The sequence below is a fragment of the Vidua macroura genome, chromosome Z, assembly GCF_024509145.1.
Source record: "Vidua macroura isolate BioBank_ID:100142 chromosome Z, ASM2450914v1, whole genome shotgun sequence".
Taxonomy (NCBI): domain Eukaryota; kingdom Metazoa; phylum Chordata; class Aves; order Passeriformes; family Viduidae; genus Vidua; species Vidua macroura.
The window spans coordinates 43750813-44039170 of NC_071611.1; the positions used below are offsets into that span (position 1 = coordinate 43750813).

At 43.0% G+C, this 288358-nt stretch overlaps 3 protein-coding genes and 3 long non-coding RNA genes across 10 annotated transcripts in view; 3 read left to right on the forward strand and 3 right to left on the reverse strand.

The window, feature by feature from the left end:
* The first annotated feature begins 14154 nt into the window (after window positions 1-14154).
* LOC128822024 (uncharacterized) lies at window positions 14155-25381 on the forward strand. Its single transcript, XR_008441320.1, has 3 exons — window positions 14155-14503; window positions 24602-24735; window positions 25087-25381. It is a non-coding gene; the product is annotated as an uncharacterized LOC128822024 (long non-coding RNA).
* A 29812-nt stretch (window positions 25382-55193) lies between these two features.
* ABCA1 (ATP binding cassette subfamily A member 1) lies at window positions 55194-150635 on the forward strand. 3 transcript variants are annotated; one of them, XM_054002503.1, is made up of 51 exons: window positions 55194-55280; window positions 71510-71651; window positions 77650-77743; window positions 81021-81162; window positions 82017-82138; window positions 101540-101661; window positions 105604-105795; window positions 112944-113030; window positions 117462-117702; window positions 118269-118408; window positions 118648-118764; window positions 120970-121158; window positions 121957-122162; window positions 122255-122431; window positions 123035-123257; window positions 123629-123850; window positions 124444-124648; window positions 125166-125279; window positions 125746-125917; window positions 126419-126550; window positions 127058-127197; window positions 128230-128367; window positions 128911-129131; window positions 129563-129635; window positions 130150-130352; window positions 131343-131391; window positions 132071-132184; window positions 132511-132662; window positions 133131-133255; window positions 133637-133735; window positions 134904-135093; window positions 135259-135353; window positions 135720-135752; window positions 136299-136404; window positions 137119-137193; window positions 137600-137769; window positions 138697-138874; window positions 139416-139531; window positions 139619-139763; window positions 141104-141227; window positions 141808-141937; window positions 142069-142189; window positions 142364-142426; window positions 142894-143000; window positions 143392-143533; window positions 144677-144811; window positions 145043-145146; window positions 145270-145362; window positions 145560-145803; window positions 145997-146116; window positions 149544-150635. In XM_054002503.1, exons 2-51 carry the CDS (start codon window positions 71586-71588, stop codon window positions 149625-149627), a joined length of 6852 nt encoding a protein of 2283 aa, XP_053858478.1. In that variant the 5' UTR covers window positions 55194-55280; window positions 71510-71585; the 3' UTR covers window positions 149628-150635. The 3 variants fall into 3 exon arrangements, with proteins under 3 accessions (XP_053858478.1, XP_053858479.1, XP_053858480.1); XM_054002504.1 differs by lacking the exon at window positions 149544-150635 and having other exon boundaries at window positions 145997-149216; XM_054002505.1 differs by lacking the exon at window positions 149544-150635 and having other exon boundaries at window positions 132514-132662; window positions 145997-149216.
* Window positions 150636-150735: 100 nt separating this feature from the next.
* On the reverse strand, window positions 150736-160828 carry NIPSNAP3A (nipsnap homolog 3A). Its single transcript, XM_054002506.1, is given in 7 exon segments — window positions 150736-152821; window positions 152932-153018; window positions 153394-153543; window positions 155102-155263; window positions 158246-158365; window positions 158368-158446; window positions 160419-160828. Coding segments are annotated over 7 exon segments (750 nt in total). The 5' UTR covers window positions 160494-160828; the 3' UTR covers window positions 150736-152744.
* Window positions 160829-179139: 18311 nt separating this feature from the next.
* LOC128821555 (uncharacterized) lies at window positions 179140-183462 on the reverse strand. The gene is made up of 3 exons (XR_008441151.1): window positions 182691-183462; window positions 179701-179747; window positions 179140-179404 (listed from the first exon to the last, which is right to left on the reverse strand). It is a non-coding gene; the product is annotated as an uncharacterized LOC128821555 (long non-coding RNA).
* Window positions 183463-183585: 123 nt separating this feature from the next.
* Window positions 183586-288358, forward strand: part of LOC128821553 (PH and SEC7 domain-containing protein 3-like) — a 114627-nt gene continuing 9854 nt past the window's right edge. Inside the window, exons 1-15 of one of the 3 annotated variants that reach the window (XM_054002711.1) lie at window positions 183586-184040; window positions 196175-196283; window positions 209077-210148; window positions 212167-212547; window positions 225474-225680; window positions 225785-225865; window positions 235612-235724; window positions 238572-238630; window positions 242280-242369; window positions 264877-264920; window positions 272497-272690; window positions 275105-275175; window positions 281379-281536; window positions 282377-282521; window positions 285650-285793. In XM_054002711.1, the coding sequence (XP_053858686.1) occupies window positions 184020-184040; window positions 196175-196283; window positions 209077-210148; window positions 212167-212547; window positions 225474-225680; window positions 225785-225865; window positions 235612-235724; window positions 238572-238630; window positions 242280-242369; window positions 264877-264920; window positions 272497-272690; window positions 275105-275175; window positions 281379-281536; window positions 282377-282521; window positions 285650-285793 (2889 nt within the window). In that variant the 5' untranslated portion in view covers window positions 183586-184019. Of the gene's footprint in view, window positions 184041-196174; window positions 196284-209076; window positions 210149-212166; window positions 212548-225473; window positions 225681-225784; window positions 225866-235611; window positions 235725-238571; window positions 238631-242279; window positions 242370-242987; window positions 243082-254399; window positions 254604-264876; window positions 264921-272496; window positions 272691-275104; window positions 275176-281378; window positions 281537-282376; window positions 282522-285649; window positions 285794-288358 lie in introns of those variants that run through there. The other 2 variants (XM_054002709.1, XM_054002710.1) reach the window with 2 other exon arrangements.
* LOC128821554 (uncharacterized) lies at window positions 196717-206124 on the reverse strand. The gene is made up of 3 exons (XR_008441150.1): window positions 205886-206124; window positions 198660-198719; window positions 196717-196962 (listed from the first exon to the last, which is right to left on the reverse strand). It is a non-coding gene; the product is annotated as an uncharacterized LOC128821554 (long non-coding RNA).

Sequence of the window (288358 nt, forward strand, 5' to 3'; positions counted from 1 at the left end):
ACTCGGTTGGGGAAAGGAAAGAACCATCCGGAAAATCTGTTACTCCCTCTGAATCTGTTTCTCCATCCCCTTCTCCTACCCCTTCTTCCCCTAACCTGGGTGGGCGAGGGGGGGCACCCCGTCAGTCTGAGACGCAGGGCAGCTCCACAAATGTGGACCGTGCGCCTGGCTCCCCCAAGCCACCCCGGCGTCCCCGCCTTAGCGAGATCGGTCGATTCGCTGAGGCCACGACCCTAAACCCGTTTTCCAATCCGTTTTTCCCAGTTGAAAATCCCAGTTTCGGCGCTACCCCGCGCAGTTCTGTTTCTTTAAACCCCTTTCTTTGTTCCCCTGAGGAGGCCGAGGCCACGTGGTCGATCTCTTTGTCTTCCCAAGATGGAGGGCGGCCACATGGCAGGGTCTCTTCTTCCCACAACCCCTTTCTGTTCTTTGTTCCCGGTGTCCCCGCCTTTGACCCAACCCCCACCTGCCTCCCCGTGGGCGTGGGCGCCGCCCCCTCGGGAGTTTAGGTTACTCCCTCACCCATTGTTCTCCCTCGAATGGGTGTTCCCTCCAGTCCTTTGCATGTCGTCCCTGCTGAGTCATCGACTCCGCCCTCCTCCACCGGGGAGAGCTCTGCCATCTCCACCGCGCTGCCTGAGGGAGGCAGCCCCCGTCATGTTGCCCATACCCTGTCCCCATTTTCCCATGGGTCCCGGAGATCCGGGCGGGAGGGAAGAGGGGGGAGGGAGGAGCGGGAACCCCTATCCCCATCTTCCCATGGGCCCCGGAGAGCCGGGCGGGAGGGAAGAGGAGAGGGGGGGGGACGGGAACCCCTACCTCCAAGTTCCCATGGGCCCCAGACGTCTGGGCGGGAGGGAAAAGGAGAGGGGGGGGAATCGGAGCCCCTGCCTCTGCAGTCCCAGGGTTCCCGGAGACCCGGGAGGGAGGGAAGCAGGGGGATGTGGGTTTCTGAGCATTTTCCAGATTCCGTGGAATGGGTCGAGCCGACAGATGAGAGGCATGTAGAGGGATCAGAGGTTCAGGACAAGTTTGTCCTGGAAGCGGCATCCATGAACACTGCTGCCTTGGATGCCGTGCCTCCAAAGAACGCTGGTCCGAAGCAGCCTCCAGCAAGACGCCAGTGCTTCCACTGCAATCAGAGAGGACATTTTGTGGTTCAATGTCCGTTTCTGGGCAGGGCACCCCCAGGGACAGTGGGAGGGGGGAGAGGGGGGGAGGGAGATCCCATTCCCCCAAAAAACTGAAGAAACAACGCGCACCTGCCTCGCGTGAAGATAAAAGTAAGGCAGGCCACAGCACCTTAAGGGGAGCTGTGAGTTATCAAGTAACTGTGCAGGTGGTAGTTCAGAACGTCAGGGTGCCTTTGAGCGTGGCAGATGACCCCACCAATCGGGGGGTTGCATCAAACCGCAGGCGACGCAAAAGAAAAAGGACCCTACAATCTCCTTAAAAAAATGTTTCTCCCCAAAGCCCCAGTCTGTGTGTGTCCCAAATCCCCATGTTTGTAATAAAGTTGTCCCAGTTTCCCTATCCCTAAACACCCTGAAAAGAACCAACCCCAGCACCATCTCCAGGCCCTCTCCACCTGCGTAGCAGTCACTGCAGTTGCAGCAGCAGCAGAAGCTGGAAGAAGAGGCCACCGCTTGAGAGACTGAATCAACACCACTGCTTTCTTTTTATATTTTATTAAGCGGGGAGATGTTGCATCCCGGAGTTTGGGTTTAGATTAGGGTTTTTAATTTATGTTAAGTTCTGTAATCCCGCGTTTCCCCCGCGTTGTTCCTCCCCCCCCGCGGTTTCTGCCCCCATGTTGCCTGCTGCCGGCTCTTACCCCTGTGCCGCTCCTGTAACCACCCTGCCGTCCGGCCCCGGGAAACCCCGTGCTGGCCGCCCCGAGCCACACGATCCCGCTCAGCCCGCGGCTCGGCGCCCGCCCCTGCGGGGTTCTCTGGTTGGTCGCTGTTGCGGGTGTCACCGCCACGGCAGCCGCCCCTATTGGCCGGCAGGCCGTGGATCCTCTCGCCCCGCCCCTCTATAAAGCCCTATCCCGCCGGCAGTCAGACGCCATTTTCTCCCATGCGAGTGCCGGCAGCGGTCGCGCCTTTCCATCGAACCGCGCCACGTGACCAATAAACCGTTCCTGCCAAGCACGGAGTAAATGGACAAATTCCTTCCTCTTTGCCGGGTCCCTAGCGCACGGTAACAGCGGTTGGCCAGCCCACGCACCCAAGACACGGAGCCGTGTCCGGGAACCCGCGGCAGCAAACCCCGGCAGCACGTGGAAGCTACGCCACAGCCAGGCTCCCAAGAGCCGCGTGCAGCCGGGGAGAGCAAAAACCCACGCCGCAGTTTACTACTTGCTTTCCCTGTCTTAGAAGAGAGACATTTCCATCTCTAATTTCCATCTCTACCAGTACTTTCAGTGTGACCTTGAACACTTCCTTCCATGGTCAAGCCTCTTTTTATAAAATGAAGGCAATGTTTACAGTCTCTTTTATAAAACACTTTGAGATGTGGATGAAGAACACTGTAGGAGATCAGGATTACATGCAGTCATCAAAGGGAGAATAGGATTCTTGTGAGTGTCAGTCAGTTTTCACTCATACTTTTTTCTGAAGATATTTACAGCTCTTTTGATAGAGAAAGCTTTAGAGACCTGTGAACCACATAGAACAGAAAATCACAGAAACCAAAACCACTGGTAAACTGCACATTATTAGCTACAGTCTTGCTGTGTATATCTCTGCTGGTATTGTTAATCACTACTTCATTAATCATCCTTTAGAAAGTAAAACTAAATCACAGAGAGATTGCAATTTTTTTTTTCTTTGATGCTTGAGTGGAAATCGATCTGATGTAGACTGAATAATAGACTGAATAATATGTTTCTCCATTTCCCAGGGAAGACCCTGTACCTCAGTGCAGGGTCTATCTCTCTAGACTGACTTTTTCATTCAGACCTACTTCACACACCTTACTGCAGGCCAACACATGAACTCAATCCTGGAAGGCTGCCATAAATAAACCTTCCTTGCACTCTGCAAATAAGTTATCAAAGAGCTGATAAAGTTTTTTTAGTACAGTTCAGGTCTTTATTTCAAACCAGACCCGACATACTCTTTCATCTTCATGTAAATATGATTTTTTAAAACATTTTTTATAATTCCAGGGCCAGCTTATTCTCCTTAAAGTTACAGGTGTAGTCCATATATCCCCACAAAAGCCCCACTTCCTTTTGTAGGAGCCATGTGTTGGTAGGAATTATTACTGCAATGTGTGTTGTGAGTAATACAGGCCTAAGTAGATTTCAAATTCAGCCATCAAGCCAGTGAGGATCTTCTGGTTTTAGAGCAATACCTTAAAACCTTCTTTTCTCTTTATTTTTTCCCCTCTTTTCTCTTTACTTTTTTTCCCTTATAGACACCCTGACAACTCTGAGTTGTAGGTCACTGGATTCTGAGAGCTTATCTCCGGGAAGTACCACTGTATGCTTGCCCTCATTTTACATTTAACCTTGGGCCTGCTACTGTCTCTGGACACTGACTGAGATGGAGCTCTGATCTTACTGGTGCAACCACTCTTATGTGCTTCTGTTAACACACAGACTTGGAGGTCTTCAAAATTCTGATCTGAACTGACTGGACAGTGGCAAACTGAGAGTTACATCTCACTGTTATTTACTTCTCACTGGAATAAATCATATTCTGACCAGGCAAATACACTAAGTCATTCCACACTAAAGCTAAAGCTACCAGAACACAGAGACTACAGACATCAAAACCTTGATAGTAGCAGCTGCAGTTTCATCTCGGTATGCACCACCTCAATAAGTGCAGAAATACAATATCAAAAGAAAGCTACTATTAAGAGATGTGCTTTGAGTCTTACTGCTTCCACTTTGCTTCAGCAAACAAGCCCCAGAGTAAAACGAGAGATTGAGTTCCCTTTTTTCCTCCATAGGATTGGCGTAAAACCTGATCTTGTTTTATCCAGGATACCATTCAAGCTCTGAGACTTGCATTTCCTCTTCAAGAAGATTCTACAGCACAACACATAGCTCAGTGTTCCACTGACTTCATTGCAAAAGCATTTGAGGTTACTGGTAAAGTTCAGGACTAAGATAAGCTTGATGAAGTGTCAAGTCAGTTGATAATGGGAGGAGTTAATGGCTGTACCTCCTTGTGAGCTGCATCCAGTTCCTGGCCTTCAGTTCAAGTGATGTGGAGTTATGCTCACAGTTAATGAGGATTCTAGACCAGAGGGTTATAACCACACTGCACTCGTGCAGTGCCCTGTAGGCATAAGGCAGATACTGCTTCCTATGGCTGTCAGTGTTTTTCCAACCTGGCAGCATAGTATTTTTTTATGTGCCACTGAAATGGTAGGTTGCATGTCTTAGGCAACATTAAGCACATGTACAGCTGTTTTGAACGTGCAAAACGTCATCTTGGATATGACTGTAAGAGTACATATGGCAGACCTGATGTTTTCTTATCCAGACTGGCTTTTGAACAGAATGACCTACCTGCAAAATTACAGTTATGTCTTATATCAGAGGGAATTAGTTTTCTATCTTGGGGGAAAAAAATCCCAGAAATAAAGACCTAACAACAAAACCAACCAATCAAGGGAAAAAACTCTGCATAAGACCAAAACAAAAAAAAATCTAAGCCCCAAAGGATTACATAAATTAACATTTATTTAATAGAGACATCAAGGAATCAGGAAAAGTAACTGGCTAGAGAGCTGAGCACTTCAGCCTAGATCAGTACTAGCAGAGAATTATGCCAGATATCTTTCCAGAAAGAGGAAATAAGGGAATGGTTACTAGATGAATAGACTTTTACAGGAGATTATTTGTAAATACAAAAATATTGCAGTTATTCACATTAATATAAGCTGAAAGCAGAAGGTACCCAGCCTTCTGGCTACATGAGACACATAACAGCTTTCATGTGGTGGAGAAATAGAAGGAGTATGGGACCAACCATGGAGGATCAAGGAGGCAGAGTTTTCCAGGGTTGTTCACAGGTAGATGATAATACTGATCTCCAGCAGCTGATTAGGCCATTATAGGTGGAGTTAGTATGGGTTAACCTATGGCCCTCAAGGCTATTCAAAACTCACTGAAACACTTCTTGGCTCATTTCATGCATTGTGTGTGGGCCTGGATACACAGCAGTCTTCACCTGTGCAATATATTACTATCTGTTGTGCAAGAACTGCACTTAGAATGCACAGTCTGTTCAAAGACATAGGTGGGCCACCGCTTGCTTAAAGACTTTGTGGGTGGAGGGGACCCAAGTTCTTTCCTTCTCATCAAATAATCACAGTAGAATCACGTCACCTTTTAGAATGACATGTATGGAAATGATTAAAATTACAGGCTTTACTAAAATGACTCTCTCAAGACAGACTCATCCCTGTGAATAATTTGAGACAGGGTAAGAACTTGTATTTAATTGTAAAAGAGTAAGAAGACCCAATAATAGTATGTCTTCAGAGGGAAGATTATTATTTAATTTTTTTATTCAGTAACCACCATTATCTCATGGACGAATTGCAGAATGACTTCTCTTTGACATGTAGATATAAAGTGAATATTCATCTGATCTTACTATTCTCAGTCAAATGAATAAATAGGGTGATTTTAAAAAATTGTTTTTTTCTGTTATTGTATAATTCTCTTTTAACAGAGCTGGTCAAACAATGTAATGGTGAAAATATAGACTTAAAACAAAAAATTTCTCTGACAATATATCAGCTCCTGCTTTTGTTATTAAAAATCTCCAGGGTTTTTTTGTTTTGTTTTGTTTGTTTTGGGTTTTTTTGTTGTTGTTGTTCTGTTTGTTTGTTTGTGGTTTTTTTTTTGTGGATAATTTCTTGATTCTCTCCTCATAATACTATTTTTATGAAAATGTGAGTTTACTATATTTTACAATTTTATTCAATATTTATTAAATAATTTTCAGTTTAGAGTTATAAAAGCAGTTTGAATATGCAGTACTTCTAAAACTGAAGAAGTGGAATAGTTGATAGGCAGTATTAAATGCAAAATATAAAGCAGTGTTTGCATTGATCTATGTCAAACAAGCCAGGTGCTAAAATTTTGGCATATGTTCAGACTAAATGTTTGCTTTTCAGACACAGACCAAAATCTCCTTAGATTGTAAATTAAGGAATAAAAGTCATTATAGTCTTTTATGACTAACAGGTAAAAAACAAGGCTTAAAAGGAAAAAAATGTAACATGTTTTCGTCATATGATTCCATTGTATGGTTCAAAAGAACCATCTCCAGTTTAGAACTTCACATAATACATCGTACCATGCATAATAATTCATGTAGGGATATTGAAAATAAATCACCTTTCTGGAAGATGCTGAATTTTTTGATGGTTGTGATATTTTTTATTTTCTCTTTTTCCTAGAGAAGCTGTAAAAATCTCATCAGCCTATATTGTTGCTTCAGAAATTCTGCAGAGCAGCATGACAAAGTGCTTATGTGCTGGTTGTTCATACAGTTAAAGTTTGGGGTTGAGTATAGCATGAAACTGTGTTAGGAGAGCTTTAGGTTGTATATCAGGAAAAGGTTCTTCACCCAGTTTGGACACTGGAACAGGCTCCTCAGGGAAGTGGTCACAGCTCCAAGCCTGATAGAGTTCAAGAAGTATTTGGACATCACTGTCAGGCACATGGTGTGACCCTTGGGGTGTCCTGTGCAGGACCAGGAGTTTGACTTCATGATTCTTGTAGGACCCCTCCAACACAGGAGATTCTGGGAATTTATATGCCAATCTCTCTTCATCTGCATGGAATCCTCCACTAAAATTACCACAGAATTTCCTGGCATTTATGGTGTCAGTATGGATTTCTAGTAATTTTGTTGTCATAGTTCATCATTATTATGTTGAATTTTCTTTTCTGGGTTTCACTATGGGTAGCAATATGAGATAGTTCTTCTGGGCAAAGCAAGATATAACTTTACCTGCAGTGATGCCATATAGAGCAGTAACAGGCTGGCCTGATAGATGAGAAGAGGCCTTGACAAGGGGGAACACAGGATGCAGTAGAGGGATATGGGCATAGAATGATAAGAGCTGAGGCATAGACTGGTTCTGAAGGTCCCAGCCCACCAATGATCAATTAAAGAAACAGATCTGGAGGTGGGCAAAGCTCTTTACATGACTAGAAAAGTGAAAAAATTACAAGTATTTAATGCACATAAAACAAGTAAAGCGTAGCAAATTCCAATTTAACATGAAGTTGTTTCCAGTGAGCAAAAATAAGGCATGAAAATATTGTATATAACATGTTATATAGGGGAAAAAATAAAAAAGGAAGGAGATTAGGAAAAAGAAATCAAAAGGAATTTGAATGCTGCTGATTTATTCCCTCTTTTCTCCTCCAGCTAAATGGAAGCCACCTACTTTAGGACCCAGAGAAGCAATAGAGAGCAAGTGTAACACCAGGGAAAAGGATAGAAAGTAAGAAAATTATGTTCAACATTTTAAACTGTATAATTATGGAGAAATTTTTCATTATTGTGTTATTATATTTCTTTTTCATGGTGTCCAAGACTGAGCACCAAGATGTTTCCTATTACCATCCGAATAGCAGTTGCATCTGGACAGTTTTCCTTATCTCCTGTTAATGGGCCCATCAATGTCTTGCCACACGACTCAGAGATAACACTCTCCAGGAGCCAGTTCTGTTTAACAGGTGATTAAGGACACACCTTGTGACTCAAAATAACATCAGCCCATTGTGAGATGCTCCGCCCAGGGAGAGAAGCTAGGCATTCCCACCTGGATAAATCCAGGGATTTCTAGACTGAAAAGCAGCCTTTCCACAGGTTTTCCGAGAAGACACAGCAACCACATCTGCCATTCCAATTTGGACTGTTGCCAGCACGCTGGCCAAAGGGGTGTCAGGTTGTATTCTGACTTTGTCAGTGGTCTTCCTTTTGTATCATTGCATGTATTTTTGTCTTCTTTTTTTATTCTCCCAATAAATTGTATTTCTGACTTGGAGTCTCTCACTGGTTTTGCTTTCAAACCAGAACATATTTTTGGCGCCCAATGTGGGGCAAGAAGGTACTGAGAGAAGTCAGAATTACAATTTTGTATTGTAGAGGGTACCTATTCATTATGATGCTTAACATGCTTTTTTGGGTCTTATACCTAGCTCTCTATATTTTCCCGAACGTGGGGAATTATCTGGCAGTTGTAATGCTCATGTGTAAACCAGGGTATGGTATGAGAATTGCTTTATTGATCTATTATGTCTATTGCATTATAACCTCTGAGGCAATGAACATGATTTAGAATATGTACTCAATTCTGTTTGTTTGTCCTAATCTAGGCTGCTACGTCTGGGGCCTCGGCAACCACACCCAGCCCCTGGGGGGAAGGGTAAAGATTGATTTTTTCCAACCTTTCAGGCTTGACACAGCAGTTTTTGAAAATGTTAAGTTCCCTCTGGATGCCAAGGACAGCATAATGTTGTTGTTAGTTCTGCTTTGTCTTCTCTGCACAGTCTGCAACATGCTTAGAAACACAACATTACATAGTGTGATGCAGCAAAACATACATAGTGTGATGCAGCGTCTTCTTGAGGAAGAAGAAACAAGGAGCAAAGCAGCAGTGTCCGTATCCATACAAAATGCCACAACAGCATCCATGTTGATGCAGACTGTCACAGAGGAGGAAGGAAGCAAAAGCAAAACAACAGTGTCCGTCTACGCAGACTGTCACGGAGGAGGAAACCAAAAGCAAAGCAAGGGTGTCTTATGTCTACACAGACCAACACAGAGGAGGAAGGAACCGAAAGCGCCATCAGCATCTCTACACAAACCATCACCAAACCAGAGCAGCCTGAACCAATAGTAGTTGCCCCCGTTCAGAAGAAGAAATCAAGGAGCAAATCAGTCCGCATAGTGACTGATGAGGACGCTGCAGGACCTTCGCACCCAGCAGAAGAAACAGAACCAGAGATCATCACTCGCTCTCTATCCCTGGGTGAGCTGCGTGACCCGCGGAGGGAATTCACCCGCCAGACAAACGAGTCCATCCTGACCTGGCTGCTCCGCATCTGGGATGCTGCAGCCAATGACACCATCCTGGATGGAAGTGAGGCCAGACAACTGGGATCACTGTCCCGGGATGTGGTCATTGACCAGGGGATCAGGAGAACCCAAGAAACTCTCAGCCTCTGGCAGTGACTGCTTGCAAGTGTGAGGGACAGATACCTTTGTAAAGAAGACCTCCAGGTGCACCAAGGAAAATGGAACACCATGGAACAAGGTATCCGATGCCTGAGGGAATTGGCTGTGTTGGAAATAATTTTCTCAGAAGACGAGAGATTTCCTAAGAGTCCAGACTGTGTCCAGTGCACATCACAAATGTGGTTGAGATTTGCACGGCTCGGACCAGAGATGTACTCCTGTTACCTGGCACTCCACTGCAGTGGAGGGAAGGCGAAGACAGGGTGGGCGTCTTAGCTAATAAATTAAGAATTTACGAGGATACTGTCACCGCCCCATTTCGTATCCCATGTCTCGTCTGTGGAAACAAGGTTGGCTGAGCAAGTCCGGGACTTGATTGAAGAGAGTCATCAGAAACTAAAAAAGGAACTTAAGGAAGAAGTCTACCATATTTCACCAGAACCAACAAGAGTCTCTGCCATTAGGAGCTGGCATTCCCAAGCCAAGGAGAAAGGATACACTCCACTAGTTTTTTCTTCAGGAGCATGGAGAAGACATGAAGAAGTGGGATGGAAAACCCACCTGTTCTTTAGCAGCCCGAGTACGTGAACTAAAAAGAACACCTAACACAAAAAGCTCATCTAGAGTCAATGCTGCTCCAGTCTCTCACACACAGAATTCCAGACAATATAGGAATGATGATATAACTGATCCTCTTGAAGGAACCTCAAGAACCTATTTACAGGAAGAGAGCAACGTGTACCATGACCAGGAATAGAGGGGCCCTGCCTCTAGCCAGGTAGAGGACAGGGACAATCGGATCTATTGGACTGTGTGGATTCGATGGCCTGGCACGTCTGAACCACAAAAATATACAGCTTTGGTTGACACTGGTGCCCAATGTACCCTGATACCATCAAGATATGTAGGAGCAGAATCCATTTTTATTTTTGGAGTAACAGGAGGATCCCAGCAGCTTACTGTATTGGAGGCTGAAGTGAGTTTAACTGGGAATGGGTGGCAGAAACACCCCATCGTGACTGGCCCAGAGGCCCCATGCATCCTTGGCATAGACTATCTCAGAAATGGATATTTCAAAGGCCCAAAAGGACATCGCTGGGCTTTCGGAATAGCTGCTGTAGAGGCAGAAGACATCAGAAAGCTGAATACTTTACCCAGTCTCTCAGACGACCCCTCTGCTGTGGGACTGCTAAAAGTTGAAGAACAACACGTACCAATTACCACAGCAACAGTACACCGTCGGCAATATCGTACCAGCAGAGACTCTGTGATCCCCATCCATGAGATGATTTGTAAACTCGAGAGCCAAGGGGTGGTCAGCAAGGCCCATTCACCTTTCAACAGCCCTATATGGCCAGTGCGCAAGTCCAGTGGGGAATGGAGACTGACGGTGGACGACCGTGGCCTGAATGAGGTCACACCACCACTGAGCGCTGCCGTGCCAGACATGTTGGAGCTTCAGTATGAGCTGGAGTCCAAGGCCGCAAAGTGGTATGCGACCATTGATATTGCGAACGCCTTCTTCTCCATTCCTTTGGCAGCAGAATGCAGACCTCAGTTTGCCTTCACCTGGAAGGGAGTGCAGTACACCTGGAACCGACTGCCCCAGGGGTGGAAGCACAGTCCCACTATCTGCCATGGACTGATCCAGGCTGCACTGGAAAAGAATGAGGCTCCTGAACATCTACAGTATATTGATGACATCATTGTGTGGGGGAGCACAGCAGGGGAAGTCTTCGAAAAAGGAGAAAAAATTATCCAGATTCTGCTGAAAGCTGGTTTTGCCATTAAGCAAAGCAAGGTTAAGGGACCAGCTTGAGAAATTCAGTTTCTAGGAGTCAAGTGGCAAGATGGACGTCGTCAGATCCCGACAGAAGTAATCAACAAGATCACCGCTATGTCTCCACCTACCAACAAGAAGGAGATACAAGCTTTCCTAGCTGCCATAGGCTTTTGGAGGATGCACATTCCCGAGTATAGCCAGATTGTGAGCCCTCTCTACCTGGTCGCCCACAAGAAGAATGATTTCCACTGGGGCCCTGAGCAGCAACAAGCTTTCACCCAGATCAAGCAGGAAATAGCTGATGCGGTAGCCCTTGGCCCAGTCAGGACAGGACCAGAGGTAAAGAACATGCTCTACTCTGCAGCCGGGAACCATGGTTTGTCCTGGAGCCTTTGGCAGAAAGTGCCTGGGGAGACTCGGGGTCGACCACTGGGATTCTGGAGCCGGAGCTACAAAGGCTCTGAAGCAAACTACACTCCCACAGAGAAGGAAATCTTGGCTGCTTATGAAAGAGTTCAAGCTGCCTCAGAAGTAATTGGCACCGAAACGCAGCTGCTTCTGGCACCCCGGCTACCAGTGCTGGGGTGAGTGTTTAAAGGAAAGGTTCCTTCCACACATCATGCCACAGATACCACATAGAGTAAATGGATTGCCCTCATCACTCAGTGTGCCCGTATTGGAAATCCGAATTGCCCTGGGATTCTGGAAATTATAACAAACTGGCCTGAGGGGGAGACTTTTAGATTGTCTTCTGAAGAAGAAGAGCAAGTGGCACGTGCCGAGAAGGCCCCACCGTACAATGAGCTACCGGAAACTGAAAGACAATATGCCCTTTTTACGAATGGTTCCTGCCGAATCATAGGCACTAGTCGGAAATGGAAAGCTGCAGTGTGGAGCCCCACACGACAAGTGGCACAAGCTACTGAGGGACAAGGTGGATCGAGTCAGCTTGCAGAGCTCAAAGCTGTCCAGCTGGCTTTGGATATTGCTGAGCTAGAGAAGTGGCCGAGGCTCTATGTCTACACCGACTCATGGATGGTAGCTAATGCTCTGTGGGATGGCTGAGTCACTGGAAAAAGGCCAACTGGCAGCGCAGAGGGAAACCCATCTGGGTCGCCGAGATCTGGCAGGACATTGCCACCCGAGTAGAGAAGCTGACCGTGAAGATCCGACATGTGGATGCACACATGCCCAAGAGTCGGGCTACTGAAGAGCATAACAACAACGAACAAGTAGACCGAGCTGCCAAGGTGAAAATATCACAAGTAGACCTAGATTGGCAGTATAAGGGAGAATTATTCCTAGCTTGTTGGGCCCATGATGCTTCTGGTCATCAGGGGAGAGACGCAACATACCGATGGGCCCGTGACCAAGGGGTGGACCTTACTATGGACAACATCTCACAGGTCATGCACGACTGTGAGACCTGTGCTGCAATCAAACAGGCCAAGCAGATGAAGCCTCTGTGGTACGGTGGACGATGGCTAAAATACAGGTATGGGGAAGCCTGGCAAATTGACTATATCATGCTTTCCCAAACCCGCCAAGGCAAGCGCTATGTACTGACCATGGTGGAAGCAACCACGGGATGGTTGGAAACCTACCCTGTGCCTCATGCCACTGCCCGGAACACCATCTTAGGCCTAGAAAAGCAGGTCTTGTGGAAATACAGCACCCCTGAGAGAATTGAGTCGGACAATGGGACCCATTTCAAGAACAGCCTTATCAACACCTGGGCCAGAGAACATGGCATTGAGTGGATATATCATATCCCCTATCATGCACCAGCTGCCAGGAAAGTTGAACGATGCTTAAGACCACCCTGAAGGCACTCGGTGGGGGAAACTTCAGGAACTGGGAATTGAACTTAGCAAAAGCTACCTGGATGGTCAACACCCGAGGGTACATCAATCGAGCTGGTCCTGACCAATCTGAACCCTTGCACACGGTGGATGGAGATAAAGTCCCTGTGGTACATATGAAAGGTATTTTAGGAAAGACTGTTTGGATTAATCCCACCCCAGGCAAAGACAATCCCATCCGTGGGATTGTTTTTGCTCAAGGACCCGGTTATACTTGGTGGGTAATGCAGAAGGATGGGGAAACCCGTTGTGTACCACAAGGAAACTTAGTCTTAAGTGAGGACTATGTGTAAGGTTTCATCATGATGCAGATGGAAATAGGAAAAGGGGTGGATAATGTCCAAGACTGAGCACCAAGATGTTTCCTATTACCATCCGAGTAGCAGTTGCATCTGGACAGTTTTCCTTATCTCCTGTTAATGGGCCCATCAATGTCTTGCCACATGACTCAGAGATAACACTCTGTTAAACAGTTCTGTTTAACAGGTGATTAAGAAGACACCTTGTGACTCAAAATAACATCAGCCCATTGTGAGATGCTCCGCCCAGGGAGAGAAGCTAGGCATTCCCACCTGGATAAATCCAGGGATTTCTAGACAGAAAAGGAGCCTTTCCACAGGTTTCCGAGAAGACACAGTAACCACATCTGCCACTCCAATTTGGACTGCTACCAGCACGCTGGCCAAAGGGGTGTCAGGTTGTATTCTGACTTTGTCAGTGGTCTTCCTTTTGTATCATTGCATGTATTTTTGTCTTCCTTTTTTCTTTTCCCAGTAAATCGTATTTCTGACTTGGAGTCTCTCACTGGTTTTGCTTTCAAACCAGGACACATGGCAATTATTAGTCATGGGTTGATAATAATTTTTAATTAGCCTATTAAGATTTCATTTATACTATTGATAAATCTTTATGTATAAGGCATACTTAATTTTTTCATGTAAAATTTTCATGTAATATTTTGAGTGTGGCATGGGTTAGGCATTGCTCCTTAACACATTGTGCCTGCAGTCACCTCTTGTTAACCTCAACTTTGTGGCAAGGAATAGGTATGTTGAGACTCCATGTGCACTCCTAGAACTCCAGAATAAACTCCTTAGATACAGGAAGAAGATCTTTAATTTCTTGTTGGCTGACAAATGCAACTTTGAATTGCTTGCTGTGACAACAAAGGAGGTAATTTTACATGGGCTCAATCACAATCTTATCGCAATAACCTTTCACATGACTCTTCCTGATTCCCACTATAGCTTTTTTTCCTATAAAGCATTATGAAAGAAGACTACCTGGAACACATAAGGTACAAATCACAGAATCACTAGATTGGAAGAGACCTTTAAGATCATCAAGTCCCACCTATGCCCTAACTCCACCTCAACTAAACCATGTCACCAAGTGCTACATCCTGTCTTTTTCTTACCATCCAGAGATGGTGACTCTACCATCTCCCCGGGCAGACAATTTCAGCACTTTATCATTCTTTCAGTAAAAAACTTTTTTCTAACATCCAACCTATATTTCCCTTGATGCAGCTTGAGACTGTGACCTCTGGTTTTGTCAGTTGCTGCCTGAAGAAAGAGACCAACCCCCACCTGACTATAACCAACTTTCAGGAAGCTGTAGAGAGTGATAAGGTACCTGTATACTTCTCTTTGATACCGGGTCTATCTCTCAGAGTTTCCTCAGTGCTCCATTTAGTTGCCAGTAAATTCTGAATTCTCTTTTCCAAGTACTATGTATGTGTATGCATTTCTGAAGCACTGTGCAGGATTTTAGTATTTTGATTTTCATTAATCAGTTTTGTGGCTAAAACACTAAATGAAAAACAGCCCCAAAAATGAAAATGTCTTCATCCTAAACATTCAGTTTATAAATTTTTCATAAAATGTTTTACACAACTAGAAAAAGACTGAGTACCACTGTTTCTTTTTTTATTTAGGGTTACTAGTAATACCAAGAGGCTTTTAATTCTTGTACATCTTAATGGCATCTGTTTCTGTGGAACATCTAGATGAAGTTAGTATCTCTAGTATTTTCTGTCTGGCACTGATCAAAAACAATAATAAAACTATTCCTACAGAACTTGTAAATAAATGTCAGTATGATTACACATATTCTCTATATATATGCCCACTAAAGATGGCCAGTATAGAGAAGCCCATTAAATAAAACCCTCATGGTGCTAGCTGCTGTATAGAATAATAAGACAAGGCCAGTCCTGTTAGAGGAGATGGGTTGGATAGCAAACACATGTGTGAACAAAGATAAGGCACTGAAGTGATATTCATGGAGCCTTTGGGTTCTTGAGATGTGCAGTTTTGTGTTCTATATTTTGACTTACCTGAGAGAGCCTCCACATTCCTAAATCTTTTCTCCTGAAACACCAGAAGTGAATGAATAGCCAGCATAAAGAACTGCAGAAACGTACCTTCATGGTCCTAATTTTTGACACATTCACAGCCTTTTTTGCAACACTTCCCAGAAACAGTCTCACAGTTAGATTTTCATACCATAAGTACTTGCAAAATCTAATATTTATTTCTCACAATAGAAAATTAAAAGCTGGATGATACAAATAGTCTAAACTGTTCTTACAGAATATTAGGAGGCCTGCTTACTCCTGATAGACAAGGATAAACTTACTTTAATGCTCTATATGTGTATAATATCAGGAATCTGCTTTTAAAAAATGAGCACAAATCTGTGCTAGCCAAAAATCAGGTTTTCAAGTAGTTTAAGATCTGAGACACATGTTCTTGTTGCTTAATTGCAGAAGTTCTCCAATAGAATGTGTGACTCCAACAAATATGCAAATATTAATTATTTATAAAACTAGTCTATGGCATTCATGCCACCTGCTCCCTCGCCCTCACACCCCTCAACACCACCCCCAAGTATTCTGGAGACTCTGAGTAAAACTTTGAAAGATGACAATTACCTCTGAGGGCTAAGGACAGAAAATGTGCAGCAGCTGAGCTCACGAGCCTATTATTTTTCACAGAAGCAATGCTGTTGGACTGCCAAAAACATCACAAGTTGTTCTCTACTGCTCCCTCTGGCTGATGCTGTGAACCGTGACTTTAGGGAAAGCATATTTGTAATAGGAAGAGGAGAGATGACTGAAATTTAGATGAAGTGAAGGGCAAAATGCGAAAGATAATGAAACTTCCTGAAAAGCCTAAGGTGTTACTTTCCTCTGGAAATAAATGATCCCAATGGGAGGTGACATTCAAACCTGCTGAAGTAGAACCTGCTCTAGGACTAAACTTGACTGCACCCACATGTCTTTAATGTGTGATTAACGAGCCATGACAGACATACATCAGGTCAATGAGGCTGACACTAATAGATGGAACTTTTTTTAACAAAACTCCCTGAATAATGATGTGCATATGGTAAGTGCTGCAGATATATTTAGATAAATGCAACCAGACATGAATAGCGATAGGAATTTGCTTTAGGGGACTGACTCATTTATTCAGGAGAAGGAAATTATTATAATCTATTCTTTTTATTTAGTATTCATGGACATTAAAAGAATTATATCTATGTGTTCAGCAAACCTATTTATGTGCTTGAGACTCATGAAATAAGCCAAGCATATGGTGGAAAAGAAGAGAGAAAAAGCACAAATCCATGGGAACTTGTTGCTCAAGGCAGCTCTGGAGTTTATGGTTAAGTGGCTCTTTTTCTGCCCACCTTGATATGTAGCTAGAGGTCCTGGCCCTGTTTTGGCATGCTTCTATGCTGGCAGCTGTGAAGGGTAATGTTGGAGAAAGGAAGATTTTAGTGCATGCTGTAATCCCATAATGCATATACATGAAATAGAAAAGTATCAAGGGACTGTAGCAAGGGCCAAACCTTCCTTTATCTTTGCTAGCAGTTACTAGGGTTTTGAATAAATTTGCTTTGTTTGGAATAAAGAGATTAACTACTCATCTTCGACTGGGACAGTGTAAGAGATGTTTGCACAGTTCTCCCTGTTCCAACCTCCTGATTCTCTACCAGTGATTCAAATGCTTATTTAATTATAAAACCCAGCAACAATGGCCAGATGTACGTATGCAGATCAGGCTGAAGGGTACAGGGGAGTCCTTCATAGCCAAGTTGCAACAGCATGCCATCAACCCTTGGTTGACAGGCAAAGCTTTACCCTTTTTACCCTTTCCACCATTCACCAGTGTGTAAATGAACTCAGGGGAGCATTCAGATGTTTGGACTGCTCTGTATTGTCCTTGCACCATTTAAAGCAAGGGGATTTGGAACTTGAAGGAGAATGTTTGGCTGAGGTGAGGGCAAGGACATAGGTCAAATGACTGTGGGATGGCACATAGAAATCTAGCAGGTAAAACCAGTCTCATCCTCTTCTGGAGATGGTGTGCCATGGTTGCTTGAATTCAACTTCTCTTTGCACTGTGAGTTCAGAGTCTTTGAACTGAAGTTTAGCCTCAATCTCAAAATAATTAAGGCAATGCCTGTGACTGTTGCACTCTTGAACTTCTTGAAGAAAACAGGTTTTCATTGCTAAACAAGAATCATGCAGCTGGCTGCAGGGTGCCTTCAGTCTGTGGAATCACTCTGCCCAGCAAAGCAACTGAGCTTTCTCTAAACAGTTCTCTCCACAAATCCTGTTTAGTTTTCAAAAGGCCGTCCTTCTAGTTTGTTTGCAAAATCACGCAGTGAGGAAAAACTCCAAAGGAAACAGCTGTTACTTTGATTTGGTAGATCTCTGCTTTCATCAGGATTGCTATTAGAAAACGCAGTCAGTAAATTTAGGGCTAAAATTCTGCCTGAGGTGACATTACATTAACATTCATATTTAAAAGCCCTTCTGTTCCTATCTGGTTTGTTGCTATTGCAAAGGAGGCACTTCAAAAGCCTTGGGCTCTTAAACCAGTTTTGGATTTCATTGCAGAGGAGAGCCTTTAAGTCACTCACAGCCTTTATAGGCAAATAAAAACCTACAAGCTGTTTTGTCAGTAAAGTCCTGTTGGTCCTCACTCACTGCAAAACTTTTGTCAAAATTTGCTGAAAGCACTCTTAAGATGAGCACCATCTGATACAGATAGTACACTAGAGAGATCTACAGGAACACATTTGCCAGAGTACATCCATATCCAGGCTGGAGAAACATATGTGCCTCTGAGGGGAAGCACAGAGTGCTTAGGAGTCTGAAGAGGCTGATAAGCTCTTTAGGAGATTTTTCCATAACACTGAAATAGCTTTTAAAATTTGGCTCTTCCATCCCTGGAAAATTCCTTACATTTACATCTAACAACTAGATCATTTGTTCCCAAATGATGCCACCATGTTTCAGAACCTAGCTGTCCCTTACCCCCTCTAGCATGTATTTCCTTGCAAATCAGATGCCATTTTTTGCCATTTAATGCTGAAAACAGGATTTGCATTTCCTTTTTTTTTGTGTGACTCAGGGCAGGAAGATCTGGTTCTGCTGTGTGGTCTCTTCCAGCACTCACAATAATGAAAGAGTTCTCCATAGGGGTTACTTCAGTTCAGAGATATTACACAAATGCAGTACGCTGCTTTATCGCCCAGCAGAATACAGCCACTTCTAGGCTGAAATGGAGGAAGTTCTTTAACAGCAGAACAGCAGAGGATATGTAAGAAAGAAGATAGCTGAATTAAGAAAGAGAAATATCCTAAGTGTGCATGAGAGCAGTGTACGCCTTGTGCAACAAAAGCCTGCCAACAGTGGCTATTGCTAGAATGAGCAGAAGTTCAATGTCAATCTATTTACAAGCAGCTAGTACCTGGGGGTTTTGCTAAGGAAGGATGAGGAAAGGCTAAGTCCATTCAGTAAAAGCAAGTGCTCTCAGTGCAAATGGGATCTCAGTCTTCAGGGAAGAACTTGGAAAGATCAGACATGTAAAATGTGAGGAGTGGTTGCAGCAGAGTGAATACTTGCATGCTAGATCAATGAGAAATACAGCTGCTTCTAGAGTAGCAGGTATGTGAAGGTCAGGGAACTGCAGAATTCTCAGAGTACAGTGATCCTTTATAGAACACATTTTGTGACTAACAGGACATTCGGGTATAAACTGAAAATAATCTAACAGAGCAGCTACAATTATTGTACAAATGCTTCAGTGAAAAGGTAGAGACATGCTTCCTTGACTTGTTTCCTGAGTAATGCTAAAGTGAGCAGGCATCTTGGAAGAAGCAAAGTCAAGGTAATAGAGGCATTTTACTTACCACTGTCATCTCCTTTAGTTTGGTCACTTGCATTCCAGTCTCTTCCCTATCTAAAGTGTCATGGTGTATGCCCATGTAGCTGTAGTACTAAGAACACAGTATATTAAAAAAAAAAAAAAAAAAAAAAAAAAAAAAAGCAGATGCATCCAAGAGATATTTAGTCAGTGGGTATCATAATCCCTTTCTATACTGAACTGACTTGAGATGAGATGATGTCTCAGCAAGCACAGACTGGGGGTAGACTGAGGAATATGAAGTGTATGCGCTCACCAGACTCCACCTATTTGTATCAGTCAGACTTCATCTATTCATAACAAACAAGATGACAGTTTTGCATCTCTCCAGAATGGAACTACCTCTACCTATCTTTCTTCCTTCACCAGCAGTTCACTAAGGATCTGGGTTAAATCTGTCAACTAGTGGTGGTGAATCTGCTCCCCTGAGCTGACCATGGTGTTGTTTTGGAATCTGGATCTCATTTTTTGAAATTATAAAAGATAAGGAATCCATGTAAATTCTGGGATATGTCAGATGACCATTAAAGAAAAGTGTTGGCCTGCTGAGCCACTGCAAACTTGTCATGATTTTGGAGATACAGCTCTCTAAACAAAAGGGAGGGGGGGTGAGAAAGCAGCAGTAGAGGAGGAAGTTATAGCTTCCCTAAGGTAATACGGATGTTCAATTTCATCTGCTAGTTCAATGGGGAGAAGGTAGATACTGCTACACTAGTATTGTTATACACAAGCATGATGTGAAAGTTTAGCCTCTTTCCTCCCCATTCCTTATGTGTACAAGAGATACAGATCTGCAAGAATTTAACCAAAGCGCATGTAGCAGACGCATGATTCACCCCTCTTTTGCTACAGAAGTAGTTCTATGCCTGTCATGTGTCAGCGTGTTCTATGAAACCACTTCCTTAATTTACTTTGTCTCCATGTCACGGCTTAATCACTTGGTGTTGAAACCAATCTGGGGTTACAATAAGTCATTCACCTTATGTTTGAAAGCAGGCAGTCTACTCAGAGCAAATTGAAGGCAAATCTTCAGCCTAGTATCCATATGACTTCATCAAGAATAATGTGCTGTGTTGCTGAATACATTTACAATAAGTAGGACAGATTTTTTTAACAGCTCAGCACTAAAAAGCTCCAGAGAAATGAAATTGCCAGATTTCCCATGCAGCTCAGTCCCCACTGAGCACTAGGTAGCTGCATGGCTGGGAGGATATGAAAAGAGTTGCACCCTCTCTTCCCATAATGCAGTGAGCAGAGCTCAAAAGGGCATGAGGATCTAGGCCTAAAATCTAGCACTTTTAAGTTGCCAGATATATTTCATTTCCATTCTGTGACTCTTTTTTCATGCTTACCTTCCTTTCTCATGCTTTTCCAAATATTCTTTTGTGACTACCTGACTCAGTTATCAACATAAAGGACAGGCATGTGAGTAGATCATCCTTATGTTCCAGTGGCCTTCCAGAAGTCAAAACAATGGGAAAAGCCACAGCAGGAAAAACTAAGTTTGACAGAAGGCAAAACCAGCAGCATGACACTTAAGTAGCTGCAGTGAGGCATGATCCATCTTATGGTCATGAAAACAAAGCTGTGCTTTAACTAAACATACTTAATGGAGGGTCTAATGGGAAAGGTCTTTTCATGGGAGAGGTCAGGCCAAGCTTTTGCTGTATAACAGGGATAACAGGTCCTAACAGTAAAGTTAGATTGCAACTTTACTGGTATCCAGCTTCCTAATAACTCAGATTTTCAGGAGTAAATTGGGTGAGATCAACTCCTCTCCTACAGGCTTTGGTAAAAAATTAACCACATATTCAGAGAGCAAAGCAAGGTGAACACTTGGAGAAGTTTTCTGTAAACTGAATTCTGAACCAGCATTCTGAAATGAAATCCTAAAATGTCTGCCGTTTACTATTTTGGACTGAATTTAACACCACCTGCTCGAGTTTAGGGAAAATGGATTGTAAACACTTCAAGCCAGAACTTACTTTCAAATTGTTCTGTGAGGTATCTAGCACTTCTGAGGGTGCTGTAAGACAGAAATGGTATGCTTTTAGGAATGCCATTGTCCAAATGCCTGCACAAACATGAAGGGTTTTGAAATAATATTATTTCCTGAACAATTTGAAGGTTCATACCAACTTTGTTTTTCCTCCTCTACTAAAATATACTTGCAGCCCCCTGCGCTGTCCTCTGCAGCAGCAGTGTTTTGTTTCAGCATGTTCAGGTTGTGGGAGAGCACTTTGGTCTGTGAGGTTAAACACATTTATCTTCCTTAGGACTAGCATAGTACCTGGAACAATTGTTTCTGAGGCATCTAAAAAGAAGACTAGTAGACCCAGGAACGAAAAAAGCCAAGTGTGCAATGAATCTTCATTACAGAAGAAACACAGTCATCTCAGCCTTTGAAACAAGTAGACCATCTCTCTGCACTGAAATCAGAAGATGGAAGGAATTCACATAGATGTAATTAATATACAGGTTTAGAAACCTACTCTATTGGGTAATGGCATGATGTTTTTTACATATTGTTACTGTCACCATACCTACTCAGTTTAAGACAGATATTTAAATCAGGCAAAGGCCTAATATGCAGTCAAATGCGTGTTTCCAGATGAAATCTGCCCAAAAATCTCTTATATGTTGTGTTTACAAAAGGCAGAAGTGGTGATGTAGAACAAATCCACCAAGATTTTCACTCATATAGCTTTATGTACAGCTGTAAAGCACCTGCAGAATTCCTGGCACTGTATTTTTGTTTGGGTATAATAATGACTATCTCCTGTGTCTTGATATACCCAAAGCTCAAAAAAACATTAAACACTAGTGCCCTTTGTGGTCTGTAAACTGTAGTACCATTTGAAGCTTGAAATAGCTCAGTAAGTTATTCACACTTAGTAGGAATTAAATTCCAGAGGGGGGAGAGGAGATGAAGACAGACTGTGTGATGCTGCAAGCCTGTCTCTATTACTGCACCTATAGTGCCATGACACTATTGTCAGTTGCCACTCTCCTTCTAATGTTTTACAAAACAAATGCCCCCTACAGCGCTGTTTGAAGAAAGAGAGCAAAAAAAAAGCTGGAGATTTATTAGCGTCCCTGTGTGATTTTAAGTTCCTTGTGTGGCTGTTTACAGAACAGAGAGCAGCCCAGCTGGAGCGCTCCGGTCCTGCCCCGGGCAGGATGCTGCATCGCCGCAGTCACACCTCTGCTGGCTGGCCCTGCCACAGCACAGCAGTTGGCCCAGGGGATCCCTCTCCCCAGAATGGTTTTTGGACCCTAACAACAGTCCACCGGGAAGATACTCTGGACTAAGAAGTCTAGCACCTATGATGCTGATTATATACATAATTATACATAGGCACACTATTATATGTATATGAGAGCTGATGACTCTTTTTCACATGCTGGAAACTAACATGGAGGGCAGAGCCTGTCTGGGTTAGCAGCAGCATGGATTACCCAAAGCTCCTTAAGGGAGATCATAAACAACTAAAAAGTCTAAAGAGAAACTGTTTGTCTTGTCTCTGTCACCTCAGAGATGAAAATCTGTTCAAATACCAATAATTTACTAACGTTACTAAATACAGCCTTACTGCTAGTAATAAAGGTCTGCACAGAGTGGCTCATAAAGGAAAGGCAGCCGCAGCTGGTGCCAGGCTCTGCGCAGCGCGCGGCCTCCCGGAGGCTGGGGTTGGGTTTGGGTTTGAGCGGCAGCAGCTCATGTGACCGAAGCACGACTTGTCTGACAAGGGCGTGGCAGCACCCGACACTTCTGCAGCCCGGACTAGCAGCAGGTCTCCGAAGAGGGGGTCGCTGGTGGGAGGTTGGTGGGAGCAGAGCAGCGCTTCCTTTTGTCCGGGGGCTCCCTATGCACCCCTCGCCGCCAAACCAGCAACTAGGAGATGGCTGGGGGCAGGAAAGGACAGGCACAGAGCTCCGGCCCGCCCATCTCCTTCACCCCTGCTAACGCACGCACCAACCACTTTTTTTCCTATGGCGAGGCGTTTCGGGACGGGAGAGGGACCAGCAGAAGTCGGGGAAGCTGTCTCCCTTGTGCTACGATACCAGCGACCCCTGTTCCGTAGTTGTCCCATCCCCCGTATCTCGCTCTGTTCTGCCCCCCAACATTTCCTGCCCCCACCCCGGGCAGCGCCCCCCCCCCCCCGCGCCGTCCCCGCGGGCCAGGCGGGGCGGGGGAAGCGCTTCCCGCGGGCGATGACTCCGAGTTACTTTTCACCTACTTGGCGGCGGCTCTGGCGGCGGGGTTACTGCCGGTCAGGCTGCCCGAGTCCCAGGCGCTCCTGCAGCCTGCTCCTCCGACCACACACCCCGAGCCCATCTGCTGCCCCAGCGTCCCCCAGACCCTCAGCCTTTCCCCCGGGAAGCCACGCAGGTGGCAGTGTCACTTCAGTAGGGGCGCGGACTCTCCCGTACAGCAGGAGCCGGTGCGTGTTATATTCGTCAATTCGGCTCCCGCGACCACCACCTATTTTGCAGCCGAGAGGTTATGTGCTCGCAGGACTCGCACTGTGGATAACCCGGAGCTTGTTCGTCCCAAAGCCTGGCAAAGGGAGCTAGTGTTTTCGCTGCTCGCCGAGGGTGGCTGAGAGCGGGGTTACTGCCGGTCACTGCCGCAGGGCGTGCGCCGCCTGCGCCGCTCGCTTTCCACTCCTGCAGAGCGCCTCCGATCCTGTAAAGCATACTTCTGCATTTCTTTTAAACTCTGCAAGCAAAGTCGTTACGCAATCCCGTCCTGCACCACAATTACCTTGCAAAGTAATTTTCAGTAGTCCCAGTGGTAACGCTGCCTGAATGAGTCTTCTGTTGGGCACAAAGCTTGCAGCGATACTGAATGGATTTTAGCATGAAAGGATTACTTCTACTGAGAATTTTGATCTTGGATCAACCAAAAGTGTTCAAAAGAGACTTACAAAATCTCTAGACCGACACCAAACCATTCTTTTCTGAGCCTGCAGTATAAGATGGAGAAAACAGTAAAAAGAATACTTTTCTGAGGACTTTTCTAGGAGCAAACTGTAATGTTTGCTCGCTCTGTAAGAGCTGGGTATCTTTACAGTGTTAAAACCACAGTGATGAGGCATGCACAGCAATGTTTAAAAGAGCTAAAATAAGTACACTGTAATATGTTTACTGAGACCAGACTTGAATCCTGCAGCTGGGTTGAATTTTGTGCTTGAGGAGGTTTAAATACATGGTGCCTCTAGGTTAAACTTATCCAGTCTCAATTTGGCTTTTTGTATTATTTCCATAAATTACCCTATAGTCATTAGCCAGGAAAATCAGGTGAGGAGTTTGTAGGTACAACACATGACCTATGTTCCTACCTATGTTTCAAGGACAATGCTATAAAGAATGGTAAAGGTGATGTGGCCTGTGAACTGAAGATATGAATTATCTATAGGCAGTTCTAGCTCAGTTTCAGGAGTGTTAGTAGATATTTCTGACACTGTAATTACTTTTTTTTCTTTTTAACTGTCTTAACAGAAGGATAAGCTCTCAAAGCATAACGCAACAATCCTCCTTTGGTCTACAAGAGACGAAATTGAAGGAAATTTAATGCAAGCATTTTTAACATAATTCACATTCATGGTTTTTGTATACCACTCCATAAAGGAAATGTAAGTACAGTTTGTCATTAAACACTTACAAAAGAAATGAAGGAATATTTTTATTCTTTAATAAGGTACAGATTACTCGTATTTAGCTATTTAAGCTGTGGCATACACTTTCAGAAACCATAATATTTGGACAGCAATGTAAAATGAAGCAGTAAAGAGGAAGAATGTCTCCTGAATCTTGGAAGCATCTTTGAGATTTGCTATAAATGCTTATGATGTTTTCCCTTGCTGTTGTGGGGGGGTTTTGTGTGTTTTTCACTGAAATCCCACCCATTGTCCCCTTACAGACTTTCTTGTCTCCACTTCTAAAGCACTGATTGGCTTCTCTCTGCCTTTCTCTCTCTCTCTCAGTACTTTGTTGTTACCAGGTTTCTGGATGAAGATGTTTACTGGTCATCGCTATACTGCAAAAAGGCACAAATACAACGAGGAGAAATATTTTGATTTGCTATAGGAAATGAAGAGAGGTGGAAGGAATGTAACCATTCTATCAGCTTTACAGTATTTGACGCTGTTTTCCCCTCCCCCTCCCCCTGCATTGCCCACAGCTGTTGATGTAGATTTTCCACATGCATTTGTTTTCTTTCACTCAAGGGATATTAAAGGGAAACTGCACAATTGCTGTTTACTAAGTACTGAACCGTCTGGGGGCTTCCTCATGAATAAAAATTTTACCAAAGCTGTAATTTTTGTGTCCCTAGTCTGATAATGAGATTATATGATTTACAATTATTCACACAATTTTATTGTCTCCTGAGTTTTGTAGTAGCTGTGGATTTGCATGCATACCAGTGAAGAAATAGTCTTCATACTTTAAAAGAAGTGTCAGCATGCTTGAGAGGACAGAATTACAAGCTAAAATTGTTGTAGATAAAACAATCTTTTGAAGAGGAGTATACTAGAGCTAGTATTGCATTCTCTTTCAAAAGACCCTGCCTGTCATGGATGGTCTTCTGGGTCTGTGCTTTTCAGTGTTTGTACTTTTTGTGCTTCCTTTTCATCTGCCCTTACTCCTTGTCCCTCCAGATCTTTGTCCCTCCTTGTGTAGTGGTGACTCAGACTTGTAGCTAGAAATCTCAGACTGCAACAGTGGAAAATGTTGTGCTTCAGGCAAGTGCATCTCCTAATCTATCTCACAGGGTTGTGCTGAAAATCAGGTAGACACACAGCACTTGCAAACATAATTGCTCTCCTACTGTATTTTAAGATGGTTTTACATTTCTAATTTGAACAGCTTAAAATATAAGAGGGCTATTCTTAAGAAGGATATCTTATACTGGATGGTAGAAAGCTCATGCCCCTATGATGTTTCTGACAAGACTGGACGTGTCTCAACATCTTGGAAATGAAGCCAGTTGAGCTGGAATTTTATTGTAAACAGCATTGTCTTTAAAAATAGCACAGATTTCCAATTCAGTTTCCTTACAAGTGTAATTGGAGCCCTGTTTAATGCCCTGTTTTATTCATTATCTGACTTACAAAGGCAAGAGCTCCAATTATACCTCATGTAGAAGTCCTGTGCACTAAACACAGCAGTTAAGATCTTTAAGTCTTCATTTTCAGCTTCCCTTTGAGAATTAGGAGTTAAGCATTAGGAACTAGAATGGCACAGTCTTATCTTAAATGTGGGATTTTTTGGTCATATTCTTTTCCCTGTTAGCAGGAATATCCCCATTAGCCTCTCCAGGCTGAAATTAAGACTTCAGTCACGTAACTGTGATCTTATAAATAGATTTCTAAAATGATTTATTGAATATATGAGTCTGGGTATGGAGCTAAAGTGATTTAATTTTTTATAAAAGTTCACAGTCTGCAAACACAGTGCTTCAGATATGCGAAAAATTCTTATATGCTGCAATACCTGTCTTTATATTTGGTGCTTACACAGTATATGACTACTAACTGGTAATCTTATGCATTACTATATGTTATAGGTAAAAATGATCAAGCCGAATTAATAATGAATAAAACAGAGCCCAGGATTGGCACTGGGAGAACACAGATCCGACCTCTACTGTGTCGGATCTCTTCTGTTCAGGGATGTTGTCTTTGTCCAGTCAGTTTTTATACAGTTTTTTTCCGCCTGGGGCAGAGGTTCTCCTATTCTTCTTGTTGCTTCACGTATTCATGGGTCTCCTTTTCTCTGTGCTAGGCTGTACAAAAGCCACTTCTGGGAAGTGATGAATGCTGATGTTGAGTTACTGGAACCTGGCATTGAGATGTATGCTCCTGACGACTCTGACTATCTTGATCCATAGATATCTCAGTGGGTGTCTCCTAGATAGTCCAGGAAAGGGCCCATTTCACACAGAGCCATGCTTTTTAGTTTATAAATGAGGTCTTTCTGCTTGATGCCAGCTGTGGTTTCGCAACTTTTCCTTGCTGCGGCTTGTGGTTTAAAACTTTAAGGATTTTTCGTACAGCCATCATTTATTACAAACATATATTTTACATAAGCACGAATTATTCCATAACATATATTACACTATAGTACAAATATTGAAATGTATTGTGGTAACTATCACATGTAATAAATTAAATTATAATAAATGCTTTTGCATCAGTATGGAGGTAAAATAATAAAACAAAATATCATGAAGAATGTGAAGGCAAAAAGAAGGTAAGTGGAAGTTAATTGTTGTAACATAAGTTTCCTCTCAGAAAAATGGAGTTGTCTTGTTTCTTTGTTTTCAAATGGATGTCCAACATATGATCAAACTAAGTGGTGAACATTTCTCTATACATGCAAGAAATCTGGGTACTTTTCTCAACTGAGATCTCTTTAAATTTGCTTTAAATGCTCAGACTGTCCTGCAGTGTGCACACAGATGCTACAGATTGAGAGCCTGCAAGCACATGTGCATGCACTTGCATTTAATTTCAAGAGCAGAACATTCAAAGAATATCTTTTGGTCATGCCCACCTACTATTTGGGGTTTGTCAGCACAATCATTAGCCCTGTACAGATCTGAAATAATCATGAACTGCAGAACCTTGGCTATGGATGTGTCTTACCTTTTAAATCTTTCTTCTATTAATAGTATGCAGCTGTTCTTTTTTCATACACTGATGAGCACTAAGAACAAGCTAATTTCTCTGGCACTAACTGTTCCTTATAGCTTACAGATCTACACTGTCTAAACAGCCTTGTGCTCTGAACAAAAGACCTCCTACTGGAGAAGTAACTCTTTTTGACTTCAAGAACCGTGCTGAACTCAATAATCTCTTCCCATTCTGTGGCTGAGGAATTGAGAGGTTTAATACTGAAAGAAGATAAAACAAACCTCTGTGGCATATAGCAATTTAAAAACACATGCCTACTTCAGTAGCAAAACTAATGTGGAGACCAGCCCTGTGCCTAGGGAAGCAAGCACATTCATTTTTATTACAGTAAGAGCAGGATTATTGCTTTACATCATATGTTTGTTATTTGACTTTCCCTTCAGAGCCTGTAGCATGCTCTGGGCACTCTGTAAATAACAATTCTTTCTGTGTAAGAAATGCTGATCTCTTATTTTTTTGTATGGCTGCCTTGTTCTAGCTTTACAACCCCCTTTCTAGCTGTACAACCCCAGCTGGCTGAGAATTCTGGGTAGTAAACAGACAATAAATGCATCTGTTATAGGTAAAAATGATCAAGCCGAATTAGTAATTAATAAAATAGATTTTTATTTTGCGACTGAGATTCAGTCCAAGATAGCCACAATCAAAAGCTCACTGCTGAGCCCGGGGATTGGCACTGGGGTGAGACACAGGTCTGACCTCTACAGCAGAGGGTCTCCTATGTTCACACCAACTGTTCTGTCCAGGCAGTTCTTATACTGTCTATTCTGCCTGAGGCAGAGTTTCTTTTCTACTTTTCAGAGGTTCACATATTCATGTAGTTTCTTTTCTCTGCCTGAGCAGAACAAAACCGTGTCCAAGCGATGTATGCCAATCATCGAGTATCGGCATTGAGATGTGTCTTCCAGATGGCTCTGGCTATCTCGATCTGAGATATTTATTGAGTATTCATCACCTGGGTGTTCCTCAGATCACCTTGGAGAAGGACCCATCTCTGAGGGAGCGATGTTCATTTGCTTGCAAATTAGGTTCTTTTCTCTCTGCTGACAGCTGTGGTTTCAAAATACCGTGAAGCAATCTTCCCAACTCAGGTTTGAGTGCTTAAGAAACCTTGTAAGAATATTTCTTACCAACATAACATATTTCATACATCTATTTCTTATAAGCACGAATTATCTGAAATACACATAACACATCTATCTAGGAGTTGGAAATGTATGGGTAATTTTCTTTCTTCTGATTGCCATTAAAAATATAAATTGGACATTTTAATGTTGACCTGAATAAAATTCTGAATCATGTGGCTGAACCTCTGCTCTTTTAATTTATCCCACAGCCTACAATGCAATACAGACCTTATCAAGCAGTCTCAAGCCTTCTCTTTGTTCCCCTAATTTCAGTAATCTGAAATAATTCACATCAGTTTGGTGTGAAATCCTCACAGCTCATCACACTTTACCATGAATTATATTAGTTCAGCTCTTCCTAAAGAAGATATGGCATAGATTAAATGAAGGTAGAGGGGCCATGCCACAGAAACACCATGTACAGTTAATGTGTGCTCTTTCTTTTTCTATTCAGTTGCTGTTCTGGGGGGATACACATTATTCCTGCCTTTACATGACCTCATTATAGGAATTTTAAATATGGTGCTTGATGTAGTTCAGATGCAGGACGTGGATCTTGGCTAGAATTGTCCTATGTGCTAATGTCAGTGGCATTAAAAGAAAGGTGAAGTATACACATTTTTATAGGCCTGATATTAATACCAAATATATGAACACAAATGGATGCAAGAAGTCTGGCTTTTGCTGCTGAATTGCATACTGTGATCCTATTTAATAAACAATGTAGAGGTTCTCTATTCATAAGTGGTTTTTGACATTCTTCACTTGCTACCAAAGTAGTTCTCTGAATTGGCCTCTAACATGCTAAGAAGAGTTACGGTAAAGTGCACAAGCAGCCTTTACAGCTGTGTCTCCTTTGGAGTCACCTGGAATTTTATGGAATGTAGGGCAAAATCCTCTTCCTGAAAAGAAGAGAATGGAAGGGTTTTGTGAAGATGTGCCTACTACTTGCCTCACTTCAACATGCCTGAAGGAAGAAACTGGTAAAACTTCCTTGCGAGGGAAAGAGGAGGGGCAGACACTGATATTGTGTCTCTGGTGCCCAGTGACAGGACCTGAGAGAATGGCCTGAAGTTGTGTCAGGGGAGGTTTAAGCTGGATATCAGCAAATGGTTCTTCACTCTGTGGGTGGTTGGGTACTGGAACAGGCTCTCCATGGAAATTATCACAGCACCAAGCCTGACAGAGTTCCAGAAGTGTTAGGACAATGCTCTTGGTTACAGGGTGTGGTTCTTGGGGATGGTCCTGTGCAGGGCCAGGAGTTGCAATGATCCTTGAGGGTCTCTTCCAACTCGACTTATTCTGTTATTCTGTGAAACTTTTAAATTTGATTCCCACATATAGTGAAGGATATTGACTTCTGGCTGGGAGTTTGAGTAATATTGATTACAAAGGTTGTTTGTCAGGATGATTCTTCAGTGATGGAGGTCCATGTTTTTGTTTCAGTAGTAGCCATACACTTTGTAAGAGAAGTTCTGTCCAGTTCTAGGTCATAGGGCCATCTTGAATTAAGTGATGCCCAAACCTTTGGTGACAGGGCTCACCTGTACCATGGCTTTCCTGGCAGAAGAAATCAGATTATGTTCATTGTAATTTATATCAGACAGTTTCTTCTGTCGTTTTGCATCTAAATGTTTATTAAAATCCCAGAATCACAGGGGCTCTGTGTGGGACTCTTAAGAATTTGCATTAGTCACAGTGTAGTGTTAGCAAGAGAGCTCAAGATTTATCTTTTATTACTTACAGATTACTCAGAAAGGCAGCCCCATGTGCAAAGTGTTTATGAAATCTGAGTCTACATACTTAGAAGCTGTCAGACCATTGTCCTCATGATTTCAAACCTGTAACTGATACAACTGGAAGAGAGATATTTTCAGACCATGCTGACATGTCTTGAAATTATCCACTTCCCACTGAGTATATGTCTTATTCTGTAATGTTTCAGGAAGGTTTAACTGCCTGCCTTAGTCAGTGTTAAGTCGGAAAGGTTGGGACATCAAATTGGATAGAAAAGAGAAGAGCTCATGGGTAGAACAGTTAAGCTGAATATAGAACAGCCAGCCAGAAGAGTTTAGTTGATAAAGAAATCCTGATTTTAGGAAAGGGATGATAGAAGGCAAATGGATTTTGCAGCACAGCATGGAAAAGGAAATGAAGCACCAGGAAGGCTTCATATTCCTTTTGAAAATGTAATGGTTCTGTTAACAGCTGCCTGACTAACAGCAGAATATACTTCATGGGTGTCTGTTTGTCTGTTTGTCTAGGCTGCTTAGAAGTTAACTTCCAAGCAGTTAACCAGCCAGCTGTTTGGCAAGCTGCAAATTACTATGGATTACTGTGGACTACTATAATCATAACTTTGAAGGAATCCTATGGTTTTCTTCCAGCTTTTTCCATCACTTTTCAAAAACTGGGTATTTCAGAGTGTTCAGCTGATTAGTCTTCACTAGATCTCTCACAAGTCTGATCTACATTGAACTGAATAGTCTTCAGGGGTTGAATCCTGAGCAAATATTCACTTAAAGCTTGAATGAACAGTAGTTTATTCCATGCACACTGCATGTGTCCACAAAAGAACAGTATTCAGCTGTAAATTAACTTTCTCCCTTACTAAGTAGCTTCCTTGTGTTGACAAGCTCTGTGTTTAAACCAGCAGTATAATGGTTTATGGAAATGGAGGAATGTCTTGCAGTAATTAAGACAGATTTGCAGCCTGTCCTAGAAATAGAGTGATTTGCTGATTTCAAAAAGCAAACTCCCCATGTACACAAGCCAGGCTTTCACACTGGTCTGGAATTATAAACCCTGGTTTATTCTTTCAGAGACTCCACCTTTGTGTGCTGCTATTAACTAGTGAGGGATGTTTCTACAGGCTGGGCATAGGCAAAAATCAAGTTCATTTTGTAGGGATAAAGGTAGGAGGAAAGTGTAAGGGAGGATGAGAGCTGAACTGGCTTAAACAGTAAATCACATTAGTTATTCTCTCTCTGTTCACATGGAAGCTTCTTGGTATTTCCTTTGGTACTACATTTTTCCTCAAGATAAATACTGATTTGATGGTTTAGAAATCAGACTTGTCAAAGAAAGAAGAGATAAAACAGGGTGCTCCAGGTAATTTGAATAGTTGCAATAACACCAACAGATGAGGAGTCATCCATTTAAGGCTCATTAAACATGTGAGTAATTAATTAAGCTTGTGAAAATTTTAGTACAAACTTTGCTATGAGAGATTTGGATGTTGTAGCAGTCAGAGGCCCTGCAAGGCCTCCATGGTGGTCACTAGCCTAAGATAAGAAATGCAGAGTCATGATGAGTGGAACAGAGCTGCCCCTCTTCTGCACTCAGACCCCTGTTATCTCTCTGTAAGGCTATAGGTCGTATGCTCCTCGACCTCAGCCATAGGACAAATCCTGATCTCTCAATAGCCTATATAAACCCATACCATTGCCCAGTTCAGATGGAAGAGCTATCACTGGAACCCTTTGCAGAAGCTGCCAATAAAGACATCTCCGCAGAACTCCACACAGCCTTCACCTCTCTCCATCCCTGTGTCTGCCGAGGCACTTTGTGAGCACAGAGCTGAAATCACTAAGAGCTCAAATCACTCCACAAGTGCTCGCAAGGTAGCCTGCAGCTCAGAGCTAGCCGGAAGGCCCAGGCAGGCTGCGCCTCATCAGCACAGTGCTATCTGGGAAACCTACGGCGGTTGCTACCCCGGGGGACATCCTGGTACTCCTGAGAGCAGTATTCCTTGTGGATCGTTACTGCCTCGGCCCGCCACGACCCTCTGAGGGTAACTTCTCCGTTATAGAAGAAGCTATCTGGAAGAGGCGTCCAACGAACCTGAATATCACCATCTGGGACAAAAGTCCTCAGGAGTTGGACAGAGCAGACCACCCACCCAGCAGTCTCTGACCCAGTTTCGGCTGAAAAAAGTGTAAGTTTAAAACAGCCTTTCTGCGTACTTTTAACTTGGGTCTCAGTTTTTGGGTTTTTTTTCTTTTTTTTCTCTTTTTTACTGCTGGGGGGGGGGGGGGCAAGGGAACTTACACCAATGGGATCAAACTCTAGTAAATTAAAACAATCCCAGAACGAGAGAGATATATATTTACAATTCCTAGAAATCCTAAATGCTAACAACTTTTCTTTCTCTAAAGGCAATCTTTCAAAAACTAACTTGAAAAAATTTATAACATGGATCCTTTCTCAGTTTCCACACGCGAACATAAGCGTGATTAATTCAGACTCCTTTTGGGACTCCTTGGGGACAAGAATATATCTTTTCCAAACCAAAGAAGACTTTTCTGTTACTAAATTTCTGCCTCTCTTTCACTACATTGAAAAAGCGGTAGAAAAAGCTAACACAAGCAGCTTAACAGCAGCTGAGGAAATTCCAAACTTATCTCCTATAGCAGATCCTCCAAATGCTAATCTCTCAGATAACAGTCCTCTCTCTGTCGACTCCCTCTTTCCTGGTGGGGGGATCAGGGGAACCGCGCCGCCCCCACCCACCCTTCCTGCACCCGCGGGGTCCGCAGAGCCCGCCCGTCCCTCTACCTCCCCCCATCCCTCCGCCCCCATTCCGGACGCGGCAAGCCAGAACTCAGTTCCTTCGGTTACGCAATGCACAGCACGGTGCTGGCACTGCACCCCCTCCTCACGTTCGGGTATAATCACATCGGTCTCGATCGGGTCCTCCCCGCCCTGCCCCAACACAGCCCCGCAGCCCGCCACGCAGCCCGCCGCGTCCCCGCCTCTCCCCCCCGCCGCTGTGACTCTTCCCGCCGCCGAGACTCTCCCCACCTCCGTTACAACCCCTACCTGCCTGTCTGCCATGGTGCCAGTGGCAGCAGCACCCCCCAACCCCACCGCCTCCTCTCCCCCGCTTCTCCCCTGCCTGCATTCCGAAGCGATGCATCCACCCACCCACCCTCAATGCCCCCCTAACAGCAGGCCCCCACACTCTGTCCAGTCTCCCTGCAAAAGCTCTGTCCACACCCCTGCAAAAGGTCGCTCCACACCCCTGCAAAAGGTCGCTTCAACACGCCCAAAAAAGCATAGAGCACCTCCTGACCACACCTCATCAGAGGACAGTGAGTCTGAATCTGACACAGACGAAATTGATCCATGGGCTTTAATTAAAATGGAAGCGACTCAGGCAGGAGATTGGGAACTAGCTCAGAGAATTACTGCCTTCCCAGTAAATTATATAAAGGGGAAAAGAGGGGGGGGCCACTACTGGAACAACGTGGGAACCTAACACAAATAAAGAATTGATACAACTACAAAATATAGCCAAAGAACATGGTAGAAGTTCACATATTTTCAGAAACTTCCTTGAAGTGCTTTTTTCGGCGCATTTTCTGGTCCCTCATGACCTTAAAAACATTGCCAACTGCCTTCTTTCCCCGGCAGAATATATACTATGGGAAAGACAGTGGAAAAGGCAATTAAAAACATTATCAGACACCTATGCTTAAGATGCAAATAAGCCAGATTTTACAGTCCAACAGTTGGCCAGAGAAGGGGATTTACAGAAACCCTCTGACCAAGCTAACACCTTACCTAAGGCAGCACTACAAGATTTGGCTATTGCAGCAAAAACCTCATTGCTTCTTACCCCAGATGACTCTATCCCTACCCAACACTTATCTAGTATTAAACAAGGAATAGATGAAAGTTTTATCAAGTTTGTAGACAGAATTAAATGCTCTGGAAAAACAGATAGAGAGCACAGAAGCAAGAAAAGAACTGTTGTGCAAGCTTGCTTTGTCAAATGCAAACAAACAATGTAAAACAATTCTGAGGGCTTTACCCTTGGATACAGAACCCACCATAGAGCAAATGGTGGAAAGCTGCACACGTCATCTGTCCACTGAAAACACAGTGGCCCAAGCAGTCTCTCAGGGTATTGCAGATGGAGTTTCTGGTGTGTATGCAGTAATAACTTCCAAAGACCAGGACCGCTGCTATTACTGTGGGGAATTTGGACATTTCACGAAGGACTGTCCAGACAGGTCACCTACCCGAAACCCCCGTAACACCTACCAAAGACCCCAGAACCAGCAGCGATACCAGCAGCGTTCGGGAAACTTCCAGCAGAGCACGGCCAGGCCCTACGCAAAGACAACAAATCAGAAGCCACCCAGATCCAGTCATGCGTCATCCCAGCAGATTCCAGGCCACGTGGAGAAGATCCAACCCACGGAGAGACACAAATGGGAACACGACGCCAGTAGGTAACTGCTTTATCCATTGACTTTAATAATAAGGATGTTTATCATGTTCCCACAGGCAAGCATGGGCCAAAAGTGGTCCTTTTAACATCTTAGAGGGGACACTCTCCATGGCCAAGGGAAATCTTTGTCATTCCAGAGGTACAAACAGTGCACCCAGGACAAGAAATCTCTGTTCAGCTGTGTTGCATGGACTTACCATTTTTTCTTTCAAAGGGAACTCCTATAGCACAAGCCTTTCTACTCCCAAAGAATCACAGGGAACAGCTTCCTCTCAATCTGACGTAATGTGGGCACAAGCTGTGGGATCAAGCAAGCCTACCATCGAGTGTGGTCTATCCTACAGAGGAGAAAAGTTCCACCTGCCAGGGATGCTGGACACCAGTGTGGACGTGACCATCATTGCTCGCTCGGAATGGCCAGCACACTGGGGACTACAACCAGTAGCAGGAATGATTTCAGGGATCGGTGGAGCCACAGTGTCCATGCGAAGCAAGCACAACATCCTCGTCGGAGGGCCGGAAGGCAAGCTGGCAACCATCTGCCCATTCGTGGTAAGAGCCCCCATCACCCTTTGGGGAAGGGATGTTCTATCCCAATGGGGGGCCTCCCTACGTATTCCTAGTCAGGATTTCTGACTGGGGCCACTGAGGAATGCGCACTACCAGATACCCCTCGGCTCACCTGGAAATGCCAAGACCCAATCTGGACTGACCAGTGGCCCCTCTCTAAAGTAAAACTGCACACACTACAAGCCCTTGTGGAAGAACAGCTCGCCAAAGGTCACATCGTTGAGACCACCAGTCCTTGGAATTCTCCAGTCTTTGTACTGCAAAAACCTGGGACGGACAGGTGGAGGCTCCTCCATGACCTTCGCAAAATTAATGTAGTACTTGAGGACATGGGCGCCCTTCCGCCTGGCCTGCCTTCACCATTGATGCTGCCCCGAGACTGGACACTTGCCATCATAGACATTAAGGACTGCTTCTTCAGCATTCCGCTGCACCCCCAGGACGCTCCATGGTTCGCTTTTTCTGTTCCCTCTCTTAACAGAGAGGCTCCACTCAAAAGATACCATTGGTTGTATCTCCCCCAAGCACTAAAAGTCTCACCCACCATATGCCAGTGGTACGTTGCTCACATCCTGTCTCCTGTTTGGAACTTATTTCCAGATGCAATCATCTACCACTATATGGATGATATCCTGGTCTGTGCATCAGAAAAAACTTACTTAGAAAAAGCAGTTAAAGGGACAATCGAAACCATAGAAAAAGCAGGGTTCGAGATCCGTGAGGACAAAATACAGTACACCAACCCATGGACTTATCTTGGATTCCTGATCTGAGAAAGGACAATCGTACCTCAGCAGCTTGCCATCCGAGACGACCCAAAAACCCTGAGAGACTTACACAGTCTGTGTGGATCCATCAACTGGGTACACCCCTTGCTAGGAATTACAACAGAGGACCTCACTCCTCTGTTCAACCTTCTTCGTGGCAACGAAGACCTAGACTCTCCACGCACGCTCACAACAGAAGCCCGAGACACCATCGCCAAGGTCCAAGAAGCCCTGTCTTCACACCAAGCCCATCGCTTCAAGCCCAAGCTGCCTTTCCAGTTCGTCATCCTCGGAAAAGCACCTCGGTTCTATGGACTGATCTTCCAATGGGATCTTCAACTCCCAGACCCTTTATTGATACTGGAATGGATCTTTACAAACAACCAACCTTCAAAGACAATTACTACCTTCCAGGAAATAATGGGAAATTTAATAAAAAAGGCCAGAACTCGCCTCCGCTCCCTTGCTGGGTGTGAGTTCACATGCATATATTTGCCACTAACCACTGGGGATCTGGAACATTCACTCCAGACCAATGAAAACCTCCAATTTGCCCTAGACAGCTATACAGGCCAAATTTCCATTCATGTCCCAAAACACAAACTTTTTAATGCAGTCTTTAATCTGACCCCAAAATTAGTCCAAAGTAAAACACCTCTCAAAGCTCTAACAATCTTTACAGATGGCTCAGGATCATCCCACAAATCTGTAATGACTTGGAAGGACCCTAAGACTCAAAATTGGGAGTCTGATATCCAAATAGTGGAGGGATCTCCGCAGATTGCAGAATTAGCAGCAGTTGTCAGAGCCTTTGAGAAATTCAAAGACGAACCTTTTAATCTGGTCACAGATTCTGCATATGTCGCAGGTATAGCTATGAGAGCAGAACACGCGCTTCTCAAAGAGGTTTCCAATCCAAAGTTACATCAATTGATTTTGGCATTAACACATTTAATCTCTCACCGAAAGAAACCTTACCATGTAATGCATGTGAGGTCGCACAGTGATCTCCCAGGTTTCGTCACAGAAGGGAATAGGAAAACGGACGCATTGGCCATGGCAATAGAAACTGCTAACGTTCCTGACATTCTTGCCCAGGCAAAGTTGTCACATGCATTCTACCATCAAAATGTACCTGCCCTTATTAGAATGTTCAAGCTTCCAAAAGATCAAGCAAAAGCTATTGTCGCCACATGCCCAAACTGTCAAAATTACCAGATATCCTCAATGGGGACAGGAGTCAACCCCTGAGGACTGAACAGCTGCCAGCTGTGGCAGACGGACGTAACTCACTTTACACCTTTTGGAAGGTCAAAATATGTGCATGTATCGGTCGACACGTTTTCGGGAGCAATATTTGCATCAGCTCATCCAGGAGAAACTACACAGCACACCATAAAGCACTTCCTCCTTGCATTCGCCACCCTGGGAGTACCGAAACAAATCAAAACAGACAATGGACCTGCCTATACCTCTCGAAAATTAAGAGAGTTTTTCAGTGAATGGGGAATAGAACACAAGAGAGGCATACCAGCAAATCCCACAGGACAATCAATCATGGAAAGGACACATCAAACCCTCAAAAGAGTCCTCAATCAGCAGCAAAGAGAGACAAAAATCATATCTCCAGTTGAGAGACTTTGCAAGGCTCTCTACGTCATCAATTTTCTAAATGGTACAACATCAGAGCTTGACCCGCCAATACTTCGCCACTTTGCAAATACCACCCAAGTAAAGCTCACTGAGAAACCACCAGTGCTAGTGAAGGACCTGGAAATACATCAAATTTCTGGGCCTTTCCAGCTGATTACTTGGGGTAGAGGGTATGCATGTGTTCTACTACCATCGGGTCCAAGATGGTACCCAGGAAAAAACATAAAGCCATACCTAGGCACTGCAAACACAACTCCCACAAACAGTAACAAGAATTCTCCGGAGTCAAATACAAGACCTCCTCAAAATCAGACAAGTTCTGCCTGGAGACGAAGGCGTCGCCGAATGTCCACATAAAGAAGAAAAGACCATCCCATTACGTGACAGCAGACAAAACAGAAAGTGGAAAAACATTCTGCTGTAGCAGTTAAGCCATAAGCTAGAAACAACCTGAACACAAATTGTTCTCTGAATGAGATGTTATTAACTTTGTTTACCCTAAAAAACCCTATTGCTTTCCCTTCCTAACTTGTTAACTCTTACCAAAAACCTCTAACCTTACACCCACTCACCCATCCTTAGCTTATAGAAAGAAAAAAGAAAAAAGAAAAAAGAAAAAAAAAAAAAAAAAAGGGGGGGAGGGAAGGAAAGGAGGAAAGGAACAAGCGAGAAAACCCTCTCCTACCACCATGAAGATAACAAATGTTGCTTATATTCCCTATCAGAAGCCACATCCTTATCCAAAGATGAAAATTATCTCCATCGGTGCTGTCCTCACCACTGCCTGGATGTTCTTCAACATACAGTATGCCTATGGTTGGATTAGCCCACAGCCTAGCCACAATGTTTGGGTAACCTTGGTGAAAACATTAAAACAGGATAACATGTGCTTATCCATGGGAAGCCTTGATAACCCATTTTCCACATGTTTAGTAGGGATTCCATTCATAGCAGATGATTGGCCCGCCTACAATTCAGAGCTTCTCCGCACCACAGGTAAGAGACCCAACATGGTAGATACTTGGGACGAGTGGACAAAAATGTTGCCCAATGCTCAAGAGGAACCCCAAGAATTGGACCTGTTGGAGTCCTCCAAGGCAACATACTGCGTCAAATTTTACTTTAGACATCCAAAGAGCAATTGGCCAGAAATTGACCAGACAAAAAACACATACAGAAAGGATGTATCACCCATTAATAAAGCCTGTAACTATCCTGATTGGTGCAATTACACCACTTGGGTGATCTCTGTATCCTCTCTCTACCCCAAAGTATTATCCAAGGGAATGTTTCTCATCTGTGGTGACAGAGTATGGGCTGGGATTCCCTCCTGCCTTCAGGGAGGTCCCTGTAGCCTTGGAAAACTTTCCACCCTCACTCCAAATATTACCTTGTTATATAATTGGAAAAAAAGAAAGCGAATTAAAATGCCACAAAAGATCCTACACAGAATTTGATGAAAATTGCAATCCAAAACTGTACGATTGGAATAAAACAAAAAGGATTGCAGTCTCCCTATTCCTACCCTGGGTAGCTGCAGCTAAAGCTCTTGGGGAAATAAATCACTTAGGGTGCTGGCTCAGCAAGCAAGCCAATGCTACCTCTGCCGCCCTAAGCGATCTTTTAAAGGAAGAAGAAACCACGAGACATGCATCACTTCAAAATCGAGCAGCGATCGACTTCCTACTGCTAGCCCACGGACATGGCTGCGAAGACTTTGAAGGGATGTGTTGTTTCAACCTCTCTTCACACTCGGAATCCATCCACGCAAACATCCAGAAGTTGAAGGAACTTGTGAAGGACTTAAAAGTAGAAAACAACCCAGACTGGGTTAATGACATTTTCGGTCAATGGGGATTAACGGGATGGGTTGCATCTTTGGTTAAGGGAATTTTGTGGATTTTCGTTGTAATTGTCATTGTGTTAACTATGTTCTCATGCCTTGTCCACTGTTTCAAAAGAACTATAGGACATGCATTTTTACTAAATACAGAAAGTGGAGTTGTAGCAGTCAGAGGCCCTGCAAGGCCTCCATGGTGGTCACTAGCCTAAGATAAGAAATGTAGAGTCATGATGAGTGGAACAGAGCTGCCCCTCTTCTGCACATCAGACCCCTGTTATCTCTCTGTAAGGCTATAGGTCGTATGCTCCTCGACCTCAGCCATAGGACAAATCCTGATCCCTCAATAGCCTATATAAACCCATACCATTGCCCAGTTCAGATGGAAGAGCTGTCACTGGAACCCTTTGCAGAAGCTGCCAATAAAGACATCTCTGCAGAACTCCACACAGCCTTCACCTCTCTCCTTCCCTGCGTCTGCTGAGGCACTTTGCGAGCACAGAGCTGAAATCACTAAGAGCTGAAATCACTAAGAGCTGAAATCACTCCACAAGTGCTTGCAAGGTAGCCTGCAGCTCAGAGCTAGCCGGAAGGCCCAGGCAGGCTGCGCCTCATCAGCACAGTGCTATCCGGGACACCTACGGCGGTTGCTGCCCCGGGGGCCAGACGGACCCCCGGGGAACACCAAGCCGTAAGAGGATGTCATTTTTATGTGGCAGAAGGAAGCTTTTCATTTAGATCAGTTTGACAGAAAAGTTTGCAAAGGTTTTCCCTTTTAATACATATATGTGAGGCACAGGTTCTCTAATGCAGACCCATATAGTAGTATTGCAGCTGATGAAACTGTTACTTCCAATTAGAAGAAAATACTGTCATTTTGATGCATGAATATATGAAAGGCTGATATGAAGTTTACCAGTGGTTTAGCAACTGAACTTGAACTTCATTTTGCAGGAAAGATAAAGGTTGATTTTTGTCCTGTCATTTATTTGAGTTTATACAGAGCTGATCATAACTTGACTTTGTCTGTAGCTAGTCTCCATCGATATCACAGAATCACTTCTCTTATCCAGAGCAGTAGGGAGGAACTTGACTCAGAAGTGAGGGACAGTGATTTGTGAAGTGTCAGAAGTTGGGTCACTTTTGTGTTGCTCTCCAGCCCCCCTCTCCTATTCTGGTTGCATTCAGTCTCTGTTTCATAGCTATCCACAGAGCCAAGCCGGTCAGTGCATCTTAAAGAAAGGAGAAAAGCCTGCCATCTGCTCGGTACCACTGCTGCCAAAACTCCACAGAATACAAACAGCAAGTCAGAGCTTAGCTGCCGGCAGCTTCCATCCACTTAGGAGGTGCCAGGGACTGTAAGTGGAAAGATGCAAACACAAAAACTGGATGTCTGCAAATCAGTCCCAGGAACAAAAAGCTGGAAGAACCAGTGTTTTCAGAGTCTCAGTAAAGTATAGGTAAAATACGTGTATGCAGGATTTTCATGTAGTTGTGAAAACTCAGAATGTGTAACGGAATATGTAGTTTAGTGCAATGTGTGTTACTATTGATATTTGAAGACACAGGTTAAAAACAAGAGTTTGCTTCACAGAAGATTCTGAGCTGGAATGGAAGGGATCCACAGGGATCATCAAGTCCAACTCTTCTAAGTAAATGGCCCATATGGGGATTGGACCCACAATTTTTTTTGTTATTACCACTGCACCATACTCTACCTAAGTGAACTAATCTTAGGGTCAGTTGCTGTTTTCCATAAAAACAGCCTTACTTTTTCTTCACCAGCTGTCCTCAGTGAACAATTTAGGTGTCCAAGACTACATGTTCTCAAATCTTAGACACATGCCAGAAAATTGGTCAGTGAGGATATTCTCTAGAATTTTAAGTGGCCAAGAACTGTGGAACTTAATTGATGAAGAGGCATGTTTAACTTCTATTAATTGCTAATACCAAAAAGATGAATTCCATACATCAAATTGGTTTTTTGTGCATGGCAGGTCAAATATCAAAACAGGGAGAGCATCTATGTACAGCACTGGATCATTCAAGTCTCCAGAATAAGTTCTAGTTGGTGGGGGAGCCAGTAAATCCTGTACTGCTGGAAAATTTTAACCTGAAACACAGTGGCTTGCATAAAGCTTTGATAGCAGTGACAGTAAGTGCCGTCGTGTCCACTCGGCAGCTGCTCGAGTGACCCAGCCAGGTGACACGGCAACGGTGGAAGGCACTCCCTTCGGTTCCCCACGGGGTTTTCCAGGAGTGCCTCCAGAAGGGCGAGTGGACGGCTATTCCACTGAAAGTTGAGGCTGACTCTCTTTGGGGGCGAATGTCAGGATTTTATTAGAAGCTCCAGGAGCGCCAACAAAACTCAACAGAAGCCAACCAACGAGAGCCCCGAGAGGCACCCTGCAACTGTTTATAAAGGGGGGAGTGGAAGGGGAGAACAACCAGTGGGGTAGAACTGGGGAGTGGCTCTCAAGGGGATGGACAGGGGTAACAACATATCAGGGGAAAGTAGGGGAGGGGTCCCTGGTCCTGATCCAATCACTTGACACCCCTGATGGAAGTTTCTAGGTGGTGGGAATAGGCTGCTGAGTGATGGACAGGGCACCAGGGAGGGGACACAGGAATGACTCAGCAGTTCTGCTGAGTCAAGGGGCAGGCTTAGGGAGGAGTGACAGGGGTTGAACCAAAGGGATATGGGGGGTAACAGGGACGAACCATTCTCAGAACATAGGCAACAACAACAGTATAAACAAACTTAATAAAACACAATACAACAAGTAAGCAGTAGATTTACTCTGACATTCCCAAGGTTATAGATACTGTGCAAAAGGAGAAGCTAACACAGAATTCCTGATTGCTGGTCGCCCTCCAAGCAGTTACACCATAGTTGGGATTTTTTTACTGTATATTTTCCTGTGAGAACAGGGCATGCAACCATGATGCCATATTCAGTTTGACACCTCCTCCAGCTCCCTTGTCGCAGTACGTGCAGCTGAGTGTGATTGTGATATAGCAGTGTGCAGGTGTACTTCATAGTTATGCTCTGTTCCTTTGCAGGGATTGTAACATGGAAAGACAGGGTGGGAAGAACCCTTAAGAAGTAATTTTTTTCCACCTTGTTTTTCCAAAGTAGGATCAACTAAACATAAACTTTTTCTAATAGAGTAGTTAGCCAAATTTTCTCAGAGCACAATGGTGAAAAATTGCCAAGGGTTGACTGAGGGAATTGAAGGTACACCAAAATAATGATAATAGTGTAAGTAAAGATGGATTCCTGTGTCCTACTGTCATTCTGCGGTAGGTTGCAGTCCATTTGTCACAGTGGCAGTCTTTAAGAAGGGCTCTAATCCAGCTGTAGCCTTCAGGGACACACCTTCACTGGGGCCAAAGTAGGTAAGCTGCTGAATGCATAGAGGATGCTCAGTTCTCCTTGAAAAATGACCCAAAGAAACTCTTGGGGAAAAAAAAATTATATATATATTTTTTTTTCCCCCCTCTGGAAGGAGTTTTTTCTTGTGTAGGCAGGGTCACACTGCATTCACCAATCACTGCTGTTTCTATGTGTCCACATGCAACAAGCTAATGAAGAACAAGCTAATTAGACAGAACTCATAAAAAACATCGGCAATTATTCTCTGAAAGCTCTGATCTGTGGCTGATACAAAAATGAAGAGTTTGTGCTTCTTGATGTGTTTCTCATTTGCTGTCTTATGTTCTTTCTGGCTCTTCCTAGATGTCGTGGTTTGACATGGAAGTGAATTTTTTCCAGGAAGTTGGGTCAAACCAATCAGTGGTCAGGTTTGGATATTGGCACCTGGAGTGACCACTGAAAGTATGAGAACACAGGGGGTTAAAAGCAAGAACTCCCAGGGGAACTGCCTCTTTTGGTTCCGGTCGTCAGAGAGTGCAGGCTCTCCCCTGCCCAGCCATCGGCTGGGTGGGGGAGGGGAAGCCACGTGGCCTTGTCCAGGTAGGCCGAGGGGCTGAGGGTCTGGAACCGAGCCAGCTCCTGTGGACGGAAGGGTGGAGAGAAGCGGAGATGCCTTTGTTCCCCCCCCCCCCCCCCAAAAGAGGGAAAGTGACCTGAAAGAGAGCCTGGCAGCACCTGGAAATTTGCTGGCAGAGGAGAAGGAGGGGGGGGGGATGATGTCCAGCGTGGGAGACGGAACTCTGGACCAAGATATCAGCCGTCCAGGGAGTCTGAACTTTTAACCCTTTCCAGGAAATGAGGGCTTTGTAAAATATTACTCCTCCTTGATTTGTAGTGGAAGAGAGACAGTCCGGGACCTGAGATGTTAGAAGAAGAAATATTTAGGTGGGAGGAGATGATGAAGTAGCTTTTGGCTGGACTTTTCTTGTTAGCCATGGACTGAACCAAAATCTCCTGCAATAGAGACTGCATTTTAGGGGGATGCAGTGGTGACCCAAGGAGACCTGCTTCAGCTTCTAACAGCACAGGAATGGCAAGAACAGAAGAAAGCTGAGGAGGGAATGGTGATGCCCTCTGTCTTCGGGAAGAAGATGATTTCTGTTCTTGGACCCTTGGCCCCAGGGGAAAATGGGGGGGACTGTAGTCCCAAGATGAGAAACTGAACTGTTGTATTTTTGGGTCCGTGGCAAAGCATCCTTAAAGGAGCCCTATGAGCAGTCTGTCCATGCACGGTGGTGAGAGCACTGTGACATGGAATGGAGAGTGTCACACTGGCAGATTTTCTCCAGGCGGTTGCCATGTGTGACAGGGAAACACAGGAGGTGGCAACTGTGTTTCCTGGGGGGGGTCTGTGGTGCAAGAGAGACTTCTCTCTCCCTTGATAGCTTGAGTATTGATTATCTGAAGGGTGGTAATTTGATCAGGAATCCCGGGTGATGTTTCATGGTGGGTGTTTTAGGAACTGGGAGGAGGAGGGGTGTTTTAAAAGGTCTTCATCCTGGATTTAGTTTGTGTTTTCTGTATTAGTAGTAGTTTAATAAAGTTTTTTTTCCCTTTGTTATTAAGCTTGGGCCTGCTCTGCTCTGTTCCTGATAACATCTCACAGCATTTATTTGGGGAAGATGCATTTTCATGGGGGCGCTGGCATTGTGCCAGTGTCAAACCATGACACTAGATTTTCTTGTTTGTTTTAAATTCCATTGAAACCGTGGCAGCAAGGGCAGTGGAAGGAAGGAACAAAGAAGGTGGAAAAGATCCTTTTATATCTGAGTTTAGGGTAAGAACTTTTTTGATTATTATTCTGTAGACAGCAGATTTTCATTGTTCATTTTTTTCATTCTTACTTTGCTGGAAAACCCATTTTCCATCTTTAGAGGCTAGTTTGGGGGACAGCAAAAACTGTCCCAGTTATTTCTACCACCTTTGTTCTATCCATGCAGCCTGACATTTCCCAGCTGTAATACCCTACAAATCACATTGTATATAAAATCATCATATATGATCTTATATGGGAATCTTATAGGAATCTATTCAGAGCACAGTATTATTATGCAGTGTTACATGCTTTTATGTCTAAACTGTAATTGCACAGGGAAGAATATTGCATAAGCTTTCCACTACCAGAGAGTTATTCATAATATATATGGAACATGTATAAATGGATCATTAATATTACCTTTGAACAGCACCCTAATCATTGAGTACAGTGTGTAGAAGACAAAAGAATGTGAGACATTGTGGCTCCAGAGTTGTAACTCTAGAGTGTCCCAAAGAAATTCTAGTGATTTTTGGTAGCTTCAAAGGTACTCATTTGTGAGAGGCTCATAAAATCTTTAACTGGAACTGAAAACAACATAGAGAAATGAAACCCCAGTGTCCAGACTCAAACATTTCCAAAGCAGTCTTGGAGATCAAGAGTGAAATTCTGAACCTGTAACTCTGAATGGATTTTTTGAAGTGGCAAAAATTCAAACAAGCGCTTAATTGAGGACTAAAATCACTTGGCAGCATTTAAAATCCAGCCTTAGTTTACTTTTCAGAGTCAGTGAACTGCTTTGCCTTTATGTGATAAAGGGACTGCAAAACATGCAGGTGAACTGCATAGGATCTTTTTATCCTGAGAGAAACACATTTAGCCCAATGAGTAGCAGGTTGAATCTGAAGAGTTTGAACTTCTGTGGAAGAAAATTGTGGATGATAAACATTTATTACAAATGAGAACCATTCTGTATTTTAACAGGAATCCGTGTAGCTTCTTGTCTTTTTATGACCAAAAAAGTGGTAATGGAATGGGGAAAAGAAAATGACTAATAAATAACCAGTTGGGCCTGAGTCAGCATGAAAGATACTCTATTAAAAACATCTGTATCTGAAGTTAAACTATTGAATTAACACCGTGACATAATGTTTTAAGGGTGCTAATGGAAAAAGATGCTTTTACAGAAATTAGATTATATACGTTTCATATATAGTTTCCTTGATCATATAACAGTATTAGTGACACTTGGATTCCAAAATTTGTCCTGGTAATATTTCCAGGACAATCAATCAATCCATTTCATTGATTTTAATAAAGAAAGTAAAATATGCCAAAACCAATAATATAGCTAATCTTGGGAGAGCTTTTTATGATGCCATACAAATAAAACTTGTATTGCATGTTTCTGTACGGTCTGCATCCCCTCCTTTTAACATTATATACCTAATTTTCTCATTCCTTCCATTCCTTTATATATCTCTTTTGAAAACTAATAGTTTTGGGCTGATTGCTAGGAGTGATTTTCACTGCATATTTCTTCCTGGCAGGCTATACTGATTCAGTAGATTACCCACCACTAAAGAGAAGTCATGGAAATCTTAGTCGAAAAGGTTGTCCCTGATCATAAACGCTTTTAGAAATATATAAATGCCAATACTAATGAGCAGCTCAGGAAGCAGCCTGGACAGACATCACAGAATACAGCAATTGTAATAAAATTCTTCCCTGAATGTGCAATAAGAAAGTGAACAAGTTTTTACAGCTATCAAGAAAAACAGACAGGTATCTCATTGCTCTGTAATTCTGATGAGGATAATGCTGAAGACATTGCTTTTCTCAAGGAAAAGAAAATATTTTAATGGCTGCATGGGAGAGCCCTGATCTAGTAGATCCTGACTTGAGGGAAAAAAAGACCAAATTATTTTTTTCCTTTTAAGGTAGTAGAGTCAGTAAAGATAGCTAAATCCTGTACAATTATGAGTGATACTCTGATGCTTAAGAAATGGAGGAAACAGCTGATATGAGAAATAAGAAACCCCAGAATTATTACTCTTTGTCTGTCTAGCATGCCCAGGAGCATGTGCAGCAGGAGAGAATGACTGTGTAAAGACATGAGGACAGGGAAATGGAGGCTGATTGTTTTGTCCTTCTCCGAACAGGGGCAGGTGAGAATATGCTGAAGCAGAAGCATCAAACTGACAAGGAGGTCTTCTAAAATGGAGAGAAACAGAAAGAACATCTTCCAAAGGAGGGATGGGATCTGGATACTTAAGTCGGTGAGTTTGGATGCTGAACAATCACAAGGCAGTATTTAACTTGAGCACATCATTGTATAAAGAGGGAAACTGACCAAAAATATAAAGGACATAGCTTAGGCACTGGAGCCTCTGTGGAAAGGCATGATAGATTATGAGTCCATCGAATCCCCTGGAAGTTTGCTGACATATTGACTAGTGTCTGCATAGACTCTGGCAACAACACTGGGGGCAGGTTAAAGACAGCAAGAGCATTAGTCTCTCCAACTACCTCATGAGATGCCATAGTAATGGATGGGAGGGGTGAGGGTGCACTAGGGAAGATTAAATTTGACTTCGTGCTTTTTCTGAAGATGCTAGAGTGAGAGTTAACAGACGCAGAGAGAGATACCTGTTCTTCATCTAATGACAAAATGAGCAGAAGCAGGAACTGGCTCATTATGAAGCCAAAAACAGGACTGTGTTGGCTGTCCTGGAGACAAGACTGTGTTTCCAGAGCAAGCTATCTACACCCAAGATCCAGTCCCAGATGCCTGCAAGCAGCTAAAAAATGTAGAGGTCAAACTGACTGCCTCAATAAAAGTGCAGGAAATATTCAGAAAGTGCAGATATTTCAATGGGCCAAAATATAACAGCTGGCAGAACTCAAAAGCTGCCTGATTTGTGCAACAAATATATGTACAACAACAGTGCCGAGCAAACCCCAATCTAGACAATCAAGTTGGAAAGGCGATCAAGAGAAAAAGAAATTAGGCTCTACAGAGCATACTGAAGGTCCCTAAATGTGGAATTTGACTGGCAGTTCTAAGCAGCTCTGGAAAAATCTGGATTTGAATCATTCTGCATTAGGGGTTATTCTTGATGTTTGAGGAAACTCAAGATTTGAAGTAACACCCCTAAGGCTCACTTTCTGACCATGTTTCTCCAGGTGTATAAAGAGAACAGAGGCAAAACCTTAGCCCTTCCTATGTAAAAAGCGAGTATAAAGGAGGTGTTTCTTGCCTCCTGGAAAGCAAATCTTTGCTTGTAAGAACTGACTCAGAAAAGCTCAGTAATGCAGAGCACTCATGAGCTCAGTAGAGGCAAGGAGATGGGAGAATAGGAGCATATGGTTTTGCCAACAGCAAGAAAGGATGACTCCTCCTTTGAGGACACTGTAGTTTACACTAGACAAGAGGCCTTTATCCTCCCTTCTTTTAAACACTGGCACAGGTTATACAGGTTGTACAGAGAAGATGCAGAGTCCTTCAGCTGAGGTATTCAGATGTCATCTGCAGACATTTCTGAATGACAGGCTCGAGGGGACCCTGCTGGGGCAAGGGAGGTCAGACTAGATGACATCCAGTGGGGCCTTCCAACCTGATTCATTTTGCAATTGTGTGAGATTATTCTGCTGTCAGAAGGTCTGAGGCACTCTTCCAGCCCCAAGAGGGATACAGTGTGAGCTGGGGAAGCTGCTGGACTGCTGGAGACCCTAAAAGCACAACTTTGCTTTTATGGAGGCCATGAGGCTCATTGGCCTGTGTATTGCAGCAAGACTAGGTAAAAACCTTCCAGGGCCTGAGGATGGTTTGCTCTGAGTGTAACTTTTAAGACCAGAGGTGAGGGACAGCACACTTTCCCTCATGGCCTCTGGTCATGCTGGTACTGAAGCAAGCAGTACGCTTACAGACTAGTTCCATCCTGTCTTTCCTTCTGGTTCACAGGCTGGTTTTGAACACATGATGTTGTATTTTCTTCCCTTCTGGAATGTCCTTATCTAGTGAAGGAAAACATCACTTCCTAAAACGTATCCCCTTGCTACTAAGATTTGCACTGAATGTTGTTGTCTGCAGCTCAAAAGCTGTGAGTGAAAGAAGTTTTGTTAATCGGGGACTAATTTTATCTCCATTTAAGTCTACAGTCAGCACATGCAGTCAAAATCCCAGGTGTATATCTCCACTGACTTAATTGGGCTACTCAAATCTATGCTGTTTATATAATAGGCTGAAACTTTTGTAGTAACAAACTCAGTGTGGGAGTCATTATCAGGAAAAAGTTGCATCGAGTTCCATAACAATTTATGAAGGATATTAAACAGACAATTTTTGAGGTTTTTTTTAATAGGTTTAGGTTTAAGAAACTAAAGTAATGCAGCTGATGCGGCATTACATTTGGCTGACCTCATGGAAGTTTTGCTAGTTGACCATTTTAACTTACATCTTAGGGGCTTAAGTTTGCATCCTGGATGATCCATGAAGATTCACCCATCAGTACCTAAACTGAGGTTGGATGAAAACATACTGCATACTTTTATTTGGCTTTCTTTGCATTTGATTAGGTTCTATATCTACTAGGCTTCAATGTTTTGTGATGAATTTTTTCTTCTTCGTTCCATGCACTGGTGATGTTATTAGCATATAAATTTATAATGGGAGATAAAGTGCAGAATTTTTGAAGCATTTCACATTGAACTTTAACATTCTGTATAGCTATCCATTTAGTCCCATGGCTGGCAAAGAAACCCTGGCTCACACAGGCCAGCATATCCCCATATCCCTGTCTGGCAATGCATATGTAATGCACATTGAAATATTTCCACAGTTGTTCTGTCTTGGGCTAATTTTTAGAAGATACACAATTGCACAGAGAAGGGTGAAACATTAAAAATACTTTTATGCTGCATGCCATTATGAAGTATACACCTGGAGAACTGAGAAGACCAAAAACTTCATATCGAATTAAAATTGCTACCTAATATAAACTTCCAGTATTTTAATTGGCAACTCTACATAGTTTTCTTGCTCCTCAAATTACAGGTTAGGTCCACAGTTGGAAAAATCAGTTTATTTCTGTCAAAGTCAAGGAATTTTTACCACCTAAGTACTTAGCTGTATGTATATTTTACATCTAAAAAGCAGTAATTTTGTTAACAGTGAGCTTCACAGCACCCTACTTTATATAGCTAACTGCAGATGGAATTTTACTCCTATTAATGTTAAGTGTTTGTGACAAATTACAAAGCAAGGCTTGTGATGATGGTCTCTCCTTAAAACAACATCAGTCATCTGGAAACAACCACATGAGAAATTGCTTTTAAATCACCCTTCTTAAACACAAGATAACATTAAGAAATGTTTCTAGTAATTGCTTAAACTGTGGCTTGCTCATATCTGAGCTACAATATATTTATATTTTATTTAAAGGACTTAGAACCATCTTATTAATGAGTGCTGCCAGTTTGAAGCCTATGTTTATCTTGAAAGATGGAGAGGATGAGCACAAGCTCTTTTGTCCCTGTCAGGCACTGGGACAGGCCTACAATATTCTTTGATTGGGAGGTAGCAACTTCCCAGATTCACTTCTTTGCATGGCACAGATAAGCACTTCAAAGCTTCCCCACTGCAGGGCAGAGCAAAGGATGTACTTAAACCTTCTGTTTCTTTGTAGGTGCAATAACTAAACAGCAACTCTCTTTCCTACTTTCTTCTGTAAATAGGAAGGGAAGAAAAGTGTGCATGGAAAGTTTCAGTAAACAGCATGTTGTAGCTGCTTGTACTCACTGGGCCATAAACCAGGCTGGAGTAACTAACACTCCCATGCTAGGTAATATAAATCAAATCTAGGATGTTCAGGGAGAGTCTAGGTTGCTATACAGTAATAACAATGCAATTACTTTTTTCTAAAAGTTAGGAAGCTGTTTCCAAGAAGACCTTATAAAATCTGTCACCATCCTATGACTCAGATATTTCAAACCAAGGGAAAGTAAACCAAGACAAAACAGAGGTTTAAAATACAGAATAATCTTCAGTGTGTGTCCCAAGATAAGAGTGAGGAATCTTGAAGCAATATTTCTGCAACAAGAATGCAAAGTAAAAAGAAGAGGTGAGCAAAGTTCTTTGAAAAGTAATTTTTTTTTAATGGAAGTATTGCTGATCTGCCGTCTTTTCTGCTTCTTTAATTTAGTCCAAACTAGATCATCTAGGGCTAAAAAGAACTTGGATTTCCAGATGAAATATCTTAAGAGCTGACAGCTATTAAACTGTGGTTTTCTTTATTGCTGAAACCTATCATAGAAACCTTTGGTTTATACCAAGACATTTCTTGGTGAGCTTGTCTAAGCCCACAGTCTTCTGTAGTATCCAGACATTAGGAAACATCAATCTTTCAGAGTTGACAATGTTGTGTTCTGCCTTGTAGAAGTTACAAGTACAAAGAAACAACTTCCTCCTCACTTCCTCCTGTGAGAACACAGCATGTTTTCCTATTTTCAGTTCCACCCCTTCATTCCACTACATAATGTCTTTTCCACGAACAGCAATTTACACGTCCTCTGACCTCTCAGTAATTGGTGCAGCAAACAGCCCCTTTGCCAGTCTGCAGCCCTCCCTTCCACCTAGCCTTGGACCCTACTGTGGGCTGCTTGTTCAAAGCCAATGTAATGAGAGAATGGGTTGAAGGAGAGGACTAGCTTTTGGAAAAAGGATCAGGTCTTATCTGAAAGTGCATGTCATGCAAACTGAATATTGGGCATAACTGGCAGGCCTTTAGTATTGGAAGCTACAAGGGAAGAGATCATGAACTCCTCTGTGCCAGTTACAGCTGCTGTCGGGTGTTTTGAAAGGGATGAAAACAACCCACTGCATGCCAAAACCTCAGCTAGGTGAAAGCAGCACATGGCACTTCTGCTCAAGCATATTTTAAAAAAGAGCAGCCCATAGGACAGGAGATATTGGAGGAAATGTGATATCTGAAAAATGGACAAAGTGGAGGAGACACATGGAAGGAAGAGACACCGTCTTGGAAAGAGCCGCACCATGCCAAAGAAGGGACACTCTGTAGGGATCTGTGGCACAGAGGACTCACTGTGAAAGAGTGGAATAGTAAGGCAAGAAGCAGTGGAGGAAAATGAGTAAGAAGCAAGCAACAGCAGAAAGAACCATTACAAACTGACCCAAACTGTCCACTTTGCCCAGTGCTTCACAGAAAGAACTGGGGAAAAGGGACTGATCATAACACCTATTTGAAAGCAAGGGATGTCGAGACCAGAAAGGGATAAGAGAGGTGCTTAACTTGAGCTTGGGAAGGAAGGAGAAAGGTCTTTCCCTAAGTGTTTGTTTATGTCTGCCTTTTTCCTCTCTGTATCTGAATCAGTAGTTGAAATTTTGTCTTAGCCATCAATACATTAAATTAAGCAGGAAGTCCCATGTGAGACTGCTTTGTCTGCAAAGACCTATCATACCTTCCGCAGGAGACAGAAGCCAGAATATTTGCTGTGCATGAAAGAGCTGGGAGGTACAAATGTCTTTAAGAAATCTATAGCAGTCATATGTGCTTGTCTGCCCTGAGATCTCAAACTATTCAAAAGTAAGAATAGTTATTCTTAGAAACTATTTGCAGTGTGGCCATTGACTTTGTACAGTTTACTCATTAGATCTAACTGTGCCCCTTCCTCTGTCATTCTTCTTGTACCATTTGCCACTGCTTGTTCCCACTGACCTCACATCACTGCCATGCCACAAGGAAAAGCAAAACTGGGGAAATGATATCCAGTGGTGCACAAGGATTTCCACCATCCTACAGGTATTTTAACAGAACAAAATAAATCAAATGCTCCATTCACTTCTCATAAACAGCTGTATATTAGCTGTCTTATTGGAAAATGTTGTTCAAATGTTTTAACTATTGGCACCAAGTCCCAGAATTTTGGGAATTCACACTTTCCTTAGAGGAACCTAGGTTTAAATACACATCAGTAGCAGAGCAATTGTCAGATCTTCAGTATTGACATAGCTGTTTCCACTGAAGTAAAATGACTATTTCTTTAAAAAATTCCATCCAATATAACCTCTCTTTCAAATTCCTTTTTATGTAGGATGAGGCATAACGCTTTGTTGGTTGTAAACTAAATGTGCTCTTTCTCCCTGTCTTCTGACTACCCATGCAGAAATTCTTTGTTTTAGAATTTAAAACTACAACCCAGCAATGTTTGGAAATGTGTAAAATGCAAAGCTCTAGCATATGGTGGAAAACACATAGCTGCATTTATACACTAAATAAAGTCCTTGTTTTTATTTCAATTTTACCACCAGATGAAGGTACAAACAGAATGAATCTGTTGAAGCCAGTGACATTATGTAGCAGTTACACTGGGGAAACTATGGTCAGAATCAGGAAGTTTTTTATTTTGTCCTGCCCTTAGCCCATTTGTGAGGTCTTGACACACAGGCACTGAGGGAAGGAGCTAGTTCATTTCACAGTGAAAATGAACATGTCATCTTTTATTCAGTGTAGAAGAGTCTGCATTATTAATTTGAATATTCACTGCTATCTATGATACTCCAGTGCATTGTCAGATTACAGTCTGCCTGAGCTCTCTGGAATTTGCTTTCAGGTATTTGTATTTCTGCGCCACTTGAAAAAATACCATGGTGGTAGTTTGAGCATGGAAATAAAAGCCAGGAAACCTGAAGATACAGTTCCCTCAGTAACCATGTGTCATCCAGATTGCTTACAGTAAGGCAAAGCATTAACAGCATGAACAAAAACATCAACCACTTCACTGCAGAAGAGAAATGGCAGTGCATTATGTCTCTAGAGGGAACCATAATTTAGAGTTGCCTGCCTTTTGTGCTTTACTTGTTTTCATTCACAGAACATGTTATGCCTTGAAACTGCACTGCTATACTTTCACAAATTGCACTGCATGATTTTAAAGGGTGCTTGACATGCAACAAGGGTTTGCATGATGAGTGATTTCTAGGGGAGGACTTCATGTTGGAGAACACCTTCAGCAACCAGACAATATTGCTAAGACCAAGCCATTTCTCTGGTAAACAAAACACACTATCATTCCCGGATTTTGTATTTGGAACAAGTCAGCTGCCTCACTGTGAACTGTCAAAAATAAACCGAGATTTGTTTTTATAAAATTTGTGAATAGCTGTAAATTTCTCCATAAACTGACACAACTGAATTCATCCTCATTTGTGCCTGTCTAAGTGTTACCTTTCACCGTTCCGTGCTTTTTTATTGCCATAAGTCACATGGAGTACAGGGCATCTGGTCCTGCTGAAGCTGTTTATTATTGATTGATTCCTTTTAGACCAACACTCTTGGGACACTCAGTACCTCTGCAGCTGTACAGCTGAGGACGGATCTGTGCCCAATTTGTACCGGCTCAGCTTAGGAGATGGGGGGAGCAGGCCTGGAGACACTCACAGCCGGTGGATGGCTGGAGCACACTCACTTCGCAGGTAACTGCGTGCCCGGGTTTCTGCTCTTTCTTCCCACGGTCCCCGAGAAGAGACGCCCTGGGGGCCGGCGCGGGAGGCAACCCGAGGGGCTGCGATGCTTCTCGACGCACCTGAGAGCGCGGAGTTTCACAAAAAGCAGGGAGTGCGGGTAACGCACCGAGCGCTGTCCCGCTGTGTGGCGCCGGGGCGGACATAGAGTTTGTTTTTGGCTGCACTGTGCACGCCCACATGCAAATCGCCACGCACTCCCCCACCCACCCAATAGCAGCCGCTGTCGAGGGAAAAGAAAAAAAAAGCGGGGGGCGGGGGGGTGCGCGGAGGACAGGAGAGGAGAAAAAGAAGAAAGGAAAGAGAAAAGGCGACAGCGAGAAGACCCCGGAGGGAGGAGAAAAGCAGTGTGCTGGGCGGCCCCGGCCGTGGAAGGGGCGGGCTGGCCCGCCGGGGGCAGCTCCGCGCCGCCCCTATAAAAGGCCCTGCGGGGCGGGGGCGCCTGGTAGTGGCAGCGGGGCCGGCGTCGGGGCCGGTAGCGGAGCTGGAGGGGATCGCGGTGCGGAGCAGGCAGCGGCTCCCCTCGGGACCGACGGCGGCTGCCGGCCGGGGAGGTAGGCGGCGTGGTGGGGAACGCATCCCGGGAAGCTGTCGGGGAGGCTTCCCACTTGTCCCCGCTCCTCCTGAAACGGGCGGCACAAAGCTAGAGGGAAAACGCAAATGGGTGGGGTGTGTGTGTTTTGTTATTGTTTTGGTTTTTGTTTGTTTATTTTCTTACTGCTTTGGGGTTTTGTCTTCCGACGTGGTGCCACTCTCTGTGCCGAGCTTGTCGGCAGCGCTGCTTGGAGGATGGTTTACGGCGTGGCAGTGGATCGGAGAGGGGCTGATACTGTTTGTGTGTGTGTGTGAGAGGCGTGGTTGAGTGTGCTTATTTTTTTGAGAAATAGTTACTTTATTTTAGCTTATCCTGAACGAGGCGACTCTGACTTGGCAGCGCTCACGGAGGGTGGCTCACCTTACCGCTGCCTCTCCCGGCCCCGATGGGTGCTAGAAGATAACGGGAGGGTTTTCATCCCCTTCACTCCTACGTGAATCCTGTAAAGTTGCGGGGGTGGGATAAGGGGAGGGCCTTGGGATGGGGGAGTAAAAAAATAAAAAATCGATGTGGATGCCTTTGTGACGGGAAGGAGGCTCAGTTACATGCAACAAATCGTGCTGCTGCGTGCCAGACTGTTGTGAAGTCTGGACTGCTACGTTGCAACCTATCATCAGACTGTTGTTACAAAAGACGAGCTGCACAGCAGCCCAAATGCTTAAAACATGTCTGGGAAGATACTCGGATTCTAAATTAAAAGTTCTTATTAAATCCTATTTTTTCCTAGTTTTAACCAGAAGTGTCCCCTTTCCCCCAAAGTGTTGGCTTGGGAGATTTCAAAGTCTGTACAAAAACATATTTAAAGAATCAAAGTTGATTTCAAATGTGTTGGAATAGACCTCGGTGAAACCAGAGGGGTGTAAACATCTAGATTAAAACCTAAAGTGAGTTGGACATTTTTAAAAATTACTGCTATGGATTAATGTATTAAAATTTATTTTATTTTTTTAGTTGCTCCTTGTACTGCAGAGAAGAGCCACGTCTTGGGGATGTTCCATTAACAACAGATGGTCAAGCCTGCTGTCGAAAAGCTGTTGTAATGGAGCAGTTCTGCTCAGTTTTGAAAGGGGGTCATGGTAGTAAACATTCAGTGCACATGCTTTTTGTGCTTGATGCTTGTGGCACAGCTTGACTCCCTTACAAGTCAGAATGGCAACATAGGCTGACACTTTCCTGTCACTCAAATCACTGTGTGATTCTGTGATGACATAGTAGGATATTAAGCTAAACGGGTAGTACCTGAGACTCTGCAGTGTTTTACTGATGTAATAGATAAAAATTATGTTGGTGGGTCCTCATTCTGCACATTTGAATTTTAATTTATGTAAGAGTGAGTTGTGTGACACAGTCTGTATCTGGTATGGGCAGGAGCTTGATGCCTTTACTCATGATATTGTTTCTTGTAATCATAATTTAGTGGGGCTGATTATGGTTAAAATTAGAAGTCAACCCTTAACAAAAAAGATGGGCCTATAAGTTTGGCAGTATGGAACACAGCTGTTACATAGTAGAATTTAAGTTGAACCTGTTGAGAATATTTAGCATTAAATGATAAAAGACAAATTTTTTTTGTTCATTGTAGGTGTTCTGAAGGGCTTACTAGATGGTTTCTGGGCTACAAGAAATCACAATTTGCTGTAATTTGGCATTAGAGCTGCATCCAGCAGCTAGCCCAAAACTATATACAGTAACTTTCCCCCAATAAGTTGTTGCTGAAGGATATGTTGCCATATGATAATTACATGAAATAAACACATTGGGTGCAGCTATATATAAGATTTTGGTGTTTTCCAGGAGTCATGGGGATCTTTTTGATATTAGTTCCAAATTTCCTCTGAAGAGAGATGCAGAGCAGTGCAAGCAAATATGTTGAAAGTTCACACAGAGAGGCTGAGGCACATTTATAAATCAGTGTGCTATAGGCAGCTGTTAGTAAACCTTTTTTGTAATGCTATTTTTTTTTTTCAAACTCAAACATCACTCAGTGCTGTATTGGTGTGATCAGAGACTTACTTGATCTGGTACCAGATTTGGTATATATCATTCAGGAATAAGCCTTAATGACTTAAACGAAGTAACAGCGGATTTTTCTATGCAGATTCTGTGTTGAAGCATTCTCACCTGTTAATCAAGTGCAATACACACATTTAGGAAGGAAGTCTTCCCTTGCCTACATCTCTGCAAGGCTCTTCTCTCATCATTGAGTTCACCTGGCAGAGCTAGACTCACAAAGACAGAGCAAAAGGAGGATTGGTACTGAACTCATCCATCTGTGGCCAAATGCGATCAGCTCTGCTAAGTATTTATTATGTGCATTGCACCATGCAGGCACACTATTTCTTAGGGTGTGGTTTCTCCACAACTTTAATCCAGAGTAATTGAAGGTTGCTAGTGAGCTAGTAATGGACTGGCTTCATTTCCCATTTTCTCTCTATGTCTGTTTCATCCTTTGTGCAGGCACTGGAGTTCACCGACCCAGGATGAGTAATTGAAAACAAACTCTCCTCTTTTTGCCTGGTGGTTTGGTTTTTTTCATCCCAGCATCCTGGGTTCAGAGTCTTCTCATGGCTTTGTGAGCACTGGTGGCAGCACGAAGATGATGACAGAAGGGAGCAGAGAGGGACCCAAACTACCACTTTGTTTGAGTAACCTTGAAGTAGGCACCCTCAGTGTTTATGTAGGTCTTCTAGGCTGGGCAGCATACCAAATACTGAAATAAGTCCAGAGGCCATGGCTGACCAAACATCATCATGTTTCTCTTTTGCTGGTTGTTCTTGATGACTCCTGTGAGAAGAGTTAGAGTCAGGGTTTACTATGTTTACTAAAACACATTTTATGTATAAGATGGATTTTCCTTGGTTATCTGAGGTTGCTAGGGACTCTACCTGCTTTCTTCAGATCTGGGATGGAAGAAATTCACCCTCCCTAATATTATTTCATATTTATGCCAGCTAAGGATTTGAATTCTGAATGCTAGAAACTTTTTTAGTGTAGTTGATGAGCATGCACATCTGCAGTTGCTAATACTAAGAGTATAGATAAAAAATACCATAGTAAGACTCTGCTTCTAGTGTTTAAAAGATGATCACCACAGAAAACCCCAAAAGTTAAAATGTCTCATTCTGTAGCTGCATGTCTTGCTTGTGTTGATTACACAAAAGTAAAGAGATAATTCAGAAGAAATACCATGACTAAAACTACTGAATGGAGTACCTAAAGTACCCTGTTCCCTTTCTTTAAAATACTTGGCGGCAAAGCTAGTTCTGTGTTTTGTAGCATTTTTGATGGGGAGAAAAAGTTTTTTTGCTTGCTTTGGGGACCAAGAGAGAGACAGAGTAGGATGGAAAACTGTTTATGCAGCTTTCCTGACACAACAGGCTAACACTGTAGGAAAAATGGGAGAATTCAGATCTTTATTCATGGATTATTAGCAAAAAAGCTTGATCATAGGTAGTAAAAATGCATGTCAGTTTGAATGCCATAAGTATCCACATACAAGCTGACCTTTTTCCTCTTCTGTTATTTTTCTGAGGAGTGTTGCTTAGCAGAGTTCTGCCTAATGCAATGGTATTGGTTCGTGTTATGCTGACTTTATTAGAGAACAATTGGAGTTGGACAGAAAAAGGAGAGCAAAGACCCTTTCTAAGACTGTTCTGACTTGGGCTAGATAGCAAGGTTGTTCTCTGTGAAAGAACAAAGTTTGAGCCTTTTACCACACAGTTCAGAGATCAGTCTGGGGATCTGGTTTCCTTTTTAGCAAATAGCAGGCAGGGTTGTGGGGAAGACAGGTGGCCAAAACGTGTTAGCACTCTACTTGCCTTGACTCTCGGAAACAACTTGCAGTTTACTGGTCTGTTTTGTTCCTGGGAGCAAGCAAGCTAATATTCGTTAGCATGGTACTAGTTAGATTCATAAAGGTCAAAATTAAGCCACATGGAAGGTCTTGGAGCAGCAGCTTTGGTGATGTAGATGAAAAGAGCAAGGTTAGGGACCAGGATCCCAGCACCTCTGCCCTTCTTGTCATGACTGTTTCCTCTTATCTACTTCCACTATTATTCTAGTAGTGGCATACTCTAGAGTATGGTTCTCTAGAGTACCATAAAGTTCATACTCTTTATGGTAGAAGTCAAAATGTGTTTTTTCTCACATTCAGCAGGTATCTTTTTTTAAAGACTTCAGTCTCTGTTGCTAGTGCCAGCAAGCTGGGTTTAAGTCCAATGTTTTTAGAGATATGCCTGTTTTTAGATTGAATTTTAGTTCCTTAAAAAGAAACAAGTTATCATAAATGTTCTTTGAGAGCTGTATTAATGAGGAGTATATAGGTATTTTGGGGATCTATTGGTGGCTTTTTTTCTCTTCCTGTTATTTTAATTATGTTCCTGCAACAGGAGTTTGGCTATGACTACCAATAGAAACAGTTAGGACCAAACTTGAATGGTTTAAAAAACCCCAGAACTCTCCTCAGCCAAACAATAAAGCAGCACTGAACTTTTATGAATGCAGATCCATGGATATTTATTTGTGGTACTAGTATAGGAGCAAAAATTCAAAATCTGCTCTTCCTCTGCATGTGATGTTTCAACTTAATTGAATGGATCCTGCATTTGTATTTTTATTCTGCCAATGGGAAAAATGCTTTTTATTTGTCTTAAGGTAGTTTAGATATTTTAATTATTCTTTACCCTGTTAAATCAGAGTAGCAGTTCTTACTGCTTTACTTCCCATCACTCTCAAATTTATATTTATATATTCATGCTAAAGTAAGCAATAAGAGTTTTTCCTCTGTGTTTAGAGAGATCTGGACTTGGTTCCTTCTTTTAGCAAACTAATACAATCACCTGTCTGCCATCAGTTTTCATATTTCTACAGATTTAATTTTTCCCAGATAATTTTTCTCATTCTTCTGATTGCCAGCCATGTCTCCCAGAGCTGCATTCCATGTTCTTGTGAATAATATTCTTAATATTCGTCCCTACATCTATTCTCCCAATCATGATCATATATATAAAACCAGATATAATTGCAAAATGGGATTCTCTGTTGCAGTGTGCTTTGGCTCTGGTAGAACTTTCTTAACACCGTTAAGGATATTCTAAACTTAATGTAAAAAATGTATGTTGTGAATACTATGTCCATAAAAAACTTGCGAAATTTCTTTTTGCTCATCTTACTCTCCTGTATGCATATTGCTTTTCCCACTTCATTCTGCTTCTGCACTTGCCTGCTGTTTGGAGTCATTTGGTTGAAATTTAGTTGATCACAGCTCTTTAGCTCTGTGCTTAGTCCCTTGAAGCTTTAGGAGCAACCTAATGGAGCTCCGTCCTGAAAATACTTCTGAATTGTGAGGTGGAGCTTAGGACTTGCACAAATTCTGTCATCCTTCCTTCCTGGATATGTCTGAGCATGATGTTGAATTGGGCATATATTAGCCTGCTTTGCATAGCTTTAACTTCCATACTCACCTAAGGATTGAAGCTTCAGTGGCAGGGGTGCAGCTGGACCTGAAGAATAGAAAATGTGAGTAACAACTGTTTGCTCTGTGGATCAGGCAAAACGGGAAGATTGTCACACGCTTTCTGGCAGTGCTCTGAGCTAACAACCCTGTGCCACATACCTGACTCAGCAGGTATGTGGGCTGCCTTATCTCATGTGCCAGCTATTTTCATGTTCTTCTATGAATAACTTTAGAGATGAGTGTTTATTGAAGTCTGTATGGGTTGCCAAGGTTGATCATAAATCATTCCTTTTCATAGATTCATCTGACACAAACTGATTTCAAAAGTACTTGGGCATCTCTTTATCACTTTAGTGGATTACCATCTCCCATATCAGCACAGTTGGATGGTAGCTATGTGGGAGCCGAGGTCTTCTTGTAGGCTTTGCAGACTCCAACTCTGCTGAAGCTGACAATGGATGCTAAATACTGACTTTGCCTGCTTATTGCTTTCTTTCGTCAATTTCATTTCCTTTCATTGTGCTAGAGGTTTTTTCTTGGCTGATGTTTTTCTGCATATTTCAGGGATATTTTTGTTTTGTTTGCTGTTACTTATAGCTGTGCCACAGATACCAGTTATGTAGATATCAAGTTTAACAGACAGTTTATTCTTTTTGCCTCTGAATCTCAAAGGCACTGTGATGTTCTCTACACTATAAGCCATGTTGTGTTCTGCTCTGTTACTGAAAACATGTGCTGGTTTGTGGCATGATGTTCCCAAATGGCAAAGATGGAGAGGAAAATAACACTACAGTTTCTTTTGATATTACGGGCAGGCATACAATCAAACTGCAGTTTAATCTTGTACTGAACACCATTTGTGTCCTTTTCTTGTCCCAAGATAAACAGTGCGTTCCAAAAGCAAGATGTAGGAGAAGTGACTTCTTTCCAAAAAAGTCCTTATGAATGTGATGATAAAGGCACAAGGCTTCATAACTTTGCTCAGTAGAACACAGAAATATGCCAGATGCTTTAGTGACTCTGCAGTAGCATCATGGAGCGCCTGTCAGTGTTGTACTTTTTAAAGCCAGATATCTGATCAGTGTAAATAATTCAGTGACCAGAATGTTCTGTGGAAGGGGTAGTGGTTGAAAGTGTTTCTGTCCTAACATTGTCTGAGCATGTGGATTTCTTCTGGGAAAAGCTGCTTTCTTGGGGGGGCTGTGTCTTCCTTCTCCCCTTTATGACTGCTGCCAAGCAGAAAGGTACCTTTTGCAAAGGAAAGGTACCTGGAAAGGTACCTTTTACCCCTTTTCCCTAGTTGCAGTTATATTGTCCTTCAACAGGATGTGTCAAAAGCTGGAAAAAGTGACTGGGGCTGTATAGCAGGCTTTTTGCAAACTGTGTGCTGACAATACTATACTCACTCAAGAGATCAAAGCCTAATGGCATGAATTGAGCTCAAATGTTGCAATTATTATTTAAGCAGGATGTTTTATTATTTCTACATTCCACTAGAAAAGAGCAATTCTATGAGAGCCAAAAAAAAAAATCTGCTAATATGGACTATGGATTTTTGGACATTGGCCGTGATAAAGCAAATCACATTTTGTGTTTGTTTTTGCCAAAGAATGGACTAGATTCTTGCCTTTTTTTTTCTTCTATGGGCAAAGTAGTGGACACTCAGTGTAATGTTGGAAGTTGAAATACTTAACGTATTTCACAACCTTCTAGTGGAAGCTGTTGGTTTTTTTCGTAAAATAGATGACTGCATTTCACCTTGTGTATTATACTTGACACTTAAGCAATCCTCTTGCCAAAGTGCATGCCACAGTCCCTTGCATGTTCATTCTTTAGGGTAAGTCCAGCTATGGTGCATGCAAACTTGACATCTTCCATTGCATTGGAGTTGTGCTTGTTTTCATCAATGAGCCCTCTATAAGCATGCTAGAAGTAATGAGAGCCAGTTGTTGTGGTTCTGGTAGGCAGATATTGCTGACTGTTGACAAGTTTTTCAAAATTTCAAAAATTAAAATTTTCAAAATTACTTTGCATGTTGTGTCACAAGGGAAGGTTGTAAAGCAACAGCCATTTTTGAAAATGTGCACATGTGTAAATGAGACACTGAGGACTCTGAAAAATGTAGTCCACTCTTTATAATAGAGCAGTTTGTTAGCTATTGTTTTCCTCTGTGACAAAGTGTCATGTGATATATATATATATATATATATATTTTTTTTTTCCCTAATAGGTAAGGATAGGCTCACCAGTGTCTCAGAAATATATCTCCTAGGAGTTTGGCTTTGAGAGGAGAGGCAAGTTAGATACTCTGAAGAGTTTAGGACCAGGAATGTCATCTGCTCATCTGTTCATAGTGGAGCATTCAGAAGAACTCAGCACATAATATACTGACTTACAAAATAACTATTTGCTCAATTCTCATGCCAAGGCTAAATAACTTTAGAAGCCCCTTGCCATTTTGCCTAGAGTTGGGAAGCCAGATTGCTGTTCCTGACATGACATTGTGTTGACCTTAAGTCATGTCAGAGCAAGATCCAGGCTTGCTTCTCAATGTAGTACCTAGTGCAGCCAGTAGAACCTAATACTGGGCTTGAGTTCTGTCACTAGTTGTTTTCATAGCAGCAGTTCAAACAGGTTGTGAACAAGTATTTTATTGTTGGCCTGTGCTGAAAGGAGTCCTTTTCCTTTGGTTGTCTCCAATATTCTGTGAGATTGGAACCACCTTAAATAACAATGTGAAATTATTTATTTAGTGTTTTGTAACTGTGTGCATGCTGCCATAAGGGTTCTGTAGATGAGTGGGGGGCTCTGCGTCTTGGACCAGAGGTAGCAGGTTGCTAGAGGTATCCATGAGCCTGTGTCATCAGCTTCCTGATATTTTGGCATTATCCTTTAAATGTTGTTTTTATGAAATTTTACACGCTTCTCAAGGAGGGAAAATGAATTCAATTGGATGGCCATGTTGAAAGTCATTTACTAGTTGCCTTCAGTATTAGTTAGCATTGGAGAACAAGACAGGAATCTGTTTACTACCTAACCCAAGGCCAGGTAGTCAGTGTGGGAAGTAAACCAGTAGAGGATCTTGCCAAAAGCTGCCACTAAATTATTGTTGTTTATCACCCTAATCAAATTCTTGTCTGCTGACCCAGAAGCTCTCCAATCACATTGCTAGGAACAAGGAATTGGTGTAAACTCTGTAATGTGACCTGGGTGATTTTGAAGAGGAAAGCACTTCTCACTGAAGAGCTCTTTAGATGGAATAGAGAACTTTGTGTCCCTTATGCATTTGGCAAAAGGGAGAGAAATGTCCTCCGTGGAGAGGTTATGAAAGAGCAGCTTTTAGTGTTTGTGTGCCTCCAGTGATAACGATCCTGTGTCCCAGGCAAGAGCCCGTAGGTCCAAAGCTCACACGTCCACTGCTGATCCTGCACTGGTTGTGTCTGCTACAGACTCCAGCAGTGCTTAAGCCAGGAGGCAGACATGTGGGATCTGATGGTTTCATTCTAATCTCTGCTTTTGTTTGCTTGTGGCCTTAGGTGAGTTGATTGAACTCTTGTGCTGCTAATGCTTTTTATGGCACCTTTTTGCAACCTATTCTGGGCTCTTTGGGTTAAAAGATTACTTTAAAAGATTGGTACGGTTATTTGTATGAAATTGTTATTGTTCAGGTGGCAGTTTCCCCTTTTTCCTAGAGCTCCAGTAGATGTCATAAGTTTTTTGACTGCTTGGAAGTTTTAGTGACAGGAATGCCAGCTTTGTTCCTTTGTGTTTTGCAAGCTTAGTGTGACTTTAGGTCACAGAATGGACATTACTTTTGGTTCTTTATTCATTGCCTGCTGGGGATTTTATGTCCAATTAGATCTCTAGCAGCAGGACAAAAATTGCTTGCACTTGTCCACAGCTGCTCTTTATCTAGCCTAATCTTAACATAATTGGGATCAAGATTGTTTTTTTCCTTCTAGTTACAGCTACTGTGCTGGAAGAAGGGAAATCCTGGTGTTCGGCAGAGAAGTGGCCAAGGTGCTAGACCTTGATTTGGGGATTTAATTCTGGACTCTAGACTTAATTGTACCTCTGCTACACTAATGCCCATCCAGGCGACTAGTCCTCTGGTGGTTTGTCTTGTGTAGATCAGTGTAGTGGTTTTGGTTGACCAATTTAGGATTTCCTGGCCAATGCACCAATTAATGTGGTGGCTCCAGTGCTGGCCGACTGTTAGTGCATCCACTAGAATATACTTACTCATTTCTTGCTGTGAGATAGGATTAGGAGGAAGGCAAAACAGGCTCAGAACTTTAAAAGGGTATAAAGAAAACTTTATTAACAGTAACTAAAAGAAAGAATAATAAGAATCAGAATAAAACTTTCAGAACACTTCTCCCCATCCACCTCTATACACCCTCTTTTCTTTCTCAGAGACAATGTAAAGAGATGAAACTTGGGATTTTTAGGTCAGAACTACTTAGAACTACTTCTAGAATAGTCTTTCTTCAGTTCGCTTAGGGAGGGAAGTTTTCCCTTGCCATGCCATGGAGGCTTCTCCACAAGAAACAGTTCTCTTGTAGCTTTTAATTTCCACAAATAGCAGCCACCTGGGAATCTGCAATTGTGAATTCACTCCCATCTTTCACAGCTTTCCCACAGCTGCATTTAGGGGCCATGCCAACTTATGGGGTACTATTTTAAAGATGAGCTGTTCAAGAGCAAAGGTTCTTTTTATCTGTCTCTGAGATCTCTGGGAGATTTCTAATCTCTGGGAACAGAGGTGTTCTTCCCTGGGGCACGAGGGTCTTCATCACTCTTCTCTCTCTGTATTCAAACTTCTTATGGGATCACAGCTACTTCAACATCTGCTTGCTTTAGCACAGATGCCTTGGCTCATATCTTTGAATGCTTAATCTCCTCATACTTTCCAATGAGTTGTAGGGGAAAAGAGTCTGATGTATCATTTACATTCTTCTCCATAGCCTTACAAGAGGATTTCAACCCAAACTTAAGGCATCTTCTCATTCTCCTTCCATCTGGGACTTGACTCTTTCTTCATTGACCTTGATGTCTTCATGTTGTTCCTCTCCGTGTCTTGACTCTGTCCTTTTCTCTCACTCGAGAGAGGATTGAAGGTCTGCAAGTCTTATTTATGCATTGAAAGAGTTGGTAACTCGCCCGGGGCCTGATGATGGTCATGTGATCCCTGCCGGGCGTCGGCCGAGGCAGTCGTGGTGATGGATGTTCAGCAGTGGGGCTGTGTCAGGCTCGGCCGCGTAGCTGGTCCTTCAGTTCCAGCCGCAAGGGCCACTCCCTGCGCAGGCTGCAGGGCCGCCTCTGGCCTCAGCCGCATGATCGTGTGCGGCGGCCACACTGTGCGGGGGCAAGATGTTAACAGAGCGGCCCGGCCCTGCCTTGGCCGAGGCCCCACAGCCTCCCGTCCCCCACTCGGCCGCCGGGCTGGGAGCGGGGAAGCACTTCTCTCTCGCACGCCGGGAGATTTTTCCCGGGCTTTGTTCGTCTTTAACATGTGTGTTCATGGAGGCGTATTCAGCTTTCTAGTGGTTTAACAAAGTGTCAATATTCAAAACTAGTTACTGATTGCTTTTGTCTGGCACTGAGGAAACTCTTAGCAGCTTCTCTTAGAAAATCACTTCTGTGATTCTGGCTTCTTACCTCCTCACCAAATATTAATTAATGCAAAACCAGCAAAATCAGAATGTCAGTTCATGAGTGAGGCCCTTCTGTCCTGCCTTCATATCCACAGTCCTGAGAGGGATCTGCTCTCCACTGATGGCAAAGAAATCACTGGGGGACTCTAGATTTAGGATTTGCAGAATTCACATGGCTCATGATGTTGTTTCCTTCACAAAATGCAGCTTGACACTACCTAAAAGAAATTGAATGTCAAGACATCTATCAGTGTTTATAAATAGAAGACTATATTTCTGCAGAAATCCAATGCTTATGTTTATGTTTTAGTTGCTTCTTTTCTTCCAAGTTGCTTCTTTTCCCATTTGACTTGTATAGACAAAATCTGTTGGAGTTAAGCAGATGTACAAATTTTTTGTCTGGGGCAGGAAGCAGAAGTGCTAGATCATGTCTGCTTGTGAGAAAGGAAAGTACTGGCTCCTGTAGCTCATGAGGGCATCATGGGTAGCTGTTAGATTTGTACTCTCCGTGGCCACTTGATCTGTGGAGAATTGCCAGTGGTGGTAGCTTCTCTGGTAAGGAAAATGTAACTTAAAGGATGAGGGCTGCTAGCTTTTTTTCACGGAGTCCACTGAGCCTTCCATCAACTGGTGAAAGCTTTTTAGTTCTGCTGACAAGGACTTAGTTTAAATAGTCTATTGTGTCTGGTCAGAGCCCTGAAATGTTCTAGTCTCGTAAGGTTTGGTAAATTCACTTTGTTCTCTCTTGAAATAGTGATTTAATTTCTTTTTCTCTAGGGGAAAGGTTTTTTTGCCTACCCAAAGAAAGCAAACAGCTGCATTGTTTGCAGAAAGCTGTTTTTGAAGGCTATTTTATGTTTACTTAGTACAGACACCAGGCAAGGGGGTGGAGAACTGATTTTCTGCCACTTAAGCTTTTTACTCTCTAAATCTACAGCTCTAAAAAGGGAGGGATTATTTATTAGCAATTAATGCCTTTATTAGTATTTATTGTTATTTATTTAAGAGGGATTCGGTTTGGAGACTGTTGGTATACCAGCTAGTGGACTTATCAACAGCCATTCTACTTTGAAATAGTGGCTTGCACCCTTTCTAGAGAGAAAGGGCTGGCCAAAGGATGTGTTTCATTGTCATTATTTTCAGAGTTTGCCCTGTACCCTAACTTTCTCTTGAGTAATTTTCTGAATTGCAGAAAATGAGATGAAATTGCAGCTGTGTAGGTCGGGAGGCTGTTCAGAACTTCTGCAGCAGGGCGAAATGTCATGTGGAGAGAGTCTTCTGCAAAGGCAGACCACGGGACAAGTTCATGTAATCTGTGCTTTACTTGTGCGGGGTGGGTGTTGTACTGTGGTACTTCATATCACAGGAAAACTAATGCTATGAGGATGGATTCCTGCAGCTTCTCTTACTCTAGACAGAAAGCAGTATTTCTGCTTCAGGGAGTTCTGGGTGAGTGTTAGGAGTGATCACTGATAGCTGCTGTTGGCTCATAATTTTACACAGATGAGACATAAAAGCCATCATTGGAAACAAACGGAGTTTTGGTGCTGCAGTACTAAATGGCAAGTTATATTTCCCAGCTGTGTTGAACTTACCAGACTGGTCTGAAGTGGAGATAAAGTGGGGCTTCAGCTCTAGCCATGTTGGAAGTGTTGGGTTGATCAGTTCTGTGCATCTCTGGCTTACAGTTCTTGCCTATTGTGAGCTGGAAGAACATCTGAAAGTATGCTCAGCCACTTTCCTCTGGTACTAGTTTGCTGAGTTCTTTCTGATGGATGAGTTGCTCAAGTGAACCTTGTGTCAGCAGTGAACCAAGTATGTCAGCTTCTGTGGATGAAAATCACAGGTGACTACTAACAAACCTGTTCATCAGTCTGTAACACATAGTTACTGGGGCATACAGTGTCATTGCAGCTGTCACCCAGCATGGCTGGAAGAACTGGATACACTTCAGGCTCAGGTGCACCTCCATTGGTGATTAGTCCACTGTTAGGCTCCATGCTGTACATTAATGCAAGGATTTAGCTGGTATGCCTATATCTGGACAGTCCTTAAAAGTCAGTATTTTTATGACGTTTAAAACTTTTGTCCAGGAAGAACAGGCCAGGTAATTTGCTTTCTTCACAGTAAAGTTTAACTTAACTCCAGAGAGCTGAAGTTCAAGCAGGTGGCACAGCTGAGTCTTCCTGGCTGTGCTGCTTTTGGCTGGTCAGCTGAGATGAGTTAAATGGTGAAATATGTGCCCTTAGTTTAGGGGGCAAAACTACAGTTTGCTAATGTGCGATAATCTATAAAACAGTGTATTTCCATGCTCTGGATCCTGTGGACTGACTGCAGTTGCAAGGGATCAGTATCTGAATTTTCACTGATGTGCATTAAACCAGCTACCCTTTGATTTGCTCATTCCACAGTCTGATTGAACTTCTGTTTTGCCTCTGTGCAGGGTATTAAGGTGCAGGAATAGGGTCTAATTCCATTGATGAGAATGCCAAAAGTCCCTTTGGCTCTCCATGGGATACTTATTCTACTCTTCTTGTGGCACTTTATTCTCATGGGTTTTGGTGTTTAGCTTTAATTTCTGGAAAACATTGGAAATTAGTTTTTTTGCAGAGATTTAACAGTATTGGGGGCATGGGAATGAAGTATGGAGTGGGTACTCTGAACACCCTTCTGAAGATAAACAGCTGTTGCATAACTACCTGTGACTGTTAGAAGGCTGTACAGTCCCTTCCAGTCCTCTACTTCTGTATGCCAAACTTGTGCAATGGCTGCAGGATTAGACTCAGACAGCAAAGATTTTGTGGCATGGTGGAGAGCACAAAAAAATCAAATGGAAGTCTGTGACCCACAGACCAGTACCAGTATCCTTGTGGAAAAATGCATTAAAAGAGTAATTATCTTAGTGTTCTTAAAAAGATTTTTGTACCACATTAGTGGTCAGCAAGTGCCTGTGTACTATGTGAGAAGTAATCCAGGTTTCTCTTTAGGGTGAGTAAAAGTATTGCTAAATCCCCCAAATACTATTCAGAAACTTTAGAGTAGAGGTAGTACAAAGCAGAGGTAACAATATTCCCTACTTAGTTGTGTTGGTAGGTTGATTGCAGCTTTAGATATGTAATATTGACATCAAGAGGAGGTGCTTCAAAGACCCCCCACCCCCCCATATCCAAGGCTGTAAGCAGAAGGGGTGTTTTGGGTCCATGAGCATGGATGCAGTCATCAGCTAGGATTTGTCTTCTGAGATTCCCCACAAAGGGCAGGCTTTTTCCCTGCTGTGGATGTGCCAGTAGCCTGCCAAGTGCCTTTTGCTAAGTATGCCTGGGAATTCATGATCTACCAGCCAGATGTGCATGCATCTGCAATGTGTTAGTGTCAGAGTGTTCCAGCCAGCAGGATGCTGGGTAGGGAAGGATGGTTGTCCTGCCTGATGAGTTCGGCATCCTTCTGTGAAGGAGCATCTGTGGAGGTCCTGTCAGTGAGTTAGAGCAGCACCTGGCAGAAGTTACTGAGACTGTCCTGACTGTATGCTCTGCTGCTGGTATGAGTTTGTAAGGTTTTGTAGGCATCTATTACTGCTCTTTGGTTCTCTGTACTGGTATTAAGAACACTGTTGTCCTGTTGTGATACTACAGTGTAATCATCTACAGAACTCAGTGTCACTGGTTTATTTTTGTTAGTCATGTTAGAGAATTTTTTTTTGTAACACAGACCTACATTATTAAGAAACAAGTTTTTAGTCTGCAAGTCATTGTAGTAATGGAATTTAGTTTTGGATGAGACTGAAAGATGATAATTGTTCATCATCTCAAAGCTCACATCCTTAATTTTTCCATCTGATGTTACTCCAATGTAGGTCTGGCCAGAGAATTTACCAAAGAAGCCTTATATTCCTAGCACACTTATGGATTTTTGGTAATCTTTTCAATGCAGTTTGCAATCAGACATACAACTCTGAATCTTAGGGCTAGGATACTGTTACATGGGACACCAGACTCAAAATCGTGTGGGTTCCAAATTTAAAAGGTATTGGAAAGAGTGATTCTCTTGGTATGTGTTCGAATCAACTGCTAGTTGTCCTCTTAATGCTGATTCTGTCAGCAAAGTATATTCAGGTACATAAATCAGAATTAATTTAATGTGGATTAACTAAGTTCCTGTAACTTGCTGAGGATTCAACTGCTCTTAATTTGAAGTGGCCTTAAAACTTAGAAGTAAATTAAGATATGCTGAATTAATTCTGGGAAAAGGGTTTAATGACATTTAACTAATATAGTGAAAGATCATCGTAGAGATTTAAGATTGAGCCTTGTTGGAATGGTACTATACTATGCTCTTATTAATTGCCACTAAAGAGATTAATTTTTTAAAATAATTAATATTTTTTAATCCTCTGTGCTCTTGTACTGTAGCACAACACACACTTAATACACAACAGTGTTGGAGGCCAGGTGGTTGCAAGACTTGAACACTGACTCAACAACAATTTTCCATTCATTCATCTAAATGTTAACAACCCTAGCATCCTTCTTAGTTACTTACCTTCAAGGGAATGGGTATTTTTCCCTTGCCTGTTAAATGCACAGCACTTTCTCCTACAAGTCCAGTGTTGACTGGACTTAAAAACAAAGGTTTTCCTAATTTGGCAGACAGTTTTTCACCATTACAAAAGTGAATATGGAAAGAGGCTTTAAGGAAAAGGGTTGAATTGTATGGTTCAGACTTATTCAGAGGGATCTTTAAATCATTTTTCAAACCCTGTTACTTATTCTCATTCTGGGCTGTCCTTGTGCTTGGAATTCCTGAGGCAGAAAATAAGAAAATTGTATAGCAAACTTCTTTTTGTGCTTTGGAGGTCTGAGATGAGAAAAAGTGAGTCTAAATCTGAGCTTACTGAGACCTATGAGACTTGGCTGGAGAGCATAGGGTAAGAAAGAAGACAGTGAGGTGTTCCACAGAGGGGCTGTGGAGTCACAGAGTACAGCCTCTTGTCTTTCCCTTGTCTTGTTGCCTTTTCTGTTTTGAATGACAGAACTTTCCCCTTCTAACTTTTTTCCTGTTTTTCTTTTCTTTCACTAGTTAATGCCTGGCCACAACATCTGTACTGTGTACTGCTGCTGCTACACAAAGAGTTTCTAGGCTTTGCTGAAGGACAATGGCTTTCTGGACGCAGCTGGGATTGCTGCTGTGGAAGAACTTTACCTACAGAAGAAGACAGACTGTAAGTATTAGCCCAAGGGTGCTTTGAGATCTTAAGTTACCATTTTGTAGCTTTCAAGGCTATACAACTTTTCAAGAAACACAAAATACCCTGTATCTTACTTAATTGTTCCTCCTCTAGTGATCCCTGCCTGAGCAATTGGTCTGGCTTTGGGAAGACCCTATTCAAACTGGAGAGAGTGGTGGGTGGACAGAAACCAGAGGGCTTGAAGGTGCTCAAGACTTCTGTCCTGATTTCCAGTGTGAGAGAGCATTGGAGTACTGAAACACTGGTGTCAGATCAGGCAAGGAGGGTGCATGACTGCTGTGTGCAGCAACAAAGATGTGAAATGAAAACCTGTGCTGAGACCTGCTCCACTCTGTGGGTGAGGCATTGCCAAGCTGCAGGGATGTGCCCATGAGTCCAAAACCTTTTGAATGCTGCAAGCTGCATAAATGGCAACAAAATCCTGCCACTTCCTAATGGCAGAAGTGTCAGAGGCAATAGCAGACATCTCCAGTCACTTTAATCATTGAGAGTATCCCAAACCTGCAATGTGACTTTACAACAGAAGATACGCATTAAGTGGATGGCATGAAGCATGTTCTTGTACTGGCACGAGGATAGACCCAGGCAACTGATGTTCTTCTGCCAAGGTGTGTTCTGAGTGTCTGGAATGCTGTCCTCACCATCTGTTAACAGTGTGGAAATTTACCTGTTAAGAATAGACAATACATAAGAAGAATTTCTCCTTGTAATAAAAAGGACACAGGAGTGTGGATCCAGTATGGTGTTCTTAAAATTCTTTTGCCTTTAGATTGAGACCTCATAGGATGCTATACCTCTTGCAAGCAGCTAAAAGTCTGAGAAAGCATGGGGGTTTAGGGAATACCTGTGGTGGACAAGGGCGTGATTTGTGCAACAGACTTGTTCAGAGGATCTGGCCTGTTAGATCTGACCTTGAGGAGGTATCTGTAGGGAATGTGAAAGAAACACGAGTTACTGAAGCGGTGAGTGGAAAGTGGTCTCTGATAAGCTTTCTGAACCTTTCAAATGTCAGGATGCTTGCCAACTGGTTCGGTTGTTTTAGAAACTCAGTGTCACAAGAGAGGAAAGGCTATCATATTTACCACTGGTAATGGTCACAGTCCCTGAAGTTTTCACTCAGGTGTCTGAGGCTTGTTTTTACAGGACTTGGGTCCAATGAATTCAGAGTTGGAATTAGTCCATTGTTAAATAAAACAGACAAGGGGCTCACCACCTCTTTGTTTTTTCTTGTATATAAACAGAGCTGCCAATGATGAAAAAGTTTTTGTTTTGCATGTTTTTGCCTTTTGTGGAGCTTGATCTTCCAGGATAGGACTGCCCAACAGAGAGGTCATGGATTGTGTCAACTGCAGGGAGTGAGCTTGTTTGCTCTCTGAATGTGGGTCACATCCTGGCCTTGTGAACAGTCTCATAGTTTAGAAAAATGTTAAAATGAAGCTGGGGAAGTAGTCTCAAAACTGGCTGTGGCTCCTTAAGGTTGTCTCTTCTCAGCAATTGCCCATGTAACCTAGGCCCTAAGAGCTAAAAATACTCTTCCTATCTTGCTACTAGAGGTCTAAATTTTGCCTGTTACCAGAATGCCTTTAGAAAGTAGGGGAATTCTAAAACATTGTGGGATTTTCTGGAATGATGTTTAAACTAGGTAAACTAGGAGGCTATTTCAGAGGAGCTGAATTTTACAGTGGGAATGATGGCTTGGTATATTTTTGCCAGGATCTTCTGAAAATAATGGAATCATAGAGACTACGTTTGAAAAAGGCCTCCAAAATCATCAAATCCAGCCTTTGTCCAAACACCACCATGCCAACTAAACTCTACCATTAAATGTCATGCCCAGTCATTTTTTGAACACTTCCAGGAACAGCAACTCTGCCACCTCCCTGGGTAGCCTGTCCCAATGCCTGCCCTTTTCATGCTTGCAGTGAAGAAACTGTTCCTGATGTCTGACCTGATCCCTGAAAGAGCTAGAGGTTATGTCCTCTGGTCCTGTCATTAGTCACCTGGGAGAAGAGAACAACCTCTATCTTGCTATAACCTCATTTCAGGTAGTTTTAAAGAGTGTTTCTCCAGGCTGAGCAGCCCCAGTATTGTATCAGGTGTGAAAAGGTCGGTGTTTAGCATGTGTGTCATGTCAAGGTAGCTGTAGGCTTACTGGGCAGCAGAGGTGCATTCATATTCCTCAGTGGTGCCAGAGAAACACAGTAGGGTAACCATTCTGGATCTGCTCAGCTGTTTCTTGGTACCTTCTGAGAGGTAGGTATCTACAGATCTGCTGTACTGGTTTCCCATCAAGTACCCCAGAGGGCATGAAACTGCTCATAATCTCTATTCCACACTGATCATTAGTTAATTCATAATGAAGGCCTGAGACATGGCTTGTTTTTGTGGGGCTCCTCAGTTATGCAGCAGTTTTCTCATTAATGGTTCTCATTTGGGGTGAGAAGACGTCAGGAGGAAAAGCCCACTTAACAGGAAATGGCAGAGAAGGAGCAGAACATCTCTTACCATGCTGTTACCACAGCTGCACAGTTCTTTCTCTCTTTGCTTTCCTGTTAGGAGACTGCTGTACTTGAGTTGTGCTGATGAAGGCTCTCTCCCGTTTGTACTTACTAAAGGTGTAGCGTGGAAATAGTTTGATCCTTACCCTTCTTACAAAAAATGTGGGCTAGCCTTGGCTTCCCACTGAACCCCCTCATTGGCTGCTGTGAGTTTGGGCTGCATTGCAAAACCTGGGTTCAAAGCTCACCCTAATGTGTGCAGTTCAAGTGTTACTTTGTACTGGGTAGCTTCCAACATCACTGAAGTGGGGGGAAGGAGCTCAGAGAGAGGAAAGAAAAATCATGTTCAGGGGTCACTGTGTAAAAACCTTTGTCTCCCTGCTTTCTTGCAAATGAGGAGACAGCTCAAACTTGCATGGAGAGACTGGTTAGCTTCTGGTAGCTAACACTGAAACTGGACCGTAAAGGTGGGAAGGGGAGTTGACAGTGGGATGGGGTGATAGTCTACTTCTTGCTCAACAGATTTCCTGTTGACACAATGTAGAACTCAGTGATTAATGGCATCCTGAATCAGGCAACTTTTATAAATTTGGCATGCTTTAGGGGTTAACCTTGGTAAAATTAGGACAAATTTGTTCCTAGTTGAATTCACCTGCTGTGTGCAAATGGGATGTTCCTTCTTCAACTCGAGATGGAGCAGGGATAGGTGAGGAGTTGGGTGCTGGAAGGTTCATTTCATTATTTACCAAGCTGGTCATTGCAGCACAAAAGTGGCAGAGGAGACTTGATTTTTCAATATCTACTTAGAATGAATCTCAGTGAGACATGTTCCCTTTTAGTGTCTTTGTGTCCTTGTCTGGAAAGGCCAGAGTGGATGAAAAGTGCTGTAACAGCAGGGTCAGGAAGCAGTAGGGGAGGGAACCTACTTTTAGGAGCAAAGGAAGATAACTCAGTTTTTGTTGAGCAGCACAAGAGACTTACTGAGGAGTCTCTACCGATGTGCTCCTGACACTCTGATCTTGTCCCTGTGCAAGCCTCTGGTGCAGTAATTGCCAGCTGTCTCTCACAATGTAGCATTTTGGTGCCTGCTATGATGCCTTCCTTCAGCTGTAAAGGTGCAACTTGTTCAGTTTGAGCTGCTCCTTTCTCTATCCTCCCCAGCCTGTTGATGTGAAGTGAGGTGTGTTGTGCATGCAGCCCACATGTGGTTACCTTTGTGACTATGTAACCAAGTGTGCAGAAGAAGAGCTGTGTGTGCAGATGGCCTGTTCCCCCTTCAGCAACAGGGCGGCTTGGGCACTGCTGTCCCCCCCAGTGTGGTGTGGCTGGGGCTGATGTTCTCTGAGCAAGCCAGGGCTTGAGCTCAAGGGCAGCATTTCTCATTGTCTCTGTAGCAGTTGCAGGGCTGTGAGAGGCTGTCTGTCCGCACTGGTCACCCCAGGAAGCCTACACAAGCCCAGCTGACACTGTACAGTAGTGTAGCAGTAGATATTTGGGGTGCATGCTGCTTGCGTACAGCCAGGGTGGCAGAGGGTTGTGACGTGCTAAAGCATGACCATTGATGCTGGAATATGGAATGGACTTGTCCTGGTTTCACAGGCACTTTTCTATCAAGTGGAGGAAAAGTCCTGCTATGCCATCCTGGCAGCTGCTATAGGAGTATCCTGAAAACAGGAGTAGACAAGTTGTCAGTGACCTCGTCTAAACATTGATCTCTGGAAGCTAGAGTACTCTTTAATGCAGATGGAAGCAGGCTATCAATGTTAATGGCTGAGTGTGTGCTGCCACTACATTGTTTATTGTATTAAGAGACCAGAGATACTGAGGCATCTTCCTGGCACCTCTGTTACTGTGGTCTCAGTGGAGTTTCTTACCCAGTAGTTGTACCATGTGTGCATGACAATAACAGACGACAGAATATTCTGAGTTGAAAGGCAGCCACAAGCATCATCAAGCCTAGCTCCTAAGTGAATGGCCGCTGTGGGGATTATGTCAGCAACCTTGGAATTACTAGCACCATGCTCTAACCAGCTGAGCTAATCTCAGGATCCAATGGGTAACAATATCCCAGAATTATCTTGCAGAGACTGGCACTGTTTACCAGGAGTGCCTGGAAGACTGATGCTCAATTTTTATACCTCTTAGATAGGGGTGCTATTTGCTGTTTGATGTCAGGTGTGAAGGGTATCTGTGAAAAGCCATCCTACATAATTTCCTCTGCTAGATTAAGTGGCCTTTGTTTTAATACCCTGTTTTTATAGTGTGTGCTTATGTTGAGTTACAGTAGTTACCTAGAAGTCTCTCACCTCAAAGTTTGCATGGAGTGCCTTGTGCCGAGTGTTAAGCGTCCAGTTTCAGCTGTTAATGATGGAAGATGGAAAAACATGTCTATGGGTGGGGATACTGCCTCCCACTAGGTTGCAGGTCTTACACTCTGGCTTTTAAGGTGAATGATGTGGACCTCTTATTAGAAAAGATAAAGTTTTTCAGGAAAGAAGTGGAAAATATTTTTCTTCATTTGACCAAGAAAGCACTCTGTTCTGCTACTAGTAATAGATGAGAAACATATGGAATAGCAGTATAAAAAGCTGTCAGGTTTTCCTTGTCTCATAGCTTACTGAAAATACACGTTTATGCAGTCTTTCTGGAGTGGGAAAGTAGGGATGTGAATACTGAAGCTCCAGTCTGGGAAACTTCAGCTTGTGTGTCAGAAGCTCTAGGCTGGAGACTTACTTTTGTCCACATCTTCAGTGGGATGTGACACATCTCAGTGAATTTTTCTCCAATTCTTTGTCTAAGAAATGTTGTATATTTAATATCAGGCTTTTTCTTCTTGTCTTGTCCCTCTAAATAACTGAGTTCTTTATTTATTTACCTGATATTCACTGCCTTTCAGTAGATGACCTCCACCAGTGGGTGCTGCCTACCTTCAGGAAAAAACATAAATTAGAACACAACAGACTAGATATGAGCCTAATCTTAGTAGGTCTGCTTTCTAGATACCAATACACTTCTGCAGTACTGAAAGAGTTGGCATAGCATGCATCAGCACAGTTTCCATGCCTGATGTGTTGGGGTAGAAGCTTAATGGTCTGCTGTGAGAGTGAGATATAAGTACTCAACTGCCTCAAAATATGGGATGAAAAATTCAGCTCATTTCTAGAAAGATTAATTGGGAGGTTTCTTTCAGTCAGGGGACAGAAAGATATAAAAAGAAGCCAAAAATAGGCATTTAGCGCATCCATTTTAGTTGAATAACTGGCACATATCAATGAGAAAAGAAATTGTAATTCTTTGCAGATTATCCTCTGAAGCTAGAGGAACAACCTTCTTGATCCTGGCATGCGTAGGCAGAGCAAAGTGAGACAGTGCTTACAAAACTGTTTTGGCTTACAATTGGATTGTCCGAGAACTTCTGGTCTGACCTTTATTTTGAGTATGATGTCTTAATACTTTGCCTTTATTGTTTCCAGTTCCAGCTGCTGATCGAAATTGCCTGGCCCCTGTTTATCTTCTTCATCCTGATCTCTGTAAGACTTTCATATCCGCCCTATGAGCAGCATGAATGTAAGTACCAAACACAACAGCTGCAGCCAAAATGCTTTTTGTTTCATTGTTAGAATGCAGTAATGCAGCTGGCAAGATGCAAAGATCAGTGGTTCCCTACTTCAGTCAGAAATATGTAGGAGGGCTTAATAACTCCTTTGCTTCCACCTTGGAAACTGCAGTTAACCGATGTTGCTCCAGGACTGTACGTTGCTGCTCTTTTTCTTGCTTTTTCTCACTTTGTATTTATATTACCTGAGAATTTGCTGTACAACTCTGCAATAACTATAAAACCTGCACAGAACCCCAATTTTACTTTTCTTTTTTGATCTGTGTGTGACTTAGCATAAAAGAATGCAGTATTCTAAGATCTCTAAGAAAGCAATCTTGTTTCCATGTAGTAAAATGCATTAATGTATCACATTAAAGAGCGCAAGAATGATTCCATTCCTTCAAACTATTACGGTGTCAGCTCTGCATTTAGTAGATTCAGCAGTCATACATTGCTGACAAAAAAAAAAAAATCTACTTTTCTCTTTGCACCCTAAATATGCACATTTCTGCTTTTCTTTCCAAGGAAGCTTGTTCTTTATAAATTACTATCTATAGGTCTCTTTGGTTGCCATTTGATTTAGGAAGCATGACTTGTTTATTAGCAACATTGTTTTACTGTGTTTGGTGACAGCTTCATACTGCAATTAACTGATTGTGGAAGAGTTCTTTGTTTTTCTTAGCCTGATTACTGCAAGGTAAAGTTTAAGGGTCAGCAAAACATGTTTCTGAAGGGCCCTCTGAAGTGTTTCTTTCTTGAAGTAAGGAAAAAACTCCCTTTTACAGCACTTGTCCTGTCTTTGCAATATCTGGGGCATTTTGTGCTGTTTGCTGGGTGTTCAAGCTGGTATCTTTTAAAGCTGAGGTGTTTGTGTTTGCAGTTTCCCATTACACTTTGGACTTTGCTGATCCCATGTACTGCTTAACTCGCTTTTTCAGCACTCAACAGCATAGTTAAAATTTCCCTAAGTTAAATCTCATACTTTACTTGGAATTTGGACTGCTTCTTCTGACTGAATGTTACGGTGACATCAGGAGAGATACCTGTAATATAGATATGAAGTTGAAGAGAAGCAATTAGCACTCTACTCAGCTTTTCTAAATAACTAGCAACCACAGTGGTAATTAATTTCGGGTATGGCAGGGCTGTATATAAACTGAAACCTAGCAAGAGCTGTGATTTCGTAGAAGTACTCGGCTTGGTCTTGCTAGTCAGTAACCTTCATGTAAAACATTTGCTCTGGCACCATGGTGTCATAAGCATAGTTTTGAGTCTTTCACCTGCACTCCTTTTCCCATTTATGTTGACTATTATTGCTTTGTCCACCTTCTTACGTTGTCCTCAGCAGTTATAGAGCACAAGGCATCTGGTAACTTTTAATTCACTTCTATGGCTAATTCCTCTTTGTTTTCTGAAGAGAATCTTTGAATAGGTTTCTAAATTGTGTTGTCTGGATTGGTTTCACTGAACGTTCACTTACGCTGACAGATGTGGATGTGTTGTGAAGTGAAGCAGTTTTTGCTTCATAGACATAGAAAGAAAGAAGGCTTTTGGGTTGATGGCAAACTTTTTGGCAACCCTGTGGATGCCTTAAGGGAAGTAGGATTGTTATCTGTAGTGGCAGTGTTGTATGCTGTTATGAAATCACTTGTAGGTGATAGCAATAATGCCTGCTGATAGTAACAGAGCTGTGTGCAAGTGCTTTGTAGCTTCCACATAGCCTCAGTATTTTAATGGTAGTCTTTTTCAACAAACAAGTAAAATTTTCAGTTTTCTTTCCCTGGTTGAGAAGAACCAAGGATTGGACTGTTGTCAGGGTTTCTTGTTTCTAACAGCCTAGCTTAGTATGAGGAAGTTTTCTCTTAAAATGTGAAGGAACAATTAACTTTGAAGTGATAGTTATGTGGCTTTCATCAGACCAGTGAGAGAAGACATATTAGATTGCTGTTGGGCCAGAATGCTAGTGCTGTCTTGTGTTGTGTAGAACTTTTCTTTTTGGTTCCTGTGACCCTTCAAAGTATTCAAAAAGCACTTTTTTGGTGGGAGGGAGAAAATCTGACAAGACATGACTAATCTTTTTTGAAAAGCTAGACATTTGCAGCTATGTAATTGAAAATTATGTGCTGTTGCACTGTTTTCTGTGTAGCTTAACTGATTTAAAACCAGCAGATTCCTGCTTTACTCTTGGAGGAACTGGTATTACATGCATCACTGTGTCTAAAAGGTTACCATAAACTCTTGTGTGCCATTCCTCTTTCAACATTGCTCTGAACATTTTCTTTGAGTTACTAACAATGTAAAATGAAAGGCATGGAGGACAGAGAAGATGATTCTCTGGGAAATTTTACAAGATGAATCTGAAAGTCTTAGCATTTTTCCTCTTTTTCCCTCCCCCTCCTTCACCACAAGCCCCTCAGCCAAGAAGAACAAAAAGGCAAAATGAAACAAAAGTCAGTCAGGTAAATAGCTCTTCTTTTAAGCAGAGAACTAGGAGCACAGAGAACTGGTTACTGGAAACAATAAACTTTGTTTCCTTAACCCTTCTCCTGCACAGAGTCCTTGGCTTTCTTCAGGGAGGGTTGGTAAGATTCCCATCTTCCTTCAGCCATCCACATGAATCCGCCTTGCTGTAATTTAACAGCTTTGATACTACTTCTTTCTTGGGCTTTGATACTTCCTTTGGGGTTGTGGAGGTAGGGAGCCAGCCCCCTGAGTGATTGCATGCTGGGAGGTTGAGGTGGGCACCAGAGGGGAGGGGCTGGGCATCTGATCCTCAACATCTTGAGCTTTAAGATACTGAGGAAGGGGCATAACCTTCCCTAGTGTGGGGTGGAGGAAGCAAACTCATTGCAAAAAGCAGCCTGGCAGCTTATGTAAGGTCCAGGATTATACAAGGGAGGCCTTTCTTTCCCAGTCATTGGGGGATATGGGATTCACAAGTATACAAGTGGCATACTGGTGGAGATCTGTCATGAATACTGCTTTCTTATTAAACAGGATGTAAACTCTGGCCTATGACTTCACTAGTTCTTTAGTGGAAAGGTTTAGACTTCAGCAAGAAGATTTGGAAGAGCAGTGTGGAGAGTCTAATGCAAGCTCAGTACTTCTTAGTACGGCTGTTCTGCTCTTTCATAGGCACTTTGGTCAATAACCAGTGCAGGGTTAGCACTGCTCTTCAAATACAATCCTGTATATTAGAGGATTGTATCATGTGTTTGTCTCCTAACTCCTGTGTTTCTCTTATAGGTCACTTTCCAAATAAAGCTATGCCTTCAGCAGGAACCTTGCCATGGATACAGGGGATCATCTGCAATGCCAACAACCCATGTTTCCGGTATCCAACTCCTGGGGAATCCCCTGGTATTGTTGGAAACTTCAATGCCTCGATGTGAGTCTGTCTGCTTTTGCCTCATCTCTGTTCTTGGGGAAACATGGGGGAAAGGGATATTGTAAGTCACCTACCAGTTGTGCAATCTTACACTATGTGAGGGTTTTACAGTTTCTACCACCTCTGAAGTACCAGATTCTTCAATTGCCAAGTTCATAGGGGCTAGCAGACAGCTGGTACGTGTGCAGAATTCCCAAGTCCAAGTACCTGAAGCTCTTGGTGAATGAAAACCTTTGTGTGGATAAGGACAGAGTCCATTCTCTTACATGGGTTCAGAGTTTGACGCCAAAAAAAGTAAGACTTTTTGAGATGCTCCTTTTTTCAGAGCATCTTTTTTTCTGGTTAATAAACCTCTGAACAGCATAGAGTGAGAGGCTGTGAACAGGTTTAGGGAATACTCCCTGATGTTTTTTACTTATTACTGGCTAACATGATGCAGGAAGCACAATTTCTATACCTTGCCCTACTTGCTACATTCAAGGTGTCAGGAAAGATAGGCTTACTGCAGAGCATAATGCATCTGCAACATGGAGAAGCATTTGAAAGGAGCAAGGATATTCTTGAATTATTGTGCTTCTAAGAAGCAGCAGTTTATAGGCAGCATGAAGCCCTCTACATCTCCATCCTAAAAATGCTTTCAAATGCATGATGTTCAGTGTAACTTACATTGACCTTGCATTAGCAGACATCTTTTATTAGGCTTCTTGGATTGTCACAAGGTAGTCATTGAGGAAAGGGTTTTTTGTGCTGGAGTGACAGGGAGATTAAAGTTTGGAATTGGTATGTAAAACTATACCTGTGGATGATGGCTCACAGAGCTGATGACTGTTGGTTGTTTTTCTGTTTTCCCGCAGTGTTTCCCGCCTGTTCTCAGATGCCAGGAGGTTACTGTTGTACAGCCAACAGGACACGAGTATAAAGGATGTCCAAAAGGTCCTGGGAAAACTACGCAAGTTGGGAAATTCCTCTGGCTTAGGTAAAGGCCTGATAGAAAGAGTCAGTATTTGGTATTTCTGGACTGGTTAATTTCACGTGCGTGTAAATTTCAGGAACATGCCATAATATGAATGTGCGTGATTATAATTTACGGCTTATCAAACCTTTTCCAATCCTGCAGAAGTACCTTAAGCCTCTCCTGTGTCAGAGCTTTGTGTGCTCTTTATTTTGTTTGATGGAAGAAAAAAGGCATGGTGTGTAATGCCAAGAACAGCAACTGTTTTGGATGGGAAACTATAATCCTGGGTGCACTGAAGTTAGTAAAAGTGCTTGTTTTCTCAAAGGAGCTGAAGTAGTGTGTCTTTTTGGAAAGCACTAGTTATTTTGGTATTTTGTGAAGCAGTGAACACAATGTAGCTACAATTTAGTGTTCCACCCTCCGAGCTCCAGAGGGAGGTGTGCTGGAAGAACACAGATGGGGAAAAACTGATGTTTGCCTCCAGTTTACAAACTCAAAGCTGATTATTATCTGACAATGAAATATCCATTTCCCTTATTGTGTTTGGTTTTGGAGGAGGATTTTTTTGTCCCTGTATGACTTTGGTGTAGTATACTCTGATATTGTCTGGCAGGATTTTGAATGGCAGGGTACAAAATAAAACTGTCTGGTTTCACTGCCCTATTTCCTATGATCATTAGAATACTTCAATTTTTAGCTTGTATGAGAAGATGATGTGCCTTCCTGTCCTATGCAGATGAATGAGTGACTAGTGTGAGATCACGTGGGAAGCTTGCAGCAGAGCTGGGACATGGAAGAGCTCTGTCCAGTCTCAGGAAATATGGTGGATCTTTTGCTGTTGCCGGGTCTCTCTGATGTGGTACCTTGTAAAAGTTTTTTGGCATATTCTTCTCTGAAAGATGATCTATCTTAGCTCCTGTGTTAGTGTGGCATGTGGCTAGTGGAAGTGATGGAAACTAACAATTTAGAAAGACACACAGCAGGGAAATAGAAAAGGGAGCACAGCCATTGAGTGTCTTCACCCACAACCTTTATGCAGCATGTAGAGCTCTTTGGACATAGGTGGTATTTTGGTGTTTTGTGAAAATTGTCCTTGGTTTCACAGCAATAGTTCTTCTTAGCTCTCATCATTTGAGAATGGCTCAGGCAGGCTGCAGGGAGAAAAATATCTGAGCTGGTATGATGTGAATAGTGTCACACAGTCTGATGTGTACTGAGCACACTTAAAGCAGAGATGGTGTTTTTACATTCTTTTGTGTTGCTCAGTACATTGCAGGTCACCTTGGAATAACCTGCACTGTTAGTGACAGGTTGGCAGGTATGTGGTGAATGTATGTACAGACATGGACTGTGCAAGGTATTTGTCTTGGGTATTTAATCCCCCTCTTTCCTCTTCAGGGTTGTGCAGAATTCTGATGTGATCACATCTGCATATAATACTGTGGGGTCTACTGACTCTGACCATTAGTTCATACTTGTGTATAAAGGACACGCCTCCTTGCTGAGGAGCTCAGTATCCATACCACCAGGCCTTCTCGCTTTTTACTCGGAGAACTGGTGAGTGGCATCCTCATGCTTTTACCTAAATCTGGAGCAGCTTCAGAAGGGAGAGGATACAGAGTGAACCCTTTGCGCAGAGATGGACACATAATGAACACAGCCAAAATGAGTTTACTATTTCCCAAGGAGAAGTTTGATGATGTTTTCATGGATATCTTCAACTGCTTGGTTTGATTTGCTGGGAACAAGCTCTCTCAATCAGAATGACAGATATTTTTGTTACTTGTTTTACACTTCCAGTAGTAGTATTTTACTCTTTAGCAGTACTACTTTTACACTTGCATTGACAAGTTAACTCTTCCGAAGAGAGTAGATCCTGGTCTGGTGTTTTGTATTGATATATGCAGTGAATGTCAGACATGGACATTTACAAGAACACTGTCAAAGCCATAAACTGAAGCTCTTGCTGCTGGGAAGGTTTGAGGGAGAGGAGTGATTGCAGGAAGAGTTTTGCATATGGAATGCTATACAAATTGAAAGTTGGAAGGCTCATATTTCTCTCCACTGTAAAGACTAGTGGACTGACTGTAAAAACAAGCCTCAGACCCAGTCATCACAGACTATATTTCTATAATAAAATATTTCAAATGTGTAATCAAAAAATCAAGCCTCTGTGTCATTGGAATGACAGATTGTCCATTGTTGGTAAGACTTTTGGAGAACAAAGCCTGTTCGTCTTTCTCATGCTAATTTACAAAGCCATCCAGCTTGGTGGATCCTACTACCTGCTCCTTGGCTGTGCGATTCATTCTTTGACAGCATGAAACAGCATCCTCTAATCTTAGAAACACTCGTATATTTATACTTGGCAGTGGTTAGATTCCTGTGCAAGGAAGGTCAACTCTCAGTTGCTGTTGACAATGAGGTGTGAAAGATGCAAATCCTCTTCACTCTGGGGCATTTCTTCCAGTGACTCTGGGAACCTAAGGAGACAGGAGTGGGTGTCAGATGTAAGTGCACCACCCAGCCTGAAAGCACTGTCTCTATACATGTGTTTCCCCAGTAGCAGGAGGGCTAATTATCGATAAGCTAATAAATGAAAATGTAATATCCTGTATGTTTTAACTCTGGCCTGGACCTGAAGCCATGTGAATTGGTGGTGCAGACAGGTGAAACTTTGCAACTTCCCCAGTGGAATGGACTGTGTGCTCCTTGGTGTGTGACATGGACTCTGCTGGAGTTTCTGCAGCTCCTTTCTCCCCTCTCCCCTCACACACTCTTCCCACTCCTGCCTGATGATTTTGGTTGGTCTCTCATTGCAAATTGAAGCTAATGCTAGTCATGCAGAGCATTGATGTCTATATCTGGCTTCTGATGTCTCAATCTGTTCAGAGGGCATTTGCCAAAGTCCTTTCGCTTGAACCTTCTTTAAAACAACCCTCACAAACTAATGTTCAAGGTGTGACTCTTAGTCATCTGGTCTGAAGTTAGGCATGAGCTGAACCTTGGGGATGAGAGACCTACTTAAGATGGCTCACATTGCTTGCACAGGTGTGAGTGTGTCAGTGTATTTGTTAAACATAAGGTAGGACATGAAGGTTTTGTTCAGGACACACTATCTAGGCATTCCGACAGGCTTTGTATCTTAGGCGCTTCTTGATAAGGTGGGAGATAATTCCTCATAACAGGGCTGTTTGTGGAGGAGTTTGAGGAGGAACAGCAGAGAAGAACTCTCTGTTGGGGAGGAAGGTGTTATCAATAGGGAACAGTCCAGTGTTGCTTCATGTAGCACCTTTTTTGGCCAGGATGCCAGGATGAAGTGCTAAGTGGTGGTGTGAGGGAGTTCAGCACATGCAGCTGTCATGCTCTATGGGCACTGCTGTTGTGTGGCTGCTTCCAGCAAGCCCCAAGCAGTGAAATCTACGTGCAGGCACACACATTCCATAACAAAATCAATTTTGCAGGCAGGTGCCAGGTGCCCTCTCTGTTCCACTTGTTACATGTCTGTCCAGTAATGTCACCAAGGTCTTTAACACTCATGATAAGGCAGAGCGCAAATCAGTACAGAGAGCCAAAGACCTTGGTGACGGCACTTTCAAGAGCATGACAAGGCTGCTGGGATTGCCAGCTGCAGTAGGTTTGGATTGCTGCTTGCAGGCACTGAATTTGCAGCTGGCCTCAGTGCCATTTTATCAGGTTAAGTGTTTGCAAGAAATAAGCTTTTCTTCTGTTTTGAAAGATGGAGATACAGCTTGCTATTGACTCTGAGGCACACTTTCTTTATTTCTTCCTTCTGTCTACAAGACTCCAAAATGCTTTGTTCTGCAGTGCCACAGGGTAATAAATAAACAGGTATAATTAAAGCCATCTTCTTTGGTTGCTGTTAAAGTTGCAGATATATGCCAGCCTGGCTAGTATTTACTGTATTGCTCTTTGTTTCCAGTAACCACAAAGGGCATGTTTCTATTTTTCTTGAAGCCAACCCAACTAAACAAAAATGGAGCAATGAAATAGAGGGAAACAAACATCGCCTAAGAAATTGCATCAGATCTCAGGCTATTATTCCACATGTGCCCTGCCTGTCCCAGTTGTTTGCTGGATTAGTATTGCTTGTGGCAGAAGAGACAAACATCAGCTGGGTGGCATTCTTTGCTGATGTTGCAGTCTGCTGCACACAGAGATGTCGACACTGAAGGAGTTTGCAGACTGTCTGGTCAATGCTATTAGTGCCTTTTTTATTTAACAGGTAAAGGATGGTTGAGGGCTTGGGCTAAACAAGAGTGTTTGGAGAGGCTTTCTGGTGGCTTGTGTATTACTGTATGATTGCAGGGTGCTCAGGGAAACAGGATGTCATACATTATCTGCTAGGTGACATTAAGGTGATGGCTAATTCCTTCCTCAGTGTCTTGTCCCTAACAAAATCGAACCCATGCCCTCAAGCTAAATATTCAGATTGATTCTTATACCTGCCTATGCCTGCCTAATTAGACTGGTTTCCTCCCTGACTTCCTTTGGGAAGAATCCTAGCAAAAACCAGCTAGGCTAGAATGAAGACTAGCAAACCATATGTTGAGGTGGCCTTCACACCCAGAAACACCTGCAAACACCAACTGTGGCAGGGTGGCATTCCTGTTGCTGCACATAAATATGCACCTGGGTTCTCTGGTAGTGTGCTCCACAATGACATTCAGATCCTTGCCTTTCCTTTAGGCCAGGGGAAGCAAGTGCCAAAAATGCTGCCCTGTGGTATCAGTAGAGAGGTCTTGATTTATTTGGGTTGGTAGGAAGGATACTTTACCTTTGCATATTCAGTAGCAGTTACCTTGCACTAGCCCTCAGCAGATCTCCCTAGGGCATTCCTGGCTCCTACTGCCTCCCAGCCCAAAGCATCCCTCCAGGAAGGAGAGACTGGGACTGTGGGAACCACTGTGATTTCTGCTGTGGTCAGATGTAGCGTGTCACAATGAACAAGTGGAAGAAGCAGCCAGTGCAGGGTACTTGGATTGCACAAAGATTGTAGTTGCTGATTGGGTAGAAGATTCAGGTACATATGGCAGTTTTCCCACATTTGCCTAATTAATTTTTTCTTCAAATCTCTGTGCTGCTGAACAGGCATAGACATGAAAATTCTTAGAGTTTATTTTTTTTCAAGTAAATGGAAATTGTTTAGGCAACTGCAGATCTTCTGGAAAAACACTTCCAAAACATTCTTGGAAGGGCACTTTAAATCCCTTACTACAGGTTGTGAGCAAAGTCTCTCTGTGAATCCAACTGGTGTGTTATTTCTTCTGTCCTCAACTGAAACTGGGAGGCTGACAGTCAAGAGATAGGCAAAAGTAGAGAAGACTTCTTATCGGTGCTGGAATCCTCGACTCGGGAAGAATGATGTCTGAACTCCAATGATTTAAGAAGGCTAATTAATTACTTTATTATACTATATTATAACATTACAGTTATAATATATTATTATTATTATTATTATTATTATATTATTACACTATAGTACACTAAGAAGAACTATCACTAAATAACTAACCAGAAAACCTGTGACTCTCTCCTGGTCAATTAATTCAGAATACTAATCACTAGAATTTAATCAAGTGATCACCTTGGGTAAACAATCTCCAGACTACATTCCACATGGGCACAAACAGCGAATGAGATAAGAATTGTTTTGATTATCTTTTCTCTGTTTCTCTCACAGCTTCTCTCAGGAGAAATCCTGAGATAGTTAAGTGTCTTTCTGTTCAGAGGGTATGTGAATACCACAACTTTTTATGTCAGCATTGGTTCTAGGTTTCTTATTGGACAGTTAGGTGTATAGCTTCAATTAGATAGATGACATGATATTTGAATAATTCAGTGAATAGCATCCTGTAACTGCAATATAACTAGATACGGAATTATCAATTTCAATAGAGCCTGCTTCTGCTTTCCTTATTATTTGGAAGCCAAGGATGTGATAAAACTAATAAAATTATCTTGGTAGAGGTCAAGGTACAAAGGTCTGCTGTGCTTTAAAATCTGTTTCAAGGAGAATCATACTTGTTTTCCATGGGACTGTAAATGAACAGTTGTTGCTATGTGACTTTGCTTAGAGGTTGACATGGGTAAACACATATAGCATAATGTGTATTGCTGTATTCTGATTCTGTAGAACTGGGCTTTAATGCCTTCTTTTGGTCTGAACTTCATTTGTACAGAGATGCTTTTGAAGACAGATGTTTAGAATTATGCCAGCTTGGATTCTAGGTAGATATGTATGGATGTAATAGAGCAAGACTGAAATATCTTTGAATGGGGAATTGAAAAAACATATGCAGTGGTACGTTAAATCTGGTCTTGCTGTAGTGTCTGAACTATACAAGGTGACAGGAGTTTGAGAAAAATATTTCTGAGAATCCTGTCACAGAAGATTGTGTGAAACCTGTTTAAAAAACACAAGGAAAATTGCAAGCTTGTTGGCGTAAGGCTGCTCTGGCAGTATCGTTACTTCAGAACCCGCTAACCTGATGGTGCCAATTAATGTTCTCAATGTGTGCAGGGGAGTCAACACCACCCATAACTACAATTAGCAACAGAGCTATTCTGGTAGATACTGAATTGCAATTTCTTAATTTCTTTCACCTTTATCTTTCTTAAATTGTCTAGATAAAGACACAATGATAAAGAAAACAAGAATTGCTTACTGTGTTTATCAGTAATTAGTATGTGCTGCAGAGAACTTTAAAAGTTTTCTGTAGTCTTTAGCCTTGTCAGCGTCATCTGTCAACGCTGACTTTTATTTTAAACCAGCAAATAAAGTGGAAAGCATTAAGTGAACAGTTAAACCTCTCACACTTTGCTATTATCTCCCTCTTTGTATGTAGCCTTGTCAGTACAGCTTGTTAATGTCAGGACTATGTTGCCAAAACTTGTGCTTCAATTTGCCTTTATTTTCTGTTTTCCACTCTGTCAAATTCTGCGTTTCTTTTCACTGACTTCGAATCTCAGAATCTTAAGCAATGCCTAATTTGTGGAAGATTGCATTTGGTTTATTTAAGCTACATTCTGAGGTTGGTTGAGACAGCAGGATAGAGACTTTCCACATTGAGCTTAGTGTTAGTAGTGCTCTAGGAAATATGTAACACTGTTATCTGATGAAAAGTTCAGCTTTCTCAGGGGATTTCCATGGGCCTGAGCTCTCATGAGAGTGGAGATTATGAAATTGCCCCATTTGGAAAAAGCCCTGTACACTTCTGTGTTTGATTGGTACTGAGGCCAGAGTGCCTAATTTGGGTCTGACCTCCCATATCTCTCAAGTTAATATTCAGCCTTGGAGCTGTCTCTAGTAATAATACATTTTATCTTCAGCGTGTATTACAAACACTTATTACCTAATTTTACAGCATTCCTGTAAGTTAAATAAGTAAACAGCTGCCCTCATTCTCAAACACAGTAGGATGTGACAGTTTTTAATGCAGTCAGGATGCAATAAAAGCTGATGGCTTTAAAGAAACGTTGATGGTAAATCAAGTCCTTTATTACACAGGCAAGAGGACAGAGCACTGCTTGCCCGATTTTTTTTTAAATCTATGACAGTTCAATTTTTGGGCAGTCTTTCATGTTCTATTTAAATATTTTTGGTCAAAAAATAAGTGATTGTTAATAGCAGGATCCTGATGAAAATATTGTGCCACCTGTTGCTGAATTTATTTGCAGCTTTATTAAAATGTGACATTGTCCACTTCCAACCCTAGAGATTTTTGATGTTGTTGTGTTTTATAGAGTAGTAGTTGTGAATTTTTTTAATACATTTTTAATTCACCTTATGGGTTTTATGTTTATACTTTTTATGTTTTGTTTTCAAAATTCTGGGAAAATCCATTGAATTAAATGCAACAGCTGCAGAATTTAAAAAATAGGCATAGGTTTATGTATTTCCTAAGTGTCAATAATTAACAAGAGTTTGTTAAAACTGTGTATTGCTTAGGCCTGTGTATCAGGAATTCTCAGCTGATAAAAAATTGGTGTAGCTTTGAAAATTTAGTGGAATGTAGCTCATCTATTAGCTGAAGATCTTGCCCTAGCTTGCTTTTTTTTTTTTTTTTTTTTTTTATGGTGACCTGGCAGCACTCTATGTGCTATCTGTGGGGGAGATTCATGCTGTTCTGTGACACACATCCTCTGTAAACAGCCAGAGTTTCCTTCCCTTTCTCTATTTAGCTTTAGATTTAAGAATGATGCAATAAAAGACCCTTTAAAAGGATTTAAAATAAGACCTTTCCTGTGAGTTTTGGTGTTTTGGGGTTTTTTCCCCCCTTCTTGAACCTTCCTGTTCTTCTAAATGTATATTTAGAGGAACATACTACCTGAGGTAGTATTTAGATGTGTTTTTCTTGACATTGTCAGAAGGTTTACAGACAGTCAGAACTTAATAAGCATAAGCTATTATATATTTGGAGGTCTTTTCCTTATAGTTCCTCTCTATTCTAACAAGTGCAGCTGAAACATAATTGGACCATATCTGAAGCTGACTGAGCATAGATATGTGCCAGAAGGAGATTTGCTGATGGGGCTCAAAGACAGCTTACTGCAAAGATAGCAGTATCTGAAGTCTGAGTGCCTGTTCTGGATTGTGCCAACCACCTCCTTAGGAAAGCAGCACTGCTACCTGCCCAACAAAAAGCTACTTCAGAACAGCAGGGAGAAAAGAAAAAGCACTTGACACTTGAGACCTGATGTGGACATGGAAGTCCATTGTCCTAACAATTTTCATTGTAGCAAAAGCACAACTATGTGACAGCACGGTCAGCAGCTATCACTTATGGTTTTACCCTCTTCTGTTCAGATGCTTGCGGCGTGGGTTTTTGCTCTCTCCGGCTGCACGCAGCTCTTGGGAGCCCGGCTGTGGCGTAGCTTCCACGTGCTGCTGGGGTTTGCTGCTGCGGGTTCCCGGACACGGCTCCGTGTCTCGGGCGCGTGGGCTGGCCAGCCTCTGTTACCGTGTGCTAGGAATCCGGTAAAGAAGCAAGGAATTTGTCCATTTACTCCGTGCTTGGCAGGAATGGTTTATTCATCACGTGGCGCGGGTCGATGGATAGACGCAACCACTCCCGACACTCGCATGGGAGAAAATGGCGCCTGGGTGCCGGCGGGGTAGGGTTTTATGGAGGGGCAGGGCGAGAGGATCCACGGCCTGCCGGCCAATAGGGGCGGCTGCCATGGCGGTGACACCCGCAACAGCGACCAACCAGAGAATGCCGCAGGGGCGGGCACCGAGCCTCGGGCTGAGCGGGATCGTGTGGATTGGGGTGGCAGGCACGGGGTTTCCTGGGGCCGGACGGGGGAGTGGTTACAGGAGCGGCACAGGGGTAAGGTCCGGCAGCAGGCAGCGTGGGGCCAGAAACCGCGGGGGGGAACAACACGGGGGAAGCGCGGGGGTACACAGGGTTCGGCTAGCTAACACAAATAAGAACCCCTAAAACCCAATCCCAGGATGCAACAGATGCTTCCTGCTTAGCAGGTGGGGAACAGTGTGTTGTAAAGCCAGAGAACACAAGACAATGAAGTAGCCCTTTAAGATCACAAGTGTCTTCTTCACCTACCTGGTCTTTTTCTTTCTTTTTCATGTTATCTCTGCTGCTACCTTAAAGTGCAAGGATTTTACTAGTGTATCCATAGAAATAATGTATAAGACCTCTCCAGCAGTACATACTCCATTTTCTTCAGGTAATTGCAGTGCTTTCTGACTGTGGTGCACAGAAACAGGTTCCTAAAGTACCAGGAGGCACTGCTCTTCTCTGCGCCTAGAAGTAATCCAGTCATCTGTGTAAAGCAGAGTGGCGCAAATGCTCTAGGGTGTATTTTCAGCCAGCAAGTTATGTCAGTACCAAAAGGAAGGACTGGTTAGTGTATTGACAGTCCAATAGAAAACCAGCTGGAAGGATGAGCTCCTGAAACTACCAAGGCAGGGTCTGTTGGGACCATCCTGGTGTAGTGTAGTATAGTGTCACACTTAGAATGTGAGGGACATGATTTCCAGCTAAAACTTTGTGTGACTTTGGGCAATCATTATTTACTAAGCATCTGCTTTTCAGTTTTTCCCAAATATTGAGAAAGTTCTTCAATTATTTTGAAGTGCTGTTGCTCAACAGTCTGATTTCCAGTAGTGAAAGGCTTGAATAGTTGCAAAGGTTGCCCCACACTAGGCATAGAAAACATAATCTTTTATTTACTATTGAAGTTTGAGGGTGTTATTTCCTTCCATTGGACTTGATACTCAAAAGCAAACCCAAACAACTATCCGTAAGGGTAACTTCACAGTGACCAACTAAATTGAAATGTAGGGAGGTTGAAATAATTTAGATGTAGATATATTTTCAGTGGAAGTAGACAGTGTTTCTGGTTAAGCTAAGTGCAGTGTAATGATTGGCTTGTTGTTAATCTTTGCCATTTTTTGATTGGCTTTACTCTTTGTTCTGAAGGTGGCTTATGCTGCAGTGTGCTGGATAAGGAGCATTAGGACTTGGCACTAAATTCTAAATTCAGAAGTGTCATGTCTTCCTTAACATAGAAAAAGTAAGAGCTACTATGATCTGCTGACTGCAGACTTGGAATTTTGCTAAACTTTAGAAAAAGTCAGATGTCAGTCAAGTTCCCCGAACTGTGACAAGTAAGAGGAACACATATCTGACAGGATGAGCCTTCACACCCAAGGGAGGGTAGCTTTTTCTCTTCTCGTCAGCCTTTCTGTGTAAGGAGGAACAAATACAAGTGCAGGACAGTCAGGGTGCTTTTATCGTGAAAGCTCTGCCTGCTGTTTTCGTTAAGGCTCATCATTACCCATGCTAGTTTAATGGGAGAAGCTCTTCAAACTGGATAGGTGGTGCTGTGATAATTTTCAAGTAGGAAAATAGTGCTGGATACATTCTGCCTGCTTGTTTAGGGAAGAGAATGATTCTCATATAAGTGTTTTCTGGTTGCATTTGAACTAGCAGCCTCATGGATGCATGCTTACATAGCCAGCTTATGAAAACGCTTCTGCTATTACTAATGGTCATTTGATTAAAATGTCCAGCCCTGCCTCTTCCTGTGATTTGAATTTCTACTAAATTTACGGTCACTTGCTCAAGTACAAGGAATTCTGGACAGGGTCCTCGTTGGTCACAGCTTACTTTTTCAAATTCTGCTTAGCTCCATGCATTTTTAACAGCATAGTGCCATTGCCATTCCTTGTGTGCTTATGTTTGCCATTAGAATTGTGGTGACGTAGTATGCGACTAGATGTGACCAAGGCATTTGGTTTTCAGTCTCTCTATTGCTTGAGGTTTTTTAATATATTTTACTTTGAGTTGATGTTTTGAAACATCTAAAACCCGTATATTATCCAGGGCATAATATTCCTAGTGCAGTGAAAATCCAGTCTTAACAGTAAAGAATTACTACCTGCTTCTGTAGAAGAACCCATCTTGCCCTGAGCTGGGTTTGATCTTTGGAGAGCCTTCTCCACAGTTTATACCATCCCTGAATTTGTTTGGTTTACCACTCCTGAAAATAATTTTGTTGTAATAATGCAGTATTTTAAATTGTCACATCTGTGGTCTGTCATCTCTGTGACTGACAAGCCAGTTCAGAGGCTAAGAAATTTGCAGTTTGTCTTTATTTTGTGAACATTAGCAGGAGAATTTTCAACCAGTTATAATACCATACAATTTGAAGCTTTGCTCAGAATTTACTTCTTAAAGCATACAATGACTGTTCTTAGGGTGTTTCCTTTAAGCCTGCTTAATTTTTTTTGCACTGTTAGAAGTCAGTGTAATTTCTTTCTGCTTTTTTCATTAGCATGGTTGTCTGTGCAGATAACAGAATTTGCCTTGCAACAGGGAAAGTCTCGAGAATATCTGTTCTGAGGCATAATGTGGGGTTTAGGGTGTGCCCCTCCTTAAGCAGGAGCTCTGCAGGCTGTGTTTGCTGGCAGGGCTGTGGTGACCAGCCTGAGGATTTTGCCTCTGTGCCGTGTCTTGGGTTTCTGATGCAGAGTCTTTCTCTTGTCATGTGTGTCATATAGAAAGAGGGCCTGATGGCTTTTGCACAAAACAACTGCACAAAGGGATGTATCAGCCTTGTGTTTGCTGCTGGCTTCCCACACAGGGCAGAGGTGGGATCGTGGCTTAATAGGCTCTGCATGCCTGAAGCAGTGTACCCCCAGTGAAGGTTAGCTGAGGACTGGTTTATGTATGTGTGTTAGTACATGCTGAGAGCTGTACTTTCTGCCAGAGTAATTGTTCTGGACTATATTTAAAGCTCTTCCAAGCAAAAATCATGACTTAGAGAGGAATGGAGGTGGTCCTGATGTCGCAGTCCCAAGATGAGAGGGAAGACCTGGGCCTGTTGCCCAGCATTTCCCTTTCTCTCAGGAGAGATGCTAGCTGGTGGAGGTGGATGGCAGGCTGCCTCCTCTTTACTCACATCACCATTTGGCATGGCAGATATACAAAGATGATGGACCCTGGTTAATGGGGTGTTCACTTTGGTATTATCTAGTGTCTGCAGAGGCGACACTGTTTGATGTGTGATGGTTTTCAGGGTAGAGAGCTGTAGCCTGCTGTAAAACAGGTCAGACCATGGCTGCATAGAGAACAGCACTTTGTGAGCAAATTAGTCTTGTATTTTCACACTAGTTGATCCTGCACAAGAGGCCTGCTGAGCTGCTTGATTGCTTGTAAGCAAATCAGAGTATGGCTGTCCAACTTTTTCAGAAGATAGTTTAGCTCTTGCCAGCATTAACAGGTATACAGACAGCTCTGAGAGCTATTCTCACCTCACAGGGGGAAAACGGCTCCAGAGGAAAAGAATAATTAAAACATAGTAAGTGCTAAAAGAACCTTAAAAAATATTACTTTATCATGCTTTTTGGATGTGTTGTCCAAGGTTAGGGGTATAATGAAGGCAGGTGAAAACTTGTTGCCTTGCCCAGCACTGCAAAAAGTTTGCTTTTCACATTATCAGGGTTATTGGCCCGGTAGGGTACAGTGCAGTAGCATGGCTCACCATTAGAAGATTGCTGTTTGTTCTGGATGATCAATTTACTCTGGATGGTCATATAATTTCAAGTCATTCAGTCTTTGGTTCTGCTGTTGAAATTATTTGAGAGCCCATTTTTATTTTTGTGGAAAGTAACTTCAGATATCTTTTGTCAATAAATCACAGTGATAGGTAATGAGTGTTAAAAGCAGTCCAGATATTCAAGTGCACCTGTCACCTATTCAAGAGAAATACTTCCCAGATAATGAAAAATTAATACAGACTTCCAGTGTACAAGGTAATTCTGTGGCAGCATTTGATTTGCCTGTCCTGATCATCTCACCATATGAGGGTTTCTGGAAAGACAGGTGTCTAGCTAGAATCTTTGTAGTGGTCATGAGTGCTACCAGTAAATGCTCTCAGCTGCTGGAGCTGGAGCTTTGGCTGTTTGTCTCAGCTTCAGCATCTCTATGGGCTTGTGTTGTCCAAATCTCCTGTTGCTGGAAGTACGATCAGTGATGAAGCAGTGCCCTGGGTGAAGCAGGCCTGTATGACTAGGGTGCCTTGTGACCTTGTTCTCCAGTCACACCTGGGCACAGTTTTGCACAGATATGACAGCCAGCTGTGCAGTCATACTGGGCCTTCCCTTCCTGTAGAAGTGCAGTTTTACCTGCATGGGGAACTATGAATCTGAAGTCTTTGAAAAGGGACAAGAAAGTACCTTGTTTGCTTGCTTGACATTCTTCCTTGCTTTGCTCCTTCTGTTAATTAGTGGAGACAGATGCTGAGCTGGGAACCCAATTACCTTTTTTTGGTCTCCTTTGAGCACTTGTAGAACCTTGCTGATTCTAAAGAATGAAGCTAAAATGTCTCATGCTTCATCTTATCTTACTGTTTCATCTTGCTTTGACACCTTAGTTGCTGTTACAAAAATGATTGCGCTGCCCTATGAACAGTCTCTGTGGTAAGAAATAAGGGTCAGAATTTCATACCAGCTTCTGTGTTGCATTGATATTTGGCTATGATGAATACAGGCTTAGCCAAAGGCTTGCAAGTCTTCCCAACTGCAGTGGTTATAAAGCAATGTCATTGTTTTCAGTCATGCGTGTTTAATTAGTAGAGAGAAGACTCCTGATGACAAAAAGCCATGTCTGTAGATCAGACATATTGCCCTGCTTTCCTCATAGCTGCTAAATTAACTTAAGGCATGAAGCTACTTCTCCCCTTCACTTCATTCATTTTTTTATAGGGAGTTAAGGTAGGTGAAACTGGGAAATAGATCTGACTGTCACAGTGTTTTCATTGAGCTTGTTAGCTTTAAAGTGGCTGAAAACCTGGTATATTTTAGATGATGGGCACAAACCCTTTGGGCAGAAACTCCACAAATTAACATGAGACCTGGTGAGCTTTGTACTCTACAGTGGATTGAATTCCATTTGCATGCCTTTTATTTTTAGAATGCAGTGTTCAGGATATGAAAAACATAGCCACAATTTCTCTGGGGTTCTGTTTTCCCACCCTGCTGTTTAATTTTAAAAGACACTGCACCATTAAGTTTCTGGAGGAAAGTATGAGACCTCTGTGCTTCTCAGTGAAAGAAAAAAGAATGGGAGAGAAGTGTGATAGAAGTGTCTTATCCTGTAACCTGCCCCTAAAAGCTTTCCTTTTTTTCATTTGTCTGTGGATCTTCCCAATACTGTTGGAAATTGTCACTGCTTACTATAGGACCTGTTATGATCACACTAGTAGTAAGATCAGCAAATTAAAGTATTCAGCCATGGCTTTTCTTGCACTTTGACCGCCCTTTTAAGCTTGTGAAAGTAACTGGGGATGTGTTTATGGAACGAGGAAAATAAAACCCTGTGGCTTTCAGACCACAGATACTTCCTTCACTGCACAGTCAGTGTTCAGCTCTGGTCTGCATGGAACCAGAGACCCCACATAACACTGATTTGCTATTTTTTTATAATGCGTATTTTTATTTTGGTGTTCATTTTAATCAGTAATATAGCGAGCATAGATGTTGTTTGTCTTCACTAATTCATGTGATTGTCTTGAGCTCTTTGAGTACATTTTGGGGTTTGGGTTGTGGTTTTTTTTTTTTGGTTTGTTTGGTTTTTTTGGGTTTTTTTTGTTTGTTTGTTTTTTTTGTCAAAAAGATTTGATTCTTAAGCAGAGACTACTGGCCTACCACTGTGCCCAGGCATGAAGGGTCTGGAAAAGGTTAGGTTGTCAGTAAAATGTAAATCTTAGGATGTAATACAGTGTTAGAGTAGGAGATGCTCTGCGGTATGAAAATCCAAGAGTTTCTGGTTTTGATGCCCAGAAGGTAACCCCCAAAGGTGTGCTTGAACTGTGTGGAAATGAAGGACAGCTGTGCCTTCTGTGAAAACAATACCCGTGAAATGCTGCCATGTATGATTGTGTAATCCTGACTGGCGACTTCAGAGAGGATGGGACATTTTGTGGTTAAGGCACAAGACCTCTAGTTCTGGGAGTTCTCCGTTGTGCTGGGAGCTTCCTTATGTGATCATACGAAGGATCTTTCTCCCTGTCACACATGGGATATAGACATCGCTTCTGCTTGTTTCATGTGCATGGGAATGGTCTCCTGTTGCATTGCCATACTGTGCTCAAACTGGAGCTAATTACAGCTAAGGCATTTCAGCCCTGCCCTGTTGGTTTTGGGGTTATTTGCATGGTTTATAAGCAAAAGTGTGTTATTTGCTGTTGCTCCCTTGATATCAGGACTGAAACTGCAAAAGTAGTGTGCCATGCAGAAAAGCTGTCTCAGTATTATTTCTGCTGACTATCCCACCACTGAATCAGCAAGATGGTTCACATCAGTTTTGACAGTCTTTTGAGCATGTTTGCTCAGTCTGACCTCAAGTTTATCTCCTCATTTGTGCCTGGGGCTTGGCTTGCTTGCTGAGGCCTATGGTTTCAGCCAGGAGGACGAACACTGTGCCAGGAGTGAGGGAGCCTGCAGGGCTGCAGCTCCCTTGGTTTTCAGTTGAAGATGAAGGGGATGGGCAAGGAAAGGCTGTGTGTCCACATCAAGTACCTGGAGAGATTGGTCTCCAGTGCGTTGTTCTGCACCCACCAGCTTGAAGTGGCTGACTGTAATGATGCTTGGCTACTCTCAAGCAAGAGAGGAGACACGCAAGTTATATCACGTTTGAGCTGACGTTTTGTCTTGTGTGTTTGAGTAACTTGATAATGTGTCTAAATTTTTATGGCAGGAAAATATTGCAGTAGTAGGCCTGTGGTGGTAAAATGTGTTCTTCCACTCCAAATATTTGCATTATTAAGTACCTTGGTATTAGCCTTCAGAAGACTTGCCTTCTTTTGCTTTCTATTTTTGGAGTGGTTTTTCTAAGTAATGCTCTTTTATTTCATTAGGCCCTAATGGGCAAGCAGTCATCTTGGATGGGAATGACTGTTTTCAAGAGGAAACCTCTGTTAAATCTTTTTAAAGGTATCCAGAGGGAGAATTTAGATGCATTGCAGTGTTAGGTGCTTTCTGTCGTTTCATGTGCAAGCTGTTATGCATGCCTCCATAATTGAGAGGGATTGTGTAAAACACTGACCAACAAGTCTTGGAAGTAGGACCAGATGGGGTGGGTGAGCAAATGTATGGTACAAAAGACTGGCTGTGTGCTTGGGGTACTGCAGCCAGGATCGTGGTATTGGGATTTGGTCCCTTGGCCTTGCAGAGCTTTCACGTGTGGTCTTGTGTAGTGATCATGGCTTCATGATCAGCTGTCTGGAAGCCAAACACTGCCCCACAGTTATGGTAACCTTGTTCTGTTTCCTTCATGGTTTACTCCAAATGATGATGAAAACTTGTGCAGACATTTGTAGGAGTTCTTTGGAAGGCAGGATCGATTTTCAGCAAATTCTAGTGCTAAGTGAGTCTGAAAATGCTTGGCATGACACAAAAGGCAGGGGATGAATACTCTGCTACTGGTGGGCTGGTTAATTACAGCTGCGAAAGATGGCAACTGTTTGTTATTCCCCCTCATGATTACAGGCACGTCAGCAGGAATCTTAGTGTAGTTCAGGTTGTGTTCCTGCAATTGCCTATAGAATATGTCCCTGACCAAGAAAATCATGCCTCCATATGGCAGAAAACCTCCAAGCCAAACCCAGATAAAAAGACTAGCCAAACCAAAAAGCAACACATCACTGAGGAAACAGAAAAGTGGAAGAATTATTGCTTGGCTACCTTTTTTTTCGCAAGGCATGTGGCCCTTTAAGAGAAGCTTGAAAAATATCTTAAGTAGGGGCAGATTCAGTTAAAAGCTTGCAAACATCTGATCTCTGCATGCCAGTGTGCCTTCAGTCAGGCCTCACTTTGTCCATCTGACTTTCTGAACAGTTGATGATCTCACCAAAAAATAAACAAGCTGCAGAAGTGTTTAGGGATTTCGGCACATATAGGAAGTAACCAAGGAATCGGGGTGGGGGAAGTTTTTCCTCTGCTTGCGGTGAAGCAGGGTGCTTTAGCCTCTGATGGAAAGAAAAGCACGGTTTTATGTTATTGCAGGAGCCAGATGTTTTCACAGCCTTTTCCCAGGCAGGGAGTGGAGGTGATGGTGGATTTTGCTCGGGGCATTCAAGTGGGGCGTTTGCACGGCGTGCTCAAAAGCAGCATATTCATGAGTGGTCCTGCTGCGTGGGAGAGAGGAAGGCAAGGGAGAAACTTTTGCCCCGTAGTAACCTCCGCTTTGCCTCAGCTGAGGCGGGTGATTTACTTTTTCGTGTGGAACAAAAAGGCAACGGGGAATTTGTAACTGGATATGTAGATGAAGGAGCAATGACCGTCAGTAACCCCGTGTACTTCGTGCCGCGGGACCAGAGCGCGTGGTTCCTCCCCTTGCCGGCTCCTCTGGCAGGATCAGCCTGGGAGGCAGAAGTGGCACCCGAACCGCCGGGTCTCCGGTAACTTCCGGTGGCACCCCGAGCGCATACCATATTTTTCCTGATGGGGCCCATTAGTGACAGAATCACCTTCACAAGCTAAACCAAAGCTAACCAACCACAACAAAATAAATTAAAAAAAAAAAAAACAACCAAAAAACAAAACACAAACAAAAAAATCAAACCAAAACAGAAAAACCCAAACTCAAAACTAACCCCAAAACCAACCAAACAAACAAAAAAAAAAAACCCAAACAAACAAAACACAAAAAAACAAGTCAAATAAAAAAAATCTATCCTGCATAGGAGGTGGGGGAAAAGGTTGTTACAGCTGTCCCCTATAGGAGAGGAAAGGTACAAGCCCCTGGTTCTTCCATATAATTACTTTCTCTTTCCAGCTCATTGTTTTCCACTATTTGCTCTGGGTTGCAGCATCCAGTCTTCCTAAAGTAGAAAATACAGCATGACACCTAGCTTGCTGTTGTACCTCAGTCTGGAAATCTTCACTCCGGTAAATCCTGTAGGACTTGGTCACCTCCTCCTGGCCTAGGTGCTTTGCTCATCACTTCTTGTTTAAGCATTGTGGAGATAGAATTGTCCTCTGTCTCTTAAAGAAAACAACAACAACAAAAACCAAACCAAAACTACTAAACACTGCTTGACGCCCCCCCCCCCCCCGCCCAAAAAAACCCAACCAAACCACAAAAAAAAGAAACCAAAACAAAACAAAAACAAAAAAAACAAAAACAAAAAAACAAACAAACAAACCCCAAACTCGCATACAAAACAATCAGCATCAGCTTCTGAAGATCCGGTTTTGTGGACTTTAGTAGTGTGCTTGAATTATAATTTCCAGATGGTTCCCCTTTGCTGTAATGTAGGCACAAATTCGTTTTAAAGTCAAGAGCTGAAACACTGATGGCTTGAGAAGGAGTAAATGTATTTTTAATTCCAAGTAGCTGAGATTGTTTCCTAGATCTGTGATTCTATATCATACCTCTGTGTCTGCATATGTCAGACTTTGAAATTAATGGTAGAGTACATCAGCTGTTAGCATAATTAACTAAAGGCTAGTAAATCCCTTAGTGGTCCTTGCACCAGCTCAGTCCCATGTTCAGTAACAACACAGGGATTAAGTGCTAATGCTGTAGTAGCTTTCAGATCAGGGGAGCAACTTGGTGTGCTTTGCTTCTGTGTATGTATGAGCAAATTGGCTTGAAATAATGATGTTAATGGGAGTTGTTTTTGAAAGTTGATTGCTTTTTTTGTTGTTGGTTCACGGTTTTATTTGAGACCAAGACATCATGGATTGACATTGCTGAAGCCTTCCAAGTTTCAGAGCACTTTACCAGCAGCTCCTCTTCCTTTGTGCTATGGTTTATGTAATTCCCTCTCCCCTATTTGTCAGCTTGACTTTTCCTGTTCAGTGCTCTCACGTGAGTTTCCTTTTGGTTCTGCTGTGACCAGAATTTTGCTTGTTTTGTCATTTTCCAGACTTGAAACTTCGGGATTTCCTGATTGACAATGAGACATTCTCTGACTTCCTCCATCATAATGTGTCCATGCCATCATCTGCTGTAGAGGAGCTACTGGATGCAGGGGTCAACCTCCAGCAGGTAAAGAGTACTTTCAGCTCCTAACATAATGCTTGTCTATTGTTTGTTTAGCTGTAGTGCCAAGATCCACAGTGCTGAACCCCTTTGTGCTAGGTGCTGTGGAAGGACAGAGGGAAATGTATTCCCTGCTTCTGTCTTCCCTCTTGCCCTCGATTTACTGTCTTATTTGATTTTAAGCTGTAAAAGGACACTGGGAACCCATAAGTAAATGTTTTGACCTGCATAAGAGAATTGTACCCTCAGGCTAAACTGAATTTCTTCCTTCCTCTTTTTTATTTTAAATGGAAGTAAAACATTATTAAGCTGCTAGCTCTGTTCTGACTGTTTTCAGCCACTCAGCTTGGACTGGAGCAGGTCTTGCTCTGTCTTACATTCCTGTGCAGCAAAAGGAGCTCTACTTTTAGGTTTGTGGTCAGCACATCAAGACAGACACATTGTAAATTATATAGTACAAGAGTCCTGCTATCCTGAGTGCTCCATGATTGCAGTCATAAACATAGACAGTGGTGACAGTGGGCTAGAGACCTGTCTTGCAATGGCTGTCTGTCATTGTCAAAGTTGTAACATGCTTTTTGCTAGGCTTGATGAAATAGTCCACCAACATCCTTTCTAATGCAGAAGTCAGAACAGACTTCAAAGGAGGACCCAGGGTTCTCTTGAAAGAATGCAAAAGATGGTATGCCAAAGGAGGAGGAAATCCATTTTGATCCTTAGCTCCATATCAGATCTCTTCATTGAAGTGGAATGGATTCATTGTCTTTTTAGTCTTTGTTTTCCTGTAGTTATAGATGCTGTCCCTCTTTGCACACATTGTCTTGTTCTTCAGTGAATTCTTTCAAGCCATCTGTTTTAGTACAGTTTGATAAGTTATCCTACAAGTTAAGGATACATTCTACTAAAAAAATGTGAAGCAGAGAAAAAAATTTTACCCATTTTAGGCTGCAAGCCTTCAAGTTTTACTTGAAACTAATTAGATTAAAACAGAACCATGCTACAGATGAGTCTGGGAGGGTAACGGGAAAACGGCAGCAACAGCATTCTTACCATTCTCCCTGAGTTAGTGGAGAGACAGAAATATTTTCAAACAGCAGGCAAAAAAACTCATCGTACATTTTGTGACTGCCATTCTGTATTTCCATAGGGAAATGGAAAGAAGAAAAAAGCTTAGCTTTTATCTACATAATGTGTCTGAAGGGTGGTGAAAGACTGGTCAGTTACCTTTTTCTTTCTTGAATGGTTCAAGCTGTGCTCTTGTGTAATTCTTGAGCTGATTCTGCTAAAGCACTGGGAGTGGTGCTGCTAAGTCATAACAGCATTCTGTGCTTAGGGATGGCAAGAAGAGCTAATCTGAACACCAGGATGTTAAGCTGCGGAGCAGAGCAGTGGCCCACCACATTTTCTGTCAACACTTTTATAATACAGGTGGTAACTAGAGATGCAGACCTCTCCCTTCCTGCAGAATGACTTTATCTGACTTACAAAACAGATGTCTTTGATTTTGCTGGAGATCTGTTTTGAAGATCTGACCTCACTGCTGAGCTGCCTAGTGACTTCAGTATTAATAGACAGTATTTGTTAGGTCTCTGAATGAGTGGGTCACAGCTTCATTCAGAAGTCATATAGTAAAAGGGCCTATCCAGAGTATGCCAACCTTTCACAGCAAATACAGCCTGCTTCTGCAGTCTGTTGGTGTCCTGGGGTCATTCAGCGAGGCCAGAAGTTATGCTACACAATCAAGTAAGAAACTTAAGTCTCCAAGGAGATGGGACTGTTCACTGGTGTTACTGTAATTACAGCACTCCAGCATGTCCAGCAGGGCTGTGTGTATAGCATACTGCAATTAGTGCAAACAGATAAAAGCAACCAAAGCCTTGTCTTGATGGGAATATTGCTTCCTGGGGCTGACTGGCTCCACCTTGTATTTTCCGGTCCTGGCAGGTGTGCTCAGAAGGGTGTGGGATTTGGAAGGTGCCTGGGTCAGCAGTGGGTAGGCAGCTGTCCAGATGTGGCCAGCCAGCTCTTGTGTGGCTTGGAGGCAGGACTAGGTCTTGTCCCGCTGAGAAGTTGAAGGCACAGTGAGGTCCTGGGTCAGTGCTGCAGCATGTGGAAATTAACTTATCAGTGAAGAGTAAATAGAAATGGCAGTGCATATTCTGCAAAGAGAGAATTATATGACATGTAAGGACAGAACAGTTACCTATGACTACTTTCACGCATGAGTCTGACATTTTGAGAGTCCTTAGGGGACTAAACCTGTCATTTAGGATATATTTTTGCCTGCTGAAGACACCATGGGTTCAGATGACTGCAATTGGTTAGAGAACTTGCAGACTTGGTGAGACTGGGTGCTTCAGGGTGGATAGTAGAGTGTTTTTTCTAAGGTCTCATGCTATGGACCTCAGTGCTTGAAAAGGGCAGCTTCTCACCAAAAGAGCATAAAATCTGGGTGGAAAAGGTGGACATTTTCTGAATGGTGGCAGGTTAATCACCTTCACTTTTTGTAAGTGAACACTGAGGCACTGGGAGACACTGGTTTTTCTATATGTCTGTCCACCCAGGGAAGTTTGTTCTGGAAGTGTTACTTCAGGCCCCACAAATACCTCCTTTTCAGAATGGCTGTAACACTGGTAATAGTATCTCAACTGGCAAGAAAAAAAGCACCCCAAATTTTCAAAAGGCAAATCTTTTTTGTTTGAGAGTTGTGTGGCATTGAAAGATCTGATTTTTGGCATATGGATGCAGACCGAAGTTAAAGGTTTGCATGAGTATTGCATTAAAAATCCCTTTTCTGTCAGTTGCATTTGCTTGTTTACTGAACGTAATGCACTTTTTCCCCCCACATTGTGAATACCCCTTTGGTTCTGACAGACAAAAAATTTCAGACTTACCAGCCTGGTTCAGGAGCTGCTAACTCTTCTGGAATGTAGATCAGTCCTCTTTAGTTGTTGTTGTAAGTTGGGCAATGCACACCAGGTCTTATGAAACGACAGAAAGAAGAAATTAAGTCTATGGCTTTTGTTACCTGTGCATTTACAGTAAAATGGTTCCATATGTCTAGCCCCAAGGCAAACAAAAGTTTCTTTCCAATAGTAGACTCTGGATTTTCCCTTGTTTGTCACCTTTGAGAAGTACACAGCTTTTTGGACTGGACTTTGTTGTTCAACAAACATGAAGTTGGTAACTGACTTATTAAAAGAATTTGTTTATCAGGTCTGAAACAGTCTGGTGATAACTCAGAGGGATTTTATCAATTTTGTTAATAATGTGATTGCATGTGGGTTAGGAAACATTATTGACAAGGAAACCATTACCTTAAGAAAAAGATGCCTGTGAAGGAAGTCTCTAGGATCTTATCTCATTTGTTGCAGCCAGTAAGATAATTTTTTTTGCTGATACATTATCTGCTCAAAAACACTGCAAAATGTTTGCCTCAGCAGTTAGTGAGTAGATACTTCAGAGTTAAGGGAGATAATTCTGAATCATTACTGCATAGAAAATGTGGCTGGCAAATATGTCTAAGTAGTTTGGGACATAGGTCTTCTGCCCTTCACATATATTTGCCAGACTTGTATCTGGTCACAAGCCTTGTTTTTTTCTCTGTGGCTCATTTCCCAGAAGACTGAACATTAGGCAATGCATGTACCCTTGGTTGGAGGAAATGGCTGTTGTGGAGGACGGGATCATGGCTGCTTTGTGCATATTTGTGGGGGAGTGAAGAGTGACCTGCCTCCCCCAGGACTTCTCTCCCATGTTCTCAGCAGGGAAGGGTTTTTCTTGGAACTGGGTTGCATATGAATCAGGGCTGCTCAACCTGTAGAGATAAATGCCCCCTCACCTCTATCTGGAAATGTTATGAATAGCTTGCTTTGTCTGAGCAATAACCAATTTTTTTGTTGAAGTCTTAGAGGAAAGCAGACTTACGTGTTTTTCCCACTTTCATAGGTCATGGTGTCTGGTTATCGAATGCGACTGCGAGATCTCTGCAACAGCTCAACGTCGTCTGAATTTCTAACGATCCAAAATCACACAGCAGCCATGGACTCTGAAGCCTTCATTTGCACTTTGTCAAAGGAAAAACTCCATGCAACTGAACAAGCCTTCCGTGCTAACCTGAATCCTTTGAAGCCTCTTCAGGTGAGTTCACTGGTCGCACCAGTGAGAGTCTGTCATTGACACAGTGAAGTTTTCCATGTGTTTCAGTCTAGGAACTCATCCCTGCATTTCCAGAGCTGCTTAGAGGCAGTTAGAAAGGAGAAAGATTGTTGGTCTTTGTCATGGGAACATGAACAACATGCTTCTTCCCATATCATTCTTACCCTTCCTGTTCAGTCTGCTGCTTTCACAGCATAAGTGTGTGTGGTCTGCAGTTCAGTTTGTCAAGAGGAAAGTCTTTATGCTGCACAGTTACAAACAGGCTCTTGGTGTCCCTGTGTTTTAGTCAAATGTTGTATCTTGGCTGGAATGAGCGCAAATATAAGCCTGGCTTTTGCTGAGCACTAAAACTACAGCCCTCTGCCCTTAGCATGGGGCCACTGAGTACAGAAGTTTATAGCCATTGGCAGGCTACAACCTTTAAGCGGATTTAAATCATATGAAGCAGAGTCAAGTTTTAAAGTCCTGTTTCAAAAATTAACCAATGGAATGGGTATTGGGGGAGGAATTAATTGAACTTCAAGAAAATAAATTATTTGCAGGGTGACTGGAGACTAGAGCAGTCTTGGATCTTGGAAAATCCAATTATATTTTGCTACAGATCTGCAATATCTGTTAAAATATGGAAGTTTGAGGAATTCAGTGCTGGAAATGACAGTAGAGTGAAAAAAGGACCACAGAACCAACTTTGTTACCTACTAAAACAAATATTCTATTGTCTGCTGCATGAGTTTTCAGATTTGATGAGCCTTTCAGTACTCACAGTCATGTACTTGTTGCTTGGCTTTGTCGCCAGTCAAAGAGAGTCATTATCAAGTACTGGAATCATATTACTCTTCTGCACACTTGTAGTGGTCAGTGACATATTCTCTCCACAGCTCAATGTCTGTTTTGCACGTGTCCTCCATCTGCACTTTGTTTTTGCTGATGGAAGAGCAAGAAAACCCATAAGCAATAAGAGATGGGGATAACAGCACTAAAATTTTAACAGAGATGGGTTGTTTGGAGAGGACTCGCTATAACTTGTTTCATGTCTTCAGTTGTATGTGTATGTGCATATATATACCTATTTTACTTTAAACCATTCAAAGATCCTAGAATTTAGGGGTCTGAAGGGGTTGAAAATAGCCATTTTCAACCACTCGGAAACGCTACTGTACCACTAGGAATTGGTTTTCTAGGCCCTATGGAGACTCAGTCTTGCTTTTCTTATTTATGGAAACTTCTGCAGCTTAGCTGACAGAAGCAGGTGCTGAGTGTCTGTGCTCTTAGGTCTATATTGTTTGTTGGTGAAAGGAAACACTCATAAGTCACTTTGTGCCTCTTGGCAACAGCAGTATAGATTTAAGACATTATGTGCAGTTTTGGGGGGCTTCTGAGAAGCTGGCTCATGATCTTGTCTTCAAGGGGAGAAAAGCTGGAGTCCAGAATCTAGCAGTTCTAAACCTGCTGTGCATTGTTATCTGGTAAAGGTCTACAGTTTTCCTCAGAAATGTGTCACAGCGTACCCGGTAGTTAAGCTGCTGTAATGCAAAAGTGAGTGAAACAAAAACTAACTGGCTTCGATCTGGCCAGACAAAATGTTAAAGTAACTGTAGGATCACAACCAACACATTTGAAACTTAGTGTCTTTAGAGGCTAAAAAGTGCCCTGACCTGCAGTAACATCCTTGAACAAAGAGGGAACTTTGTGCTCATGAACAAAGGAGCCTTTTGATGCAGCTTATTGAAGGCATTGTGTGTCAAATCTTGGACATGCACACTGAAGATAGCATGCTCTCTATCTACTACAGTGTCTGTAAACCAATGCCAGCAATTTGTCAAGATACTAATTTTTTTTTTTCTGAATCCCTTTGATGTACTTCACAGTAAGGCATTTCAGTAAGCAGAGTAAGGGCCAAGTCAAATGCAGGTGCAACAGCAATTTGGAGACAGATTTTTAGCTTGTGTAATTGGTCATGGGCTTCACTGGTTGCACTATTTTGTGATTTATGGAGAGGCAGCATCTTAGTACAAGAAGGTTAATACAAGGGCTTGCAACTGTGTGCAAGAACTCTGTAAATTCAACACCAAGGGCTTGAATTGTAAACTGATATCTGGGAAGTTAAGTGGCTATGGTTTCTTTAATGTCTTAATACATATGACTTAGCCTGACATCCACCCGCTTGTTTTTTCCTGTCTGCATTCCTGTTTGTTATTCCCTCTGCAAGATGATGCAGTAAATTTCATCATGGAATTGATCCAGATTAAAAGTGATTGATCTGATTGTATGTTTACACAAATATTTATGCTAAAACATGAAGGGGAGAGTGCAAGATTGAGATCCCTATGATCAGGGAGTGAGTGTGTGGGCTGAGACCCTCATGATAACACTCAGTTCTGCTGGCTTAAAATGTGTGTGCATTTGCAGCCTCAGGGAAATGCTAAGTGTTCTAAGTAGCTCTCAAAAATGCAGTAATTACTAGCAAATTATGGACAGATCCAGGTTTTAAGAAATAAATTAAAGTGCATGCAAGATGAAATGCATGAGCTCTAAATGTCGCAGCACTTATTTTATAAAAAGAAAGGCAAGGCATAAACGTTTTACATACCTGCTCCTCAATTCTATCCAGAACACCCTGAATGTTGCCCAAAGGGCAGTGTTACAGTTAAAACAAGGAATTGTAGTTAAGATTTCACACTAGGATGCTAGCTCTATCGCTGATCTTTTGTATTATTTGAATTTAGCCTGTTCTGTAGGATGCAAAAACGAAGCCAAGCTCATGGAGGTATGGTAGGGAGGTTAGTGTCCTTACTCTTTTTCATGTAAGAACCTACTTGAGGCAGGCTGTTCAGATCAAAACCCCGCCAAAAATCTGCGTGTGATCACAGGGCACCAAGGTAGAAGATCAACTTTCCTTATTCTCTGAGTGTTCACTCCACTAGATGAAAAAAGTGTTTCAAAAAGTCAAATTCCCTATTCCTTGGCCCATGTCTTAATGGGCATCCATTCTCTGAAGCCTTTTGACCAACAATACTAAAGGACATAGGACATGTTGTACAAGCTCCTTATGGACACATAATCTCTTCTTGAGGCTTGCTTTGCACGGGCTGAGTGAGACTGAGGCAGGAGAAGCTAGTTTGAGAACAGTAGTGAAGCATATGACTGCATATTACATATGACTGCATGCGTGCAAATTTCCTTCCTGGCTTTCTCCTCATGGTAGGCCAGCACTTGTCCCATAGAGGAAGTATGCAATTTGGGAAAGGCTAACAAGAGCAATGGCAGTAAGTTCCCAGCCATTACCACACAGTCCAGTGGGACATTTCTGACTGTCTTATATCACAGAAGTACCCGTTTGTATATCCCTCTGCAAATCTCCTCAGTTTTGAATGTGATTTGGCAGGGGAAGGTTAAATGATAATTCAGATTGCTCCTGTGGGATTTCATCTCTTAGACAGCACTGCATAATAAGGGCTTTGCCCTACTCACTTCCAGTGGTATGGATGTGTCATAAGCCATAAATATGCTGTGGCTTGTCTATTACAGTGGTCCTTGAAAGACTGTGGGTGAGCACATGAAAATCCAATTGTTTCTTTCTCCCTCCATAATATGGGTGGTATTTTGTAAAATGGTTAGCATGAGCTAAGCATTAGATAATAAATGCATTGCAGTTGAAAAATGATTTTTAGAAAAGGTCTCCTAATGTAAATATGTGCTGCAGCTGAATTCATAGCTTACTTTGGTCTTTTGAGAGAATTTTCTGTTAAGCACAATGATATCATCCTTTTAAGCAGCAGATGTTTGAGACTTCCACTTTCAGGAAACAATAGCAGAATCTTAAAACGTGATTTTTCTGCAGAGGCCATTGGAAAGTTTCTGGTAAGATCAGTATAAAGTTGTAATAACTATTTCAAAGCAAATGTGGCAGAGTCATCTTCATTAAGGAGAAATAGTCAGCTGTATGATGCAGACTGAATTTTGGCTGAATGTTTTGACTTCCCAACACTTCAAACCCATGCATTCTCATGTATGTTAAATCAGATTTGTCTGTCCCCCATAAGTCTCATGTGAATTTATTCAAGGCTTGTCCTTCAACTCTAGCCATCTCAAGAATTTGTCACTAGAGTAAGTCTTGTAGCGTGCCCATACACGCACACAGAGTCCCCCCCAGTGCACTCAGTACTTCAAGAGTACTATGATGTTGGCTGCCCCAAAAGACAAATTTCATGACTTGCTAGCCACTACCATAGTAATTGTAGAGGGCAGTTGTGTTCAAAACCTGCTAGATGTTTGTCTTTCCACAGTGTGCCTAGAACAGACAGGTGATGTTTTTGCAGCACATTGCCAGTAAATGAGTCATTGCCCTCCCCAGCCCCTAGATGTAGTGTGGATATCTGCTAAAGACAGTCCCACAGTAGGAACAGTCTTCCTGGATCTACCCTGAATCTAGAGGTTTCTTATTAATGTAATTAACTACTTAGTGAGTCACTACAAAGATGTATATATTACAGGGAAATTAATGACATGTTCATCTGTTCAAAGAAGACTGGCCCTTGTGACTGATCTGTTGTTATTATCTCTGGTCATGACTTAGGAGAGGCTTCCTGAGTGGGCTTTGAGCTGGTAGAGAAAGAAAAAAATTCCAAGAAGTGGTAGAGAGAGTAAAATTTCCTCCATATCAATGATGCTATTGCAAGCTCTGGTGAGAAATTATCTTGAAGTGATATGAATTTGTTAGGAAAGAAAAGTCAGGGTGCTGTGGTATCAAAGGATAGATGGGTACTCCTCACAGAGTAATGTTTGCAAGCTCCTTAAATCACCTAAGATGTATGAGGTCAGGAAAAAGTCCTGTTAAGCTCAGTGTCCTTGACTGATAATCCAGCAGTGGCCCTTAATGGAGGCATGTGAAAGAATGCAGCCACTGGGCAAGCACATAACATTTCTTCAGTGTAATGTCCTGTTCTTCAGTAGCTTGCAACCCAGACTTTCTCATCAGCTGCTGAGATCGTGTTGTTTAATAGCATTTATTAAGATTTTTATGTTCAATTAATTCTTTTAAGTCTTTCTCAAACTCAATACTTTCAGCATTGTGTAGAGTCTACTGATTTTTTTTTTTCGGTTTTGACTAAGTTGCATATGCAGAAGGTCCTTTGGTTTTGTTTTAAACTGATCATTTCACTGGACGTTTCTGAGCTCTGTATGATGAGGCACAGAAGGCAATCATCCCACTTCCATTCCCTATCCCACTTGTAAGTCTACAGACCTTTGTCATAATCTGTTTGTCCTTACATGTCCCATTGGAAGAACTGGGGTCTATTGTTCTTTCTTCAAAAACTATTCTTACCTTGAATCATGGCCTTTGTCTGTACCTGAGCTCCTTCAGAGATGGAGAACCCAAAATTGCACATAGTACTTGAGAACTATGCATTGTGGATTTATGTTGATGTTGGTCTGTTTTATCACTGTATTTCTAAGATCTCTCTTTTTGAGTGGCATTAGCTAATTCAGGGTCATACAAGGGGTATCTTAAGGTAGAACTGTCTTTTCCCTATGTACTTTATTTTGCAGTCCTGAATTTTGCCTCGCACTTTGTAACAGTGTGTCAGTAGGAGGATGTGCACTAATCCTTTGCAACTGGATTTTGACTTTTCACTGTTCTGAACCAATTAGTATCTTCAGAAAACTTTTCCTCTTCCACCCTGTCCCTGAATCACCTCTGAATGCAGTAAACACAAATCTGTGTGGAGATTGATGAAGTTTATGGAGCTGAACAAACACATCTCTTGTTATGCATGAACCTGGAACTTTCTACCTCATCTTACTGCTAAAGTTGTAGTGGTAGAGCAGATAAGTAGCTTTGATATTTGCTGGCTAAATTTCTTTAAATATGTCTTGAAGGTCTAAGCCTGTGGGATATTTAATTGCTTTTCTCCTAGATGATATGTTTTTATTTATCCAAACCTTAAGGACTGCATTTAGTAGAGATCCATAGAGGTTAGAGAATCCTCCCTGAATTTACAACTGGCTTTGGAGCAAAAACTAACTGTGCGCTCAAAAAATGAGTTTTAAACATCCCAGCAGATCAGCAGAACAGTGCTCATTTACAAAAGCTGGCACTGACCAGGTCTTACCCATCTCCAGCAGATCAAGCAGAACAAGTGCTGGTTTCCAGGGATTGCCCCAGGAAAGATGTGAAAAGGAAGAGATTCAGCTCAAAAGATATGTGCTAAAATCAAGGGCCTTGGGTGTTCATCTGTGTGTTGCAGTGCTGTAACTTTAGTATGCTTTCAAATTCTGCAACATGGAGCTACTAATACAAAATCCTAGGAGTTTATTTTAATCTTCATTCCCTTGAAACAAGGATTGTGCCCAAATGTCTCCATGCAAGATAATCCAGATATGTAAATAAAAGGGAAAAAGACCCCCACAAACGGAACTCCAGGCCACCAGTTACATGTAGAGCAATTGGAAACAAGGAGTCGTTTTCAATGTGACTTCCTGCTAGAGCAAATAGTTTCCTGAAAGCTATGCCTTCCAATTCTGGGAGCCTGTCAGTCTTGCTCTTTGGTGACAGTGCATGCCAGCTATTTCCTGGAAGCTGTTTGTTTTAAAATACACCCTTGGTTTGGATAAAAAACATCAAAGCCTGATGGGAGGACTTAGTGATAATGTACACTGCAGTAGGGGGTCCTTTGTATCTGAGTATCTTTGTATCTGTGTAGTCTTTCTGAAAACTTGTACCTGCCAAATTGTCTTTTCCTCCGCTGTACTGACTTTGCATCCCCTTCTTGGCACTGGCTTGCAGGATTTCACATGCTGTCCTGTATACTGTGCTTGTTTTGTGACCTGAAATGTAAGCCATCCTTTGCATTGTAAGTGTATGTGAATTCATTTAACAGTTTGTTGGTATGGTTCAGATTATGGTATTTGTGTACCTGACCTGTGAGAAGAGAAAGGGGTGATCCTATCGCATTGCAGGGTACAGAAGCCCATGGTATTTTAAGTTCAACATTACAAAGAAAGCCAGCTCCATCTTCCCCACCAATGTAAACAGTCCTAACTGCTCTATGCAAGAATGTCTACAAGAGTTTAATTTCTTCATTTGTGCTTTGCAGTAACTTCTAGTTTCCATTTCTCTCTTCCCGCAGAGACAACTTTCTTTCAATTCCTCCTTGTGGGATCTGTCAGAAACTGTGGAAACTTTGAGAGAGAGCATTGGGAAGCTTATTAAAGAGGTAAGAAGAGCCTTTGTGTCAGGAGAACACATCACTGTGGTTGCTATCTTAGCCTGTGATTGAGTACAAGAAGCAACTTATAGTCAAATCCCTGGCTTGTTTTGAAACTTTTCCCCATCCTACAGCTGTTTTCCCTGTGTGCAGGCAGCATGCACTTCACAACCTCTTGGCACTTCGAGTTACAAATACCATAACAGGAATTAAGACATTTTCGGTAGTGTTTGTCTTCTCAGCAGTGGCACAATGGTTGGGCTTGCAGTTCATCTGCTGCCAGGTAGTGCCTTGCAAACTACATTTTGAGGTTTTCCTTTCTATTTTTCCCATCCGGTTGCCTATCCACATCAGGGCTATTAATTGGTTGTATCTACAGGGTTTTGTGTGCAGTGAGGGTATGGCATGTGGAAAAGGTGCTGTGGCTGTTACAATTTAAATTAGTAGCAGTTGGCAGTTGGCTCTTTATCTATCTTGCTTTTTTGGGCCAGAGATGCTTTTCCAGTCTTGTGGGGCACTCAGCACAATGACATCACAACACTAAAAAAAATGGCGATTTGCACAGTCAAATTGACATTCTAGAGACTGCAAGTATTTGTTTTTGCAGGTGAAATGATGGATTAAGAAAAAAAGCCCTGCGTACCTAAGATGGAATCAGAAGTCCAAATCCGGGGGGGTAGGGGGTGGGTATTGAGCCAGAAACTTATCCTAGTTTTTTCGTCTGGCCCTTTGAAGTGCTGCTATTAGTCAAAAACATTCTCTCCCTGGAGCAGAAATCACAACCATCTAAGCTAAACAGTGCCGCCACCTCCATCTAAGCTAAACAATGCATCTGCCTCCTCCTCCCTTCGCTAGTCTTCCGTCTTTGCATCAGAGCTAGAGAGCTGTGTGCCATGAACGGCAGTAACCTCTGGGAGCATGCACAAGAACGGGTCACTCCAGGTTAGCGTGTGCCTCACTCCCACGGAGGGGCAGCTTCTGGGAGCCTGCGTCATGCCAGCCAACAATTCCTGGCATGCACCCCTCCCCGAGTCCTACAACCTGCTGCGCAGTTCCCTTCACATTGAAATTAAAACTATTCCAGATCAGCTTCAGTTAGGACCATGGACCTCAGTTAGGAAGAGCTTTTGCTGCTAGCATGGAGGCTGCCCTTCAGAGTTTGACTACAGCTGTTTCCTGTTACATCATTTAAGCTTGGCTTTTCTTCTTGTCTGGGATAAAAATAATGGAAACCATGTGATACTCAGTTTGCTGATGTGGCTGAAAATGTCCCAGGGTAATGTGCCTTTTGCTTGGCAGCTGTTTTGGACATGACTGCCTTTTATTCTGCCCTGCTGTGCAAACAAAGGCAGCATTTTGCTCTGTGTACAGCATGAGCTGCTCCAGATGGCTTGACCGAAAGTTACTTCTTATTGTCTGTCAGGCAGATTTCTATGTGAAAAGGAGGGACTTGCTCTCTTGTTTCAAAGGGCAGCAGCTTGAGGGGGTGGAGAGAACTATTGTTTGTGCCATGTCTAGGAGCCTTTCTAGCAGGGACTTTTAATTAGAAAATGGTCTGAACAAAATATTTGTCTCTTTGATTGGATCTGTGTCCTTGGACTCTTTAAATCTACTTCTAGGAGGACAGATTAAACACCAAGAACAAGGACAACTATTTAGATACCCTTAGAGAGCCAGGTCTGATGTCTAGAAGAAGAAATAGCTTAGTAACCCTTCACATTTGACATATTTGTTTCCAGAGGTGTAAAAATATTAGCTCTGCATGTAAATTGCGAAGATGCTGGTGCCAAAGATGAAACAAAGTTCCTTACTCAAGCTGTTTCAAAATAATTTGTAGAAAGGTGTATGCAAATGCAATCCCTCTTTAAGATGGTTATTACTTCATACGTTCATGGGAATTATATGCACTTCCTATTTAAGTACCTTTGCTTATCATGTTAGGGAGTTTATGGTACTTTAGCTGAAGCAGCTGCCTTTTTGCTGAGCAAAAATGAGCTATTTTAGCTAAGATACCAAAAACTCCCTGAGGCATCTCTTTGAATTGCACACTCAAATTGTCACACTTGAAATGCAGCCTTGGCCTTTTGGGTGAGGAATCATCAAATCCAAACATCTGCATGAACTTACCTAACAAACAAAACTGGCTGTGTGACAGTTTTCATTCATGTTCCATGATGCTGGTAGGTCTTGTAGGTCACCCCGAACCTGAAGCCAAGTTGATTGGCAACAGGCTGCAGGCAAAGGCACCAGTGAGTAGCAAGGAAATGAAAGGACACTGGAATCAGTCAATCTGGACATTTGTACTCAGACTTTTGCTGTTCTCACAGCTGTCTTCCATTATATCAGTGTGTCATGTGCTCTTAGGCATCTGAAAATAGAGGCTCCTTGTGTAGGTGACATGTAGTAGCTGTTGTTTAGCACCAAGAATTTTTCTCCAGATGCTGACACATCTAAAATATGCACAAATGGGTCATACAAAGGGTCAGGTTTACCTCCCACTGTAAGGCCAAAGAGTCTTGAGTGTGCTTTCCTTGGGTGAACTTCAATTGGTTGTTCCAGCACACTGGTGCTTTCAGCATTGTTGCTGGCTGGCTTTACCAGCTGTCTTAGACTTTGATTATCTGTATTTATTTAAACAAAGGTGGTAGACTAATGCACTGTGAGCAAAAGTGGCAGATGGTCTTTGACTCTCTTATTGTCTCTGAAAATAGGGCAGTTGGAGCACAGCATATGAAGTTGTTTCTGAGGTGCAGTTGATGCAGAAGCAGTTACAAATAGGTGTCTGAGCAGCATTGCTAACCCTATTAAGTGCACGTGCCTGTTCTGGACATCACAGTAAGAACATCCAAGTTAACGTCACCTGGTATTTCAGCAAAGTCAAGAAATCAGATAAAATTCTAGAAAACACTTAAAAAGGGCTAAAGAACCAGCTGTAGCATTTTACCATGATACTATACAAAACCCTTAGATACAGAACACAGACCTAGGTTCTTGTTCTCTGAAAAGCGATAGCATAACTGGAATAAAGTTCAGAGAAGGCCAGCTAGGACATTTAGAAGTATAATGGCTTTCACAGAAGGAGCAAGGGAACAGGCTGAGACTGTTCAGCTTGCAAAAGAGATGAGTTGGGAATATGACAAAGACCTACAGAGTTGAGTGGCACATGAATAAGAGATAGGGATTGAATGCTCACTGTCTCTTGCAGTAAAAACAAAAAACAAAACCACATGACACTAAATGGAGCTAACCAAAGCCAGATAAGGAGAGAGAGGTTCTTTCCTGTGATATTGGATGTTAAATACTTGTGGATATTTTAAATTCTAGGAGTTTACCATGGAAGAAAGTCGTTGAGGGTTAGGAAACAGAAGTTCCCTGAGCTGAAAATAAATGGAAGCTGGAAGGTTACTTAGAGGAAGTATCCTGGATTCTTGCCTTTTTTCTCCTTAACATCCATTTATTGTCACCATCAAAGAGGAGATGTTCTGACATCTCAAGATAGGGGTCTGAAAGCACTGCATTCCATTGTAGCATGAAACCAGTGCTCATGCAGGTGGGTTGCTTTTCCTGTTGTGAGCTTGGCCATGCCCAAATATGGCAGCATTAATGCAGTGAGTATCTCAGGCTGAGGGCAGGATGCTTTTGTTCATGACATATTGCAGGCATATTGTCTGGCTTATGCCACTCAAATGAGTGTGGAGGTACTAATTGTTCTGGCTGGTTGAATGTTGTCACTTCAGGCCTGATGTTAGGTCAGCTGGCCAGCAGAAGGCTCCTTGCTGTGACTGGCTGTGTGCAAAGCTTATGCTGTGATTCGGGCTCCTGGCTGAAGCAGGGCTTGTTTTCAAGGATATTTTGGGAATGCTGTTGACAATGGGGCAAAGAGTTTCTGGGGCAGGAATAAGTGATGCCAATCTGGGAGGTCAAACTGGCTGCCTGCTGTAAATCAGTGGAAGTTTGGTGGAATTGTGCCAGGTGACACTGCTGTGGCCTGTGGCTCATGTAGTTTGTGACCCATGAGCTTCAGTCACTTGGTGTTGTTCCTTTAATTCCTATTCTGACTTGATGTACCCCACCGCACCTGTCCTTGTGAGAGTACTCCACTGGAATGTAAGCCATTGTGCAACCAGGGGGACAAGCAGTTCCCATGTTAGAAGGCAGAGAGGCCAGGAACCACCCACAGCACTGGAGTAGAAAACTCAAGAGTAAAGAACTTGGCAAGGATACATTCCAAATACTTGGACAGAAGAGACTTCCTTCTACAGTCTTCCATTGTGGTAGTGGGGAAATGTTTTCTCTGGTTCTCACCCTTGATGTTGTGTTCAAGGGGATTCTCATCTGTTGAAAAATCTGTTCTGTGGTTTGAAGGCGCATGGAAAGAACTCCTTTTACTAATCCTGTTCAATATTTGCTTCCATTCTTTTCTCTGCCCTTCCCCTCCAGCTGCTGAGCATGAAGAGCTGGAGTGACATGAGGCAAGAGGTGATGTTCCTGACCAATGTGAATGCCTCAAACTCCTCTACACAGATCTATCAGGCTGTGTCACGTATCGTGTGCGGCCATCCTGAAGGCGGAGGGCTCAAAATTAAATCCCTCAACTGGTATGAGGATAACAATTACAAAGCACTGTTTGGAGGCAACAGCACTGAAGATGATGTGATTAACTTCTATGATAACTCCACAAGTAAGTGTAACAATGGCATGGTCTGAGGTCCCATCTACTTCATGCTTGTCATTGCTAGTGTTTTCCAAACTTCCACAGATGAAAGTAGGTGGTCCTGAGGGACATACTGCTGTTTCAGAAAGGCATACACATATTGTCCTGCATATGCCCTTAAGGCCAGTAAGTTATCAACTTGCAGAGTCTCCCAAGGACCTGCTACCTACCTACTGTGTAGAGTACACAGAAACCTGTGCAGTGGACATGCTTTAGTGGGAGAGGGAGCACAGTCACATGCAGCCTCTGGAAATCTGACCTTTTCTGGACAAATTTTTTTTTTGTGCCATGCGTTGGGTTTGTGGGAGTGTTGCAGAATTAGTACTGTGGCTTAGTGTTGGAGGCTACCTGGTTGCTTCTTGTTCACTGGGCAGACTGTGCAGGCTTGGGCTAAAAGGGGCTTTTTGTGGAGCTTTGCAGTAAAGGAGGGGATTTGTGTCTGAAAAAATGCTTTGCTTTCAGCTTTGATTGTTCTATACCTTCTGCAGTTGTCACTGTGCTGTTCAGCTGCTCACCTTTGTGCTTTTGTTCAGCACCCTACTGCAATGAGCTAATGAAGAACCTGGAATCCAGCCCACTTTCCAGGATTATCTGGAGGGCTTTGAAACCCTTGCTGATTGGGAAGATCTTGTTCACTCCAGATACACCAGCTGTAAGGAAGGTCATGTCTGAGGTAACTCTAGCTCTGTCCACTGATAATGTAGCATTAGCTATGTCCTCCGGCTGTGCAGCTGATCCTCTCTAGTTAAATTGGACCCAAACACAAACCTAGGAAGGATTGCCTGCAAAAGCACAGCCTCCTTAATCTCTCACCTCCCATGCACTCACTGTTGAACACTCAATACAGCCTCTCAGCTCATGATGGGCCTCTGCCAGCTTTTGGAAATAACCTTCCTCTCCTCTTTGTGACAGGTGAACAGGACATTCCAGGAGCTGGGTGTGTTTCGTGACCTTGGGGGAATGTGGGAGGATATAAGCCCAAAGATTTGGACATTTATGGAAAGTAGTCAGGAAATGGATTTCATTCGGGTCAGTATGCTGTCCTTGCCAGAACCACTGCTGTTGTTTTTTGCAATAAGTGATGAAGTATTTATTTTAAATGGTGCTTCAGTGCTGAATTGGGCAGATAAATATTATGGATGGGACCCCTTCTTGAAAGAGATCTTGATTGTACTGATCTTGCATTATGCTTGGCATTCCTTCCTTCACATAAGTCTCCTGCAAACAGGAGCAATGCACGTTTAACACCCACTTCTAATCTGTATCTGTTGGAAAATGTAATGTTTTGTCCGCAGTGTTGCCCTCATGTGTCATGAGCATGTCACCATGGTTCCTCAGGTGCAGCTCTGGGGGGTGGATCTTTGCAACCTGTGCTGATGTCTTTGGAAGCACAGTGATATAAAACTAGCATGAAGAAACAGAGGGTCCACTGTAGAGTAGTTTTTCCAGCTGTCTCTGCAACACAGTTGGTTGGGTATCTCAGTGCACCTTCTTCTGTACAGAGACTTCCCCAGGTTGTATAAACCTTGAAATTCATTCCTTTTTTACCACAGTGTAATGCTCTGCTGAATGATCTGTGACCTGGCCTGTTGTACTTCTTCATCAACATGACATACTAGAGCACCAGAGACAGTTGAACAGATCGTTACAAAGCTCAGGCAGAAAGTTGAGGTCCAAAACATTGACTTGCAGTGATGTCCTCTGAAAACTGAATGTTGCTCCTATTTTTTTTTTTAGTTTTATTGAGCCCTGGGCTTTTATGGTTTTATATTTTATGTTGCTTGTTAACGCTGTTGCCTCCGGTAGTTAATTATTGATCTTCCTAGCAATCTGGTCTTTTCTGTAGTAGTGTAGTAACAGCAATCCCTTTGTTGTCACCTGTTGACATTCGCACAAGCAGGATTTCTTCACTGTCAGTGCCTTGGCAGCTCCCAGGGAGCATCCCCTTCATTGCCATGTTTCTGGGTTGACTTGCCATTACCTCTCAGCCTTTTGGGTTGTACAATCTGTTTGGTGTATTTCTTCATGCTGAGGGAAAGTGCTTTGCTTGCCCATCTCTGCCACTTCTAGCTTGATGCTAATGTGCCTGTGAACTTCAGGAAGAACAGCATGTGCCCCTAGGGTTAAGGAGCTTTAATGTTGGACTTAAACAAGACAAGGTTGAGCCATTTCCCTGCACGCATGGTAGCAGATGTTAACCATGGAGACCAAATGAGAAGAGAGCACAGCACATCCAATTCCTGTGTGCTTGGATGTCCTTTTTATATGTTTTCCTTTGCTAGCTTTGTCTATTCTGTTTTTCCAGTTTGCAAAGTTGTTTTTGTAACTGTATGACCCACTACTTTCTGGTTTGCTGGTAACAGCAGAGTATGGGGAAGCTCTTTACCTCTCTTTGATTTTTGTTGTGGCAAAACATCCACTTCCTGTTCTTAATCATAAGAATTTTTGCAGTTTTCTCTCTTGTGAAGGTTTTTCATTTTATCTTCCTGACTTCAGTTCAACTATATAGTTTACAATTACAGTTCCCTTCCTGCCTGGCCTTACATCATCTGCCCAGTGGATTGGTTTCTGCTTCAGTGCATTTGTACTAGGCATTGTGCATACAGTAGCCTGTCTTCAGAAAGCTAGCAGTTAAACCAGGTGAAGAAAGCACTGTCCCAGACAGGAGGACAAAGGCAGGACATCATGGCTGTACAGGGCTGCTTCAGCTAGCCCTGGTGGCACAAAAGCAAAATACAGAAATCACCTGGCCTCTGGTGGTGGTACTTCTGTTCAGCACAGTGACTGTTGAGCCTTCAGCCATGCCTCAATCGCTCTCCATCCCAGCCAGGAGGTGAGATTTTTCTGGGAGAAGTGAGCAGAGCTAGGCACCCAGAATTGAGCAAATGCATTTCTGCTGAGCTAGCATCTCCCACTTCCCTGGTTTGCATGTGTGAGGTGCAGAGCTGTACGTGGCTCTCTGCTGCCCTCTCCTTGGGAGAGGAGTGGCAGGACATGGAGGCAGACAGCCGACCTGCAAAGCACACCAGTATGGTGTAGCTGTACCGAGGGTAGCACATCCCTCTCAAAGGCAAGGTGAGGGGAAGGATTGTGCTGATCCTCGCAGTATGAGAGAGGCCTCTACCTGCACCTTTTTAACAGCTGTTTTCCTTGTAGTGCTTGTCTTCGTTATGAAAGAGGAATCTAACATTACTTCTCACAACTATTTCTTCTTTGAAAACAAAACACCTGCAGACGTTGCTGAAAGGCAAAGCCCTCTGGGACCTGCAGTTGCCAGCTTCCAACTGGACAGTGGAGGATGTTGCCCGTTTCCTGTCAAACAGTCCAGAGGACTTTGAGACAGAAAATGGCTCTGTGTACACCTGGGTGGATGCCTTCAATGAGACAGACCGGGCTATCCAGACCATCTCCCGCTTCATGGAGGTGAGATCCTGTTAGTATAGGCAAGGCACTGGGGGAGGGCAGCAGCTTGATCTCCACTCATGCAGTTGGGTATTTTGAAAAGGAAAGATAGATGTTCCTCCATCCATTTTCTGGATACAACCAGGGTGCAGGAATCTAACTGTAGGCCTTGTTTTTGAAGTTTTTGCTTTTGTTACTGTGTGGTTTCCTGCCCTTCTGTTACTGACTGAAATCTGCTGCTGTCTCCAGCAGTGTAGCAGCTCGTACTTCAGTCTGGGGTTTAGCTGAGGGCTGTGGTGAAGCTAGCAGCTGATTTAAACTGAGGGAACAAAATTTGTTCTACTTTTTGCCTCATCAGCTTGGGAGATGAATGCAAACAAAAACAGGCCATGGCTTGTTAAGGGCCTAATCCAAAACCTTCAGGTCGCTCGACTGATGTTTAGAGGCTTTGAATCAGACTTGATTTATTGGTAGCAGACGAAATAAAACTATTTTTGGAAAATGAAACCTGGATGAGATCCTGTAGGTAATACTGCAGTGCTAGCTAACCTCTTTTACAGAAAGTGCCTTTGCTGGGGTATTTCTCAGTGATATATGTTTGACTGGTAGGTGACTGTCAAGCAGGAAGCAATGACAACTCTTGCCAACTTGCTGGGCTACAAGAAACCATTGCAAAATAGTCTGATGCTGTTGTCTTTTTCTTGGGCATGACATTACTATTGGAGTGTTGTCTTCTTTCCCTCCACTCCACAACTAAACAATGTACATTATGATTTGGAAGTGTATCCCATAAATGCTTCCAATTCTATCTCTGTCTAGTGTGTCAACCTGGACAAACTAGAGCCTGTGCCCACAGAAGTCCAGCTCATTAACAAGTCCTTGGAACTTCTGGATGAAAGGAGGTTCTGGGCTGGCATAGTCTTCACTGAAATAATTCCTGGTAGCACAGACCTTCCTCAACATGTGAAATACAAGATACGCATGGACATTGATAATGTGGAAAGGACCAACAAGATCAAGGATGGGTGAGCCCTGAAATCCTGCCTTATGATCAATTTCTTACAAAGGATGAGGTGAGGAGGATTTCTGATGGAAAGGTCTTCTTCCCTTGGTGCAGGTACTGGGATCCTGGTCCCCGTGCTGACCCCTTTGAGGACATGCGCTATGTCTGGGGAGGCTTTGTCTACCTGCAGGATGTGGTAGAACAGGCCATCATCAGGGTTCAGACAGGCACGGAGAAGAAGACAGGAGTTTATGTGCAGCAGATGCCCTACCCATGTTATGTGGATGACATGTATGTATGCAGCCTGCTTCAAAAACTCCCAGGAGGAGGAGCTTGGGAGGCATGGGCTTTTGTCACACCTCAGGCACAGTTTTTGTCGCTATTATCAGTGAGGAGGCAATCTCCATAGTGTTCTTAATCCCTAGAACTGGAGCACCCACGTGGAGGATTTATAATATGTAATGACTTGCAGACTCTTGCCTAGCAGAGGGACTGTGAGTACTGGAGTTGAACATACACAGTACCTTCCTGAGGTGTGATCATATCCTCACACCTGATGCAAGCAAAAATAGCACTGGGAAAAATCAGATAGATAGGCACAAGAGAGGGGAAAGAGGGCAATTGAGAGCAGTCCCCAGGCAAGGCAGCTCTTTGCACCCACTCTTCCACTAAGTGGCAATTGCGGCTCCAGCTCCCACTCCTAACTGGCGATATGCTCTAAACACATCCACCTCACCTCATGGTGAGACACGGATCCTGTGTCAGGCTTTGCACATCAGCTGCTTTGTGCAGTGAAGCCTTAGCTGTCACCATGCTCTGCTAGCCCTGTGGTATCTGAAGTTGCAGTAATGTTTCTCACCTGATCCTCCTGGCCTCTTTCCTTCATTTTCTTAGATTTCTGCGTGTCATGAGCCGCTCCATGCCTCTCTTCATGACACTAGCTTGGATCTACTCAGTGGCTGTGATAATTAAGGGCATTGTGTATGAGAAGGAAGCCCGGCTGAAAGAAACTATGAGGATTATGGGACTTGACAATGGCATCCTTTGGTTAAGCTGGTTCATTAGCAGCCTTGTCCCTCTCCTGATGAGTGCAGGACTGCTGGTGCTGATCCTGAAGGTGAGTTGCCTGGTTTGGCCTGTGGCAGCAGACTCTAGAGCCTTTAGAGCCTGCTAAGCAGTGGTCTGCACTGACACACTGGGGAGGAGTTTGTGGGTGTGTGTTGTTGACCAGTTGCTTTTTGGGGACAAGATTTTGGAACAACAGGACTGTGTGGCTGAAAACAGCAGGGAGGAATGTTGTAGATTCAGTTCTCTTTAAAAGATGCCTCTGCTACTGCCTCACTTCTGAGATATCACTTCTGGGAAGGCTGTTGTGCAAATTGCAGGAAGCCCTGCCTCCCCTGAGCAGCAGCCCTGCAGAGCTGCCTATAACAGAGGTACCTCGGAGAGTCCTTTCAAAACCTTATGTACTTATTGTTCTCTTGCCAGATGGGGAATCTGCTGCCTTACAGTGATCCTAGTGTGGTATTCATTTTCCTCTCAATCTTCGGCGTTGTGACTATCCTCCAGTGCTTCCTCATCAGCACTGTGTTCTCCAGGGCCAACCTGGCAGCCGCCTGTGGGGGCATTGTCTACTTCACGCTCTACCTGCCTTATGTGCTGTGTGTTGCCTGGCAGGACCACATCAGTTTCTCACTCAAGATTTTTGCAGTGAGTTTTGATGAAATTTTCCTGGGCTCTGGGTCACTACCAGTAGGGCACTCAACACCTGGACACTGTTAGAAGAGGGGAAGTGGGAATGGGAGGTTAATTTTCAGTGTAAGAGTCTATCAGGGCTGGGCTTGATAAAGAGGTTTACTGAACCTGGTAGAAGCTGCTGGGAGGGTTTTGTTGGCTTTGGTAGTGGGTAATGCAGCTGCACTAAGCTGCCTTGATCTCTGTATGCTGTGATACTGTACAACAGACATGCACGCTGAAGGAGCCACCTGCCTTTCCTCTGCACAGCACTTCTTACCTGTCCAGAGAAGGGTGACTTAGCAACTTGTTCCCTTGCAGGAAAATCCAAAGAATAAACGAAAGAAGATAGGGAAACAAACAATTCTGGGTGGAGGTCCAGTAGAGATTTCAGGCCTCTTGGAACCTAGACCAAATCTGCCGCTCCATATCTGCAAATACAGTGATAGTCTGTGGAACTTGGACTTTTCATATAGACAATGTCCCTTATTCTTGTGCTACAACAGAGATGACCAGTTGGAGAGTAGATGTTAAAAAACTCAGTGTATGTTCATGCCTCCCATTTTCAGAGCCTGCTGTCTCCAGTAGCCTTTGGTTTTGGTTGTGAGTACTTTGCACTGTTTGAGGAGCAGGGAATTGGTGTTCAGTGGGACAACTTCTTTGAGAGCCCATTGGAAGAAGATGGCTTTAGCATCACCACATCAGCCGTCATGATGATGTTTGATACCTTCCTGTATGGAGTCATGACCTGGTACATTGAATCTGTCTTTCCAGGTGAGGTGTACTTCTGAGGGACAATCATATCTTAAGGTTTTTAAATAAATCCTTTTGCCCCTTTCACTTGGTAGGGTGCAAATTCTGCCCATTTTTAAGAAGAGCTATGTAAAGGTCATGGAACAAAACCAGCTTCAGAGCAAGGTTGTTGCTTGCTGCTAGCAGTGAATGTTGCCCAGCACAGAAGCATGACCCCATTGTGGGCTGATCTAGCTCTAGAAGCTTTGCTGTACTTCACTTTTCCCCTCCTCTAAAGTTCATGGTGCTGCAAGAGAGGAGTTGAGTATCAGTACCACGTGTGCTATTAAGTACCTTTCAACATAGGGTTTTTAACCCTAAAGTGAAGTTAGATATCTCTTACCCAGAGTCTGTCAGTGTCTTCATAGAGAAGTATTTTTCCTTTGTCCTGCCTCATCTGGAGGCTTACTGTGGGTGGAGTACTTCCCTTCTTGTCCTGAAAGCTAATTAAAGAAAAGGGACAGATGCACTCAGGCTCATGTAATGCTTTTGGTTTTAGGCCAGTATGGGATTCCCAGACCCTGGTACTTTCCTTTCACAAAGTCATATTGGTTTGGGGAGGAACCACAGGACAAGCAGCAGCCCCATCTTGACCAGAAGGGGTCTTCAGAAGGTAAGTGCTGGACACAGAGCCTTTCTGAAGTGAAGTATTAAGATCTGCCTTTTTCTGAAATGAGAGTCCAAGACAGCAGGAGCAGTACTGGCATGGAAGGTGAAATTGGTCACCCTTTTGTTATCACACTTTGGGTATGCTGATCAGGTGGGTGCATCCAGGTAAACCCAGAGTACTTTGCCCACCTGAGTGCAGCTGAGTATTCAAGGCTCATGTAGTTGAGAAGTCCTTGTATTTTTGCTGAGCCTGATAAAACTGGAGATCTCCAGCTCCCATATTAGCCCAGGAGAGAGACAACAGCTAAATGACGACTTCTGTGGAAGATTCCTGTCTCTGAGGAAGAAAGTGGTCAGTTCTTCATATAACTCATTCCTTCACAGGTTTGGGGGAATGTCATGTCTATTAAAACTCCCATGCAATGTCTGTTCAAACCTATCATATTTCTCTGCTTTGTGTTTTCTTCCAGTCTGCAAGGAAGAAGAGCCGGTGCACCTGAGTCTTGGTGTTTCCATCCAGAACCTGGTCAAGGTTTACCGTGATGGCAAGAAAGTTGCTGTAGATGGTCTCACACTTAACTTCTATGAAGGACAAATCACCTCCTTTCTGGGACATAATGGAGCAGGGAAAACCACTACCATGTAAGAACAAAATAATGATTTAAGACAGTAGGGAAGTGACTGAATATGCAACTCTTATCCATATAGTAGAGGTACCCATAGAACTGCAGTGTGCAAGCTAGTGCATACTAGAGTGCCTCTGCTGATTTAGTCTAGTTGTGGTGCTGCCTTACAGATACAGGGGACTGGAGCCACAAAGAGTTCAGGTTGAGGCTGGGTCAAATGAATCTGTAGGCAGCATTTTGTAGTAATGCCATGACGTGATTCTGACTTACCAGTGAAAGAAAGCAAGCTGGTACTGAAAGAACAAGAAGCTTTTAGAGGAAAAAATCTTTCCTTCAAGCAGACATGTGCGTGTTCTTTGATCACTAGTGGAGCTGATTTGTGCTTTGGTTTATTTAAAATCCATTAGTGAGGCTACTTTCTTGATAGGGGATTCCCCAGGGTTTCCACCTACTCTTCATTCAGCCTTCCACTGTTTCCTAGTGCGGAACCTGCTGATCTGTTCTATTTTTCTTTCAGGTCCATTTTGACTGGCTTGTTCCCCCCAACTTCGGGTACAGCCTTCATCCTGGGCAAAGATATCCGCTCTGAGCTTAGCATCATCAGGCAGAACCTGGGTGTATGTCCACAACACAATGTGCTGTTTGACTTGTGAGTACCATCTGGGAGACACAGGACTGGTGCTATCCAACAGATGTTTGGTTCTCTAGGATACAGCAGTGGGCATCGGCTTTACAGTCTTTTTTTCTGTGTGTGCATGGTGCGAGACAGTGGGGTGGTGTGGGATTGGCGCAGGAACATTTCTGTTTATTAGCACATTCCTAAGTGCCTGAGAATGATCAGCAAGAGCTTACACTTTCATCTTTCATGTACTCCACTCAGCTAGGCCAAGTGTTTCCCCAGTGCCTAGTGATTTCGGTTGTTTGTGGTACTGTCAAGCACCCTTAAAAAAGGATTACTTACATGGGTGCTGAATAGAGCCACACCCTGAAGTGAGGCCGAAACTGAGTGCACCCAGTCTGTGGCATCATTCCTGAAACCTCAGCCTTAAAAGATGTTTTCCTGAGGAAATAGAAATGCCTACAGTAATGCTAATAAAAGGGATGAATCCCAGTATGGTGCTTTCAACTCTGCCCTGAGGCTGCGTTTGTTCCTTAGGCTGACTGTGGAGGAGCACATCTGGTTCTATGCTCGGCTCAAAGGGCTGCCGGAAAAGAAGGTGAAAGAGGAGATGGAGCAGATGGCAACAGATGTTGGCTTGCCTCACAAACTGAAAGCTAGGACAAGCAAGCTCTCTGGTAGGTTCAGATCTTTTACATTTCTCAGCCTCAGAAACACTCCACTGGTTTTTGCAGAGGCTGTGTTATAGACCTTGATGGACTTCTGCAATTATATATAGACTACTATAAAATTAAGTATTTAAGCAAGTCAGTTATTTATTAAGTACCTAATCAGTGTATCTTAGTAAACATGACAGTCTTGCACAGTCTCAAGCTATCTAATGGCCATAACAAGTCTCTCACTTTCTCAGAGTATTTTGTATTTTTTTCCACCATGGCATAGTTCAGCTGCATTTGTTGTGTGTTGTCCAAAGCTTATTAATATAATTTGGGGGTTATGAGTTTAGGTGAGAGTGGTTCGGACCATAGTCTACAAGTCTCTTGCTATTTGTGAACCATACATGCATTCCTTATGCTGACTTCTGTCCCTTCAGTTGGTGACCTGGAGTGCCCTTCTCCTTTGTTCAGTAGGGGCAGAATTCCTGTGTCAGTCTGTACCAGATACTAGAGGAACTGACATGCCTTTGTCTTACTCAAGTATCAGTACAGACTGCACATTTGACTTTTGGGAGGGAGAGCAGATGACCACAGTTGACTTCAGTATTGAGGAATGCAATTCCTTGGTTTTGCCTCTGGAACACTTCCATGAAAGGGGAGTCTCATGGGGACTTATTTCTGCAGCTCAAGCTCTGGAGACCTGTGTTCCAGATCCCCAAATAAGCTTAGGCCTCCAAGCTGGCGATTTGCTGCCCCTGGTGCTGAGACAGTATAATTCAGTTAAAGAAGGGCATGCAAGTTGTGGTTCCCTGCAGGAGGAGGAGAGTTGGACTTCACTGAGGAAAGACTATCCACTTTGATGAATTATCCACTGTCCAGAAAGTGGTTGGACCCTGAAGGCCTGAAACAGCAGCAGTACTTGTTCTCCTCAGTCTGCTTTCTTTCCGAGAGCTTATTATTCCATATAAGAAAGCTTTTTACCATACTGCAAGTATTGCTGTTCCACTCATCTCTGCGTCAGCCTGAACACCTCTTTCTTCTTGTGGCTGACAGGTGGCATGCAGAGGAAGCTCTCTGTTGCCTTAGCTTTTGTCGGTGGCTCCAAGGTTGTCATTCTGGACGAGCCTACAGCTGGGGTGGATCCTTATTCTCGCAGAGGAATATGGGAACTGCTTCTGAAGTATCGGCAAGGTAAGTCATCTTCTTCTCTACTCTTAATAAATGTATTGTGGAAGGCAAAAGAAAATCAATCTGATTCTTGACTGTTCACGAAATAGCACTGTGTCTTTGCAAATTTATCGTTGCCTGCACCAAGGAATGAACAAACACCATGCAGGACAAGGATGCTCAGATCTCTCGTCTGTATATCTTTCTCCTCCTATTCATGTCAGAATTCATGAACAAACTTTTTTACTGGGTTATGACAGAGGGCAGGTAAAGTCAGAAAATCACCATTGCTTTTCAGCAATGTCCTGTTCTGCTTCATGCAACCAGTCTTGCAGACATGAAATTAAACCTGCCTTTGCTGAGCATGACAAGAGCCAGCAGACAGTGGGGAGAATTAAACCCATGACAGCAGTTGTGAATCCTCTCCGTACTCCTCGTTCAAAGGAGCCAAAATTGTGGCATCAACCTCCTGTCCAACTTAATGGCAAGATGCAGATGATTGTGGCTCTGGTGTGGCAGCACAGGTTTGTTTGACTTAGCATCCACGTCTTCCTTGCTCTCTTCCAGGTCGCACTATCATTCTCTCCACGCACCACATGGATGAGGCAGACATTCTGGGGGACCGGATTGCCATCATTTCTCATGGCAAGCTCTGCTGTGTTGGATCTTCTCTCTTCCTGAAGAACCAGCTGGGAACAGGCTATTATTTGACCCTGGTCAAAAAGGATGTAGATTCTTCTCTGAGCTCCTGCCGAAACAGCAGCAGCACGGTTTCCTATCTGAAAAAGGTACAGCTGGCCTTTTCTGCTCATGTTTATTCTTTCTTCATGAAATCTTAGGCTTTTTGGAAGCAGCAGCTAAGATTTTCTATAGTAGAATGCCTCAAAGGAAAATCCCTTGTTCTTTGAAAGAAGTGTTACTTGTCTGATGGGTACTGTGCCAGACCATGTCTAGTTAAACTGTTATGTAAGACATACATCCTCGTTACAGTTTCTTTCAGTGCTGGTGGTCTCAAGCTGATCAGAGAGATACAAAGTAAGTGAAGTATACTTTTGTAACACTCACTTCTATACCCGTGATCTTATTTCTATTTTAGCCCTTTGCAGTGCTATGTCACCATCTGCAGCATCTGGTTGGACTTACTTAGAATATAGTGTCTGGTGGACCCCATTTTGAATAAACAGCAGGAAATAATGTTTGTCTTCTCTTTTGTGACCAGGATGACAGTGTCTCCCAGAGCAGCTCTGATGCTGGCCTTGGCAGTGACCATGAAAGTGACACACTGACGATAGGTGAGGAAAAAAATTTAAGACTGAATCCTAGTTGACATTGCTCTGTAGCTCGCCTTGGACAGCTGCCTTAATCTTGTTGCTCCTAGATAGCTACAGTCTTGGGGAAATTATTAAATTCACAATGATAGTATTTTAAATATTGGAATGCATTTCTTGAGTGATCCATTTTGAATTCAAGCTGTTCTGAGATAAAATATTATGTAGCTGTGTGGTCTGTTAGCAGTATATAATGTTGGTGAGCTGTACATCAATGATTTATTTGCAGGTCTTCCAGTAGCATGTACAAGCTCTCCCAAGTTCTGCACATAAAAATTTATAGTCAGGCTTTTATCCAGGCTTGTGTTAAATTAAAAAGAAATGACACTTCATGGAAATTAACTTCTTTCCAGAGATGTCTTGTATGTTGTTCTTTTCTTCTGGCAGGATTTTTAAGGCTGAGCTCTTTTTTCCACATAATGAGTGGTAACCAGAAGAGAACTATCTTTTGTATTTGTTTTTTTTTTTTTTTTTCTAGATGTGTCTGCAATTTCAAATCTCATTACAAAACATGTTCCTGAGGCAAGACTGGTGGAGGACATAGGTCATGAATTAACCTATGTCTTGCCATACAAAGCTGCTAAAGAGGGAGCTTTTGTGGAGCTGTTCCATGAAATTGATGACCGTCTTTCTGATCTTGGCATTTCCAGCTATGGCATCTCAGAAACCACCCTGGAGGAGGTTAGTGAACTGCTGATTACTGTTTGTCTTAAACTGGGCAGAAGGATTCATGGCAGAATTAAGAATGAGATGAAGCCTTATTGCTTTCTTGTAAAAATTGACAGAACAGGCAGCTTTGCATTCCTCTCCAAAATGGATTGTCTTCTGCCCTGTGTAAGAGTGTGGTCATAGAGGTGTGCATTAAAAATTGAAATGTGGTACAGACAAGCAAGGACAGGTCATATGTGCTCATCTGCACTTTGCTGAGATACCGTGTGTAGGTTGGCCCCTGATTTGGCTGCTAATATCTGTGTTATTTTTAGGGATGCTTTGTGTTGCATTTAACTGAAAACATACATTTCAGTATTAGATACATACATTAGGTAAACAATTTAGATATATGACCTTGTCAGAATTTTTTATGGTTTCAGGGTTTGTTCCATGTGACTGTCTTCCAGCTGCCAAGTCTCTTTTTTATCACAGAAGCATCAAGCACATTATCTCTGTAGAATCTTTATTTGTTTATTGTTAAAGAATGATAAGGGAAACTGAAACAGTGGTGTTTTTGTACTTACTGAGGTTGCCCTCTAGGTCCTTCACAGCTGTGAAGACCTTGGATGTTATCTGCAATTTGAAAATGGGTTATTTCTGGTTTAGGAGAGTCCATGAGTCAAGCTCCATGAAGATGCCTATTCAAACAAGAGCTATAAGACATGGGGAAATACGAGATTCACCAAGTTTAGTTACTAGGTCTGCTTCTGAGACACAGGAAAGAGCTCATGTTTGAGATGGCCTGAGAACTCCTATTGGAAAGGGGGAACAGCTGGTAGCAGTCTGACTCCCGGAAACGGGAGAGAAGCCACAAAGTCCGTATCTGCATTATGCAAAGGATAAACTCAGTATCCTCAGTTCTCTTGTAGCACCTGCCAGTCTTACATGGCGTCTCCTGAAGCAGTACCTACAATATCTCTCTTCTTTTGATTTTCACTGAGACTTATCATTCCTTTTCAGATCTTCCTGAAAGTGGCTGATGATAGTGGTGTGGATGCAGAAACCTCAGGTGGGTGTAGTTATTCCCTACAGAAGTGACACATACCAAGGTATGACAGAGCCTGATTGAGACTGAACTGAAGCTCTTCTGTTCTAGTATTTTTAATGACCCGAAGTAGCTGGGTTTTGTGTATTTAATGCATGCTTTTATGTGCTGTGAAGGTCAATTGACTCAGTTGGTAGCATATTTATGTTGTAATAGTGAAGAGTTTCTGTTGTTTGAGTATATTGCAAATGACTTGACTGACACTGTTGTCTGCTCTGAAGAACTCCTGACACATCAGACCATAGCAGGGTCCAAATTACTTTCTGAGAGCAGATCACAGCACTGAGTGCTCATAACAGCAAATTGCACTTGTAGTCACGTGACTACATATGACTGTCATGTGGACAGTGAGAGTTTTCTTACAAGGAGAGCAGCCTGCTCTCTGGGAGAAAAACCAGAAAGGTGTCAAGTGCACTAGAAGAAGTTTCTGGGACATCACAGAAAGTATAGTCCATAAAACATGGCCTATTGCAGAATGACAGTCTTGGTTTTGTTTTTACCTGCACGGAAGTCACTCCAAATCAGCTCTTCAGTTTGCAAATGGAAGACGTGTAAAATGAAAATTATATTGCTTTGTTTTTTTCTGGGGATGGCTGGAGATTAACTGAAACAGTTCAGCTAACCATAACTGCATTATTTTCAGATGGTACATTGCCAGCCAGAAGGAACAGACGTGTGTTTGGAGACAAACAGAGCTGCCTTCGTCCATTTACAGAAGATGATGCATTTGATCCTAATGATTCAGACATAGATCCAGGTATTGCTAGAGTTCAAGCCTGTTTTCTTTCTGTGTATGCTCTTTCATATTATAAGTACTGCAGATCTGATGGCTGAGTCTGCCAAAGGAGAGGTATTTGCCTTTAGAAATAGTGAACAGTGTAGGATGCACAGCCTGCTCAATCCTCCCATTCAAAGCTCAGAGATACGGAAGAAAATACATTCATGTAAATTTCTGTTGTTATTGCTGCTGACTATGCTTTTTTTTTTCTGGTGAGTGAGAGTGGCTGCTCCAGCCATCACCTTGTGTCTTCAGCAGAGATAGCATCTCTGAACTTCTGAGTGAGGGTCATTTCTTCTTGCTAGCAGAATCCAGAGAGACAGACCTTCTCAGTGGCATGGATGGGAAAGGCTCCTACCAAATGAAGGGCTGGAAGCTCACCCAGCAGCAATTCATGGCTTTATTGTGGAAGAGGATGCTCATTGCCAAGAGAAGCCGTAAGGGCTTTTTTGCCCAGGTGAGAGCCTCCAACATGAGCAAAGTCCCTCATCAGGGACAGCTCTGGACTGTGTATTGTAATCTGAGTTGATGGTGGGCTAAAAACCTCAAGGGAATGCAGATAACCAAAATTAGCCTTCACTGCACATGGGGGCAGAAGTGAAGCACTTGCCTGTGTAAGTGAAAGGAGTTGCATGATAAACCATGCAATTACAGTATTCTTGCACAGCAGAATGTAATTTTGCCCTTGAGAACAGCATTTGCAGCTAAATCCTCTGTAGCCTCCAACATGAGAAAAGTGAATTCCCTGACTGAATGCCAAGATAGATCTTGCATTGGTGTCTAGGACTGCTTTGGTATAAATAGCAAAGGTATTTCTGAGAAACTTTGAAAAAGTTTTGATCCAATAAGTGAATCATATGTAACTCCTGATGCTTCTGGAAACATTTGCTCATAAAAAAGACATATTTTTTTCTTAAAATTTCAGATTGTGCTGCCAGCTGTCTTTGTGTGTATTGCTCTCATGTTCAGCCTGATTGTTCCTCCTTTTGGGAAGTATCCCAGCCTGGAATTACAACCCTGGATGTATGATGAGCAGTACACTTTTATTAGGTATGTTTTGTGTGGCCCATAAATTATATTCTTTGTGAACTTGAGTTACTGAGTTCCTTAACAGGTTGTTTGGGGTTTTGTGTTTATCTCAGAAGCACATTTTAAAAGAGAGTTGTGGTGTTTTCTTCTTTGACCTTTAAATGCCAGCTCTAAGTACAGGCAAGGCCATATCCATTTCTAAATGGTGCTATGACTCTTCTAATAATACTGTGTACAAAAGACATACAAAAGCAATGTATGTGTGCTCGTAGGCCAAGCATTCTTCAAGGGCAAATCCCCGCCCACATCCTTTCACTGTGCTGTTGGACTTGCTCTGTTGCTTCCTTTGGCTGTGTGCTTGTTACCACGCTGACTGATAGTTTTTTTCTGCTGTTCCCATAGCAATGATGCTCCAGAAGATTCAGGCACTCACAAGCTTTTGGATGCCCTTCTTGATAAGCCAGGGTTTGGGACACGCTGTATGCAGGGACATTCCATCCCGTAAGTAGAACTTTGGTCTGGGAACAGGAAGAACATCCCTGGTAGCTCTAGCTGACTTTAGGAAATTATAGTAATGCATGGCCAGAGCAGGATTTAAGCCAAAAGAGTTGTAATTACATTCAGTTTTTCTGCTCAGAAGCTTTTTAAAAGTTGCCAGCCCTCAGTCTGGTGAGGAAGTTGAGGTTTGAGTGCAAGTCCTTGCTGGTAGAGATGGAAAGGAGAGAGCAAATGACTCAAGTTACTGTTTGGGCCCAAACATGGTAAAGGACCTATTTATGTTGCAGTATGTTGTTGACTGTAGCTATTCCCACTCCACAATGTTTCCAGCTGCATTAGAAACCTGAGTTAGCACCCCAGAAACACTAGCAGAAGGAGTGGAGAACCAGACAGCATTTGTTGTTTCCTAACTCTGCCACCTGACTTGGTGCATGGCATTGGGCATGTCACTGAAGATCTAGTCTGAAAATGTAGAAGAGGCATATGCTCCAAGAGTCCAAGATGGTGTGTCCAGAAGATCTGCAGCTCATGCTCACAGGATGATGGGGAGGGAGGCAAGGTGTCTGATATAATGGCCAGTGATGGAAAGTAAGCTGCATCCTTCATAAGAGGCATGAAAGCCTAGCTATTACACCAATGGGCCATGGGGAAAAAGCTGCCCACTACTACCTCACGGAAGAGCAGTGTTTTGATGCCCCAAAGGCAGAAATATATCCAAGGAGTCATACAAGAAGATTGTATGCTGTGATCTTAAAATAACAGACTATCTCAGGTTGGGAGAGACCCATGAGAATCATTGAGTCCAACTGTCTACTCCTCGGAGGACTACTTTTAACTAAACCATGTGACTAAGCACATTCTCCAGATGCTCCCTGAACTCTGGACAGTGTGCCTGCTGGGACTGAAACAAAGCATTTAATTATAATGCAAAGGGGGGAGTGTCTGGCCCTACAGTATTGGCCAGCCTCAGTTTCTTTGGTAGTGGGATCTGTTAAAAGCTGCAGAGTCTGATCTATTGCTCTGAGCTGTTTGTCTCTGTGAGGTCGTGCTCCTTTGAGAATCACAGTGCTTCTTCTGGGGACTGTGGAGTTTGATCTTTAAATCTCTGGTAAGCAAAGGCCATCATATTTGTCTTTAAAACTGCTTTTTTATTGACTCTTTCCAAATACAGGGACACTCCTTGCACTGTGGGACAGAAGGAATGGACAACTGCTTCAGTCCCAGAGTCAGTGCTGGACATCTTCCTGAAAGGCAACTGGAGCATGGAGAATCCTTCCCCATCTTGCCAGTGTAGCAGTGAGAAGATCAAGAAGATGCTGCCTGTATGCCCCTCTGGTGCAGGTGGCCTGCCACCCCCACAGGTAGGAGGGAGCTCAGTGGTACTACAGTGAGGACTGCAGTGGTACTGCTCATGAGGAGGAGAGTGGCTATGTGTGATTCTTGCATGCAGCATTGTACAAGATTATTTCACTCAGAACCTGTGTTTTCTGATGAGCATTTATCTGTATTTCCACTGGTGACACCAGCGTGAGCAAGACACAGCTGACATCCTCCAGAATCTGACAGGCCACAATATATCAGACTACCTGGTGAAGACCTATGCGCAGATCATTGGGAAAAGGTAGCTGTTGAACACTCCCCCTTTCCTCCCCGACAAACACTGCTTGCTCTATGGGTGATGCACAAATCAGGCAAATAAGCCTGGGCAGCCCAAACTCTTCAGTAGTGAGCCAGACCCACTCAGGTCCTCAGATGGCCCTGATCCTCAGCTCAAGTGATGTTTCTGCTTTGTGCGTGGTTGTGTGCTGACCCTCATAGGCAGATTATGGGGGAAGCCTAAGGATTACACCGAAGAGGAATGGTGGGAGCTATATCAGATGTGAGAGGCTATAGCACTCTTTTTCCCGGCCATGTGCCTGCAGCTTTGTTAGGTCTGTCTCTCCTCTGATTCTGTGTATTGTATATCAACTCTTTTTTCCCTCTGCAGCTTGAAGAACAAAATCTGGGTGAATGAGTTCAGGTAAGTTACTGCATTTTCCTTAGCTTGTATAGGTCCACTAAACCTTGACCATACTATTTAACAGGACACATCCACCCTGCTTTAAGTTTGTGTTATAGGACTCTTAATTACCAGATATTGGAGGAAGATGCTTAAGGATAAACTGGTACAATCCCAGAGCACTGGACAGCATGTCTGCCTTATGCAGAGAGCAGTCTTGAAAAGATTTGCATGACCAGCATCCTGGTACTCTATTCTGTGAGGTGCTATTCTTCCAAGCAAGGGTAGCAGGGAGACATCCTGCTTTGCCTGCAGTAGAGAATAGCTGCCTTTGGACAGCATGCTGAGTAATTGCAATATGAGTATTTAACCCCAGAAACAAAGACTTCATGGCTAAGCAACGATGTGGGAGAATAAAAGTCTTCCCTTCACGTAAGAGTGGAAAGTGCTAGCCTTGGGTGTACTGCAGGAAGAGGAGACATGGACATGGAGAGGAATAAGGAGTAGCATTTTGTGGAGGTCAGTGAATGGTCATGTCTTAGCATCACTTTCTGTCTGAACTTTCAGGTATGGTGGCTTTTCTTTGGGAGCCAGCAGTTCTCTCGTGCTTCCTCCAAGTCATGAAGTCACTGATGCCATTAAACAGGTGAAGAAAATTTTGGAGCTGGCACAGGTGAGCAGTTTTCCCCCATAAACCCAGGAAGCACTAAATACTGAGTCTTGTTACTTGGGAGATGACTTGGAAGCCATAAAATGAGGAGCATGTGTATGTTAGCTGTGTCCACTGACTTCTCCCCACTACCTCTGAGCTGAGATCTCCCAGGCTGTTGTCTGGGAGTAGCAGAAGGCTTGAAGACATGCTCAGCTAAAGCTTATCTAGCCCATGTTGCTGATGTGGGTTCTGCCCAGCACCAGTTGCAAGCCAGTGGGGATTGCAGACATCTGAATGTTTTGTGGCAGGACAGGGTGGGCTGTCTTGTGGAATTAAGAAGTGGTTGCTGCCATCTTCAAAACCTCAGTTGAACCTTCCTGTGCTGAGTCTGCCCTGGCTCAGAAGAGAATTTGGGCCACTGTTTTTCTCTGAGACTGTCAGCCTGCAGGCTGCAATGTCTCTGAAGGTTGCGTGCAACTTTGGTTAATATGGTTAGCTGGAAAAAAACAGGCATAAGACTGATCCTTCTTACCGGTGAGACTACAGAAAGGGAAAGGGTGAAGGAAAACCACAGTTACTCAGCCTTCTTATCACCTCCAGTTTGGTGGGTAGAGGCTGTTGAGTTGGCAGAAAGCTGTCAGAGCTGTGAAAAACATTGTGTAGTCTCTGTTAGACCCCAGGGCATGAATAAAGGTATTCTTAGAGGGGAAGTAACTGTCTCTTTGCTGTTTGCAGGGGAGTTCTGGGGATCGATTTCTCAACAGTTTATCAAGTTTCATGAAAGGCCTGGATACAAAGAACAATGTGAAGGTAAATTAACCAATCCTCATTTCTGTGTCTGCTATTTGAAGCTCTGGTGACTTGGAGTCACAGCAGTTTGTCTTGGAAAACTTTGTAGACCAGAGTTCTCTGTATTTGCTAGTGGAATAAATGTAGCTTGTAGTTTTATGTGGGCTTCCTTAAAATTTGTTTCTCCTGTGGAGTCTAGGCCTAAATGCCAAAAAGAGTTCAGTGCTGGATTGGTGATAGCTTCCAGCAGCCTCTTGTGTTTATTGATTAAACTGTGTGTTCTGCCCCTCAGCAAGCTAGCTGGAATGATGTGGAAAGAAATATGCTCTCAACAGAGGAAGCGATGTTCTGCCTAGGAAGGGCTTAGGAAGCTTTTGGGTAGCTGATGTACCTGGTGCCTTCCTGATGCTCATGCGGTGTCTTGTAGGTGTGGTTTAACAACAAGGGCTGGCATGCCATTGCATCCTTCCTGAATGTGATCAACAATGCCATCCTTCGGGCCAACCTCCAGCAGGGTGAAAATCCCAGTGTTTATGGGATCACTGCCTTCAATCACCCACTAAACCTCACCAAGCAGCAGCTCTCTGAAGTAGCTCTGTAAGTTGTGACATGAATATGGATGGGTTTGGACTCATTGCTGATGACTGGAAACAGGCAACTTGGGAGGTTTTGGACCCACTGGTTTTGGACCCACTCAGTGGCCTCTGCCATTTAGGTTCTTAATACACAGGCCTTATTTTCTCTGGTCTGGGCAATTTGTTCTGCTGAGAACTTGCTGTTGAACAGCACTGCTGTACAAACTTCTTCTGTCCAGGAGTCTCTGAAAGCTGAAGTTCTTAAGAACAAGTCCTTTTCAGGAATCAGACCTTCTGCAACTCTAGAAAATCCCTTTTAGCCACCTTCAGAAAGGTGTCTCACCATAAATATGGTGATTCTTTTGTCCCCAGCATTTCATTAGGAACCACTAACAGGTCCTGTTGAGTTTTGCCCACTGTCTCAAGCTGGGGGGCACACAGTAATGCACAGGGTTAAGTTCAATGAGGCATTGACTACTCCAATCCCACTACGATCAGAGTCAGAACTTATAATCTGTGTGCATATATATCCTTCTATCCACAAAACAGTGGCAGATAATGGGCAGATACTTCTCAGCTTTGAAACAACATCAAAAAATGGACAAACCCCAACAACCCCAGGAAATGTATTATGTGGGAAACAAAATGGTGGTAATAAGGAAAGCAGTCTATTGTGCTGAAGTTATTAACCAGTCTGCAGGTTGTGATGCTGTGCTTGAGATGCCAACAGACTATGTATGTTCCCTTTGCTATATGGCTGGAGAAGAGCTGTGCAGTTAAGAGAATCTTGCAGGGTAATTCTTTACTCAGGGTTCTGAGTATAAGGACAGAATAATGACAGCAGAAGAAGAAATAGTTTCTGCCTTGCCCTTCATGAGCTGTCTCATTCCTTCTCAAAGGAGCCAGTACCAGCATACAAACATTTTGCTTTCTTCCTTTTTTTATCCAGGATGACCACCTCTGTGGATGTCCTTGTGTCCATCTGTGTGATCTTTGCCATGTCCTTTGTTCCTGCCAGCTTTGTGGTTTTCCTTATTCAGGAACGTGTCAGCAAGGCTAAACACTTGCAGTTCATCAGTGGTGTGAAGCCTGTGATCTACTGGCTGGCCAACTTTGTGTGGGATATGGTAAGGACTTAGCCTGGGCTAAACTATCCTCTGTTCTGTTTTTCCAGGGTGTTTTGAAGTGCACAGTGCAGTTTGTTCCAGTGGGCACCACACTATTTCAGTGAATAACAAATGTGACTATGACTTTTATGTTTACTCTCATGGGGTAGTGCTTCATCTCAGTGGGTCGAGGAATACAACAGAGGATGGAAGGACAACCATAAGCTCAATCATTAGCATTTATTATGTCACTCTAAATTACTTGCCCAAAAATGTTTGCTTGTGTAGCCCCTTGTTCTGCTCTGTCCAAAGCAAGTTTTCTCAACCTGCGGTGTCTGAAACCTGAGAGTCTGACTACTTCTAGAGGGACCAAGAAATGTGAATTCATGTGTACTCTATTACGGGTTCACACATATGACACTTTTGACAAGAGTCTCACATTGAAAACAGCTTTGGGAACACTGAAACATTTTGAAAACTATTGATTAGAGCAGAAAAACATCTCTCCTTTTTTTTTATGTCATCTGGAAAGAAATCTAAAGTCATGTTTTTCAACTTCCAGTGCAACTACATTGTTCCGGCCACACTAGTTGTCATCATCTTCATCTGCTTCCAACAGAAATCCTATGTATCCTCCTCCAACTTGCCTGTGCTGGCTCTCCTTCTGTTTCTCTATGGGTAAGGGATTTCTTATCAGAGGATGACTGGGAAGGCTCTTAGACTTGGACGATTCTTACCTGATGTTGCTACCTTTTTTCTTGCCAGGTGGTCCATCACCCCCCTCATGTATCCGGCCTCCTTTGTGTTCAAAATCCCTAGCACGGCCTATGTTGTGCTGACCAGTGTGAATCTCTTCATTGGCATCAATGGGAGTGTGGCCACCTTTGTCCTGGAGCTCTTCACCAACAATGTATGTTTTTCCAGAGGCTCCTCACTGTCTTGTGCTGCTACAGTCTTGTTCCATGTTGGTTCCATGGTGCCTTTAGTAGCCAGATCTCCAGAAAAGCTAGGCCCTGTACACATTAGCTTCAGCAGCAGTTTAAATACAGGTTCTGGTGGAAATGCGTTAAAGCCCCCTGTAGAAAGGTTCACAGAGCTGTTAAGGTGGGGAAGGAGCTCTTGAGATTGTCTAGTCCAACCTTGGAGCAGGATCAGCTACAGCAGTGTATTGGGTTTGCTTGGCCTGGTTTTTCGTAGTGGGGGGAGGGGGGGGGGGCAAGGTCAAACCGCTAAGAACAGGTTGCTCAGGGCCATTAGGATTTAACATTTCCAGAGAGAGACTCCACAGTCTCTCTGGATGACTTTTTCCACTTTTCAGTCATTCTTAGGGTAAAAAAAAAAGCAGAATTTTCTTACATTCAAATAGAATTTCTTGTATGTTCTTAATGAAGGGCATTTTCCATCTACGAAGGCCATTTAATCACCCAACCATTTCATTGCCCTAAATTTTTGCCTCATATTGTAGATATCGCTCTAGCTATGTTGGTGAGCTTATGCACTTCAGTTTTTCAACACCAGATGCCTCCTGGGGAAGGTACAAGTTCCTCTCATGCTTGTAGACAACACAAGATGTCTTAGCAAGCACTGTTTGACCCACAGTGATGTGAAGTGTTCCTTGTGGGAGAAGCCTCAGGAGACACCATGGGAGTTGTTGATTATACCTCTTCCTGTGGGCATAAGGGCACAGTCCTTGATGATGGTTCCTTTTTTGACAAAGCCTGTTCTAGCACAGTAAAAATGAGTACATGCTCAGAGATGAGTACCTGGCAGAACAGGAACTCAGAGTGCTATCAGTTCAATCCACAGACTAAGCCCAGCTGGAAGACAACAAAGGACAAGTATTAGAGCTTTCAATACGGGATAGGGGGAACTCCCTACAGCCACTGACATATCCAGTCTGTTCAAGTTAAACTTCCCTGTGTCCTTAGCCAGTGTCCTTCTTGCATATAATTGTTTGCAGACACTGCCTTTTAGACTGTGAGTGTGTGGAAAAACCTTATTATTATTGCAGTTATTGCAGTTTGCTTGTGTTAATAGCATTGTGAACAACACAGCAACACTGACTGTCCAGAGTAGCCATGGCCCTGGCTCTTGGGAGAACGTATCTTGTTGCATCACGGGATTTCTAATCCTCAGATTTTTGTGGAGTTGCAGTGTTGGGAAAGGGAAGGTGGGGTTAGTGACAATATGGGAGGTGGTGGTTGCTTTTTGCTCATCTGGCTCACTGGCGCTTGAATTTTTTCTTAACAGAAGCTGAAGGACATCAATGACATCCTGAAGTCTGTCTTCCTTATCTTCCCCCACTTCTGCCTGGGCCGGGGACTCATTGACATGGTGAAAAACCAGGCTATGGCTGATGCTCTGGAGAGATTTGGTAAGTGAAATTGTGTTTCACACAGACAATGGCCTGAAAGGAAGAGAGAAATCTCGAGTCTGTTCCAGACAAGCTCCTCTAACTTTTCGGGGACTCAAAGTGCACAATTTGCAGCACAGACCTGGACAAACATGGCAAGTCATAGCCTTCCACTCTTGTTAAGAGAAACTGGTAGATAGATCCAAAGTGTTTTGAGTTAAGAGCATTAAATAAAAATGCATAAAGACAATTCTATGGATGTCATTAGGCCTAGTGTAAGGAGTGACTGAGGTTCTGGAAAGCTGGATGGTTTTTTTTCTGGCATGAAGATGTCAGATCTTCACTACCCTTCACTACCCTTTTGGAAAGGTGGGCTATCTCTTTGGCAGACTGAATTCTCTGGGCCTGAGTCCCAACTTTGCTACAGTAAAAAATGTGCATGCAGCCACAGCTGACCCCATTTCTAGTCTAACCCTTCCCTCCTGCAATTGGCTGATCACCATTGTCCCAGTGCCCAACTTGGTGAGCTCTGCTGGAAGAAACGCTAGCATGCTCCCCTTGCTCTGGAAAAGTGATTGTGCTTTTAATCTCATTTTGGCAGGAGAGAATCATTTTGTATCCCCTCTGTCATGGGACCTGGTGGGAAGGAACCTCTTTGCCATGGCAGTAGAAGGTGTGGTGTTTTTTCTCATCACAGTGCTCATCCAGTACAGATTCTTCATCAAACCCAGGTAGGTTGTCCTCTCTACTGCGCTGCTACAGGCAGGTGAAATTTTCATTGGTGTCACCTATGAAATGGGGAAAATATTACCTATAGGGCATGTCATTTTCTGCTAAGGCTTTATCATGTTGCTTTCTTCAGGCCTGTCTATGCCAAGCTGCCTCCTGTGAATGATGAAGATGAGGATGTAACCAGAGAGAGGCAGAGGATAATAAGTGGAGGAGGACAGAGTGACATTTTGGAAATCAAGGAGCTAACCAAGGTGACAGAACTTCTGAATTTGTACTCGTTGACACAAAACTATGCAGTTCACTGTGCCTTATCAGAGGAATTTAGTGGGATCAAAACTGGATCGAGTTGGGAGTATTGCAGATGTACAGCTCTGATTAGAATTCTTTGACAGCACCATTCTCATTCTTTTTTCTTATCGTTTCAGATTTACAGAATGAAGAGAAAGCCAGCAGTTGATAGGATCTGTGTTGGAATCCCCCCTGGAGAGGTAAGCTTATTTGTTAAATGCATTGTTTTGCTATTACTGCAGTATTTAGGAGCCACAAGACAGGGTAGAGTAAGATCAAAACCAGATAAATGTTCAAATTGCACCAAAGGAAAGTAGAAGCTGAAGCAGTTTCTGGTTCTGTGTGTCTCTGCCTTTGAAGAAGATACTTAACTCTCAGTGTCTGGGACCAGAAGCCAAACTCCAGTATGCAAGGTTTGGCACAGATGAACTGCAGTGACAGTGTATCAAGGTGACATCACAGCTGGTTCATCTTCCCAGCCTAAATAAAAGCCCAGAAGTTTGTTTTGTTTTTTTTTTTCTAAAAATGGACTTAAGCTGTCCTGAGGACTGTCCTCAGGACTCTAGCTGTCCTGAGGGTCAAGTTTGCTTCTTCCCATCTTACCAGTGCTGAAAATGATGCAGTTGGATCTTGTTCTCAAATACACTGTGCTCATTTATATCCCCAGTGCTTTGGACTCCTGGGAGTAAATGGTGCTGGCAAGTCATCCACTTTTAAGATGCTAACTGGTGATACAGATGTGACTGGAGGAGAAGCTTTCCTCAAAGGAAACAGGTGAAAGACTGCATATTTTCTCTGCTTTCTCCTCTAGTTTTAACAGCTTTTTTTCAAAACTCTCAAAACATCAAAATTCTCTTCCACTTTTCCTGTTTACAACTCCTGGCATCTGTTTCAGCCCTTGTTTGAGTCTGGTAAAGTACATCAGTGGCTTAGGAAAGTTGATTTAGTCTGGTAGTCATTTCTGTAGCAGCTCTTCCAAGTTTAAATATAATTTTTTAATAAAAAGGAGGGGAAAAGGGAGAGAGATAAAAAGTAACTTGATCAAAATGGACTTCTATGATCCTGTATTTTTGTTAGTTCAGTAATTCCAAAAACACTGTTTCACACTGTTTTAACATCTAAAATATGCTCATGAAATCCTAACAAAGGCTTTTTTCTTTTACAGTATCTTGTCCAACATCCAAGAAGTCCATCAGAACATGGGCTACTGCCCACAGTTTGATGCTGTTAATGAATTGCTGACAGGGCGAGAGCACTTGGAGTTCTTTGCACTTCTGAGAGGTGTTCCAGAGAAAGAAGTCTGCAAGGTAAATGAAACACCACAGGACCCACCCCAGTGACCAACTTGCAAGTTCTTGCTTGCATGCACCCTCCCTGCAACTCATGTAATGCCATGATGTGAAGCTGTTTAGAAGATACTGTATGGTGAAATCGGTCCCCCTTTCCTTCAGGGAAACCCAAGAGGTCTCCTGTTTTTCTGGTGTTGCCTGGAAAAATGTACTAAATGGAAGGACAGATAATTTGGGTCCTGTGTTCTCATAGTGAATGCTCTTCTCTACTGAACAACTTTCTTCCTTTAAGAATTTAAGGGCTGTGGAGCTGCAGGTCACGCAAAAGTTCACTCACTGTCAAGTGTTAATTCTTTAAAGTCCCCAGAAACAAACACTCTACAGCATTAAAGTGCTGCTATTTCAGCATTCAGATGTGAGGTTACAGTAACAGTCTTTAGGCAGTTGATGACAGCAGCACCCTTCTCAGTTCTGTTTCATGGAATTGAGTATTTACTGTATGACACCTGAGTGTTCTAGGTAAATGATACCTAGGCTATGTCCAAGTAGCTTGAATCCTCTGTGAGGGTAGATGTGATGGGTGGAAACTGAAATCTCCTTCTAAGATTGCTGCCATGTGATGTTCTCACCAGCTCCATATAAAAAGGGACTCAGTTCTGGGTGTGATTAGAGTACTAGCTGAATCTCTTCCCCATAACACACTGCAGGGCAATAATGCCTGCCAGTTGGCACCATTAGGGACACTTCTAAACAACGAACGAAATTCCATCTATCCAAAGGGCTAAGATGCACCACGGTGTGAGGGCTGTGGGTCAGTAGTGTCCATATCCCTATTACTGTAAGCCCACAGTAATAGGAAAGCTCACTGAAGCTGGTGCTGCTAAGAGCACAAGACTGTTGGTTAATGTGGCTCAGCTGACGTTGAATTCATGTCCACCAGCTGATAAGCTGCAGCCATTTGATTTTTTTAGGCCTCCTGGGGGACAGGGTTACATATATCCTGATCCAGAGGTGCACAGGGTGTTTCAAAACCCACATCCGTGCCATTAGATCCTCAGATGAATGGCCCTTCTGAAAGCTGCTTTTGAAACCAAAGCTTGTAAGAAAAATGTCTTTGTGCAGATGTTGCTATGCTTATTGGTGTTGTGCTGTCTGTCATAGGTTGGTGAGTGGGCAATTCGGAAACTGGGCCTTGTGAAATATGGAGAAAAATACGCTGGAAATTACAGTGGAGGGAACAGACGCAAGCTTTCCACAGCCATTGCTCTCATTGGAGGGCCACCTGTGGTGTTCCTGGTGAGTCCGCAACCTTTGCTCATCAATATTTTTCTTGAAAAATAGAAAAACATATTGAAATGAAGACTAATTAAAAATGTGGTGCACAAATTACTTTGTAATTTTAGAAAACAAATCAAACTTGCTTATTTTCAATGTTTCCATAATCAGGAATGGACAGGTGATTTCAAAGGTGAGGTATTTTTCATTAGAATGTAGCAGCATAATCTGTTTTTTGTACGCCTTTTGCAGGATGAGCCAACAACAGGGATGGATCCCAAAGCACGTCGCTTCTTGTGGAACTGTGCTCTGAGTGTAATCAAGGAGGGGAGATCAGTGGTGCTTACATCTCACAGGTAAGTAGCAGCCCACTTGTGCCATACTTTGGGTTTTAGATCTGCCCGGGATGGATGCTAAAGCCTTTCTGCTCAGCCCTTCAATGCTGTTTGCAGTACTAATGAAGTTATTTCTGCCTGCAGCATGGAAGAATGTGAAGCCCTGTGCACTCGAATGGCAATAATGGTCAATGGGCGATTCAGGTGTCTGGGCAGTGTCCAGCACCTAAAAAACAGGTAAGTGTCTTTCTTTTTTTTTTTTTTTTTTTTTTTTTGCTTACATCACAGAGTTTGCACTTTTAGGGAGATACAGTTAGGCTTAGTTCCTCATGCTATTCCCATTGCTATTCTGACTATAGGAAATGCTGCTGGATTTTTAGCATCACTTGTATTTCAGAAGTGCTTAACTCTTGTACTGACATTTTTGTTTGCAGGTTTGGAGATGGTTACACCATAGTGGTGAGAATTGCAGGGGCAAACCCAGACTTAAAGCCTGTTGAGGAGTTCTTTGGGCATGCCTTCCCTGGAAGTGTCCTAAAGGAAAAACATCGGAATATGCTGCAGTACCAACTTCCCTCTTCACCATCCTCCCTGGCCAAAATATTCAGTATTCTCTCCCATAACAAGAAGAGACTCCACATAGAAGACTACTCCGTTTCTCAGACCACACTTGACCAAGTAAGTTTTTAGTAGCCTGGATGCCAAAAGCTTCTTTTGGTAGGAGTACATCTTCCAATTTAATTGACCTATCTTATAAGGGCATTTAAACAGAGTACTGGATCTCAGAACTATTTCAGGATATCCAGTGCTTAAAATGCCATTAATTCATTAAATACTATGGTGGTGTTTGACATGGCCTTTTTTCTTGTAGGTTTTTGTAAATTTTGCTAAGGACCAAAGTGATGACGACCATACTAAGGACCTGTCATTGCACAAAAACCAGACTGTGGTAGACATTGCAATCCTTAACTCCTTCCTGCAAGATGAGAAGGTAAAAGAAAGTTGTGTGTGAGCCAATTTTGTCAAAGAGATGATGAGCCGAATGCAAACTTCCTTTTCCTGGGATAGGATACTCCCAAAGAAGCTAGAGGAAAAGCAACTGGACACTCTACTGATAACCATTCAATGCAATGCAATTCAATGCAATGAAAACAATTCCTTTACAGGGGCAGTGCCTCATGGAGTCGTCTTGTACTGTTCTCCAGTGAAAGACTTGAACTTAGCTCATTACAGTATAACTCTGAAGCTGTGGTAAAGCACCCACAAGATGCTGTGGGCTTTCAACTATACTGTAACTTGTTCCGTACAGTATGTTTTTATTAGGGTTGCTAAAATAATTCATTGAGAAATCATGGCCAGTGGTTATTTACAGATATTTAAGACGTGCATGTTTTAGTTTTTAGAACATTCATGTCAGGAGTGGGAATGTGCTGGTGCTATATCCATTGCTGGCAATGAATGCACCAAAAACAGTCCATGGCAAGAAAAGTCACCACCAGTGTTGTAGCCCTAGGTTGTAAAAACTTACCTGACAAGCTGGCTTTCTCTAGGCTGATGTAGGTCAGTGGCGACAAAGCTGAGGCCACAAAGCAGTAGTGTGCAGGTGGGATGACAAGAGGCCATCATAGCCACATAGCTTCATCAGCAAGTGGTGATACGCAGAACTGTGAATCCTCTAAATGCATGATTGTCCCACCAGCATCACAATCAACAACATTCTCTGACTAGATGGCTGTGCAGTTAAGTACTTTCCTGCTCCTCTGAGGTACTGTTGCAGCTGCATGACCGTCTAGTAGAAAGAAGTGGGTGAGAAGCAGACATAGGGTTTGGACCACAGCAGCAAACTCAGTAGTTGTACAAGCTGCTAATGCCAAGAGCAAATTCTAAATCATGAGCTGTCACTCAGATTTGTAATATCTGCTCTTTAACCCCTGCTTTGCACCAGAAAGGTACCCAACATCTGGAATTACTGCTTAGCACAAGCATGTTGCTGTTTCTGGCTTTGCCAGATAAAACTAGAAACAAGATGTAGATTTTTTTTTTTTAACAGTATTATTTATGACTTTAAATAGGTAGGTAGCATAATTAGGGATTGGAAATGCTTTCAGTTGATCTTTGTAGCCACAATATTTCTTTACATTATGCCTGTAATGCTATGCTCTCTTCATATCCATGTGGTGGATAGCTGCATTCATGATCTGACCATGTTCCAGATTCTAGCAATCAGCTGCTATCTACAAACAACTTCACCTAAAATTTACCTGTTTGGAAACTGGTATAACATTAATGTGTAAGTTTCTGCTTCTGTTGTGCAGTGTAGTTTCAGTCATTAGGTGATCCCTAACTGGAGTATAGACCCTTATTATACATGTGACAAACAACTGTTTCAGTAAAAAATCCCTCTGAAAAACAAGAGTTCAAGATAATAGTGCTACGGTCAATAGTCAATTTTTTCAAGTTTTACAAAGCCAGACTAATGTTAGAGGGGAAATTATACAGTAAGAACAACAGTCTTGTTCACATTGTACAACAGTCATGGGAGAGTATGCTTTTAGTGCCCCATCTGTTGCTTTCACATTTGAAAATTGGTTCAGTAATGTGGTTTGAACACAACTGCAGTTCCTGAGCTGTTCCTGTATGCCATGCCTCTGCCTTAACTACCCACAGAGGTTCTGCACTAGTTTTGATGCTACTCCATGAATCAATCATGGACCATTTTCTTGTGCGAATGACCGTAGCAGCCCAGCAAATACTAAAAAGGCTGGCATGAGCCTGAAGAAGATTAATTGCATATTTCCAAGTATACTTGGTAACACTGACCAACTCATCATTTTTAAAACACAGTTAAACCAAGTTCCTTGTCCCTCTGTGTCCTGCCTTCAGGTAAAGTAAGAGCTTAGTACAAGCTCTGCTGAAGTGCTTTTTTCATAACTTTATTAATTTTTTTTATCTGTATAATTCATTGCTAAGGGGATTGAGAAAAGGAGTATAAAGGGGATTGGTATACCTCACTTAAAACATACTTTGTTATTACCTTTATGACATTGTCACTCTATGGGGATGAGTTGCAGAGTGATGAATACACCAGACTTTCAGGTGCAGAAACAGCAGAGCTACAACCATGACTACTCCAAAACAGACTGCAAGTATTCGGTATCAATTAAACAAGTAGCATGTCCTGGAGGCATGCCACTGCTAAAAGTCGCTATTACAAATCAGCATTATGTCACTGAAGTGAAGGGCTAACGTTTTGCACTGCACCAAACTAGTGCATGTAGAGCTAGAACAAATTCTAGGAGGATTCAGATTTGGTCCTGAAAGGGCTGTGGTTTGCTCTTGGTAACTGTTCATTTAAATTATTCATGTATCAGGAAACAACAGTCACATGGTAATACACTTTCCTTAGCCCACCAAAAAGATTCTTGATTTCTATTGCCCCATGACTGTCATGCTTACAGGGTCTGCTATCTGTGAACAAAATATTGCAGTAAATGTGGATATTAACCAAACTACTTGACAGCTCTGATCTGCATTGTTTGTACTGAACAGACAGCATAATGCAACACTGGCATGAAGATTGGTCATGGAATATGTTCAGACAGCCACAAAGTTTTACTTAAGTACGTGTTGAGGAAAAATCACTCTAGAGTCAGACACATTATATGAACCACTTTTGATAATGAAACTACACTGAGGTGTTAACTTATTTTGAACTTCAGTACTATTGACATGTTGCATCCCTCTTTGTAGTACATTTGTATTTCAGTAAGGAGTTGTTGTATTTTCCCCATGGTTAAACAACCACTGTTGTGCTTATCTTTCCCTCCTGAATTACAGTTTGTCCTTCGTTCCAAGCACTTTATGCTATCTGTAATGGGATCTATTTTTGCACTGGAATATCTGTTAACTTTGCAAAAATCTAGAGAGATTTCACAACTGAAATTTCTAAGTTAAATCCTTAAATGGACATTTTCATTAAAAGCAAAAAAAAAAGTATATATATTTGTATTTGCTAATATCTGTTATGTGAAATATTAAAAGGCACTCTAATTGCCTTGTATTAAGTAAAAAATAAACTTGTTATAGCACCATTGGTCTTCACAAGTGTAATTATTGCATTTGCTATTTCAAGGAGCACTGCTAGAAGCTTTTAGTTTTGCCTGGTTTTATTTTGTTGTTAACTTTGCTGTATGAGATTTCAGTAGCTCTAAAAACAAGTATGGAGTAGATATACTATCTTCAGGTAAATGAGGAGATGCAAGATATAAAGGTAAGTGCTACATTAAACTTAAAGTTAGTAAATAGAAAGGTCTCTAGCAAGTGATTGGTTAACTGTCAAATCCAGCTGCAAAGCATAATGAACTTCTCTGGATGTTTAAACCCCAACTCAAGTACCTGCTTCTGAATTTTTATTACAGATATGCAAGTTGCTTCTCCTTGCTAAAAACACCATATACACTCGGTTGACTTTGAACAGCAGTTTACAAATGAAAGCAGAATAACAGTATGATTGCTCAAGGATAGACTGATACTGAAATGTTGTCTGCTAGTGCCTGCAGTATCACCATCAACCAAGTTCCAGTATCTAACCAACTCCTGAAGTTATACTCATCAGGAAAACTCATCCTGAGATAAGAAGCGAATTAAAATTTCACAGAATCACAGAATATACTGAGTTGGAAGAGACCCTAAAGGATCATCAGGTCCCGTTCCTAGCCCTGTACAACATCATCCCTAAGAATCACACCATATGCCTAAGAGCACTGTCCAAACACTTCTTGATCTCTTGTCAGGCTTGGTGCTGTGATCACTTCCATGGAGAGCTTGTTCCAGTGCCACCCTCTGGGTGAAGAATCTTTTGCTAATACCCAGCCTAAACCTCCACTGACACAACTTCAGGCCCATCCCTGAGGTCCTGTCACTGGGTGACAGAGACAAGATCACTGTCTGCTCCTCCTCTTCCCCTCAGGAGGAAGTTGTAACTGCAATGAGGACTCCCTTCAATCTCCTTCAGGCTGAACAAACTCAGGGACCTCAGCAGCTCCTCGTTCAGCTTCCTCTCAGGGTCTTTCACCATCTTTGTTCACCCTCTCTAATGGCTTAATATCTTTTTTGCATTGTAATGATGCCTTCGGCTTTTAGCTTTTTTTATTTTTCATATATTTGTAATCCTGCAATTCTTTAGTGTATAAGCTCCATATAGAGTGTCATTTTGGTCAGACAAAACAATTCCTCTCCAGGCCTAGAAATCAAGGACCTCTTACTCTTTCAGCCCCTAAGAAATGTAAACAAAAGTGAGTTGGGGGGAGCAAACCTGGGGTAAATGACTTCATTACCTAGACCTGTAATTGGAAGATTAACCCCCAATCTGCAAATGGGCCAAACTTACAAAAGTATGAAAGCCCTGCGATCTGTCATCCATTTTTGGGTGTAGCCCCTGGGGGCAGGGCTGGGAGAGTAGCCACCAGATACATTTCATCTGCCTGAAATGTATCTGAAGGCCCTTCAATAAACATAACTGCTTTTTATTCCCCCTAATTTTGCCTGGCCTCTTTTTTTAGGTAGTCCCAAAAGGCATCAGTGGCACCCAAACCTGCCCCTAGCACTCGAGGTAAAGCTGCCCCAGCTCAAAGCACAGCAGGACAATCCCCTCTCTTGCCCAGCTGGTGATGCTGTGCCTGATGCACCCCAGGACAAAGCTGGCCCTCCTGGCTGCCAGGGCACTGCTGACTCATGTTCAACTTGCCCTCGACCAGGACCTCCCAGGGCCCATTTCTGCCACCTTCTAACATCTTGTTCCCCACCCTGTCTGTATACCCAGGGTTGCCCTACCCCAGGTGCAGAATCTGGCACTTCAAACTTCATGTGGTTGATGATTGCCTAGGCCTCTTAATTTCCTGGGTTTTCTGTTCTGATCTAGTGTCCAGCTGGCACCTCAGGATAAAGCACACCTCTATCGTTTTGAATGTTCTTTACTCTCAGTGCTGGTGTTACAGAAAATAGTTTTAATTAAAAAAAAACAACAAACCAACCAAAAACCCTCACTGAAACAATTCTTGCATTCAAATTAGAAAAAGGTCTTTTTAACTCTCTCTCCCCACTTTTCAGCCCATGTTTTTGTTAGTAAAGAAAAATCATCCTTTGAAAGAACTGTTATAAGGCAATGTTCTGAACAATATACTGGTTCATCAGCTCTTTGTACCTTAAAAAGATGATTTGTAAAATGTAAGACAGGGGTCTCTGAAGTAGTGTTTGTTCCACCCTGAGAATGCTAAACATGGCTTTGTTGGAGGGAGCAGTGTATGAAGACGTGGATATAGCAGCTGGGACCTGGTATACTCCCTTAACTACAGCAGCCACATCCCATGCACCCACTTGGACACAAACAGAATGGCCTAGAATTCGTTTTAGTGCTTTCTGTAAGATCTTAAGGCACTTTAAATAAGCAATAATCATTAGGCAAACTGTACTAAGATACTTCAGTACTCAATTGCTCATTGCAGATCCATGATTAATATGTAGAAAATCCTCCCAAGTGCTCTGCAATTTACAGTCAATACCTATAAATTGCAGAAGAGGGCGCTCTGTACCACCGTATACAAAACTGAAGTTTGACTTCTCAGCCCTCTGCCCTACTGCTATTCACTCTAGCTTACTGGTTCTAAAGCAATTTGTTGTTGACCAAAAATGAATACTGCAAAATGAGTACTGTACTTGGAGAATGAGATTTATCATTTCATAGTTTAAAAAAAGTAAGAGTTTGAGCCATAAACACTAAGAATTAATGCTTTATGCTCATTTATTTAGCTTTCAATGGTTTGACAAAAAGTATTTCAAAGGGTGACAGCACATGTAAATCAGTTGAGTCTGATGACACAATTGAACAAGGAGGCCTAATCACCTTTAGCACCCGAAACAAATATTAAAATACCCAAGCTAAAGCTTGTGTGGGTAACTCACAGTTTTGAGGCAGTGTTTAATGAACAAAAAAGGAAAAGGCTGAAATGAGCCATAACAAGTTACTATGTAAAAAGTCTCATGGCAGAGCTCATTAGGATACACTACCTAATCAGCCCCATTGTTGCACTTAAGTGCAATTCCAGCAACACTGATGTTGTACATTGCTCAGAATTTATATAAAGCATGCTGGTGAGAAGACTGATTAAAACATAATTGGGTAAGATATATGTGGGAGCTTTCCTTCTTAAAACTGTATGGAATAACTAAGATGTGATAATTATAAGAGGCATCAAAGTATGTCATAAAAATGATACCATCCCTGGCTGGAATGTTGGACAAGAGCACAACTTTCTCAGTTCGGTAAGTGATCTAGCTATGCAAAAAATTATGAAGAACTTAAGGATTAAAATAGGAGGTTGGCGAAGCATGGTTTGTGTCATGATATGGCTCAAGTTCTTTGTCCTGGAGATGTAGGAACATCACCATAAACTTATTTTTAACAATTGGTATCAGAGTGCTGATTTATACTGCTAGTGGATCGGCATTTTGCATCCATTTTTTGTCAACTGAAGAACAGCTCATCTCATAAGGGTATGTCACTGACTGACAGCATTTCCATCTTGTCTCTTCTGCCATCAGTTACACCCTTTAGAAGAAGGTTACTTCAGCGGTGAGCATTGCAGAGGAATCAGAAGCACATTTTGCTGGGACTCCAGGAATCTGACACTGTCACACACTAAAATTAAATATGTTTTTAATTAAGACAGCATTCCAATGAAAAGCAATACTTTTCTCAGCATGCATGCAGGTAACACAAGTGAATTCTCTAGATTCATCATGTCTTACCAGCTGCTACAACTCTGGCATCTTCATGGGCACTGTGTCTTCCTGCTGCCCGGTGATCTGGGCTCTCATTCCACCACAACACATGGACTGAGAAAGTATAAATAAATTCAGCACTACTATGCTGCAATACAACACGTACTCTTAAGTCCTAGCAATCTGCCTTCATCTGTAACATGCTTTGCAATTATCAGAAATAATTCTCCAGGCATGCTAGTGGTGGGATGATCTTTTACTGAGCCATTGCATGGTTTAATATCAGACCTTAAAGTCTTTTAAGAATGGGGCAACTGGCTTAAGTCTATAACCCAATACACAAAGCTGGGTTCAAGGACTGTTTACAGGACTTCAGTGATCCACACCAACATTTTCAGCAAGCTGGCCAACCCTGATCCAGGATGGTGGCTTGCCCCTCTGCCTCTGCCCCTTCCTATGCCAAAGTCTGAATCAGAAATTGATGAGTACTTGTGTTAAATAATCCATATTCTGTGTGGAAAACACCGATCAGCTTGGTATATCCTGTGTTGATGTGAGCATTGATTGCAGCTCGAAATGCTTCACCCCACAATGTTGGCCCACCAGGCTTCATCTGGAAAGTAACCCATTCATATACACCTAGAAGAAAAGGCAAACACTACCACAAGGAAGGAAATACAAATTAATACTCCAGATCTTGAACCATGTCTCATGGCCACAGTGTATTTGCTGTGAGACCAATATGACGTTTCCCTGTCATTTGAGGACAGCAGGAAACTGCCCCTTCCTCCCAACATGCACAAGAACTCACACCTTCCAGAGGCAACTGTTCACTAAGAGCAGTTAGTTCAAGTGTAAATCTAAGTACCAGGGCCCTGAAGAACAGAATGCTTCACACAAAGCCCAACTTTGTAATATTCAATGCTGCATGGAGACTTTGGGATATTCAGACTACTTTGCCATAAGTGGTCATGCTTGTTTGAGGAATTTGGGTGCCTCCTTGAGCAATGCTGGATGTCTTTCCTAAGATAGGAGATGTTTTCTGGTATTGAAGTGGTTTATGACATTACAAACTCCTTTGACTCCTGGCAGTTGGTCACAGTAAGATCTGACAGCATAACCAACAAAGCAGGACTAGTTTAGCACCTCTGCTGTGCCAAGCAATCTCCCTTATTTGTAGAGAAATGGCATAATTTGCAAAAAAAACTCCAGTCCTGCTAAAAGTTACTTGTCTTCTTTCTGTTCAGGTAGTTACTTCAGATCACAATTGTTGACACAGTAATAGAAAGCCAGACACTTGCTACTTGGCAGTGTTTGGTGTCACTCTCCAATGGGCTGGAGATAAACTACAATAGTGTTTGAAGTCATCTCTCCAGATTTTAGAGAAGACTGGACTGCTTTCAAATTCAACAGCAGCAGCATAAAATGCCGAATCTCGAATAAAGGAAATAAAGAACAAAGATTACTGTAGTTATACATGTGCTGAGGGCTGAAGCAAAGTCTGTTCCCTCTCACTTCATGCAAGAAAGCCTGCCAATGTTCATAAATTGGGGAACATTGGTAGTCAGTATTACTAACATGAAATTTGCTACAGAGAGAATTAAAATACAAAGAGACATGACTTGTACACCTAACCTATGACTGTTACAAAAAGGGGCATAAGGAAGAACTGCAGAACTACAGCTCCCTCAGTCTCACCTCTGTAGCTGGCAAGATCAAGGAGCAGATTCTCATGTTTGACTTTCATGTATCTTTAAAAAAGTAGGGAATCTTATAAACTTTATGCGAAAGAAGCAGTAACATCAAAGTAAATTGGTAAGAGAAAAATCTCTGTGAAAGAGAACAATGATTATCCAGGAAATGCCCTCTCACTGATGGATAGACAAAGCAAGTCTGGGATGACTGCTCTGACCACTACTATGGCACTGCCGTTTTGCATATTCATTTAACAAGTCACAATCCTGATCATTAACAACCTTGATGACCAGTGCTTTAGTCAGTTATTGATGTATGTTAGTGTAAAATCCTTTTGAAAAACTCTGTGCCTCACTGTGTTATATCACCTTTTCCACATGGGTGCATGTACGTACATTTGTTACGTGAAGGGTCATAAAACTATGCAATACCTGGTTTAAACTTTAAGCCATTTTTTGTTAGTGTCGGTAACTTTAATCAGCAAAAGAAAGGATAAGCTCACCCCCTTTCTTTGAAGGCTTCCCGAGCTGACACCAGGGCACCAGATAAACAACTTCATTGTGCTGCTTCTCTACCAAGGGGAGAGCCACAGAGATGAATTTTCCCTGCCAGTCTTTGTCATTTGCTAGTGCATGCCGGACTGCTGTTCTGTGGGCAAAATTATCTGTAAGGAAAGGAGAAAAAAAAAACAAACCATGAAAAAATGCACATGATGCCACATCAGACTCAATCAAAATATGTAACTGCAAACTACACTTTTCTAATTTTGAAACTAGTATTTTTAGACATCATATTAGTTCAAAGCAGATGTGGTAAATTTCCTTTAAATTCTGCAAAACTTTCTTTAAAATCTGCTTTAGCTCTCAGATTAAAATGGATTCAAGTCAAATGAAAATTTCCAAGAAAGTTTACAAAAGAGTTAAAATAAGTTAAGCAATTTTACTGTTTAAAAAGATTTACACATAGCAATTTCAGGGACTACTGCATGTGGCTACAGTTACCAAGGATAAGATTTGGAGAAAGCACAGTGGATATGGAAATGAAGTGGAAAAAAAATCAGGAGAAGTAATAGCCTACCAAGAAAAAAAGTAATAAATATGCTTTGGCTTATATAAAGTGACAGTAAAAGTGTAGAATTAATGTTTGTGTGTTCAGTTACATAAAAAGATGTTAAATGCCCAAAAGCTAAACCATTTCTTTTTTTTTTTTTTTCTTACTGGAAAACAAATCAACATAATTAAGAGTGTGAATTTCAACTGCTTAGGCTGCAGTGGCATCTTAAGCAATATATTTATGCAGACAGCCCCCAATATTACAAAAGAAAAATCAGCATCTGAAAATAGGAAGAACTTTGAGAAATATCAGTATCTTGGGACTAAGAGGTAAATATAGAAATTATGTAAACAGGGATCTGATGAATCAAGGAGGAAGGATGTTGTAAAGTTTGTTCATTTCTCAGATCATAGTGTGGTCTCAGTGTGGGGAGAGGAACCACCATAATTAGACATGTAGAACACTGTTAGGAAACAAAAGGTATAGCTTTTTCCTTAGTTTTGCATTTTAAAGGTTTCCCATAGATTTTTTTTTTTTTTTAATTTAGAGATAGTAGCAATAGCCAAGACTAAAATGTTCTGAGAAGCAGAACAATTTATAAATGCAAGTGAACTCAAAATATTGACAAATGAATGGTCCTCTCTTAAGGAAAAGAAAGACATGGCTGCCCAGGTCATGAAAAATGTTGAGGTACTCAATGTTCTTTTTTGCCTTGGTCTGCACTGGCAAGTGCTCCAGCCAGACCACACAAGTCACAGAAAGCAAAGGCAGGGACTGTGAGAATGAAGAACCAGCTGCTGTAGGAAAAGTCGAGGTCTGAGACCACCCAAGAGAAGTGAAGGTGCACAAATCAATGGGACTCAATGAGATATATTCATGGGACCTAAGGAAACTGTCAGACTGTCAGAAACTGTCAGGCTAAGCCACAATTCATTGTATTTGAGAAGTTATAGTAGCTCATTTTTAAAAAGGAACAGAAGAAGAACTGCATAACTACAGCTTGGTCAGTCTCACCTCTGCCTGGCAAGATCAAGGTGCCGATCCTCATGAAAACTATGCCAAGGCTCATGGAAGGCCATGAGGTGTTTGACAACAGCCAACATGGCTTCACTAAGGGCAAATTGTGCCTGACTAATTATCACCTTCTGTGACAGAGTTGCAGCTTTGGTGGATGAGAGAAGAATGACTGACATCAGAGGAGGTGACAAAGATGATACAAGTGCTCAAGCATCTCTCCTATGAAGACAGGCTGGAAGAATTTAGCCTATTCAGCCTGAAGAAGTCTCCAGGGAGACCTTACAAGAGCATTCCAGCAGCTAAAGTGAGCCTGTAAGAGAGCTAGAGAGGCACTTCTTATAAGGGCATGTAGTGATAGGACAAGACGGAATGTCATTAAACTGACAAAGGGTAGATTTAGAATCACAGGATGGTTTGGATTGGAAGGGACCTCTAAACATTACCTAGTTTCAACCCCCCAGCCATGTGCAGGGACATCTGCCACACAGAGCTGCATCCAGCCAGGCTTTAAATACTGCCTGGGATGGAGCAAGATTTAGATTAGATATAATGAATAAATTCTTAACTGTGAGAATGCTGAGACGTTGGAGCATATTGCTCAGAGAAGCTGTGGATGCCCAATCCCTGGAAGCGTTAGAGGCCAGGCTGGATGTGGCCCTGAGAAATGTAGTTGAGAGGAACCAAACAATTCTGATTCCACGATTCATCCCTCCAAAACAAAATGAGTGATCCTTTAATCTAAACAGGTACTGTGACCACACTGGATTTCCATGAGCACACTGTCTCAACATGTAGATACACCTGGACTGCAGGTGTTCAAGGGGAATTATACCAGTGTGCCTTCCCACTTCTCTATAACACAAGTATCACTTCCCTTGGGCTCCACAAAAAGCACAGCCAGCACACCTGTTTTTTAGCATAATAGTAGCTTTTTTTGTCTTACCTGCACCTTCCATGTCAGCATCAACTCCAACAAGATAGAGTTGATCATACTGCAAAAACCATATTGCTAGCAAGGTTAAACTTGCAACAAAAACACTCTACATGCCTGAGAAGTCAGACCTGGTGGAGTAGCTTCCTAACTCAGTACAGGCCCACTGCACAAAGAGTTTAAGCATGCAAAGTGCATGCTAATTTTTTTATGGGAGTGACTGGTACTCTGAGCTAAAATACAAGAACAATTATACATATGTATAAACATACAGAGACTGCATATGTGTGTGTATTTCCTTTTTTCCATTCATTTTGAAAGTTTCAAGACATTTGTGGAACTGACCCTAAGTTAAAAATATTTACCATGAATTAAACACTCTGCCACAGTTCCTCTATTATACCTGTTTTGAACAGAGACTGCTGTTCAAGAACACTTGTAACTTTCTCATCCCAACCCATCAACATTGTCCTGACATGCTCTGAAGTATTCTTGTCACTAAGCAATACAGGAGCAATGTTTTGGGGACACCTCCTTACAATGAGAGCAACAAATAAAAGCCAGGTAAGCACTCCCCTCACCTTCTTGCCTAGGAGACAGGGGACACAGAGAAAGCAGAGCAGTGTGAAGGGATGCTGACCGTACCGTACTTCCAAATGTGGAACACCTTGTTCATCGCTCCCAGCTCTGAGTACCAGAATCCCACCAGCTCCGAGTGAGCTGTGCGAAAGTGAAAGTACTTGTTGACCATTTTCAAAAATCCTTCATCTTCGCTGGCTTAATATCATATGTGCGAATTTCATAGAAAATGCCATTATTTTGTCTGGGCCCTGTAGCAAGGCGTACCTGAAATAAAATAGTAAGAAAAAATAGTAAAAATAATTCTCAAGCCAGAAAGTTGTATTCTGTCTAATTTTTTTTAATTAATGCAATACTACAGAAGTATCTGTTACTACAGGTTGGGCACGGGGTACTTACTTCATGACATCCACCACAAAAGAAGTACCTTTTGAGACTTTTCTTTGGAAGTAGTTCCAACATGCATTATTTGCTGCCACTCATTTTGGCAATGCAACAGACTGTAATGTGTCTTTTTTTTTATGCACTCAACTGTTTAATTATTAGCTCATAACAAAGCAGGATTTTCCTTTTCTCAACCTCTTCCTCAGGAAGTCAGCAGGAAGATGAATTTGGCTAAACACATTATTCAAAAGCAAGGCTGCTGAGATTCCAAAGAGGAAGCAATACCAACATCTGCCTGTGTTGGGCTTACCCAACCAACTCATTTTACTGCATCATGTTTTTCTACTGACAATCATATACCAGTACTAGCAAATTACAAATTATTGGCAAATGAAAAAGATACGGACACTTAGGAGTGATTTATTCCAACACAAGATTGCTTAAGTCCACCTCCTAGCCCTTTATTGGCTGTTTCCCAAGAGCTGATCAAGAACAGTTTTTCTGTTCATATTAGATAAAACCCTTTGGGAGTCCCAGACTAAGTGTACTTTTGCAGCTGCCTCAATAACCTGGAACATGCTACTCACCTCTCAAAATAAAACATGAAAAATTAGGGCCAGAACACAGCTTTGGCCTTAGGCCATGTTTGCACAGAGGCAGCTACAGGATGGATTTTGGACATGTCCTATTTCATATGAATCTGCAGGCATGAGCACCATGCAACTCAAGCCACAGAACAGAACTGTTTATGTTTAGAAATTACTTTAAGATTATCCTATCCACTTTGAATCCAGATGTGCCATGTCCACCACTAAACCATATCCTCAAGTGACAGATCTACCTGTTTTCAAATACTTCCAGGGGGGGTGACTCCACCACTCCCCTGTTTCAGTGCTTTATAACCCTTTCAGTGAATAAATTTTTCCTAATATCCAATCTAAACCTCTCCTGGTTTAGGCAATTTGAGGCCACTTCCTCTAATTGTGTCACTTGTTACCTGGGAGAAGAGCCTGCCCCTCCCACATGGCTGCACTTCCCGGTCGCTGAATACACAGGTGAAAATCAAAGGCTTTGTTCCTCAATGGCGTTTCGCAGCATGACACATCCAGTACTAGCTGCCATGAATCACGGCTCCTTGGGACTGTCATGAACCTTTGCAGGATCCTGAGTATGCAGCCTGCAGGAGCGACCCATTCCATACTGGATTTCTTTGGGAAATGAGAGGCCCTGAAGCTTTCTGCTGCTTAGACTTCTGTTCCAGAGAAGGGCAATGGAGCTGGTGAAAGGTCTGGAGCACAAGCCCTGTGAGGAGGAGCTGAGGGAACTGGGGGTGTTTAGCCTGGAGAAAAAGAGGTGACCTTATCACCCTCTACAACTGCCTGAAAGGAGAGCATAACCAGGTGGGGGTCGACATTTTCTTGCAGGCCGAAGACAGTGACAGGATAAAAGGGCATAGTCTCAAGCTACAGCGGGAAAGGTTCAGACTGGACCTCAGGAAGAAATTCTTTACAGATGGGATGATGGGACATCGGAATGGGCTGCCCAGGGACGTGGTGGACTCGCCGTCCCTCGAGGTCTTTAAGGAAAGGCTGGACGTGACACTTGGTGCCACGGTCTGGTTCACAAGGCGGTGGTGTTCGAGAGTGGGCTGGACTCGCTGATCTCAGCAGTCTTTTCCAACAGAATCGATCCCGTGACTAGGGGACGGATCTCAAAGGATCCCACACAACTCCGGGCAGGGCCCGGCGCTCGGCGCGCCCGTGCCCGCGCGCAGGCTCGCCACAGACGGTGTCGCGACAGCGACGGACCCCGCGCAGAGGGTATGGCCCCGCCCCGCCCCGCCCCCCGCCGCTACCTGCGGGCCAGGGCGCGGCAGGGCCAGGCCGGCGGCGGCGGCGAGCGGCCGGCGGAGCAGCGCCGGCGGCAGCATGGCGGGCACGACCTGGCCACGGCCACAGACACCGCCTGCCGTGGGGGCGGCACGGGGGGCGGTGGAGGCGCTGGGCCCGCCTCTGCAGCCCGCCCCGCCGCCTGCGCACCGGGCGGCCGGTGGACGGATTAGGGGTGGACGGAGCAGGATGTGGAAGGCGTAACTGTTGCGGTTTTAAACTCAGCTGCAGATGAAGCAGGTCGCCGCTCAACTTCCCCCCGCCCCTCCCTTTCCCACATCGGTGGAATGCAGAGGAGAATCTAATTAAAACTTGTATTTTGACATAAGAAGAGATTAATAATTGAAACAACAACAACAAGCGCAACAATGCAGTTGCTCACCACCCACTGACTGGGCCAGACCCTCCTCGCCGAAACCAGATCATCCGCCCTTCCACGTTACTCTCCTCAGTTCAAATACCCGGCATGACGTTCTGTGTGTGGGACATCCCTTTGCCCAGTTTAGGTCACCTATCCCGGCCACGCTCCCTCCCACGTTCATTTGCATACCGCCTCTTTGGCGGAGCATGAGAGAAGGGGGGGGGGGGGAAAGTCCTTGACGTACGATAAACACGACTTGGCAAAATACCAAGCCATCAGTGTGTTATCAACAGCAATCTTATTCCAAATCCAAAACACAGCCCTGTAATAGCTACTGAGAAAAAAATTAACCATCCCTTAGCTGTAACTAGGGGTAACAGCTGAGAATCGCTCGTTTAAATTACCTAGCATGGGTGCCTGAAATGTGGTATCTGTGCCTCTGCTCATGTACCTGAATACAATAAAAAGTATCCTAGCTGCTTGAGGAGACCTGTTCCTCACAGGCTGCCCTGGGGAAAATCATTCAGTAAAATCACCCACACCCCAGGATCAAACTTGAAACTGATCATACTGATCCTCCTTTGCAGAATCAAACTTAAAATTGTGCAGATACAAATCCTTCATCAACAGTTCTCCTCCATAAGAAAGTCACATGGCACTCTTCTGTGGCATTCTTTTGGGTAAAACCAGAGGTGCCAGCAGTGCACAGCAGCAGGAACTTCCACCTGGTTACAGCTTGGGGCTCAGTTGCATACTTCTTCCAAACACACAGCTACTAAGGGATGAGATTTGTTGCTGAGATTGTATCTTCGCAGGATGAATATAAAGATAAAATTTCTCCTGTTATCAGTGCAATCTAAAGTTCCACCTTGGGAGAAAAATCAGCTCCTAGCAAAGGGTACTTTATGGAAGACTACCTAAATTTACAAGTCATCTTTTATGATTCCTCTTAATAGGGGCAGCACTTTCCTTCTTCTTTGACAAATAATTGATTTTGAGGGTCTCTGCATGGAATTAAATGTGATAAGAGCTATTATGAATTCATGCCTATGGAGCTTTCATGCTTCTTTTCACAATAAACAAATTTTCATTTTGCTAAAGACAAATTCAGGAAGAAAGATTGTCTAAATTAAAATAAGATCAAAAAGGTTGTTCTAACACATTAAAAGAGTATTGTGGAAAGAATTAAGTATCTACATTGTGTATATGTTATATATTATTTTGCAAGTGGTTACATTTGTTACAGATTTTTTTGCAATATGGCATGAAACAAGTCTCAGAATTTCTACAGCAAAATCACATAATCACAGAATGACATTAAGTGTGATTACTGACACAGTTGTTGCCAGTTTAAAATTGGTTTAAAATGGAAGGGCTTTTTTTTACTTATGAAAAACTGTGTTTCAGCTGAAGGCAAAGAATGACATGGAAAATTCCAAAATATTTAAACTTCTCTATTGTTTATCTCATTGTATGGTTGAAGTAATGCTCTTCATAACCACATTTCTTTCACATTTCTAAGAGATTTTATTTTTATTGTTTGAATATTTTCTGTGTTTGCTTTCTCATCACGAAAGTTCACACAAGCCAGGATTTGAAGTGAGTAGTGATAAAAAGCAGGTTTTGTTCTTGCTAATCTGAATAGCCAAGAAGAAGCTTTGGTTTTATATTTATTTTTGTGTAGTTGGGGAATAGAAAGGTGATCATGATTTTCATAACTGAGCATAACAGTTCTAAACAGTGCAGAGTTCAAATGTACAAAACTGTGCTGGAATTCAATGAAGGCCTGAAATGATTCCGTGAAACAAGTTAACAAATGATTTTACACAGCAAGTAAGTTTGAGAAAACTGTAGTCAAGGAGGTGACCAAGAGAAAATTTTTGAGAAGACTGTTCTTTCAGCTCTGCAATTTTGCCTGGAATTTGGGTTTGCTATACTTCCTGGTATTTTCTCATTCATATTCTTCTAGAATATGGGGGTATCTCCGTGTTTCTATGCGGATGAGGCAGAGACAGTGGTGAAGAGAGAGGATTTGTAGCTCCAACTCCTGTCAGGTACTCAAAAGGCTGTCTACCAATACACAGAATGGTGAATCAGAGCTGTGCTTCACAGACAGCTCACAGATGGTACTGAACATCTGGGAATGACAGTGTTAATCTTGTGGAAGAATTCATACTGAATAGTATCCTGTTTTTGATGGGATGTTTTTAGTTTGGTAGTGAATTCATGAATTATGTGCTATGTTCAATTCATGTAGCTGTGACCGACAGAGCTACCCTAGTACAAGAGGTTTATTAAAAAAAATTCTTTCTATTGGAAGCCAAAGCTCCCTGGAGACAAAATGTAAGAAGGTGATTTGTGCATGTTGTAATCCCTTCATGAAACATTTTCATCCATTCTCATTTTCCCAGGGAACAGGAAACACTTTTAATCTCATCTGTATGTGTCTTGTGAATGTGGGCAAGGTGTGGGTAGGGATTGTACTCCATGTAAGATGGTGGTAATGGAAAAAAGGTACCAAAAAGTTCAATGCTTTCCAAAGCAGCTTAAACTTCCTTTGTGATGTTTGCTTAAACGCAAAGTAACTCAGAGTTTTGGAAAAGGGGAAAGCACAATACCTTGTCCTTAGCTAGGGGGATGTTCCTATTTGCTTCCAGCAAATCACAGCTTCCAGTTTGCTATTGAATGAATGATAAAACAAGGACATTTGCTTCTATTTCTCCATAAATCTTTCCACTTGAATTCTTTTCTCAGAAAGGCAGTTTTCAAAACTACATGAGGGTATAATGCACTGTGCATTTTCTTTCAGTAGCAGTAGGGTTTCCATTACATAGTGCTGTGCTGTTTGTAGGCTTGTGAAAGGTGTCCAACAAGCTTGTTGAGTTTGTTAGACACAGGCTTTTTTGTTAGGTTTTCAGAAATCTTATACTTAGTGCTTCCCTTCCTCTCTCTCAATTTGCTGCTGTGTGAGCGAGCAACAAGTGGTTTCCTGCTATGCACACAAGGCAACATTCCTGAATGTAATGCAGCCTCTTGGTATGTTCCCAGTATGCCAGAACATGTAAATATCCTCTGGTATCCATCCGCTCAGCTTTCCATATGAAAATGTGGATAACAACTTAGCAAACTTGGTATTTTCTTCCCTGTTTTTCCTAGCCAGTATGCATTCCTCATCTCATTAAAACAATCTATATTGTGAATAAATATTTATTGTATAGAACTAATTAGAATGCCTGAAAGAACCAATGTCATCTTTGTGTTTAGCAGGGGTAAGAGCCACGTTAGTGTTCTTTGTTCTTAGGGCCTGGGGACATGATTGAGCCAGAGTCATATGCAAGTGTCCTACCAGGCAGTGAATGAGCACAGAAAAAATTGGTTCCATGTTTTTGCTTTGCTGGGGAAGGCAGCAAAACAACAATGTAGCACTTTGTCTCTCTGAGAAGCAGGTCTATGTTGTTCCCTCTGGATTTATCCACTCCACACCCTGTGTGTTGAGGTTTAACACATTCCCTGACCACGCCAACAGGGAGCCCATCAGCTCTCTTGGCCTGGCTGAGAGACTGTCTTCCAGAGCTACACCGTTGAAAGAAAAAGGGCAAAGCAGGTGCTTATGGCTATGTGGAAGGGAATTAGCAAGCTGCTTCATACTGCCTGGGGTTTTTTAAAACACTTAAGTCTAATGTTTGTCATCATGACACTTTGTGTCAATGCTAACATCAAATCTTGAAGGAGACAAATTCTACTGTATCAAAATGCTCTCTGCTCATCTTTCAAGTAGCCATAGCACAAACCTGGTAGCAGGCTCCTATGTCCATTTGAATTAAGCTCTGAAGAAAACATTCATATATGTTCCCTGTTCTTTTTTAAGGAGGCCTGTTTCTTACACACTTCATTAATGGATTTTTCCTTTCTTTTTATTTACTGAGAAATTTGTAAAAGTTTAATTATTCCAGAAGAAGGACATGATTCCAGTTAAAGACAACACACACACTGAAATTCTCAATTTGTTTTTGCACAAATGGTTTTATTCAAAACTTCTGAATTATATATATTAAAAAAGCTCTTCCCTGTCAACAGGCCAAAAATATTGCAATATTTTAAAATTATATTGTTTATGCTTATTATTTGACCACTCTAATTGCATTTTTTCCTCTCAGAATATCTACTTGGGCTTTGAAAATGATATTTTTAAAAGCTGAGAGTGAAATATTCCTTTTAGTAAATCCTTTTTTAGTTAATTGGGAAAAAACAAATGCTCTGCTTGCATGTCTTCACAGATGGGATGACATAAGGGAGCTTCTCACACTGTAGATATTTAAAGCACAATGCAGCTGAGAACTGGGAGGCCTTTGCTACAAAGAGCATTGAAAGGATTCAACATGAGACACAAGCTTACACGAGGAAGACCTAGCTGGTTGACTTTTTATTTCATGGGTACTAACTAGCTCAATTAACATTTTCCCTAATAAAATTAAGACCTTAAACAATGCTGATAAATCACTTAGATTCTCTCTCCTTAGTTAAAACTCTTGACAGGCTTCTCTTACTTGCTTCTCCTTTATGTATATGACAAGCTTTCTTTTGGAAGCAGAGTGAGATTTTCTCTAAGATTTAGCCAAAGTTGCACTTGTATTCTTCTTGTCTCAAATGCAGCACCAACATACACACTGAGACAAGGTATTTCTATTTCTTTATTCTAGTTTGTGCAAAGTATTAGCTAGGTGGTGACCCCCAAAAGGCTGGCTCCCCAGTCATCAAAATTTTACACCAGTTGTACAATTTAGCAAACAAAGAAATCACAGTTCATTGGCTACAAGTTACACAATTCTTTTACTAATTAGTATTATACCTTCTACTGGTTAAATGATTATCTCTCTTGTCATAATAATTAGTTCACACGTGCAGATTTCTTTTCAGTCGGTAAGTTTGTTTAGCTCATGGGCTGTGAGTCAGTGGTCCCCATCTCCCTCTGCCAGAATTACTTTTTACCCAGTCAGAGCTATCTCAGCACAGTTGCTGTGTTTGCTTTATTAGTTTCTTCCTTATCATAGGAGTAATTCCAAAAGTCCTTGTGGCACATAAATTGTGCTGTGGTTTTGTCCACTATCAGCAGTACATCCTTCTCCCTAAGCTTTGTTAACCTCCCACTAGCTCTGAAATTACTGAAGCATGTTAAGCTTTAAACCTTAATAAGGCAATTCTACCAAGAAGTAATTTGTCTTTCTACTCCTGGACATGATTCTGAACCCATGTTTTCTTGAAAAGAAGTAAGATGGGAGCTAAATATTGTTTTATGACAGGCTGTAACATCTCTTGTATGAAAGCAGGTAAAGCCAGGTACCACAGATCATTATTTAAGGACCACCCCACCATTCCTTGGTTACATGTTTTCTGTCTTCTACACAGAGACCTGGCCATATTTAACTTGGAGAAAGCCTGTAAAACAGAGATTTTTGGAGTTAAGTTAACAAAATGAATTAAGCATTTATAATTTAGCTTGTAGAGGTATGTATTGAATTTTAACCTTTTACTTAAGAAACCTCTGCCTGGTACAAAGGGCATAGGAAAATGCAGATTTCTGAAGCTTCTTGCATAAAGAACAATACCAGAAGAGGCAAAGAACCCAGATAAAGAAGCTCCTCTGTCTCTAAGCCTATCAAGACTGACAGACGTACTCAGATAAGCACCAAAGGACCGAAAGCGCACGCGCAGAGAGGAAAAGTTCAAAAGTTCAGTCATGAGGAAGACCACAATCTTCAGCCTCAGGACCACCAAGAGACCCCCGTAGGACCACCACAGCAAACCACGCATGCCCAGAAGGGCGTGGACTTATTTAGCATGAGAGGCGAGGACAGGTGGGGCCAGGGGTTGAATATGCATGAAAAAGTTGTGCAATGTATTGCATATGGAACATCTTTGAGAATAAAGGTGTGGGTCAGACTGAGGCTCGGGGCACAAGTTTTGGAGAGCTATCTCACTTTTGCCGGGCGCTGACATACATACCCACTTCATAACTACCCCAGGTTATGGAATCTATTTATTTATTCCACATATCGCTTCACCTGAGTGGTTTCATCTGAGGAACAATATCATGCCTCCTAACCTCCTAATCTTTCTGAGGCCTTATGTCATAAAGGAATCAAGCAAACATGCCCCTTGTCACAGATTTTTATAAAGGAAGACAGAGTCCAGTGTAAGGCAGCTAACTGTAGAAGGCAGCTTCTTACCTTGCAGTGTCATGCCAGGCCCAGCCCACAGGTGGCGAAAAGACACAGTCCCTTGCAGACATAACAAGTGTGTGGGGAGGGTGAGACTGACCCTTGCACTGCCCCAAGTCTAAGGACAGCGCTGCTCATTTACTGTGAGATTAATCAAGCTGGGTGGAGATCCACCAGTGCTGGCACATAGCAAGCATCTAATTTCTAGGGATTTTGTTCTTTATCTCTTTATCTGTAACCCACTGTAATACCAGTAATACTACTTATGACACTGACCCATGCAGCCTGCAGCAAAAGTCCCAATGCCTGTGTTAATGAAAGGAACTCCCTGATGGCTGCACTTGGCCTCCTAAAGGCCAATCTTCTCCTAGAAGATTTTTTTTTAAATGAAAGGCCATAAATAGTGAGATTTCTAAGCAAGACTTAATAACTCCAGAAGCTCACCTCTCCTAATTATTGATGCATTGCTTGGATAAACATCTCTTTCTTGTAGAAAAACAGCCTTGTCCCACTTGCCAGGAAAAGTTATTCCTTCTTCCACTCTCTGTAAATAACCTCTTTCAAGGCTTCCTCTGCCTGAAGTTGCATTGAAATTGTAATGAACAGTTTCCACGTGCTCCCCAGAGATGCAGCCAGGGCCTTCTTAGTTCCCATGGCAACACTAAAAAAACTACTAACTCTAGCTGAGTACCGATATTGAAATGCTAATTAGCTAATTGCTCTGTTTGTTTTCTCTAAACTACCTGGAGATAACTGGCCTCCCACCCCTCCACGCTGCCATTCTGGGACTAACATGCAAATAAAAAAACCCTTAGGATCATGGGAGTATTTTTAGGAGATAAAAAGGACTATAAATCAAAAACTGAACACAGTAGAGGAATCTAGACAAATGCTCTAGCTGAGGAAGAGGGAAACACATCCCCTGATTGACTTTTACCCATCGCCATCACCTAAGAAGGAATAGACCAGGTTAGGCTTTGAGAAGCAGGGAGACATAAGAGTAAAGAGAGCGAGCCTTGGTGAGGCCACCATGGAAGGAGCGGGGACAGCTGTTGTTGTGGACTTCAACAACAGACTCTGCATGCCACGCCTCCTCACTCTGTGGCCCCTGGTGTGCCACAAAGAAAGAAGAAGGGACAGCTGATGCTCTGGACTTTAGTGATAGCCTCTGCACACCTCCTTCCTTTCGGCCACCTGGGAGAGCTACAACCGCGGGGGTGAGCTCCATGTTGGGCCCCCTGCCCAGCTGATCTTTTTAATAAAGAGCTGAACATTAATAAAGGCATTAGCCCTGTTCATTTCAGAAATGAACACTGATAATAGGAGTCTGTTTCTGCCTTGGTTCCTCTTCCCTCAAGCCTTAAAAGACTTGCTTTTCTTAGTATCGCAAGATGAGAGGTTCCCTGCTATACGACTCTTGCCAAAATTCAGGAGGCACTACTGATCTTTAGGGTAATGAGCTGCAGGTTGGTGCTAATCACACAGGGCAAATTTGCAGCAGTACTTGTCAACTACCTCAGCATCTATCCAGCATGGTACCAGCCCTATCTCTGTCCTTCTGATCTGCATGTTTGTGCAATGGGCAGAGCTGAATGCTGAACTACTTGATCTACCTGTGAGTGAGCTATGGTTAACACAGGTTAAACATGCTGAGCTGGGTATAGCTCAGTTAAATAACCCAGTGGGGTAAGAGGATGGAGACTGGGAGGGAGCAGAACAGACAAGTTCTGCTACCATGCTCCTCAATGCAGTCCCTAGAGTGGTACTAAGCAGAGGAGCTGTGAGATTAAACCTCAGCACTCCAGCCATCACACAGGAGTGGCTGTAGTGCAATGAGTGGATGTGCAATGTGAAGAATGTTTGCAAGTGGGCTTGATTCACCTGGGGATTGCTAATTTACATCAGTGCCCACCCCCTTAAAAAAAATACAGGCTTCTTTTTGCTTGTTTACATCTACTCATGTGGGACATATTCTTTCAATAAAGAGTTAAATGAAGTTGGTATCTTTTAATATGTCCATACAGTTTCAGAAAATGCTCTGAAATGGTGTTCTCTGTGAATGTTTCTGAAGAGACATGTCTCTTAGAATTTAATGTATTAAACCCAGAACAAATCAAATCCTTCTCATTTTAGGCTTGGAAACGTGTATGAGGCTTTGATATGGAGTCTCTCAGCTAGCACAACTAAGGGAAAGTGATTTTATGAAAAGTTCCAGTCTGGAGAAAAAGTCTCATCAGTAAGTGTTTTTAGAGATTCCATGTAGATCTCTCCTACAGTGAAACAAGAATAAAAACAACAACCTACACTGAAAAGGATTCTGTTAATTGTAATCAACTTGTAGGAAGGAATACACCTATTATGGAGAGAGCCTCCCAGCAGGCTTGGATGGCTTGATACTGGGAAACTCATGGGTCACTGCAACGTTAGGCAATTGGTTTAATCATTCACTTGGTGAGCTTCAAATATCAATACTTACCCAGGGGGTTCCTGGTATTCTGAAGTCCTGAACTTCCCCATGTTTACTTGGAAGCTACTGATATCCCAATGGTTTGATGTAGTCCTCTTGAAGAACCCTGATTTTTTAAAAACACCTGGAATATTTTAGGAAAAAATTGAAATAACTTCTAAAAGAGGACACCTGTCTACCTGGAAGTCTTCAATAACAGTGAGCATTTCCAGCAGAATTTACATCATCTGCACAATCTCCAGCTTTAAATTACTTTTAAATTAATGTGGTCATCCTTTGCTCAGTAAAGCAAGTTGTTATTTCTAGAGCTGTCTGCCAAGTGAAGGAGCTGTGAATCGGGATTCAATTTCCCCAAGATTAGATAGACTGGTAACAGCAGAACCTGAGTTTGAATCTAGCTATTTCTAGCTCCATGTCCCAAAAATTTATAGTCTACAAGCATGGAACATTTTCTTCACACTTGGTAGCTTTAGTAATCACTGCTCAGGTCTAATGAGAAGGTAGGCTGTTGCATTTTGGCTTTATCTGGCTGCTAGGCCTGTCTCAATACAAACAAGTTACACAGGCAGCAGGACTTACAAGGAATGCTGAACAAAAGCCAGGTTTGTTTTAATTTAAAGAGGTAACTTGGGGGTCATACGATCCTTGTTCATGTAATTACAGGAGTGCTTCAGGAGAGAAAGGTATAATCTGTTCTCTCTCCTAAGATAAACGCAGCTCGCTGAAATTACAGGAGGGGAAATTTAGATTAGATGTTTTCCATTTATTAAGATAGTGACATATTTGAAAAGATTACATGGGAGAAAGAAGTATATCCAGGCCCAAAAATAATAGGGATGGTTAAAATAGTGTTCATGCATTCACACAGCTGGTATGGGCTAGATTAGCATCTTTATCCTGTAAAATATGGACTACAGAGTAACAGTCCATGAGATGTACATGGCCCATGCAGCAAGCAAGGGCAATGGGAAAACAATCTAAAGATACCCCTCAGTCTGCACCTAGCCCCCTACCTCTGCCCCCTACTCTGAAGCATTATTTGACATTTTGGGACCAAAAATACCAGTTCATAAAACCTTGGTCAACACTTTGACTAAGTAATCTACCCTTGTGTTGCCATCCCTGTCAATCACCCTCAGATCCTGTAATGCTTAATGGCTTGTAGCCTTTTCTTTCCTGACTAAAGAAAGCTATGACATTTTTGAACTACTTGACTTTCCATGTTTCCCCCATACATCTTGTCTGAGATAATGTTGATTTCTGTGAGAAAGTAACTTGTGTTTATATCTAAAGATTTTTACAGTGGTTTGATAACAGACAGCTACTGTCAAGAGCTAGTCCTTTTTCTCTGAGCCTTCTACATTTTGAATGACTACCAAAACAATCAAGGATGATTCAAGATTAAACATTGCAATGCAGCTCTGCCCTCTATATGCTATGAAGAATTTCTTGCTGAGATGGATGCAGACTTGGAGAAAGGTGAAAAAAAGTGAATGCTGTGCCATAACTCAGCTCTGCTGATCTTTTAATTATTTTTTTTCTGTGATGTTGGGGCAGTAACTCGGATGTTCACCAAAGAGCTGCCCTTTGGTAACCGGGAGCTCTTCCCTCTGCTAGCAAAGAGAATGAAGGAATCCTCTAGTTAGAGTAGGCAGGATTTGAAAGGGACCAATTGTGTTGTTAGTGTTGAAACACCAAACTGTGGCCTTGTTTGCCTACTGGCAGGCCACATGTGTCACGAGGAACTTTGGCCAGTGGTAACATTTTGTGAAGTCTCTCTTCCTACAAATTCACTCTTTTGGGCATATCTCTTGCACTTGTGTCAGTATTTCCCATCTCCCATTTGTGTCCTGCTGGATACCTTTGGCAAGGAAAAAAATACCTAGATGAGTAAATCTCTGGCCAATACTGACTGCTGCCCAAAGAGATGTACTTCTCCCTCTTTGCCTTGGAACAAGCATAAATAAAGTGCTGATTTCCATTAAATTAATTTTCCCTGAGACCTCTATCATACATTTGTTTGAAATTAGCTAACCAGTTCAAAAGATGCTATGGGAAGCAGACAGATGAACAAACAGATAACAGGTTACATAACCCCATAAGCTTTTGTTTTCTCAGAAAACCCAGCTAAAATAAGAACTGTTGAATCAAATTGTTGCTGCCTGTGTGTTGGTCAAGTTAGGCACTCAAGAGAAAGCCTGCACCTCAAAAACCATGAATCCAGCAGACTCCTTGGGGGAACACACACTATATGAATATGTTTATATATTAATATTTGTAGCATTTGTTTTTGTATCTTTGATGAATATAAATTCCCTGTCCAGGCTGGATTGTGGTTCAGTGTTCAGCAGTGCTATCAGTACAGCTTCAGCAGACTGTGGGCAAAGGAGAGCCCTTGTGGCTGAAGGGCAGGACCAAGTACAGACGACTGGGGTTGGTCCCATCTGTGATGTTGCCTTCTTTTGGGACTAGAGGGAGAAGCTAAGGTAGTGGGTATTAGGATATGGCAAGAGGGGAGCCACAGAACCTCTGTACCAAGTATTTCCTTCCAGGGCACTTTTATTAGCTTCCTTGTCATTAACATTTTAGAAGTTGAACATAGACTTCTGAAAAATATTACTTAGATTGAACAGTAACTTTTTGGGTAAGGAGCAATGCTAGCAAGCATTGTCCACATTTAATTATTTCTCACGGGGTACACAGTACTTACATTAATAGTTTTGGGTGGTCTGTACTGTACCTTATTTACTGCAACATGCTCTAGTCTTTGAAAGCATTCCACTGTGTTCCTTTTCAGGATGGCTTTCATCTTCCAGTGCACTCCAATCATATGAGTTTTCTCCATGGTTGTCTAGTCTACCACTGCAATCCCATTTGAAATGCATAGTGTCATATCCTAAAGATGACTCCAGTCCTTAAAGGGAGTTTTTGCCTAGAGAATATCTTGGTGGCTTGACAGTCTTAGAGAATATCTTGGTGGCTTGACAGTCATTAGTTGTAGGTAGAGTTGTGTGGTGTGTATACTACAATCTGCAAAGTCTTTTATGGGCTCTGATGTATAGGAAAACCCATGATTGTGGTGGCTTTTAAGGCAGATTTTTTCCCTCTGTTCACTTCCACTACCTTCCTCTGCTGGATCTGCAGTGACATACTTAAGCCAGATTAAAATGCTGGAGTCTATACCCAACCCCTGACAAGTCTTGTAAAGTAGTGCTTGTATCCCAGAGATCTTCTGGCTTTATTAATTTCAAACATGGCTTCCTAAATAATATAAAAGTCCTTTGACAATCTTTGTTGCCAGGTTACCTCAGTGCACATAGCACGATGAGTCTTCTCATGTATTTGAATTTTTCATGTCCAAAAGAAACCCTTGTTGAGGTACTTGCAAATCCTCAGGCTGCATCAAGTGCAGCTGTATGGCTTGAGGTCCATAGCCTGAATACAATTACTACCTTTATGATGTACATGTTCCATTCAGAAAATGCATTCCCTGCAGGAAATGCATGGAGAATGCAGGAAATGCAAAAACAATTCCTGTCATGCCACCAGATGATTTGGTAGTTGTGTGTCATCATAAGCCTGCAGTGTTTGTTTTCTTTAGAGCTCAAAGCCATTATTTGAGTAAGTTACTTCAGTAATAATCACATTCCCATAATGAGAAGTAGAAGGATTTTCCATTGTACTCTTGGCTTTTGCTAACATCCAGTGCAAATCTCTTTGCTTTTCATAGGTGTATTTAAAGAAATGCTAGATGAGTTCTTTGGAAAAGCTGAGCCTTTATATTTTACCTACAGAAAACAGGGATCTTCTCTTGGTATTAAGGGAGACACTAACACATTTACAAATACTGACTTGCAAAGAGAGACAAAAATCTTCCATCCAATTTGGAAAATCCCCTCAAACTCAAATCCAAGATGTGAGGTTTATTTATCTAATCTCACTGAATGAAAGGTTTTCCCCATTCAAGAAGGGGGATGGAGGGACAAAGCTGAGTCCCTCAGGAATATCATTCTCTTCTTTTTCCATCCAGTTCCAACAAGCCCAGGCAACCTGGGGAAATTCAGGCCCTCCCTGATGTCTCATTCCACAGAACTCACTCCTGAGGCAGCTGGGCTGGCTGGCTACTTTGTAGACACTACAAATGTAGATGCATTCAATGCAGTTCCTGACCAGCTAAAAATGTGAATGTGGATCTAAGATCTTTGAGTCCTGGATTTATGAAGTAATGGTGTGTCTGTCTAATTTAATGTATGTGACTACTTGCAGTGGGACTGAACGGTTTGTTTAATAGGGACTGAGAGGCACCTGGCTGAGAGACGTTTGGTTTATTGCCATGCAAAGAGCAGCCTTTTCATATTGAGTGTAACACTCCCATGCATCATTGGTTTGATCGGGTCATTTAATTTCTCTGCCTTGGTTGTTTCATCTGAGAAGTCAGATTGCTACGGCTTGCATTTTTGACAAGAGGTGTAGGAGGATTAACTCATGAACGTGCACCCTGGACTTCAGACAAACCTACCAGTATGAAAAACTATAATTAAGATTGCTTGTCCTGTACTTGAACACACTTGCACACAGCCTTATCCTGAGCACAGCTGACTGTTTGCTACTAGTACTTAAGGCAGCAAAGGCTGAATGTGCTCAGTAGGATTAGAATCAGACAAAAAATTTACTTTTAAGACAGCCATTGAAAATCCAAAGCTTGGGAAGAACCACGAGAGACTCCAAAGGCCAAGGCAGGCAGTGACAGCTTTCCACTGATTCTAGCAGGCTTTGAATGAAGCTTGTACCTCCCACAACTGTCTCAGACAGTTATCATTCCTCACCACACATACTTCTTCATCTTCTGCTTCTTTCAGAAAAGAAGAATCCAGGAAGTTCTTCAAGCCAGAAGAGACTATTTCTGACGTCAAGGAAAGGGAAGAAAACAGCATGTTGTTTCTGTACCTAGCTATCAAAATCTAGCTTTTTAATTAAAAATATATAAATGGAAAAATATTGTGAAGGATTAGAACACATACTTGTGGAACTGAGCAGTTTTTTTCCTTTGGGCTGATTTTTGAGTTGGATTTGATCTTGAGATAATTAGGGAGTTGTAAAGCTGGCTTGATGGAATTGTAAGAAGTCAATATAGCAGTGGATGAAAATAATCAAGATTTTGGAAACAAAATAAATAAGGATTTTTGGATTTGAGGAAGTCAGGAGCAGCACATCTGTTCCACTTGTAGATGCTGGATCCACATAGTTATGGTGGGTGATAAGGACCAATAAATGACAGGCAAGGCCCACCAACACCCTTGGTTGTTTAGATAAAACCTGCTTTTAAGGAAATTGAATCTCTGTGCTAGAGTATTGCATTTCATGCCTTCTGCATTCCTGGTAAGGATTTTCTGGAAATAAAGGGAAGGGAGAGATAGATGCTGTATAGCAGCTACTCTGACTTTTAGTGCAGGCATCTGGAGTATGGAGGAAGATATATGCAATGGTGAAAACTAATGCTGCAGGCTATAGCATAGGAGCAGGTGAGAGCTGCTTTACACAGTTGCTGATGGAAGAGTAAGGCTGAGGCAAAGAGTAGGGGGAGCAAAGGTGATAAGAGCAACTAATTCAAGGGGAAAAAAGATAGGGAAAAAAAGTTGAAATGCAAAATGATGCTCCTTGGGTAGAGCATTCTGTCTGCAAAGGGTGTACCTGGTTAAATGTGGCATTTGACAGAACTGCAAAATGGTAGGAACAACTGAGAGTGAGGCGGGTAGGAGCTTCCTATGTCTTTACTGCTGCTTCAAGTAATATGAAATATCAAGTTTGTGCCCCCATCTCATTGATGAAGTGTTGGCTCCAGGCCATCAGCAGGGTGGTAATTAACAATTAGCTGGGGAAAGAGCAATATTAATAAGATAAATGATTGCTAAGGAGACAGGGAGTATGAGTGTTGGGATGTATGGCAGTGAGTCTGGGACTCTTCACCAATAGGGCAGCAGTGCTATAGAGCAGGAGACCAGGGTAACTGAGAGCTCCAGTGCTGGGGTATGGGTTTGAGTGCTGTAGGGGCCAGGGCTGTAAGGAGCAAGAGATAGAGTTTTATTGTGAGGAAATGAGGTGGTACAGGAGACAGTAGACATTTAGAGGATGCATGCTGACTTTGATTTTTGGAGAGGGAAGAGACAGAGATGAAAAATTTCAAAGGAGGTCTGGTGGAAATTGAATCCACTTTGGAGAAGAGCAAGAACTTGTAGAAGATTTGCATGATAAGAGAGAATGTGAGTCTTCCTCAGTAGCCAGTTTTCTATCCACATACTCAGTTTGTGATGCCAGGCATAGTCTCCCTGTCTCCTGATGCAAAGCTATGCCTCCCTTCTTGCTCTATCCTCCCAGGCACCTCAGGGCTGTTGCTTTTCTAAGGCTTTCCATCCCTTCAAATGATCCTTCCAGGCTGATATTAGCCCAGTAGGCTGTGCAGCAGCCTTGTGTGGCAGGCTGTCCCAAGAAACCAGCCAGAGAAGAAGAAAACACCATACTCCCCCATGCTTGGTGATACAGCCCACTCCACAGCAGACAATGGCTGTTACCATGGTGCTGCATCACAAGAGTGGGTGTCTCCGGTGTCACACTCTGGCTGACACATGATATTTCTGTCTCAAGTCTTTTTCAGTTTTGGCTCCTGTCATCTACTGTGGGAATGAATGGTGTTTTCCTTTATTTTGAAAATCTTCTGAGAGATCTGCCAGCTGAGACCTTCCAGTTCTGACCAAAGCCAATAATGATCTGTTCACACTGGCTAGGCTCACTCCATCCCAGTGAGATGGGTTTGTCCCCATTTAACTTTCCACTGTCATTTGTGACTGATGTGTGCTCACTGCCTGAGCAGAGCTGGGGATGGATGTGGATGTGTCCATCCATTTCCAGCTCTCTGCTGTCAACACCCACTGCAGATTTGTTTAAGCAGAGGAAGTGATCTTGTTAGTACTTTTTTCAGAGCAATGTTTGCATTTTTGACTGGAGCATTTCAGCCAGGCTGCTGTATGAACATGCCAGAGTTACAGGCCATAATTATCTCATTCTGGGGAGGAGAGTGGGGTGTTATGCTTTATGTTTTCCCAGCTCTGCTTGTTGCATGTCAGTGTGACACACAACTGTAGCTGCAGCAGTCCTTCTCTGACTTGAGTTTTCCAGATGCTGATAATCCTGTTAGCTGCTGTCTAACCTACCAAAAAAAGGGCCATTGAATAAATGTTCTTTTCCCCTCATGTCTCACTGGCGTTGTATCTGATGTGCAGTCTCAGTCCCCTGAACCATCTGTAGCAGGATACAGAAGACACTCATGAAAAAGGGAAAATTGTACAGGAGACTCAACAGGAATATGCCAGGGTCTAAGGAAGCCAAAACCACAAAGCCACCATATCTTGGTTTGAAGTGTATGCTTCCCTTGATGATAGCATACCATACAGTTACAGTATTTGGCATCTGCTTTTGGAAGTCAAGACCAGAAATATTTCTGTGAGACTGGCTAAGGCTTACATAGAAAGAAGAATGCTCTGTAGAATCACATATATTGTTCAGGAGGATAAAAGACCACCTGGACCATTTATCTTCTGCTCAAATACAGCATCTCCTCACCTGTGTGTTTTAATGCACTTTTGAACACCACTGTTGATATTTATGCAAAACATTCTTTTTTCTTGTGGCCGATAGACTAGATGTGCTACTTTGCTAATGAATCCATCTGGTTACCAAATGCAGACACAAAGTAGAGATGGCAGAAGGAATCCCTGAGTCTAGGGCAGATGGGGCTCTGAGTGGAAGACTCCTAAGAGTAGCCACGCTTAGGCACAGGTTTTTCACTTATTTTGAGATGGCCTTTGATAATCGGATTCATCAGATGGACATAAGGTTCAGTGCTTCAGCCAGAGAAAGAAATGTGTCTCTTTCCTTATATGATTCAACTGTTTTTCTACTAGGCACTGTATCTTCTGGGGAAAAGCTGGAGGAGATGTCCCTGCCAGATTGACTTGTGGGGCTGATGATTCTGATATGATGCATGCTCTTCAGTACAAGGCAGTTTGTCCTTCTTAAGCTAGGACAGTTAATTTCTTCTCAGTATCTGTTAGAGGGCTGGTTTTTGATTCAGCATGAAAATGGTGTTGATAGCACACTGATGGTTTGTTATTTGCCAAGTTGTGGTTATCCTAAATCACAGAGTATTTTTCCTTTGTCTTGTGGTCTGCCAGGGAGGCAGTACGCAAATGAACGTGGGAGGGAGCGTAGCTGGGATAGGTGACCCGAACTGACCAAAGGGATGTCCCACACACAAACATCATGCCGAGTATTTGAACTGGGGGGAGTTACCTTGAAGGGCAGATGATCTGGTTTCAGGAAGGGGAGGTCTGTCTCAGTCAGTGGGTGGTGAACAATTGCATTGTACATTACTTGATTATTTTTTATAAACATTTTATTTACCATTATTATTTTATTTTCCTTTATTTTCACTATTAAAGTGTTCTTATCTCAACATGCAGGCTTTATTTGATTCTTCTCCCCATTCCACAGAGGAGAGGGAGGAGAGGGGAGGAGGCTGAGTGAGCAGTGGCATGGTGCTTAGTTTCCATCAGGGCTTAAGCCATGACACAGCGAAAGAACATTTCCCTTATATTCTCCTAATGCCAAATCTATCTTTGCCATATGGATAACATTGCAAAGAAACCAAAATGTGATTCTGTTCTTTACCCTCTATGTGGCAAGATGGGGGAAGGGAAAGAGTCTTGGTGATTTGATCCCTAGAAAACTCCATCTAATGATCTAATGTGGCAAAGATCCAGACAGAGAAACAACACCGAGCTCCTGGGAACTGGCTGAAATTTCCTTTTCCCTTCCTCCACTGTTGGTGTTCTCTTTGCTGGAGTATCCTGAATTCCTAGACCCAGCCTCTTGCTTGCCTGTCAGGAGCAAGATGGAGGGCTTTCCCCCATCCAGGGAGAAGGCTAGGTTGTACCCTTAGTGCTGGGAAGCAGCAGGAGCAGGACTTGCTAGGGCTTGGTAGCCCCGGAACAATCAGCTATTTCTCTGTCACTTCTGGAGATGTTTGGGAAGAACATGGCCAGCATCAATCTGGCTGGAACCCTTCCTCATGGTCTTTACTCGGGCAAACTTTTAGTAGGGCCCCTAAGTTACACCATGATTGCTGCATTGGATTGCCACTTTTGGAGGGAGTTGGCAAAGAAAATATTTAATGACCTGTCTCTGCTGTGGCTTCATCAGTTCCACACAGACATCCAGAAGCTGTGGCTGTTTGTTGGGGAGGGGACAGCAGCCTATTTAGAAGGTTGTACCCCCTACAGATGAGCTGATTTCAGACCCTGCAGCCCTTTCTAAAGAAAAGGCCAAAGTGACAGATTTGCTAGACATGGCAAAGAGAAAGAGTTAAGATTAAGAGAGGACGTGATAGTAGAGACCCATGAGGTAACAAAGGCAGGGATATATATCCTTCCAAAGCAGGGATATTCAGCAAGATTTTCTGTGTTCTTCAGTTTGACTTGGGCTAATAAGGAGATTTCTAAAAGACTCACTCAGCAGGAGAGATACTGTGAAGTCCCCAGTTTTGGAAGTAAATATAAAATTGGAGATCTCCAAATTCTGATGGATAGAATAACAAATTTGAGATTTCCCATCAAATGGTCTAATTCTGGATAGTTACAGGGCTCCCTGGGCAGGGAATGTTGGTCATTTCCTTTCTTCCCGATGAACATGTCAGATGGAGGATGGAGTGAATTGAAATCTCTGGATTGTTTCCTGGCCATAGCAAGACTCTAGAGAATTGTCCATAAGTGAAGGAGCAGGATGAGTGTCAGTTAACCCATAAAAGGGAAGTTTTCAGGAGCTCTGGGTATGAGGCCAAACAAATCTGACAACCTGTGAAGGAAAAGCCAAGTGAAGAATGGTAGCTTGCAGCATACACCTTCTCACAGTGAAACTGGCTAACTAGCCAGTGTGTCCACTGGCCCATTTCATGCTGTAGCTGTCACCCTGGGCTTTACTATACCTGACTCTTTAAAAAAAACTAATAGGAAAAAAAAAACCAACCTAATAGGAAGATTACTTTAAACTTTAAAAAAGGTTACTTTAAACTAAAAAAAAAAAAAAAAAAAAAAAAAAAATAGGAAGGTTACCATCTTTACACATGCTGTTTTTCTTACTCTGCACCTCACCTCCCAGTTTGCTGTTCTCCTTTGTGATGTTGCAGCTTCTTTTCCACCTTTAATTAAGAAAAAAAATTGTTTGTGATGGTGACTATGTTTTTCTGAGTAAAACAGAAAAAAAATGTTTTCCCAGCTGTTTCCAGAAAATCCAGACACATAAGGAAAATCCAGTAAATTATTAACTCTGTCTTTCCATCTGTAGATAGTGGTGTTTCTGGTTAGGCTTTTTTAATGATATTATTTTTTTATATCCCTAGCCGCCTTCTCCCTCAAGACAGAAGAGAGTCTCTTTGATTTGAAATGCAATGTTGTGAGAAATTTTATGGTGAGTATCTGGATGATTGCTTATTTGTGGTTTTCTGCCTTTTGAATAAGGAAAGATTATTTGGAAGTGAGTTTCCTGTACTACTTCCCTGTTAGCGAAGAGTAATGAGCAAGACAGCAACTTTATTGGCAAAAAAGACAGAGTTTATGCATTGGTTACTCTTTGCAGAACACTGATTTTAATACACTCCTTTTTTTATTTTTCCTTCTTATTTATTTTCTTCATTATGGGGTGGTATAGTGAGGTAGGGTATTTTCAGCTATGAATTTTTGACCCAGACAAGTTTGTCTTAGAAAGTAGAGGGGAAGGGATTGGTGCCATCTGGCTGGAACAGGCACTGACACAGCAATGCTCAATACACGTATCTGCTTAGGTGCTTCCCTGCCGATGAGAGAAAGCATCCTATGACCCCTGTGTTGTGACCAGAGCAGGTTTGATCCATGTATTATATGGATAGAAACCAGGTTTGATTTGCTGCCCTGCTCCCACTCTGGTGGTCAAGTGTGGGCTTGCTTGACAAGCACATCTTGGCAGCCCTTGATGCTGCCTGTCATACCCATTTTCCTATTTATTGACCTCCTGTTTTCTACTTAAGACTTTGCAAACAAGCAGTCCGCCATAACTACTTTTTTGCCTTGAGTACCAATTTTGCTACCTGGCATGCCCAAACTTGATATTTTCAATACTGTGACCTGGGCAATCTCAGCTGATAGCATTACTAGAGTGTTGTTGGCTTTGCAAAGTTCCACTCCCCCAAACACCCCCAGCAACTGCCTTTGCAGTTTGGTCACTTCTCACACAAATCCCCCTTATCCAAGCTGTGGAATCCAGCTGTCCTTTGTGCTACTTTTACACTTCTGTCTGCTGCAGCCACTAGCTTCTGAGATTGTCTCCCATTTCCCATGCCCTGCTCAACCTCAGCCCAGCACCCATGCACATCGGTGATGTGTTGAGCCCAGTGTTGGCTCCCTGCTCCCCATCATTGCCCATGGCTGGAGAATTTGGAGCAGCTTAGCTACTGCACAGGCTGGACTTGACTGCCATCTTCTGAGTTTTTGGGGTTTTTTTTGTGGTTTTTTTTTTGGTTTTTTTTTTTTTTTTGGTTTTTTTTTTTTTTTTTTTTTCTGTTTGGGTTGTTTAAAGATACATGCTTATGCTCATGACTAAGTTCTTTAACAATTAAGAGTGCTCTCTAACTGTGATATGTATCTCATAACTGCTTAGAAAGCTGCCAGATTTTGTGTCAGCTTTTTGTGACTTTTATTTTTTTTAATATAACTACCTAGAAATTTATATCAAGCATTTGGACAAAAAAAATACAGATTTCCTTCACAAATGTACTAACCCCACCACATTTCTCTGCTGATTGCCCATTCACAGAAATGTTTTAGGATATAATATGGCCCTTCTGCAGAAAACAATGATCAGTGGTGTAAGAAACATCAGTTCGTGCCAGTTCCAGGACTCCATCACCCTCCTTTGCAATGAAGTTAACTAAGAGCTTGAAGCCCATGTACCAGAGGCTTGCAGGACCATCTCACCCCAGGGCTGGAAAATGCTCTCCTTTCCCAGTCCTTTGGCACAGAGCATATTCCTGGCAGCCTAAATGTCTGGCTGATTCAGGCCAGATTCCTGGATAAGAGAGAAAAGGTCAAATTTTTCTCAACACAAATAGCGGGGAGGAAGCTCCAAACTGGAGTGCAGTGGCTGCATCAGCCACCTAGGTGCCCAGGGCAGGGGATGTGCCTTGCAAGGGACATGATTCCAGCCCTGCTTTTGTTCCCAGCTGCCTCCTGGCCTGCAGTTGCATGACCTCAGCCTGTCAGGGAAGAGGCAGGCAGAGTGCATCAACTCCCCGGAGACCCAGGCACTGGGAGGTTTCTTTTTCCACTGCATTAGCCATCTCAGATGTGGCACAGATGGGGAATCTGAAGCCTGTGTCCCCACACTGGCTCCCAGGGCCCCCAGGGCATCTGACAGATGGAACAAAACCCTGGTGGGGCCAAAACATGTTTGGCATCACAGTTGTGGCTGGAGGAGAGGGGTGAAGTCCTTCAGCACATCCCCCAGCCCTGCAGGTGAAATTCAGCCATGGAGGATGGGCACAGAGGAGCTGCATCACAGAGAACTCTTCAGGATCCTTGCCAGCTGTTTCAGGGGATGGAAAGACAGGTTTTTAACCATCTGTTCCCAGAGGACAGAAATGACTGGATTGGAGTGCTGCTGAGCAGGGCAGGGTGCAGGTCCTGTGCTACTCCTGGGATGGATGGTTGAAGACAGCCTGTGGTGCTGGGGAGCAGGTGAGAGGCTTAGGATGGGGAGAGGGGAAGTTGTAGGGAAAGAGTAGAATGTCTTCTGAAATACAGTGTACACTACTGGCACCCAGGTGACAGAAGCAGTGCAGTCTGCTGCCAGGTGACGTGGGTGTAAAGCAGGGGCAGTACTGTTTGGTAAACGTGGAGCTGGAAATGGTGAGAAATAGTGGGTTCGGTCTAAGAGAAGCAGTGCGAACTATGCATGCCACAGCCCTATTGGGAAAAGCATTAAGGAGCTGCTGCTGGATGGAAACCCCAGACAAGTCAGAAGAGCCCAGAGATGGTGCTGCTACCCCTGTCTTACTGCCAAACAGGGAAAGCTTTAGGCCAGGGTGCTTCAAGCTTTATGACTGACATACTTTTATCCTGTTGGAAATGGATTTTTTTTCCCCTATGGGCTTGAAGGAAGGCTGAGATTGCCCAGTACTGGCAGGAAGGGTGGCTCTGGCACTAAGCTGTGAGGCCAGTCGTGAACAAGGCAGGGCTAGGCTGTCTCCTCAGCCACAGAGATGCTGCTCTGTCTGGGTGTGGTACACTTATGTCAGTGACTTCATAGTGATGCACTTCTACCACCAGCACTGTCTAAAACCTTTCAGAAGAGCACAGCATTAGAGAACAACCTTGCCTACCATCTAATACAGATCTTTTTACCCACGCTCAGAATGAAGGAAACATACAGTGTGTTCAGTGATTCCTGGTCCTCAGAGATTGTTCCAGAAAGCCTATCCTCAAGCTTGATTGGTTAAAACCAAAGAAGTTTTCAGCTGCTGCTGAACAAAACACAGATATACTGAACTTACAGAAACTGACATCCTTCTTTATGCAGTCTGCCAGCTACTTGTGCAGTTAACTCTTCTAACTGGGCTAATGAGATTTGGGAGTATTTTCTAAAGCACAGCTTTTGACAGGGCAACCCCACTTTTACATAAAAGAAGGCTCAGAGGTCCTACTTAGAGAAATTCTAATTCTGTGGCTGAGTGCTCTAAAACCTGACAGTTCAAGAGAGCTTCCAGAGAACTGTATAATAATAATAAAATAAACAAAAGTGAAAAATCAGTTTCGAGTGTTCAGATGGGGTTACTCCAAAGACATCTGCGCACTTCTGCTTTTTGAAGGCGAACTGCGAGAGAAAGCCCCAGGGCTTCTGCTTTTTTTTTTTTTTTTTTTTTTTTTTTTTTTTTTTTTTGTGTGTGTGTGTTTCTCTCCCAACAACTGCGAGCCGCACTGAGGGGATTTAAGAGCAGAATACGGCATGTCCCAGCCCCCGCGGGCTTTGCTCGTGTTCCTGCCCAGCGCCACTGCTGCGGGCACGCGGTCTAGCTTCTGCTTTTCACTCTATTGCTTTGCTAATCCTGAAATAATTCCCTTCTATTTATTTATTTATTTAAAATCTTTTTCAGGAGCACGTGGTGCACTCAGCTCCCCTGCCCTCCCCTTCATCGCGCCCACTCCGCCCCCGTCTCCCCTGCCCTCCCCTCCCGGGCCGCCGCCCCGCCGGGCCCGGCCCGGCTCCGCCGTTCGGCCCGCGCCCTCCGTGCCGGGGCCGCCGCGCTGCCCGGCTCCGCTGCGGGCCGGGGGGCCACCAAGGCACGGCACAGCCCGGCTCGGCGCGGCTGGGCTCGGCGCGGCTGGGCTCGGCGCAGCCCGGCGGGAGGGCGGCTACGATCCTCCGCGGCCGGCGATGGGAGATGGAGGGAGTCGGCGGTGCGGTAAGGGGCGGCGTATCCCCGTGCGGGTGCGGGGTTGAGCTCAGCCAGAGGCACTTTTTCCCATTTACTTTTGCATTTTTTCTTCCTCTCCGCCCCCCCCCCCCCCCGCTTTTTCTTCTTTCTATTTTCTTTTTGTTACCCTTTCTCTTTCTTCCTTCTTCCCTTATCCCTTTTCCTCTTTCCTTTTATTGTTTTCCTTTTCCCCTCTTAATTTATTTTCTTTTTTTTTTCCTTTTTTTTAAACATCCTTTTCACAGTGCCAAAGAGAAAAAAACTCGGAGCCCACCTCTGTGCTTGTAACTGCTAGCTCCCGAGAGACACCAGCTGCAGCAGGGAAGCTGCACTCACGGCTGGAACCCCGAGCCTGCGTGTCGTGCAGTTCGTTTTGCTTGTGTCTCCAAGTAACTAGTCTGTCTAAGACATTAGCACTGTTGCTGCACTGACAAGCTCTCTTGAAATCTTGAATTAAACAAGACGTTGTCAGAAAGCGTTTGTCTGAGTAGCAGCATTGCACTTTCAGGGCAAGAGTGGGGGGTTGAGATGATTTCACCAAAAGTGTAAAACTGTAGTCTATTAAACTATGCAGGCATGCTCCTGTGCAGTTGAGGTGCTATCTTCATCCTTGCTCCCGGGAACTGGAGCTACACTTCTCAGTGGGAACATAAACATATAGTTGAAATTAGTTTGAACTTCACACAAAACCACTGAAGTTGCTAATTCCCATACAGGTGAGTATTTATGTGCTATAAACATCAATTACCTGTCTGCCACAGGGTCCAGTTAGTATATTGTCAGGCAAAGCCACATGTATATGTTATTGAAGTGCTTTGGGTGTGTAATAGGCAACTGCAAGTACTCTTAGTTTTGTAGCTTCAGTCATACTTTAATTCTGTCTGTGCATACGGCCATTCACACAAAATGTCAAATACAGTATTTGTAATGAAACTGGAGGTTGCACACCCAGTGTTTGAAGCAATTGTAATAGACTGCTGAGAGTCATCCAAGCCTTTCTGGTTCAGCTAGTAGAAAGAAGTGTCTTTCTACTCCAAATGCTTTTTCATCAGTTATATCCTTAGTTGGTGTGTTTCAGCAGATATTACCAGTTTAATGCACAGTGAATCTGTCCTAGCTCTGTTGATTTATACAGGAGTTGGTTTTGGGGTATACTTTTGATGGGAGAGAGGTGAGGTTAACCATGGTAGGAGACCCTGTGCAAACGATCCCATTCAATTAGAGCCTTGTTTCACTGGGGAGTGTGAGAACATCCTTTGTGGTAGTGGTGATGATAAAAAAAAAATCCAGGAGACTTACATGTTGCCGTTTTCAAAATTTGAAACAAGTTTTGAAACAAAAAAGCTAGGACTTCTTAATCTACACAGAAAAGTCTTGCATAACTGACCTGTGTGGAAGTGCTTCTCTTGAGCTATTTGTGCTTAAGTGGATTGTTTGATTTACTATTTCCAATTTTAAATTTTCAGTTTGATCTCTGTGCCATCAAAGTAAGAAGGAAAAGAGCAGTGAGGATCTTAATGAATGTGCTAGTGGCTTTTTTTCCCCAGCAAATCCTTTTTTACTGTTGTCAAGGTGCATAGCTGAAGGACATGGATGTTGTTCAGAGTACTTTCCCTCCCTGCCTCCACACCAACACAGTCCTTTCTATTCTTGCCCATCACACCAGGAAACTCTGGCAATTGATTTTGCAGCTTTGGTATAAGACATGGTTTGGGGTTTAATTCTGGGGCTGAGAGGTAGGCTTGCTGCAAGAGTGCCATGGAGCATCTCTGCAGGCACTTGTCTTGATGTGTGTGTTCTGAGACAAGTGCTGGAAGATTCAGCATTTAGGCAGCACAAGTTGTGCACCACACAAAGCCAACAGTACTAAGTAAGGGTGCTTGGGCCATGGCTGATAAACTGTCTTTGTGCTTGCACAGTAGCTGATTGCTTGAAACCATCCCTGCTTCATGGAGAGACAGGCTGGCAGACCTGAGAGCTGGAGTGATTTTTCTCAGGCACGTGTTTCTCTGAGGCTTATGTTTCTCTTTTGAGAGCCTCTGTTTGCTTGCAAGGCTCTTGAGAGAGAGCAAGAGGCTGGGGTACTGCTGGGTGCTGATTTAAATGTAATTTCGAGGTAGCACAATGTAGTGGCCTAGTGAAGGGAGCCCCAGGAAAGGAAGGGAGGAGATAGTATTAGGTGGGTGGGTCCCCAGGGTACTGGGGAGCCAACTGCCAAGCTTCTGTTCTTCAGCTGAGGCTGGACAAACCTGTGAACTGCTGCCAGAACTCAAAGACTGGGGCTGTCAGAGTATCCTGCTGCAGATCAGCTCTGAGTTGTGAATACTGAGGATCCCCAGGATGTAGCAGCTGTTAGAGTTGTTTGGTGAGAGTCTTGCTGAGCTCACCCAGCAAAGTGGTGAGTGGGAGTAAGTTTCTAGGCTCAGCAGGGACATATGCCACCTAGCGCCCCTGAAGGGACATTTCCTTGCAAATGGTCCCTGATGGAGAGCTGGCTTCTGGTGGAGCAAGGATTTCTCGATCTGCCTGTCCCATCAAGACCTGCTCTGTGACCTGGGTGGTTCATTGCATCCTAATGGGTTGTAAAATTGTGTGTGGCTTCTTCCCTCTGGAAGTTTAGCTGAGAAGGGGTATGTGTGCTAGAGAGCTTCTCTGGGCAGTCACCATACAGCAAAGTGAGTCTGCAGATAAACAAATCTAGGTCTTGTGCAATTTGCGTCCTAAACTTCCAAAATGGATTGATGCCTGGCAAACCCCGTGATCGCAAAGACTATTTCCAGTCCTTATTTTCCTGTTTGTAGTGATGTGAAATTGAGGGGCGGGGGTTGTGTGTGTTAGAAATAATTTTCTTCTGTTGGATGAAAAATCTGTTTGAGACCAGCTCAAAATGTCTGCCTCACACTTTCATTCTGGATTTAAGTGTTCCATGCCTCTCAGGAATGGCACTGTTTGAAGTATCCTTCTGCAGTGTGTTTCCAGATACTTCCTCTGAGTGCTGCTCCTCTTTGCTCTGAGATGTTTCTTGCTGTTTTGCCAGCTTCTATTTGAGACCACAGATTCCTGTGATGCTAATGCATCCAAACATTTATTCTCTTCATTACAGAGATGAGCAAGGCAGGTTGCAGATGATACTTAAAAGCAGGGTGGAGTGAGAGCTAGCCCTCTGGGTGCAGGCTTGGTTGCTACAGGGTTGAATCAGGAATCAGAGGAGTTTGGGTATTATCTAGCCCTTGAAGCTTGAATGGCTTCTGAATTGACTGTAATTCCTGGATGCTGTAAGTAAAAAAACCTGTTTGGGCACTGGATCAGGCTGTCCATCAGTGATCAAGCTGTCCATCAGAGTGTGAGCATTGCATTTCCACCTCCACTGAGTACCTCAGCCACCAGAGATGGCTGTGGGAAGTGTGTGGCTCCCTTTACTAACTGCACAAAAGATTTTCAGGATTGCAACTTCTGGGCTAAGCCAAAGGAAACCAGGCTGGAGCTGGTTTCTGAGGATGGCCTGCTGGAGCAGAAACACACTGGTCACTCCCATGCTTGCTGAGAGCATCACATGATAGCCACAGCAACTTTTTGCTGCCTGGTGAAAGGACTGTCTTGCACAGGACCAGGAGTTGGACTTGATGATCATGATGGGTCCCTTCCAACTCAGCGTATTTTATGATTCTGTGACTGAAAGCAGGCCCTTGTCTTGAAACTGTGATGCAGTAGTTTGGGAGCAGTAAGAAAACAACATAATGGCACAGATTACATAATACAAGCCTCCCTTTTTGCAGAAGCCATGAATGGGGCTTGCTTTCTCTTCTTGGCATGAAATGGCACAGTGGAAGAGATGGCTTAAAGTGTACTCATTATTTTTTTACAACAGTTTTCAAATGGAAAGTGTTATTTGAGTAATAACTGTATCTCCCAGGCTGAATGAATGCCAAGTGTGATGGCAAGATGCATTTAAGCCTGGGATATGTCTTCATGTCAGTGCTAACAGAAGAATGCTTCCCAGGGAAGCCCTGATCTCAAGAAGGAACAAATTCTAGTACCAACAAGTTTTGATTGTTGTCAGCTGTCTTGTCTGTGGACTTGCTGTGACTTAATGAGGACAAAAGAAGAGGTATTAATTTCCTCACCAGTGGGACACTAGTGTCAGCTGGCCTGTGTTGTGCAGCTCATGGGGGATGTAGCATCTTTGATGTCTTCTGCCTTCTTGCCACAGCTGGAACTCCTGTTGGCTCCTGACCACTTGTGCGGCCATAGCTGCCCGACAATGTTGGCAGTCCCTAAGGTGGACTTTCTTAGCAAGCATATGGTCTTGCAACAGTATTTTCAGTCCCCCAGTGCCTGCACCTCAGGAGAAATTTGTTGATGTATTTTCTCACTTCTGCCTTAATTATGCCAGAGATATGATGGCTCAGATTAAACTTCAGTCACATTTCTGTTCCAAAAAACTTCTCTTAAATCTAGGTAAGGCTCAGAAAAAACTGCTGAATGAAAACCATAAAATTAATTTAAATATGTGATATTTAATATTAATATTGATATTAATATATTCATATTAATATTAAATAATAGTGCAGAATCAGTAAGCTATGTCGAAGATACATACCCCTTTTTGCATACTCTGTTGCTGTGTTGTAGTTCTACAGTTTGTGCTTGCCACAGAGAAAATGCAGATTTTTACACTTTTGCAAATGTTAATTCTTCCAGTATAGAGTGGTCTGATGGCTGGGTGTCGTGTGGTTTTTTGTTTGTTGGCTTGTTTTTTGGATTTTTTTAACCATTCACTGAAATTGAATGTTTTAATCACTTGGGGACGTTACCTTAAACTATGTTTATAATATTGATTTGAAAAATGAAGATGAGCTCTCCCAATACCCCATCCCTCCATCCATAAAAGCAGTGTTTATTTAGCTGGACATAAAGAATGTACAGCACATGGCAAAGGATGCCATCTGTAAAGTTTCAAGAGACAGCAGATGTTGGCTAGGGTTTTGGAAAGAATTTAGTTGTTTAAAGGTACAGAACTAACTTCTAGTAGGCTCATGAGACATTTAGGTATATTCAAATTTTAGCTTCCATGGAGGAGAAATCCATGTGGAGCAGACCTGTAGCCTGTCTAAACATTGTCCTGCCATCTGAGATGCCTGAAGATGATGGAAGCACACTACCTGCTGAAGTGAAGCAGTCTGTCAGTTTGCTAAATATACTGGAACAGATTGAACAAAAACAGTAAATGCAAGATGTCTACTGCATGCATCACTGAATTCTCTGGATATAAGATGCTGTCTTTGCACAGTTTTTCTTAAATCACACCCCACCCCAATGCTCTTTGACATAACTCAGGAATATACTTGCACTGTGGCTTTATAAAAGTTTTGGGTGTTTTTCTTCATCTCTGTGTATTATGTCTAAGAATACAGTGCTTCAAGCAGTGAGCTAAAGTCTTCTTCTCAGAGGACTTGTTTTGATTCTTGCACATAGCTTAGAAATTATGTGTAGATATCCAGGGGTCCCTACAGCATGCATCAAAAATCACTGACTTGACAAATACAAAATGCTGAGTGACCTTTAAAGGTAAAGTGTAATCATATAGACTTTGAATTAATATGTTGTTCACAGCCATGCAGTTACAGCTCAGACAGCGTCAGCCTTTGCATAATAGAAAGCATTTAATTCTGTATAATAGCTGACTGCTTTCTAACAACTTCAACCAAACAACAAAGCAAGCATTTTTTTAAGGGGAGAGAAACTCAAGTGCAGGTCTAAAACAAGGTGACCAGACTGGAAACAAATTTAACCTGCTTGATACTGCTGCTAAGGCATTGAGTTTTTTTGTCACTGTTCCCAGTTTTTTTCCTAAGCAGAAAGTCTTTTGCTTAATTTCTGAACTGAGCATCTCTTTAGACACTGAACTTCTGTGAAGTCTGCCTTTGGGCAGGGAGAGCAGCTTTGATAGTATCTGCATCCTTTCAGTTTTGCTCTCTCCGGCCTGACTGATTCCTGTGAGGCTGCTCATAGTAAACAAACCCTGTAGTGCTGGGAATAATGGCATAGGAAACCTGCAGTGCCCTGGTGCCTTTTGGTGAATCCCTGGGGTAAGCTGTGGAGTGTGATGTGGTGAGGACTCAAGAAGAGCTGGCTGGATGGTACCAAGCCTGAGGTCTGTCCAGTCCATGGCCATGCCAAAGCCTTGTGAGCAGGTAATAGTGACTCGCTGCACTGGTTTGGATTCAAGGCCACTTTAGCCCAGGAGCATGTATGTGGTCATGGAGGTAAGCAGATGCCCAGGAAGAGGTCAGCTTAGAGATTTATGAGAAGGCTGTGATTTCTATATTGTCAGGGATTTGTATCCCTTGAACTTATTCACCCTTGTCAGGTACCTCAGTATTTTGGTTTCTGTGAGATTGCTTTGCAAGGTGGTTGTGGTTTTGACTACAAACTGTACCAAGAACCATGTCCTCTGGTGTGGTGCTGACTCTCAATACCTTCTTCTGTTGTCTTCTGGTTGTTGCATTAAAAAAAAGGTGCTGAATTACTGATTTTTCTTTGCTTTTTTTAGACCCCTTATCACTGCAAACACCTCTGCCACATCTCTCAGTTGCCTTGTAGCTGAAAGGTCTTATGTGACCCTCTCTAAAATCCCGACTTCTCTTATAGCTGGAAAACAGCTATAGGCAGTGCTCTCACACAAGCCCATTCTTTCCTCCCCACCTTCTGGCTTTCTATACATCTCCCTGCAACTCCTGATAGTTAGGAATTAGTTTAAAACTCAGGCTTAGACTTCTTCTCATTCAAAACCTTGGCTAGCATTAAGTTTTAGCAACTCCAGCTGAGATTAAGCCATGCAAAGCTCCTGTTCTTTTGAATTTTAATCTATTTTACTAATGTTTTAATTCAAGAATTGCAAACTTGTATTATGTGTGGGGACATATAAGGAAAACACAGCTATGGTGTATGAGGTCACATGGAATTAAACACTACAACCCTTGCCTACCCAGTGGTCTTACTGTGAGCACCCACACTCGTCCTGTGATGTTGGTGCACTAGGTTTTACCAGTTAGCAAGTTTATTTTAATGCCAGCTTTCTGCATTTAATTCTGTTACTTAGGAAAATGATTTAAGACAAGCTCAACAGGCATAGTCTTTTCAGAACAATTGGTATGACCTGTCAAAAACAGTGAAGGTTGCTGAGCTCTTGGCCACTCAGGGATGATGTGACAGCAGTGGCAGAGCTCTCAGTGCAGGGTTCTGTAAAGACTTGCCCATGACATTGCAACTTGCTGGAGGTTTTAAAATCTGTGGAAACCTTCATTCCTGCTAACAGCATATACTCACTGTATCAGGGTATTTGATAGGCTGCTGATAGGCAATTGAGTTTTTTGCTGCTAGAGATGTTGGTAAAACGAGAATAGACCAAGCACAGCCTGGGATTAGAAATGGTCCAGGTGTGGCTGTGAAGTTCTCCATAGTAGACTGATTTACAGGCATTCTTCAAGGCTTTTTTCTACTTTCTTGCAATACTGCAGCATTTCCCCAGTAGCCTCAACGAAACTTCCAAAAGTTGCTCCAGTGTAGGGGCTGTTGCCTCCTGTCAGGGAGCTGACATCCGGTGGTGGTATAGCTGAGGAGGAAAGCAGGAAGCTCTGGGAAAGAGAGCTGTGCACATGTGAAAGCATGTAAAACTGAGGCTTCCTCATGATATGGAGACATGCCTGAGGACACTTTCACCTCTCTGGCCCAGCTAACAGTTCTTCATGAATGGTCCTTAGGTCCCTTCCTGCTGATGTTTCCCCTTAGGATGATTGGTCTCTTGCTGTCCAGAATTTTGGCTGACTCTTGCTTCCTGAAGACTCATGCATGAGCACCCATCCTGTTCTGCTTTTTCTCAAGCACTCTTTTCCCAGGTCTCCTGCAAGGAGTGAGTCTGTCTTAACAGCATCTGTCCTCTCAGGGAATCTGAAAAATTCCAGACTGGAAGTTGCCATTTAATTATCTGCTTCTTTGAATACATCCTCCTTATTAGACATTTCCAAAGAAAATACATGACCTTAAGTGTCATATATATTCAGGAGGCACGGGTTCATACTGGTTCTTTGTGCTCAGAGTGACCCACTGCTTGTCGCAGCAGCTGTGGACAGTGTTATCCCCTTCCACTGAGACAAAGCTCAGCTCTCCTGTCAGCTCAGCTGAAAATGGTGATGAGATAGCAAGAGTTTGATATTCTTCAGTTAAAGCTCTCTGACATGTAGGTATGTGTCTTGGTTTGAGACAAGTTAGGAGGAAACATTCACCCCAAGACAGTATGATTAAAAAAAAAAGCCCCAAGACAAAACCAGTTGGTCCCAAAAAAAGGTCCCAACCAGAACCTCAGTGAAAGTCAAAAGAAGATGTTTTAGTGCTTTTCTTTTGTGGAGAAAGGAGAAGCATTTTCTTCAGCTTTTTATGACTCACTATACCTATGTAAAAACCACTGGGATTTTTGGAGGGCAGTTTGAGGGGAGCTTACGAGTTGAAATAAAATTCATCCAGAGAACAAAACTGTGCTTCAGGAAAGGCAGCACCTGGCTCTCACCAGGAGTTAAAGACACCTCTCAGGGGTGAATTGTGGGAACAGTTTCTCCTTGCAGATACTGATCTGCTGCTCCATTCACACATCCAGACAACAGAGCAGAGGCAGTGTATGTGCTTCTTGCTGGGCTAGCTTATCTGTCCTTGTCAGCTCTTGCTGGAGTAGCAGGAACCCTGTGGTCTTAGCATCCTGCTGCTGTTCAATTCAGTGCTGAGACACAGAGTCAGCAGCTTCATTCCTTTGCTGGCCTGAAACCACCATGAGCACCACAGGCTTATCTTAAAGAATCTCTCTGCTCCCTAAACATGAAACAGAAGGCCAGCAAGGTGGGACCTCTGTTGACCCATGCCAATGCCTTGTGTGAGGTCAATAGAAACTGGTCCAGTGTGTTGGCAGGAAGTCTGAGGCATGAGGACTGCCAAGTGCAAACTAATGCAGCCTCATAAATGTTAGCTAAAATTTACTGTGAGGCAAATGCAACCTTCCTAACTCCTGACCAAGAGCTGTGACCTAGAGAAGTTGGCTTGATCAAACATGTTCAAATAGGCAGAAAGCACTGCAAGAGTGATGCACCAAAATCTCTGCCCAGAGCATCACTGGACTGAAAAATAGTATGTATATGGCTCATAAGAAATGTATGTTCAGCTGGGCTGATTTAAGGGGATTGGTGCTCTTAAGCGTCATCCTCTTCAGCAGTGACAAAAGATGAGATGCTTCAAAGGTGGTAGTTAAAGCCCTCTGAGGGAAGCAATTATGAAATGGCTGACCTGGATGCAGATTTCTTTGCCCTTGAGCTGAGAGAGAAGGCTTAAGCAGAAGTTTTATGTCCCTTTCAATCTTGCTCGTATTTAATCTTTGCTAATGCAGCTTGAAAGCACCATGAATATTTGTCCAGCCCATTTCTGGGCTCCTCATTTCAGGGCATTTTGACTCCTGCAAAGCTTAGGTGAGTGGTAGATCAAAAGAAGGAAAGGAGAACACATGTTGTCTCTTGATTTGGACATTGGTAAAGCAATAGTCTTAAAAACTAACTGTGACCTCAGAGCATCCTCATTCTTTCCTGCTCTTGCATTCTTTTTTAATGTCTTGTTTGGATGAAATATGATAAACTTACCCTTAAGCCTGGATATGGACTTCCTTTATACATCCTTTTAGTGCTCTGACAACCTAAATAGATGCTAAATACAGCTGTTCCCATACACAAGCCAGTATCTTTAATTTTCATCAGCAGCATTGAGCACTTCTGACAATCAAGTTAGCCCTTTCAGATGCAAAGACCAGGATTATGCAGCCTCTGTTTAGGCACTTAACTCTGATAAATGATGGCCTATACACTGAAACCCCATTAATTTTACAATTCACTTGTGACTGTTACTGGATGATGCAGAGGGTACTGTGAGCTGGAGTTTTCTTCTTTGCTTTACAATAAGGTACAGGCAAATAGAGATCCTTGGAACATGTGTTTGCTGGCAGGGATACTCAGTGCAGCAGATGTCTGTGAAATCTCAAAGAGCAAAGCTGAGGGATGAAGGAGCTGTGTCCCAGAGGTGTATAGATCAGAAATTCCTTACTGCTTAGGAACTGGACTGTTCTGTTCATTTCATTTTTCATTTCATTTATCTGTCACTGGGATTTGGCACCAGCTAGTTGTTAGCCATCCCATCCCTTCACATTCATCTGAGTAGGCTGAATTTTTGTCTGGCTTTGTAAGTTACTCCTGTCTAAGCTGTTGCAGACAAAGAGCCTTCTCCTGTGTGCTCTGGCTACAGGTATTCCTTTTCTAGCCCTTCCTGCCTCCCTGCCAGTGAATGAATGCAGGCAGGACAGACATGGTGATTTCTTCCAAGCTCATTTTGTCATGCTTGTGGTAGTCATCTTTGTGATAGAAAGCCCTTTATCTGTTCCATCACATCTTTACCAAAGAATTGGGTAGGCTGGTGTTAGCACGTGCATCAATGTACTGGAAGCCCTAGTGCTGAGTAGTTGGACTAGTGAATGTCTAGTGGATGGTAAATAAATTAGTCCAAGACCCCTGTGTAAGATCTGCTGTTGACTTAGGGCAGAGTGGTGTTGGACTAAATCTTGCAGAACTGGCACAGTGCAGAAAGGCAGGAGAAAAAATGGGTGTAAAAGGCCAGGGGAACCCAGAGCAAAACCATTCCAGGGCATGGGGAAGATAACTATTCATCAATGTGTACTTGGAAGAACATACAATTGTTGGACAGATGGCCTAGGAGGAGGAATATATGGATTTGTGATTCCATCCATCTCTGATTAAAGAGGCCTGACTATGTGTTCCTGTGAATTATATGTCCCTTGTACTTTGAATTCTTGTTTGTATCCGACGCTTATCCTGAGGTATTTGATTGAAATGCATAAAAGTTATTGTTGTCCTGGGGGACAGAATGTTCCATTTAACTTTGTTTTTTAAAGAGTGTTTTCATAAGCTAATGCTTTCACAAATGTAAACCATGCCATGACTTGCTATGCCACAGCAATTGACTGCCTCATATGAATATGAAGTTTACTGAAGAATTTATAGAGTTAGTGATTTATTTTATCTGTCACTTCAAACAGAAGAATTATGGGCTCCATCTTGCCCAGCTGGGAAGAAACTTTATGCTGACTCTAGATATTTTTTGCATGACAGTTTATTGCTGGCATGTGCTTTAGCTTAGATATTTGTTTTGTCCCTATCTGTTCAGAAAAGTATTTTGATCTTAGTCCTGTAGCCTTTCTCTCTTCTGAGAAACTGGACCTTTACTCTGTCAAAGTGTTTCTTACAAGAAAGAAGCAGTGGGAAGGTGCTGGGGGCACCAGGCCTGGGTAGAACTGGTTGCTCAATCCGTCTGTCCATTCGCCCCTCCAGGTGTTCCCCTGCTTAGTAGGCTCACCACCCTGTGTCCCCTCCCTGCCTCCTGGCCAGATAAGCAAGTTTGACTTGTGTGGTATGGTTGTAAAACCAAATTGGGCTCTTGTCCTGACCTAGACAGTTGTGGTCATGCATGGGCTGCCCAACAGGGACCCTTAGACAGTACTCCTGTCTAAGACATGTTTGCATACCTTATCTTTCCTCACCTTTTTAATCATCCTTGTTGTAGTTCTTGCTCCTCACTTTCTCTACCCCATTATCTTTTCAAAGAGACAGCCTGCCTCATTTATGGTTTTCCCATGGGTTCCAGTTTTATGACATACATACTCAAATTTGCTATTTCTGGTACTATTCCTTTGATATTTTTAACCCTAAGCAGTATTATTGAGATAGTTGGCCAGTGCTGCTGGCCTTTCAGTGGGTAAGCTGGCTAAAAAGTGGGTAAAGAGTGGTTGGGTGCTCTCACATCTCTGTTAGGTCTTTGTACTTAATACTGAAATTCTTGGGTTCAATGACAGAGGAGTGAGCTCTTAAGAAGCTCCCTGAGTTTGCCCAGGTCTACTCTGCATGATCTTGGTGGTGACAGAGTGAAATGAATACTTTAAAAATGCTGCCTGAAGGGATTTCGTGTTCCTTCTGCTGTTTATTCACTAAAAGGTATATAAGCTTTGTTTATTTTTACTTTAGGCAGAAGCACTTCTGTGGGATAATGACATATCGGCTCATGCCCAGAATGTTGCCAAGGCCAAATATGAATTTTTATTTGGTTTGGAAGAAGAGGAGCCTTCAGGAATGTGTAAGTGCTATTTATTACTATTGTGTTAAAAAAAAAAACAAACCCAAAAAAACCAAAAACCCACCCACCCACCCCCCCCAAAAAAACCAAAAAACCAAAACAAAACAAAACAAAAAAAAACCCCAAAAAACCCCAAAACAAAACAAAACAAAAATCCTCTTAAGCTACTCAGGAAAGTTTTGCAGAAGCTGATCCTTTAATGACCCCATGAGGGCTCACTCACTGTGCTATGCTGCCCTTCACAAGTACTGGACCATAGGATCCTGCTGGTTTGGCCCCAGAAAATGACAGTAGTTCCCTCTCTTATACCCCTGCCTTTCTTTCTGGTTCATGTGGGCCACCATGATGTGACAGCAGAGACTCATGTGCTGGTGGAGGGAGTCCCTGCACTTCTCTGCAGTAGAGTTGTTCAACCTCGAGTTCTGCAATTGCACATGCTGAAACATGGCCATTTCTGCCTGGAGATCCTTCCAGAAATGTGTTTTGTGGTCTTTCTACAGGTAGAGATAGGTAAGATTTTAATTCAGATACTTGAGGCGGTACCTGAATTGCTCTGCCCTCTGTAGTCAGTGATTCCAGAAGTCCAGGTGCAATATCTAAGATTATGCCTAAGGATCTGTCTTGTTCCTGTTGTCTTCTTGTAAATATAGGGCATTTTCTACCTTTTAAGAGCCCAAGCCTAGAAGAAAAAAAATCTAGTTATTGTAGCTATTCTTCTTGCCTTGTCAAAATTATCAACAAGCCCTGCCCTCTTTGAAAAAGCATTTCCTCAGGCTATTCTCTTTGTGCCTTGATCCTTTCTAATTGCAAACTTTCTGGAATGTCACTTAATTAAAGAAGACTCCCTTCTTGCCAGAAAAGGGTAGCACTTTGTTCAGAAACAAACTGTGTATGCTTCTCAACTTCAGTAAGGAAAAAATATTAATAATAATAATAATTATAATAATAAAGAATAAAGAAGAGTTTAGTTTCTTCCTGGATTTTATAAAGTTTAGCCTCCACTTGGGAAATCCGAATTGCAAAGTGGAAAAAAATCCAAATTTCCAAAAAGAGAAAAAACCCTCAAAAAAACCCAAACCAAAATGACCTCATTTAGAATTTTAAAAACTCTTCTAAATTGTCACAAAATGTGTATCAGTTTATTACATGAATCATGATCACCTCATTTCTTGCTTGGAAAGACACAGTGTGAGAGCACTGTCAGCAGGCATTGGTACAAATCCAGAGATTGGTATTAAATAAAGTATGCTATGTCTAATAAATCCAAGTGAATCTATTGTTATTACCAAAACAAATAATCAAATATGACAGGTATTCCAAGCTAAGTATTGAGCTCTAAAATAAAGGGTGGTAAAGAGTAAGCCAGATATATTGACTTATGTGCCTGATTCTCTGTATTTTTCCTGTACTTCTTGCCTTGTTTGTGGATCTTCTGTTCCTTTATTAATGAGAAACTACCATTAGGGGCTAACAATTAGCAAAATGAGAGTGATTTCAAGGGACAGGAGGGTTTGTGAATATTTAACAGTGGTTAACATATAACATTTATGAATTGTACCCAAAAACTGAGTGACATTGTGCTTACCCAGACTGGCCTCATGCTGTCACAGACAAATGCATCCTCCTCCTCCTCCTTCTCTTACAAGTTGTTTGACCACCATGGATAAATGAGAGTAGTTCTGCCCCTTCTAGTTTTTTCTTCAGCTTTTCACTGCTTATTTACTAGAGGTGAATGAGGACAGGGTGGCTGAGGGGACAGTAGTGCAAACTCAGGGCTTTAGTACCCCAGATAATAGGGGGTTTTTTATTTAATATATGTCAAATATGTCATGACATGTGCTTTTGTGGGAAGCAGCTATGCTTGAAAGTCTTTCTGTTTTTCTTTGTGTTAGATGGGAAGGGAGAAAACACCACCAAAAATCCAAATAAACATGCTACTTTCTGAAGTTTCCTTTAAAAGAAAGAAGACATGCTTTTTAGGGGTCAAAGTATGAAATATTTCAAGCAAATGAGTGACAGGGGCAGGGCCAGGAGAAATGTTGGTGTTTAAACTTGATCAAGAAAACAACTTGTCACTGTGGGCAGTTAGGCTGAACTTTAATTTATTTAACCTAAAGCAGTTGAACAATGCCATGGTTGGCCTCAGAAACAGAACGTAGCATATAAGCTGCTGAATGGAAGCTGCTGGCTTAATGACTTCTGCCTTCTGGTTCATCCTTTCCTTTTTGGCCACAGCCATGTTACTGTAGCCCTGCTGATGCTGCTGAGGATATACATGTCTTGACTACGAGCTAAAACACTTGCATCAGACAAGCCAATTCACAAAGAAAGAACAATAATTGGGGGCGACTGTGTCAAACACTTCTGTTTACTCACTTGGGAGATGGCAACTTCTGTTAATAAGCTCAGTGCTGATTTTTACCTTCCAGGTTGAAGCTGCTGGTCATTTTCAGATGAGAGCGGGGAAAATAAAAAGTTAGATGGCTTTAGAAGAAGTGTTTCATCAACGATATTCAAATGCTAATAAAGCTGTCCCATGTAAAACATTTTCCTTCCCTGTCTTCAGTCTGATTTTATCTGGGATGTTTATGATCACTGATGCCCTCATGTGCTCTTGTCTTTAATGCCTCTTGTCTGGGTCCTCTCCTCTCTTGTCCGCTGTCCATCCTCCTGCCCTGGATGCATTACTCGGAGCAGAAGAAGTTGATCCAAGCCCCCAGGACCCTCCTGCTGTGGAAGGGTTCAAGACCACACATTTCCCTGCAGACCCCTCCCACTGGGGGAGCGGGGAGGATGCACCACACTTGTCCACGTGGCCCTGCATGGCCTGGTCACCTTCCTTGGCGAAACCCCAGCCTTCTGCCTTCCAGCAAAAGAAAATGTTTTTTAGAAACTGAATTTAGCTGGGTTGGACAAGACCTCTTCTTAGACTCTCTGACATAAAAGGCCACTTGTTGTATGTGGAAACATACATTCCTCCTCTGGAAACTGCCCTGGAAACAGTAATCTCTATTGAGCAGACTTTTCTTCAGGCTTGGCTGTGCTACAGGCCTGATTATATGACTTTGCTGTTAACACATTTAAATACCAAAAAGAAAAAAAAAAGTCATGGCTACATGACTTAGTCTTAAAAGTGCTTCCTTGGGGAAAAAAAGTGGGGGATACTACAAAATAATTCCTTAAATAAACACAAAGGCCAAATACCCCAAAATTCCTGTTACATGAGAAAATAAATCCAAGACCGTTGTTAGGAAGAAGATAGCTTCTTAAGATTAATAAACAGTCTTTTCTCTGATGCTTCTGAGACGAGAAAGCTTTCATCCCTCCTGTGTATCAGAGGTTTAATCTCATCCTTCACAAAAAGGCCCTGTACAAATACTGCCTGTGTTGCTATGCAAATCTGGTCTTTCCCAACAGCTGCTAGAAGAAGCTTGGTTTTTAATTCCTGGTGAAACAAATAGCTTTTTGGAGAGCCTGTCACTTGCTGTTTTATGTTCAGTGAAGTGTCATGAGGCAACTGAGCTCATTTAACATCTTCTGCCAAAAGAGATGGTCCCAGACACACACTGCCACCGATTGTCTCATACTAGTTCTTGGGCTCATCTGTGTGCTTAGCAAGCTCAAGCCAGCAAAAACTGTAACAAACCCCTGCAAAATAATGCCAAAAGAAGATTTCTAAAAAAAAAGGCTTATTTTCTCCTGGCAATGTGTGCTAAGTCACCATTGCAAGGGGTCAAACAATGCCAGATCTGACACAGAAAAGAAAATCCAACACATACTTTGACCCATGAAACATTCCTGTTCCTGAACTGCAATCGAAGAAATTATTGCTTTTGCTTTAGAATGTCTAGAACTTTTTTTTCAAGAGCAAAGGAAGGACACAATGGCTGCTATTTTGTAAAAGTAAAGACTTTTCAGGGTTCTTGTACTTCTGATTTAAACACCTTTAAGAAAATTATCCCAGTATTTTTGTGTAAAGTGAGCATCACTGATGTACATTCTGCCTTGCTTGTTTGCTCTGTTCCTTCAAGGCACACATGTCCAGCTCTGCTGCATCCCCTTCACATTGCACAGAAGTGGTATACCTTCCTGGTCCTCACTGCAGGAACTGCCCTTAGACCACAGGCACTCATTACATTGTTCTCATGATAGCCCAGACTGCTGACTGTAGTCTTGCCCAGTGCTCCAGCCCTGTTGTTTTCCATTTTGAGGCACCACCCTTTGCCATATTTTCATCTCTTGCTCTTTCCATCTCCAGGCAATCCTGAAAGTCTGGGCTCCCTGATCTGGTATCTTCCTCTGCAGCTCTGTTTAAAAGGTGCAAAACTGCATTTTCTGAGGGTTGGAAGACTGCCTGATGTTCACATTAATTTTGCTTAATTACAGTGATGGATTGGCACATCAGATGTCCTGCAGTGTTTACCAGGAACACACACAAGGAGAAAGCTCAGAGCTGTGTTACCTCTCTCCCCCATAATTAAAATTCTGTCATCCTGTTGTCCATACTTGACTTTATCAGCTTGTTGATGTTGTTGTTTCTAGTGTCCCACTGCATTTTCTGACATACAAGTCAGAAAGTCCTGCAGGAGTTTTTAAATCATAGTGTGTAATCAATAGTTTTCTCATAAATATCCCCAGTGTTTGGCATTGCTGGTTGGCAATGATGCAAAAAGAAGGTTAACTTTTAAAATTTAAGTCTCCAGAGGTACTGTATGAGAAGGTACTTTTCCAGTTGCGTTTGTGCACTATAGGAAATGATTACCTCTTTGGTACCAGCATATTCACTGGCTATGCTGACTGCTGCTCTTTCACTCCAACATGGAGTAAAGCAGGTTGTTTTGGATGCTCTGAAGAGCAGCAAGCTCTTACAGTGCTGTCAGATGAGAACTGTGCACATGGAAAGATAAATGCTGGTGCAGAAGGACAGCATTGTGCTCTGCACCTTGGATGCAGAGGTGGAGAGGTGGAACTATCTTGCTATCTCCCTTGAATTTCTGAGTCCTGCTGCCTGGGGCAGGGAGAAGCTTAGGCATGCTCTGGAGCTGTCGGGTGTGGTGTGATGGATGTCTGGGTTTCCAGTCCAGGGGGGAGGAAAACTGAAGAGGGCACAAGGCATTATGCTAAGTCCCTTGTGCCACAGGAGGAAATTGAATGTCTTGTGACCTCCACTTGAAAGCTTGGATAGTTCAAGTTATCGTAACTACAGCTGTAGGGAGGAGATTACCACATCCTCAACTTTCTAAACAACAGAGTTGTTTGAAGGCCAAGGCTTTAGTACAAATAATCATTAAAACATGGACTGTTTGTTTATTGTTTTTTTAAAGGTGCAGAATTAAGCACTCAGAAGTTAGGAAATGCCAGAGTTAAGGCAGTAAATGTCTCCCTATCTGTGCTCTGTTGGCCGAAGCAGAGAGCCATGCTGATGTGAGCATGCAAATACTCAGGGACCTGGTGATGCTGGCAGTCTGTCAGTGTCTGGCCACATCAGATGCTCTGAGCACATGTGGCACAACCTGAATTCAGCTGAAGTTGGCAGGACTCAGCAACACTTTCCTGGAGGCAGTCAAGTCATCCCCTTCCATTAGGCAATCAGAAAATGGCAGACAGATCAATGGGCACAACAGGAGAAGCTCAGCCAGCTGACTTTGCTTGTTACAGGCAGGTACAGTGGGACACAGATGCATTTTTACCTATCACCATGTCCTCTCCTTGGCCTCAGCCCCATCATCTGGTGAGATCTGCAGCACATAACACAAACCCTCTACTGTGCTGTAGCCTTACTTCATTTCAGAAGCTTTCTGAAGGAAATGATGCATATTAACTTGCTGTTGATACACACATGGAGAAGGCATTTAAATAAAATTATGTGGGTAGGTGCAGTTCTGGCCTGGTATTGGACTGACAGAGTGTAACACAGAGTACAGCATGTATTTTTCCTGTTCACAGTTCACTGCTTTAACAAGTACCTTCTGCCTTAGATCCCTGTGTTGTTTATTTAACTCCATCCAGCTTCTGGAGGAAGGGAGTCTCACTGGCTTGAGAGCCTGCTGAAAAGTTACTAGGCAATGCCCAACAGCACCTTTAGCAACAAACGCTTGGAGCCTGGGAGATGCACATGTCCCTCTGTGTCCTATTTTTGTTTTAGCTGGGCACATAACTTGAGATCCATCTCCTAGGGATGCTTTAAGAACTGCCTAGCAAGACTACTCTCAGCTTGGTTAATTGGTCCCAAACTCTGAAATGTAGTAAAGGACATCCTTTTCTGCAGGTGTGCCTGGTCTCTGGATCTACAGAAATCCAGAGTTTCTGAGATCTGTGCTTATGAGTGATGGATTTTTAAAGCCGTTGTTGCTTGCACAAAGCAACTTTCCAAGGGCTTTGAGAAGATTATTGAAAAATACAGTATTTTTGATATAGAACATTAATTATAAGTGAATTTGGAGAGGCTGTAAAGTCGTCGTAGATGCTGAAATTGTCAAAGCAGCTGTGAGTTGTCACTGCTTCAGAAGTTTTTTCTTCAGGTGAAGGCTCTTACAGAGCTTTTGAAGTAATTCTTGCTAATTACTGTGTGTATCTACACTTAGAAAATCTGTTAGCTGCATCCTTTCTAAATCACAGCAGCAGAAAAATAGAAAATTTCAGATTCTTTTGTGATCTGTTGTTTACATTTTGGGTTTCAGACTTCTCAAAACATATGTCTTAAATCAAAACTTGAGATTCTCAAAGCCATATAATTCTAGAGTGTGGGACTTCAAAGAAGAAAAAGGGTATTAAATATTCTAAGACCCACTTGCACTTTTATGTCAAGATAAGGAGTCCAGATATTCCCTTTGTATTCCCTCCTGTTACTGCTCATGCTAGCAGCTGTTCCACTCTACCATTTTGCTTTCCAGGGTAATGACTCTTGGGACTGAGCTATCTCACTGACCATCTGTGACCCATACAGCAATTTGTAGTGGATAATCCCTCACACTAAATCCTCTCAGCATGTGCTGCATGTTAGTTTTGGACTTTGTCCTGTTTTGAGCTCACTGTAGGCCTATGAGTGACTGCAGCAAGGTGCCATCCTTCTTGCAACCAGGGGAAAGCTACAGGCTTTTTAATTCAGAGCAGTTGGGGTTATGCAAGTGGTCCCAAACCTTGCTTACCACTGGGAAGAAGTTAAAATCTGTGGGGAAAAATATGCAACCATGTCACAGTATTGCTTGCATAAAGCTTTCCATCAGGAATAGGGCTAGAACTTGTGCAGTTGTAAAAAAATCCACACAGATTCTCAGAGAGGCACAAAGTGACCCATATATTTTACATGCTTTCTAAATGCACAGGATTTATATTCTTATCCTAGTGGCTTTTCTCACTCTTTCAAACCAATGACAACTTATCGTCATAATATCCTACCAGACTACAGCACTGGCTAGCAGAGAGATTTGTCACAGATTTACGTAGCATGGGCATGGTTGTCCTATGGCAAACTGAAGTTTCATCTAGCACTATCTCTGGTAGCCCAAAACCCCCAGAATTTAGGGAACTACACAAGAACAGTGGTGGGCAGTATCTTTTTGTAAATCTCTTCCAGTGTGCAGGAAGCTGTGGGTGTACAATTTCCTTAGCAACATACTGCCCCTGCATGTGTGCAGGGGGTTATTTTTTTCCCTGAACAATTTAATTTCTGGGTAACCCTGAGCCACTGGCTGTCACACCACTGTCTGGCTGTTCAAGTATGGACTGCAAAGAGCACACAGCCTGTGCATGCTGTTGGGCTCTGTCCAAACCTCCCAGTGACCACAGCAAGGAGTCCCTCTGGTTGTCTCTTTTTGGGGTGAGGGATCTCAGCCAAGATGGTCAGTTTTTCTGCAAGGGCTCTGCCATACCTCTATTCCTCTCTACCTTCCCTGCATGTTTGCTAAGGCACAGGGGCACTTCACCAGGATTTATTTCTAAGCAACTCTCTTCAACGTCCTCCTTCTGTTTGCCTCTCACTTTCACTCAGCTTCCCCATTTCCACCAGCTTGTTGTTTTTACATAATGCTGCTGTAACTTTTCGACGGGATGAAGACCTGGCTCCACTTCTCCTTTTTGGAGCAAGCCAACTGCTCAAAAGCCTGGAGGGTCTGCAAGCTGCAGAAAATCCTGTGCCCAGTCCGGTGTGGATGTTAGCAATCCAGTTACAAAAGCCCTGTGTTTGCATTATGTTAATCCCCTGGCTTTGGCTATGCTGGCCAGGCAGGACCTATTTCAGCATGGAGAATGACATCATTTGGAAAAAGGGCTGCTGCACAAGGCTGCCAGAGGCTGTGCAGTATCCCTCCCCTTTTATAGGGGACGTCTGTTCCATCTCAGCAGGAGCAGGCTGCTTTATAATTTGGAATAGTTTTAGTGACTGTAGAAGTTGTAACATAATGCAGTGCACGACAAGGAGATGTGTGTAACCCTCCTCTTTGGCAGGCTGCAGTAGTGATACAATACCATAAATCCTGTGATTTTTTCATTAAACTCTGTCACCTGGAGATTTGTCTCATCTTAATGCATACATTGTTTTTTACTTGCCCTAATTTGCCTTTTACAAATGGTGGCAAGAATACCAGGAAAGCGTAACTGATATGTTGCTGCATGCAATCTCACCCACGTGCTGCTTGTGATCGGTGCAAGGAGCTGCCGAGACATAAAATGCAGAATGACTGGGCTGCTTAGTGAATGCTTCCAGCTCACTAATGCTGAAATGCTATAAAGCATCCTGCATTCCAAAACCAGCACATGATTCTCAGCATCGCCATTCTGCCCGATTCTCCCCTTACGGATGCAGTTACAAAAACAGCACCTAAGCACAGACGTATCCCTGGCATGCCGTCAGGCAGCCTTGCTGGAGGAAATTATTTTTTCCCCCTGCAAGCTGCCAAGGTGGACTCCTTAGCTCCTGCGATAGACTGAATGAGACTGCAGTTCCCCCATCAGTTTCATAATACTCAGAAAGCATCCATTTACATCATTGTGTGCAGTGCAGGGCAGCAGCTGCCAGGAAATTTGAAACTATTTTGATTCCAGTTGACTAGAACAGCAGCAATTGAATTAGCTGGTATTGCTATAGATAAACTGATGATCTTTGCATTTTATTTCTTTGACCAATGGGTAACTGCTGGAGCTACAGTAACCTCTGTGAGTAAGAAGACTGTTCAAGCAAATATATCTAATTTCTCAAGCTATATTTTATATATATATACTGTCGAGAGAGAGACACTCACACCATTCTTTTTTAAAATGTACCTGTAAACAAAATGTCTGTCTATGCTTTTAACTTGTGTTTTGCTTCCTAGAATTTTCTTTTATTATGCTGTAGACAAGTTTGCTTGACATGGAATGGTTATTTACCTATGAAATATCATATCTATGCCTGATTTAAGTCATTAATTCTTTCAACATCTAGTCATCAGAAAGGCTGCCAAATGCTGTTGGATTATATTTGCCCAGTCTCAGTTTTCTAGTCACTCACCCCCTTTCTATTTTAGCTTTTTCCCTATCCATTTCTTTCTTTCTTTTCTTTCTTTTTTTTTTTTTTCATTTGTTGAAAGAAGCCACCTTCAATGCAAAGTAGAAATTTGTGTTACCTGAAAGTGTGTGTCCTTTCTTTGTTTGTTTGGTGATGGGTATTTTTTTTCCCTGCGCATCTTCAGTGTGGTCCTTAAATTTTGTTGTTGTCTTTCTATCCTTGTTTGTTATGCAGTCATATTGGGGGATGGGGTTGGACAGGATATGCCAGTAGCTGCAGCAAGACATGATGCTGTGGTGGTGGATGGGAATAAGGGAGGAGTTTCCCTTAAAGAGCTCAAGCTCCCCTAAGCTCTTGTACTTGAAATAGCTCCCTGAGGAAAAGGAAAGGCTTTGCTTTGGGAGAGAGTGGCAGATTGGTTGTGGTTTACTTCACAAAATAGAGACCTTGGCAGTCATGTGTATGGTGGTACCTAATATAATGGCAACAGAGCACTGCTTTGATGTCATATAGGAAGTTTTTTTCAATCACACAGAGAATTAGGCAATATTCCTGCATGAAGGCAAGAATCCCACTGACTTGTGCTTGCATACAGCAGTGGCAGCAGCAGCAGTAGTCCGTCCAGAGGACAGCTGCTGATGTTTCACTTCAGAAAATGCCTTACATTTCTACTGTAAGGCACTACTGTAAGGCACTACTCTCTTGCCCAGATGGAGCACAGCTTGCAGGTGTGGCAGAGGGGAATACGTGTAAGCACTCTTCCTCCCTGTGGACATCTCTCTGTGCCTGCATGTGTGGGTATGTGCTCTGTATCTGTACCTCTTCTGGAGTCTGATGGGCTTGCCAGACTATGAAGTTCAGGAGGAGAAGTAAATCAGAAACTTGCTCAAGATTTCTTTCCACCATCAGCAGTGGATGTCAGTGGCAGATAGGGACGTGCAGCAGAGCATTTAGCATTCACCACAAGAAATAAGGCCCCCTCTGTTTCCCTGAAGTTGGTTCAGAAGCTAAGATAGCAATTAGCAGAGACGAGCCTGGCCCCTTGGCAGGAGCTGTGCGCGGTGCCTTGTTAGGGCTTGGCCTCTGGAGCACGTTGGCTGCCTCCCAGCCCCACAGGAGGCCAGGGCTGAGGCTCCAGTCTTCCTTCCAACAAGGCAGGATGTGTGGGTTGGAGTGAGGCATGGGGGGTCCCAGCTCTTGGGGCACTGTGTATTCCCTTTCTTCATGCAGTGCAGCCAGAGAGTGTGGCCTGGGCAGTGGCCTGGCCAAGTGCTGTCCCACAGTGCTGAGGGCACACATTAAGCATTGCTGTGGGTGGATGTGTCCAGCAGGAAGGGTTTATGTTAGCATCTATAGTGACATGCTCCCTATTAGTCGTCTTCTAAGAAATTCCTCCTCTAGACCATGCTGAGAGAGCACCAAGCACTAAAGCTTTGGCATTAGAGACGGATTGTGGGATGAGAAAGCAGCTTGGGGTTGCTTGCCTGGGGTTGTTCTGGTGAAGGTGTAGGGACATTGTAACAGAGCAGCACTGTCATATGTAAGTCTGAACTGGTGGAAGTGTCCCACAGTGGCAGCCTAGTGCCTGTGCCATGAAAAGTGTGGGCTTGAGATGCACGCAAGCTCTGTGTGGCTGAGTTGTGTGTAAAGGGACTGTCTGCTGCTTCAGACACTCAGGAAAAGCACTGTGGGTGCACGCATGCCTTGACATGAAGATGGGCTGGTGATGCAATTGTGGACAGGGCATCCTTGCTCCTTACATCTCCCTGGGACCTTGCAGCAGAGAAAAGGTCCCTGCTTTGTCCAGTCACTGTCCTGAACAGCAACCAGGTTGTCTGGATGAAGCTAAGTTTTTATTATACAGTGATTAAGTAAATGGCATGACGTTTGAAGAATCCACTGGGGAGGATTCTGAGGCTTGGCAGGGTCCAAGATTGTCACTTTGATCCTGCACCATGCCTAGTGTGTGGTATTTTCCCTGTGGCTAGATATACTGGGATATACTGGCAGATGGGAGCTTCTGCTTACCTTAACAAGCCACTGGCATATAGGTAGCCATATTAATGCCGTTCTGAACTTGTGTTAGATTATCCTCTCTTTCACTTTGAACTCAGCCTATCATTAACCACAGCTACATGGCTTCTGCTCAGAAACAGACCGTGGCCAGCCTGCTTGGAGCAGAGATAGGAATCAGTTTGCATTGCAGCACCTAGAGATGCACCTTGGGACCAAACCATTCAAATTCAAGTTGGTGTCTGGTTTCAGAGCTATCACCCCTGATGCTTTTCAAAGTAGGTGTTTCGGTCTGGCTACCCTGCAGTTTGATTTAAAAAACTTTTATACTCCAAGCCAGTTTTTTTTTTCTTTCTTTCCTAAAGGAGTGGGACAAATGCAGCTGTTGATGGTTGGCTTTTTAATTGTTGTTTTGGGGGTTTTTTTCCCCCAAAAGCTCAGTTCCTCCTTGGGCTATGATATAAGGTGGCCAATTATCTGTCATTATATGATCCCTGAGGTCCCTTCGGACAGATGGTTCTCTGTTACCTCGAAACAATGGGAGCCACTGAGTGCTTGATGCTTGGAAAATGGGACCACCTGTTTTTGGTCCTGCTTTGTTTACATCCGTTGGAAAAGCACAAGGAAGGGGTAGCAACGTTTTTCTGCAGCAGCTACTTGCTGCAGTAGAAAATGTGAATTGCTTGATATGCATCCATCACTGGAACATGACCTTCAGCTACCTGAGTTGTTAAAGGAAGAGGGTAGTCCTGGCAGAAAGTTGAATTGCTCATTAATTACTTTGTAATTTAGCCAGTTAGCTTTGTCAAGGCTGTAGAACACAAGGGGTGTGGCTGATTATCTTCCCAGTGTTTCACCTTTACAAGTGCAAATTACCTATAAACGTAAAACCATCATGTGTAGTGTCCTTTTTAAGTAAAACCATCATGGGTGGTGCATTCTGTGTATGGATGGATGTCAGACATCTGAATCTCTGCTTTCTTAGGCCTGTGGCCTGGCCTGAGGCCTCAGACTGTTCACGTGCCATTGGGACCTTTTCTGAAGTGTAGCAGACATTTCTGGCATTCCTTCCTCTGTCGTGCAGACTCCCCAAGTAGGGCCGCCCAAAAACTCCTATGTAAAAGGACCAGCTTTGGATAACTGCAGTGTGAAAGCAGAAGTGAGTTAAACTGAAGTATTTTCTCTGCAGGGGAGAGCATTGTTACTCTGTTAGGAGCGGGCCAGGGAGAGAGATCAGACTTTTTGCTTCGTGCCTGTGGTAGATAAATCCAGGGTCTCTCTCTTTTTACTTTGCAGGTAGTGGCCGTGGAAGCAGCAGTCTGCCTCCTCATACCATCACCACTGAATTTCCAGAGTATGGCACTGTAGAGTCGAGCAGACAAGCGCCATCGGCTCCATGGACATGCCAGGCCAAGCCTATAACACGCAGTCCAGAAAGATGGGACAGTCACCACCGTGTCAGGCCTATTCCTCAGTGCGTGGCTCCTGCTGATAATTTGAGGCCTGATGCAGGGGCAGTGCAGCTTCACACTTCAGAAGAAGGTTTGCAACCCACGAGTAATCTGCCAGAGATTATGAAAATCTCTCGACAGTTAGAAGCAACAAAGGTTCAAGAAAGAGCAAATACTTCTCTTCAGAGATCTGCAGATTCAGAGATGCAAATGGAAAAAATTAGTGTTACTGGCAGCCAAAATGTGCAGGCACCCAGAGAACCAGTTCCAGCAGGCCAAGAAAAACTCTCAGACATGTTTCTTCCATCTGAACGAACAGCTGAGGAAAAAAAGCATTTGATCATAGAGAAAGATCTGGCTTCAGTACGATCTGGAGAAAAGCAGTCTGAATCCTCACAAACCATAAGTAATAAAGCAGAGGAGGTCCACACAGCTCAGAAACCAAGCTGTCACAAGCCATCTGTGACAAACCTGGAAGCAGTCAGCAGAGTGGAGAGGGGGACACATTTTGAGGAGTTTTCAGAGTACAGTCAAGGCAAGATGCAAACAGGTACTGAGAGAAGGCTTGCTAAAGAGGCAGCTGTGAGTAAACATGTAGAATTTCAAGGTGTGGAGATCTTATGGCTGCAAAAAGCTGAGGAGCAGCAAAGAAAGAAGCACTCACTGCTGGACTCTGTGTCTGTGGAGAGGAAGGCATTCCCCAAAACATCCAGCCACCCCATGTCACCAATGATCTTGCATTCCTTGCCAGACAGTGCTTGGAGTGAGGTCTGTGAAGACCCAAGGCTGGAACCTGGTGCCTCTGGAGCCACTCCTCTACCACTGCTCAAAGAAAGCGGGAAGGATGAAGTTTCTGTGAAGGACAGGAAGAACTGTGGTGAGGAGGAGATGGCTGTGTTTGCAAGAGACCAGGGCAGGTGAGCTGGTGCTAAGAGGGTAGCAGGAGTAAGGCAGGGGTTCTCTTGTCTAGGCATGTGGCTTGTGCCTACCTGTTTAGGAGCTAATAAGAAGCAGCAAATATTTCTCTGCTGCCTGTGGTGTGGTGTTTACAGTAGTGGTTCACATAGCTGGTGGCTGGCTAGTGCCTGAAGTTGGTACTGAAGTCTTGCTGTTTGCACAGGGATGTCTTTGTGATGAAGCATCTGTAGCAGGTGTAATTGGGATCTGGACATGCCATGTGTCCTAGGGTGACGTTATGATGCTCATATCCCCCAGTCGTGTGTTCTGTTTATGCTGGATATTCTATTCTGTGCCTTCAAGATGGGCTCTAAGAGCGAAGGTGGGGAGAAGAAGAAGCACAGAGTTTGTTATCAGCCTGCACTAACTTCTCCACAGTCTGCTGGACACGGAACACCACTGTGTTGTCTGGGCACAGATGGGACAGGACACCGCGTTCCTTTGCTTTTTAGTTCGTTTAGCTAGCTGAGGCAGTCCAAGTTTCCCTGGACTGGTTTTCTTTCCCTTTTCTTGGATCCATTCAAACCTGCTCCGGACTGGGGCCTGGGGAAACACCGAGAGCTCGCACTTTGTGGCCCACCAGGGCCTACTGTGGGCAGCAGCAGCCTTTCCCAGCACCGGAGGGACTGGTAACAGAGTGGCCACCCCCCAGAGAGATTTTTTGAATTTGTCATCTCTTCAGAGCGACAAATGAGTTTTGTCATCTGGTATTGTTCATTTTTTGTGCTGGGGAGTGCTTTGCCTGTTAAATAAACAGGTTTTTCCACTTCTCTCAGAGGAAATTCTTCCTGAACTGATTGGGGGGAGGGGGCTGTGTGAGTTTGCTTTCTGGGGGGGGGGCCCTTTTTTGACGTTTTCTCCCAAATTTGCCCTAAACCAGAACACCATGTAATTAAATACAGTTGGCACGCAGGCCTGTCCATACACACCTGAACAGATTTTCTGGTTTCATTCAGAGTTTGTGCAAAAACTGTGACAACCTCTGAATGGTTGGATAATAAAGACATTAAGGCCATGTCGATCATAGGAGGATAAATGCTACAATATGTGCTTTCTGTATTATCTATCTATCTATCTATCTATCTATCTATCTATCTATCTGTGTTTATATCATTTTAGCAGTACGTATTGCAAGAATGGCATGTTGCTTTGCATCCTGATTTGCTTGCTTTTCTTTCCTGATGCTCATCTCTGACAAAACAAAAGGTTCCACTGGTGCGCTCTGAGCAAATCATGCCCACTTTGACCTGGAGAGGTGTGTGCTGCTGAGACAACATCTCTACAAGGGAGGCTTTCCTGCCTCTGCACCTCTGTATCTGTGGAGTTTTGCTTTGACTAGTGCATGGGATTACTTGGGCTGGCTACCCTAACCTCTGGCATGTTGAGGAGCCACACAGTATTTGGTGCAGCAGAGAAGAAAACTCTTCAGGGGAATGGTATACCTTTCATTGCATCAGCAAGCAGGCTGAGTTTTCTCCCTTCAAATCTGGTTCCCCAGGCTCCATATTTTTAATTGCACGTGCTTCCCTTTGCATTTTGGAGTGATTTCCTTCAGCTTTTTGCTGAAGACCCCAGTCCTAGGACTGCAGAGCTGGCAAATAATCCTTCAGGGGCAGAGGCTCCATCTGGATACACATCTCCAGCATGTGCAGTCTCTGGCTTGGCACTGGTGCTAGGATAGATCTTGCACACTGTGCTTTTCTCTTTTGCACGTAAGCAGCTGATCAGTTAGACAGTATTAGGATGTCTCCTAGCCCTCTTCTTTTACCCAGAAAATTGTTTCTTTCTATGTCCCTGGAGAGGGAGATGATAACAGTTATAAAGAGAGGTAGTGCAAGGAAAAACCAGCATTTTACCTGCAGTGCCCTCTCTTGCATAAAGCTGCATTAACCTTTCTGTTCAGAAAAGTGGAAGGTGAGAAGGATTGCCCAAAGTCTTGCCCCCAAACTGAAATGAGCTGTTTCTGGTTAATTTTCAGGATGGTGGAGGAGGGGGAAGCCGCCACAGGAGGATACGAAGATTTCCTTGGGCAGAGGCACTCTGACATCTCCACTGATCTATACAGCTCACAGTTTGAAAACATCCTAGACAATGCATCTTTGTACTACAGTGCGGAATCTCTGGACACGTTGTACTCAGAGCCTGATAGCTACTTCAGCTTTGAGATACCACTCACTCCCATAATCCAGCAGCGCATGAAGGAGGGTGGACAGTTTTTAGATAGGACATCAGCTGTGGGGCAGACAGATGTGCCTGACAGGGAGGTGAAGGGATGTGGTGAAGGCATTGCCAATGGCTTAAGGGATGCAAGCGAAACACTCTTCAAAGGAGATGTCACAGAAGTCCCTCATCTGGAAAGGTAAAAGTAGTGGGTGAGCTTTCTGTGTGCCTGCTGATTTTTTCCCAACCTCTCTTTACTTTAGTGTACTGTCAGAGAGTGTAGTTTTGCCTCTTTTAACACTTCTAATTTTCGACAAGAATAATTTCCAGGGTGACTGCAGAAGAGAAATGAGCCATCCATACCTGCCATTCATAAGAAGAGAGCAAATTTACATTATGAAGGTTTATTAGGCAATGCTGATGTGTTGATAAATGTCTGGTATTATCACATCTCTGGGACCTGTCTCTGGAGGAGTTAGTTATTGGTTACAAATGAACCTTGTTCAGCTACAGTTCCTACCTGAATTTTTTGGCAGCAACTTTAGGAGTGGTAACACTTTCGTGTACACAAATGAGTTGTCCAAATGCAGTTTGTGATCTGAATGTTAAACATGTGCCTTTGTGCACAGTGTTTCCTCTCTTGAGGTCAGTGGGAGTTTAGAACATTACTTCTGCTGGGATGAGATTTTGCTCCCACCACATTCACAGGTTAGCTGCTTCTTTCGTTTGTGCACTTAGTGAAAGAGAAGTGAGCATTACAAAAATGTTAATGATTTCTGATTAAGTAAAAGGAGAGGTGAGAAAGCCTATTAAAAGAAAGAGTCATGTGAGAAGCAAAAACTAGGCTGAATGGTCAGAAAATACTGTACAATTGTAGAAAATCACTCTGTGTACAAACTTTTCTTACAGTGTGCTGTCAAAGTGAGTGGGGACAGTGAAAGGCAGACACAGACAAAGTGGGAGGTTGAATTAAAAGCAGAGTGGTGAGGGTGCAACACACCTGCAAAGTGGTGAAGGACCTTGTGAGTGACAAAGATGCCTCTGGTCTTCATCCTCCAGTGACAGGATGTTATCTAAGAGTCCTAGGACTATTCCCTTAGATGGAACTAGTCTAGTTGGAGCTTTTCTGGGAGTAAGGGTGGGAGATCTTTTATCTGTTTTATTTTGTGCTGAAATGAAAGAAGTCCTTTGAGCAGAAGTAGTATGGATTAAGGCACAGTTTGCTCTTAAAACAGCAGGCAGAAGGACGTTAGAGTTTAAAATATTTTTCCCTCAATCATACAGTAAAAAAGGTGTTTAAATCTTGTGCATGCATGGTGCCTGCCAATAGGCAATAAGTGACTGCTAATCTGCAATAACCTGTATGGAGCCAGAAACTGAAGTCAGTCCTGAGACTTGTAGCTCCTTACTTATAGCAAAACCAAAGGCTGACATAAAACTGGACATAGGAGAACAAGCAGCACATTCAGATCCAGATTCTTTTACCCTGTAGTTGCAGCAAGTAGTATTTAAAAGATACTGTCACATAAGGCTCATCAGGACAAAAATTATGACAAAGACAAGGTGTGCTTAGATGAGTCACATCAGGTGCCTGCTTAATGTGGATTTCACTTGGAATTAATTTTAGTTTAGATTTGCAGCCATACTGATAAACTAGCAGTAGATGTTTAAATACTTTTTTCCTCACTTAATTAGGGGAAAAAAAAAAAAAAGTGTTTCTGGTTTGTTAGGGATAAGCCTCAAGGGCTCACCTAAGGTAAATGCCGGTAGAGAATGTCACCACGGCAGGATGCCTAGCCACGAATATGCCCAAGAGAGTAATCCTCCCAGCAATAATCTTACAGCTAACACCACCCTTCCTCCTTCGGTATTCCAATACCATGTTGTATTGCACTAGGCCTGTATGTTGTGTGGTGACTGACAGGCGACTGACAGGTCGTGAGTACTACTTTGTTGGAGCCAGTGGGGAATCACGGTGTTAAGAGCGCATGGGTGAGAAGCAGCAGCGTGTGCGTGCTAGGGCTAGTGGCAGGTTTATCGCAGAGGGTCAAGGCGGTGTGTCATGGTGATGCTCAGATGAACCAGAAATAGCCTCCTGAGCCCTTGCGGCTCAGGGAGTTTGAACGCGCGGCTGTGTTCCCTGAAGCAATCCTAGACTTAGGTTTACCTAAGTCTGCCTGTGCGATGCGTGTATGGCACCTCTGTGCCTGCTGCTGAAGCTCTCGTTTCCTACGGTGCTGTGAACCTGCGGTTGTGCTTAGTGCTGCAGCTCCTCTCGCGTATTTCCCTCCCCTCATGCAATTCCTTGCCTGGCGCTGAAGAGCAGCGGAGGCACCCTCCGCAGTGGTCCAGCCCTCCCGGAGAAGGAGGGTGGGGGCAGGCAAGCCCTTCGCCCCGCCGTGCCCGGCCGTGCGTGGTGCCGTCGGAGCGCTCCGTGCACTTTGCCCAGCTAGGGTTCCCGGCTCCCGCCGCCCCCTGCCTGGAGGAGAGCGGCGGGAGAAGCCCCTCCCAGAGGGGTGGGGGTTGCTGTGGGGGCTCGGCATGTAGATACTGGCAAGTGCAAAGGGAAGTGGGGAGATTTCGGGTGCGGGGATCTGGGGGCAGAGCAGGGTAATGTGGCAGTGCGGGACAGCAAGGAGCATGAGAGCCCCTCCCCTTTTCCGGAAACGGTACTGCCAACCCGAGGGAGCAAAAACCGAAACCAAAATCTCAGCAGTGCCTTGTGCCGTGGTATTTCTGTGATATGAAAAGTGACTGGGGAGGGAGGATGCTTCCAAGTACCAGCACTAGTTAATGGGGGAGCAGTGTGAAACACAAGTTCTTTCTGGCCCAAAACAGAAGGGGATGGCCGACTTGAGGGCAAAGAGCCGGTGGTTTTTCACCTGGAAATTGAAAGCCGTGTGCCAATTGGGAAAAGAGGAGCCGGGGCTCCCTGTGGCCATGCCCTCCTGTTAGCAGGTAGCTGAGTACCACAGCCCCTTCTGCACTTGTCCGGAGGGATCCAAAGCGTACCTCACACAAGGAGTGAAGTTTTGATGCATAAGGACAAGGAAACCTGGCCTCGTAATGAATAAGCGGGAGGGTAACATCCTTCTCCGCTCTTAGGAAATTGCTGGCTTTGGGAGGGGTCAACTCTGGTATGTGAGGGCCGGTCACATGCCTTCAGAACTGGAAAAAAAAAAAAAAGAGGAAAAAACGTTATTAGAGGCTTGCAGGCTGCAAGTTCCATGAGCTCCTAGGTGTCTGAAGATTTCATTCATGCTGTCCTCCCTGTCAGCTGCTGGCCGTGGTTAAATACAGTAAGTCCTGGCAAGAGCTGTATGATGGACCTGCCTGCTTTGACAGCCACCTGCCATGCTTCCTTAGGGTAGGGGGATGTCAGCTGTTCCGGAGTCTTCCTGCAAAGCAGGCAGGCTTACTTTTTCAAGTAGCCCTTTCCTGGCATAGCTTAGGTGCCCTTTGTGCCTGGCCAGTAGAGGAGGGATGATTGGGGGAGAAGGGCGTGCAGCTTGCCTTCCTTTGGGACTCTTCGTGTCTTTGGGGTGGAGTTTATTCTCTTTCAGTTCTCTGAGATAAGCTCAGTTGGTTAGAGCATGATGCTAATAATGCCAAAATTGCGGGTTTGATCTCTGTTGTGGGCCATTCACTTAACAGTTGGAGTCAACGATCCTTTTGTATCCCTTCCAATGCAGAATATTTTGTCATTCTGTAGTGATTAACCCTTTGAGAGGAAAAAAAAGATCTGCAGCTGAAGTAGGCTTAAATTTCCACAGGAGGGGGTCGGAGAACAGGGGGAGGAGGGGTAGTGTGTGAGGTTTCAGAGCTGAGCAACAGCCTTTCCGATGTCAGGGCACCATGGGTTCCTCATGAAATAGGCTGAACCGCAGGCTGCCAGTGTAATGAAGCATTGTAATGACAATAAGGACGTTGCATTTGGACCGCGTTTGATGCCCTTGTCTGTTTGTTATCCTTGCAGAGGCATGCAGTCGCCACTGCCACACCCATGCTCCAGGCACTGTTCTCCTCCCTTCCCATGCTAATGGACTGTATTAAGGCGAGCAAGGCTCAGCCTTCCAGTCTGGGAGTTTAGTCTTACTTTCAGAGGCAGTAAGGAAAATTGTTAGCAAGCTGCTAACAAGACATTGAGCTTGAGTTTGTGTTGCCTGGACTAGATGTAATAATTTGCAAATTGATTGAAATTGGTGGTCCAAGTCAGAGTGGTGTGAAAGGGATGTGTTTCCAAAGCAGTAAGATATTCCTGAGGGGAAAAGGAGTTATCTTGTCTATGTATACCACAGACAAAGCATCTGCGTGACTAAATGAGAATTATGAAATTACCTCTATGATGATCTCTATACTTCCAGACTTTAAAGACTGGACTTCTTTTAGTGTTTCCTTTTACTGCACACTTTACAACAGATTTTCATTTCCTCTCCCCTTGTAGGCTGGAGTCAGAGTAAGAAATTTTTAAAAACCCACAAAACAACAACAAAAAACTTATGGCATTTCTTTTCCTGCCATAAGTGCCTTTTCCTGTTGTCTTGGGAAATATTGCCCCTGTTGGCAGGACATTGCCCAAGATTTTTGTAAATCCAGAGAGAAAATAAAAAATCTGTATTGCAACTCCTAATCTTGAAAAATGCTAAATATTTACCACCTGCCATCATCTTCAAAGAACTGATGGTGCTCAGCAAATTCTGCAAGTCCTGTTATTCTTTTTTTCCTAGAGATGCAAACACAAATTTAGTTGCATATGTATTCAAGAGGGGAAGAAAACAAACTCCCTATAGCAATCTGGCGATTCTCAAAATAAATTTACAGGAATGTAGCCTGAAATTCCCATGGGTACCAGGTTACTTTTAATTATTGGGGCCTCTTGTAGTAGTTCCCATGGTGGATATTTTTCTTCTGTGTATAGGTCATTTCCAGCAGTTTCTTACTTGGCGCTCTGCTTATTCCTTCTTTAAGACAATAAACTTTGTTGACAGATAAATCCAGTTTTGATTCCTCTCCCCGGGCTGATTCTCTAAGTCTCTTCCCAGTTTATGAGTACCCGCATGCCAGTTATAATTTTGGTTTTCAGTTTTGCACACTAGTATTTTTTGTCGAAAGTAGCTTGTATTTGATTTTTCAATGTAGTTACAAGACTCAGTACTTAGGAATCTAACAGGGAATCTTTATGCTTTCATTTTATTAGTCTGTCTGATAGAGGTCTGGTAGAGTTTTTTTTCACTTTGAAGATTCACTTTGAGACCCAGTTGAATTTTTGCATTTAGTGTGAAATCTGCTTAAATCCCTATTTTGCTGAGTGGATTTTTTTTCACCTTCAGACATGCCTCAGCTCATGGCAGACTCTGGGACGTAGGAGACATAGGTCAGTCAGAACATGGTACTACATATTTGCTGCCAACCATATGCCCAGCATAAGAAAGGTTATTCAGAGGGCTGGCATTGGTTATTGTCCTAGAAAAGCAAATGCATCCATTGTATCTGCAGCTGGTGAGCAAGCAAGCAAGCAAGCACGGGAGCCCATTTGCTGGGCTCTACGTTAGCCACATGGGCTAATGCATCTGTCAGTTGTTGAGCCACTGCTAACCACAATATGCTGGCACGGGTGTATGTTGAATCCAGGTAAAGATTAGGTGGTACAATTCACAGGGTAAATTTCTGACACCACTGGCATTTTGACAGCTGAGGATTTGCCTTGTTATTTCACAGCCTAATAACTTCTAAAATGTTATGCTACACTGTTCACCTTGGTATTCCCTCCAAGAAGGTGTCATCACTTTATCAAGGCTCTGGAGATATGCTGTACAAAGTTTGCCTTTGCTCTGGCTAATGAGGTCCTTGGAGCACCAGTTTAGTGAGAGTTTGTAAAGCTGCCTCTAGTTCCTAAATAAACTGTTGTTTTACAGAGAAAAAAGAGCTGCTGACTTTTCGCCTCTTCTGTTCCCAGCCTCCTCTTAAAATAAACAAAACAAAAATCCAGGAGCTGACAGAGACAGAAGAGAGAAAAAAAAAAAAAAAAAAAAGTGGAGCAGCTGATCAGTTTGCTACACAAAGCGCCTCGCCTCAGTATAGAGCTGTCAGCAGCAGCTCAGCTTTAAGCTGGCATCTGTTGGCACGTCTCCATTACAGTCAAAGCCATTTAGGTCAGGAAGGCTTGATTCACCAAAACTGAGGCATCTCTGCCAGCTCTGAGCTGGTCCCGAAGTACAGCCTTGCTGTCTCATCTATTAGCCGTGACTGGCTGCTAGTCAGGCCCCTCTCCATGTTATTGTCAGTTAAGTCTCTTCTTCCTGTGTGTGTGTGCTGGGATAGAGAGAGACTGAGCTGGCAGCGGGCAGGACAGCATAGAGAGGCCTGCATGTCTTCAGATGTGATGCTGCATCAGCGGTGGAGAAGAACAGGGCACGCAGAGCATGCAGACTCCCTGCTAACACAGCTGGGTGAGCTGTGGGTTGGTTAGTGGTTGTTTTTTTCTCTGTTGTTTTTTTTTCTTTATTTACTATTCTGAGGATAGGTGGTTCATTTTGCTGCATGGTTTCAGTGTAAAACTCCTGTGTGATACTAGTGCCAGTGCTCAAGTGCTTCATCTGCACATTTGCAGGGAAGCCTGAACCAAAAGGTGTAAACATATGTATTTTTATGCATCTGTTTTGCTCCCTGCCAGGGAGGACCAGCTGGACCAGCTGCCTGGTTAATATGCTTTTCCTGAGCCTACCTAACATTTAACCTAGTTAAACGAAGCCAAAGCACGGGAGGGAAAGTCCTCTGCTGTCTTCCCACTTTTGGTCCTGTCCTGGAGAACCCAGCAGGAGCCTTATAGGGAATGAGGGTCAGGTGGGTGCTGAACACAGGGATGGTGGCTCTTGATACCTGGAGCAGGTGGGCTCTGGAACATGTAGGGGCTGTTTTCTGAGCAAGGTCATAGATATGCAGTGCATTTGTTGGGTCTGTTTAATTTCGTTGGGGCAGGTGGATCAGATCCTGGGTATGGGACAATCCCAATGCTTTCAAGAGTCCTGTCTATGTGTCTATGCATGTCAGAAATACCCATTGCAGGGAGGAGCCTTTGGATATCCCTTGTGGTGAGGACCAGGTTTTCACTTTCTAGGCATGGTGACATTAATGTGGTGAATGTCCATTAGCAAGCACTAATCCATACCATAGTGATGTATGAAACCTGAGATCAAAATGGAGTCAAACCTGAAGTATTTTTAGCAAGACATTTGTAGTTCAGGTGGCAGTGGGCCAGCATGTCTGTGTGCTAAAGTATGTGCTGTCTTTCAAAAGGGTTGCAATCCTGTCCCTGCATGTGGTGGGACTTCTTGTTCTAATGCTGTGATCCTGTATTGACAATTGCATTTGCTGTATACAAGCCTACAGAAATGGTATTTTCTGAATGCTTTAGCTGCTAGCTCCCTTTTTTACAATCAGTAGGAATTATTTTAATGAAAGAAAAAGACAAATTATTACAGGAAAGAAGAAGTTATTTTTGAACAGCAGTATGCATTTCAGCCCATGAAATTGACTTTGCATATGTATTGTATTGATAACCAATAGGGGATTACAGGGATTATTACCTTTAACTTTGCTCCTCTCCCTATAATGTGACACAGTTGAGGTGCTTTTTAATTGATGCTTGGTGGTTACTCTGGCTTATGGACACCGTCCTCGCTTTGTATGTCCTGGCTGATGCTGTGCTTGTGAGATACCCACTGAATTGAGTTGCAGCAAAGTGCAGCTGTGTCAGTCCTCAAAGAGGGATCTACTTCAAAGCATGTCTTTGAAGAGAACCTGTATGTAGGACTTCAAAGCTGATTAAACCATTTGGAGTAAAATACCACCCTGAGTCATCTGCTAGGAAAGGGCATTATTTTTATTTTTTTATTATTTTTCTCCTCTTCCTATGTCCTGTCTTGGATGAGCCCTGGAGCTGAAGGTAACTGGCAAGGTAAATCATTGCTTGAAGTGCTTTTGTGCTCACTCTCTCTTGGCCTTGAAGCTTGTTTGGAGCTGTAGCAAAACTGCAGCACAGCCGTTCCCAGCCCATTTGTGTGGTCGGGTCATTTGTAGGAGGAACTGAGTCATCACATCCCACTGCTGCCGGGATTTTTTCACTTTCTTCAGTGGAACTGCTCCTTTCAGAGCTGGACTGTTCAATCACAGCTTTTCAGGTCCTTTTAAACAAAATGCAGACTGTGCCACTGGTTATGTCTGGTCTGCTCTGAAATGTGAAAGGATATCATTCACTGAACAGCCACATCTCTCTGAAGGGTTTCAGACCAGGGATTTGTTTCCGCAGGGCAGGACATAGAGAGTGGAGAGGAGGAGTGGGGGCAGGCACCTGACTGTTTCTCATTTGTCCCTGCCATGAGAGGCTGTTGAACTAGTATTAGAGCATGCTTTTCATGGACAGAGTTGATGGTTATGGATGGAATGCTGTCCTGTTTCAGAATTGGGAGGAGAAAGCTCGGAGTGAAAGTGTTTAAGACAACAGGGCCAGCATTGTCCTGCAGTGGGTGATTATCAGCTTCAGTGTGGCTCCTCAGTGGACACCCTACCCTTGCTGAAAACAACATTGGTTTGGGCCCTAGCTTCAGCATGCCAGAATGTCTCTCCACCCTTTCTTACTTTTAGTCATTGCTGCATTTTGCTCTGGTGGGTTTTGCTCACAAATGCCGGACACAGCTTACCTTGGAGTAAAGCTGATGTTAAAGGCATGCACATTTATTTGAGAGAAAAAGTTGTTTTTCCTCCTGTTCCCTCCTCCTCTATTTCCAAAAAGTCTGTGAAGGTTCCAGCCCTGTCTTAATCCAAGCTCCCCGACAATTAGTGCAACCAATGCACTCCCTACAGACTTGTATGCCAGATAAATTAGTGTTCCTTGGGGAAGGAACATACGCATCAAGGGAGTCCATGTGCCACAGAGCATATGCTGTGCATCAGTCTGGTAAAAGTGGCAAGTTGGGATCACTGAAGTGGCTGTGATGAGGACAGCACTTAGGCTGAGTTGTCACATCCTGCCACTCAGTGTCAACTCTGAACATCACTTCTTTGTTAGCAGCTGGGCCAACTGATCAGTGCCTTTACTCCATAAAGAAAAATGCTAATAAGCGTTTTTTTCCTTGGGATGAAGAAGAGAGTTTTTTCTCCATGATTTGCTACAAAATGAAGAGCATACCAAGGTTTAAAGCATCATAAACTCACACTCAGGCTGAGGTTTCCTCTTGAAGCTTAGTTGGCTGGGAGGGTAGACCACTGAGATATGAGATGCCTGTATCAATATCATCGTGTTACTGGCCTTGCTGTGTTTTTTCTGGAAATTGCAGCCATTCTTCAGTCAAACATTACTGTGTAGAGTTTCAGTTTTGGTGGGACCTGGAATGGGAGATGGGGGCAGTAAGTGAATCTAGAATATTCACAAACAGATCAAGTGTGCTAAGTGCTGAGCATGGCAAGATTGAGATAGTTTGGTATTGGGAGCTAAATCACTGTAGAACTGGTCTATAATGGAATAAGTGAATAAAACAGTATAAAATGCCTAGCAGTTATGGAGTATTACAAGAAAGCTGGAAAGCCTGGCAGAGCTTAGAGTCTACAGCTTACATGTTTTATCTATGAGCTTGGAGAGCTATTAGAAAGTACTGCATTTACCACACCAGCTGCTTATCGAATTCCTGTAATTTCTGCTGGATATGGTGGTCACAGCCTCTGTGCATTCCGCGTGGGTGTGGGGATGCTTTGGCAGAAGGAGAACGGATGCATCAGGAGTGCATTGCTGGGGACAGAAATACCACAGTCTGTAGACCTGGTTTCTGGCCACAGCTCATGTGCTGTGAGACTAGAGAGATCTGGAGGTTTTTTGTAGCTTCTGTTTTCTGTGTTTTCTGATAGCAGAGATTAATGTGTCTCTGGATAAAAATCAGTGGCCATTGCTGGACAGGCATTTACCAGCAATATCATTACAATCCCTTTTAGCCTTGAATCTAGGATTAGGGGGAGTATAATCTATTACATTTTTCAGCCTGTGTTTTTCAGTGGAGGTCTCATTTTTACATGATAAAGAGTAATGCTGCATGAGAAATCTATGTCCAGCCTTGCTTTGTATCACAAAGCCCTTTCTTGGCACTGTTTTGATGGTAATGCTGCTGTGGATTCTTTATGTGTAGAAACTGTAGACTGCAGAAGAGAGACCTATTTTCAGCCTTGGTTACTCTTAGCTCTTGATTAGAATTCATTATAAGCACTTTACAGAGGGAGGCAAGCATTACTGAGTTCAGAAGATTAGTAAACAGAGGTGTGAAGGAAAAAGGATGGACCTGGAAAGCACTGAAAGTAAGAAGAGACATCAGCCTTTTCCCTGAGTAACACCACTTGGACCCTGCTAAAATATCCTGCCGTGAAGGCAGCTTGCACAGTAGCCATGCACAGGGCATCTGCACTTCCTAAGCCTTCAGTGACATGAGCACTGAGTTTTCGAGCCACCTAAAGCCACTTGAGAGCTGAAGTCTCACTTTACTGCTAAGAATCTGTAATTTTCCCTGAACAAGAGCCTTATGTTACAGACAACCTGTATTGATTTGACAGCCTTTTTGTACGTCTACTTTGTGAGTATAAAAAGTACTTACATAGTACTTACTTTTTGTACTAGGTACAAAAAGTACTTACTTAGCCCCCCTTCGTACTAAGTAATAAGCTAATCAACTGTCAGAATTAACTACTGGAATAGCAGAAGGAAGCATCCCTTATTCTTCAATGCATGTATGGGCACCCTCGGTCAGTATGAAGCGTTAGAATGGAGAAGTTGGAAGGTAGTTTTTCTTATGCAGCCCTGTTGACTAGTTTTGGCAAACAGAGGGAAGAGCACACCCTCCTTCTTGCTTGGTGTTCCTTCTTCATATCCCAGCCATGGCTCCTAGAAGCAAAGCAGAAGCTGGAAGGTGCTGTACTCTTAATTTCACTAAGTGGCTGATGGACTTCCTTTCTAAACTTTTGGTGATTTATGGTAATGTTGAATCTTGTAGTGCTCTGGTTCCTAGCAGGGTACAGATGTTTCTTGTCAGCTTTGGCCATCTTTCAGGGCTATAAATACTACCTTTAATTAAGAGCAGTGGTGAAAGAGGACTGTGATGTATAGTGAGGTGAGGCTCTGTGAGTTGGCATGGCTTTTAAAGCAACATTTTTACATTAAAGACTCTGTAGATTTGTTAGCTCACTTGGGTATGCCTTGCTCTTGTCAATTGTCAGAGATGAGAATTTGGAATGGGTCATGCCTGATTTGAATGGACAAGGTGCTGCTCAGTGCTTGTGTCAGGGTACTCTGTCATTTGCTTTCTTCACAAGTTTGGTATAGGCCAAATTTAGAGAATTTCATACATTTGCTAGTGGTTTTGGATAGGGCCAAAGAGGCATTTTACACAATGATGTCAGGAGGGGCTTTTTTATTTTCTAGGATAACTGATGGCCAGTAATATTAGTGTTGTTGGAATTGTATTTACAGTATTCATTTCCTTCTAGGCATTGAGGCTGACTCCCTTTTGTTAAAAGCACTCTTTTATTTACACTGAAATAAATGCAAACCAGTGCAAATCCCCAGTTCTTGCAGGAACAGGTTAGATTTCTGTTTTCCCCAGATACGTGATAAAGAAGTTGTACCCACAGGGTGAATGTGTAATATTTCTGATGTTGCAGAAGCACTGAAAGATTGGAAACAGAGGTAAAATGGGCAAATCTCTGTTCTGTACATGTCCTTCTCTTAAACCATTGATGAGAAGAGAGGTTGGAAGCAGGTGATGATTTGTGGCAATACAATATTTTTTTTTAAGCTCACCTTATATGAAATCTCATCTTTGAGGAGTTAATGAGTGGCTAGCAGACATTTGAGTAAATGGCTAGACAGTTGTTACTGGAGCACAGTGATCAGTTGTTTTAACCATGGCTTGTCAAGTCTGAAAATTACATTGGTATGTGAAGCTGTGGTATGTTGTTTAAAGTGCTGTGTGTACAAAGTCATCTTTAACTCATTCCACTCATATCTGTCCTGTGCATGACCCTTGCTGATCATTCATTATCCCTGTGTAAATGGCATTTTAGTAAAAAGAATTTCTATATAGTATAAAAATACAGAAATAAAAATAGAAATGCTGTCAAGTGCACACACACACATATAGAGAGCTGAGATTTTGCAAAAAAAACCATGCCAGTGTCAGAGAAAAACTCTTCTAAAGTTAAAAGTCTGCTTTTGTGCAGGGGCGTGTATGTGGGAGTGCACTTCTTGGTGCGGCAGGCTCTTGCCTCTTTCATGGGAGAAGCAAAGCAGGCACACAGCTCAGCCAGAGCTTTCCTGTTGAACTAGAGGTGGGAGGAATCTGTAAATGCATGATTTATCTGAAGTGCCCTGGAATTACCATGCTGAACATTTTGACTTTGAGCAGCAGGTGAGGGAAATAATTGCCACCATGAGGGCGCAGGAGGGAAGCAAGGAGTTCTCCAGGCTGGCATGGATGGTTTCTGTCTCTCATAATCCAAACTGGGTTCCTTGCTCCGAGTCCTGCTTTTTCTAGCAGTGCCTTCCCATGGGATGTCCACTGCTCATAGGCGACACAGAAGCCACTTAGAGTTCTGGTGATACTATTTTAGATTTAAGGAATTGTGTTGTTTCCAGGACAACTGGGGAAGAATGAGGAAGGGACTTGTTCTGACTCAGTTTGGAGTAACTGATCACCCTAGCTTAATCACTGCATTTCTCCTGGAAAATGGGTAATTTCTTAGTTTTAAAGAGGCCTCTTCAAGCCAAGCAAGCAATTGGGTTAAAAAATACTAATGCAAGAAGCATTAGTGCAGTTGCAGCTGTAGGCTGATAATAGCAAAGAGCCCTCTCTGAAGTGAGCCCAAGTTGAGGATAGGATAGCACAGTTAGAAGGAAAGTCCATGTTTGTTAAAAACCCTTAACTTCTGCTGACTGCCAAGTGAATGTCCCTTTCTACACTGCTCATTCAATTAAGTGGATTTTGTTACATTGTGTCATCTTGCCTCTTTACAGTTAATTGCCTGCTGTTATAAGAGGAAGTGCTAATGTAGTGTTATTTTTCTTCTTTCCATATTCTTTTAATCTCACAGCAATGTTGACCTGCAGAATGTGGTGTTAGACTCCAGTGCAGCCATGGGGAGCAATGAACTTCAGGAGAAAGATGCCACTGGAGCCCTTGGCCACAACCTCAGCAATGGCAGCAGCAGTAATTTGGAAGCAGCCAGGCGCCTGGCTAAGCGCCTCTACCATCTGGACAGGTTCAAACGCTCTGATGTGGCAAAACATTTGGGTAAAAAGTATGTGCTGATATGAGTATGTGCTTGGCCACATTCTTATTGATGCTTCTGGAGGGGTTCACTCTTGAATGATAACCTTTACTTATTTCTTCGCTTTTCTTTAGCAATGAATTCAGCAAGCTTGTGGCCGAAGAATATCTTAAATTTTTTGACTTCACAGGCATGACACTGGACTGTTCACTCAGGTATAATTCCATTTGTAGACTTCATATTCTTATTTTAGTAACAGTGCTGTTTGCAGTATTGTCCTGATTTACATGGTTGTCCTTTTGGGATGTAAGAAGATGAAGACAGGACTGTGATGTATTTTGGGAACAGAACTTTCATCTTCTATTTGGCTTGGTGTACTACCCTACTCTAGTGCTACTGGAGTGGTGGCCATGTGGAGAGGGAAATATTTGGGTGGACCTGCCTAGGGGTGGTTCTTGAGAAGCTGGAGAAAAATGTCCAGTCGCTGGCAAAACAGGGGACTTGTAGTCTGCCAGGTGCTAGTGAGGAATTACAGTGTTGCTCATAGCTGATCTGTGCCGACTCTATGGCTGATGCCTTTTGGAGCTTACCCTGCTTTGCTGCAGTGCACTAAGACCAGGGTTTGGTGTAGTTTGGCAGCTCCCCTCTTTGTGTCTCCCTGAGGAGTCCAGAAACGTACAGAACAGCAAAAGCTTCTCTGTGGAAAAAGCTGTAGTGAGTTTGATAACTGTCGGAGCGGGTGTTTGAAAAACCCAGCCCTTTTATTTTCTTTCCTTTTTACATTGGAATCAGACCTCAACAATGTTTTTTTCAGTGCTTTTTTTTCAGAAGTTAAAACACCAAGTTTGTGTAGCAATGGCCTGTTAGCACAGTTGCTGGTGTTCTGGTGTTTGAGGGGATTTAAATGAGTTTAACTCATTTGACTGAGGTTATTTAAGTGGGAATTTTTTTCCTAATGAAAATCTAGAAGGTGTGCACGCACTTCTTAGCTCCTTTGCAAATGCATTTCTGGGGGTCTGATGCCATGAGACTATAACAGATCAAAGGCACCCACAAAGTCCTGCCTTCTGAAGGTGGTGGAAATGGAACATGCCTGCACAAACATGAACCGCCTGGTCCTGAGGCAGGAGGAGTGGAGCCAAGCTGGAGCACCCGCTCAGCATGGGGTGGGAGCTGCTGGGCAGTGGGAGGTGTGTTGCTCAGTTCCATGTTTCAGCACCCCTGAAGCGTGATGCTAAATATACCCTTCTTATAAATTGTGAAATCCAACACATAATTGCTTTGTGGCGCATATTTAGGAAGTCTCTGCTCCCTGTAGATCTCCTGTTAATATTAGTAGTTAGGACTTTCTCTAAAATGTGCCCAGGCTCATGTAGGACTTAAATAAGCCAAGGGATTGTTGAGGTTTCAAAAGTAGCTGCAGAATTGACAGCTTAAGCATGCAGCAGCAGCTGGGGACAAAAAATTGTCCCAAAGCCTGAGGAAACTGAGATATGCTTCCTCACGCTTGGCAGAGAATGAGAAGAAACAGTGCTGTTGTTGCTGGCTCACTGACAAGCTGTGGTTTATTGAGCATTTTAGGGGCAGCTGCTGAGATCTGTGCTACCTCGCAGCTGTGGGAGGCTGTTGTGCAGCATCAGTGACAAGTCTGAGACTTGGGAAGGGTTGTTCCTTCACTGTCCACTCCCTGGATCCATGTTGCCCATGCACCTCCTGAGTACATCTCTTGCAGCCTCTGCAGGATGACAGGAGGGAATGTGGTGCTGCTCCAGCTCCTCTCAGTGTGCATTCTGAGTCCAACCCTGGACACGGGGAGAGCAGACTTAAGGCTGCTCAGGGAACTAGTTAGTAAGGTTCCCTGGGAAAATGCTTCTGAAGGTGCTGGAATCCATCAATACTGGTCACCACCTCCTAAGGGCACAGGAGCTGGCAAATCCAGACAAGGTAGAAGGCTAACTTGAATGACCAGGGATATTCTGGAGCTAACAAAAAAACCCTGTGTTCGTCCAATGTGAGAAAAGTCAGGTGATGTGGGAAGAATACAAATTTGCTGCTCACCACTGTAGAGAGAAAATTCTAGCTGACAAAGTTCAGTTGGAGTTGAACATTGCTAGTACTTGTATGGGACAACAAAAAGATTTTTTTAAAAATAAGTCAGTAGAAAAAGGCAATGCAGAATGGCTCAGTGCATTGAAGGACCATGGCTGTGAGGATGATAAACTCCTAGCTGACCCTGAACTTGTATGGGATCTGTTGCTCCATCTGGATCCTCATAAGTCTGTGGGCCCACATGATATTTTTCCAGAAATACTCAAAGAATGGTTGATGTCATTGTGAGATCTCTCAAATTATTTTGGTATGGTCTTGGGCATCTGAAGAGGTCCCAATTGACTGGAAGCTCTCTAACCTTCAAGAAGGATGACCCTGGAAACTATAGGCCTGTCAATCTCAGTTCAGTGCCTGGTAAAATAATGGGGAAAATTATTCTGGGAGGTACTGAAAAATACCTGAAAGACAATGCAGTGATTGGTCACAACCATGGCTTCATGAGGAAAAAGTCCTGCTTATCCAACCAAATTTCCTTTTAAGACAAGGTAAGACACTTAGATGATAGAGGGGAGCCAGTTGATGTGATCTTTTTGAATTTCAGCAAAGCTTTCAATACCGTCTCTCACAGGACCCTTCTGGAGAAAATGTCCAGCCCGTGGCTGGATAAACACATCATGAGGTGGATGAGCAGCTGGCTCACGGGTCAGGCACGAAGGGCTACAGTGAATGGGGTGACATCAGACTGGTGTGACCTGTCACTAGTAGGGTTCCACAGGGCTCCATCCTTAGCCCTGTGCTCTTCAACAGCTTCATAAATGACTTGGACACATGACTTGAACATATAATAAGTAAGACTGATGATACTAAACTGGGAGGAGCAACTGACTCCCTCAAAGGAAGAGAGGTCCTGCAGGGAGGCTTTGATGAACGATAGGTCTGGGGAACTACCAACTGTGTGAAATTTAACAAAGGCAAGTGCTGGATTCTGCACCTGGGATAGACTGGGAAATGAGCTGCTAGAGAGCAGTGCCGTGGAAAAGGACCAGGGAATCCTTATGGAGGGCAAGTTGAATATGTGTGAGCAGTGCCCTGGCAGCCAGGAGGGCCAGCTCTGTCCTGGGGTGCATCAGGCACAGCATCACCAGCCAGGCAAGAGAGGGGATTGTCCTGCTCTGCTCTGCACTAGAGCAGCCTCACCTCAAGTGCTGGGGCCAGTTCTGGTCCCTTTAATATAAGAAATATACAAAGCTACTAGAAGGTATCCAGAAAAGGGCTACAAAGATGGTGAAGGGCCTGGAGGGGAAGCCAAAGAAGTGGCTGAGGTTCTTTGGCTCAGTCTGAAGGAGACTGAAGGGAGACCTCATTGCAGTCTACAGCTTTCTCACAAGTGGAAGAGGAGGGGATCTTCTCTGTGGTGACCTGTGACAGGATGCAAGGGAATGGCTTAAAGTTGTGTCAGGGGATGCTTAGGCTGGACATCAGAGAGAGGTTCTGCACGCAGCAGGTGATTGGGCAGTGGAACAGGCTCCCCAAGGAAGTGGTCGCAGTAGCAAGCCTGACAGAGTTCAGGAAGTGTTTGGACAGCACTCTCAAGCACATGGTGTGATTCTTAGGGGTGTTCTGTGCAGAACCAGAAGTTGGATTTAATGATCTTTGTTGGGTGCCTTCCAGCTGAGTGTATTCTATGTTCTCTGGTGGGCACAAAACTAATCCCTGTGGCCCTTGGCTGTAGCACTGTGCTCTGAGAGTAAGGAAACTGCCTTGTTTATTTACCAAATATTCTTTCATCAGTTTCTTCTCCAAGTTAGCTTCCAAGAGGGTAAATGTGCTCTAGAAGTGGTAAAGGTGTAGGTCAGTAGTACCTGGCATGGGCAGGGAGTGTTGCTGGAAAGAGCCCAGACTGGGGTGGGAGACAGAAAGATGGCTAATTCTCAAAATGTTCCTTGGAAGCTGTTGTGGATTTAGGAACAGTATTTGCCAATTTAATGTTCCCACTGAAACGCTCCAAAACATGCGCCACTTGCTCCCTTCCCCTCCCCCTCTCTATGGGGCATCTGGAGAGGAGAACTGGAGGCACAAAAGGCAAAGATCTAGGGTTGAGATAAGAACAATTTACTGGAAACAGTAAATGAAACAAGAAAATGAAGGGTAACAGCAACAATATTAATAACAGAATGTACAATAGAGGTGAATCATTCACATGCAAGCAGTTACCACGTGGAAACCCTGACTGCTCCACCATGCTACCTGACCAGAAGGGACGCCTCCCCCTCACAACATGTACCTGAGGTTGTACAGAATAACATCAGGCTCCTAGGCATGCTCCTCCTGGCTACTGCAAAAATTAACTGTCCTGGCCAGAATCAGTATGTTTTCCATCCCTTATGCTGTACCATCTATGTCGTGTCCAGGTCCTACACCTCCCAGCTACATATATGTGTGTGTGTGTGTGTGTGTGTGTGTATCAATGCAAGCATGAGTATCATTTCTGTAGTCAGTGGCTGTCCTTTCAAGATGTCTGTTGAGTTTGTTTAGTCCATGACTGTGGGTTCTATCTGCTCTAGATGTTTTCCAGGGCAGGAGGGCTGCTTGCTTTCACCTGGCTGCAGTCTGCATCAGGAGCTCATGGCTGGTATATCTGGAACAGTTTATATTCATTCTCTATAGCAGTTAAAGCATACAGTGGCAGTGCCATTCAGCAAACAGTATGGTACAATTGAACATTACAGACCATTCTCACCCAAAATTGATCCCCTTCCAGTACACCTCATGTTTCCATATCCCTCTATACTACCCATCAAGTGCCATCATGTCCTTGAGCAAAACCAGTCCCCACGAATGGATTTGCCTTTGCAAATGCGGGACCAGTCCCGACTGTGTTCCCTAACATATTTCTCTATGTCATATCACAGTGTCTTCATCCCCTGCTACAGTGCATAGTAATTTTGATTGGGCAGGACCAGCTTGATTGGTAGAGCCTCTTGTATTTACTAATGAGATGGCCTTTGCTAAATGCAGATCCGCATGTTTGAAGGTTTCACCACCCATTGCTTTCAATGTCATTTTTAACAGTCCATTGTAGTGTTCAATTTTCTCAGAGACTGGTGCATAATAGGTGATGTATTATACCCACTCAATCCTGTGCTCTCTGACCCATCTATCTGTGGGACTCCTTTTGAAATGAGTCCTATTATTCCAACTCAGTTCTTTCTGGGGTGCCATGTTGCTGCAGAAGTTGCAGCTCAAGACCCCCAGGATGGTGTTTTGGGCCCTGGTGTGAGGCATGGGGTTAATTTCCAGACACCCAGTAGTTTTTTCCACCATTGTAAGCACTTGTAGCACTTGCCTTGGTGGGTTTGCAGCAGTGTGATGTAACTAATTTGCCAGGCTGCCCCATATCTGTGTTTCAACCATCACCCACCGTACCAGAGATGCCTTACCTGCTTGGCCTGCTCAATTGCACTGCATGTTTCACAGTTATGGGTAAGTGAGAGGCATTGTCCATGGTTAAGTCTGCCCCTTGATCACAGGTCCACATGTATGTTGTGTCTCTTCTCTGATGACCTGAGGCATCTTGAGCCCACTGAGCCAGAAATAATTTGCTTTTACATTGCCAATCCAGATTAGCCTGAGCCACTTTAATCTTGGTGGTCTGATCCACTTCTCCATTGCTGCAGTGTTCTTCAGCAGCCTGGCTCTTGGGCACATGTGCATCTCATGCTCATGATGTTCTTCTACAGCCAACTTCTCTACCAGGGCAGCAATTTCATCAGCCCGAATGGGTTTCCATCTGCACTGCCGATTGGCCTTTTTCTGTCAGTCCTGTCACTCCAAAACAGCATTTAACACTATCCACAGTCAGTGTAGAGGTAGATTGCTGGCCATTTCTCTTGTTCAGTGATACCTAAAGCCAGCTGGATGGCTTTCAGCTCTGCAACCTGACTTGATCCACCTTGTACTTCAGTAGCTTCTACGACTTGTCATATAGGACTGTCTACGGCTGCTTTCTATTTTTGATTTGTCCCTGTGATACAAAAGGAACTGTCAATAAAGACATTGTATTCCTTTTAATTTGTAAGTAGCTGATTGTATGGTGGGGCCTCCTCAGCAATTTATCATCTTCTCCTCTGATGATGATGATGGTAGTCTGAAATTTTCACCTTCAGGCCAATTGGTGATGACTTCCAAGATCCCTGGGTGATTGGGGTTTCCTATTCAAGCTTACTGTGTGGTCAGAGTAATCCAGTTACTCCACAGTGGCATGATGTGTTGCAGGGACTTTCTCATTGAATATCCAGCCCAGTGCTGGCAGCTGAGGCACCAGGAGGAGCTGTGCTTCGGTGCCAATCACTTCTGAGGCAGCTCCAACCCCTTCATAAGTTGCCAGTGTCTCTCCTTCAATGGGGGTGTAGCTGGTCTCAGATCCTTTGTATGTTGGAATGTTTGTATTCCCAATTCCAGAACACCAGGGGTCGTTGTTGAATCTCCACATGTACCCTTTTGCTAGCGACTTCAGGAAGGACCATTCTTCCAGCTGTACTGTGGAGCATATTTTTTACATCTTGTAGCGTCCTGACTAGTTACTGCAATCTCCTGTTTAATTTGTTGAAAATCTTCTTATTGTTCAGGACTCTGCTTGAAATCGCTCTTCTTTGGTATCACATGATAGAGAAGTTTTAAAATCTGTCTGTAATCTGAAATATGCATCCTTCAAAAACCCACAGTGCCTAGGAAAATCTGTGCGTCCTTCCTGATGGTTGGTGGGGACATAGCTGCTGTTCCAGTGACCAAGTCCATTGGAATCTGATGACATCCATCTTGCTATTTAACTCCTAAAAACTGAGTTTCTGGACAGGCCCATTGATCTTACTTCGCTGTGTGGCAAAACCAGCCTTCAGGAGGATTTGGATTGTCTTCTCCCCTTTCTCAAAACTCCTTCTGTGTTGCCCTGCATGATCATGTTGTCAATATACTGCAAGTATTCTAGGACCTCACCCTTTTCCTCACTTTCTTTTCCAGTGCAGTCTGGATTAGTCCAGCTGTTTCCAGCCCTGGTGAAGTCAGTTCCAGGTGTATGTCACACCCCTCCAGTTAAAAAATTGAGGCCTGCACCCTTCTGCTAAAGGAATGGAGAACAGCATATTAGCAATGTTGATGGTGGCACCACTTCACTGCTTTGGACTCCAGCTAATACTGAAATCCTAGCATGTTGGGCACAGTGGCACTAAGTGTTGGGCACAGTGGCACTAAATGGTGGTGTGACTTCATTCAGGCCATGATAATCTATTGGTCCCTGGGCTCACACACTGACCATATAGGACTGTTAAAAGGTTAACAAGTCTTGCTGACCACTCCCTAGCTCTCCAGTTCACGGATCATCTTCTGGCTGGGGGTCACAGTGTCCCAAGTGGTGCAGTATTGTTGATGGTGCAGTAGTGATGTGTGGTAGTAATTGTACCTGTTGTTCTTCAACCCTCAGCAGTCCCTGAACAGAGGGGTCCTCTGAGACACCGGGCAAGGTGTTCAGCTGTCTTGTTTCCTCTGTCTCCACAGCAGCTATCCCAAAAATCCTAACAATGCCTTTTTGGGTCCTTGAATACACTTTTTTGGGGTAACCTGTGCTAAGGATGCACAGGGCCTCTGAGCCAGTCACAGTGGGATGCTTTTGCCAATCGTTTCAAGTCATGCTCTCTCTACCTTCCAGTGCTGTCAGCTGTTGGGATCCCCTTGGCACCAAGAAAGGTGCCTTTCTTGATGGGGGGTTCTTTCCCCACACATCTGGGTGGCATCAGGGTACCTCATGTGCCGGTGTGAACTAAAGCGTTACACTCTTGTGTGTCTGATGTGCCAGAGCACTGGAGCCGCACAGTCCAGTAGATCTGATTGGCCCTTGCTGTCGTGCGCACTCAGAGCTTGTCTGAGTGGCCTGGCTAGAAGGGCACGACAACCGGCGGTGGGCTCTCCCGTGTGCTCCCACAGGGTTCTGGGAGAGCCTCCAGAGGAGCAGTGGACAGCGATCACTGAAGCAAGGAGGCTGACTCTCATCAGGGGTTTATAGTCCAGAAGTTTACTGGGGGCTCTTACAAGCCCAACTGCTTCCAGGGAAAACCAACCAAGGAGAGCCGAGAGCCCTGAGGGAGACTCAGCAACAACTTATAAACAGGGGTGTGGAAAGGGGAAGGGATTGTCTAACAACCAATGGGGAAAGCTTGGGGAGTGACTCTTGGGATGAAAGACAGGAACAATAATGTATCAGGGGAAGTTAGAGGAGGGGCTCCTGGCCCTCGCCCAATCACTTGACGCCTTGATGGAAGCTTCCAGATTATTGGGATGGGGCGTCGGGTGACGGACAAGGCACCAGGGAGGGGACAAAGGAATAACTCAGCTCTTCTGCTGAGCCAAGGGGCAGACCTAAGAGGGATTGACAAGGGTAATACCATTTGAATAAAGAGGGGGTACAGGAGTGAACCATTTGTCAAACTCAACTGTACAGAGCATGATAACCAAAATACATAAAACACAATACAACAGGCCCTTTCTTCTACCTGGCTGGGACCAGTAGTTCTAGTAGTAGTAGTAATAGTAGTTCTAGTAATAGTACATGTTGCTCACTTCTTGTAAATATGACCTGGAGGTCCCTTCAAGATGATCAGAAGTAACATCAGCCCTTATATTAAAAATTAACTCTGGCCAGAACCAGGACAGGAACACAAAGTAGGAAGGTCAGAAACCCTGTTAAGATTCACTTGTATCTACTTGTGAACTGGATTATTTGCAATACATTACATGTGAAATTAAGTTATTACCATGCAGATCACACTCTGCTTGGGTGTGAGATGGTTGAAAGTACAGCCTATCTCTGACCTTATATCAGAGAGAAAAAAATTAAAGTTTGTGCATCGAGACTAGATAGATGTGCATGTTCCAGCAATATATTCCATTCCTCTCAGATCTAGTGTTAGTTTCCGTCTAATGGGGTGTTTAAAAATAGTCTGTTAGTCATTCTGTATGTCTTCTTACTTCAGATACAGAAGTTTTGTGTTTTCAGTGTTTTCTTAGAAGCATCCTGATAAATGAATGTAGGAGGTCATCTGTGGCTGTGAGATGCATATTTCTATGCAGGCAGAACAGCAGTGTGGTTAAGAGGATATGTGGTCAAGTAGGAGAATAGAAGTTAAAGATGTGTGTCCTCCCCACCTTTCTGCACAGACTTGCTGTCTATATCCAGTGAGTGTGCCTACATGTGCACCAGCCCTGCACCCTGGGCTCTCATGAGCAAGAACCTCAGGAGGGCCTCCTCCTGTTGTTGAAGCTCAGCGGGAGATGTTGCAAGTCTTCTGCCCTTTTGCTCAGATATTTTCTGCAGGTCCAAGTAGTCACACTCCTCCCCAGCTGATGTGGTCCTGGCCATTCGGATAAGTGACCACACATTTTGTGTTAGCTGTTAGTGCTGTGCGCTTGCTTGACTTCACCACTGGAGTAGCTTCTCTGATTTGGAGAGCAGTACTAATGAGTAAAGTTAAAAGGTGCAGGGGTGGTGGGCAATTAGAAGAGAATAGGGAACATCCTGGATATCTTATAATGCATAAAAAACACATGTCCCAGTCCCTTGCCCATAGAAAAAAAAATTAAAATAACAGCTCTTTCAAATAGGAATTACTTATTATTTTGTATATATAATATCTCAGCCACTGAGGCTGCGACCACTGGTAATTTAAATCTTCTTTCATTTACTAAAATGTTGGACTTAACTGCATGAAGAATGATAGCCCAATTTCCCAGAAAGGCTCCTTGGGACTGTATTTGTGCTCATGTACTTCTTGCTGTGATGTGTGTTTTGCTCTGTGTACTCTGTGAAGCAAAAAGAGATTTATTACCTTAATTTCACTTTTTTTTCCCACTGCTGTTTTAGGAGTTTCTTTAAAGCTTTTTCACTTATTGGAGAAACTCAGGAACGAGAGAGAGTTTTAATCCATTTCTCCAGCAGATACTACCAGTGCAACCCAAATGCCATTTCTTCTCAAGGTAACTTTGTTTCTGATAATGAGGTCTTTGCTTGTTGCTGTCTTCCTTCATTCTCACTTTCAATAGCATACACATATGGTGTATGCTATTGTATGCCTGCAAAATGAAGCTGTGTAGTCACTGTCCAACACTTCAGAGACTGACTCTGGTAAGCATCGAAACCCTCAACACGAAAGGTGTTCAATATAAATAGGTCCTCAATATAAATCCTCAACTGTGGCACCTCCAGATTTGTCCTCAGTTGTAGTTTCTGGTCTTGCTGGCTTTGGTGTGTGGGTGCTTGTACTCCAGCTGCACTCATATGGACAGGAGTAGGTCCTGTGTCAGGTGAAAGAGAGGCTGTTCGCTTTCCATACTCCATTCAGTGCTTGTATCTGTGTACACTGGCATCAGGCATGCCAGTTCTTGCCAGTTGTGGGGGTGAATTTTGGGTGCTGTATCCAGACCCTGGCATGGTTTCATCTCGACTAGCTAACATCAGTCAGAGTGCTCCCCCTTGCCAATGTTTGCAGTCAGTTCAGAAATAAATGATGGAAACAAACAAGCAAATAGATCAAACCTGAGAAAACTGGGATTGCAGAAGAGGACAAACTGTCTGCTGTGTTCAGCCAGACATGCTGGCAGAGCCTTGTGGCCCTGTGATTGTAGCATATGCTGATCACACACTGAAGGAGGAGGATGAAAAAGAGGACAGTCATCGGTTTAGCTGTACTTTTGGTTTCAAGTGTGAGAAAGAGCTGCTACAGTTGGAGGTACCACTGCACCTTATTACCCCTTGCTTTGTGACCTACCCCTGTTACAGTGAGATAATGTTTGGGTACTTCACACCTCTTCAGCTTTACTGGCTGTCATGCAGGGGAGGGAAAGAGTTGGGAGTAAGACGGGATCTGCTTCTGTGCTGCCTCTGTACTCTGCCTATTGCGTTTCTTATTTCAAGACACTGTAGGCAGTCAGGTAGAACAAGTGTGTCATGTCCAGAGTGAAATAATGACTTGCCTGATGATGTGGCTGCCTTACTCTAGTCAAGACTGCAAGAGGGATATTGCAACTTTGGACCCTGAGTAAGCATTTGAATCCTGCACACTTAACCCAGGATCTTAGTACTATGCTCAGTTTAGGCACCACAATATAAGAAAGATACAAACCTATCAGAGAGTATCCTGAAAAAGGATATGAAGATGGAGGAAGGTCTAGAGGGGAAGCCAAATGTGGAGCAGTGAGATCGCATAGTTTGCAGAGCCTGGAGAAGAGGAGACTGAGGAGAGACTTCATTGCAGTCTACAGCTGCTTCACGAGGGGAGGAGGAGGGGCAGGCACTGATCTCTGTGGTTACAGTGACAGGAGCTGAGGGAATGCCTTAAAGTTGTGTCAGCAGAGGTTTAGTTTGGACATCAGAGAGAGGTTCTTCTCCCAGTGGGTGGTTGGGCACTGTAATAGGCTCCCCAGAAAAGTGATCACAGCACCAGCCTGACAAAGCTAGAGAAGTGTTTCGACAATGCTCTCAAGCACCTGGTGTGATTTATAGGGATGTCTTGTGCAGAGCCACGAGTTGAACTCCATGATCCTTGTAGGGTGCCTTCTAAATTTGCTTGGAAAGGTTATTCAAAAAGGGCTTAAAGTACTACTACTACTACTTTTTATTCAAAAAGGGCTTAAAGTATTACTACTACTACTACTACTACTTTTTTCCTGAGTTGGGCACAAAGAAGAACTTGACAAAAGTTCACAGAATGTTCACGACCAAACTTTCCTAGCAAACCTTAGAAAATCAGGAATTTAAAACAAACATTCAATCAAAATAAAGCATTTCACAGAGCACTTACTTAGCAAACTTTACTCATCCAATCTTAATTACCCATTCAATTTCAAAAAACAGAAATTAGGAATAGAAAAGAGGAAAAAGAGATGAAAAGAAAGAGCCAAAAACAAGATACAGCCACTGCCCTGGATCCTAGTGTGGTTTCAGGTATCCAAAGACAATAGGGACACAACCACACGTCCTGGGGTCTGCTCTGGCTTCCTGTGGCAAGCAACCCCCAGGGGTGCTTCCAGTCATCTGGACACCCCAGGGCTTGACTGGGGGTCCAGGGCAGAATGTGGGGCATTGCTTTCAGTGTGCCAGTGATCGGTGGCAATTCTGAACTAGAGGCTCCAGAGAGTGGGGTGTGGAGCAGTGCACCATCCCATTTTCTGCAGAGCTGCTCCCTCTACACATACATTTCAGTTGTTTTGAGCCAGTAATCATTTTTTCAGTCTCTCAGTCCTCCAACTCTAGTCTGTGGTTCTATGAATCTGGCTTATTGCTGAGGGCCTTGGCCACAGGACCAGCTTAGAAACCCCTGGAGTGCTCTCTACCCAACATGGAGCCAAGGCAGCACAAGTAACTGACTGTACTTCTCCAAAATTAGGTCTAATTGAGCTCTGAATGAGGAGTAAGCCAGAGGGGGAGAAAAACAGGATACCCTGCTGCACCCACGCCTTACACAAGAACGAATGTATTTTACTTTTCTCTTTCTGCACTGAAGTAAATGAAGAAGAAGGTGTTGATTCAGACTGTAATATTGCTATTAGCAAGCTAAGAGTGATAGTGTGATTTCCTGTCTTGCTTGCCTCATCCATGGGTGCTGCAAGACAGTTTTGACAGTTACTAAAAGATGAAAGAAAGACTGTTAGGGTTTAGCAGCTGTGTGATGACCTCATTGTTCCTTTATTTAATTACGCATATTTCTTGATAAAACAGATTCTTAGGAAGGGAACAGACTCAATTAGTCTATGAGTCTCAGTTTCAGCTTCTTAAAGGTCCAGATGTGGTTTTGCATGTGACTCTGGTTATTTCTCTTTCTGCAGATGGAGTTCACTGTCTCACGTGTGCCATGATGCTGCTGAACACAGACCTCCATGGCCATGTGAGTATGCACAGCTTTGTGTAGACTGCTCCTATCCACGCCATGCTGGATAGTCTTGTGGCAGTCCCTGTGTTGGTGGCCTTCTTCTGAAGCTCCTACGGACAGCAAACAGTGAGAAGGCTGTACTCCCAGGCTGTTGTCTTGGGCAGGCCTTTCCAGCATGCCTTGATCAGCCATATGTAAGCTGGCATTTTGCCAGGTGTTGCCATAACATCTGAGCATACTCCCTGACCTCAGGGCCGTCTTTCTGGTATGCTTACCATCCTTCCTGCAGCAGGCTCTGACTGGGAAGCTGTGCTTGGGATTGGCTTCCCCTTTGCAGTATGTACAAACATGTGGGAAGGAAGAATATAGATGGGAGGTGAAGAAGTTTCGAGAAGGTCACAAAGCGAAAGTGATGTTTGCAGGCATTCAGTTGCAGAGGGCAGGTCTGGTGGAAGCAGAGTTTTGCACAGGCAAATGATGGGTGTACTCAGAGCCAAGAGAATGGAGGGGGGATGTGCGCATGCTGAGTGAGAACCTTGTGTTCCTGTACTGCACACCTCTCCCCATTGCCTGCCCATTTTCACCTGCAGGGTGAAATAGTTTTCTGGTTTGAGTCCTCTTAGTCACACTGCTGTAGGGTGCCAGCAGCCTTAGGATGGGTATTTCAGCACCTGTGGTGCAATACAGCTGCTATGCAAGGTAACTGTGGGAGGCTTTCCCTGCTCTGGAGTTAGGATGGAGTGTGTAAAAACACAGGGAGCATGGCATTACAGTATGCAAAAGCAGTGGCTTCAGCCAGATGGCTCTGGGGCTTCTATCTGGCCCTTCACTGCACTTGCAAGGGCTCTCCCAGGAGAGTGTCCGTTGGGAACTCTTACACATCAAGGGTGTTGGATTGGGCAGCAGGACATAGAGTCATCCTGGGTCTTTCTCAAAGGGTTGCTTAGCCCCTGTGGGGTGCAGGTAATAAAACCAAGACTTGAGTTCACAATGAGTTCTGAGACCCACCTCCCATTAATTGAATGCCTTTGTCTGAAGGTTGTGGAAGCAAGAGGGACTAGGGAGTTGTGAAGAATTTTTTTCTGTGAAGGCTTAGCCTTCCCTACTGAAGGGTGTGTAAGTCATATGTGACATGACTGGACATGGGGTGTACAGGAATGTGCCACAGTTTGTCTCTTAGCACATTTGCCTTCTCTTGAGGACACCTGAGACTTTCTGCACAGGTATCTCACTCCCCAGAGTGGTAAGCAGCCTGGGGCTCCTGCTTTGCAGTTTGTCTGGCCTCACAGTCCAGGGAAAGAGACCAAATAATGGTCACACATCAGCCTGACAGCAGTTCCCATTGCTTCCTGTGATGCCTTAGTGGGCCATACTGTCTTCAGTAGGTACTGGAATAAATGATCTGGCTCTGACCCATCATTGCTGCTGCTGACTCTGATTGTTGCAGTGTGTAACTTTGGAGACTTAATCCATCCCACTGGCAATTGACAGTGTGTTGTTATGTATATGCAGCTGCAGTATTTACCAGACTCCTATTTGTATTATGTCCATGGGCGTGTCATTGTTGTTCCCTCAAACCTTTCTGATTTCCTCTAATTTTGATCTCCCTCTTACTCCTTTACGTTTTTCCACATAGGTGGTAAGTTTGGTGTTTTTGACTTGGACTGCAGCTCTTGCAGATATGCCTAATTGCCTGTTTCCTAACAAAGATAACACTTTGCCCCAGCCTTACCAGGATTCTGCTAGAGTAGGAAGCAAATGAGTCACAGGGCTTGTCTATACACTGAGCTCTATTTGTTACAGACATACTTGATCATAAGCACAGACATTTCTAATTGACAATCAGCTCCACTGCTTGTAGGGCTGTAATGCAGCTGCTCTGCCTTCAGTTCACACTTGCCTTTAACTCTTGTATACAAACTCTTACTTAATCCCCTTCATATTCTCTGTCTTGCCACACTTCTATTTGTAACTAAACAGTTTTGCTAGGTGTGTCTTGGAAATGCATCCTTGCTTCTCTGCACAGAGGTCATCACCCACATTGGTACTAGAGAGTTTTGAGGTATCTGTAGACCACCAAGCATATCTTCTGGAACCTCTGTGGCACTGTATGGAGATGTTAGCTTTGATCCTGCAGCAAAACAGCCATTTGTCTGCAATGCCGCATTGCTGTTGGCTTTGGTCATCATGGGAAAGCTGCCAACTGCTGCTTGGAGAAAATAAATAGAAGTAGGCTGAAGTTGCAAGGAGAAAGGAAAACACTTTTAAGTCTACTAGACCAGCTCCAGCCTGCACCTGAAGACTGAAGTTATAGGCTATATTCTATAAGCTTTGCAACTATAGAGCCAGGGTTACAGGCCATCTGTGTTGTCAGGAGCCATCCTGTTGTGGGAAGCCATGAATTGTCCCAGGGTTACTGCTTGCCTTCTTTCTGTGGGTTTGAGCTGGCTGCAGGCTATGGGCTGTTCCTTATTGGCAAGGTGAGGCTGATAGCCAAGATTTGGTGCTTTTCCTGATTATACATTATGGAAGGGAAATAGAGAATATCCACTTTAAGCTGTCATGTAACTCATAACATCGATGGCCTGTATTACCAACTGGTGCCCTTCCTTGGGCTCCAGTCCTGTGTTAATTTGGGCTCCTGCTCCTAGCTGAAGACAAAGCTCACAGAGAGCTCTTCTGCTGTATTTCTACAGACAAAACATGGCCTGACAGTGGAAAAGTCTTCACTTCATCTTCTGACTGACAGTGGTGCTATCCTCAAAGATACCATGACTGTCACACAGCCCTATTTTCCCCTCTGTCTATACTGCATTTCACAGCTCATCTCAGGCTGCTTTCCTTTTCTCAGATGTCTTTAGTGTCCTTTTTCATCAATGCAGTTTTATAATTGTTGCCTACTCACAAGGCTCCCTGCATGCTAAGCAGGAGCATTCTAGCTCCTGGGGACTGAGTACAGACACTTTCTCTGAGGGGTGATGGAGGCAGGGATTCAACAGTAGTTTAGGGCAGCCTCAAACTTCTGGATGTAGTTTGGCTCCTACACAAACATGAAGGAACAGCCAAACTGTTCCTTTCTGTTTGTGGCTTATTTGGGCAACTTTCAGTCTGAGACTCAGACAGGAAGAGAGAAAAGAGTGGGCCTATAGAAATGTCAAAGCAGCTTCAGCCTGTGAATCAGAAAAGGTAATGGCCACGTCTGGGCATCGCACTCCAGCTCAGAGCAGTTGCCACTGAAAGGGGGCATTTGAAATTGTAAGAGAAGGGTATAGAAAGGGCCTCAGTCACGTGTTTCCTGGTGTCCCAGAGCAGATTTAAGTAGAGCTTTTCTATCAGAGACTGGTAGAGCTTCTGAAGACATGGGGATATAAGGCACCATGCAAATACCAGAGATCTTCATCATTGTCCTCTTCATTACCCCCAGTATTAAGCTGGGGTTTTTGGGGGGGGTGTATGTGGGCATTTGGGTAGAAAAGTACTTTCCCTTTTCTAGCTATATGCATACAAGGATGCTCATCTGTGAGTAATCTCATGAATGCGTTCTTAGCATTGCCTGCCTTGGGCTTAAGGAAGAGCAGGAAGATGCATTTAATCTGATGTTGTTTGTTCCTGTCATGGAAAGCAGCAGGAATATTATGTTGTGTTTCTCTGACACTCCTTTCAGAACATTGGGAAAAAGATGACTTGCCAAGAGTTCGTTGCTAACCTCCAGGGGATGAATGATGGCAAAGACTTCCCGAGAGGGCTCTTGAAGGTAAGGAATTAACTGCAGAACATGGGTTTCATTTCTGCTGAAAGGTGGTTCAAAACAAAACCCATCTTGCATTTTCTGAATCTTAATTGTCAAACATGACAAGCGATGGACACGTTTCTCCTCCCAGAACATACATAATATATATAATGTTTATTCTCTTGTTTTCCCTCTTGCCTTCACTTCATAGTGAAGGAGACTCTCTGCAGCACAGAGAGGTGAAACTGAGCTGCGGCAGGTCTTGACTTAGAGTTGTGTGCTTTGTAAACTCCTGTGGTTATGCCAACCCAGAGTGCTGTCTCCTGATTACAACAGACAGAAGCAGCCAGTTGGCTCTGAATGTGAATACATTAAAGGCTAAGCCTGATCTCTGTGTACAATCTGGAAGGCATGTGTGTTTTTTCATCCAAGGTGCTTTGGGGTATTCACATTAGAGCTGAAGATGTAATTTCAGATTATAATGTTCTATCTGGCACAGGCTGCATTGCTTCAGCTTTCGTTCATTAAGTTTGTGCCAGGAGTTAAATCTGAAGAATGGGGGAAGAGGCTGAGCAGGACAAACCTTGTTTTATTGTCTGTAATAATGAGAATGTTTTGTTTCTTTTTTGTCTTGATTGCTAGCATGAAACAGCACTTTGTTTAAATAAAGACAGGTGTGCATACACTGGAGTTCATAATTTATTTATTTTTTTGTAATGGAAATAAAAATAAGAGGCTGCCACATCTGAGAGCTGACCCAATGCCTGTTGAAGCGAACCAAATGAGTTACCATCTCTTGCGTGAGTTTTGTGTCACAATCATTGTGAAATACAGATATACCTGCATGGCTGAAAGCAGCAGAGTTTGTCTTTTAGTACTGGTAATTTCTTCATCATCTTTATCTTCTTCAGGGAGATTTTTGTTGGCCCCTCCTGCTTCAGTTCTTACTAAGCAATGGGGAATATTAAATTTTAGATTTAATGTCTTTAATTTTTTAATCTGTATATCTGTCAGCAGCTACACTTAAATTACTTTTTCTCCCAAGGAATCTCATTTCTCCGTTTGCCATAGAAGGATGTGTTGAGATTAATTTGCAGGTTAATTACAGCCCTTACTGAATAAATAGATCTCCAGACTATTTTAAATAACCTGTTTAAATAACCTGAGTGTACTGACAAGAGACTTCCAATGGTGCTCACCTGCTGTTTGTTTTCCTGCTGACAGAATTATGCTGTTGGGGTTGTACCTTCATGTTTAGTGCTCACCTGCTAATGCTAGGGATGTCTGACTCTTCACCCAAAGCAAATACCAAGGCTCGGGATTTTTTGGATGTAGACAGACGGTAGAAGTTTGGAGTTGGTGTCCCATGTTGCTTCAGGCTTTCTGCCCTTTTCTGTGTGCTGCATTGATGTTTTGGGGACAGAGTTGACACCCAAGAAGGTTTGATAAACTGATCCTTGTTTTTTAATTTATTAGTGGAGGGGAGTGGAGTGTGTACGAGTAATTGTGCTACTATGTTCACAGCAGCCATGCTGCCAGTAAATGTGCGATTAGAAAAAATTAGCAGAAATAAATTTTTGCATTAGTCTCAGTAAATTAAATTCACAGCACCTCTTCAGCACAGCACCAAAGTGCACATGGCTTGCTGCTGCATTAGCTGTGTAGCCACTGAGTGTGGGTGAGGTTGCCAGCCTTCTCTCTGCATCCTTGCCCAGTTGCCTGGGAGAGGAAGAGTGGTTTCCACAGGGTGGCAGTGTGTCCCTGTGGGAGTGAGGTCCTGAGCACCCACTGGTGACTAATGTAGACCTGTGGTGAAGCAAGTGGGCTTTTCTGCCTCTGCAGTCTCTCCATGTTCTCCTCGTTGCCCTGCTGCAGCTCTGCAACTCTGCTGAGCCCCAGAGCAAAGCTGAGCAGTGGTGGAGGGGATGGAAGGCTTTAGAGAGCTGAGTGTTCATCCAGGGCTTGTGAAGCTCTGTGCAGCATTTATTGTGGATCCAGTTCCCAGAGTCAGGGGTGCAAAGGCAAATGCTTGTGCTATCCAGGACAGCTGGTTGACAGGCACCAGTCAGACATTGCCTTCAGTCAATCCCTTCATCCTGAGGGTGGAGTGTGTCCCTGAGTGTTTTGTTTGGATAGCAAAATAGCGCATCAAGGGCCAGACATTAACACGTGAGGAGGGATACACTTTTGTGTGATCAGCCTCAGAAAACTTGGGACATTGGATCAAGTTACTCCTTTCTTTCACTTCCATACATAGAGCTATCTCTATGTATATTAAGTTTTTTTCTAACAATGAGAACACTCTTGGTACAAACCACAAGGCTTTCATGACCTGATTCTCTGTGTGTCACTAGTTGTACCTTGAGAACAAATTATTTCACTCTGGTTTGAAAGTAGAAATGAGAAATGCTAATGTGATCTTACCTTGTGTCTTGCTGTCTGTTCATTTAACATTGAAAAAGGTTTTGCTTTTGTACACCTGTCTACACAAAGATTCATTGCCTTTTTCCTCACTCCTTTAGTCAGATCCGAGGTTGCTTTTACAATTGGGACTCATAAAGACAAATACGCCAAACTGTGATTAAAAGTGCACTTCTCCTCATAGGGTCTGCTTGTAATATTCACGTATTCAACACACACATATATGTAGAAAGGGAAGTCATGGCTAGGATCTCCCTCTTTGGAAAGAAAACAAAATCAGTCTGACATTTTGGCAGTGTCAAGAACCTCATGATGACAGTGTAGGAGTGGTTTATTTCTCACATGCTCACACCACCTTTAATCTTCTGTAGTGATACCATCTTCACAATTATATGCTAGGGAATTGTACTGTGTGACTGTAGCCTTCTTCAGAGCTGGGCTTCACAAGATTTTCTGGAATGAGGAGGAGATTGGCTTGCAAAGAGCCTAATTTTGGCCATACATTATTGCTTCAATACCTGAGGGTAGTGTGGTCCCCACAAATAAAGTGCTGGTATGGTGCTGGCCATAATGTTTTCCTCTTGCCATCTTGAGACAAAGTGTGTGGGAATCCACTCCAGGAAGGTAGCATTAACAAGGCCTTTCATATGTGAAGAGAGAAAATGTCTTCTGTGGTCCACAGAGAGCCTGCAAGAAGGCATCACCGAGGAAATGGATCTCTGCTTTTGTTAGGCAGTATTCTGGGAGGAGTACTCTGTTGTTAGGCTGTGTGCAAAGTACCACCTGTCCTGTGTAAGTAAATGTCCTCTGCATTTACAGCGTCCAACACACTTCATTCATGGAATCACAGGCATCACCCAAACTCTGACATGGGCTGACTGGTGGTGGTTCTGCCCCATGACATGAAGTAGGAAAGTGGCTGTGTGTCTTTTTGTAGGAGGTGGTAGCTCTTCATTGACCTATTGTACCATCTGGGAACCTCCATCATGCTGAGGTACCTGGGATGCACTTGGCTAGACCCATCCTTTCAGGGACTGCTGATGGAGATAAGATGCCAATCCTGCATAAAAGATCTGCTTTTTCTCTAAGGCTGTTTTTTGGGTAGGCCTTATCTCCTGCAGAAGCACTGTAATGAAGTGACCAAATTAACTTGGAGTTGCTGGTGCTGAACTCTTCTGAAGAACCCATCCTCCTTAATTTCCTAAATGATCTGAATTCTTGATTAGGATTCCTGGGATATGCAATTTCCTATAGAAGCTGCAAACTAGGGTTTATCTCATGTTACTGTCAGTTCTCTGCACTTTAATTGCGGGGTGTTTTTGCCACTGTCTTTCTGCCTCCTCTCGCTCTCCCTCTCTTCTTTTTTTTTTATATTCCCTTTGAAAGCCCTCCAAAGCAAATATCAATTTAAAGAGAATTACCGGCATCTTACTTCATCCATTCCAATAATTTCAAGTATTTAACAGAGAGAATGAGCATCAGGTGGCTAACTTCTCCCTGCATAGCCTCAGCTCCCCTTTACAGAGAGGAACTCACACTAACTGGACTGCTGTGTGTACCCTAATTGCTTTCATCAGCAGTCTTTGTACTTCATCCATTTTGTGGCTTTTTGGCAAGAAATTCCCACATTCGAGGAAAGCCTGATGAAGCTGGGGAAATGAGAGCATGTGACAGCATGTCAGAATGGCCCCAGGAGGACCACATTGACTGCTGTAACACCCTGCAGCAGTGGGCAGAGGAAGGAGAGGACCAAGTATCTTTGCTTCACTAAATAAGACAGAGCTCTGCCTCCTTGTTTCTTCCCCAAAATAAAGTTTTTTCTCATACACATACTTCTGTTGGAAATAGTATTTTGGGGCCATTTCTTTTCTGTACGAAATAGAAGATTGGTTACAGAAGGCCCCTTTCAGCTGCTAGGAGACAACAGAGTCTAATCTGGCAGTATGAAAGTCAGGGAATGCAGGATGAAATTGTTAATCCTTGTCTTAAACAGTTGTTTATGAAGGCATAGTTTGCTTTCACTCTCAGAGGAGCCACAGATCTATAGGGAACTGCAGGTGACTGTAGGGAACACCTGGCTTGTCTTCACTCTTCTCCATCCTTGCTGAGAACTTTCCTGCCATGATAACCTTTGTTTCCTTCAGCTTGGGGTTTTTTGGGTGTTCTCATTTGTCTAATTCAAGAGTAATAACCATTTAAAGCATGCCTGTGCAGAACTGAGAATTGGAACAGGTTATGATGTGTGTGTGTATTGCTTTTGTCCCTTGAATTACAGCGATTCCTGACACTTTCCTGCCCTGTTGAAATGGAAATATAGTTTCTTTTTGCATTTCAGGAATTTACCTCATTGCATAAAAAAGAAAAATCTATAATCTATATATTTTTTCTCAAGTCAAACCCAGATATTGAGTTGAAGAAAGCCTTATAGTAGCAAAAGCCTAATACCAGCTGTGTCTTAGCAGGGAAAGCAGAACTTTAAACAAGGGTTAAAACATAACATTTTTTTAAGGTGATCCAAGAATTAAGATTGCTCTGCATAATCTAGGGGTGGTACAAGGGATTGCTTATTTTAGGAAGCAGGCTGGATTTCAGGATGGACCTGTTCTGCTTTGACAATCTGCATGTCTCTGAATTAATTTTTGCTCCTTCAGCCTTTCACCTCTTCATTTTCCAATTGTTATTCAAAAGATCTTACCTAGCCTACCAGGCTTTAACATCAGCAAGGAATGAAACACAAGCAGAGTCAGCTAAGAATTTCCATTGCTTGTGGTTGCAATTATGTGGCTCAATACCAGCCTCATAATGAACATTTGAGGGGTTAATTTTCATCTGTGGAGGCAAGCTGTCTGTAGTGTCTTGTCCAGGTTGATCAGACAAGGGAATTATTTGATGTTTGACTTCTCCAGCCTGTTAGCCAAGGCCATCAACTTGTCTCCGGCTATAACTGAAATGCATAGCAGGTTCCAAGGATGAATGTCAACTGTCAAGTGTGGAGGATACAGACTGATTGTCTCCAGGAATGATGCACTCTGCCACATTAAAAGAAGAATTTTGGGCTCTTTTCAGACTGGGAATTCTCTAATACAATGTCATACATACATTTTGGTCCCTATGACTTATTACTCCCACCTCCATGTAAGTAGAAAACAAATTCTGAAAAACATTCTTTGATCTTCCACCCACTGATCTGCTTGAAATTTAAGTTCTGTGCTGCATCTCAAGGGAAGGAAGAGTACGAATATAATTTATACCACAGTTAAAAAAAAAAAAAAAGAAGAAGAGAGAACATTCCATCCATGAGCTTTAGGATTATTGCTGTATAAATCTTTGGTATTCCTTCTGTTTGTCACCACACTTTTCAAATAGTATTGGACTATTCTCTCTCTGACCCAGTTACACTATTTTCTTTCAAACAAGAGTATTAGGCTGCTCCTTAAATTCAGAATTTTTTTTCTCCTTTCCTGTGAGGTTAAATGGAATATTTTGTTTCCTTCCAAAGTCACACTTTCTTGGATGATTAAGTATTCACAAGATCCTTGTAGAAATATGGGGCAAATCCAAGGCACTAGTTTTCTGTCCTGTTGACAGATAGGTTCTGGAAGGTGTCAAGAGAGGTATGAAGGATTTAATCTGCTTTTGGGGCAAGGTAGCTGGACATGACTCCATAGGTATATGGAATTGTGGAGAAAAGGTATGTCAAAGTCTATGCCTATTTTTCCCCCTTCCATAGTGTAATGCCTACAGCCACACATGACACTGACTTACAACCTGTGTGGATCTTAGAGTGGCCTCAATTTCCTTCCTCCCCATCTCTTCTCACACTTCTCCCTATTGTGCCCCCTCCCTTTCTTTTTGCCCCCATCCTTTTGCCTTCTTCCTTCCTTTGCTCACTTCCTCTCCTCCCCGACTTCCTTGTCCTCCCCTTCCTTTTCCTCTTTTCCTTTCCTATTTGAGTCAGAGAGAAACCTACGAGGGTGGTTGTTTTTCCTTTTTTTTTTTTCCTTTTTTGTTTTTAATGCAGGTCTCTAGGGTGAGCGGTTTATTTCAGTGATGTTGACTCAAAGCATGCTCACTGCAGGGACAGAGGCAGAGATTGTTTGCAGCTGATCTGAGATAGTTTGTAGACTTTGAAACACTTCTTTAATCACTTTCCTGTGGGTTTCTGTCACACCTATGCATAATTTTAGGGTTTTGATGCTTTTATGGATTTTTTTGAAGTGCTGCTCTCTTCTGTAGCTACATTTGTCAGTTAGGAAACTTGGTGGTCTGTGTTAGTCTGCCTACTGTATGGCTCACTTAATTTCTTTGATCTCTGTTGACAGCAGATGATAATTCCTAAAAGGCGGAATTCAAGAAGAGGAACTTTTCCCCTTGGTTACTATAGTGCTTTGCCACGAAGTACACAGCTAGTCTGTGAAAGAGCTGTTTTCAAATCTGCTGCAAGGAACATGAAGATGGCTGAAGACATCTCTTCACTTGCAGTGCTGATCAGGATAACAGGGTGCATGATTTCTTTGCATCCCTGTTATTATCCAATGGCTTGTTTTCATTAAAGCTGTGATCTCCTGTGTTCTGGTTTGAAAGCAAAACCAGTGAGAGACTCCAAGTCAGAAATACAATTTATTGGGAAAAGAAAAAAAAAAAAAAAAAAAGAAGACAAAAATACATGCAATGATACAAAAGGAAGACCACTGACAAAGTCAGAATACAACCTGACACCCCTTTGGCCAGCGTGCTGGTAGCAGTCCAAATTGGAGTGGCAGATGTGGTTGCTGTGTCTTCTCGGAAACCTGTGGAAAGGCTGCTTTTCTGTCTAGAAATCCCTGGATTTATCCAGGTGGGAATGCCTAGCTTCTCTCCCTGGGCGGAGCATCTCACAATGGGCTGATGTTATTCTGAGTCACAAGGTGTCTTCTTAATCACCTGTTAAACAGAACTGGCTCCTGGAGAGTGTTATCTCTGAGTCATGTGGCAAGACATTGATGGGCCCATTAACAGGAGATAAGGAACATCTTGGTGCTCAGTCTTGGACATCCTGTCATTCTCAGCCGGGCAGTTACCTTAGGAGTGGTTTCTTTTGGCACAAGATGCACTGTAGATTCCAGAGATCCAGTGATACCAGGATTTCTTTGATCTTCCAACAGTTGTTGTGGTTTTGTCATTCTGCTCACTTCTAGGTGCTTATTGATGTAAAAAGTCAGATGTAAAGACTTGTGCTGTGACCATGAGCTGCTGGCTGTGTGTGCTTTTTTTAGCCTTCTTCTTATGTAACTTAAACCAGAGATAGTTCAGTTGCCCTCATGCAGTCATCTATCATTCTCCCATCATTCCAGCTGTTACCCTGCGAGGATTCCTGTTGACCTGGTTGCTTGTGAATGTAGAAATTATGTGGTTGCTCTACTATTTCTGCTGTTCATGGGAGACATTTAATCTTGATTGTCAGCTCCCCCTAGTCTGCAGACCTCAGAAATTGTTATCTTAATATTACAGGAATTTTACTGTTGATCAGTTTTAAGCTCTAGTTCTCTAGCCATTGTATAAGAGTAGCTTATCCATCAGAATTGACTTTCCTCTTCCTTCCTGTTGTGGTGAGAAGGAAAAAAAACATGAAAGAAGGAAAGATGAAGGATGAAGGAAAGATTTAATGTTGCTTATTTAACAAACAGCATTTAATGGCAGTATTAAGTAGTTCTGCCTTTCTGTGCTGCACAAATACGTTACTGGCTTTTCAGGGTATATTTTAAGTAATTAATATGCATGTGTTTATGTATTTTGTCAGCTTGTGTTGTTTGTATTTGTTATTGACATCAGGCTTAAATTATTCTAGTGGATTCTTGTGACTCTGTTTGAGGACTTTGCAGTTCTTTAGATACAGTGATGTGGTCCTTAGGTTTGTACCCCAAAAGCCAATATTGAATTTTACTTTGAATTCTGCAGTTTGTCTTCTTATGTTGTTGATTCACTGAATGACATTAGGAAGACCAAGCAAAGACTGAGTATGTTTTGCCTCCCAGGGAAACTTGACTGGTGGGAGGAACAGATGGGAAGGAGCTTATTTCAGGGTAAGTTGGAACAGCTGCCCATTTCCTCTATGGGTGATGGGGTCTGACATAGTGCCTTATGACAAGAGAAAAACTTTTGTATGGTTTTAAAAGGATGGGATGGAAGGAATAATAGTAACTCTGGTTTTCTGCTCCTGCATTTGTTTTTACTCAAAGTTTTAAATTTTCCTGCTGGTTTATGGTTTGTTCCTTAGAGGAACTGATAGGGAAGGTCTCTATATTGTGTCACAGTCCATTTGGTCACCCCAGTTGTGTCACTGACTAAACGAATATTTACATTCTACCCCTTTCCTACCACCTCTTTGCTTGACCTCTGAACAAGAGGAAGATTCTGAATTCTTGACACACTTGGAGGGTCCCCTGGCTGTGGTCAGCTCTGATTTTTCTGATACTGCATAGCTATTTCAGCCCCTCTTTAAAAATGTCCCTTCTATCCCTCTATTTATGTTAGCAAAACACTTTTCCCTCAGAAATTCCTGTTGCTCAGTTACAGACATAAATCAATCCTGTGTGCATACTAATTTCTAAAATGGTGGGTCTTCTCTAATGTCTGGCCTTTCCCCAGAATAACAGTCAGTGTGTACACAGAATACTGGCTCAGTCAGGAGTACAAGATTGTATAATCACTTGCAGATGAAAATCAGGGACACTGATGAAATCTAGACTGAATCCCCAGTCTGAAGATATTTAAGGCTTCAAATATGTTTTCTCAGGAGGCTGTCTTTGGGAGAGTGTGAGCTGAGAAGTATTTTCTCAGAAAACACTGAAGAAAGAAGAATAAAGAACATCCTTGGAGTTTTGGACTGCTACAGAAACAGACTTGTTCCTTTCTGAAGTAAGGTTGCTGTCCTACCTAAGGATCTGCTAACTTCAGCTCACAGAATGCTAGATGAACTGCTGCAGTTAGGCAGCAGTGATAGTGCTGTGGGTAACACAAGAGAAAAGAAATATTGCTTTGATTTAGTCTAGCTTGTATTTAATAATAAAATTGCTCTGTGTAATTGACACTGACCTAGGTCTGTGTGATATTTAGGGAGTCTAATTATTTCAGGTATGATGAGAGTACTTGGGGAGTTGGCCCTATAAATCTGAGAACAAGAATAGTCTGCTAGGCAGGGGGCTGCTAGGATAGAGACTGATTTGTGGCCATTTACGTAGCACCTGTCAGGACCTGCTGCTTAGCTCATCTGGAGCGGTTTGACTGCAGTGCAAATTTCCTCTAAGAAGAGATTTTCTTTGAAGAGCTTTCGCACAAGCAGTGGATAATTTCACATGGGTTAAGTAATATAAAACCTTTTTAGCAAAGTGACAGAAGTAACTCAAAGCATGATTATTGCCATAGAAAAAGGTTCCTTTCAGTTATCCTCTAGCAATGACAGACTTGTGTAAAAAAGGAGCACATTTTGAATTTGATCTTAATGTGTGAGGTAGGGATGGGCTTGCTAGGACTGACTGTGGTGGAAATGAAAATGTATTTTTCTTGTTGGCCAGAAGGGAAAGTATGTATCTGTACCTCAAGCAGAATGGAGGCAGAATTTGTGAGGAATCAGAAGTTTCACACCCCAGGGACAGTTTTTGTGTTGATATTTAGGTAACCTGTTCCCTGTTCCACTGTTGTCCTTCAGCAGGGTCCACACCTTTTAGAGTCTGTGAGAAAGATATGCACCTTGTAGCATCATTGGGAACAACATCAGCAAAGGGTTAATGCTATCAGAAAGGCTGCTGCATGCTGGAGAGACAGCAGCATCTTTTATGAGCAAGAATGCACCTAGGACCATCATGTGGCTGTCTAGCCATTTGCCCTGTAAAGATGTAAATTCTTGATTGTAAGAGACTGGGAAGATGTAACCAGGGGAAAGTCCACTCAATTCATATGCATCTTATTTACCCCTGGGTGCTGTTGGGCGCATGACATGGGGTAAGCAAACTCTCATGTTGCTTTCACATGGCTTGGCAGAATGGAACAGGATTCAGATGTGAATAGAGACTGGAGCCTCTTCACCCAGCTTTTGGCTGTCTGAAGTATCTCAGCATGGGACATTCATGTCAACATGCCAGGGCAGTGCTGCCTCATTGCTGTCTATGTGCAGACTTGCTCCCTGTGTGTGTCAGTGTGAATGAGATGAGAGCCCTCATGTCCTCCACAATCCAACACCACTGCTGCTGTCCTTGCCTTGCCTGTGATATGGTGGTATGGGGCAGGTTGCTGAACCTGGTGTTAGCCTTGCTGCAGAGTCTTCCAGCTCCTCATGCACCCTCTGCAGAAACTGTTTGCCTTTTCTGGGTTTGGCACAATGTCCCCATTGTCCACTTTTCCCTTGCTGCTCACACAACTGCTCCACCTGTCCAGTGTATGTCGGCAGCTGTTACGATCCCATGCTAAGCAGAGTAGAGCAGAGCAATCTCTCTCTTCCTCTCACATTGGAGCACGTTGCCATGGCAATGCACAGTCTGCTGCACTCTGGGTCTCCAGGAGCCAGAAATGATGGTGCTTTTGCAACATTGAGGTAAATGTCTCTCTTTTCCTGTATTTAGTGCATCCACCCCTCAGTAAGAGTACCAGCTCCTTTTGGCATCGGCCTCCCCTTATCCCGTGCACAAAAGCAGGTGGCTCCAGGCACAGAGAGCGTGCCTAGCCTCTGGAGCCAGGCTCGTGTGTGTTGGAGTGGTGCCTCTAGCAGCGGTAGTCTCTCACCCATCACTAGGCTGTATGAGTTTGCCATGAGGGAGAAACAGAGTGCCACTTGGGAGCTGTATCATTTGTGGGGTTAGCCACTGGAGCATGTGGTTTGCTTTTGTGGGGGTATGGCTACAGCTCTCCTGGCTACCAAGTGGGGAGATGAGTCCCTAGGTGCTTGTTCACAATTCTGCCACTATTTTGCGCTTATCACCTTGGGAAAATCATCTCTTTTCCCCTAAGCCCCTTTAAGAGTGTGGAACTGGTCTTGCTCTCTCTTGCACTTTGGGAAGGACTCTGGCTAGTGAGTGCAAATAATGAGTTGTGGAAATTTGCTTATTTGTCTCTCTGGGGCTTGCCAGTACTTTGTTATGGTGCTGTAGGTTTTCACTCATTTCTCCGGTGCTCTGGGAATCCATCAGTATTTCTCACATCCAGAAGCCTGTAGCTTCTGGCAGGTGATTGAAGACTCTTTTTACAGTGTTCTTTGTTATTGCAGGCAGTAATGGCAGGCTATTGCAGGCAGGGAAGTGTGGCTGCGTGAACTGAAAATTAATATCTTGCTTGATCTGCTGGCATTTGTACCAGCACCTTTCTCTCCACCTCTCTCCCTCTCACTGTTGGTGTGTGTGTGAAGGGGGAGTTGATGCTGGAGAGGGGAGCAGAGCAAAGCAGGGGAGGAGTTTCTATCAGCGTCTTCCTTTTCTTTTTCTTTTTTTTTCTTCTCCCATCCAGTGACGTGAGCAATGCCTGGAACAATCAGGCTGGCTCCAAACACTGTGCCTGAAGATGCTGGAGAAAACAGCCTAGTGTGCTTTAAGCAAACACTTATTGCTTGAGCCTGGGCTCTCCAGTCGTAACATTTTCCAGTTCCTCTGCAGGCAATTGGGAAGTTTCATTAGCTTTCTTCTTTCCCATCCCATCCACTCACTTTTGGAAATGATTGGAGTTAACAGTGTTCAGAGCACCAGCAAAGTCCGGGTGAGAGCCACAGGTTCGGTGAAATACTCCCGAGAAGAATCTCTCTGGCGGCAGTCCCATCGGTCAAAATCTATGAAAATCTCCAACTCTTCTGAGTTTTCTACTAAAGAAAGCAAGGTAAATGACTAAATATTAGTAGTGTTTTGCTTGTTTAGGCTTGGGTTTGGTGTTGGGAAAAGGTTACGCTTTGCAGGAGTTAAGAGCTCTGGATTATCTGCAGTGATCACAAAACTGCTGTCAGTTTGTCATGAAAAAAAAATCTCTGCATATGAGGAGAGACCTGAAGGTGAAAGAGCTCTGGTGTTATAATGATCAGGTCTTAGTTGAATGCCCTGTCACTGAGCTTGGTGCAGTAGTAAACAGGGAGAACTTGCTAGTGACAGTGCTAGTTGGAGCTTTACTCTTGGGAAATGTGCCAGAGTTGGCAGATGATGTCCTTGGGATAATTTGTTTAATGGGAATTGTTTTCTAGAGCAAAATAATTTTTAGTCGTTATCTACAGCTCTGTGGTTTAGTAGGTGTGGGTGCTAGGTGAAAATATTGTCTAAATAGCATGCATGATTAAATACTGCTGTCAAGTATTTATTAGGAAGGCATTGCTTGTGCATTTATAGGAATACATTAGTGTATTGTAATGGTTGGTAGCATAGGCTATTCCCAGCTGCTACAGTGACTGTGTGTAGCATCTCCTCACCCACAGTTATTCAGTTCCTAAGCAAACAGCCCCCACACTATGCAACATCTCTTTTTTTTCCTCATCCCTCTCTCCCACACAATAATGGAGAGGCACCCAGGAACTCCTGGCAAGTGCTTTAAGAGCTGTCTCCCTCTCAAAGGTGCTCCATATCTCCAAGGGTCGGATGAACTTTATGCAGTGACAAAAATATGCCTCTGATTTCATTCTTATTGCCAGTTGATTCTGACCTTGGAATTAAAAGATACAACCATTTGCAAAGGTGTGCTGAATCAGGGTGAAATATTTCAAAGCATCAGCCAAGCTTTTTACTGTGTCTTGGGTCCATGTGCATGCAAAGCAGGTACCGTGTGTGGATCTTCCTGTGGTGTCCCTTCCCTAAATCTCCTATCTGTTCTGTGAGAAACCTCCTCTGCCATGGTGAAAAGACCCCAGTGCTGCACAGTAGTTCCTAGCAAAACACTCTCTGCTAGCTTACAGGTTGTATGGCATTTTAGAGCCTGAGCTGTGTAACTTAAATCACAGGATATGCAACCAGAAATAAATGTAAAGTATTTTTTTCAGTTCAATTAAGTGAGCCTCTGTTTTCAGGATCTTATAAACTATATCTAAGAAATCGTGTATTACTGAGTTAGGGCAGGGAAATATCATGGCCATAATTTTCAGGCTGTTGCTGGTGCAGTATGTGCTTTTCCAATAAATACCAAAGTAAAGGCTGCATCTTGCAGGTGCTCTGGGACCCTGCTGTCATGATCACTTTCATCCTAAGCATGGGAATAATTGCACAGTATTTGGTGGGAGGATTTATGCATGAAAACTCTCCTGCATATGGTAAAAACTCAAGCCTTTTGACACTAGATGAATTACTTAATCTCTATTATCTTCTTCTCCCAGGCTATGTGTCTACTGTGTATGCATGGTATAGCGTCCTCAGGGCAGGGACTTTCTCCCAGGGATGCTGTCTGACACAGCTAACTACTGCAGTAATGAAAGCTCTACATTCATTCCTCTGTGGAATTCACTTTTCTTCCTTCTAGGTGCTGTAGGTTGTTATTTGAGAGATAGCCACTTCTTTTCCTGCCTATCTCAATATGCTGGGAAGAACACTGCAGCTTCGTTTCAGTTTATTGTACTATTTCCTTATTTCAAGCAAAGGTTTTTGTATCTGTAGGGCATCTGAGATGCGTAAAAGCTGTGTTATGGAGGGCTGAGATGATCTCTGCATTCCATTCAGTGGTGCTTGCCTGGTTGATAAGATGTCAAGTGGCTCTGCAAGTGATTGGTGTCATGATTTTGGACAGTCCTGTTCTTTCCATCTCTCTGTTCCCCCTTCTGATCTTTGTCTGCCCATTTTTTTGCTGAGACATTGCTGATTTAGAGAACTGATTTATAACTGAGCTTTGGCTGTTCAATACTGTTGTGTTGGTGGAAGAACCTGGAGTGTGGCAAAGGAGCTCTTTTTATTAATGTAACTGTGCATATCTGTTTCATTGTGCATCACTTCTCAGGTAACGTCTTCAGTTCTAGTCTTGGCTTTCCTGAACACCAATGCCATGAAGATCTCCTCAGTCTTAAGTATGGTTTGGTTTGTAGACTTCATGTTTCTGTGGGTGTGTCTCCCTCTTTGTGTCTGGACTGCCTTGTATTTTATCTGCTCCTCATATAAAGTGATTACAATGCTCAAGACCTGTTTCTGTGGCTGCTTCAGCTGACTTTGGACAGGAGATAGATTTAAACCATTTGTGCCCCAGAAATATACTCCTCTTTTACTTTTCACTTATATGACTCAGCCTATTATGGTAAGCAAGAGAGTATTATGTATCCTCATGCTTTAGTTAGTATGAACAAAGCACCAACATGATGCCTGCAGATGAGGTCTGCCTGCTGCCAGTGTCAGAGAAGCTAGGTAGCCCAAGTATCTTTTATCTCCTTGACGCACATAAGGTAGTGTCTTTATGTGGACAGGCTTTGGTAGGGGGATGCATCCTGAATGTGTATTATAGGCAGGTACCAAAGCTTTAGGCCAGCAGAAGAACCTGTGAAAAGGATGCTGTGAATTCTGTACCATTGTTTTGTGGAGGGCAGGCTCAAGTCCAGACTACATACAAGGTGAGTCACAGGATCTTAGGATCATCCATGTGACCCAGCATGCTCTGTAGTCTCTTTTTCTGACAGACTTTTTTCCTGCAGCCAGGGACTGAATTGCCAAGTACTTTGTACCTGTCCTGCCTGCAAATGCACAGGGCCAATAAAACAGTTTGAAATAGGCTGTGTAAAAATAGGCTGTGGAGGTGCTTCGCTATCAAGAAGTACTTCTCTAGCCTTTTCTCTATTTTTCTGTAATAATTCAATATGCTGCCTTTACAATAACACTGATGAAACACTTCAGCAAGTACAGAAAAAAATCTCTTCAAGCAAGCTGAGGATGCATTTCTTGTGTGGCATTAATTTCTTTGGTCTCAGGAGCCACACCTAACCACCCTTTTCTGTGTTACATCATTGAAAGAAAGAAAAAAAGGAAAGAAAGATTGTGCCAGATATATCATCATATCTGGCACAATCTTTCTTTCCTTTTTTTTCTTTCTCCCCCTCCCCCTCCTTCTCCATACAAACCAGATTTTTAACAGAGGAGTTTCTCTTCAAAATGTTCTCCTCCAGTTGGTGACGCACTTGAAATTCCCTGGGTGAAATGATCTCCTTTCCTTCCCTCTAAAATATTCCTATCAACCCTATCTCCTCCTACACCAAAGCAGCATTCATCAGTTCCATATGCTGCTTAACAACTCTGTGCTGTTTTATGAATAATGTATGCTGGCTTGTTAGAAGAACGTTTGTTGTACAAAGCAGTGGAATTTAAAATTGAGAGCAATATCAGCACACATGGATGCCATGCACTAATGCACAGGCTTCTTGGTGTACTATTTTGGCATCCTTGCTGCATCCCCATCAGAAGGGGGGGAAATGCACGAGAAATTGAGGGTGTGTGGGCTTTGAATCTGGCAACGAACTACAGGAACTCAGTGATCAGAACTCTTATCCTCCCTTTGCCAGGTGTTACAGATCCATGCATGAGGACAGGAGAAAATGTCAAGATCTGGGTTTTGAAGGAGGGCGGCAAATAGCAGGTGGCGGAGTAGTATAGATCTGTATTTCAAGTGAGGGCCAGCCTTCAGATAGTGATCTAAACAGCAAGCTACGAGTGGTATATAGCAACCAACACAGCTCTGCATGCAGACTTGACAGAAGGCAATGATACAGAGCTATGCCCTGGTCCAAAGGATAAGCACATGAACAGCTATTAGGACTCCATGCAGACATTTGTGATGTCTGGTATCTGTTGCCTCTAGAACTTGTTTTATTTTTGTAGACTTCTGCTACTTCAGTTGTTTTTTGTCCCTCCAGTAAAGCAGCCGGAGCTGGTGCCTATCTGACTGCTCAGCTCCAAAGGGCAAAGCCGATGGACAGGTGCTGAGTGACTGGGGGAGGTGCTGTGGCTGCAAAGACTGAACATGTTTTTGCCCTCAGGTGTTTCTGGGGCTTCCTTGCTGGTTGAAGTCAACCATGCCATTATCAGCTGGAGGTGAAGAAGTGTATCCAGCCAGGGCTGCTTCTGGAAGTGGCAGCAGGGAAGTATGGCAAGGGCCTGGCTCAGAGCACATGTGCATCCCTGTTCTGAGGGCATCACAGATATCCTCTGCAATGATCAGATGATCATTCCTTCAACAATGACTCCAAAAATCAGGGAGGAGCTGGATGCAAGCAAAGACTGTGGGAGACAAGAACTGGAAAAGACAGTCTGGGTCATCCCTGCTGTCTCTGTGAACTTAGTTTTGGTTTTGCCTATTTACCGGCTTACAGAAGGTGTTTCCGGCTCCTCTTCTGTGCGTGGAGCAGGTGTAAAAAATGTGTGGTATACTCCCTTCCCTCTTGGCAGGCTTTTCTGCATAGGCTAGTGCAAACAGAAAATCAGTAGCTTTCTTCAAGACACAGCCCTATGTTGCTTTTTGAGGGGAGGAATTGTACAGTGCTCTGGGATCTCTTCAAGCATCTTGCATCCTGCTGGCCAGGCTTTGGGGGCCCTGTGTCTACTTGTAACTTAGATGATTTACCACTCTCAGTATCTGCATAATTTGCTATGTCTTTGTCCCTGCGTACATACCTGGTTGTGCCTCTCTTCTGTGCACTGCTTCTGCATGCAGAGGCTGATTCACAGCATCACTGGCAGCTGGCAGGTAACAAGAGCAGCCTGTTTAAATGGGTCCAGTGGTTTGTGCATGTGACAAGATTTTGAGGAAGATGAGGGTGGTGAATAACCTTTTTTACCTTGGTAGCTTTGTAAAATAAACCAGAGTTTTCAGGAGCATGCTCTCCATAGTTTTGCTTTTCTTTCCAATTGGAATAAAAGTACCAGCTAATGAGAGCTTGTGAAAATCTGGGATTTTTGCAGACCTACTTGCTTACCAAAGGGGAAATGGGGGTGGAATTCAGCAGTTTTTTAGAGTTACAGCCTTCCACTTAAAAAGGAGAGTATTTCTTGCCTAGTTTATGAACAAATACAAGCAAATCCCACAAACACATAACAAATCCCATATTTTTAAAATTCAGTCTTCTAAGGGCCAGATTGGAGCTGTAGGAAACAATATTGGAGTTAAAACAAGGAAGGTGCCTAGGATCTTGCCTACTGTTCTGCTTTATGCAGAGGTCAATTTCCTTTATTCTTCCTTCAGAATCGCACTTGCTTCTCCAAGGAGTTTATAGCCATGCAGAGCCTGAGGTATGATGTACCTAGAGATCAACACTTACAAGAAAGGGGAAAGCTGTAAGCTGTAAGGAGCAGGGACAAAAAGTCAAAGCATTGAAGTCAGACACTGCTGACTAGTTGGTATCTGGGGGTTTGGATCCTGTTCAGAGTAGCCTTGGGTGACAAAAGGGATAGAAGCTCTTTCCACTTTCTGACTGCTATCAGTCTGGCTTGGAAGATGACTTCTATGCAATATTCATTCTGTCATTCACTGCTGTAGTTCAACCTCCTGCTTTCTGGCTTACATAGCAAATTTGCCAAACACTTCCCAGGCTAACAGGTAGGAAGTGGTGATGGTTGTCAATCTAAATTTAAATTAGAGCTCTTTTTTTAATTTTTTTTTTTCATTTCCCAGAGAGAAAACATGAGTTAATAAAATCTGTCCTTGCAGCTAGCTAAGTACCTTGAGAGTCATGACTATGCCATAATCTCTGATAAGCTTTGTTGCCATTAAGTGAAGCATTAAAGTGCTTGTCTCCAAGTTTGTTTGATTTAGTCATACTTTGGAAAACTGTCTATTGAAAAGAGCTACTGTCTGAATCAGGGCATTGGGGAATAGCCATGAGGTAAATCAGGGAGGAGGTGCTGTGCTGTACATGTATGGTTCTGGTTGCAAAACATGGCAGGAAGAAATTTTGCGTCTCTGGAACATATGAGAGCCCAGGCAGACATCAGGAAAATGTTAAAGTAGAAATTGTTTTGGAGAAGTGACATACAGCAGTTCTGAAAGGCTGGTGAGTCCAGCAGCAAGTGCACAGCCTCACCAGCAGTCTCTGCCAGAGAGGTAGATTGGGGGACAGGCATGAGAACTCATGTATTTGAATCCCTGGAGAGGTCTGCTTGCTGAGGTCTCAGTGAACATGCCTGGTAGACACACAGAACATGCACAGGTTCACAGAACACAGCTGTCTAGGCTGTGCATACTCTCTACAGTTTCCTTTCTGTTTCGTAAATACCAGAAACTTTTTTACAAGCTCTGTTTGATGGTCTGTGAGGGGCACCATGTCCTTGGTCAGATGTGTGCCAAATGACTGCTGTCTGGTGTCTGTTACTCCCTAAAGAAGGAAGATGATGTCTGGCTTATTAGTAAAGATTGGGACAAAACATAGCTCTCTTTTCACAAGGCAAAAGCCTGGGGCATTTGTTATCCCTGCACCAATCTGGACTGCTGCTTTTGTATGTTCAGCTCTTTGGCTGCAATGATCCCTAGAGATGTGCCTAGCAGTGAAATCTCATAAAAACCTGCGCAGGGCAGGTATTAATTTTCAAAGGTTTTGACCCAATCTTGTCATCATTTGGGCCAGAGGGGAACAAATGTGTTTCCTCAAGCCAGGTTTTTGCTGTTTCTGAAACACATTGAGCTAGATGAGGAAAAAAATACTACTTCTGAAAAGTTGGAGGAAGTATGCAGCTTCTTTGCTTTGTATTTGGAGTAATTTTCTGGATCAAAATGTAAGAGAATATTTTAGTCATAGCAAGAAGAAAAGAGCAAGTCACAGAATAAGACAGGGGCTTTGGCCAAATCATGTACGAAATGCTCTGTGACTGCAGAAACCAGTATCAGCTTTGGTTTGTGTACAAAAATGGAGTTGTATCTAATTCTGCTGAACTGGCAGGAGAAATATTAACTCTTTCTTTTGCTCTCTTTCTGCAGAGTAGTCTTAAAATCTCTTGATAGCTGTCACCTGAAAATTAAGCAGGTGCCTACAAATTGTCAGAAATGCCCAACCAATGCCCAACCAAACACCTTTGGTTGTTTGCCTTTGGTTCAGAGTACCTTATACAACTTCAGAGAAGATAGACTCTGTAGAAACAGTGAAAATTCCAGACTTGGAAATACTTCATCTTATTTCTCTGAATGCCACAGTGAAGCTCAAGTTAGTGGTGAGGACCTCTCTTTGTTAGCTCAATGTCAGTTGGATGAGGCATAAGTATTCTTTGTGTTCATATCTGTTGTATTGCTCTGAGAAACCTACTTTCTTGGAACATTGTGACCAAGAGTTGCTGCCTGTATAGCATCAGCATGAGGTGAATTATACCATAATGTTTGACCTGCTTGTGTATGGTTCAGTTAAGCCAGATTTCCACAGAACTGAATATTAAGGATCTTCAAATAAGACTTCCAGATTCAAAAAGGAGCCAGTGGATGACTGGATGAAGAGTGGGATATGCTCATGGTATTGCTCATGTGAATTCAGCTGTGGCATATGCACAAGACTAATGTCAACTCTTCACTTTCCAAATTATTTTTGGTTTGGGTCAGCATTAAGGCTATCTAAATGTTACTGTTTCTGTTGAGCATCATGTCATAGCTATTATAGTATGTGATTTTCAGCCTTGTTCATACTTGATGTGCTACTTTTTGCTAATCATGTGCATCAACAGTTCTTCTACACATTAACATATTTTGAGGCTGTGTAGGAGTTATGTGCCAGAGGGATTAAATCTAGCTATGTATATAAGGTGAATTACAAATGCAGATTATACGTGTGAGAATCAGGGACATTCCATACCAAAATACTTCACTTGATTTAAGTTACCTGTTTGAAGAACTCCATTAGTTTGGTAATATCAAGATCTGTTGTATACATCAGCTCGTGGAGGGCTGAAATAAGACATACTTATCCACCTGATATATATACTTTCTCTCAAAAAAAAAAAAAATCCATCCCAGCTGTCTGATACTCACCCAGTCTTAAGTCAGGTTTCAGACCCTTTTCTTTGCAGACTTGTATCAAAAACAGAACTGTTACCTTTGGTGTCAAACTTACTGGGCATTTTTCCTATGAACTGGAAGAGGAACATGGACAGCAGCCCAAAATAGTGATCTTCAAGCACAAAAGTTGCTTAACATTAATTTTCTGTTTTGCACTTAGAAATGGAACATGTTTATGTTTAGGTGACTGGGAAAGCAGTCAGGTGTCTGTGAGGCTCAGGGACTTTGGATAGCTATTCTGGCAAATTTTCACAGAATGGCCCATATGGTGAAATCTTAAAGTCCCCATTAAAATCATTCACCAAAAGGTCTCATTGATTGTCAGGAATTAGACTGAACTTTGAATTTCTAGGCCATATTCTTGTGGGTTTTGCAAACTAAGTAAAGTTCAGGTTCTTTACCACCTGAGGAGCTAGAATGTACCTAAGTCTATTAGAACAAGTGAGATGTATCCCAGAGTCCTGAGGGAATTGGCTGATGTAGTTGTTAAGCCACTCTCCATGGTATTTGTAAAGTCACTGTAGTCATGAATTCACCATTGTATTGGTGAAGTCCCAGGTAACTGGAAGAAGGGAAACATGATACCCATCTTTTAAAAGGGTGGAAAGGAGAACCCTGGCAACCAGGGACCTCCCAGCCTCACCACCTGCATGGAAATATCATGGAGCAGATCCTCCTAGAAGCTGTGCTCTGGCACGTGGAGAACAGGGAGGTGATTCAAGACAGCCAGCACAGCTTCACCAAGGGCAAGTCCTGTCTGACCAAACCAGTGGCCTTGAATGATGGATTGACCATGTTAGTGGACAAGGGAAGGGCTACACATGTCATTTATCTGAACTTCTGTAAAGCCTTAGACAGAGTTCCTCACAACAAGCCTGTCTCTTAATTGCAGAGAGATGGATTTTATGCATGGACTGTTAGATGGATAAGAAAGTGGTTGGATGGTCACATCCAGAAGGTAGTGGTCAATGGCACAATGTCCTGATAGACATCAGTGACAAGTAGTGTCCTTCAGGGATTCATCCAGGGTTCAGTACTATTTAATATCTTCATTAATGACATGGATGAAGGGATCAGATGCACCCTCGGGAAATCTGCAGGTGACGCCCAGCCGAAGGATGAAATGGCATCCAGAGCGACCTGGATAAGATAGAAAAGTGGGTGCATGGGAATCTCAAGAGGTTTAACAAGATCAAGTTCAGGGTGCTGCACCTGGGTCAGAGCAACCCCTTGGTATCAGCACAGACTGGGGATGAACAGATGGAGATAAGCCCTGGGGAGAAGAACTTGGGGGTGCTGGTGGGTGAGAGGCTGGACATGACCCAGCCATGGGCACTCCCAGCCCAGAAAGCCAAACATGTCTTGGGCTGCATCCAAAGCAGTGTGGGCAGCAGGGCCAGGGAAGGGATTCTGCCCCTCTGCTCTGCTGTGCTCTGGTGAGAGGCCACCTGGAACCCTGCAACCAGCTCTGGGGTCCCAGCACAGGGAGAACATGGACCTGTTGGAGTGAGTCCAGAACAGGGACACCAAGATGATTAGGTGGATGGACCACATTTCCTATGAAGACAGCCTGGAAAAGAGAAGGCATAAAGGTAATCTAATTGTGGCCTTCCAGTCCCTGAAGGCAGCCTACAAGTAGTTTTTACAAGTGCATATAAGGAAAGGACAAGGGGCAATGGCTTCAAACTGAAAGAGAATAGGTTTAGAGTATATGTTAGGAAGAAATTCTTTACTGTGAGGGTGGTGAGAACTGGAACAGGTTGCCCAGAGAAGCTGCAGATGCCCATCACTGGAAGTGTTCAAACACCAGGTTGGATGAGGCTCTGAGCAACCTGGCCTAATGAAAGGTGTTTCCACCCATGGCAGGAGTGTTGGACCTAGATGGTCTTTAAGGTCCCTTCCATGGCTATTTCATGATTCTATGTTCTTAAAAAGGCACAAACCACAGACCCCAAAATATTGCTTGAGAAAATTACTGTAATCTCAAAACACACATTCAGTATCTTTTTCTTCGGTGGAATTTCTGCTGAAGATTTTCACATTACCATGAGCAGTACAGGACTTCCTTGATCAGAGACTGCTTGCTTGCTGATATTAGCTGGATATCTTTCCTCAGCATATTAATGTATGTGTAGGATGGGTCAAACAATAATTCCATCTCATTTCTCTCCCTTTGTAGGCCCTCTACAATTCAATCAAGAATGAGAAGTTGGAATGGGCAGTGTAAGTATACTTCTGTTGTAGAAATTAGAAGTTTAACAGTAGTACCTGTATAGTAATCTGTTTATATGTCCTGTGTCACCGTCTGTGTGGGCTCCAAAACCTGTAGAAGATAGCCAACGTACATAATGAGTTTGCTTTCTTGCTAATGAATGACCTGGCAATACAGCCTCATCTGTTTCTCCAGCAAGGGGAGTTGTTAATAATAGGAGCCAACTGCATTTATAAGGAAAGAGGACATTTCATTTAGTAGGAAACTTCAGCCTGAAAAGAGAGAAAGTAAATCCTCTGTTGTTCTATGGCTGCATAAATAAAACAGAAGTTGACGTCTCCCTTTATCTTTCTGTTCATTGTGTCAGAACTGCTGAATAGAAACACACTTCTTGGATTGAGTTTCCTGCTGTTGGTTTATTGTGCTGGTTTATCTCCTGATTAACTATGGATAACTTGACAACAACCTAATGTGAAAGATGATAAATGGACAAAGTCTGGTATCACTCCCTCCAATCCTTAGTTGCTTTTGACAGGCTAACACTTGTTAACTATGTAAATGCTGCAGACAAGAAAAAGCTTCAGTTTCTGATAGTGTTAAAGTGACATTTCTCTGTGCTTAGGTTTCATGTGGTCTCGTTATGCCAGGAAAGTGCAGAAGTGTCTACTTTTGATTTTGCCACTTGCAGAACAGTGGATTTTGGTATAAAATAGGAAAATGATGTCTTACATATATTTCAGCTATACAAGGGTATTTTCCTACACATATTTACATATCTGAAACCTCACCTTGGGAACAATGTGTCTGGAATGCATGTTCCTGCACCTCTTGTGCTAGAATTTCTAGCAAGTACCATAGGTCTTGCAGGCCCAGTGGCTTCTGATCTTCATTGTTTTAAGTTCATAATCTGCAAACAAATTTCTTGTTAGGGTGTGCAGCCTCACAAGGGCAGCTGGTTCCAAGTGAGATTGCTGTCCCAGTTCAAAAATTAGGTGGTGTCAGAGTAGTAAAGAAGGTGTGCTTTTAATGAGAATCAGCAAGAAGTGCCATCTCTGATGAGCATTAAAAGTTGCGGTGGGAGACATTTTCACAGACTGTGTCTTGGACCTGGAACACACTGTGTGGATTTTACATGTCACACCAATGTTGTTTGCCAGACACTGTCACAGGTACTTTAGAACCTGCAGAATCCATTATGTGACTTTCTCAATGTCAGAATTTTCCTCCAGCTCTTGCCAAGAAGCTGTACCGTGTCTAATACTTTTGGGCAGCCTCCAAGTGGGAGCTGGCTCATGACTGGCTCTGCTCCCATGAACCTCAGTCAAAGTGATTTATGAGATCTTGCTCCTGTATAGGTGGTCACTGCTTTGACATTTACATAGTCTAATCCATGTCCTTTGTTTGGGGAAAATTCCAAGCAGGCTGGAAGAGGGATAATTCAGACTCTTTCTTAAATAAGGCTTTGGGTGGATATAAAGCTACTTTCTTACAGGAAAATGCTGAAAGGTGCCAATTGTCTGCTCCAATCTGAGACTGACACGTAGCTAGGACTAATGTTACAATTAATTTCCATGATGAGAAACAAAGCTCATTCTGGGCGTAGCCAAGTACCTTTAGAGCTGATAGTACTGGCTGGAAGAGGAAGTGTGAAGATGTTTCTCTTCATTTTTATAGAGATGTGTAGTTGGTGTAAAGTAATAACTCCAAGAAGCCCTGGGACTGCCTGAGCTTGAGGGTGGAGGCACATACATCTCTTGCTCTACTGTTGTGATATGCAAAGAAAGCTGAATAGGAAGGAAGCATGGTCAGTTTTGTTCTGGTGGGACCAAAGAAAATCCTGCCTCCCTTCCAAAGATGTTTCCTTTCCTTCCCTAATGCACTTGGCAGGGTAAGAAGAGGGAGGTGAGGCAGAGATGAAGATAGGACTGCAAAGGCCAGTATAAGCTCTCCTGCAATGCTGGCATTTCAAAGGAACGCCTTTCCTCCAGCCAGAAATCTTTGAGGATCCTTTGCTTATCAGCTAAGCAAAGGTTTAAGAGCTGCTCTGGAAGTACATTATTTAGTGGATTAATGGCTATCCATAAGTCCATAGGCAGGAAAGGGTAATGGTGAAACACAAGATGGGGAAGGACTGCTATCCAATCCTTATCTTACTAGCTGTGAATTAGGTGTGTTATCGTCTTATACAGTTTGCAGTACATTTCCAGAAGAATTATAGTCTGATCCAAAGCCCACACAAAGAAAAGGCTACTATTGATTTCAATTTTGTAATCACGAGAATTGACACCTTAATCAGCAGATGTTCTCCAGAGACTTTCAGTAGGAGTGTTCATTTATCCTTTTTGAACAGGAAAGCATGAGTACAGCTGTGAAGAGAGAATTGCATTACAGTTCTTCTCCTGCAGTAGTGCCTGGTTCAAGTTCTCCACAAAGTTAAAAGTGAATCACATACCATAATCTGTAAAATAAAGAGATCTGACCTGGAATTTACACTGAACTGGTGAATGTGGCATCCTGAAGGCACAATTCTGCTCCACACTGCAAACCCCAAAGGTGTGAGCTGTTCTTCACGTCTGTTGTAGATGGGCTTAAATTTGAAATAAGGGAAATTTGAAATTAACCTTTAAAAAGGTTTTCTATTAATTTAAACCAAAGCACAGGTTTGCCTGGATAAAGTACAGAAATGCCTTCAATGGAGGTTTTTTTGAACTGGTTGTTCTGTCTGGAATGGGTTAAGAAGAGGAGATCCAGCCACCGAGGGAAAGAGATAGATTGCCTGGCCTCCTAACATTCCTTCATTGTCTCTAATGCTATATCCAGAGGGTTTTTTTTTTCAGGTGTTTCTCTTTCTTTGGCTTTCACACTGATCATTGTCAGCTTTAAGCTGAAAAAGAAAAATCCATTTGATTACAAAAGTGCCAGAGCTAAGTTATGTTTTATTTGCATGATGTCTACATGGAAATGTCATGCTGGCCATCTTTGTTTTCCTTTGTTTCTAATACTGTGTCTGTTTCCTGTTGAAAGTAATAGGAATAAAAAAAAAAAAATCATCATCTTAAAATAGGTGTTCCAAAATTAATATATGAACTCCCAAAGGACTGCTTACAAAATTCCTAAAGCCAAATGGCTGCATTTGAGCCAGTTGTGTCCCAAAAGCCTCCTCTCAGCAGAACAGTGTAATTTTCAGGAGAATCACTTGGTTTTTAACTAGCCAATTATATACTTCTCTAACCAGAGATGTTTACAGGGACATGGTATATTCTTTTTTTGTTTATCTAGACTACACTGAAAAATTATCTCCTTTCAGCCAAAACAAAACAGGTCATTCAGATAAGTGATGGTGGGAAAGAGATGCTGCCAAATCAAACTGTGATGCTGAGATCAGGGTAGTTATAAAGACATCTCTGCTGAAGCTCACCTTTTTCTAGGTCAGACTGAGACATCTCTCCCTATTATAATAAACTTTTGTCTCCCAAGTTCTAGGATGTTTCCTGTTTGCAACTTCTTGATTGGTTTTAGGGTGGCGTCAAGTGGTATTCAACCTGGTTGTCTCTCTTCCCTCCACCCACTGGGAAAGATACCAAAACTTCTCTCAAGTCAATTTCCTAATACAGATGCTGTTAGTTTCATGGATGCATGTTACAAACCTGAGGTTTTTTTTCAATTGCAATATTTAAATAGATGAACTCAACCTATATGCTGTGTCATATAAGGTTGCTATTTGAACAAATGCAGAGATGAAGAAGAAATGAAGGGCTTGACCACATCATTCCAGATCAGTCATTTCACATCTATGTGTTTAAGAATAAGGGGCAAACTCTTTCTAGTTGTCAGTTATCATGTATTTGGGAAGGAAAACATTGCTGTTTCAATGCTGTGACTGCAAGTGATAGCACAAGCAGGTCCTGGGTTTGGTGTGCTGGTTCTCATGGATAGCCAGAGGGCTGCTCTTTCTTTAGGTCCTTTTCCAATGAGACAAGCTTACAGAAGTGGAACTGAAGCTTCTTGTTTTGGGAAGCCTTGCAAACATCATTGTGCCATAAGCAGAATCTTAGAGAAACTCTACAGATGGTAAACCTTTTCATGTCACCAGTACCCTGCAGAGAAGAGACACTGTGGGTCCCATTTCCTATGAATGGAAAGTGGGACTTAAAAGAAGTTTTGCAGCTATCAACCCTTTTCAGTCATCAGGGAGGAGTCACCAGAGCAATTGCTTCCAGACCCAGAGGAGGGAATGATTTTCCTCTGCTGATCAGGGGCAGAAAATCTCATAAGACTTCTGCAAGCCTAATTGAACCTTCATGATGATGTTTTGCATACTGAAAGGTGTTTTGGAACCATTGTGGGGTTTTCCCCTAAAGGCACAAGGATTGTGTTACTTCCTGTATGAAATGGAAAAGAGAAGCAGTGGTCTGGCCCTTCAAAAGGACCTAATGCCTGTGTGACACCACATCCACAATTCTGAACTTACCTGTGCAGAGATCACCACTGTCTCTTACCCACATCACTGGAGGCTTTCACACTGGGGATGTTACAGCACATGGATGATTTGTGAGAGCCATCTGAGGGTGGGCAGGTAGCCACACTCTCCACAGTTGAAGGTTTCAAACAAAGATCAGACTTCAGGTTTATGTATCCAGAGGCCCTCCCCCAGAATTTTCTGCAGTTCTTTCTTGCAAAAGTACCCTAAAGGCTTGTTAGAAGTAAACTCAGATGGTTAAATCCCTGATAAACAGTATTCGGGACCTGCCTATTCAGCCAGTGTTGGAAGATATCTGAGGGAAAGCTAATACTTGAACTTTTTTTGCTACTTCAACATTCCTCCAAATCATCTTGCTTTCTTCTTATGTTTGACCACTGAAGTAACATGGAGTTGAGCATTTGAGCAAATGAGTCCTGGATCCCCTGGTTTTCATCCACTTCCTGCTTGTAATGAGTCCTTCCTGCCCCTCTGTCTCCCTTCATTGCCTCTTGCAGACTGATTTGTGCATCTTGCCCTCATGCATCTTGTCAGAACACTCAGCTCTCAGAAATGCCTGAAGCTTCTGAGTCTCAAAGAAGTCCCATTTTCATGATAGAACAAAAGAGCAGTTAAAGGTTTGTTCAGTGCTCCCAACAGTCGTGACAGCAGATGCTATTTTGTCCTTTCTACCATGTGTTTTGAGGAATTCCTATTTTAACAGCTACCCTAGAAGTGCTGAGTTTAAGAGCACTGCTCCCAGCTCTTAGTGGTGTCCAGGATCCCCCACAGGATTGCTTATCACACCACTGTGGCTGCTTGGTTAAGGACACTAGTATATTCCCACAGGACAGTTGATCACTATACAGTAATTCATTCCTATAGCTCCAAAGGACATAGCTTATTCCAAGAAAGTGTTAAGCCTTTTACTGCAGTTTGTCTCTGCTGACAAGGAGAAATCTGCTGTGTCCTTGGCTGAAATCCCAAAATTCACAAGGCATTTCTGTGGGACAAATCATCCTGTGTGCTTATGCCCTTTGAGAGATTCTAGTCTGGATTAAGTGCTTCAGAGTCATGTTGAGAGAATTTGCTTCTGGAATGGACATATATCTAAGAAACATATAACACACAGTGGTTCAGACTTAACAGCAGCGAGTGAGTAGACCCATGTAGGGTGGGGACATACAAAATTGTCAGAAATGCCTACACCTTTTCAGCTGGGAGAGGGCTTCAACTAAAGCATACTTGAAGAAGTCCTTATTGCTTTAACTAATAAAAAATTTTGTAGCACTTTCTGTGCTGGAGTGGGAAAGCACACATCAGTAGGCTAAAGATGCAAGGACTGCTCTTCCTTGCATGAATCAGATCTTCAAGTAGAAGTTTCAATCCTCTTAATTAGGAGACCTTGCAAGACAACATCATGAAGATACGGTGCACCTCCTGACTATATTTCTATAATTTATGTGAGGTGATCAAAGTCAAATGCTTGAGAACATTCCCTACTACTACAGAGTTCACTAATACAGCCCCCATGTTTCTGGATTTGTTTTCCTTGTTGTCAAACCAGTCTCTTAGCCTTTTACCTCCTTAGACTTAGTTATTTCTCCAAAGACCATATCATAGAATAATTTTGTTTGGAATCATCTAGTTTGGAAAAGACTTCCAAGATCATCAAGTGGAATCTTTAACTGAACATCACCCTTTCACCAAGTGCCACGTCCATTTGTTTCTTGAACACTTGCAGGGATGGTGACTCCACCATCTCCTTGGGAAGTTTGTTCCAGTGCTTAACCACCCTTCAGTGATGAAATTTCTCCTGATGTCCAACCTGAACCTCCCTGGGCACAGCTTGAGGCTATGTCCTCTCATCATTCACTGGTTGCCTGGGAAAAAAGGCCAACCCCCACCTGGCTACAACCTCCTTTCAGGCAGTTGTAGAGGATGATAATGAGCCTCCGCAGCAGCAAAACTGAGGATAAGATAGATTTGTTGCTGTAGCCTGCAGTCTTGAAGGACATTTTTTTGAATGGTCATTCCCATAAGCAGCCATGGTAGCAGTGTATTCCTAAAGGAGCTTCTGGATTGATGTGTGCCTTGCTAATCATCACATAATACATGCTTTTGAACATAGACATGTGTTTGGAAGATCTGCGTGAGCTTGCTCTCTCTGCCAGTCATCTGCCAGTGAGAGGCATCAAATTGAAGTCCACCCCCAGTGGGTTGGCAATATTAGCCATCATTATACTCAAATGATTTTTTTAAAATTTAAATCAGATGCTGGTCTCAGGAGGCGCTGCTACCACGACTTTCCAATGACAACCTTCGTACTCCCTGACACACCAGGCACCTGGAGGGGAATGTATGCGGATTTCAAAGGATAAAGGGCTACTCTGTAATCTGGCCTGTTCTCTGAAAACTGTTGTCCTACTCTTTACTTTACCCTTTACTTTCTAGGTTGCCTAGTCCTTTTTAGCCTTTGCCTGTGACAAGCAAAAAGGTATTTAATGTCAAGCGATGCTTGTGACTTGCATTGTTGCTCCCAAGAGCTTTGTGGAATACATTGCCCTAATAAGTAACATTTTCAGCAGCACTTTTTTTCCAAGGTAAAGATGACATAATTCACCTAGTGTCGTTTTTATTTTTAAATAACTAATTTTATGCTAATCTGCAGAGGAAAATAAAGAAAAAAGAGGTAGAGTCTATGTTTCATATGCTAAGTTAAGGGGTAAGCCGCAGTGATCTGTAGTATTCTAATTCTTTTCATCTGCATATGGGCTCGTGAAGAAATTGGGGGTTTTTCTGCTGAACCCACCAGGCAAATATTTCCCATTTTAGCACTCAAATACATGGAATTAAAAATAGGTAAAGTTGGAGGACACAGAACACTCTTGAAGTCTTATCTTTCAAGACAATAATGGAAACTTGGGCTTTTTGAAAATCTGTGTCCTGTGCTGGTGAAGTAGGTGAACTGAAGCTTTGCTATAATATGTCTATATTTTGATATATTTCTAGATTTCTCCCTAAATATGGCCTCCTATAAAGAGAGAGGTATATTTTGACAAAAATTGCTGAAATGAAACTTTGCTGGTCAGTCCGTCCTTCATGCATGATTTTCACTGCTTTTTAAGGGATGAAGAAGAGAAAAAAAAATCTCACTCGGATGGTACTGATGAAAAAGATAATGGGAACCAGACAAAGGCTGTCAGTCGAATTGGCAATTCAAATAACCCATTTCTGGACATCCCTCATGACCCCAATGCTGCCGTGTATAAAACTGGATTTCTGGCTCGGAAAATCCATGCAGATATGGATGGAAAGAAAAGTGAGTAATTTTTCAATCCTAATGTGTTATTTTCTTGTTATATCTTCACAATGCCACTTACCAATGAGCCCATGTACTTCTCAAGGCAAATAGTGGTGCTTCATTAGGGGAAATAGCAACAATAACAGGCAACACAACAACTGGATTATCACACTCTCACTGTTAGGATAGAATTTACAACGTTTAGTCCCATTTGCAGAAGCTCTAATGCATAAGAGGTAATGTGATACAGCAAAGCAATGTGAATTTTTGGGCTAAAAGAAACTTAATATAGTGCTTTACAGATAGAAAATAATTTCAAGTGAATTACAGTAGCTGTTCTGCAGTAATTTAATAATTCTACTTTTCCTTATGTGACACCAGATTGTTCCAGATCTCCCCTCCTCTCTGGGTCTGTCTTTAAAGAAAGGCTTTTCTTTACCTCTGTTTAGAAGATACTGTTCCCTTCCATACTTTCCCAGCCTTGGATCACATATCCAGTGAAGGGTGGCAGCTTTTGGCAACAGCCAGCTTTTTACTATGCTGTTCCTCCCTGCCCTTTTCTTGTAATAATCCTGCTGTGTCTCTTACTTACTTTAACTATCTTCATCCCTTCTTGTCCTACTTCTGTTTGTGATGCACTAATCATGAAGGGCCTCTGATGCACCTGTGTGTGTTTTGTTGTTTGTATATCTTCATTTGTTGTCGACAGATCTTGGAAAAAGCTGAGGTTAGTCAGAGCATCTGTGTTTTCCCCAGTAACTGTTGATGATTGCCTACTCATGATTCACATTGGTAGGCTAACTGGCTTCATGATGGGTTTCCAGTAACAGCCAGTCTCTCCTAGGCTAAGCTCTTTGATGTTTACATGTTTTGCTAGTCTATTTTAGAAGGTACAATTGGAGGTCAGTATTTTCAAGATGGAAGCTAACAGCAGGACAACTGGATTTAGACAGAGGTGTCAAAATCAAGCTGACCTAATTCTTTGTGATGACTGGATACTCTAAATAGGCTTGTCTTTATTAAACATCTTCTTATTCAACCATAATAAGTAATTGTATCTGGTTGCCTTTATTAAATTATTTCTTTAATTATAAATACCAGAATTGCTCATTATTTAGCACACTGGACCACTGGCATTCTGGAGATAACTCTTTTATGAGTAATGTAATTAGGGCCACGTTTTCAGAAGTTCCTATACGATTTAAAGATCTGTCTTCTTTAAAAAAAAAGTTGCATTCTGGCTTTCCAGGTGCTAACAAAACTTTTTTTGTTTGTTTGTTTGTTAAACCTTTTCATATTCCATTTTCTAATGGAATCCTTGCAGGGCAGAGATTAGCTTGTGTGGGATTTCAAATGAAGTGATGTGCTAGAATGCTCATCTGTATTTTTTCAGGAACCTAGTTCTGAGGGCTAAAGCATTTAGGCACTTAGAGGAGAAGGATGTAACAGGGGCTAGTGGCTGGAAACTGAACCGAACAAATGCCAGTTAGAAGTAAGGCCTGTTTTACAAGATGAGAATGATTAACCTCTGGGACAAGGGACTTGTAACCTCTTCATCTTCACTTTCTGTCTTCAGATCAGAATGGAGTGCCTTTCTGAGTGTCATTCTTTAGTTGTGTGTGTATTAATTTCGGTATAGTGTCAGTAATACAGTATATGGATACTGGTCAGCGATGTATGCTTGGTGGGGAGTGACTTAGATGTAGGTTTCTGGTCTCTGGTGCTGTGACTGTACAGCTTGTGCCTAATTCTCTCCCTCTGTCGCACCTGAATTTCAGACTGGATCCTTCAGCCTTCAGGCTGAATTTACTTCCCCCACCCCCCTTCCCCCACTGCTTGTCTCTAGGAATTTATGGGCTAGATGTGTTGTTTCTGTTATGTTCTTCAACCTCTAACTGACTTTGGGTTTCTTGTGGGATTGGGTGTTTTACATATGATTTTGGTTGGCACCCTTCTCCTTTCTTAATGCCACCTTGGGACTGCAGCAGCAGTAAAGGGGAATGATGCTCTGGGGAGACACTGCTTTCTGTGTAGTATCCCACTGGTTCTGAGCAGTCCCTGCCAGCCTGCTGTGGCACATAGAAAGACTGCTTCTTTCTGAAAACTGCTGTGGTGCAGAGCTCAGATGTAGTTGTGTAGGGGCAATGTCTGCCTGTCTTCAAGAGCACAAAGACTGGATCTCTGTGGCTGTCTGTGGCCTGCTTTCTTCATTGCTGCTGTTGCTTTCTGATCCAGTCCAGGGCTGTCATCAGGGTTGTTGTATTACTCTCTCTCACTGCAGGTACATGCAGGCACTGTGCTAAATTGCATTGTCCTTTGGAAAAGATAGTTCAAAGGAGGTTTAACACAGGACTCATGTAGCTCTCCTGTAGCGTAGACAAAGTATGAAAATGGATCTGATTTAAATGGGTTTTCATTTGTTTTCTTTCCAGCTCCCCGGGGAAAACGAGGCTGGAAAACCTTTTACGCTGTGCTGAAGGGAACGGTCCTGTACTTGCAGAAGGTAGGGGAAATCACTGTCTTTTGAAAACTAATTAAAGAGGGATAAAGCAGCACGCATCCTCTCCACTCTCTCAGCACACCTCCAGGCTCCTTTCCCTGGGATGTACAGCATGACTGATCTCCCTACCCCCACCCTTTTAACACACACATTCAGGCATGAATCCTCTCATTGACACCCTGTCCCTTTTCACAATTTCAAGTTCAGTTCCACTGCCTGCATCCACATGTGCGCCTGCATCCACATGTGCACCCTGTCTCACATGTGCACATGTGCCACTGCTGTCTCACACAGCTGAAAAAAACAGCCAGCTTCAGCAGCAGTATCACCTCTCTGTGTTGTGCACACATTCCTCTAGGCTGTTTTTAACTTTGCATTTCATACATATGACTTCCCCTTCTGTAAGCTTGTCCTCCTTTCCCACCTTTTCACAGTACACTTTTCTGCAATGCCTGCAAGACGAGCTGCAAAACAATTGAACAACAGCTTGGCTTTGGTAGGAATCTGCAGCTTCTGTTCTTTTGCCAAATTGAAGGATAAAAGGATACTTTTTTCCCACAAAGCAAGAAAGGACTGGTTTCTAACAAAATGTGCTTCCTGACAGCAAGATGTCTAAATGTTTAAAAAAAAAGTCAAATGAAACCCTTCAAGCCTTTTGTTGCAAGCTTAAATATATTATAGTACATTTTTAACTCCACTGTTAGAACATAAAATGCAACATATGAGTGAGAACTGTCAAAATCAAATAAATGGAAGCAGCTAAGTAGATTGTTAAGGCTTTTTGCCCTCCAATATAGATGAAATATTCATGGAATAGGTACTGCTTGTCCAGACTGCCCTATATTGCAGAAGTATGCTTCTTTAAAAGCTGTTCTACATTTTCACTCAAAAACTGATAAGTTTGTGACTATCAGGAGTGCAAATACATACTGCTGTTTCCTCCTCCCCTGCTATGGCTTTCTGAAGTTGTTGGTTTCACTGGAGCCAACCTGAATAGTCTCTTGAGAAGAAAGAGTGATTTGAATCAGATTATTATAGCATGAATTTTACAAGGTGAATGCTTGGGGTGCAGTACCTTTTTGAGGGGGCTGAAATCTTGAAACAGATAAAACAATCTGCAGTCAGGACAGAAGATTTGGGCTGAAAGTTGGATGTGATATGCTCAGAGACAGTGCAAGACACTAAAACCAAGTCTGCTGAATCCCAAGTCCTTTTACTGGGAATACGTTCAGGTATTACTAAAATGCCTTCATGGCAGGCTTGTACTTGCCCTTTTCTGACCAAAGTGGATTCATCTGCTTCAGTTTCTGAAACAAGTAATCTTTAATGTTCACCTGAAAAAACTACATGGTTCTCTGAGAAAGAAAAAGACTCCTTTTTTGTAATACAATAATTAATTTCTTATTTGATATTCAAGGGAAAGAACTGAGTATACTGTCTATTTTAGCACCTTAATTAAATATTTTTATGAGTATTGCTGGCATATTAGTTGAAAATGCTTTCTGTTTAATAAAATGTAGAGATGCTGATGTAGCATGCAAATTTTCTACAGAATGTTGCCCTCTCCCGTTACCCTCCACACTTTCAGAAGCAGGGAGTAATTTCACATATGAGTGCATCTTTGCAGAACAAAATGCATTGTTGGAATTCTTGTTCTTATTTGTTTTTAGTTGTGTATTTTGCATTTGTCAGAGCACTTGAATTCAGTGGTTACAGGGCAGTACTCTGCAGAGTTGCATTTTCCCATTTGCATGGGAGCCATCCATTGCATTGAAGCCATCTTACTGTAGCACACTGCCAAGCAAAGCTTTTGCTTTTGTGCTGTGAGAGGTTGACAGAAGGGTGTTATGGGAGGTAACTCATTCCAAGAGTGATGGGGCAGCTGTGAGCTTCCCCAGGGTGCCTCTGGCCCCTGCTCAGCCACATGCTGCAGCTGTGAAAAAGCCTGTGATTTCAGCTTCAGAGGGTCCACCAGGGCTTTCCTTCAGCACTCAAATAAACTTTACTCTGCTAGGGATGTAGTATCATAGAAGGTGAAGGTGCCAGAGTTAAAAAATACACAGCTAGGCCAAGTAGTTATAGTAAATGTTGCTGAGCTGCTGTTTCTTTCTGTAGGGACTGAAATTATCCCAATTTTAGGAAGTACTGAAGCATTTTAGAACATTTTGATTTCTTTGCAGAAGTGCATAGTTCTGGAAATAGTCCTGGTCAAAGGGTTGTCTTGTGTCAGTTGACCTTCTCCCCTGATTATAGAGAAGGTGAAGCTGACATAATGCAGTAGGGTGGGGTGCATTCACAAGCACATCCTCTTTCTCTCATTCCCTATATACTGGTGGAGGTGACATCTGTGATGGTGGTTTCATTGCACTATTCAAGCGGGATAGAGAGAAATCTCACTGTACAGGTGCTGCTTACATACAAACGTGTACAAACCTCTGCAGTATTGCTTTCTGTGTTCATCTGTAACTCAGCTGTTCCCTCAGTACACTATATAATATAAATATTAAGTGTTCATAGCAGCTGTGAATCTCCCAGTGGGCAATGTGATCCCAATTCTGCTGTCTCTCTGCATTGCTGTTCTCCTTGTTTTGCTGTCAAAGGCCACATATGAGAGTGTTTTGTAAAGGATGGTCACTTGAGATTTACTGAGGATTTTTCTGGACAGCCTTGTCTCCCTGCCCACCTTTTTTTTTTTTCCCCATTGCAATTATTCCAGTGCCAATTCCGCTGGTGCGTATTGTTTTGTTCTTAAGTAAGTGATTTAGGAGAGATGGTTTTTGAATTAGTGAGCACAGAGGGCACTGGAGGAGCTCAGTGGAAATGTTCACAATTAGCCAACTAAACATGCCTACGCAATATTGTATAAAATAAGAAGTTTGACATGTTAGGGACATTGGCTGTGTCTCTGGGCATCCTCAGGCCAAGGTTAATTTCCTGCCCTCTGTTCATGGCAAGAGGAAATTGCAAAGTAGCAGCTTGACAGAATGTCTGTTCACTAGACTGACATGGGATGTGATGTGCATACACAAGAGAAACTTATAAGGAGAGGACATAAGGCTGACCTTGCTTCCTTTCTAGAAATTGCTTCTGGGCAAACAGTGCACAACACGAACCTCCGTGTTTTATTTGGACTCTTCTGTGAGGTTTGCAACATCTTTGTTCTTCAATATGGCACCTCATAATCTCACAGGCTTCAGGTATTTTTATATAAATTTTGTCAAATTTCCTCTGTTAAGAATTAGAAAAAAAATTGAGAAAGGCCAGAGTGATGTAAAGTGTTTGGTAGTGAGAATTTCTGAAAGAGAATCTTGTAGCTGTCACATGCAGCTGCATGGAGATGTCCATCTATGGTACAGTGACTGATAAGAAAAGACAAATGTCATTCTCTGGTTTGCTAAAAATGTATTTAGAAATATGCTGACTCTGGGTCATCAAGGTGTGGGAAAGTCATTCTCCAGGAGTTTGAGAAAGATGAATTCAGCATGCCATTGCATTGTATGCAGCACTCACATCAGCCTTCAGCTGACAGACAGATCATAGTTTCTTTCTGGCTCCGTATATTTCTTGCCACTGTCTAGGTCTAACTTTAGAGCGCTGCCTTCCATTTCAGCTCAGCCTGAAGGCTGACATCAGCATATCATAGCACATACTGTCCTTGACGGCTTAGGCAAAAATGGATGTTCCTACTCCCCTAGCATTCCCTACCAGTCAAAAAGAGTTGAAGGCCTTGGAGAAGGAATTTTGGCAGCACATTCATGTCCTTACAGCTTTCTCTGAGGCTGGCAAACTATGTGGAGACATTTCCGGTATGCTGATCAGTGCCTTTGGAGAAGCTGGCAAAGGCTCAGCTGTCAAGGTAGATTGCAGCCAACTGATCTGGTGGGATTAGCAGGATTACCATAAATGCTTTGTGTTGGAAAGGAGGGCTTATCAGCCAGGGCTGCTTCTGGGACTGCCCAAATGTGGACTTCTTCTGAAACAGGTTTAGTCAACAGAGTAAGTTGTAGACATGGGATGCAACTCACAGAGGAAGCTAGGAGGCAACAAGCTAAGTGATAGCTGACACTGTCTCTAGGCAGTAATATGAGGTAAAATAGATTATCATATGACTGAGGCCTGTCTAATTTAATTTCCTGGCTCTGAGGTTTTCCCAGTCTTCCTGGACAATGGAGCCAGTCATTTCCCCCAAAACTACCACCAAATAAATCAGCTTGTGACCCGTTAGAGGAAGGGGCTTGATCTGAGGCCTTGCCTCCTCCATCTTCAAGACAGGGTATGCCAGACTTCTTGAAAAAGGTTTAAAGAAATGCCCTAAGTGGGCATAGACGAAATCCTTCAAGACAGACAGATGCCTCCAAATCTTGCTGAGTCTCAAATTATGAGAGAGGAAGGACATTTAGCTTTGCTCACTGCCAGTCCTTGTAAACCCCTTGTGTTACAGATCTTTAGGTTGGAGGCTGCCCTTTGGTCACCTGTGCAGTAATGCTCTGCCTTTCTGCTGGGCCTGCCAGACCCATGGTGGGTTGTGCCCTTGCCTAGCTCCAGATAGAGTTGGTGGTGTGGCAGGGCTGCTGGGTAGCTGCCTCTTCTCAGGTTAAGTGTCTGAGCAGCAGTGTGGGAAGTTGTGGGCCTGCACTAGCAGGACCTCCATCAGAAAGGATGCAACATGGCAGAGGAGCAAGATGTTTTCTCCCACCTTCCAAGAGATGGTTACCACAGCTGGTAACCATCCACTCGCTATCCACTGAAACTCAACCTGGAGAGCCCCAGACCAGCCTGGCTGAAAGCTCAGATACCTTTGGATGTGGCGTGGATTCCTCTGGCTGCAATCCTGTTTGGTGTGCTGCCAGAAAAGTTCTGTAAATGAATTCATGCACATTAACCAGCTCTTCTCTCAGGTGGGCGCCTTCCAGGATGTTGAAGCTAATGCTAATCCCTGCACACACTCTGCATCCTGCACTGTATTTCCTGATAAACCTCATCTCATAAATTGTGTTCAAGTGCGGGATCAATAGTTATAATGCCTGCAGGGAATTATTTCACTGCTTTGCAGCTGTCACACTCAGTGTGTATTCCTAGTGAGACTGATTTCTGTGGTACACTAAGGGGGAGAAATTGAGTCAATTACAGACTGCTTTGGCCTGGCCTTCAGAAAAAAAGTGATGCAGCCTTGCTGGAAAATCACTTTTCTTTCAAAAAGCTCCTGGCTTTCCCAAGCCATTTATAGTCATGTGGGCTTTGGATGGAACTTGTGGCTATATTATGCCCTTGTCCAGCTTCCGTCACTCAGAAGATCAAAGACTGCTTCCAGGCTGAAGCTTGCAAACAAGAGGCCCTGTTTTTGTCATCTGGTGTTAGGAGTGGTACAGTTACTGTATCAGAAACCCAGACAGAGCTGTGTTTGCCATTTTTAGACCCTCATCAGAGAGATGGAAGTGAGTTTGCTGTAATTTTCTTTGTGCGCATGGTAAGGAGGCTTCTGTGGTGTGTGAAGGATTGCCTAGGAGCACCTACAAAGGTAATTGGTTGAGAAAAATTAAAATCAGGCAGTAGATGCTGAGAACAAAAGTAGCTGAGCAGTGGAGTTGGGGAGCTGATTATGAAGGATTCTTGAAATGAAGGCAAATGAAGCTGTAGTCATAGTCAAATATTTCCTGGTTACATCTATTCCTGTCACACAGGTAGTAGAACTACTTCTCTCCCTTGGAAAGACATCAAAACAGAGAAAGAAAGACAGAAACAAAGACAGAAAGACAGAAAAGACAGAAAAGACAGAAAGACAGAAAGATAGACAGAAAGACAGACAGAAAGACAGACAGAAAGAAAGACAGACAGAAAGAAAGAAAAGAAAGAAAGAAAGAAAGAAAGAAAGAAAGAAAGAAAGAAAGAAAGAAAGAAAGAAAGAAAGAAAGAAAGAAAGAAAGAAAGAAAGAAAGAAAGAAAGAAAGAAAGAAAGAAAGAAAGAAAGAAAGAAAGAAAGAAAGAAAGAAAGAAAGAAAGAAAGAAAGAAAGAAAGAAAGAGAGAAAGAAAGAGAAAATAAAACATGTTAAGGGTATTGGAAACCACAAATCAGGTTGCACTTAGTTCATATACTCTATTACTGTTTCTGAGCTCTGGAATAAGGTTTTTTCCCTAGGCTAAGGAAAAAGGAATAGTACATGCAGAAATTAAATGCCCTAAATTTTCCCCCTGCTATCTCCTGCAGGATGAATATAAGCCAGAAAAGGCTTTGTCGGAGGAAGATCTGAAGAATGCGGTTAGCGTGCACCATGCGCTGGCATCCAAGGCAACAGACTATGAGAAGAAACCCCATGTCCTCAAGCTTAAAACAGCAGATTGGAGAGTCCTGCTTTTCCAAGCCCAGTAAGTGCTCACCTCGTGCCCCTCATTGAGGAAATAAAGCAGTGCTGAAGGAGGAATAAATTCCTGCCTGGACAGATTAAAACAGAGGCTTAAGAGGTTCAATCTGTTTATTTGATCAGAAATAAGATTAAGTAGTGATGTGATTAGAGTGCACAAGTAGTGCATGAGAAAGAAACATCAGGTTTTAAGAGGCTTTTTAATCTAGCTGAGAGAGGCATAACAAGATGCAGCAGCTAGAAGCTGAAGCTCCAGGAAATTAAATTTGGAAGCAACCAACAAACTTCTAACTGTCAGGATGATTAATCATTGAAGCAAATGACCAAAGGTAGCCTTGGATTGTCTGTCTCCTGATGTCATCAAGTCCTAGCCGGATGTCTTTCTAGAAGGTATGCTGTGGTTAGAAACAAAGTTACTACTTAATACAAGAATTATTTGATAAAGTTTTTCATGCTGTGGTATCCAGACATAACAGAGTACCTGCCTTTTGCTTCTGAGCCCTTTTCTACTGAGATCTGTATTAAACCTCTTAGAGATGTATGGAGTCCAGCAAAACTGAGACCTTAGGACATATGTCTGAATCAGGGCATTAGTTGGTTCTGTCAGCTGTGTTACTGGGTTTGGATTAGGGAAAGATGTGTGCTAGGGTATGGACCAAACCACAAGCCAGCCCGTGACTGAGTTACTTAGCACTAACTGCTTGCAAACATAGGCAGGAAGACAGAGCAGACTCTTAAGACTTGCCTAGTTTTGGTTATTCTGAATTTTTAGAATACTATAGAAGGGATGGAAATAAGTAGACAAGGCTGAATCAGCAGTGCTTAATATGTGTTGCTTCCTCAGGAGCCAAGAAGAAATGCAGACCTGGATCAACAAGATCAACTGTGTGGCTGCTGTCTTCTCTGCACCACCATTTCCAGCAGCCATTGGCTCTCAGAAGAAATTCAGTCGCCCACTCCTGCCAGCCACCACAACAAAACTATCTCAGGTGAGACATTTTTATATAGAGGGTAGGTGGTGATGATTTCTGTTTCTGACTGGACATTGGATGGTGGTCCTTGTCACTGTTTCATAACTGTTGCCACTAGCAGTCCTAGGAGGAGAAGGCTTGCATAATAAATCTCTGCTCATTTCCTCACACAAGATTTGAAGTGGGAGAGAAGAGGAACAGACTCAAATACAATTTATTTATGTTTTTGAAGAAAATAGATAAAGAATTAGGTAAAGAATTTTCTTCTTGTGCCTATGGCCCTGCAGAGGATATTTCAGATACTGATTGATGGGGTTTTTTTGGATATGAGTGTTTATGAAAGCCACTCATTTCAGAAGAAGTGGACATTGGCTTATTGAATTGATAAAAGGTGAAAGCTTTTGATGCATCAGACAAACATCAATTATATTTCTCCCACTAGATTTTCCAGACTCCTTTTATCAGGTTAGGAATTTCCTGTATAATATATATTTATAAACTGTGTCTTACATGAATCTCTTCAGTCTCCCTTGTGATCACACAAGCTTTTAGCATCCCTTGGCAAGGAGTTTCACAGTTCTACTGCGTCTTGCAGAAACGCACGTATTTTCTGCTTGTCTGACTGTGTCAGATGCTTGTGCCCGTAGCTTTTTGTATTTTGGGAGATTCAATGCCTGCCTGGAATTCCTCCTGCACTGGCAGGAACATGATACTGATTGTGTTGATCGGATTGACAGAGTGACAGAGGTTCATGACATCTTCCTGTGGCTTTTAAAGTGATCTGCCCATGCTGGATTGCTTCTTAAATGCATTTGTTGGGTTTTTTTTAACTGTCTTCATAGCTTAGCAACTATCCTTAGAAACCACTGTCTCAAAATCTGTGCTTCTCTAAGGGTGTGGGGTTTTTAGGTTGCCTGTGCTTTTTCTCTCTCCATGACAGTAGCCTTTCTTCTTACAATGTGGTGACTGAGTTACCATTTTTTGTTCTGGGTTAAAGTTTAAAGCATGTTATGTAAAAAAATGATACTAATTTGTCTCATCCTTTTCGTTTTAGTTTTTGCTCATGGATACCTTTTTAAAAAATACAGTATGGGGCTTCCATAATTTACCCCTAGTCACCAAGGGAAGCTTTTTTACTCATTGTTCTGTATGATTGCTCCATTTAGCATGTTGTTTTCTAGTCTCCTTGTTTCCATTTAATCTGGAAAGGGAAAAGATAGATCACAACCCTGTGGTTTGTATCTTGAAGGAGGAGACACATGAAAAGTGGAATAAGATAAGCTGTTTTAGACAAACAGAAGAATGTTAAGTGTTCAAAATAGATAAATTCAAAGGCAAGTAGAAACATATCTGCTTTCATCTGTCAGTGTGGAAAAGCTGCCAGCAGGCTGTTTCTCATTAAAAAAAAAAATACAGATTGTCAGATGCCTGTGATGGATGTTTAGGATTTTGTGGGATGAATCATGATGGACACTATTTCTTCAAAGGGTCTGTTCCTAGTCAGCCAGAAGTCGAGGTGCAGTGAGGACCTATCATGGGTAAGGAAGAGTGGCTGGACATGATGACAGGTTGTGCAAGATCATTGTACCAGATTTTCTTTCAGAAGCAGAGCATTTTATGATCTTGGTTAGTCCAACCAAAGAGGGATGTGACAAAGCTATATATAAAGGAGCAATCAATCTAGAAAAGACCTTCTAGGGTGTTGGGGTTGTGGTGGTTTTTTTTTTCTGCATATGCGTAGCACACACAAAAGCTCCAAAGCTGGTGCTCTGGGAATGACAAGTGCTGTATTAATAGCTGCTCAAAGACCTCCTGTCATCAGGCTGTAGAACTCACTACCACAGGATGTCCCTGGGACCAGGGAATCAGCACAATCTCATTAGTGATTGGGCACTAATGAGAGAGATGCACATTTAGGGTAGTAACTAACAGCAACAAGAATTTTTGGCAAATTCTTTCTTTAGAGCCCTACCATTTTTAGGCAGAGGCAAATTATCCCACACATTTCTCTCTTCAGTACTCCTGCAAAAGAATTGAAACACAAGATCAGTTGGGTCTTTGCTATCATCATCTGTAGAAGTTTTCCCCCTTTCTGCTGTTTTCCGCAGCTCCAGCTCAGCAAGCCAAGAGGCTCAGTCCCCAGTGTGACTCAGTGCAGTGCAGGCATATCTGAGCTAGGCTTGAAGGTGTGGGCTTCATCTGAGCTGTGGGCTGTGCTCAGAACCCCACCACTGAGGGACAACATTGTCAGCTGTTCTGTCCTCTGAGGCGAGGTGCCTACACAGGAGCTGACCTGGGTACTACCTCTTGGCTAATTCACCAATATCTGCATGATCATGTGTCGATTTTGGACTGACCTAATTCAAACATAATTTCAGATCAAGCCTAGAAATGGACAGAAGGCCATCCTGCAGGAGATGGAAACCTTCTGAGATGAGGGAAAGTTAGCTGACAGATGGACTGGAGGAAGTGAGTAGGCCTGGGATTATGATAAAGGAAATTGCCTAGAAAGTGGGAGTAGCAGCTCCTCACTTTCTCCAGCTGCACCGTGGGATAAAAGCTGGTAGCAGCTTAGCAAAATGAGATACTTTAGGGGGACTGGACAGCCCTTCCTCTTCTGAATGCATTGTATTGTTCTAAACAAATAGAAACCACACACCAGAGAGCTTTTGGCAGTGCAGAAATAGAAGGAGGGGCCCTGGCTCTATGTCTTTTCTATCCTGGAAGGAATTCCTTTTACATTGTAATGACCTGAGGCAGGGCTTTCACCTGTCTCATTCTGCCCTTGGTTTGTCTGCATACACAACAGTCTTAATTAGTTTACAAAAAATGTGTTAAAGCAAAGGTGTCATGTTGTCAGTATTACTCGGCAGCAAGCTGCTTCCATTGCTCACAGCAAGGCAATGGATGACAAGTTTGCTCTCCTTCCCAGTGGCATCTGCTAGCTGCTGAATTTTTCTGCAAGCTTGGCCACTTTGAGTGCCTTTGAGAGAGTGTGCCTCTGGTAGCAGCACTCTGGGATGACAGACCTTATCAATCTAAGAAAAAGAAACTATGACATATTATTGTACAGGAACCTTTCTATTTTTCTTTGCTTATTGGATCTTTTAGAATCTGTCACTTAAGTGCCTAATGTGTTTCTGAAGGATGAACAGCTGAAGTCCCATGAAGCTAAGCTGAAGCAGATCTCCACTGAGCTTTCTGAACATCGCTCCTATCCTCCTGACAAGAAGCTCAAAGGCAAAGAAGTAGATGATTACAAACTGAAGGACCACTATCTGGAGTTTGAGGTATATACCGGAAACATTATTACTTTTACTTCTTGGGTATGGATGGTCTTATATTTGGGGTACAGTCTTGAAGTTCTGCATTTTTCACTTTACTTCCCTGGGAAATGTGTTCTTGCTAGGCAGAAAAGTCACAGCAATTGCAGATGCTCGGATGTGGCTGTTCTTTCTGGTGAAAACTTCCTTAGGGAATTTAGCTCCCAGTCTGTAATATGGAGGATAGAAACAAGACTCCTGTCCTTCCTGATGTACCTGTTTGAAGAGATTAAAAGATATTCATGCACAAAGTGTCTCGTGTTGTAAAACTGTGTTGCCTAGTGTATTGGAACCTCAGTCTCTAAAGAATGTGCTCTGCAGGAATACAGTTAATGGTAATTGTCTTCCATTGGTAGGTTCTGAAGGAACTGATATGCTGAAGTTATTTTCATAGGCATGCCTCCCTCGTCAGAGCCATTTGTGTTATATACCACTGAAATGGATGTCAGGATGAGAAGGAAAATAGTAGAATTAAAGATCACACGGTTGAGTGATGCAACTTAGGCAGATGCATTAGGGGATTGTTTTGAGTATCTGACAGCAGCTTTTATCTGTAATGGTGAATGCCACATTTTAGGACTGTGGGAATGAATCGGCAGCCCAGCAGATGTCTGGTATTTGTTATGAGTACACCTTTGAGCTTTTTTCCCCACGACTGCAAGTCAATGTTGCCTTGGGTCTGAAAGGATCCTACTCTAAACAGGCACTGCCTGGCAAGGAAAATACATCGTCTGAGAAAGAGGAACAGCAGATAAGACAGATGAGACCACCAGAGCTGATGCTGGAGGCAACACAGCACAAGCCTCCAGAGCTGAAATAAGCCTTGTGCCCCATGGTGTCAGTTTCTGTTACAGGGACTCTTTTTCCTCCTGGACTTAAATCATTACACACTTTTGCTTTTGCGGAAAGTTAACCACTGTGTAACCACTGTGTTGAGTTTCACTTTGCTGTAGCAATGTCCATCAGGATGGCTTTATGAAGGAGGAATAATAACCTGACCAACATGATAGTCTTTTATGATGTGATGTTTGGTGTGATGGACGAGGGGACAGCAGTGGATGTTGTTTGTTCTTCACTTTGACAAGAATTCTGACATTGTTACCTCTAACAACCTTGTAGTCAAGCAGATGAAGTGGATTAGTAAGTTGACAGTGAGGTAAAAAATTGAGATCAAAGGATTGTGATCAATGGCACAGTGTCAGTTAGTTTTGAACAGAGCACTCAGATGTACAGAATAAGCCACACACTTTCTCTCTGGAGGGTATCTTGTAAAACTTGGAAGAGCAAGCATTTTCTTAGCTTTGGGTTCTTGACATAAAGTTTATTTTCTATCACTTTTAAAAGCTTGGCAAGTTAGGATGAAATGTAGGCTGGAGTGTTAAAAGTTTATAGAAAGAATGATGAGGGAGTAGATTGTTGTGGCTTTTTTTTCTGTTTCTGTGAATTTTACCAGGGATAATATCCTTTATCTTTTAAGGATATTCCTCAGGTACCTCAGTACAAATCAGAACCAGTATAGCCGAGGAAACAAAAGGTGTCCTCTTCACAAGTGAGAGTCTGGAACAGCATTTGAGCTGTGCAGTTCACATTAGTGATCAGCTCTGCATGAGTGTTCATCTAAGCAGGCAAGTTGTGGCAACAGCTTCAGTTATGTGGGAGAAATGGTAATTCAAGGTGCTGGTTTGCTGTGCTGTGTTACCTTCACACTAAGCACAGATTTCACAGGCCATGTTGAACTACCAAAATACCATTCCAAGGGTCATGAGAGCAGGCAATTCCAAAATGTTGGAAGTCAAACAGATGAGGCAGAAGGCTAACTGAGATCTTCTTCTGGAGCTAAGGCAAAAAATGAGGTTTATGCTGAGTGGAAGCAAGGTCAAATGGCATGGGAAGAACCAGAGAGAGATGCTGCTCACCATTGTAACAAGAAAATTGATGTGGCCAAATCTCAGTTGGAGTTGCATCTGGCTAGAACTATGGGGGATAAAAGGAGCGTTCTAAAAAGAGTGTCAATAAAAAGAGTGTTTTAAAATATATTAATGTCAAAAGGCAGTGTAGAAATAACATCAGCCTCTTACAGGATTGGGATGGTCATCTCACAAACAGGGACATGGGCAAGGCAGAGGTATTTAATGCAGTCTTTTCCTCTGTCTGCAATATGGATGGCAGGGGGATCTCAGTGCCCTGAGCTGAAGGACCATGGCTGTGAGAATGATCAGCTCCCATATAACCTTGAAGTTGTGTGGGATCAGCTGTTCCAGCTGGATGCCTGCAAATATATGGGGCCCAATGAGATTCATCCAAGAAACCTCAAACAGTTTTCTGATGTCATCACAAAACTACTCTCAATGATATTTTAACAGTCTGGAGAGATCCCAGTTGGCTGGAAACTAATGTTTTCCCAATTTTCAAGAAGGGCAATAAAGATGACACTGGAAACTGCAGGTCTGTCAGTCTCACTTCAGTGCCTGGTAAAATTACAGAAGATTATTCTGGGAAGCACTGGAAAACACCTAGAGGACACTGGAATCA

Bases quoted from the DNA above. Each gene is read 5' to 3' on its own strand.
- ABCA1 (XM_054002503.1), top strand. From the start codon at position 71,586: ATGGCTTTCTGGACGCAGCTGGGATTGCTGCTGTGGAAGAACTTTACC. The intron at 125,280-125,745 runs GTAAGTGCTGGA...GTTTTCTTCCAG, and splicing joins CCAGAAGGGGTCTTCAGAAG to TCTGCAAGGAAGAAGAGCCG. The intron at 142,190-142,363 runs GTGACAGAACTT...TTATCGTTTCAG, and splicing joins AAATCAAGGAGCTAACCAAG to ATTTACAGAATGAAGAGAAA.